This window comes from Nomascus leucogenys, chromosome 22a (assembly GCF_006542625.1).
Source record: "Nomascus leucogenys isolate Asia chromosome 22a, Asia_NLE_v1, whole genome shotgun sequence".
Taxonomy (NCBI): Eukaryota; Metazoa; Chordata; class Mammalia; order Primates; family Hylobatidae; genus Nomascus; species Nomascus leucogenys.
In genome coordinates this window covers 73,424,447-73,690,792 of record NC_044402.1, presented here as the reverse complement: position 1 = coordinate 73,690,792, position 266,346 = coordinate 73,424,447, and the positions used below count along the sequence as shown (strand labels likewise).

The following is a 266,346-nucleotide window of genomic DNA, read 5'->3' as shown; positions in this document are numbered from 1 at the left end:
TGAAGAGTGAACTCTTCAAAAAAAAAATATCTTACCTAGGATCACAAACTGGTGTTGTCTAGGAGACGGTTCAGGTTACAGATACAACAGAGATCTACCCAAGATAACTCAAGTAAAAGATACATGGGGAACAACAAAGAGACTCGTGCAAACCCAGAATCAAATATTAGGCTGTAACAGGTCTGGGCCATGTGGGTAATGGGGTTTGGATTTATAGCAGTTCCAGGAGTTCATGGATCTTCACCTGCTTCTCCACCCATAACATGACTGGCCTATACACCACTGTGTGTTTCTGTCTCCTGATGTCAAATATAATTTTCAGAAATTTAGAAATATAATTCTTATAGTTTGCTAAGTTGTGTACACAACTGGTTAATGTCCCACAGGAACATGAAACCATCTTCTTCAGAATTATCTTCTCTATTAACAGAAAAGAAAGTCATCACATCTTATCCATTTTACACAATTATAGAATGTCTAGTATCTAATCAATTCTGTAAACAAAGTCCATTTCCCTAGAGAGTTAGGTGAGGCTTAAGTCAAAGCTTTGACGTGACACTAAAAATTCACACAATCAAAAAAAATTTCATAGAATCATATCGTTGCTTTATTTCTTAGTTTTGCATAATTCTCCTAAACATCCCCCCTTTTGATCAAAAATAATCTTTAAGCATCCTTATTGGATAGTCAGCAAATCTAGAGCCATGTGGTGTTGATCAGCTGCTAAGACCAGAATATTAAATTCTGCCTAGAGATTAAAAAATCTATAGTTTCATCTTCAATAGCTTCCATGGATCCAGAGATGATTTCTACGGCTATTTACTCATCCATTTCAAAGCTAGGAAACCAAAACCAGAGAATTCAGCTCTACGACGTTTTACCTGCAGTACCTTGTAGATGTACAGATAGGATCACCTGGGACTTTTGTCTGAACTCTTCTTTATTCTAGGCCTTGTTGTCTGATGCCATTTTCATAAATGTTGATTATTTTTCTTTGCCACCATGTTTTTCCCTCCTTATAATCTGTCTTCTGACAGAGCCCCTCCAGTCTTTAAACTTATTTCTACCTTCCTGCCCCTGGCTTCTATCTTGTAATGAATTCCCCTTTTCTGTTTAAGCCAGCTTGAGTGGGTTTCTGTTGCTTATAAGTGAGTGTGAACCAATTCAGTCACCTAATCCTACAGCCTAGGGTAACCAAACGTCAACTCAGACTTTGGTGGGACCCCACATTACCCTTGGAACTGAAAGATCTAAACTAAAATTAATGTTTGTCTGACATTTTGATTAGGAAGAAACTATCAAAGGTAAAATTTGAGCTAAGTCTTGAAAAATCAGGCAGTTATTATTTTTTTGAAAAGTACTTGTACAAAAAAAGTATTTGTGGGGACTTTCACTTCTGAGAAGATAGAACAGACATTTTTTTTTCCTGTTTCTCCTACTAATTATGACTAAAAACCCTGGATACTATATATACCTGGATACAAACATAAGGAGACTCCAAAAGATAGAAGAAAGCAGACTAGCAAGGTACACTGGAACCTGAGAACCCACACACAGGGGACTTCCTTTGATTTCCTTTTTGCCTCATGATCCCCGACTTGAAGTGGAGGAAGCCAGCAACCCATATTGTCAGTGATTCCAGAACAAAAGAGCCCCAATGAAAGTCTATTCTCTCCAGCCAAAAGACCAAGAAAGATGTAGCCAAATAAGACAAGAATTTTAGACGATACCCACTCTACTCCATCCAAACACCATGGAAAACAATTGTGGCACCATCCCTACCTCCATTAGCAAAAGTCAAGAAGCCTAAACTTCCACTCAGCAGATACCATAACAAGGTATCCCAACACCCAATCCCAAAGGGTTGGTGTCAGAGAGGGACAAGCAGATAGCTGAGAGCTTCATCTCTGCTGGCCAGTAACAGGGACCTTCGGCTCTCCATGGTGTCAGTGGAGACCATATGGGGAGCCTGGACTTCCAGCCCCTTCGAACACTAATGAGGCACCCTTTGCCATTCCTGCCAGGGTGGTATCAGAGGGTCTAGTGAAGAGTCAGAACTTTGACCACTGTCTAGCAGTAATTAGGTCACTCCCACCAAGGTGTCAGTGGAGACTGCGTGGGAACTGAGGCAGAAGGAGCCTGCTCCCCTCAGATCTCAATGGTGGCCCAGTAGAGAACATGGACTTGTACCTCTACCTGTCGTAAAGAAGCAGCAGCATCACACATTTCTCCCCTACCAGAGTAGTGTCAGAAAAAGCCAACTAAAACAAAAAGTTTAGAAAAAATCCAGAGTCTCAGAACATAATACAAAATGTCTAGGTTCCAATGGAAAAGTACTCATCATGCCAAACACTGGAAAGATCTCTGCCTTAGCTTAGGCTGCCATAACAAAATACCATAGACTGGGTAGGTTAAATAACAGGAATTTATTTCTCACAATTCTGGAGACTGGAAGTCCAAGATCAGGGTGCCAGCAGGGTCAGTGTCTAGTGAAGGTCCTCTCCTTGGATTGCTGTGTCCTCACATGGCCTTTCTTTGGTGCCATCTGAGGGTGGAGAGAGGGAGAGAGGAAGCAAGCTATCTAATGTCTCTTCTTTTATGAGTGCCAGTCCCATAATAAGAATTCCACACTTATGACCCCCCAAAGTCCCCACCTCCCAAGCATTATCACACTGGGGCTTCAGACTTCAACATATAAATTTGTTGGGAACACAGTTTGGTCCATAGCAACCTCAAACCAGTGAAAAAAGACAATCAATATATGCCAACACCAAAATGAGAGAGATATTAGCATTATTTCACAAAATTTTAAAGCAGCCATGATGAAAAATGTTTCAGCCAGACATGGTGGCATGCACCTGAAGTCCCAGCTACTTGGGAGGCTGAGGTAGAACTGCTTGAGCCCAGGAGTTCAAGACCAGCCTGGGCAACATAGTAAGACCCCCTCTCAAAAAACAAAACAGTTGGCCAGGTGCAATGGCTCATGCCTGTAATCCCAGCACTGGAGGAGGCCAAGGTGGGAGGATTGCTTGAGCCCAGGAGTTCAAGACCAGTTTGGGCAACATAGAAAGACCTTGTCTCTATAAACAAAAAATTAGCTGGGTATAGTAGTGCATGCCTATGGTCCCAGCTACTGGGGAGGCTGAGGTGGAAGGATTGCTTCAGCCTGGGTAGTTGAGGCTGTGGTGAGCTATCATGCCACTGCACTCCAGCCTAGACAACAGAGAAAGACCTCATCTCGAAGAAGAGGAAGAAGAAGAAGGAGAAGGAGGAGGAGGACGATGACCCAGACTGAAATCTTAAAATTTAAAAATACAGTAACTGAAATTAACAGCAGAAAGGAGTGAACTGGAAGATAATGCAATAGAAATCTATCTGAATAGCAGAGAGAACATAGCCTAAAAAAAAGAAAGAAAGTCAAACAGGGACCTGTGGGTTATAATAAAGTACCTAATGTTAGTATCATTAGAATCCTATAAGCAGAAGCAAAAGATAATTGAGAAAGTACTCAACAAAATAATAGCTAAAAACTTTCCAAATTTGTCAAGGAACATAAATTAATAGACCTAAGAAGCTGGGCATGCCTGGGCATCTTGGCCCATGCCTATAATTCCAGTGCTTTGGGAGGCCAAGGCAGGAGGAGCACTTGAGGCCAGGAGTTCAAGACCAGCCTGGGCAACATAGTGAGGCCCAGTTACAAAAAGTCAAAAAACGGCATGATGGCACATGCTTGTAGTCCCAGTTACTTGGGAAACTGAGGCAGAAGGATCACTTAAGCCCAAGAGTTTGAGGCTACAGTGAACTACGATTGTACCATTGCATTCCAGCCTGGGCAAAATGTGAGACTCTGTCTCTAAAAAAATAAAATAAGGTACGACAAAATTAAACTTAAAAAATTAAATATGTTTTTAAAAAAGCTTAACAAACCCCAAAAAGGATAAACTCAAAAAAACATACCAAGGATCAGGCGTGGTGGCTCATGCTCATAATCCCAGCACTTTTGGAGGCTGAGGCAGGAAAATCACTTGATCCCAGGAGTTTGAGACCAGCCTAGGCAACATAAAGAGACTCTGTCTGTAAAAAACAAACAAACCAACCAACCAACTATACCAAGATATATAATAATTAAACTGAAGACAAAGAAAAATCTTGAAAGCAGCCAGAGTAAAATAATACCTTATCAATAAGGGAAACAATTAAAATGATAGTGTACTTCTTATCAGAAAGCATGGAGATCAGAAGGAAGTGGCACAATATTTTTTCAGTGCTAAAAAAGAAAACTGTTGATATGGTTTGGGTGGGGACACAGCCAAACCATATCATCTTGAATTCCCACATGTTGTGGGAGGGACCTGATTGGAAGTAATTGAATCATGGGGGCAAATATTTCCCTTGCTGTTCTCATGATAGTGAATAAGTCTCACAAGACTGGATGGTTTTAAAAAGAGGAATTCCCCTGCACAAGCTTTCTCTCTTTGCCTGCTGCCATCCATGTAAGACGTGACTTGCTCCTCCTTGCCTTCCGCCATGATTGTGAGGCTTCCCCAGCCACGTGGAACTGTAAGTCCAATTAAACCTCATTATTTTGTAAATTGCCCAGTGTCAGGTATATCTTTATCAGTAGCATGAAAATGGACTAATACAACTGTCAACTCAGAACTTTATACTCAGCAAAACTATATCTTTCAGAAATAAAGAAGAAACCAAAACATTCTCTGATTAAAAAAAAAAAAACTAGAAAAATTTGTGGTCAACAGACCTATTCTCAAAGAATGGCTAAAAAAAGTTCTGTAAACAGAAAGGAAATGATAAAAGAGGAAACTTTGAGACATCAGAAAGGAAGAAATAACATATTAAGGAAAACTATGGATAAATATGCCTTTTCTTTTCTTAAGTTTTGTAAATTATGTTTGATGATTGAAGTAAAACTTACAACAATGGCTGATGTAGTTCCAAATGTATGCAAAGGATATACTTAAGACAATTATATTACAAGCAGGGGAGGGCAAAGGGATGTAAAGATTTAAGGTTTTATACTGTACTTGAACTAATAAAGTGAAAACACTAGTAGACTGTGATAAGTTATGTATTCATAATGTAATATCTAAAGCAAACACTTAAAAAGCTACACAAAGAGATACACTCAAAAACACATTAGACAAATCAAAATGGAATTCTAAAAAATGTTCAAGCAACCCGCAGGAAGGCACATAAATAGAGAAATGAATAAAAAGAAAAGAGAAAAACAGAAAATGAAATAATAAAATGACAGACACATTGTTTCTCAGCCATTTGGCTAGATCAAGTGTAAAATGGCAGACTTAACCCTTAATTTTTAATTAATTAATTAAATTTTTGAGACAGCATCTCTCTCTCTCTGTTGCCCAGACTGGAGTGCAGTGGTGTGATCACAGCTCACTGCAGACTCAAATTCCTGGGCTCAAGCAATCCTTCCACCTCAGCATCCAAAGCAGCTGGACCACAGGTGTGCACCCCCATATCCAGCTAATTTTTATTTTTTGTAGAGATGGGGTCTCACTATGTTGCCCAGGCTGATCTGGAACTCCTAGGCCCAAGCAATCCTCCTGCCTCAGCTTCCCAAAGTGCTGGGATTACAGGTGTGAGCCACTGCACCTGGCCAGACTTAATCTTTAGCATATTAAGAATTACATTAATATAAATGGTCTAAATATACCAACTAAAGGACAGAGATTGCAGAGTGGATTTTCAAAAAATATGACCCAACTATATACCATCTATAAGAAATGTATTTCATATATAATAATGTTGGATGAAAAAGATATTATACAAGCATTAATTTTAAAAAGTAAGAGTGCTATATCAGTATCAGATAAACCAGAACTCAGAGTAAAGAAAATTAACAAAGACAGAGACGGACATTTTATAATGGCAAATCAGTCACTCTACCAATAAAACACAGAAATCTTTTTGGTTTAGACAAGGTCTCACTCTGTCGCCCAGGCTGGAGTTCAGTAGCATGATCTCAACTCACTACAACCTCCACCTTCCAGGCTCAAGTGATCTTCCCACCTCAGCCTCCCAAGTAGCTGGGACCACAAGTGTGTGCCACCATGCCCAACCAATTTTTGTATTTCGTGTAGAAATGGGGTTTTACCATATTGCCTACGCTGGTCTTGAACTCCTGAGCTCAAGTGATTCACCTGCCTTGGCCTCCCAAATTGCTGAGATTACCCACATGAGCCACCATGCCCGGCAAAATATGATAATCTTAGATATGTATATGGCTAAGAATAGAGCTGCAAAATGTGAAAACAAAAACTGATAGAACTTAAAGGAGAAAAAATACATCCATAATTATAGTTGGAGACTTCAACACTCCTCTCAACAAGTAATAAAACAAGTAGACAGAAAACAAAGATACGGAAGAACTCAACATCATCGACCAATAAGAGCTAAGTAACTTTTATAGAATACCTCACTGAGTAACAGCATTATACACTCTCTTTTCAAGTGCTCAGCAAACAAAAGCAGATACATCATATCATAGGTCAGAGCAACAATCCCTAAGAAATTTAAAAGAATGTACATCACACAGAATGTGTTCTCATACCATGATGAAATCAAACTAAAAATGAATAACATAAAACTAAGAGGAAAATCTTCCAACACTTGGAAACTAAACAACACACTTCTAAATAATCCTTAAAAAGGAAGTACCAAAGGAAATTAGAAAATACATAATACTTAATGAAAATAAAAATACAACATATTAAATGTGCCAGACACTCCCTGTTGATAGGGAAATTCATAACCTAAATGCATATATTAGGAAAGAGGATAAGTGTCAAATCAGTAATTAAAGCTGCCAACTCAAGAACTCTGAGAAATAAGGGCAAACAAAACCAAAAATATCCAGAAGAAAAGAATAATGATTCAAGTATAAATCAATGAAATTTAAAACAGGAAACCAATAAAGGAAATCAATGAAAGGAAGAGCTGGGTCTTCTAAAAGATCAATAAAATTGACAAATCTCTTTTTAGACTGACAAAGAAAAAAGAGAATACACAATTGCCAATATCATGAGTGAAGCAGGGGATATTACTACAGACTCTGCAGACAACACAAGGAAAATAAGGAAATACTATTAACAACCTGACAGACAAAAATTTGGCAATTTAGATAAAGTGGACCAATTTATCAAAAAACACAAATTGCCACAGCTCACCAAACATGAAATCAATAGTTTGAATAGTTCTATTACTATTAATAAAATTGAAGATGTAATTTTAAAATTTTCCCCAAAAGTCATAACCAGGCCTGGATAGTTTAGAGAAATTCTACCAAAAAATTAAAGGAGAATTAACACCAATTCTATACAATCACTTCCAGAAAATAGAAAACAAAGAGATACCTCCCAACTTATTTGATAAGTATTTCTATAATGCCAAAAGCAGAAAAAGACAATACAAAACCCAGCAAACTACAGACCAATATTCAAAGAAAGAAACTTTCTAACTTGATAAAGACCATCTACAGAAAACCCACAGCTAGCATTTCACCTAATGGTAAAAGACTGAATCCTACTCTGTACAATTGAGAAAAGGCAAGGTTTCCATTCTTCATTCTAATTACTTCTATTTAATATAGTACTAGAAGTCTAGCCAGTGCAATAAGGCAAGAAAAAGAAATAAAAGCCATACAGGTCAAAAAGGAAGAAATAAAATTGTTTCTATTTGCAGATGACATGATTATTTATGTATAAAGTCTCAAGAAATCTACAAAAAAAAACCCAAAACCTTTCTAGAATGAATATTTACAGCAAGATTGCAGGAAACAAGTTAATATAAAAAATCAATTGTATTTCTATATATTAACAATGAGTACATGGACCTTGAAATTAAAAATACATTACTGGCCAGGTGTGGTGGCTCATGCCTGTAATCCCAGCACATTGGGAGGCTGAGGTGGCAGGATCACCTGAGTTGAAGGCTGCAGTGAGCTATAATCACACCATCACTCTCCAGCTTGGGCAAAATAATGAGACCCTGACTCCTAAAAATAAATAAATTAAAAAAAATACATTATCATTTACAATAGTAAATTTTAAATTCTTTTTATTTAAAAAAGAAATAGGTGTAAATCTAACAAAACGTGTACAGGACTTACATGTTGAAAACTACACAATGTTGCTGAGAGAAATTTAAAAATATATAAACAAATGAAAAGAAATACTGTGTTATTGGGTTAGAGATCCAATACACTAAACATACCAGTTCTCAAATTGATATACAGTTTAATACAATTCCTAGCCAAACACCAGCAAAGTTTTTGTAGGTATAGAAAATAAAAAGCAGACCAGGTGCAGTTGCTTAAGCCGGTAATCCCAGCACTTTGGGAGGCTGAGTCAGGTAGATCACATGAGGTCAGGTGCCATGACCAGCCTGGGCAACGTAGTGAAACCCTGCCTCTACTAAAAATACAAAATTAGCCTGGTGTGGTGGCACATGCCTGTAGTCCCAGCTACTCAGGAGACTGAGGCAGGAGAATCGCTTCAACCTGGGAGGCAGAGGTTGCAGTGAGCCGAGATCACACCACTGCACTCCAGCCTGGGTGACAGATGGAGACTCTGTATCAAAAAAAAAAAAAAAAAGGAAGGAAGGAGGGAGGGAGGGAGGGAGGGAAGGAAGGAAGGAAGGAAGGAAGGAAGGAAGGAAAGTAGACTAGCTAAAACAATTTTTAAAAAGAATAAATGGGGCTGGGCCTGGTGGCTCAAGCCTATAAGCCCAGCACTTTGGGAAGCTGAGTTGAGTGGATCACTTGAGGACAGGAGTTCAAGACCAGCCTGGCCAAAATGGTAAAACCCTATCTCTACTAAAAATACAAAAAATTAGCCAGATGTGCTGGCACGTCTGTAATCCCAGCTTGTTTGGAAGCTGAGTCAGGTGAATCGCTGGAACCCGGGAGGTAGAGGTTGCAGTAAACCAAGATCACGGCCACTGCACTCCAGCCTGAGAGAAACAGCAAGACTCCGTCTCAAAAACAAACAAACAAAAAGAATAAATGGAGAGAAATTGGTCTATCCAATTTTAAAACTTACCATATAGCTATAGTAATCAGAATCAGAGTGTGGTATGGTGAAGGGATAGACATGTACATCCATGGAATTTCTGTTGAGAACCCAGAAATAGACCACTACAAATATACCTAATTGATATTTGACAAAGCTGTGAAAGCAATTCAATAAAGGAAAGATAGTCTTTTCAACAAGCAGTGCTGGAGAATTGTGCATCCCTAGGCAAAAAAAAAAATGAACCTCAACCTACTTTTCATACTTTATACAAAAATGACCTCCAAATGGATTATGAATTTGACTGTAAAATGTAAAACTATAAAACTTTTAGAAATAAACATAGGAGAAAATCTTCAGGACCTAAGCTAGGTAGAGAGTTCTTAGACTTGACATCAAATCATAATTCATACAAGAAAAATTGATAAATTGTACTTCATCAAAATTAAAACCATTACACACTGCTAAAGATCCTGTTATAAGTTTGAAAAGACAAGCTACAATTTGCAAGAAAGTATTTGCAAATTGCATATCAGAGAAAGGACTAGTATCTAGAAAATATAAAGAGCTCTCAAAACTCAACAGTGACAAAGTAAACAATCCATCTGGGCATGGTGGCTCATGCCTATAATCTCAGCACTTTCAGAGGCCTAGGAAGGTAGCTCACCTGAGCCCAGGAGTTCGAGACCAGCCTAGGCAATATGGTGAAACCCCATCTCTACAACAAATATAAAAATTATGGGAGTGCAGTGGACTGTGCCTGTAGTTGCAGCTACTCAGGAGGCTGAGGTTGTTGCAGGAACCAAGGAACCAGAGAAACCAATGGGTGGAACAGGAGGATTCTATTTAGGTGCACTGGCTCAGCAGATTCACATCCAAAAGGCTGAGCCCCAAACAAAGACATGGCTTGACTTTTATACATGGATCTGTGGTGCAAAATGCAGTGGTGCAAAAGCAGGTTTATAGAAGCAGAACAAAGGCAGTTTATTAAACAGCAATAGGCTCATAACTCAGGCTTTCATGTGACTCTTGCTATGCAGGCCAGGTGGCTGTTATCTAGGCTTGCTCAAGATGCCTGCACAATCTTATCTCGTGTCCTTCACTATGGCACCCAGATGGCTGCAGTCTAAGCTCGCTCAAGCAAGCTTAGACCTCTGCAGTGCTACTCAGGTGAAAAACAGAGACTTATAGACACTAGTTACAGAAAACAGGAACCTATAAACTCATAAAAGCTTGCAGAGCAGGGTACAATCACACAGAGTGGGGAAGAATTCAAGGGGGAAACTGCTCATACCAAAGGAAAGGAGGAAAGTTTGTTTTTTTTCTTCTTGCATCTCCTGCTTCAAGGTAAGAGGATCACTTGAGCCTAGGAGGCAGAGGTTGCAGTGAGCTGAGATCATGCCACTGTAGTCCAGGACAGGCGACAGAGTGAGACCTTGTCTCAAAACAAAAAAAAAGTAAACAATCCAATCAGAACAAGTGCAGCACATGAACAAAAACAAGATGTACAGATGGTAGGTAAGTACATGAAAAGATCTTTGGTATCATTAGCTATTAGGGAAATGTACATTAAAACCACAATGAGATATCACTACATACCTATCATAATGGTTAAAATGGTTAAAATTAAAAATAGCAACACTGCCAAATGCTGGTGAGGATGTAGAGAAACTGGATCATTTATACATTGCTGATAGGCATAGAAAATGAGACAGCTACTCTGGAAAACGTTTTAACAGCTTCCTAAGAAACAAAGCATGACACTACCATATGACTTAGTCACAGAGATTTCCCTGCAATAAGTCTCACCAGACGCATTAGAAGAGACTGGCTGCCCAATAAACAGCAAACAGCAAAAGTGTGCTTTCAAAGGGGAAGCCATTGCAAAAAATAGAAAAAAAAAAAATGGCCTTAAGAGAAAAACCAAGAGAAAAACAGGGAATTGCAAACTTGTGTTCACACAAAAACCTGTACATGAGTTTTCATAGCAGCTTTATTCCTAATATTCAAAATTGAAGGAAAAAATACCCTCAAATATCTCTCAATAGATGAATGGTTAAACAAACCATGATACATCCATACCTTGGAATAGTACTCAGAAATGAAAAGGAACAAACTACTGATACATACGATAATGCATTAGGAGAATTATATTGAGTGAAAAAAAAAAAACCAATTCCAAAAGGTTACATGCTGTATCATTTCATTTATGTAACATTCTTTTCGCTGTTGTTGTTTTAAGACAGGGTGTCATTCTATCGCCCAGGCTGGAGTGTGGCGGTGTGATCAAGGCTCACTTCAGCCTTGAACTCCTGGGCTCAAGCAGTCTTCCTGCCTCAGCCTCCCAAGTAACTGAAACTACAGATGTGCACCACCATGCCTGGCTAATTTCATTTTTTTTGTAGAGATAGGGTCTCACTCACTATGTTGCCTGGGCTGGTCTTGAACTTCTGGTGTCAACAATCCTCCCACCTCAGACTCCCAAAGTGCTCGGACTACAGGTGTAGGCCACCATGCCTGGCCCTATAATATTCTTGAAATGGAAATATTATAGAAATTGAGATGAGACTAGTGGTTGCCAGGAGTTAAGGAAGGCATAGAGGCAGGAGGAAAGTGGACGTGATTATAAAAATGCAACATGACAGATCCTTGTGGTGATGGAAATATTCTGTGTCTTCACTGTATCAATGTCAATATCCTGGTTGTGAATAGTTTTCCAAAATGTTACCACTGGGGAAAACTGGGTAAAGGGTACATGTTACCTCTATTACTTGTTACAATTACACATAAATCTATAATTTCCTCAATATAAAAAGTTTAATTTAAAAATGAGGCTTAGCATAAAAACACTGAACAGTTGTCTATTAAAGCCTAAAGTAAAGATTCTGTCCATAAAGCAGCCCAATTTTATTTTTGCAAAGACAAATCAATATCATAGGAAGAAAAAAAACTTGTGAGATTCTGCTTCAGAAATGGTGTAGTAACTCCTGTGGGGCCACACTTCTTGGCAAGATCTAAAAAACAATTACCTGAAGGCACTTGAAAGTGACTAAAAGTAGGTAGGAACTGCAGAGAAGGTTGTAGGTGGAAGAAGGGAATGGCTTTTCACTTGAAGGCAGTCCTTAGTCCATACCAGACAGATTGGCTAAAACTTCAATAGAAATTTGCAGTCTTGGCCGAGCGTAGTGGCTCACGCCCGTAATCCCAACACTTTGGGAGGCCGAGGCAGGCAGATCACCTGAGGTCAGGAGTTCGAGACCAGCCTGGCCATGGTGAAACCCCATCTCTACTAAAAATACAAAAAATTAGCCGGGCGTGGTGGTGCACGCCCATAATCCCAGCTACTTGGGAGGCTGAGGCAAGAGAATCGCTTGAACACCGGAGGTGGAGGTTGCAGTGAGCTGAGATTGTGCCATTGCTCTCCAGCCTGGGCAACAAGAGCCAACCTCCGTCTCAAAAAAAAAAAAAAAATTAGCCGGGGGTGGTGGGGCAGGCACCTGTAATCCCAGCTACTCAGGAGGCTGAGGCAGGAGAATTGCTTGAACCTGGGAGGCGGAGGTTGCAGTGAGCCAAGATTACACCATTGCACTGCAGCCTGGGGGATAAGAGCAAGACTTTGTCTCAAAAAAATAAGAAAGAAAAGAAATTTGCAGTCTTACTGGCTTGAAGAAACAGATTGACAGAGTTCAAAGTGGCCACTGCAACTGGAAACTGAGGGAAAAACCTCAGAAAGGAGACAGTGACAGAGGAGTGGCCTCTAATTCTGCAAAAAACCCTGCATGTAAGAATTCTGCACATAACAGTGGCTCTCTTGGGGAGAGTGAGAAGCCCCAGGGGCATAAGGTGCCACCTTTTACATTTCAGCTGGGCAGCAAGGTGAGTGGGCACAGTGGATGCTCACCCCTCTGCCACAGTCACAGCATTACAGGCCAAGCAGGGAGACATCATGGCTCATGATGTCAAAGAATCTTGATGTTTTTTACTCTAAATTTTAAAAAATGCAATATTTTTACTTAATACTTTAAGCATATGTGACACTTTGGTTTTATTCCTCCCTTCATAATGGTTTTTCTCTTAAGGCCTTTTTTTTTTTTTTTTTTTTTTTTTTTTTTGGCAATGCCTTCCCCTTTGAAAGCATACTTTTGCTGTTTGCTGTGTTTTGGGCAGTCAGTCTCTTCTGATGGGTCTGGTGTCTCTAGCTGCATGTATGGCCTCAGGAGAGTAAAGATCTGGGTCTGGGTTTAGGGTGTGTTGGAGCCAGAATCACAGATCACAGCTTTGTGAGGGTGGACAGAGCCCTGGCAGTTCTGGCTTACAGCCAAGGTGCTGGGCATACGGGCACCCATTAAAAAGTGGGTACATTTGGAAAAGAAAGAAAAGAAAGAAAAAATAAAAGAATTCTGCACATAAACTCTGCTCAAATCTCTGGCTGATCTCTAAACCACATATACAGAACATATCCAAAGAGTTCAGCCATGGATAAAAGAGCTAAACAAAGATTTCAGCTGCTGCCAACTGCAAGGAAGTTTGAGTTTGGAGTCTGAGGCAGGACTAATTAACTTCCTGTTAAAACAATCAAGACTATTTGATAGAATAGAACAGAATCTGAAATCTCTGCAATGTATCATTTACAATGTCATGAATAAAATCAAAAATTACTAGACTTAGGAAGAAAAAGAAATTGTAACTCATAGGCAATCATTGCAGGTTGACCAGAAGATTTCCCATATACTGAGTTAGCAAAGATTTTTAAAAAGTCTATTAAAACTATGTTCAAGAGCATAAAGGACAATATCCTATAATTAATAAACAAATAGGACATACCAACACAGAGATCACAAGTATTTTTAAAAATCAAACAGAAATTCTACGGCTGAGGCTGGGCATAGTGGCTCATGCCTGTAATCCCAGCACTTTGGGAGATGAAGGAGGAAAGATCACTTCTATAAAAAGAAGGAAGGAAGGAAGGAAGGAAGGGAGAGAGGGAGGGAGGGAGGGAGAAAAGAAATTCTAGAGCCAAAAAATAAACAACCAAAACAAAATATTTAATAGATGGTCTTAATAGAAGACTAGAGAGGATATAAGAATAAGTGAACATAAAGACAGATCATTAGAAATTATCAAATTTCAAGAACAGAGAGAAAAAAGATTGGGAAATGGGAAAAGAAAGACAATAGAAATGGGGCTTAGTGACCTAAGGGACAACATAAACATTTCTAACATATGACTAATTAGAGTCCTGGGAGGAAGGAATGGAATAGAAAAAACATTTGTGGGCCAGGCATGGTGGCTCACGCCTGTAATCCTAAAACTTTGGGAGGCCGAGGCGGGTGGATCACGAGGTCAGGAGATCAAGACCGTCCTGGCTAACATGGTGAAACTGTGTCTCTACTAAAAATACAAAAAATTAGCCGGACGTGGTGGCGGGCGCCTGTAGTCCCAGCTACTCTGAGAGGCTGAGGCAGGAGAATGGCGTGAACCCAGGAGGAGGAGCCTGCAGTGAGCCGAGATCGAGCCACTGCACTCCAGCCTGGGTGACAGAGCAAGACTCCGTCTCAAAAAAAAAAGAAAAGAAAAAAGAAAAAACATTAGTGGAAATAACAGCTGAAAAACTTTCAAGTTTGTAGATTCAAGAAGCTCAGTGAACCCCAAGCAGAACAAATACCAAGTAAACCACATCTACAGTGTCTTTGTACATTTTCTAAAAAGCAAGGATGAGAGAAAAATCTTAAAAACAATTTTTAAAAATCAATACATTATAAACAGCAAATTACAATACAAATGACCACTGACTTCTCATCAAAAGTATTTGTTATTTAAGTGTTTCAAAGTCAGTGTCTTAGGTGTAATTCAACTTTAGTATACCACCAGCCAAAAAAAAAAAAAGGCAGTTGGACATGTGTCCATGATGCCAAGCCCTTTACATAATTATTGGGAATTTATTATTTGGTCACATCCTTCAAAATAGATCAAAGAGCAAGTTACTCTACAGTAAACTGACAAAAACCTAGTTGCTTAAGAAAATAAAACTGTGCCTTCAATATATAAATAAGTATTAGCACCAGGTTGTCATATCAGCCCTTGAAAAGCCAGGGTAGAAAGGATTGGTAGCAGAGAGTTTAGAAAAAAGATAGCTGATTAAATTGGATTATCATCCTGATGTCCCCTTCTTCTAATCTTTAGCCAATGCTGTCTCCCTGGGGGTTTATTTTCTTTATATTCTTTGGATAACAGAAGTGTTAGTTTTCAGGTGATATTGAACTGATCCAGGACTAGAGTCAGATGACTTAAAAGAAAATTTTATAAGTCTCTTCAGGATCAAGATCAATGATTAAAAAAAAAAGAAAGAAAGGTAACAATAGAGATTTCTGAAACTGAGGAAGTTTTCATCAGAGACATTCAAACAAATGAACTTACAGAGCTATTTTAAAGCTATCTTCAGAATGGTTAGAAATAGAAAGCAAAAAATCAAATATAAAACATAAATCAGAAGTGGAATTGAGCATGTTATAGTGAATCTTACAAAATTTAACAACCTATAAGGATAAAAACATCTCAGGGGACCAAAGATAGAACCTCTTAGAATGGCTGTATTCTCAACAACCTTTCACATTAAAGTTGTAAAACCTGATTCTAACAATGGCACTGGACTGAAGGTGTTAAGCTTTTGAATTCTCAAATCTATATTTCTTATCCTGTCTTTTCTTCCTGACTCTAGACTGCCATTCATCACTGTCTCATGGTCAGAGAAGGTATGTTACTGAACACTATTTTCCTAACTTCAGTCATTCCAGCACTGTTGTCTCATGTTTTGCCATAAGTGTACAATCCTTGTACTATTATTTATTAGTTTTCTTTAAGTTGACTCACATTTTTTACTTGAATGTAATTGAAAATCATAGCTGCAATGAGAAAAGCAGTGCAATTAGCCATCAATAAAATTATAGAGAAATAAATGTAATATAAAACATAATTATGTTCTAATTAGATGTTGTTGTCTTCCAAAGTCTGACACCTGTTCTGTCTTAGATAAAACAAAAAGTATCCGATGTTAAATAACATTAATATCAGACTGAGCCTTTCTCTTTGACACAATTGGAAAGATTTTTACAGGATTAAATGGAAACTGACAACGTAAAAAAGACGAGAGGGAGAAGAGAAAAGTGGGCATGGTCCAAAGTTACACTCAAGTATCAACAGAAAAAAATTCTAATGTACTGTTAAAGAGAATGGAGGCATGACTAGAATTGGATAGTAAAAAAAAAAAAAAAAAAAAAAAAACTATTCCTTGAGTTATGCTCTGTCTTCACCTCCACGTTCCCTTTGATTATTCTTTGAATAGAGAATATCATATTTGCAATGATAGGAAGTAAATTAAAATAATCAAAATAGTGGCACTTATAAAATTCTGCAAAATGCAATAAAAGGTGCTTATATTTGGTAGAAATTCTTCTGGATAAGTTTGATTTTTTTGTTTGTCTGACAGTGTACAAAATCTAATTTTCTCTAAGTGGAATTAACTATACTTATTGTGCTTTCAGATAAGTTTAATATTTCCTTTTACATTTTGAATAAGGTATATAACTATTGCAGGCTAATAAGGTTAAACTAACAACTGGTGGCAAAATTGAAACAATCAATTGACTTTAGATTGATGTTTATTCTACATAAAAAATTTAAAAATCATTTTATAAAGGTTATTCAACATGAGAATTAAATGAAATATATCAAGATTTTATTTTATTTATTTATTTTTTTTGAGATGGAGTCTTGCTCTGTCGCCCAGGCTGCAGTGCAGTGGCGTGATCTCAGCTCACTGTGAGTTCCACCTCCTGGGTTCACGCCATTCTCCTGCTCAGCCTCCCGAGTAGCTGGGACCACAGGTGCCCGCCACCAGGCCCGGCTAACTTTTTGTATTTTAGGTAGAGACAGGATTTCACCGTGTTAGCCAGGATGGTCTCGATCTCCTGACCTCGTGATCCACCTGCCTTGGCCTCCCAAAGTGCTGGGATTACAGACTCAGGTCTGTAATCCGTACCCGGCCTAAGATTTTATTTCATTAAATACAATCTACCGAGAGGGAGGGAGAGATGGGGAGAGAGAGAGAGAGAGAGAGAACGAACATAAAACAAGTTCTTTCCAGAAGTTTACTGTAGCATATAGGGTGAAATGGAGAATTGTAATTGTTTTAAAATCTGAAATTATTATTGTATTGTTCTAGTATAATGCTATTTTAATATGAAATCACAATTAAAATATACTGTTATTGTCTCATTATAAAAAGAGAGAGAGAACTGAGGGTTCTGGTGTTGATGATGTCAGAGCAGCTAGTACTATGATAACTCTACCACAGAAAACAATGATAAATCCTGGACAAAATGCGACCAACTATTTTAAGACACTGGAGAGGGACCAAAAGCAGGCAGAAATTAGAAGGTATTTCAAAGTTAAATGAGGGGAAACATACTAATTTGATGGGGTTTACATTTATCCATATTTTCCTATATTTTTACAGCATGGGGCAGTTAGAACTCAAGTAGAAATATGCAGTCTTATTTGCTAGAGATGTCAAAGACTGGGATTTCAGAGCTGCAAGAGTGGCTAGAAATCTAAAGTGAAATCTGAGAAAAAAGCCATGAAAGAGGGAGTCCCCAAATCTGCATATAAACTCCTGTCAACTAATTGGCTGACCCCCAACCTGTGCATGTGCAGAGATCATTTCAAGGGGCCCACTGGAAAGCAATAGTTGAAAGGATGAGAGAACTGAGCAGATATGTCAGCTACTATCTACTGCAGGAGAGAAGGAGTTTGAGCGCTGCTTAGTTAAGAGACTCAGTAAACACCTTGGTCTTTGAATAGGCTCATGCTGAAAAATCATAAAATCAAGACTTCACAAGGTTAAGGTGATCTGCCAGGAACCTAATTGTCTGCAGAACAAATATCAACACTCTTCAGAGAAATCTAACAGAAATAAGAGTCTCTACAAAGTATCATCCAGGATGTCCATTATAAATATGAAATTACTAGACATGTGGAAAAACAGGAAAATTTGACCCAGACTCAAGAAAAAAAATTGTGACATAAAAATATACCCTAAGATGACTCAGATGTAATTGGTAGACAAAGATTTTAAAGCAGCTATTATATGTAGTTTCAAGAACTTAAAAGATAGTCATAGTGAGTAGACAGATGGGGAGTATCAACAGAGAAATGAAAACTATAAGAAAAAATAAACTGGAAATTCTAAAATAAAAGGTACAATTGCTGTAATAAACAATGTGGGTGAGCTGACAAAGAGATTGCATATAGTCAAATGAAGACTAAACTCTGATTTTTATTTTGCCCAAATTCCTATCTAAGGGGTCAGGAAAGTCATGCCCTACAAACCATAAATTCTCATCAGATGGGTTTTATTTAACCCTATATATCATGATTTATTTTCCAACCTGACTCCAGCATAACATTACGAGACAAGGTGGCCAGGTGCAGTGGCTCACACCTATAATCCCAGCACTTTGGGAGGCCGAAGTGGGTGGATCACCTGAGGTCAGGAGTTCGAGACCAGCCTGGCCAACATGGCAAAACCCCATCTCTACTAAAAATACAAAAATTGCTGGGCCTGGTGGCGCATGCCTGTAGTCCCAGCTACTTGGGAGGCTGAGGCAGGAGAATCGTTTGAAACCAGGAGGCAGAGGTTGCACAGGGAGCCAAGATCGCATGACTGCACTCCAGCCTGGGCAACAGAGTAAGACTCCATCTCAAAAAAAATATATATGAGACACGGAATAAAATCCAAATATTTTACCCCAAAACATGTTTCTTTGCCATATTTTGAAATGGCCCTGCAAAGCTGTTCTTCATGGGGGAAAATTTGCATCTGTAATGAATCTCTATTAACGTAGTTAGATCTTTTTCTTTCAGACCCTCCCAATCCTAAAGAGATTAACTAAGATCTGAATAGAAAACATTTGTCATCTATTGTCCCTGAAGGCAGCCACTATAAGACTTTAAAAGAACTTTCATCTTTACAATCTTTATCTTAACCTGAACATTCCCTTTCTATCAATCCCAGGTCTTTAGACAAACACAACCAATTGTCAACCAGAAAATGTTTAAATTCACCTGTAGCCTGGAAGCCCCCCTGCTTTGAGTTGTCTCGCCTTTCTGGACCAAACCAATGTATTTCTTAAATGTATTTGATTGATGTCTCATGCCTCTCTAAAATGTATAAAACCAAGCTGCACCCCGACCACTTTGGGCACATGTTCTCAGCACCACCTGAAGGTGCTGTCACAGGCCATAGGCACTTGTATTTGGCTCAGAATAAATCTCATCAAATATTTTACAGAGTTTGACTCTTTTTGTCAACACAAAGAAGGAGTCAGAACCTTAAGACAGATCAGTATAAATTATCCAATCTGAGGAAAAGAGAAAAAATCAATTTTAAAAATAAAACAAATACTCAGTGACATATGAGACAATATCAAACAGACTAAAATACATGTAATTGACATCCAAGGAGAAAAAACTCAGAGAACAAATGAGTCAGAAAAGAATCCGAATAAATAAAATAGTCCCCCTCCTTATCCTTGGAGGATACGTTCCAAGACCCCCAGTAGTACGTAAAACCATGAATAGTACCTGCTATGGTTTGAATATGTTCCCCAAAGTTCATACGTTAGAACCTTAATCCCTTGTGCAGCAGTCTTGAGAGGTGGGTCATTAAGGAAGTAATTAGGTTGTGAGAGCTCTGCTCTCAAAAATAAATAGTGCAGGAGTGGGAGTGGGATCCTGATAGAAAGAATAAGTTTGGCCTGATTTTCTGTCTCACTTGCGTGCTCACCATGTGATGCCTTCCATCTTGGAATGACTTTGTCAGATGCCAGTGCCATGCTCTTGGACTTTCCAGCCTCCAGAACCATGAGCCAAATAAAATTCTGTTCCTTATAAATTACCCAGTCTTTGGTATTCTGTGATAGCAGCAGAAAATGAACTAAGACAGTACTTAACACTATATATACACTCTTTTTCCTATACATAAATACCTATGATAAAGTTGAATTTATAAATTTAACACGTTACTGTTGTACTTTAGGCTCATTATTAAGTAAAATAAGGACTACTTGAATATAAGCACTGCAATACCATGATAATAGATCTGATAACCAAGACAGCTAGTAGTAGGTAGTATATATAGTGTGGATATGCTGGACAAAAGGATGATTCATTTCCCAGGCAGAATGGAGTGAGATGGTGCAAAATTTCATCATGCCTCTGAGAATGGCATGCAATTTAAAACTTATATGGTTTATTTCTGAAATTTCCCATTTAATATTTCCAATCTTAATTGACTGCAGGTAGCTGAAACTGTGGAAAGTGGAACTGCAGAGAAGATGGGACAATGGTAATGGCTGAAATTTTGCCAAATTTAGTGAGAAATATCACTTTACAGATATACAAAGCTCAGCAAACCCAAGCAGAATAAACACAAAGAAAATTATACTTAATCACAGTATAGTCAAAGTACTGAAATCAAAGAGAAAAAATTTCTTTCTTTTTTTTTTTTTTTTTTTGAGATGGAGTCTCACTCTGTTGCTCAAGCTGGAGTGCAGTGGCTTGATCTTAGCTCACTGCAACCTCTGCCTCCCAGAGTCAAGCAATTCTCCTGCCTCAGCCTCTCGAGTAGCTGGGATTACAGGTGCACGCCACCAGGCCCAGCTAATTTTTGTATTTTTAGTAGTGACGGGGCTTCACCATATTGGCCAGGCTAGTCTCAAACTCCTGATCTCAGGTGCTCTGCCCTCCTCCACCTCCCAAAATGCTGAGATTACAGGTGTGAGCCACTGCGCCCAGCTGAGAAAAAGAATTTCTTGAAAGCAGCCAGAGGAAAAAAAAACACATTACATACAGGGGAACAACGTTAAGAAGGACTGCCAGCTTCTCATCTGAAGCAATGGAGGCCAGAAGGTGATGAAACAACATCTTTAAAACACTAGGGGAAAAAATCTCTGCCAAAAACTCAATATGGAGTGAAGGAATCATCAAAAATGGGGCATGAGGTAAGATGTTTTGATATATCAGGGTGATAAAACTCATCAACAGTAGACATATAGTGCAAAAAAATAAAGAGTTTGTCTGGCTGAAAGAAATGACATTATATGAAATTTGGATCTACTGAGTGGAAGAAAGAGCATAAGAAATGATAAATGTGCAGATAAATACAAAAAGCTAACTTTTTTCTTTCATTCTTTCTTGCTTTAGAGACAAAGTCTCACTCTGTCACCCAGGCTGGAGTACAGTGCTGCCATTATAGCTCACTGTAGCCTTGAACTTCTTAGATCAAGTGATTCTCCTGCCTCTGCCTCCCAAATAGCTGGGACTACTGGCACACACCACCAGGCCTGGCTAATTTTTTTTTTTATTTTGTAGAGACAGGGTCTGGCGATGTTGCCCAGGCTGGTCTCAAACTGCTGGCCTCAAGTGATCCTCTTTTCTCAGCCTACCAAAGTGCTGGGATTATAGGCATGAGCCACCATACCCTGACTTTTTTTCTTTCTTAATTTCTTTTAGAAAGCAACTGATTGCTGAAAGCAAATAATATTGTATTATGGGATTTTAACATATATAAAAAGTATATATGACAACAATAACAAAAATAATGAAGAAAGTAAACAAAATTATACTATTACCAGGTTCTCAATTTTATGTGAAGTGGTACAACATTAACTCAGAATGTACTAATAAATTGAGAATCCATATTGTAATCCCTAAAGCAAGTATGAAAATAATACAAGACGTATAGTTAAAAAGCCAATCGAGCAACTAAGATTGAGTACTAAAAATATTTGATTTACCAAAAATAAGGATGGGAAGGAGAAACAAAGGAACAAAAAATACTTGAGACAATTGGAAAACAAAGAACAAAACAGTAGAACTTAATTCAACATACTGATAATTATGTCAGATGTAAATGTATTAAACACATCAATTAAAAGGCTGTGACTATAGACTGAATCAAAAAGGAAGACCCAGGCCAGGCACAGTGGCTCATGCCTGTAATCCCAGCACTTTCAGAGGCCAAGTGGGGGTGGATCACCTGAGGTCAGAAGTTTGAGACCAGCCTGGTCAACATGGTAAAACCCCGTCTTTACTAAAAATACAAAAATTATCCAGGTGTGGTGGTGTGTGCCTGTTGTCCCAGCTACTCAGGAGGCTGAGTCAGGAAAATTGCTTGAACCTGGGAGGTGGAGGTCACAGTGAGCCGAGATGGTACCACTGCACTCCAGCCTGGGTGACAGAGTGAGACTCTATCTCAGAAAAAAAGGAAGACCCACTATGTGCTGCCTAAAAGAGGCCCACTTTAAATGGAAAGGCATAGGTTGAAAATAAAAGGATAAGGAAAGATATACCAGGTAGACAGTAAGTATAAAAAAGTAAGAGAGGCTGTATTAATGCCAGACAAATTAAGCTTCAAAACCAGAAAGTATTATCAGAAACAAACAGACACATTTTATAATGATAAAAGGGTTAAGTCACCAGGAACATCTTTCAGTCCTGAATGGCAATATAGAGAAGCCCTGTCTCTACAAAAAATTTTAAAATTAGCCAAGTGTAGTGGTGCACACCTATAGTTGCAGCTGCTCGGGAGGCTGAGGTAGGAGGATTATATGAACCCAGAATTCAAGGCTGCACTGAGCCATGATAATGCCACTGCACTCCAGCCTGGGCAAGAGAATGAGACCCTGTCTCAAAAAAAAGTAAACAAACAAACAGAATTTGAAAATCACAATCAAGAAACTTTAATTACTCAATTGATATTTATAACACATTTCACCCAGTAACTATAGAATAGCAAAATATACATTATTTTTAAGTGCAAATGGAACATTCATCTAGATATACCATACCATGTGTTAGGTCAGAAATAAATCTTAATAAATTTCAAAAGAAATTCTAATTGTGCGTATTTCTTAATCACAGGGAATTAAGTTAGAAATCAATACCATTAAGATATCTAGAAAAGACTCAAATATTTGGAAATTAAACAGCACACAAATAATCCATGAGTCATAAATTATAAGGGGAAAAATATTTTCTACTGAATGATGATAAAAGTACATTAGAGGGCCTGGTGTGGTGGTTCACGCCTGTAATCCCAGCACTTTGGGAGGCTGAGGTGGGAGGATCACCTGAGGTCAGGAGTTTGAGACCAGCCTGGCTAACATGGTGAAACCCCATCTCTACTAAAAATACAAAAATTAGCCGGGTGTGGTGGTGGGTGCCTGTAAGTCAAGGAGAATCACTTGAACCGGGGAGGTGGAGGTTGCAGTGAGCCAAGATTGTGCCATTGCACTCCAGCCTGGGCGACAGAGTGAGACTCCATCTCAAAAAAAAAAAAAAAACAAACAAGGAACAACAGTACATTAGAAAAGGCAAAATGAAACTATGGTGATAAAAATCAGAATAGTGATTGCCTACAGAATATGGGGATTAAGTGAAAGATGGCACGAGGGATCACATTCTTGAATTAGCAAATATGTGACTTTAACTGTTTTTGAGGACAGACTGTCTGAACCAAAAGGCAATGATGCCACTGTGTGCTATTAGTGCCATTACTATTATTATTATTATTATTATTTTTTTTGAGACGAAGTCTCGCTCTTATCTCCCAGGCTGGAGTGCAATGGTGAATGGCACGATCTCAGCTCACTGCAACCTCCACCTCCCAGGTTCAAGCCATTCTCCTGCCTCAGCCTCCCAAGTAGTTGGGATTACAGGCACCTGCCACCACGCCCAGCTAATTTTTTGTATTTTTAGTAGAGACGGGGTTTCACCGTGGTCTCCATCTCCTGACCTCATGATCCGCCCGCCTCGGCCTCCCAAAGTGCTGGGATTACAAGCGTGAGCCACCGCACCCGGCAGCCTTAAGTCTTTCTAAGTTTAAATGTTACCTCCCTTAGGTCCTATATTATTTTCAGAGTGGTCTCCCCTAAATCCTATTATATTCTACTTCAGTGCTATGGTTTGAATGTGTTCTCCAAAGTTCATGTGTTGGAAACTTAATCCCCAATGCAGTAGTGTTGAGAGGTGGGACCTTTAAGAAGTGATTAGGTCATGAGAGCTCTGCCCTCACACATGGATTAATGGTGATATTGCAGGAGTGGGTTAGTTACTGTGGGAGTGGGCTCTGGATAAAAGGATGTGTTTGGTCTCCTTTTATCTCTTGCTCTCTCTCGCTCTCACTTACTCTGTGATGCCTTTTACCATGTTATGCAACAAGAAGGCTCCCACCGGATATGGCCCCTTGATCTTGGACTTCTCAGCTTCCAGGACTGTGAGCCAAATAAATTTATGTTCATTATAAATTACCGAGTCTCAGGTATTCTGTTATAACAAAACAAAGTGGGCCAGGAAGTGGTGGCTCATGCCTTTAATCCCAACACTTTCGGAGGCCAAGTTGAGAGGATCACTTGAGCCCAGGAGTTCAAGACTGGCCTGGGCAACGTAGTGAGACACTGTCTCTGAAAAAATCCAAACAAAACCAAAATGGACTGAGACACTCTGCATTCTATTTATTTTCACCACAGTTCCTCTCAGAATCTGAAATTTTTATAGTTATATGTTTATAACATCTCGCCTATGGTACCCAACACACACACACACACACACACACACACCCCTACCTAGAATGTAAACTCCAAGAAAGCAAAGACCCTGTCTGTCTAATTCATAGCTTTCATCTTGGTGTGGTGGCCTGCATATCCTAAATGTTGAATGAATTCAGTTAAGGAATACCAGGGGATGCCAAGACAGCCAACTGAGAGTTTCCTGGTTGTACTATTTGTAACAGTCTCCTTTTTGTTAAAATCTACTAACTGCTCTTTTGATTTAGTAAAAAATAAAAAATAAAAAATGCTGGGTTTGTTACTCTCATTTTTGACAGTTATAAAAAGGAGAAATTAATCCACACAATCTCACACATTCTGGGAGGAAAAATAAACTTCCGGACTAGGCCTCTCAAGGCTCTTAGAGACAGAGACAGAGTAACAAAGATGGACAAAGAACGAAGGAGATGGACAAAGAACGAAGGAGATGGACAAAGAACGAAAGAGACGGACTAAGAAGCTAAATCATCTCCCTGCCTCTTGTCTCACTCCCACCACCACAACCTACCCACCCAACCCAGCCTTTCCCTGGCCTTGATTACACACATGTGACTGTATAGTTCCCCTGTTTGCAATTCCTCAATGACTTTTCATCAAATATTGAATACAAACTCAAGAATTTCAGCCCAGGCCATTTATTAATCTTTCTTTGTTCTTACCAGTGACTCAGCCTGCTTTTCTTTTCTTCTTAAAATTCCACCATCCATAATCCTCTATTGCTTCAATTTCTTTTTTTCCTTTCCCAAGGCTGGCTATGGAATGGATCACATTTCCCTAGCAACCTCTGTAGGGTAGATGTAGGGGATCGAAAAATGCTACTCCAAAATGTGTCACTTTGACATAAAGATTGTTTTGAGCTGGAAACAAATGAGAATCAACAGATATGAAACTGCATTGCAAAATTGTAGCTGAGGCAATGAAAGAGATCTGACCTAACCAACTCATCTGGCTTCTAACCTCCAAGCTGTCCTTGTTCATTCCTGGATATAAGCTGAATCAACAATAAGAGAATAAATTAGTTTATGGTTTAAAACAAAGATGATAAAAGCCCTTTCCCAAAACAAACCTCTTTCTTCCCCGGGGACTAGACTTCACACTAGACTTGTGTGAAATTAGCTGCAAGAATAGAAATTATGGTTTAGGAGTCATGCAGCTGGAGGCTACAAGATTCCAATCCTCCCTAAACTGCTTCTAAGATCAGTCCTTGAGATATTTTGCAGACCCTGCACTTGATGGGTCAGCTAGGACCACCCAGATCAATTAACTGGCTCATCTGATCTTGTGGCCGGCCCCCCGCCCCGCCCACCCAGGAACTGACTCAGCACAAGAGGACAGCTTCAATTCCCTGTGATTTTATCTCCTACCTACCTAACCAATCAGTGCTCCTGGCTCACTGTCTGCTTCCCCCCAACCCCCTGCCTGCCCCGGCCACCACACACACCAAATTGTCCTTAAAAACTCTGATCCCCAGCCGGGCACAGTGGCTCATGACTGTAATCCCAACACTTTGGGAGGTTGAGGTGGGCAGATCACTTGAGGTCAGGAGTTCCGAGACCAGCCTGGCCAACATGGTGAAACCCCATCTCTACTACAAATACAAAAAAATCAGCTGGGTGTGGTGACGCATGCCTGTAATCCCAACTACTCAGGAGGCTGAGGCAGGAGAATTGCTTGAACCCAGGAGGTGAAGGTTGCAGTGAGCCAAGATTGTGCCACTGCACTCTAGCCTGGGTGACAGAGCAAGAGTCTGTCAAAAAAAAAAAAAAAAAGAAAAAAACTTCTGATCCCCAAATGCTGGGGAGTCTGATTTGAGTAATAATAAAACTCTGGTCTCCTGAACAGCCAGCTCTGCATGAATTACTCTTTCTCTGTTGCAATTCCCCTGTCTTGAGAAATCAGCTCTGTCTAGGCAGCAGGCAAGGTGAACCCACTGGGTGGTTACGAAATGGGAGAGTTCCCTTGTAGCAGGACGAGCCACAGACAAAACTCCTCAGACACTGAGTTAAAGAAGGAAGGGGTTTATTCAGCCCGGGGCATTGGCAAGACTCCTGTCTCAAGAACCGAGCTCCCTGAGTGAGCAATTCCTGCCCCTTTTAAGGGCTCAAAACTCTAAGGGGGTGTGGGTGAGAGGGTCGTGATCGATTGAGCAAGCAGGGGGTACATGACTGGGGGCTGCATGCACCGGTAAGTAGATCGGAACAAAACAGGATAGGGATTTTCACAGAGCTTTTCTATACAATGTCTGGAATCTACAGATAACATAACCGATTAGGTCAGGGGTCGATCTTTAACTACCAGGCCCACGGTGTGGCGCTGGGCTGTCTACTTGTGGATTTCATTTCTGTCTTTTAGTTTTTACTTTTTCTTTCTTTGGAGGCAGAAATTGGGTATAAGACAATATGAGGGGTGGGTCTCCTCCCTTACCCTGATCCCCTCACAGGACTTGTGACAGGGGTGTGGCTTATTTGCTTGGCTGCCACACACTTAAACGCCTTACAGGAAGGGGGGCATGCAGACAGGCAGGTGCAGGAGCCGGGACGAGCACTTTTGGGCTCCGGCCCCATGGTAGCATCTAGAGCTATATTATAATTAATGCTTTTTTAGCAGTTGCTATCCACAGATGACTGTTAAACCAGCTCAATGGAGAGTCAGAGTGACAGCCTTTTATATCCTGCCATCTTGGTATCTGGGGCCTTGTCCAGTGTCCAGGAAAAATCAGGTCACTCGGACTTGAAGGATGGTGAATGCAAGGATTTTATTGAGTGATGAGGTGGCTTTTGGTGGGATGGATGGGGATCTGGAAAGAGGATGGAGTGGGAAGATGATCTTCCCCTGGAGTTCAGCTGTCCCCCCACCAAAGACAGTTGTCTTCTCCAACTGTCCCCAGCCAAACTCCTCTTGACATTCAGATGCTCTTTCTCTTCTCCCCTTCTCTGCCACACTGCTCTGACACTCTTCTGGTCTTCTGTACCTGCTCATGGAGCTTGGGATTTATATAAACACAGGATAGGGGCGTGGTGAGCCATAGTGGTCTTGGAAAAGGCAACATTTGAACTGAAAACAGGAATGTCTGTTCCCATTTAGGGCTGTGGGTTTCCAGGCTTGAGGGTGGGGCCTTTGTTGGGGAACCGCCCTCTTCTACCCAGTATTTCCCTGCCTCCTGTCCATATCAGTTACAGAGGCTGAAAGAAGCCTTTTAGACCTTTACTTATCTGACCAAAAGCAGACACTTCTGAAAAATGAGGATTTCCATAAATCCCCTCTCCCAGGGAGGTTTTAAAACATTGTGTCACTCACAGACAATTGTTGTCTTGTTTAATATTATTCAGCTTTATGGCCATGAAGACTACAGAGAGTTGATGCTAAAATGGATCTGCAGAAACAAACCTTGCCCCATCAGTTTCCCCCATGTATTTGCCTTCTCGCAATTTGTCACCCCTGGAAACTCCAAGTCCTTTTCTTTTGTCTTGGTACTTCTGTAACCACCCAGTGGGTCCACCTTCCTGCTGCCTAGACAGAGCCAATTTCTCAAGACATGGAAATTGCAAAAAAGAAAGAGTCATTCATGCAGAGCTGGCTGTGTGGAAGATCATAGTGTTATTATTACCCAAATCAGTCTCCCCTCACAGGACTTGTGACGGGGTGTGGCTTATTTGCTTGGCTGCCACACACTCAGCCCCTGGCTAACTCCTCTTCACACAAAGTAGGCTAAAAGAAAAAGCAGCCAAAGAGAAACAATAGGTACTTTTGTCTTGAGTTGGTGATTTGCATTTTGACAACTTCCTTCCAAGGAAATGCCTATCTCAAACAGCTTTTGCTTCAAAAAAGAAACGTGTTCTGAGATGGCTTGTGTTTTTTTAATTGACAAATTGCAGCCTGGCCAACATAGCGAAGCTCAGTCTCTACTAAAAAAAAGTTAGCCGGGCGTGGTGGCGCATGCCTATAGTGCTAGCTCTCTGGAGGCTGAGGCATGAGAATTGCTTGAACCCGGGAGGTGGAGGTTGCAGTGGGCCAAGATCGTGCCACTGCACTCCAGCCTGGGCGACAGAGCCAGACTTTGTCTCAAAAAAAAAAAAATTGTAATTGTTCTTATTCATGGGGTAACATTTGATGTTTTGACACATACATCTGTTGTCTAATGATGAAATCAGGATATTTAGCTTATCTATCACCTCATGCATTCACATTTCTTTGTGGTGAGAGCACTCAAAAGCCTGAGCAGGCATTTTTTAATCACTCTTTTTAGACTTCGGGGATCCTTTCTCAAGCTCCCTTAAAGAGTGTTTGTCTCCTAGACTGTTCTGACTCCAGTCACTAAGACTCTTGAAAACAGGGACCAAGTATTTCGATGCCTAGCACAAGAATGATGGAGTGTTGATTCTGAGCACAAACTCTGACCTGAGGTGGCTGCATGGGGCACTGAGAATGGTTGTGATCCTGGAAGGTGGAAGATCACAGCGGCCACCTAGCAGCTTCTGCTTGATAGGAATTACTTATGGTCACAAATGTGCATTTGCCTTGTCCTGGTGAGCCTTCTTCCTCACTGAGAACCATTTAGGTTTCTTGTGTACCATAATAGTTCTGCAGAATTTAGGCTTTCCTGCAAGAACTCTTGTTATCCCCCAGGCCTCTAGCAAAATGGCCTTCACTGCAGCTTTCATCACCTGTATCTCTGTAAGGCCCAGCCCCTAATCGAGATGTCCTGGGGAACTCCAGGTTCTCTAGGTGACACCCATCAGCTCCCCACACCTCACCCACCATGAATGAGAAGACAGGGCATGAATTCTCCTAGTGCTTTATGGCTCAGTTCAGTTCATCAGTCTCTCACTTTCAGGCAAAAGCCTTCTGAAGCTCCCACTGCCTCTGCCTTCAATTCCACATCCCTTTGCATTGATCTCATTCATCAACCAGCAGATTACCAGGGATTTGTCATCCTCAAGAATTTTAGAGCCCGTGCAAATGACACATCCAACGCTTGCCTTCAGACTTCCTTAATGTGATTCTAAAGATGGCCAAATTCCTGTCACACCTGAGAACAGCTCCATTTGCATAATGGTCAACTCTAATGACACCACTCAACGTCAATCTCCTGGCCCTCTGCTTCACTTCCTCGAGGGCTGCTTTACAATTAAAGAAAACCTACCTCTCTCCAACTACTAGCCCTTTATTCTCTGTGCTGCTGTGCCATTCCCCCACAACCTCTACCCAGGCCTTCTCTGGCAGCTGAGAGCTGTTGGAAAAAAATTACATGACAATGAAGGCTAATATTACACTCAATTTATGATGTCTAATTTAGGCTGGATTCTCAATTCTTCTATTCAGTGCTTTATAGGATTTCAGGTCAGTTCTGTCCAAAGACAAAATTACAGCAAGTTTAGTTAAAGATCTAATTGGCTTTTATTTGTGATTCATGAATCAAGGCAGGTTCCATTCTATAAAACAGAATGAGAGCTCCCACTGGGCAATGGCAGAACAGCCAGTTTTGTAAGGTGGGAACAAGGAAGGAAACAGAACAATTAAAAAAAAAAAAAAGCTGATTGGTTAATTTCAGGTTACTTTTTTGTAAAGATTAAGGCAAAGAGGACCTCCTGAATATGTTGATTCAGGTAGGCTGGAATGTCCTGTTTCCAGGGGAAAAAACCATTTTCGAATCTACCTGCTACCTTGGTTTCAGTTTGATTATGTGACATTTAGCATGAGTGACTCCATTTTGGTATGGTCTGGTCTGTTGAGACCTAGGCAGAAGCCTAGTCCAAAACAATGGGTTCTCATAATTTTTGTGTACCAGTTCTTTCCTTAAATCCTGCTGAGGCTTATCCAAACCATTCACTCCTTTCATCATGTATTTGCCCCCTCCTGCTTCTCTTTTGGCCAGGGATCCCACCTCCCACTTTGATAGGAAATAAAGGTACAATTTCCCACCTAGGTTCCACCTACAAACACCTCTGCAGTTTCATGTGTTCTTAACTCCAACCTGTTCCCATGCCTGGTTCCGGGAACAATAGCTTCAGCAAAGGTCTTGGAATTTGTTAATAATGTAAATTATCATTGGACTCACCCCAGACTTGCTCTGGGGATAGACCTGCAGACTGTTCTAAGAGGCCCTCCAGGTGATGCTGGGGGAGCTGTTTGAGACTGGTGTAGACCTCCTCCTCCGAGGACTTCCTTGTTCTTTCATCTGTCTTCATTTTCTCTCCTGTTTCACATAATATTTCCCCTTCTGGCAAATTTATCCTAAAGAGATAACTGAAAGGAAAATAAATCTTGGGGCCCCAGAATCACTAAGGTAAAGGGAAAAAGTCAAGGTGGGAACTGCTTAGAGCAAACCTGCCTCCCATTCTATTCAAAGCCATCCCTCTGCTCATTGAGATAGATGCATATCTGATTGCCTTCTTTGGAAAGGCTAATCAGAAACTCAAAAGAATGCAACCATTTTTCTCTCACCTACCTGTGACCTGGAAGCCTCCCTCCCTGCTTCAAGTCGTCCTACCTTTCTGGACGGAACGAATGTACTTCTTACATATATTGATTGATGTCTCATGTCTCCCTAAAATGTATAAAATCAAGCTGTGGCCTGACCACAGTGGGCACATGTCATCAGTGTCAGGCCTCTGAGCCCAAGCTAAGCCTTCATATCCCCTGTGACCTGCACGTACACATCCAGATGGCCGGTTCCTGCCTTAACTGATGACATTCCACCACAAAAGAAGTAAAAATGGCCTGTTCCTGCCTTAACTGATGACATTGTCTTGTGAAATTCCTTCTCCTGGCTCATCCTGGCTCAAAAAGCTCCCCTACTGGCCGGGCGCGGTGGCTCACGCTTGTAATCCCAGCACTTTGGGAAGCCGAGGCAGGTGGATCACAAGGTCAGGAGATCGAGACCAAGGTGAAACCCCGTCTCTACTAAAAATACAAAAAATTAGCCGGGCGTGGTGGCGGGCGCCTGTAGTCCCAGCTACTGGGAGAGGCTGAGGCAGGAGAATGGCGTGAACCCGGGAGGCGGAGCTTGCAGTGAGCCGAGATTGCGCCACTGCACTCCAGCCTGGGTGACAGAGCGAGACTCCATCTCAAAAAAAAAAAAAAAAGCTCCCCTACTGAGCACTTTGTGACCCCTACTCCTGCCCGTCAGAGAACAACCCCCCTTTTTCCTTTACCTACCCAAATCCTATAAAATGGCCCCACCCCTATCTCCCTTTGCTGACTCTCTTTTTGGACTCAGCCCACCTGCACCCAGGTGTAATAAACAGCTTTATTGCTCACACAAGCCCTGTCTGGTGGTCTCTTCACAGGGACGCGCATGAAAATCACATCCTCCTGAGGCTGTGTCACAGGTACACTTCCTCAACCTTGGCAAAATAAACTTTCTAAATTAACTGAGACCTGTCTCAGATATTCAGGGTTCACATAACCTAAAATGAGGACACAGTTTTCTACTTACACAAAGATGTTTATTACAGTATTATTTATAACTGGGAAAAACTAGAAAGAAGCCCAATGTCCATGAAATTATTAAGAAAGGACAATGATGGCTGGGCATGCACCTGTAGTCCCAGCTACTTGGGAGGCCAGGGCGGGAGGATGGCTTGAGCTCAGGAGTTTAAGGATGCACTGAGCTATGATCGTACCTCTGTACTCCGCCTGGGCAACAAGACAGACCCTGTGCCCCTCAAAAGAAAAAAAGGACAATGGACTATAAGCAGCAACTGAAATGATGTTATTAGTGTAAACCAAAAATAAAATTCGAAGGCCCCCCAACCATCTGAATGGACTTCCTCCTCAACCAGGGCTCTTGAAATGTAACCTGAGAGACTGTTTCAGGCTATGATGTGAAGTAGGGGATCAAACATGCCTCATTATACTTCTCCAGCATTAAACTCAACACAGACTTTAAGTCTGAAAAGAAACACTTTGCAACCTATTCTCTCTGAAGCCTACTAGCTAAAAGCTTCATCTGCATGGTAAAACTTTGGTCTCCACAATTTTTTTTTTTTTTTTTGAGATGGAGTCTTGCTCTGTCGCCCAGGCTAGAGTGCAGTGGCCCGATCTCGGCTCACTGCCAGCTCCGCCTCCCAGTTCACGCCATTCTCCTGCCTCAGCCTCCCAAGTAGCTGGGAGAGCAGGCACCCGCCAACACACCCAGCTAATTTTTTGTATTTTTAGTAGAGATGGGGTTTCACCGTATTAGCCAGATTAGATGGTCTCGATCTCCTGACCTTGTGATCTGCCTGCCTCGGCCTCCCAAAGTGCTGGGATTACAGGCGTGAACCACCGTTCTTGGCCTTTTTTTTTTTTTTGAGACAGAGTCTCACTCTGTTGCCCAGGCTGGAGTGCAGTGGTGCAATCTCGGCTCACTGCAACCTCTGCCTCCCGGGTTCAAGTAATTCTCCTGCCTCAGCATCCTGAGTAGCTGGGATTACAGGCATGCACCACCACGCCTGGCTAATTTTTGTACTTTTAGTAGAGACAGAGTTTCACCATGTTGGCCAGCCTGGTCTCAAACTCCTGACCTTGGGTGATCTGCCCGCCTTGGCCTCCCAAAATGCTGGGATTACAGGCATGAGCCACCGTGCCCAGCCTACACATCTTATCACAACCCAGACATTCCTTTCTATTGATTCCAGGTCTTCAGACAAACTCAATCGTCAACCAGAAAATGTTTAAATTTACCTATAACCTGGAAGCCCTCCACCCTGCTTTGAATTGTCCCACCTTTCTGAACCAAACCAATGTATTTCTTAAATATATTTGATTGATGCCTCATGCCTCCCTAAAATGTATAAAACCAAGCTGTACCCTGACCTTGGGAACATGTTCTCAGGACCACCTGGGGGCTGTGTTATGGGCCATGGTCACTCATATTTGGCTTAGAATAAATCTCTTCAAATATTTTACAGAGTTTGACTCTTTTGGTCAACATTACGTTTTTAATCACACAGGGAAATGATTATACTACAATACTAAATAAAAATTTTTTAAAGGAAATATAAAATTGTACATAAAGGCTGGTTTAAGGCTGGGCACAGTGGCTCACACTTGTAATCCCAGAACTTTGGGAGGCTAAGGCAGGCGGATCATAACGTCAAGAGATCGAGGCTATCCCGGCCAACATGGTGAAACTTCATCTCTACTAAAAATACAAAAATTAGCTGGGTGTGGTGGCACATGCCTGTAGTCTCAGTTACTTGGAAGGCTGAGGCAGGAGAATCACTTGAACCTGGGAGGCGGAGGTTGAAGTGAGCTGAGATTGCACCACTGCACTTCAGCCTGGTGACAGAATGAGACTCCATCTCAAAAAAAGAGGCTGGTTTAAAATGTTGGTTTTAATACCAGCAGTTAGCTATGTTCCATCTCAAACCCCTCTAAAACCACAGTAACAGGAGTTTCCCTTGTTATTTTTTAATTTCTTAATTTTTGGTAGCCATGGGGCTGTTGCTATGTTTTACAGGCTGGTATCAAATTCCAGGCCTCAAGTGATCCTCCAGCCTCGGCCTCCCAAAGTACTGGGATTACAGGCAGGAACCACTGCATCAAGCTTATTTGTTTCTAAAGTAGAAAATCACAAGAGCAATGAGGGTAGGAGAGGAGACAATTATGAGAGGTGAAGCCAGCTGGACTTCCTGGGATGAGTGGGGACTTGGAGAACTTTTCTGTCTAGCTAAAGGATTGTAAATGCACCAATCAGCACTCTGTAAAAATGCACCAATCAGCACTCTGTGTCTAGTTAAAGGATTGTAAATGCACCACTCAGCACTGTGTCTAGCTAAAGGATTGTAAACTCACCAGTCAGCACCAATCACTCTGTAAAATGGGCCAATCAGCACTCTGTAAAATGGACCAATCAGTAGGATGTGGGCAGGGCCAAATAACAGAATAAAAGCTGGCCACCAGAGCCAGCAGTGGCAACCCACTCAGGTCCCCTTCCATGCTGTGGAAGCTTTGTTCTTTTGCTCTTCACAATAAATCTTGCTGCTGCTCACTCTTTGGGTCCACACTGCCTTTATGAGCTGTAACACTCACCGCAAGCGTCCGCAGCTTCATTCCTGAAGTCAGCGAGGTCACAAACCCACTGGGAGGAACAAACAACTCCAGACGTGCCATCTTTAAGAGCTGTAACACTCACTGCGAAGGTCTGCAGCCTCACTGCTGAAGTCAGCGAGACCACGAACCTACTGGAAGGAAGAAACTCCAGACACATCTGAACATCTGAAGGAACAAACTCCAGACAAACCATCTTTAAGAGCTATAACACTCACCATGAAGGTCCACAGCTTCATTCCTGAAGTCAGCAAGACCAAGAACCCACTGGAAGGAATAAATTCCGGACACAACAACACCAGCATTTTAGGAGCTGGAAGATGGTGGAATGGCGAGCAACTTCAGATGAATTCCCTAGCCAGCAGTGAGGAACCATTCACTTACAGAGCAGAATGCCCCCTGCAGGAATTCGCAACACTGTGTACCTTTCTGAGTAGTGGCACAGGTGAGTTACAAACAGAAGGAATGATTGAAATTAGGTTTGCTTTTTTTGAGACAGGGTCATGCTCTGTCGCCCAGGCTGGAGTGCAGTGGTGTGATCTTGGCTCATTGTAGCTTCTGCCTCCGGGGCTCAAGCAATCCTCCCATCTCAACTTCCTGAGATGCGTGCCACCATGCCTGGCCCATTTATTGTATATTTTATAGAAAGGGAACTTCACCACATTGTTGGCTAGTGAGAGAGTAGAAAGAAAGAAACTGGTCAGGCAGTTAGGGTGGGTCCTCGGTTGAATTCTTTAAACAAAAGAACAGCCTGCAGGTGCAGATAAGGGAACTTGTGTAGAGGGGATTGCTTAAGACATGCCCACAGCTGAACAGATAAGAAAGGCTATGCAGGTGACTTTCCCAGTCACGCCTGCGATGGAAAATTCCATCCCCTGACACATGCACAGTAAGGGGAACAAAGCAATATGGAATGGCTCAAGCTAAGAGCCCACATGCACACTAGGAGGATGGGGTGGAGCTAGCAGAAATGTGCATCTTATGCAAATGAGACACCTAGTCCTCTTCAGTTTCTTATAAAAGCCTTTGCATTTAACTGTAAAAATGGCAACCCTCTTCCAGGCCCCCTCTCCACAGCAGAGAGCTTTCTCCTTTCACTTATTAAACTTTTGCTCCAACTTCACCCTTTGTGTCCAGGCTCCTTAATTTTCTTGGTTGTGAAACAAAGAAATGCAGGTGATACCTGGCAATGAAAAACTGCTACATTGCGGTGCTATTGGCAAAAGAGTAACATTGTGGTGCATTGGCAGGGAAAGGAAACATTGAAAAGTTGAGTAGGAGGGACCTCCGATTCTTCATTTTTGCTTGGGGGCTTCTTGCCCTCAGTTTTTTTAATTAAAACAAAACACTGGGCCCTTCAGCCAGTTAAAAGCTTTTAGAGTGGCTGCCATCCTTACAAGACTCAGGGGACAGGCTTGCTGGAGAGGACTTTCTCAATCCCCTATCGCCCTCACATCGTGGGAATGTTGGTTCTGTTCCAATCCAGTTTCCTTTGGAAGGAGGTCCTGGGGCAACTGAAGGCATCTGGCCAAGGTTATAGGCCCCTGGACAACCTCTGGCCCCTGGACTACCTCTGGCCCCCGACAGCCCATCAGGGTGTCGGCATCAGGACTTCCAGACTTTTCTATTGAATTTCTTTCTTTTCTTTTCACAGCTATCATATCTCCTATCCCTTCTTTATATGCTACGTTGAGGGATTTTTTACAGCCTGGGAGATAATCTTGTTGGGTAAAGTTAGCAAGTGCTTTAGTAACCAGGAATGTAAATTTAAAAAAATTGCTGCTTCTGTGATTTCCTTGAGATGGGGGGATTTCAAGATTTCAGTCTAAACTTTCAGCTAGTAAGGGCCTTTTTGTCCCCCAGTGATAGGCGTTCCTGGCACCGTATGTGCAGATATTTCACCCTGAGTGAATACCCTCTGCTCCATTTTTTTTTTACCCATGTAAGAGCTCAGCACTCCCAGTGAATTTAAGCAGTTCCTCTATAGGACAAGTTAATTTTTTCCTGCTAGTAGGCATGTTGTGGGGACATCCTATTAAGCCCCAAACTTCTCTTTCTAACATCTGCTTGGAAAGAATTTGGAGTCAGAGTTTTTTTCTGACATTTTAAGCACTCCAGTGCTACCTAGTGGGGTGGGATTCTTCTCCATGGGGAGCCTTGTCAGCCCTTCCAGAACCTCTAGTTCCCTGATTCCTTTCCCTCTTACGTCCCTCTCTCAGTGATCAGGCCCCATGCCCTATTTGTAAGCAGAAAATCTCCCCTTTCAGCAGCTGGGAGGAAGCCATCTTGGCAAGACAGATTTTAGCCTCAGTGCTATCCCTATCACAGGGAGGACAGCCATTCAATTCTTACATTCTTTTGAGACATCTTTTCTGCATCCAGCTACATTGGCATCTAAGTGAGAAAAGGATCTTATGTTTAGAAGTCAATTGGTCCCATTCTCTAGGAATTCATAACTTTGCCCAGGCAGTAGTAAGAGGATGTATGGACAGAGTTAAGACACTCCCTCCATTAAAGGGTCTTGCCCAAATTCAACTACTGTGCAATCTCTCCTGGGCCCCTGGGGTACCCTAGGAGCCTTATGGGCCATGTGGGTCTGGGAAACCAGCAGGGTGGAGAGCTAGGGTCTCATACAGGTAATCATGACTACTCTTGCCAACTAGCTCCTCTAGATCCATGGGTGAAGGTCATGCTTGCATCCATTGGTGGCATCTATGATGGTTGCTGGGACCCTGAAGAGATGGATGAAAGAGGAGAAGTGAGGCACTCTTTCTTTCTCTCCACTCTGGGTCACTCTGAAAGGTGGAGGAAGACTAACGGACACTTTCTCCTCCCCTCTTTTTTCTTTCAGGCTCAATTCACTTTATTTTTCTTGTATAAAAACCCTATGTTGTGGCCATAGCCGGAGCCTGGGTCCTCTGCATGGAGACTCTGGTGTGGGTCTTGACGAAGTGGTCAGTGAATTCCTGATAGGGAGACTTGGCGAATACAGTCTCCTTCCAGGGGTTGGGGGTCAGGTAGCTGTAGGTCTTAGAGATGGCATCAAAGGTGGCCTTGGCAAAGTTGCCCAGGGTGGCAGTGCAGCCCCTGGCTGAGGTGTAGCAGTCATCGATACCAGTCATCATGAGTAGCTTCTTGGGCAAGGGGCCAAGACAATGCCAGTGTCCCTGGGCACAGAAATGAGGCACATCAGCACAGAGCCACAGCAGCCTGTCACCTTGCAAGGGATGGTGTGGGGCTTGCTGATTTTGTTCCCCCAGTAGCCTCTGTGCGCAGGGACAATGGAGAGCTTGGCCAGAATGATAGCCCCACGGATGGCAGTGGCCACCTCTTTGGAGCACTTAATACCCAGACTGATGTGGCCATTGTAGTCCCCAGTGGCAACAAACGCCTTGAACCTGGTACACTGGTTGGTATGGGTCTGCTTCTGCACCAGCATAATTTTCAAAACCTCGTCCTTGAGAGAGGATGAGGTTTTGAAAAAGTCAAATGATCTCAGATTCCTTGATGGGCAGGGAGAAGAGATAGATCTCCTCCAGGGACTTGATCTTCATGTCCCTGACCAGGCAGCCCAGCTTGGTGACGATCATCCACTCCTTATACTTGGCCTTGCCTCTGCAAGCTCCACGGCCTTGGCCCTGGCCCCACCCACAGCTGCAACCCTGGCACCGGATGCCACTACCAAAGCCTCTACGGAAGCCACCATGGTTCCCCATCCCAGGGCCCCTGGGGCCTCTGGCCCCCTACTCCTGCACCAGCATCATCTGCCATTTGGTGTTTTCTTGGAGAAGTTCCTCCTCTCTTTTCTAGATAGGCAACAACCCATCTTCAAGCCTGCACTCCCCTTGAGTGTAGCCTGGATGTAACCTGGTGTAACCTCAGATCCTGAAGTTCGCTTTGGGCAAGCCCCAACTCATATATAGAGATCTTCCAACTATTTAACCCAACTATTTAAACTCTCCTGGAAGGATGTTATGTTACTCTTAAATCAAACTCTAACTGCTGCTGAGAAACAGGCAGCCCTACAGGTAGCAGAGAAATTTGGAGATGAATAGCATATTTCCTCTAGCCATTCAAAAAAGAAAGCCAGTCAAAAGGGGAAAGAGAGTGAGAAAGAGGCAAAATCCACATTCTCAGTAGGAAGAGAGGCAGTGCCCCTTGAAACCTCTAATTGGAACACTAGTGATCCCATAGATGAGTGGAAAAGAAAACACTTTCAGATGTGTATATTAGAGGGGTTACAGAGGACCAGAGCCAAACCCCTTAACTACTCTAAGCTATCCATGATAGATCAAAAGCTAGATGAAAATCCCTTAGCCTTTTTAGAAAGGCTGAGAGAAGGCTTGGTAAAACACACCTGTCTCCTAATTCAATTGAGGGACAACAAATCTTGAAAGATGGATTTACTCAGGTGGCCCCTGATATCAGAAGGAAGCTGCAGAAACAGGCTGTTGGATCACACAGCACCATAGAAAACCTCTTAAGAGTACCCGCCTTGGTCTTTTATAATAGGGACCAAGAGGAGGCCCAGGAAAAGGAGAGGAAACACAAGAAAAAGGCAGAGACAGGGATACCTTGAAATGGAATGCAGGCCTGGGACTCCATAAGCCTGCTGTTCCAGCCAGCCTGGTAAGCTGGTCAGTAACAAATTTTGCTGCAGGCCTCCATCTTGTTTTACGTCCTTGGGACCGTGCCTTTAACCACGTGGCAGTACTTTGTTTTGGCCTCTGCTGTTTTACAATGGTGGCCTGAGTTCAATCCTGACTTGAGGAATGAGCACTTTTGGGTTAGTATCTGTGTGACTTTTGCCATTTCCTGATTCTCTTCTCCTCTATGAACAACATTTACCTTTTTTCTTAAATCTTCCTTTCCCTGAGTTATCTTTAAAGGTTCTATATTTTGTAAGAACTGCTTACCCCACTTTGAAAATACCTCATACACTTGTGGTTAAATCATAATCTTAATTGAGACTTGTTGTTTTCACCTGTGAGGTTACGTTTGGTAAAGCTCAAAAGCCAGAAATACTAACCACTTGGTGTGGCTAAAGTTGGATAACAAGGGATTTAAAAGGATTTTTCTTAAAGAGTGCTCAGTTTAATTAAAAGTGGATATCTAATTTATAGGTGAATTTAAAAGGCCTTTGTTTTTCTCTTCTTGGATCTTGTTTTTCTGGAAAAGGGTTTTTTTCAGTCACCTGAATCCTTTTTCTCCATTTTGTCTTGCCACTGTTTTTTTTTTGTTTTGTTTTGTTTTTGTTTTTGTTTTTTTTTGAGATACAGTCTCACTCTGTCATCTAGGCTGCAGTGCAGTAGCACAATCTCAAGTCACTGCAACCTCCACTTCCTTGGTTCAGGCAATTCTCCTGCCTCAGCCTCCTGAGTAGCTGGGATTACAGGCACTCACCACCACACTCAGCTGATTTTTGTATTTTTAGTAGAGATGAGGTTTTACCATTTTGGCCAGGCTGGTCTTGAACTCCTGACCTCAGGTGATCTGCCCACCTCGGCCTCCCAAAGTGCTGGTATTACAGGCATGAGCCACTGCAACCAGCTTCTTACCACTCTTAATGCACACATGAGAGGCCCCAAGATAACTTCTGGTGGCCTGGGACTCCTTGGGAAAAACAGAAAAGGTGCCATAGATTCCATTTTGGGAGAAACCTTTGTTTTCCTCCTGGAGCCCCAGGAATTAGAGGCAAATAGATCCCTCTCAAAATCCATTTCTGTCCTCCAGCTAGGCCTGTTTATTAGGCCCTAAAAACTGCATATTTTCCTAGCCCTGCTCTTAAAGGGGCCCAACCGGAGGCCAATAATCCAAATTTAAAAATTGGCAAATGAATATAACTACTAGATCTGCTCCTGTTCTTTGGTGTAGTTATATATGTGTTGCATGTGATGTCTACAAAAAGAGCTGTAATTAGTTGGCTTAAAGAAAAATAAGTGCTTAGTTCAAATTTTTTTTTAAATAAAAAGTAAAAACTGTAATGCTTCTTGGTTCACATAACTTTAATCTTTGAGAAACAAAAACAGTCTTAAGGATTATTGGCAAAATACAAATGTGCTCAAAATGTAAATAGATGGTCTAAGTTATGCAAGTCAGATACTAGGTTCAGATTCTATCTGTGCCTAGTACATCATTAAATTAACTTACCAGGTTTTACATTAAAATTTAAAATTGCCAAGAGTTACCATTATAACATGTAATTGAGACTACTGAAAATAGATTTACATGCAAGATGTGTAAAAATAGTAAAATGTGTTTTTAGTAAAGGATTATAAGAAGGCATGGAAATATATATTTGCCTAGGGTTAAGGGATTGTTTTGAATCAGATAAGATAAAGCTGAAGGTTTAAACAAGTTGTGGAGATACTGTAGAAATTCTATGTGGACATTAGCTAAAGTTAAAAGGGTACTATTAAATTTTTCTGTAAATTAAGCATTGAAATAAAAGCCCAACAAGGTTTTCTTTTTTCTTTTTTTTTTTTTTGAGACGGAGTCTCGCTTTGTCGCCCAGGCTGGAGTGCAGTGGCGCAATCTCGGCTCACTGTAAGATCCACCTCCCAGTTCACGCCATTCTTCTGCCTCAGCCTCCCAAGTAGCTGGGACTGCAGGCGGCCGCCACCATGCCTGGCTAATTTTTTGTATTTTTAGTGGAGACGGGGTTTCACCATGTTAGCCAGGATGGTCTCGATCTCCTGACCTCGTGATCCACCCACCTCGGGCTCCCAAAGTGCTGGGATTACAGGCGTGAGCCACCGCGCCCGGCCTTCTTTTTTCTTTTTGAGATGGAGTCTCGCTGTTTTGCCCAGGCTGGAGTGCAGTGGCACAATCTTGGCTCACTGGAACCTCTGCCTCCCAGGTTCAAGCAATTCTCTGCCTCAGCCTCCTGAGTAGCTAGGACTACAGGCGCCTGCCACCATGCTCAGCTATTTTTTTTTGTATTTTCAGTAGAGATGGGGTTTCACCATGTTGGCCAGGATGGTCTTAATCTCTTGACCTCATGATCCACCTGACTCGGCCTCCTAAAGTGCGGGGATTACAGGCCTGAGCCACCATGCCAGGCCAAGGTTTTTTTAAGAAGCTAATATGCTCTGTGCCGGGCACAGTGGCTCACGCCTGTAATCCCAGCATTTTGGGAGGCTGAGGCGGGTGGATCACGAGATCAGGAGATTGAGATCATCCTGGCTAACATGGTGAAACCCTATCTCTACTAAAAATACAAAAAATTAGCCAGGCAAGGTGGTGGGCGCCTGTAGTCCCAGCTACTTGGGAGGCTGAGGCACGAGAGTGGTGTGAACCCGGGAGGTGGAGCTTGCAGCGAGCTGAGATCTCGCCACTGCACTCCAGCCTGGGTGACAGAGTGAGACTCCATCTCAAAAAAAAAAAGAAGATAATCTGCTCTTTAGCAAAGTTTGTAAAGGGTTATAAAAAGTTTATAAGAGTCTCACCTCATGGTTAAACTGATTAAGATTAGATGAAATTGTCTGTAAGTTTTCATTTAAAAAATGGGGTTAACATTAATAAACTAATGCAAGGGTGAAATTTGGTTTTGAACAGGATTTTCATGTAATAGTAAAGGCTAATGAAAGGTTTTTGCCTTTTAAAATTTTTGAGTCATTATTTTGGCAAATAAATAACTTATAGTAATCTGGAATTCTATTTCATAACATCAAGTGTTTTAAATCTCTAACCTATTTAAGAGGCTCCTCAAAATCAGTTTTGGGAATTTTGTCAATTTTGAATTTCAGTTTCAGAATTGTCTTTCCTGACCCCTAGCTTTTGGATGCTACAGAGGGCCCCTGAAGCATCCAGAAGAGAGGTAAACAGGGTTATCTAACATGTTTAGGTACGTGGGGTTTCCAAAATGATGTTTAATCTTCTTCAGGTTATATTTTAGTGAATAATATTAATATACGTCCAAAAATTATACAGGATTTCAAAAATTCTAATGTCTGAATGTATACCATCGATCATAATTAAGGTGTTTATGTTAAGTTATTGTAAACCACAGAAATAACCGAACTTCTTTGTCAATTGTGTTCTTGACTGTAACTACCCTGGACATTTCATCATTCATAGATAATTGTTATTTTAATCCTCTTCAAAGATTGGTTCATAATCAGCTATAGACTTTGACAGGTGCTCTCAAATGCAAGTTTCTAATCAGTTTGTAGATTATGACATTGGAATAAAGGAAAAGTGCTCGGGACCCATGAGGAGCTGAAATGTTCATGAATATCAAGCAAAACAATAGTTAAAAAAAATGGGCTTTTTAAAGTTTTTGCTCAAAATGTTTCTGATCCTTGTTTTGTTTTTCAGAGTCAAGGAAACTTATCTTAAGCTATTTACAGCCTTTCATACTTACATAAGGCATACTCCTGTAAACAAAATTTGGAGCATGTTTGCTTCTTTCTGCCTGGCTTCTCCAGAATTTGGAAACTGTGAGTATTCTTAACTTATGGCAATATAGTTGTTTGCATCAGTGCAATAACAATCCATTTTCTTTTACAAGGGGACACAATTGCAGAAACTAGTTGTTTTACTAAGGCTTTGACTGGAAGGGTATGCTTCCCTTTAAGGAATCAAACTTGGCTTACAGAGCCAATAAAAGCCCCTTGGGGAAACTGGCTTCATACCTCGTCTATACAGTCCCTGTACAGGGTTCCTAACCTGTGGTGAGTAAAGAATGTCACTTTCTAACAGGCCCAGGAACCCCATATTCTTGGGACCTTAAGAAGAGAAGAACTCACCTAACTCATAGGTATTTAAGGGTACAAACCCATGGCTGGGCTTGGTGTTAAAAAGTCCTATCTGAAATTCCACAAGTCCCATCAAAGCCAATTTAAAAAGCCTATGTAAAAATAATTATTCTTATTGCACTTTATGTAAATAATCAGATCAAGTATAAAACTAAAGTTTCTATCATGATTTGTTTTTAACAAAAATGAGGACTGGAAAGAGAAAAATTATGTTTCAAAACTTCTTACATATTTGTCATTAAATTCTAATTTCATTAGTTGCTTTAAAGTTCTTGCCTACATTTTAGACTCACCCTGCTTATTCATGTAAACCAACCAGCATCTCAGAAGAAACAAAAAGGGATGGTTAATGTAAAAATCTGGATCAATATTTTAGTTCTGGTTAATTATCGTGCAAACCCTGCATGGTGATGGGAGTAAATAGGGTGTCCATTACTCAGAGATTTCTTTGTTTGGGAAAATAAAACTAAGGAAGTTAACCGAAGCCAAGCCCCATGCACCTAAATCTTAGAAGCATAGCTATAGCCGCTACTTATCTGGGCATGTTGGCAGCCTTGGGATTTTTAAGCTGTTCTTACCTCGCCCCCACGTTGTTTCATTTTAATACATGTCCTATAATAACCCAAATTGTTTCTTCTTACCTAAAGGCTATCAAGCTCCAAATGGTAATGCAAAGGAAATCACACATAGACACGCTTTTCTTCCAAGGACTCTCAGACCAGCCTTAGGAGGAATCATAGCTGCTGTTCCCCACACAAAGCTACTCTGTAGCGGGAAGTAGCCGGAAGGATCTTCTCCCCATCTCCCTAAAAGCACTTAGGATCTCCATTCCTGAGGGGGGAAATGAAAGAGTAGAAAGGAAGAAACTGATTAGGCAGGCAGTTAGGTGGGTCCTCTGTTGAATTATTTCAAACAGAAGAACAGCCTGCAAGCACAGATAAGGGAACCTGCATAGGAGGGCTTGCCTAAGGTATGCCCACAGCCACACAGATAAGAAAGCCTACACAGGTGACTTGCCCAGACATGCCTGCAGTGGAAAATTCTGTCCCTTGACACATGTACAGTAAGGGGAACAAAGCAGTATGGAGTGACTCAAGCTAAGGACCTACATGCGCACTAGGAGGATAGGGTGGAGCTAGCAGAAGTTTGTGCCTTATGCAAATGAGATGCTAAGCCCTCATCAGTTTCTTATAAAAGCCTTTACATTCAACTGTTAAAATGGCTACCCTCTTCTGGACCCCCTCTCCATGGCAGAGAGCTTTCTTTTTTTGCTTATTAAACGTTCACTCCAACCTCATCCTTTGTGACCACGCTTCTTAAATTTCTTGGTCATGAGAGAAAAAACTCCGAGTGATACCTCACAACGAGAGACTACTACATTGTGGTGCATTGGCAAAACTAAAACTTGTCTTGAACTCCTGCACTCAAGTGATCTGCCTGCCTTAGGCTTCTAATGTGCTAGGATTACAGGCGTGAACCACCATGTTTGGCCTGAAATTAGTGTTTTTGTTTTTTTTTCTAAGGTGGAGTCTCTCTCTGTTGCTAAGCCTGGAGTGCAGTGGCGCCATCTTGGCTCACTGCAAGCTCTGTCTCCCAGGTTCACACCATTCTCCTGCCTCAGCCTCCCAAGTAGCTGGGACTACAACTGCCAGCCACCACACCTGCCTAATTTTTTGTATTTTTAGTAGAGACGGGGTTTCACCATGTTAGTCAGGATGGTCTTGATCTCATGACCTCGTGATCCGCCCACCTCCACCTCCCAAAGTGCTGGGATTACAGATGAGAGCAACCGCGCCTGGACCTGAAATTAGTTTTAAGGAGGAGATGGAGCCCCAAGTCCCTCCTGCTCTGCAGCTGCTGAGTGGCTGCCCCTCAATCACAAGACTAGAGGTCTGTCATCTTTACAAGATAAGATAAGGGTCTCTGAAGTGAGGGACTCAACACCTGAAAAGAGGTGATTAATAACAGTTCACTTTTTAAGTATCAAAACTCCAGCTACTACCCAGTTTGGCATCCAGACTTCTAGCCACCAGGAAAGTATTTTCCAGGCAGGAAAAAAGGAAAAGTATCTTTTGGATACTTCTCTGATAATTCCAAGAGAGAGATCTGATCTGGGATTCCTCAGGAAAACAGGCCTTCTCTCTAGAGGTGACCACACATTACTGAGTCATGAAATAAATTCAGTATATTGTGTCCATACAATAGAAAAAAATGTATCAGGTTATATCACAATAATAAAGGGAAGTATTGGTGAAGTATTGTGAAAAACGTATGGTGAAGCTTTTCTAAGATGCACGCACACACATTCACATACGCGGGGTTATCATGTAAAATACATTTCTTACTGTTGACTTGATCAAAACATTTTGAAAGCCACTGCTCTGTGGTGAGATAAAAACTGATAAGCCACACTCATGTGTTATGAGCTTCCATCAGCTTCTCTTCTTCAGTCTAAAAGATGACATTGGAGGATTGCATGGAATATAAACAACAAAAACAGAAAAAAACCCACAAAAAAAATGAAGAAAAAGCTATTTGGAGAAAACAGACACTCCAGAGGGAAAAATATAAACATAAAAAAAAAAAGGCAGGGCTCAATGGCTCACGCCTGTAATCCCAGCACTTTGGGAGGCTGAGGGGGGTGGATACCTGATGTCAGGAGTTGGAGACCAGCCTGGCCAACATGGTGAAACCCAGTCTCTACTAAAAATACAAAAATTAGCGGGGCGTGGTGGTGGGCATCTGTAATCCCAGCTATTCAGGAGGCTGAGGCAGGAGAATTGCTTGAACCCAGGAGGCAGAGGTTGCAGTGAGCTGAGATGGCACCATTGCACTCCAGCCTGGGCAACAAGAGCGAAACTCAATCACAAAAAAAAATTCAAAAAAGAAAAGAGACTGCAGCTGGGCGTCGTGGCGTATGCCTGTAATTTCAGCACTTTAGGATACTGAGGCAGGAGGATTGCTTGAGCCCAGGAGTTCGAGACCAGCCTGGACCACATGGCGAGACCCCATCTCTACTTAAAAAAAAAAAAAGGGCCAGGTGCAGTGGCTCATGCCTGTAATCCCAGCACTTTGGGAGGCCGAGGTGGGCAGAGCACAAGGTCAATACATCGAGACCATCCTGGCAAACATGGTGAAACCCTATCTCTACTAAAAATACAAAAATTAGCTGGGTTTGGTGGCGCATGCCTGTAGTCCCAGCTACTTGAGAGGCTGAGGCAGGAGAATCGCTTGAACCCAGGAGGCAGAGGTTGCAGTGAGCCGAGATCCGCCACTGCACTCCAGCTTGGCAACAGAGCAAGAACCTGTCTCAAAAAAAAAAAAAAAAAAAGACTGCATCCGTATGCTCAGAGAGATAAGATTATATTAAACAAGCATATTAAAGAAGGAATATTCAGAAAACAACAAAAGAAAAGCTTTTCAAAATAAAAAATAAAATTGTGGAAATGAAAACTGCAATAGAAGAGTTGGAAGACAGATGTAGGGAAATCTTGATCACTTCTGTATCCATTTCTAGCACCACACTCTGTACAAATGAAACCATGATTAAAGATTTGTTAAATGACTAAATAGACTAATAACTGTAACACAGAGAGGGTAAGTCATTTACCCAAGGTCACATAGATAATTTGCAGAGCTAAGAACGGAAACCAGGTCACCTGGCTAAGAAATCTCTCTAACATCCTAGGATAATGCAATCAATGTATCAAAATGTTTAAATGTATTTTACATGATTGAGCACATGTTTTGTTTGAGTTTTGATATGTGGTAGTGAGAAAAGAGTGGGCTGAACTGAGTGTGGCATTCATGGTTTTATCCTGAATTATCATCACTTCAGTCATGTCGATGGTGTCAGGGGCTCTGTGCCTGTTTTAGTCAGTGGCCTATAAGCAACGGAAACTTCTTTCTCGGAATCTGGGAGGCTGGAAGTCCAAGGTCAGGAGCCTGCATGGTTGGGTTCTGGTGAGTACCATCTTCAGTATTATATCCTCTCATGGAAGAAACAGGGCAAGAGAGCCCTCTGGGGTTCCTTTTTTTTTTGGAGATGGAGTCTCGCTCTGTTGCCCAGGCTGGAATGCAGTGGTATGATCTTGGCTCACTGCAACCTCCGCCTCCTGGATTCAAGCAATTCTCCTGCCTCAGCCTCCCAAGTAGCTGGGATTACAGGCACGCGCCACCACACCCGGCTAATTTTTTGTATTTTAGAAGAGATGGGATTTCACCGTGTTGCCCGGGCTGGTCTCAAACTCCAGAGCTCAGGCAATCCACTTGCCTCGGCCTCCCTAAATGCTGGGATTACAGACCTGGCACCAATCCCATTCATGAGGTAGCCACTCTCATGACCTAATTAGTTCCCAAAGGCCCCACCTCCTAATACCATCACATTGGAGGTTAGGATTTCAACATATGAGTTTTGGGGGTGCCACAAACATTGAGTCTGTTAGTACCCATGATTTTTTTGAAGTTACTGGATATTCAAAGGATGTTATCAATGACTGCTGAAGAGAGAGCTACTGTGTAGTGAGAAAAGACCAATCTACAGAAGCCAACTATTTTAATGCTTGATTGCGTATTCTGTATTAAAATAAAATGTTAGGATATAAACATTGGACCGTGAGTTTAACAGAATTTTTGAGAAAAAAAAAATCAAACTCTCTGTGAGCCTGGATACTCAGAAAAGCCCAGAAAGTCATTCGGGTGGTGTTGCCTACACTGGTAAACTCCTAAAGAAGAGGCAGATGGACATTTGGCTGTCCCTGCAGTTTTCAGTTAGAACATTCTGGTCCTTTCAAGCTGGGTCTAACATCAGGCCTATTCTGTTTTTCCATACAAGATGTTTACACATGGTTAAATATAATCTCTGCAGACTGTTATTAACTTTAGACATATAAAACTCCTCCTACATGACCTCCAACCTGTCACAAGCAAGAGTGTGATTCTTGGAGCTCTGGAAGTTTATTATAATAAAAAATTAGAGCTCATGCCTGTAATCCCAGCACTTTGGGAGACTGAGGTGGGGAGATCGCTTAAGGCTGGGAGCCTGAGACCAGCTTGAGCAACATAAGGAGACACCATCTCTACAAAATTTAAAAATTAGCTGGGCATGGTGACGTATGCCTGTAGTCCCAGCTACTCGGGATGCTGAGTGGAGAGGATCACTTAAGCCCAGGAATTTGAGGTTGCAGTGAGCTGAGATTGCACCACTGCACTCCAGCCTGGGCAACAGAGCAAGACTCTGTCTCCAAAACAAACAAACAAAATGGATAAAAAATTAAAGAGAATTTTTCCACATGGTATGTTGCCCATTACAAAAGATTTCTGCTGATCTCTATCTTCTTTAGGGGAGCATGGCTATTTTCTTTCAGTTTATTGCTATGACATGTCAGGAGGTCTTTCTAGCTCAGATTTTTTTCCCTCTCTATTACCAAATAAAGCAATTTGTCTTATTTTGGCTCACAATAATAATGGTAATTAGGTCATAAGGCATATCGCTGTGGAAGTAAAAATTCGATGGAGTATCTTTGAAGCATGTTACCAGGATACTTTGGAGTTGGGTTTGTGGAAAACATGAGCTTAAGTTAAGGTAAAGGTTTGATCCTCAGCAGTACTGCTTGAACCCGGTAACGAAACTGTCACTGAATGCCGGTGCACACAGAGGTCCTTGTTTTGAGTGACTGCGCACAGGAGGAAGGGGAGGAACAATGATCTGAAAACTTTGTGGGGTTCAATCAGCTCAGCAAGTTTCTAGCTAATGGACAGGGAATCATTTTCATGTGTCCCCTGCAGAGTTGTCTTCTGTTGGTCTTCCTCAAGTACTTCCCTATACGTGGGGACATCTACTGGGGGAGGCTGGAATAAAGAAGAAGAAACCCAAGATTAAAAAATAATAAGGGACTCTGCATTCAAACACATCTGAGAGGACTGAAACTCGACTGGGTATGGAATCAGCTAGTTATTACTCTGGTTTATGGGAAACCCCCAAACCAAGTTTCTCTATGAGACAGAATAATGTTCTGCCACTCAACTTCCAGTAACAACAGTCATGCAGAAATCACCTTAGAGATTGTCTATGTATGGCCTGTTGTCTTGCCTATGACATTGGCACGCATACTTAGTGATTTTCTAACAATGGGTATCATGAAACAGAATCATTCAGGTAGGCAGTTTGCCATTCTGATGGACTGATGGAGTTGCAAATGTTAAGTGGAGTATATTTCACTTTTATAATAATAATAATAGCCACTTACTATATGATGAGCTTTCACTGGTCTAAGAAATTTACCTCATGAGATAGGATAGGTACTATTATTATCTTATACTGTTGAGGAAACCGAAACATAGTAGGGTTAAAGTGGTGAGTTGGAGCAGGCTGATTTGAGAGACCTTGGGCTCTAGCCCAAAGAGTTTTAGATATGGACTTAGAAGACAATTGTAAAAAAAAAGAGAAAGAAAAAGAAAAACAGGTGTCTTGAAGAGTCTCAAAATGAACACTGCCCAAGGAGTATTTTATTGACTTAATATTTAGAGAGGGAAAAGATCTTTAAGAATATGGGTGGTTTATAAATTAGAAGTGTGAGCAGGACAAAAGCTAAATTATTCAGGAATTAGCAGTAATATTTATGATTTGGTAGTTGTTTAATCAGCTGCTAAATGACTATAAGCAGCTGAACTAAATACAGGTTTTAGTTATTTAAAATTGAAAGGGTATTGTCTTAAGAGATACACACATCTTTTTTTTTTTTTTTTTTTTTGAAGCAGAGTTTTGTCTTGTTGCCCAGGCTGGAGTGCAATGGCGTGATCTTGGCTCACTGCAACCTCCGCCTCCCAGGTTCAAGTGATTCTCCTGCCTCAGCCTCCTGAACTGCCTTGGTCTCCAAAAGTGCTGGGATTACAGGCATGAGCCACCACACCTAGCCAATACAGACATCTTAATCATTTCAACAGCAAATGAGTGCAGGCTGTTCCTTTTCTCGGGCAAGGCTGGGTGAAAGGAAAGTCTGCGTGAAAGGAAAGTCTTCCTTCCTGAGTTTTTTTTCTTTTTTGTTGGGACAAGGTCTCACTATGTTGCCCAGGCTGGTCTCAAACTCCTGGGCTCAAGCAATCCTCTCACCTCAACCTCCCAAAGTGTTGGGATTACAGGCATGAGCCACTATACCCGGCCCTTTTTTTGAGATGTTAACACTTAACGTCTCAGGTGGGGGAATGGGCAAGAACATCTTGCTGTTTGACCCACAGAGAAGAATTATTAGAGTGGCTTCTGTGGGTTGAAAGCTCACACTTGTGAAACACTTTGTTCAGAGTTTTACACTCATTGTCCCTAACACTCATAACTCTCCTGTGAAGTAAATATCCTTGTCTCCATTTCATAGATTGGGAAAGTGTGTCCTACTCCATACAGCTCCTAAGTGATGTGTTAAAATGTAGGGTTGCCTTAATCCCAAAGATGAAATTGTCAGCTCACATCTGATAGGACAAAAACTCAGAGGGTTTTTTTACTAGCAGTGGTATAGATTTGTGCTAGGGCTTGTTGGATACCCCCTTGAAAATGCCTGGGTAGAATTAGGGGTGCTGACAACAAAGATTCTCATGGATAACTGTTGTGATTCCTTCAGAGGGTAGGGAGGTACCAAAAGAATCCACTGGGCCAAGAAGGTAGAAAGCTCTCTTTCGAAGGTTTATCTAAAGATATTAGATTATAATAATAACAGAAATATAGTTAATTTTTTAATTTTTTAATTTTTTTTTTGTACAGATAGGGTCTCATTATGTTGCCTAGGCTGGTCTGGAATTCTTGGCCTAAAGCGATCCTCCTGTCTCAGCCTCCGAAAGTGTTGGGATTACAGGTGTGAGCCACCACATCCAGCCAGAAATACATTTTTTAACTGAAAAAAGACAAGCAATTCAGGCTCATTTTTGACATATTAGACAAATAGGCGAAACAAGAAAAAATACACAGCCGCTGTCTCACCACCCAGAGATAAAAAAATTAATATTCTATTGTGTATCCTTCCAGACTTTTGTTTTCACACCCACACACACACACATTTTTGTTTTTTTTTTAACTTGACTAAAAAGTAATAATGTAATAATATCAGATTGGAATCTTGGGGATCCATTAAAAATTTACAGAATTTTATTCAATTTACTAAGTCACCATAGTGTTTAATGTTTAGGAACATGTAAACTTGTACAACTAAGTCCCTGATATACAATCCTTTTACAGTAGCCAAAGCCTGAAGACAATAGGTATATTTATTTTGGGAGTAAGCTTACTAGATTATAATATTTTAAGGAATTTTAATATTGATCTGCTACAAACACAGTTATTACCCATAAGGTAATTTTTTTTTTTTTTTGAGATGGAGTCCGGCTCTGTCACCCAGGCTGGAGTGCAGTGGCATGATCTCAGCTCACTACAAGCTCTGCATAAAGCAATTTAAAAACAAAACAAAGAAAAGGGTTGGGGAGAATGGTTTAAACAAAGATGATTAACAAAAAGAGTAAAGCAAAAATGCTTATTTTGCTAGTGAAAGCTGGTTTAGAGCCTTACTATTTCTGTCTCAGGCCTGACCATTTTATTTTGAATTTTAAGATATAATAATATACTAGTAACAACAACAGCAAATACCATAATAACAGCTACGTTATTATGACAGGAGCCAGGTGAATGGAGCACTTTACATAGATACACTTTATTCTTTTAAAGATACTTATCTTACTTTTATTTTGGAGCAAATCTAAAATAATTACTAAGTGAATTATTAGTGAAATAATTAGTAAGCATAGTGAAATAATTACTGAGCATTCTTCTTTCTCAGGTAAGGAGAAGATAAAATATCACCAGAACAAACTTAAAAAAACAAAAAAAGCTTGGCATGGCGGCTCATGCCTGTAATCCCAGCATTTTGGCAGGCCAAAGCCGGCAGATTGCTTGAGCTCAGGAATTTGCGACAAGCCTGGGCAACAAGGTGAAACTGTGTCTCTATAAAAAATACAAAAATTATCTGAGTGTAGTGGTGCCCGCCTGTAGCTCCAGCTACTTGGGAGGCTGAGGTGAGAGGATTGCTTGAGCCCAGGAGGTTGAGGCTTGAGCCCGGGAGGCTGAGGCCGCGGTGAGCCGTGAAGGCGAAAGGTGACAGTATGCTGGCAGCCTTCGCACCCCTCGCTCGCGGTGCCTCCTGGGCCTCGGCGCCCACTCTGGCTGCGCTTGAGGGGCCCATCAGCCTACCGCTGCGCTGTGGGAGCCCCTCTCTGGGCTGGCCAAGGCCGGAACCGGCTCTCTGAGCTTGCAGGGAGGTGTGGAGGGAGAGGCGCAGGTGGGAAATGGGGCTGCGGCCAGTGCTTGCAGGCCAGCGTGAGTTCTGGGTGGGCGTGGGCTCAGTGGGCCCTGCACTTGGAGCAGCCGGCCGGTGCTGGCGGCCCTGGGCAGTGAGGGGCTTAGCACCTGGGCCAGCAGCTGTGGAGGGTGTGCCAGGTCCCCCAGTAGCGCCAGCCCACTGGCGCTGGGCTCGAATTCTTGCCTGGCCTCAGCTGCCTCCCCACAGGGCAGGGCTCGGGACCTGCAGCCGCCATGCCTGAGCCTCCCCGCTGCCGTGGGCTCCTATGCGGCCGGAGCCTCCCTGACGAGCACCACCCCCTGCTCCACAGTGCCCGGTCCCATCGACTGCCCAAAGGGCTGAGGAGTAGGGGCGCACGGAGCAGGACTGGCGGGCAGCTCCACCTGTGGCCCTGGTGCAAGATCCACTAGGTGAAGCTAGCTGGGCTCCTGAGTCTAGTAGGGATTTGGAGAACCTTTATGTCTAGCTAAGGGATTGTGGATACACCAATCAGCACTCTGTATCTAGCTCAAGGTTTGTGGATGCACCAATCGGCACTCTATATCTAGCTAATCTGGTGGGGACTTGGAGAATCTTTATGTCTAGCTAAGGGATTGTAAATACACCAATCAGCACTCTGTGTCTAGCTCAAGGTTTGTAAACACACTAATCAGCACCCTGTGTCTAGCTCAAGGTTTGTAAATGCACCAATCAGTGCTCTGTGTCTAGCTAATCTAGCCTGGACTTGGAGAACTTTTGTGTCTAGCTCAGGGATTGTAAACGCACCAAGCAGCACCCTGTCAAAACAGACCAATCAGCTTTCTGTAAGACAGACCAATCAGCTCTCTGTAAAATGGACCAATCAGCAGGCTGTGGGTGGGGCCAGATAAGAGAATAAAAGCAGGCTGCCTCCCCCCCGCCCCCAGCCAGCACTGGCAGCTTGGTCGGGTCTGCTTCGTCGCTGTGGAGGCTTTGTTTTTTACTCTTTGCGGTAAATCTTGCTGCTGCTCACTCTTTGGGTCCGCACTGCTTTTGTGAGCTGTAACACTCACAGAGAAGGTCTGCAGCTTCATTCCTGAGCCAGCGAGACCACCAACCCGCCAGGAGGAAGAAACCCCGAACACACCTGAACATCAGAAGGAACAAACTCCGAACACGCCGCCTTTAAGAACTGTAACACTTTAAGAACGCGAGGGTCCGCGGCTTCATTCTTGAAGTCACTGAGACCAAGAACCCACCAATTCCGGACCCAAAGGCATCATTGCACTCCAGCCTGAGTGACAAGAGTGAAACCCTGTCTTAAAAATAAGTAAGTAAAAATAAAATAGTGCCCCCCACCCCTGCTAAGGACCCTAATTTTGTCAGAGAAGCTATTCGTTATGGTAAAGGAGCCAGTACTTTCAGTGGTGGGTCTGACAACCAGCTGAGCTAATGTTGGCTTCTCCTTACCTTCAACCCAGCTCTGACTCTGTTAAAGGTCAAACTCTGGAAGTGCAGAAAGGATTGGGATTATTTTTCTTTCCTTGTCTATTAATGGTAATGTTTTGGTTTCCACATGCTGCAGCAAACTCAGGAATGGCAATTTTAAGAAGAGAGTGTGTGCTGGTTATGATTGCTTTTCTTTGTTGTCTTTGTTCTTAATCATTTGTTTTTAAATTAGAATCAGGTTGGACACGGTGGTTCACACCTGTAATCCCACCACTTTGGAAGGCCAAGGTGGGTGGATCATTTGAGGTCAGGAGTTACAGACCAGCCTGGCCAACATGGCAAAACCCCGATTCCACTAAAAATACAAAAATTAGCCAGGCGTGGTGGCAGGCCCCTGTAGTCCCAGCTACTCGGAAGGCTGAGGGATGAAAATCGCTTGAACCAGGGAGGTGGAGGTTGCAGTGAGCTGAGATCACGCCACTGTACCCAGCCTGGGCGACAGAGCAAGACTCGGTCTCAAAACCAAACAAAAAACTAGAATCAATGTTTAGTCAGTCACTCTTTCCAACCTTGATAGGACACCATCTTTTCAGGGAGCTCAGAACGAGTATATCTTTTATCTAGGCTTTATTTAGTAAAATAACTTGTTAATAAAACTTGAGATGCCCATCCCGCTATAACAGAGTGATTGGTGGCAGGGCTGGGGGGAATAGCTATCTTTTGAGAAATTCTCTTTTAAGATACGTATTAGGGGAAATGTTCCTGTCTTTATAAAACACAAACTAATGGAGTTCGTGCTAATTTCCCATTCAGGGAAGCCAAGTGCTGTCTTTTTGTAGCAGCAGCACCTAGCACAGTCTGATTATGGCCCTGCAGGTTGAATAGAGTGCTCATTTTTATCTTTCTATAGCTGTAAATGGAATCAGTCTTGCAAGGATGGTGTACATGGGACCACAGTGATCTGGATAAAAGACTAAACTTTGGTTCCTCTGCATTAAAATTTGGACAGCACTCTAGATTTTTCTAATACCACCAGGGAAATCTTTTCACCTCTGTAGAACAGAGATAACGGTGTTTAACTAAGGTGGTAATGTTGCCTGTTGTCGGGGCCAGCCTCTGTGCTCGGCTGTGAAGCGCTGCATAAAGAAAAAGGTTTGTTACATTTGATGGTTTTCCTGTTTGCTTGAGAAACCTGTCACGGTAGAAATAATGGATTGAGGGGAGAACAGGAAGGGTGTTTTCTTTCAGGGAACTTGGCTGAGGAAAACATAACTCATAGGAGAACGCTACAAAACACAAAGGTTTCCACTCGGCATGTAAACTGTCTTTTACTGAGAACCAAATTGTCACAGTCACAATAGCAAGCAAAATGAACTGTCTTTAAGGACAACAAAAAGCTCTCAAGATAATGACTGACAAGTATCATTAATTCGTGATCCCAATAATAGGCACAATGGCCTAATTCAGGTTGAAAGTGCCCACCCTTCAGGAACACCGGCAGCCATTCAGCTTGAAAAGCTGCCTAGCTCAAGAAACTTCAAGACGAAGACATGGGGAAAAACAAAATGGCAAAGAAAACAAAAATAAAGACAATCCAGGATTTGCGGAGTCTAATTAAACATCGCACAAGATCATGTTTTTAAAGCACTTGGCACAGTTAACTATAAAGTATAGTTAAATTTATTACTGCTACTGAGAACTGAGGAAAGAAAAAAGGCAGGGAAAAGAAGTCAGAAAGTGATGACAGTTAGGTAATCCGGGCAGGCAGGTGTTAAAGGCTGTGGGAGTGGAGTTGAGGAGAGAATACGGGTCTAAAACTCCAGTCCTGGCTCTGTCTCCGTCTTGCGTGGTCTTGGGCACTTGAGTTTACTACCACTTAACAGAGGATCTAACATTCTGGGCACTTAGGATGAAGAAGTTACAGTCCCTGTCTTAAGTATTAGTTCACAGGGTTGTTTACCATGCCTGTCTTGATCATCTTACTGGTCACTTTCTGATGTCTTTTTCCTGTTTTTTTCTTCTCTCCCATTTTCAATAGTAGTAGTAGTAATTGTAACTATGATTTAATTGTAGCTTATTTTAGGCCCTGTGGCTACCATCTAAAACTCAGTAGGGTTGACTTAAATCAGCATTTCTCAAACTTGAGTAATGTATGGCATCCTTTTAAAGGAAAAGAATTATGAGATTCTCCTAGGATTACTCAATTACTTTGGTTATGATGCTACTTAAAAGAAAACCACCACTGCAAAAAGCAGAAACCTTTCGTGAGAGTTGTCATTCAACTATACATTTCTCACAGACTTATAAACTGAATATAAACAAAATCAAACTTAATAGCATTAATTGGATATGAAGTGGGAATTTTTTTAGAGCAAAATTGTTGTTCCCATCATGAATACAGTGTCTTCACCTACTCAATTCTGTCATCGTTTTTCTCTGTTCTAATTACTGGGAAACCAAACTACTACATGCAGTGAGCTTTGGCATAAATGCATTTCATGTGTATTTAAAATTTCCCCTTGTATTTTTAGCCCACCAAGAGTAATATTAATACTATTTGGCATTAAGAAAAACCCAGACTCAAACACTTAATTTGCATGGCAGCGTATAGTTTTGAGGTGGCCACCTGGATGCTCCAGAATACATTCATACTAATTTTTTAGATTGTTCTGGAAATACGAACACAAAACTTTAAAACATTTCTTAAAAAATGTGTGACCTTTAGAACATGTCTGACCTCAGTTTAAGGAACACTGAACTAAGTGATCCTTAAAATTCTACAAACTCTATTTCTTACTCTTTTTTTTTTTTTTTTCCTTTCAGACAGAGTCTTGCTTTGTTATCCAGGCTGCAGTGCAGAGCATGATCTTGACTCACTGCAATCTCTGCCTCCTGGGTTCAAGCAATTCTCATATCTCAGCTTCCCAAGAAGCTGGTATTTCAGGCATGTGCCACCATGCATGGCTAATTTTGTATTTTTAGTAGAGATGCAGTTTTGCCACGTTGGCCAGGCTGGTCTCGAACTCCTGGCTTCAAGCAACCCGCCTTGGCCTGCCAAAGTGCTGAGATTACAGGCATGAGCTACTGTCCCTGGCCTAATTCTTACTCTTAAAAAAAGTCTTAGCCGGGCATGGTGGCGCACGCCTGTAATCCCAGCTACTTGGGAGACTGAAGCAGGAGAATTGCTGAAACCCGGGAGGTGGAGGCTGCAGTGAGTCAAGATTGTGCCGCAGCACTCCAGGCTGGATGACAGAGCAAGACTCCATCTCAAAAACAAACAAACAAACAAAAATTCTGTTGGCCAGGCACAGTGGCTCATGCCTGTAATCCCAGCACTTTGGGAGGCCAAGGCAGGTGGATTACTTGAGCCCAGGAGTTCAAGACCAGCCTGGGCAACATGGCGAAACCCCGTCTCTACAAAAAACACAAAAATTAGCCAGGTTTGGTGGTGAGTGCTTATAGTCCTAGCTACTGGGGAGACTGAGGCGGGAGGATAGCTTGAGTCTGGGAGGTTGAGGCTGCAGTGAGCCATTATGGTGCCACTGCACTCCAGCCTGGGTGACAGTGAGATCCTGTGTGGAAAAAAAAAAGTCCTTGATGGTAACTTACACATAGCAGGTACTCAGTTTAATACTGGTTTAAATTGATTACACTTTGGTATATAAAATTATCCGATCCAATCTTTCTTAAAAAGCAGAGATTTTTTTCTGCGTAATTTTCCTGGTACAGTTCTTCTAAGTGCCACCTAAAAATAGACTTATTAAATTCAGCAAATTTGTTGAAATATGCCCTTGTAGCAAACAGTGTAGATTAATCACTAGAGAATAACAATGTGCCGGAAAGGTTATGCCTTTACTCTTGTCTAAGAGAAATGATTGCACCTGCAGGCCCTTGTAGCCTAAATAGCCATGCTTTATATCATTTGCTATTCTCATACTCTTCTCTTTATGGGCCACAGCTGACAAGACCAGGAATGGACACCTACCCAACACAGGGTCTGCTGAGCAACCCGCAACCTCTGCAGTCTGTTTAAAAAATATGAGCTGGACCAAATAGACTCTCTTGGCACTTTGAAACAAGAAATATGGAAGGCTTGAAGGTTTTACTGGTTAAAGGCGGGAGCTGCAGCTAAAAAAGTTCAGCAACTAGCAGCAAGGATGGGAAGCCGTGGCTGCAAGCTGCAGGAGGGAGAGCAGTGAAGATCAGACGGTGGTGGCATGGAAAGCAGCAGCTCTGTGGGGGTAGCGGAATCACATTAGTGGCAGAGCACAAGGGCAAGGATCTGCCCCTAGAGCCACCTCACATTCTGAGCCATCTCCAGCTCCAGTCTTTATGGGGTTCTACCCTATTACAGTTCCATTTCTTGGACTGCCTTGGGCAAATAGCTAACTTCTCTATGTCTCAGTTTCCTCAACTGTAAAATGGAGATGATGATAATAGACTACCTCATAGGGTTGGTGTGAAGATTAAATGAGGAAAGGGTTTAGAACCAGGCTTGGCACATACATAATGAATACTCAACAAATGTTAACTCTAATCATAATCATTTCTTCCATGATATGTTTTATACTATGCTACAGAAAATTCAATTGTGTTTGAACTAGATAGAATGAGACTGTTTCTTATAGAGAAACCTCATTAAAACAAGCAGGTGAAGCTGGGCATGGCAGCTCACGCCTGTAATTCCAGCACTTTGGGAGGCCAAGGTGGAAGGATCACTTGCATCCAGGAGTTTGAGACCCCAGCCTGGGCAACATCTCATCTCTACAAAAAATAAAAAAAATTAGCCAGATGTAGTGGTGTGTACCTGTAGTCTCAGCTCCACAGGAGGCTAAGGAGGGGGGATCGCTGGAATCTGGGAGGTCAAGGCTGTAGTGCATTCTGATTGCACCACTGCGCTCAGCCTGGGTGACAGACTGAAACCCTGTCTCAAAAAACCAACATAACCAAGCAGATATTGTTGATTTCCTTTTGAGTTTCCTTGGAACTTCATCTGTATTGGTAAAGAAGAATGGGACTTCTGAAAATTGCCTAATGTCTTAGTCAGTTTGAGCTGTTTTAACAAATTACCATAGACTGGGTGGCTTGTCTTAAACAACGCAAATTTATCTCTCGCAGTTCTGGAGGCTGGGAAGTCAGATCAGGCATGGTTGGGTTCTGGTTGGGGCCTTCTTCTGGGTGGCAGGCTGCCATCTTCTTGCTGTATCCTCATGTAGGAGAGGGGAAGGGAGGGTAGAGGAAAGTAGGGGAGAGGAACAAAGCTCTCTCATCTCTCATGACTCTCCTTATGGGATGCTAATTCCATCCTGAGGGTTCCACCCTCATAAGCTAATTACTCCAAAAGCCCCTGATATGGTTTGGCTCTGTGTCCCCACCCAAATCTCATCTTGAATTGTTATCTCCACATGTCAGGGGAGGGACTGGGTGAGAGGTGATTGGATCGTAGGGATGGTTTCTCCCATGCTGTTCTCATGATAGTGAGTTCTCAAGACAGCTGATGGTTTTAAAGTGTGGCACTTCCTCATTCTTGCTTACGTTCCCTCCTGCTGCTTTGTGAAGAAGGTGCCTGCTTCCCCATTGCCTTCTGCCGTGATTGTAGGTTTCCTGAGACCTCCTAGCCATGCTTCATGTTAAGCCTGCAGAACTCTGAGCCAATTAAACCTCTTTAGTTTATATTACCCAGTCCCAGGTAGTGCTTTATAGAAGTGTGAGAATGGACCAATACAGGCCCCATCTTCAAATACCGTCACATTGGAGATTAGGGTTTTAACATATGAATTTGTGGGAGGACAAACATCCAGTTCATAACAACCATCTATCGTTGGATTAATAGAGCTCTTATTCTTGGTAAACTTATTTTGAGCCTTTGATAAAATAAGATAGTGATTTGCTATAATGGCTCAAATTTAAGGAAAGGTCATCATTGAGTATGTTATATTAAATGCAGGAGCTAGTGTTTGTTAGACATTTTTAAGACAAAGACAATAATAGAGTAGGCTAAGTCCCGGGAGCCTCAGGTCCCTCAGACAAGGATGAAGTGCAGACAGGGGAAGGGGGAGTGGAGAGTGGAGAGGAATGCAGAAGGAACCAAATAATGGCAAAGGAGTGAGGAATGAATTATTCCTGTTCCACAAAATAAATGATTTTTCTTTTGCCATTTTGTGTTTCAATCTCTTTCTTTCCAAGTTTCCAATTAGGTCAATAGGGAAATAATTCTCCTTACCTCTGAGACTTGTTCCTGAATTAACAATGGAAACCAGAGAGAATGCCAGGCTGATACCTAACACCCAGTGGGTGTCAGCTAATGTTTGCTTGACTGAATTGACATTAAAACTTATTTTAAAGACGACTTTGTTAGCAATATTTATTACATAAAACACATAATCTCTCTATAGCACCATGAAATCCAGAGGAAACCAACACAGGCCTGGTGAAGGAAAGAAGAAATGTAATTGCCTTAATGTCTTGCTTTTAGAAGCATTTACTCATCTACTAATTCATGAAGACTCTTCCACTGTTTATGGAGACCCAAGAAGGTTCAACTGTACCATAACAAAAGCGTTAACTTACAGCTGATGGACCTCATGAACGCTATTTTTACTGGAGATTAAACATTTCACAAGTCATAAGCTTCAATGAGAACAGAGAAGAGCCAGAGCTGGGTGGCCTTGAGCTCTGCCTTTGCCCATAGCTGGCTGAGTGATGGGGCAGGTGCTTCAGAACTCCACAGGCTTTGGTTTCTTTATCTGCAAAGTGAGCACATTGAACTTCTGTAAATGGTCTTCAAGATGCCTTCCGGCTCTAACACTCAGTTGAACTATGCTCAGGTCCAGATTTTAGATTGGGAAAATGTGAAACAAGCAGAAACAGCAAAGCTTAGAAAAGAAGACACCAAATTACAATGGGGAGGTCAGAGATTTAACTGGTGCCTGTGGTTGTAAGCCTATGAGATGACAGCCCCTGCCCTCAATAATTCTCACTTCCTGGTGTTGGCACCCTTGCACAGTCCTCCCACATTGAGTAGGCTGACCTGTGTATACCTGTCTATACACTAGGATCTTACAGAAATGGTTCTGGGTGTGACTTCTGAGGCTAGGTCATGAGAGAGATTGTGGCTTTCACCTTATCTTCCTGATCACTCTTTCTGCGAGAATCCAGCCATCATGTCATGAGGATCCTTAAAGATGTGGAAAGATCCACATGGGGAGGAGCTGATGCCTCCTAAGAACACCAGCACACTCTTGAGAGGACCATCTTGGAAGCAGATTCTCCAGCCCCAGTCAAGCCTTCAGATGAATGTGGCTCCAGTCAATGTCTTGATTGACACTTCATTAGAAACCCAACCCAGAACCAGCCAGCTAAGCCACTCCTGAATTCCTGACCTACAAGAACTCTGAGATAGTAAATGCTTGTTCTTATTTTAAATCACTAAGTTCTGGGGTGATTTGTTACATAGTATTACATAGCTATTATGCTGTCTGTAAGAAAAATATAGTTGTTCTTATTGAGTGTTTATATAACATGCATTGGTTATTTCACCTTCCTTCTATTTATTTATTTTTTGAGATGGAGTTTTGCTCTTGTTGCCCAGGCTGAAGTGCAATGGTGCGATCTCGGCTCACTGCTACCTCTGCCTCCCCAGTTCAAGTGATTTTCCTGCCTCAGCCTCCTGAGTAGCTGGGATTACAGGCACCCACCACCATGACTGACTAATTTTTGTATTTTTAGTAGAGACGGGGTTTTACCATGTTGGCCAGGCTGGTCTCGAACTTCTGATCTCAGGTGATCCACCTGCCTCAGCGCCCAAAGTGCTGGGATTACAAGCGTGAGCCACCACCCTGGCCTCACCTTCCTTCTTTAATTTAGTTATTCATCCGAAAATTTATTGAGAACTTACTCTGAGCCAGGTGATAGAAATTCAGTAATAAAGTTTCCTACCTTCAAGAAGCTTATAATCTGGGAAGCTGTGGGTTGGGTGGGTGGTAGTCAACTATAAATGCCTATAACAGATGCCCCTTGTATTCTTGCTTAAACATTGCATTTTCTGTTTCTGCCAGTGTTTTGAGTACATAAACTTTGGCTGTGACTTCAGTGGTTGAAGAGAATGCTCATCAGTTACTGCCACATGATTGTTTTTAGTTTTAATAAGGGTGATCAATACCATCAGCTCCCCCTTTAAATGCTAATGAATGCTTTAACACAGCAGATGCAGACATACAGTACACTGCAGATTAAAATTAGGCACAAAATTAAATTGCTTACACATAGCAAAGGAGCCAGTTTGGACATCTTGATAATCAGCCACTACCAGCTGACAAATCTTGAATTGTCCCCGCACCAACACAAAGCGTCCTCCAGTCTCAGCCAGAAGAGGCATCATCTGACAACTAATGAGGGTGCTGGTGTCTTTGGGTAAGAGAAAGGAAAGGAAAACTGCCAGGTCAGACTTTTAGTAAAGCTTTGTGTACTTTTAGAAGCAGTCACAGCAGGACTGTAGAGGGCACTAGGATCAGGAACAATTCATATTCATTAAAAAGACAGAACTTCGGGCCTCTGAAAAGGAAAGCCAAATAGTGAGATTCTATGAATGTCCAAAAGGACAAAAGAATTTCACACATATCTATATGCGAATTTCACACTAATCGGGAAATTGACATAATGACATTCATTCCATGAAATGCTTTCTTGACGAAAACATCTCTCAATATTTATATAATTCGGATCAAAATATTTTATCTATAAGTAGAGTCACACACGACTATTTGTGAACATACATAGTATTTCTATTCTTTTTTATTCCTATGACAGGTGTTTATTGAGAACTTGCATTTATAGTGCTATGCTAGGTGTCAAAATTCAAAATGGAAAATGAGCACAGTTCACTATGATACAAGGGGCTTCTTAGGAAAAATAGACTGGCCTTTCCCTTGGGGTCCTTGGCATACCCAGAATCTGCTCTCAGTAATACACCCCAAAAACTTAATCAGTGTCTGAGTTGTACTTAGGGGCCAACTCACATTAGCAAAGCTCATAGGAGACTGATGTATAAAATTAGAATGGTAATTATTTCAACATTAGACCTAACTCCTAGCTGGATTGGAGACTTCTGTTAAGGTCACTTAATGAAATGAAATTAGAACAAGAATTTAGATGATTTGATGTGTGTTAGTCTGATTAATAAGTTAATCAATTAATCTATTCAGCAAATGGATTATCAACTATGTATTGGAGAAAGATTATCAACTATGTATTGGAGATACACAGGGGATCAAGATAGGCACAAAAAAAATCCTGCTTTCATGAAGCCGATAGTCCAGTGAGGCATACAGAGGAGCAAATCTTGGGAGATTTATTACAATAGAGGGGAATAAATATGATTGAGTAACCAAAAGTTTCTATGTGAGCCACAAAGGCCGGCCTGACTCGGACATGGGGATCTGGAAAGGTTTCCTGGAGGTGGTAATGTCTCAGCAGAGAGCTGAAAGGTGACTTAAGCAGACAATACAGGGGCAGCTGGATCGGGGGTCGGGGGAGAGAAGGAGTACAAAGTTTGGCAGCTAATTCAGTGTGGCTGCAGTGTGATGTGTGGTTGCTTCACTGTGGGGGTGATGCAAAAGAGGTTCACAGGAGCGGGGTTATAGGACCATCTCGACACTAGGTATATATTTCTCAGGCTGAATGGATTCTCACATCACTTTGGGAGGGATTATGCTGGACAATATTATCTAGTTTACAGGGCCACCACCTGAGATTGGGCAGGTCGTGCCCTGCATGAAAGTCTTGCTGGCCCAGTATGGCTAACCTTTTCCTTTCTGGATCTCATTCTTCTAGGCTTCCATTGATGACCAGCTTTGGCTGTTCCAACTCACCACAGCCTCTAAAAGACTCATGCTCTCTTTGGATTCCTTCGTACCTGCAGCATGTTTCCATGCCTGGGAGGTATTGTAGCCATTTCATCAATTAATTCTCAGAGCTTAGTCTTATTTCCCTTATTGTCAAGTTCTTGGGCAGCACTGCACTGTACTCACAAAGCATCTGCAAGGGAGTGGGTTTGTCAGGGTGAAGCAACGGTGCAAGGGAGTGTGTGATAAAGGGCTTTGGAGAGGAGTAGAATGGAGAAGTGGCTGGAGCTGTTGGGGGAGGTCTCCAGGGAGGCAGGACTTCAGCAGGACCCTGAAAGCTGAGTAAGTTTCGTCAGGGTGGTGGTAGGCAAGGAGTTTCTCTGGTAGACTTGCGTAATGGGACACTGGTTTTAGAAACTGAATCTTGATTTTAGTGTTGAATGCACTATGAGGTTATCAATCTTTCTCATTCTGTAACTCTGTTGGTTCGGTCATGCATTATTTGGTCAGCTGGTACACTAAAGCCTTGACAGTTTTGACCCTACATTTGGCACTTTTTCCACTTTAGAATCTCATAAGCCAGTTCCAATAACAGCAAATAGTAAGAAGCTGAGTCCAGGTCTTTCGCTCTAATTTCCCCAGGGCACCCCAGCTTCACTGTAGTTTCTCAGATCCAATGATGGCAAGAGAGTTCATACACCTCCTAAGTGCAGTCTCTATAATTTAAAATTCCAGGGAGGTTACATCCTGAACAAGGTGGCACAGCTACATCATGACATCTTAAAACTGAGTAGTTTCTGAGAACCAGAGTTGTAGAAGCATACCACATCTGTACCAACTTGTTGAAGTGAAAGGATAAATTATAGAGAAGGTGCTTAAAAAGCTTATGAAATATAAAATATTTTGGTACAACTGAATTGGAAAAGTTGCAGTTAAGTTAGAATGCCTTGAGGTGTATCCAGGATGTTTCGACCTTGCCATTTGGAACTGTTGGAGATTCTGACCCTACTGTTTTGATCCTGGAGGCATTTTGACTCTACTTATACATCAAACATTTTGATCCGAATTATATAAATATTGAGAAATGTTTTTGTCAAGAAAGCATTTCATGGAATGAATGTCATTATGTCAGTTTAATTTCCTGATTGGTTTCCTATCCAACATAATGCTGTTTCCCATTTGTATATTACTATTTTTTTGAGATAAGTTCCCACTCTGTCACCCAGGCTGGAGTGCAGTGGCATGATCTTGGCTCACTGCAGCCTTAGCCTCCTGGGCTTAAGCGATCCTCCCATCTCAGCCTCCCCAGTAGCTGGGACTACAGACACGTGCCAGCACACCTCGCTAATTTTTGTTTATTTTGTAGACACCGGGTCTCTTTATGTTGCCTATGTTTCAAACTCCTGGGCTTACGGGATCCTCCTGCCTCAGCCTCCCAACGTGCTGGGATAACAGGTGTGAGCCACTGCACCTGGCCAATTTTTTATTGTACTGATTTTTTCCGATGGAATCAATTATTTTCAATTTTAACTTTACAATGAAGATGTTGCATATCAATTTTTTGTTGTTATTCATACTGCATGTTACCAAGTATAGCTTCTGCCACTGTGAGTTTTCCTTTATAGTTACTGTTTCTTACCTAATTTTTCCAGGTAAGATTTTACTGTTCTGAATTTTACTGTAAATAGTTTTAAATATTATACTTTTATTTTTATTATTTTTATGAGCTATATTCGTTATAAATTGGCTGAAAACAATTGATAATTATATTTCTCTCAGAAGTAGTCCTTGATTTAAAAAAAAATCCCCAGTTCTCCTATACAGATTTGGGATTATCCAGTTATTCAGCCTAGGTCCATTGTATTGCTAATGTGGTGACTGTGCAAAGAGCTAAACATCCTGCTTTGTCTGGGCGTTGCGTGGAATAAAGACTGCCTCTATGATAGCAACCAATGTAGACTTGGCACTTCCAAACTAGCTCTGAAGCCTATTTAGGGAAAATCTCCACATTTAGAGGTGCCCTGTCCAAGATATACTCTATTTGTTTCTACTGTAATTTTTTTCTCCTAATCCTAAAATAATATCCCTTTCTTTCCTTTTTATTTTCTTCTTCTTTTTTTTTGGTCTTAGCCTCACCCCTTGCAACTAATACAGTTTCTCGTTGTTGGCTACTAATTTATTTGTATGGGGGGAAAAAAAAAGTCCTGTTAATCCCTGCTTTACTCTTGACTTACATTCATCTTTCAACCTGGCAAGTGACTTTTGGTGAATAAGCATCATTAGGAAAAAAAAAAAGAGAGAGAACATCCAACTTATTATTTCTTTACAGTCAAGAAGCAGACTGCAGGTGTTCTTACTTTGATTTTGACTGGGAGCATTGATGCTGACAAGTATTTTTCCATGAGATATTACAAAGTGGTCAGTTTTGTGAGCTGGTGGAATAACCTCTTTGCAGTCACTGACTGCACTAAATAGGGCCGAGATCATTGAGTTATTTTATTACCAGCTTGGATTCCCTACCCCATAACCGAAGAAAGCAAGATGGAAGAAAGTAGCATGAAACTAGCAATGATCTGCGTAGCGCCTTTTAAACTAGACTCTTCAGCAATTCCCCAGAATGCAAATTTTGTTTCACAATTAAGGCCATACTTTGTGTTCCTTTCAGAGTGACTCAGTCAAGACTGTTCATCTATTTATCCAAAAATTCTAATCACAGAAAATACTTTGCTTATTTAGAAACAGCATGATATTAAGATAGCATATCTTGCATTAGTCTACTTTTCTTTAAATTTAAATGAAGGACAAGAAGGAAAAATAATTGAAAACAGGCTGTGCTTGATAGCTTCATGAGAAAGAATCATGGTGGAGCTGAAAACCTTAGAAGCTGGTTACACATGATGGAAAAGAGGCCCTCACTAACTGATTACACCATTCCCATTGCTTTTGCTTGGAAATACATTTGGCATACAGTAAAACTTTTATAAAATTAAGTTGTTGAATCAATGTTTAGGTGATGACAACTTCCCTTGTAAATAAAGGTCATTTCCTATAACTTTGACTTTAGTATTGATTGATTGATTGAGACAGGGTCTTGGTCTGTTGCCCAGGCTGCAGTGCAGTCACGTCTCACTACAGCCTTGACCTGCCAGGCTCAAGTGATCTTCCTGCCTCAGTCTCCTGAGTGGCTGGGACTACAAGCATATGCCACCGTGCTCAACTAATTTTTGTATTTTTTTGTAGAGATGGTGTCTCCCTATCTGACCCAGATAGGCTGGTGACCCAGGCTGGCCTTGAATTCCTGGGCTCAAGCAATTCTCCTGCCTCAGTCTCCCAAAGTATTGGGATTACAGGCGTGAGCCACCATGCCCCGCCCACCTTGGCTTTAATGCTACCGAAATATAGTTTTCCCCACCAGGCCTCAAGTAATGTATCACACACAGCAGGGGAGCTACCCTGAGAACAAATGCATGTACTCTGATGACCAGCTTCTTTTAAAAAAATTCAAACCCACAGAATTAGAAGAGTGTCCTTTGGATTTCTACAGAGCACTGAGAATCCTATGTAGGGCTTAGTGAATGCTAAATAGGGTTAGTGAATGCTGAACAGAATCACAGAATATTGAAAGTAACATTTATTGATTTGACATATAATTTTGTTGCTACCTGACTTTTTGGTTTGTAAAACATGAAGCATTTCACAAGTGGGATCCCACCATTTCTGCCCTAAGCTGCAGACAGTCTCCTTGCACTCCCACCGGTTTACCTCTTTGCCCACAGCTGCTCAAGCTGTCTTGCTGCAAGGCTGATATTTACTGTCTTACTCCAACAAGGATGTTGGTAATTTTAAATTTCTCTGGCTTTTAGCTTGTGACGTTATTGTCTTGCTCTGTGTCTGTTTTCTTTTAGATTTTAGATTTCTGACAACCCAAGAGGCCTTTATGGAGTGTTGTTTTATCCTCTTTGCTCCTTCTTTGGTGAAATTTAGAAAATAATATTTGAAAGCATTCCCTGGGAACTTAGGGAGAGAAAGAACCACAAATCTAGGCAATTTAAATCTTTGGTTTCTGATAAATCATCATGAATGAGATATGCATCATAATCAACATTAAATTCAGTAACTTTTTTTATTACTGAAAAATGACAAGCCAGATCAGTTCAACTCTGACCATCATAAAAACACAAATATCTTACTAAAATAAATACTAAATACTAACCAGCAGGGCTGAGCCAAGGATGAGATGAGTGAGGTACCTGCCTTGGGCACAAAATTTAAGGGGACCTCCAAAAAAAAGAGGGGGAAAGAAAGAAAAGAAAAAAGAAGCAACAAAAAAACTCAAAGCAAAAAACTCGATAATCAAGCTAAATGATATTTTAATGCAATATTTTAAAAAATAAAACAAATGCAAAAAAAAATTATGATGAACAAAATATCAAAATTGTTAAAGACAAGATCAGTAACAGTGCCTTGCCAGGCCATATTGCAGCCTCAGCCAAAAGGAAAAATCAGTAACATTCATCTTATCTTTTCCTAAAAATTTGATTTTTTTGTTGACCTCATTTTCCTTACCCTTGTCCTGGCCCTGCTAACCAGAATATCAGTGGTTAGGGTAAAAAGATGGCATAACCTTTCCTCTAAAAATGTTCACTCAAGGCAGAAAATATGTGTAGTGATTTTCAAACCTAGTTATGATCACTGGGTGACCAATATCCATACTTTTGGCCCTGGTTTGGCTATAGTCTCAATTAGAAGGTATTTCCCAATCCAAAAACTGGAAGCGTTGTCTTTTCGTTAATTCAATCTGAAGGGATCATATTATCAAAAACCATTACATTTTTTTTTTTAACCTGCTTAGAAAAACTATGTAGTTCAATTCGTCAAAAGTTTCTCCATCCACGGTGGTCCCCTCTGGCTCTCTCTTTATTGGTTTTGGCGGGAGACGGCCTGTGGGGCTTTTTCCGGTATTCCACTTTTGTCCAGCCCCCTTCGCTGACTTTGCTTTCCTCTTCACTGGCCCTTGAGTCAGTCTCAGGGTGCAAAGGCATCCCTGGTATGGTGTTGGGTTGGTGGAGGTCCCTGGGGCTTCTCTTGAAGTCAGGCGACTGGTGAGGATTGAGTGCTGACTGAGAAAACCTGTAGAACTTTCCAGGGTATCTTCCTCTTGAAGGAGTGGAATGCTGACTTTTTCCACTGTATCTTCCTCTAGGAGAAGAATTGAGTGATGTACTACCACGTCCATATTTGTTCCTGCTTCTGTCTGAGTATCGACCCCTCTCTGAAGAGGTGTCAGTATTGCCACTGGAAAAGCCACTGTCCCTAGAGTTGAGATGTAGGGAAGAGAAGTTTTTGGTCAGTCCGTACTGAGTAGGAGAAGAGCTTCTGGACTGGTTCACAGGTGTAATCTGTTGATACTTAATGGGCACTTGGGTCCGTCTCACAGCAGCAGCATAGGAATCCTGGCCATCAAAGTATGAGAAGAATGGTGACCCCAGAATAGGATTGCTCTGGGAACGCTGTAAAGAAGTGTTGGATGCAATCTGCCGCATCCTCAGAGTATCTAACCACTGGCAATCAGCACCTGTGGGAGAAATGGAAATGAGCATCTTTTAAGCCACACTAAAGCTGCGTGTCTAATTCATATGCCTGTCTTAGGATAATTCAGGGCTGTTTGGGATGCTCTAAGCTTTACCATTCATAGAAATTCTAGGCTACGTATGAGGACATTTCCTTTATTACAAATACTTTAAAAAATAAGGACATTTACACTTATTCAATATCTGCTGTGTGCTTGGCATTGTTCTATGGGCTTTACTTACACTATCTCATTTAATCCTCTCAATAATCTTCTTAGGTAAACACTAATAGTCTTATTCTATAAATGAGGAAGCTTGAGAGGTCAAATAACTTGCCCAAGATCACTCAGTCAATAATACCAAGTCCTTCTGCATCTAAATCCCATCTTCTTCCTACCTAGTTGCGTTGTCATTTCTAGAAAGTATGTTCAGGTGGCAGGGGCATGTTTAGTAAACAAAAGGTTTGTTTTGCAACCTGCATTTTTAAAACCTCAAGGACCCTAAATGCAGATAAGAGCAATGAGGTTCCGAATGTTGAGACAGCTAGAGATTGTTTGGAAGAAAGACCGTTCATGTGTCCACAGGAGAGATCCTGAGGCTCAGGAATTAGAAGTATTTTCAGCATAAAAAAATGAAGCTGCATTGGCAAATAGGAAGAAGTTAAGGTAAAAGAAAATGGTGAATTAACAAGGACCATTTAGTAAGCTATATTTCAGTGAATAAGCAAGTTCCTCACACCTGAGATGTTTTCTGTTTTTCCCCGAGCCTGAACGATATTACCCATGTTCTAGAGTTTCTGGGTGGTCCTCCCAGCCTCAGCTTCCTCAGCTCCTCCACCCCCTGCTCATGCAGATGGCGGGTGTGGAGGGTATCAGAGCATGCACATGTCTCTGTCGCCTCACTGCCTGGGCACAGGTGACCCATACCTCTGAAGTGAGTGACTTGTCCAGACAATTTCAGAGGCTCCTTCCAAGCTTCAGTCCATCACAATGCCTTCCTTTGTTGTTGTTATTGTGTGTATGTGTATTTTATTGTGGTAAAAACCACATTTTCCATCTTAGCCATTTTTAAGCCTATAGTTCGGTAGTGTTAGTATATTCACATTGTTGCGCAGATCTCTATAATTGTTTCATCTTGCAACACTGAAACTCTATACCCACTAATCTCTACCTTCCTCTTTCCCCTTTTCCCTTCCCTTCTCCCCTGCCCCCGACCCCCACTTGTTAACTATCTTCTACTTCCTGTTTCTATGACTTTGACTACTTTAGATACTTCACATGAGCAGTAGCATACAGAATCACAATGCCTTCTTTCCTCACCTTGACTTCTCTGGAATTTTGGCTTCCAATAGAACCCTGATTTTGCTCAGTCTCCATCCCCCTCCATGCAGCCACATGATCGGGAGAGTTGACTACATTCTGGCTCCAGGGATCGACTTTAATTACTTTAAGTCAGATGTGCTCATGCTATGCTTAGGAACCGACAAGTTGCTCCATTCTGGCCAAAGCAGAATTGCTGAGGGGTAGTCTGTTGGGGGTTTCTAGAAAAGTTTTCCTTACTCCTATATATAAGAACAGGTAGGGACCTAACCCGTTATTTCCTGTGGGCGTTGCGATACCTTTGTGTGATGACTGTAAACAGGAGAGGAGCCGAGGGCAAAGGCAGCCTATTGAGCATGGCAGGGCAGAAGGAAGGGAAGGTTCATTCCACTCTCTGAATATGGTTGAGCCGGCTTATCTTACTGCACCTGGAGCCTGCCCTACCTCTGGACTTCTTGTTATGGAAGATAATAAATTTTATTACAGTTTAAATCAGTGGCTTAAGGACTTTAGAGTTGTTCTTAATCACTGGGAAGCCTCCTTAAAATGCAGACTGCAGGTCCTATCCCCAGAGTTCTGATTCAGTAAGTCTGGGTTTGAGCCTGAGAATCTGGATTTCTAGCAAGTTCACAGGTGATCCCGATGCTGCTGGTCCTGGGGCCACACTTGGGGAATTATTGGAGTAAGCCAGTTGAAACTGGGTTTTCTGCTACTCAAAGCTCAAAGATAGATCTTAACTGATTGAGGTGGTATCCTCTGAGTCTTCAGATCATCTGGAAATGTCATAATTAAGTTTCTGGAATCTAGCACACATCTAATATGGGAACACTAACTTACTTGAGTCAGACCTGCTTCCAGGGTTGCCATCTGAATTGGTGAATAATGTCTGAATGGCAAGTTGGACTGCTTTCACTTCATCCTGAGGTTTTGTTCTACTCCACTGAATCGAATGGACATGTTTAGTGCTTTTTGGAGTTCTAACATCACTCTGGTAAAACAAACAAACAAAAAAAGACAAAAAAAAAGACAAATAGAAACATATGACCAAATAGACACACATATATAAAATGGGAAAGAAAGTCATCCAGGTTATTATATCACTTCAATTTCATCTCTTAGAACACTATCATAATGCACTAGGAAAATATTCTGAACAGTTGGCCCAAATATGCTAATTCAATGAAAAGAAAATTTTTAACCACTTTATTTCTTAGTGGGTTATAGCACTTATTCCTTAATGGATTATAACATATATTTCTTAGTAAACTATAGTAGCTAAAAAATATGGTTGTCTTTTCCCAGAATTTATTATATTTGACAAATCTCAACTTACCTCTTTAATAAGAAATGAAAAATTACATCTTCTATTTATAGTACTTGAAGACAGCCGTTTTGTTGAATAAATGAAAATCTGACCACCATGTTTGCCTAAGACTGAATTTAGATCATCAAGGGAACTGAGTGAAGGTGGTGGGGTGAATTACCTGCACGGAGGGGGAACGGTCTCAGATGCAAAAGTGAGACAGGATCAAGAAGTAAGAAATGGGGATCAGGAGAAGGAGAGGACGCTAGGTCAAGACACATTACTTTCTTGTCATGAAATCTCCCTCCTCACTAGCTGTCACCAATCAGTGTCAAGGATTCAATATGGTTAGGGAAATCTGTTTTAAAAAACTCTGAAGTGAAAAACCCAGACAAAAGTGGCATATCATCATGGGGTCTAAAAAAGGAGGAGGAGGGAGAGAGAAGAAGAAAGAGAACTGGGTGTGCTGTCTCCAAAACTGTCTAAGGCAGGCAGAGGTAGAATCTGGTTGTTCTAATTGTCCAATTACTAACAAGAGGGCTTTTCCTGGGTAGTGAGGACCAGTTAACAGGCTGTAGAATAGTCTAGTTTCCAAGTTCCTGAAGACCAACCAGCCTCTTTTGTTTGGGTTTTGCACCTTGCAAGCAATGCTTTGACAAATAATGTAACTTCTCAGATGCCTCATCCCTGACAACCTGTGCACCCCAGCAGATGAGGATAAATAACTGCTGTAAAACTTTTTGGCTTCCAGCCTGGATAAGTGGACTGACCGAAGTTTGTATTTCTTTTCTTTTTTTTTTGAGACAGAGTTTTGCTCTTGTCTTCTGGGCTGGAGTGCGATGGCACAATCTCAGCTCACCGCAACCTCTGCCTCCAGGGTTCAAGTGATTCTCCTGCCTCAGCCTCCTGAGTAGCTGGGATTACAGGCATGCATCACCATGCCCAGCTAATTTTTGTATTATTAGTAGGGATGAGGTTTTACCATGTTGGCCAGGCTAGTCTCGAACTCCTGACCTCAGGTGATCCACCCGCCTTGGCTTCCCAAAGTGCTGGGATTACAGGCATGAGCCACCGTGCCTGGCCCAGAGTTTGTATTTCTAATATTGAAAAGCCAAATCCTGGCAGCCCAGGAAACCATCAAAATGCCACACTCACAAAGTCCTCTTTGAGATGGACTTCATCTTACTGCAGCCACTGGGAGCTAACAGGGTAGCCAGGGAAGAGCAGAAAGTGTTTTTTATAGTCAGAAAACATGGAAGTGACTTCAACAATTCTGTCAGTGAGTACTTCACACCTCAAGACTTCCTTTCATCTCTCTGAGCCTATTTTTCCTATCTGCAAAATGAGGATAATAATATCTTTCAGTATTTTTTTTTTTCTGGAGACAGGGGTCTCACTGTGTCACCCAGGCTGGAGTGCAGTGGTGTGATCTTGGCTCACTGCAGCCTCAACCTCCTGGGCTCAAGCAATCCCCGCACCTCAACCTCTCGAGTAGCTGGGACCACAGACATGTGCCACCACACCCGGCTACTTTTTGTATTTTTTGTAGAGATAGGGTTTCATAATGTTGCCCAGGCTGGTCTCAAACTCTTGGGCTCAAGTGATCTGCCCACCTCAGCCTCCTAAAGTGCTGGGATTATAGGTGTAAGCCACTGCGCCTGGCTGATATTTTTCAGTATTGATTTACATGAAGTTAGCGTGATCAAACTGGTATAAGCACCTCTAATAATGTCTGGTTCATGGTAGATCCTTAATAAATGTTTCTTGGATGAATGAATGAAATGCATGTCCCTTTGGTGGTAGGTGCACACTAATATGTCCAGGTGTGCCAAGACTGTACTATAACTGTTGCCTTCCACCCATTCCCACTGGGTCTACGTACCTTGTAAGGTGTATGTCCTACCAGCCTCAAAGATATTGTTGATTTAAAAAAAATTAGTATTAAGTATTAGTATCCCCAGCACCAAACATCTTACATGGTATACAGAAGGTGTTCAATCCATAACTAATGAATGACTGAAGTACTACCTCAGTCTCTATCTGGGTAAGTTTATCCTGTTCTCTTTTCTTCCCAACACGTTGTGAGAGAAATTATATTGATCTTCCCATGTTCATGTTGGTTGGTTGATCTCCCAATAAATTCCAATAAATTATGTGCTCTGAGGTAACAGATAAATTTATATTCATTAACTGATGGTGAGGCCACCAGCCTCTTGCCCCCAGAGCTTACCTCATATGTGACAGTGCACTCCACAGTCTGATTTTTTGCTATTCCTACAATCCACTTCTCCATTACAAATGGTGGCTGAAAAACAAAAGTGAGGATGGTGTAGTACCATAACACAGTGTGCTCTACTACAGTATGTTTCTTTGAGGCCAGTTGTGCCATACACAATTAGCAAATAGGGGCATAATATCAGATTATCATGAAAGCCTTGTTCTCATGTGATCACTCACAACATGCTAATGTTTGGGGTTTTGCTTTTCATAAGACATCCTTTCGTATATTTGTAAACAGCTAGTCATGGCCTCCCACAATCTTTTTTTCTGATACAATATTTGCTATCACTCAATCCTATCATTAGGTCATTAATTCATGCTACAGTTTGAAGCATCAGTTGGAAAGCTTTCCCACAGTTAAGAGAAATTCATAGCAATATGAGAAGACCCAGAAGTGCTTTCCTTGAGTAAAGCCATGGCTGGTTTAGTGGCTTCAACAATCGCTCTGCTTTCCATGACATCACACTATCCAGCAAAGCTGCACATACACGTGAAGAAACCGTGGTTACGTTTTCCCACTATATTAAAACAAAGGATTCGTGAGGAAGCCTGTAGCTTTGATCCTATTTTAATTATGATGAAAACAGCCTCAAAAATAAGCTGTACTCTCCTCCCATCCCCCTTTCACTTCAGGTTTAAGGCTGCAAAGGAATGACTGGCTGTAAGCTGGGTTCAAAGAAAATGTGATAGAGATTTAGCTGGGCTAGGTTTTCTTTGAGACTGAGTCTCACTCTGTCGCCCAGGCTGGAGTGCAGTGGTGCAATCTTGGCTCACTGCAACCTCTTCCTCCCAGGTTCAAGTGATTCGCAAGGCTCAGCCTCTCAAGTACCTGGGATTACAGGAGCACGCCACCACACCTGGCTCATTTTTTGTATTTTTAGTAGAGATGGGGTTTCACCATGTTGTCTAGGCTGGTCTCCAACTCCTGGCCTCAAGTGATCTGCTCACCTCAGCCTCCAAAAGGGCAGGGATTACGGGTGTGAGCCACTCCACCCAGCCTGGGCTAGTTTTTTGTTGTTGCTGTTGTTTGTTTGTTTTAAATTAGGATTGTTATTATTTCTGTTGATGTTTAAAAATTCTATAACTTTTGATTGGTCTGTCCCAGTTCTAGTTTTCCTATAAGCCTCTTAATGTTGCTGTGTGATTTTGTATGTATGGCATGATAGCAGAAACACTTATATTCAGTTTTACAACTCCGTGTCATGGGTGGGGAAGAAAGAAAATATCTTTCCAGTCTTCAAGACAACATACTATGTCCCGACAAAATAAGAAAAAGGTAAAACCAAGTCACAACCCTTACAGATAAATAATGCCATGGAAATAACTCCTAGATGCACAGTGGAATCCAACAATGAATATCAAATCAATCTGCTTGATGTCTACTTGTAAATTAAAAGGACTTGGTTGTTTAGCACTCTGATGCATACGAAGAGAACACATTTACAATGTGTTCTCTCTAATGTATGTCTTTGCAGAACCATTTTAGTTCCCTACTTGTGTTTGCATCCGGATTCTTTGCTACAAGCCCCACTTTCTTCACTGAAACCAAAGACCTGGTTAATAGTGTATTACAGTTAATGGATTATGTGAGGTTATGGTGACTATCCTGTTGACTTCATGGTTATTCGCCTGAAGTTGTTGACCTTCTACAATTGAAGTCTCATATGAATTTCTCCAGTATGATTGGGACAGAATTGAATTTTTTTCCATTTTGAGGAGCAAGCTAAGCATTTCCGCAAGTCTTTCTTGTTTTCCTCAGCATGCTTCCATCAGCATGCTTCCACCATTGACCCTGGAGTAGTAACATGCTCCCTGGCCACTCCAGGAATTCATAGGTGTGAACTTAAGGAAGCCATGAAGACTTCACTGTGTGCCTCATAATTAACCTCATCTCAGTCCTTCAGGAAATTGACCTCAACCAAGAAAGTTATTCTCCATGTAAGTTTTCCAAAGTTTAAAAGTACTCAAAATTTGAAGTAAATATTTTCATCGTTCACATTTTCCTTCCTTTAATAAATGGCAGAGTAAGCATAAAGAAATAATAGACGAAAAAAATTAAAAAAAAATTAAACGATACCTTTTTGCAGTGCTTTTTAGTTCACACAGCATAAGTAGAATTTTAACAAAAACCTATTATGATCTCAATCTGCTAAATAAAATGTACCTTTCAACAGCCAGCTCGAGGCTGAGCTGATGTGAGCATGGACAAGCACAAAAGCACACTGCTGGGGTATTTTAATGTCTTTGTTTGATATCTGTGAATTCAAAAGAGCTTTTAAGCCGTAAATAGAACCCTACCTTTGTCATCTTTAAAATCTCCGCATCAGGTAGGTTAGTGTTGAATGTCACATCTTTTATGTAGGTTATTGCAATTTCATCCCCATCCATCTCCATATACATTTTCCACTTACAATCCTGGAATTAAAAACAAAATTATAGAATTTGAGAAAGTGAAGCAATTTTTTTTTAGTCTCAATGTTTCATAACACATAAAATATTCTAAATGAAGTATTATTGGAGTGGCTTTTTTTTTCCTTTTTCAATAAAAGGACATGAAATTAGATTCCTATGTATATCTAAATAAGCCCCAGTTAGTGCAGCCTTGAGACATAATGTATCAGTGTTAAGTGTTCTATTATAGGAGTTACAAACTCAAAATCCTGAAGGGACCAGGCAGATAATAAAAAGGAGTAAAACCAGGCAGGTTCCTTATAAAACTTTAAGTGGCAACCTTTTAAAATAGACCCATTTAATTTACATATTAAACATCGTAGGAACATTTTCTCATTGCCACAAAGAAATGTGCGTTTTCTACCTTTCTTGAAATATAAGGCCCTCTTGATCCACCTTTAATTTTCCCATATTGATAATGATGTGGGTTCAAGAAACTCTCACTTTCCTCATAACACGAAGGAAAACGACAGTGCAAATGTGATGATATATGATAACGGACAACTAGGGAGTTATGGGGTGGGTGAGGGATTCTGGGAAACCAAAGAACAGTTCCCCTAAAGGCACATTACTTCGTGGCTTCTGTTGATTGTTCCCATGTGGAAATATGAGCCCAGTTTTGCTAGGTCCTTTAATATTTCATGAACAGCTGAGAATTAGGATCCTTATGTAAAACTCTAGATTTTTAAATGATGGTATGTTAATTACATTTTTAATAAAATCACCATATAATGAAAAAGTGCTTTACATCATTCGTTACCAGGAAAATGCAAATTAAAACCACAATGAGGTACCACTATGCACCCATCAGAATGGCTAAGACTGATAACATCAAACGTTGGCTAAGATTGAGTTACTGGAACTCTTATATTAATATTAATACATTCTTGGTGGGAATGTAAATGGTACAATTGCTTCAGAAAAATTTTGGTAATTTATTATAAAACCAAATATATGCCTATTCTATGACCCAGAAATTCTACTCCTAGGTATTTACCCAAGAGAAAAGAAAAAAGACTTGTCTAGATGTGTTCTTAGCAGCTTTATCATGTTAACTGGGAAACTTGAAACAAGCCAAGTGTCCATCAAAATGAGAATGGATAAACTGTGATATATGCATAGAATGGAATACTACTTAGCAATACAAAGGAAGACATTATTGATGCATGCAACAATTTGGATAAATCTCAAAAACATTATAGTGAGTGAAAGAACTACATAGAAAAAAAGAACAACCTAATGATTCCATTTATATGATATTCTAGAACAGACAAAACTAATTAATGGTAGAAAAATTCAGAAGGGTGCTTGCTTCAGCAGATGGGGACTTACAAGGGGTATGAGGAAACTTTCTGGGGGTAGCAGTGCTCTATTGATAGAGGTTTGGGTTACACAGGTGCATGCATTGGTCAAAACTCAGTGAATGTATATTTAAAATCTGTGTATTTCTCTTCTTAATTAATTTTATAGTGATTATTAAAACAATTTTTTTGAGACAGGGTCTTGCTCTGTCACCCAGGCTGGAGTATGGTAGCATGATCTCTGCTCAGTGCAGTCTTGACCTCCCAAGCTCAAGCGATTCTCCCACCTCAGTCTCCTAAGTAGCTGGGACCACAAGCACGTGCCATCATGCTCAGCTAGTATTTTCTTATTTTTAATTTTTTGTAGAGCTGGGGTTTCACTATGTTGTTGCTCAAGCTGGTCTCAAATTCCTGGGCTCAAGTGATCCTCCCACTTCAGCCTCCAAAAGTGCTGGGATTACAGGTGTAAGCCACTGCACCTGAACTGCATTTCTTATTCTAGCACACTGAAATATTTAGGAGGAAGTATACTGATGTCTGCAAATTAATTTGAAATGTATCAAAAAATAAAGATTGATGGATGGCTAGAGGGAGGGGTAGATGGATAAGCCAAGTATAGTAAAATGTTAATCGTTGAATGGGGGCTAGGAGGGTTCCCTGTAAAATTCTTTCAACTTTGCTGTATAAATAATTTAATAATAAAAATGTTTGGGGATAAACAAAGGAAAATAAACTCACGTCTTTGTACCAAATTTGACCCCTGGACCATAAATGCACATTCTCTGTCTGTCTGTCTGTCCGTCTATCTATCTATCTATCTATTTTTTTAAATTTCTTTTTTAGCGATAGTATCTTGCTATGTTGCCCAAGATGGTCTTGAACGCTTGGCCTCAAGCAATCCTCCCACCTCAGCCTCCCAAGTAGCTGGGATAGAGGCATGAGCCACTGCTCCTGGCTCTGTGTTTTTTGAAGAATGAAGAATCCTGAGGATTAAGGCTAATGTACCAAGCACCTCACATGCTGAAACTAGAAAATGCCCTCATAAATAAGAGTGGACCTGGAATGTTTCCTAGAGCAAGCTCAGACATAATTCATACAGAAAGGCGTCAACAAAGAGGCTGTTGAAAGCCTGTTGGCTTCAACAGGAAGCTGGGGGTGCCTGATGTTTTAGGAAAGCCTCTAGATGAATCGCAAACCAAGCAGGGCCCATGTCTGACCCCCTTTGCCCAGCCACATTCACAAGATGGAAAGCCAATGAGTGAAGGAAAAGGTCTATTCAATAAAATGAAAATCTGGTTCTTGGCTAACATAAGTCAAATTAGTTTCTCAGAATTGACAAATCTCTCCATATTTCTTTGTTTTGGAGCCACTGCTACCCAGACAACGTGGGTCCTGAGATAAGTAGGCAGGATAATGACTGTTTGGTGTCATGATTGCTCTTCTCTGAAACAGCAAGAACCTCCACAAGGCAGCAGCTGGGATAAAAAGCCTTAGAAGGAGATGAGTTTACTTAGTTCAGTTTCTTTTGCCTGTCAAGTTTGGGAATTAAGTTAGTCAAAAGCACAGTCAAAAGACCTTGAACTGTGAAAACGCCTGAACTTCCCCTGCTTCACTCTCATCTCCTAACCAGAGAGCTCTCGCATGACTTCAAGCTATAAATCAGACCCTCCTCTGCACACTGTCAGAACAGCTCTGTGTGAAGAAGCGGCTGACAGGAGGAGAACTCACATTTGTGTAGCGCTTACTATGCTCTAGGCATGTTGCTGGGCACTTACACCATGCTATTTTATTGGATATCCATCAGAACCCTGAAGGTCAGGACTATTTTCCCTTTAGATGAATGAGAAAAATGAGGCTCAGAAAGATTAAAGAACTTTCCTAGGGTTTCATGACCAGTACGTGGTTGACATCAGTACAAGACTGCGTGACTCCAAAACTGGAGGAGATACTAATGGGGACAGACAAGCGGGAGAGGTGGCAGGTGAACCTGCTGGATGGTTTTGTTGAGCTCCATAAATGGGTCCACCCATGGACAACAGGCAGGCGGAAGAAGGACCAGAGAAGATTTTGCTGATACAACCAAGAAAGCTAGTGGCCACTCTGTCACCCAGGCTGGAGGGCAGTGGTGCAATCTCAGCTCACTGCAGCAACTGCTTCCCTGCTCCCCAAAGTCCAACTTGGAGAAACACTGATACAAATAATAGGGTTAGAGACCTTTTATTTTTAAATTTTTTTCCCTTCTACTAAAGAAAGGCTTTTACCTGAACCATAAAAGAAGGTAGCTACAGAAAGAATAAAACTATAATCAAGGAAGTCATAAGACAAGGAGGGCATCATTCATTTCACTAAAAAGTAGGTTCTGCTTGTTAGAAAGCTGGGTAAGAGAGAAAGAGAATATGCTCCAACATGCAGTGCCCATGTAAATCATTAAGTTAATTTGACAATGGCCTGACCTAACTCCAGGTATCTTCAGGGCATCTGTGATGTCATCATTGCCTAGTTAACAAAAGTAATCCACAAATAAAGTAATGGAATTCCTTATATTCTGCTCAGTTTCAAGTTAGCCTAAGGTATCCTTAACGTTTTTGCCATCTTGTGAGTCATAAATTGTCAATGAGGATTGTCCACAACTCTGGGATTCAAATGGTTATTGAATTGGACTGGACACACTGCAGACATTGAGATGCCATGTAACCAGTTCTTAACTGATCAACCCCTGAAAAGGGGATAAAATGAATTAAGTCATCAATAACATCACTAAAAATAACAATTCCACAAGTTTATGAGCCTAATATAGGATTTTACTTACATATTTGCAACCTTTTCTGTACCTTGGCTGTGACAGGGACCAAGTAATGGGCACAGTGGACTCTGATTTTTTTTTTTTTTTTTTTTTGAGACGGAGTCTCACTCTGTTGCCCAGGCTGGAGTGCAGTGGCACAATCTTGGCTCACTGCAAGCTCCACCCCCTGGGCTCACACCATTCTCCTGCCTCAGCCTCCAGAGTAGCTGGGACTACAGGTGCCCGCCACCACGCCCGGCTAATTTTTTGTATTTTTTTGTATTTTTAGTAGAGACAGGGTTTCACCGTGTTAGCCAGGATAGTCTCGATCTCCTAACTTCATGATCCTCCTGCCTTGGCCTCCCAAAGTGCTGGGATTACAGGTGTGAGCCACTGCGCCCGGCCTAGTGGACTCTGATTTTAAAACCATTCACTTTGACCAGGGTAAGATTTTTTTTTTTTTTTTTTTTTTGACACAGGTTCTTACTCTGTCACCTAGGCTGGAGGGCAGTGGTGCAATCTCAGCTCACTGCAGCATCAATCTCTAGGGCTCAAGCGATCTTCCCACATCAGCGTCCCAAGTAGCTGGGACTACAGGCGTGTGTCACCATGCCTGGCTAATTTTGCCTTTATTCTTTGTAGAGATGAAGTCTCACTATGTTGTCCAGGCTGGTCTGGAACTCCTGGGCTCAAGTGGTCCTCCTGCCTCAGCCTCACAAATTGCTGGGATTATAGGCATGAGCAACTGCACCTGGCCCAGGTAAACTACTGATTTTGGCTTGATGTGAGTGATAGAAATGTGGGCACTGACTTTTGAATTAGAAATATTCAAGGGTCACTTTGAATGTCTGTGAACAACTCTCAAAAGCAAACATCTCTCTATTCTGAGGTCCTATGGGAACTGCAAAGTACTCCTTTTTCAAAACCATCTCACCCTGGTAGTCTGAAATGCTCCTGTTATTCACTCCTCTTATTAAGGTGTTGATGATTCCTATTGAAATGGAAACAGTATGGAAAAAAACCATACATTAAGTCATTACTAGTGGAACATTGTGGGGCAAGGTGGGGCAAGATCACAAGTTGAAAGTTTGACTACCTGGGCCTGAATTCCAGTTTTGTCCCTTTTCCTCCCAACCATAGCCAACTTATGTAACCTTTCTGAACCTCAGCATTCTTTACTCAGAAGTGGATTGTTGTGTCGTGTGAAGATTAAATAGGATAATATAAATGCAGTTCCCAGCATTGTGCCAGAACCGAATTAGGAGCTCAAAAAGGAATAATTATCATTATTACCAATATGGTCACCAACACAGCTCCAATTAGTTTACTAGATTAGCTGGTTTGTCATCTAGCAGCCATAAAAGGGAATGGGACTGAGAACAAGGTAGCTTTGATGGGCAGGAAGATGTAAAGAGTGGGCTAGAAGAGGGACCCTGCTGGAGTGGGCAGGCTGGGTCAGCGCGTCTCACTTGGGCAGGAGACTGGGCATGCAGGGGGCTGTGAATCACTTGGGTACCAGGGAGTGATCAGAGATGAAAAAGAGAAGATGCAGGCCGGGCGTGGTGGCTCACGCTTGTAATCCCAGCACTTCGGGAGGCCGAGGCGGGCGGATCACGAGGTCAGGAGATCGAGACCATGGTGAAACCCTGTCTCTACTAAAAATACAAAAAAAAAAAAAAAAATTAGCCAGGCGTGGTGGCGGGCACCTGTAGTCCCAGCTACTCTGAGAGGCTGAGGCAGGAGAATGGCGTGAACCCGGGAGGCGGAGCTTGCAGTGAGCCGAGATCGCGCCACTGCACTCCAGCCTGGGCGACAGAGCAAGACTCCGTCTCAAAAAAAATAAAAAAAAAAAAAAGAAGATGCAGCCAAGGGGCAACATAACAATGGCCAGTTTCATGAAATGAATCAAAGAAGGAATAAATTCGTATCTTCTTACATAGATGGATCATATAACACCAATTCTGACCTTCCCTGCTTCCACATATCCTGATTCAGCACTACTAAGAAGCAGCACCAGATGTCTGGAGGTATTATGTATGATTGACAGCCAGAGAGCCTTATCTTGGATGAGGAAACCAAAGCACAGAGAGATGAGGTAATTTGACTGAGGTCAGGCAGGTAGCAAGTGGTGGGGCACAAGTGCTTGATGCGCATTTGCAGGGAGTGCTAATTACTCTTCAGCAGGAAAAGGGAACTAGCCCAGGAGCAGAGCTGGGCACTGGGAAGTGCTTTTGCTAGGGTTTTGAGTAGCAAAAAGTAGTTACCCGGAACTTTCCACTAGCTAGAAAATCTGCCTCTCAATGCAAATCTACAAGAGACAAATGGAATTTTGTAGGGGAGAGGGAAATGTGTGTGTTTGACATGAATGAAAAATACGACAATTGTGGTGGGTGCCCAGAATATGCATGTTTATCTGCTGAAATACCTGGGTAATTTTAGGAGCAAGTGTGTGGCTAATGGAAGATGAGAAAGCATTCTATCTGAACTGCTTCAGGATCACCAATTGAAAAAATTTTCTGAATTAAGACTACTGGCCAACTAAAACAGAAACTCTTACACTGTGAAGATAAAATCCTAAACAACACTCAGTTGATGCTAAATTAAGTATCTCTTTGTGAGAAATCACTATTACACTCTCTGCAAGCTGTTTAAATTTTTTTAGAGTTCCAAGCTAGTACAAGTGATGCCAAACATCACAGACAAGTGATCTCCCACAAGGAAGAAAAAAGGAAATGAAGGAATGAAGAAAACGGGGGAAGAGGTGAGGGAATAAAAAGAAATAAGATAGAGGTAAATTTTCCAAATAGGAAAAGAGATTAAAAGATAGCACAAAAAATATAGTTTAAAGTTCTGGGAAATTCAGAGACAATAATCTCAATCTCTCTCTGTCTATTTTTCCCTATCAAAATTTAATTGCATTTATCAACATTATAGATAAAACCATTAAACAATCAAGACCAAGATCATTCAGGATATTTCAGAAAGAAACAGACTCCCAAAATTAGCCTTTCAGGCTTTTATAGATCACCTTTACCTGATGTTACAGACATTTAAAAAATTTTTAATGTATTTTCTTATTGAGGTATAATTTGCATGTAATGCACAGATTTTTAAGTGTACAGTTCAATACATTTTGACAATAGTATATATCTGTGTAACCACCAGAATAAGCCAGGTATTTCTGGTACCCCAGAACCTTCCCTCATGCCTATTCCCAGACAAGCTGCCTGCATAACCAGGACACTGTTCCAGCTTCTATCACCATAGATTAAATTTGACTGTTCTGGAGTATCACAAAATTAGAATTTTACAGCAGGTACTTGTATATTGTTTTTGAGATTTATCTATGTTAATTAATCCTCATAGCCTTACCCTGTTACAGAGAGTGCTGCCCCCATTTTACAGATGAGGAGACTGAGGCTCAGAAAATGGGGAGATTTGTAGCCAGGTCATTTGGCTTTGTAGGATGGGAATTCAAGTGCAGGCATGCCAAGTCTAAGCTGAGAGGTTAATTTTCAAAATCCACCACCACCCCCGAAAACCATGAATGGAGAAAAAGTAAAATCAACCAGGAATGCTCAAGGTTTCAGCAAAAAAGGCCTGTCTTGAGGAAGCAATTTAAAATATAAAATACAGAGGTCAGAATAAACTTCTTAAGATTCAAGGGAAGACTGGAAGAGCCACAAGAGTCACAACTGACTGTTGTGAAATCTATGAAGTAATGCAAGATGAAATAAGAATACGATAAAAATTTTGTTCATGCTGGTATTAAAAGTAGTAAGATGTTGACAATTTAGGCCTCTGAAGGCTCCTTTATATGCGTTGCTATTATCTAGCTCAGCTGCTGAAACCTACAGTTTTAAAGGCAGGAGAGTGGAACATCCCGTGATAGCACCTGGGTTATTTATCATTAAGTATAACCCTGCTACACTATATTTTATTATGCCGCCTTTAAAAAAAGATAATACAAGTATGGTTAATTTGCTTCTCTTCTTTATCTATACAGTGTCATGACCCACCATGGCTTTGTCCCATGAGATTTGTTTTTTTAACCAAAAAGAAATCCACAAGAAACTCTCCCTAAAAATTCCATTAATAACCTCTTTCAGTGCGTATAGGTTGCAGGGTCTGGAACTAAGAATGTTTTAATCTCTTCAGCAAAACAATGTCTCATAATGATGTACAGGACTATTGCTGTACTGATGAAGAATCATACATAATTCAGCACCTTTCACTTGGCACCACTGTGATATCCTCATTAGCCGTGGCTCACAGTGTCTGTCAGATGGTGTCCATGCGAACGCAGGCATTATATTGTCTTTGAGATGTGCAGCTGCTTCCATGACACTGCCAGTATATAAAAACATGACGCCAGTTTGTTTTATTTAGTGCTAAACCTTCCAGTTTGTAAAAACAAGGCTGACACAGAGCCTGACATGAGGCAGTGAAAATAATTAGCTCTCATTTTCTCAGCCTCCTATTTCCTTCTCCCTGCTGTGTTCTCTTTCCACTAAACCACCACATGTCAGTCGAAATGGGAGGCAATTAGTGGGCTCATTTCAGTCCCCACAACTGTGCTGAAAAGAAAGTATTTATGATGGCACAATGAACAGCTGAAAGATTAAATAACATTTGCCTTTTGAAAAGAAAATGACTTCTAGCTAAATGGGCAATTTTTGATTATTCTCAAACAAGCTTAGAGTAGTTGGTTTTTAAAATACAAGAAAGGAAAATGAGTCATTTTTAGGTGAAAGAATCAAATAAAACTTGACACAGTAATGCAAATAACTGATGTTTTATTGCAAAATATGTAAATGCGTTATACCCTTAACAATGGCTTGTGTCTAAGGTCAGGGCAGATTGGTGCCAAGAAGACACCAGTGGAGATAAGGTTGTTACATTGCCTTTTTGGGGGTTGTTATTTGAGTTATGTATGAAAAAGGGGCTTTAAGGATGATGTTAAAATAAAGTGAAACAAATCAAGTGAGACATATTTTCATATGATGCATTACACACTTGACTATCTAAAATGGTTCAGATGTTAGTTGACATGTTTGGAAAGGGCTTTTTTTCCCTTAACTGTATTTGAAATTGGAAAGTACTAGGTCTTCATGATGGAAAAAAAGAATAGTAAGTCTTGCTATTGATTTTTGAATAATTAAGAATCTATTCTATGTCAGACTGGGTTTCTTAACGAATATAGAAGTTGATCTTGCTTACCTAAGCACTGCGTTAACATTTTTAAATACTGGGAAATCTACTGCAAATAAACTTTTATCCAGGATCCTCAAAATATAAAAACAGCTGTTCTACCTGCTAAGTTCTTCTCCTCCCACCCCATGACTTTAGGGGTGACTCGAAGAAATATGATTTTCAAAGAAACACTAACCTAGTTAGTAGGAATTGTTTACCAGTTGAGCTATTATCAATTCAAATCCTAATGTCCAGGATTGATATGGATGTCCTACATCCTTGATTTTCCAACATAGTGCTTTTTAATTTTACTTCAAATAGTCTGTCTCTTTTATAGCTGATTATTCTCAACACCTAATTTTTGGTTTAGAAAACAGAAGCCACTGTGAGTACTGAGGTCTCTCGCTGCAGAACTTACAGTGATCCTCAGAAGCTTTTGAAAACTTGCTTCTAAAAGCAAAGATCTCTCTCCTATAGACAACTGTGCCTGTCATCAAGGAGTCACAACTATGACTGTTTCCGTGTTTTTTAAAGATAGTCACAAATTTACATTTTGTTTTTGTTTCCAAACTATATTCTTTTTACAAAATTGAATCCCAATTTTTGATCTATGCATTATGGTCAGTATGAGACAATATGACAAAATGAGACAATGGTGACCTAGAGACCTAAGCCAACTGACAACGGATTCATTAGGAGACTGGAGCTCTCTTTGAGTTAAAGACACTTATTATTATAGTTGGTAACCAGCAATAATGTGCTTGTAATTTTTTCGAGCCTATGTTTTATCATGTACATCGCTATTTTAAAAGGAATTCGTAATCTTGATTAAGAAGACTGAGAGAGACCCAATAGTGTGCTGGAGCCAGCTCTCATGAGCTGATTGCTTACAGCCATTCCCAACTTCAAATCCAGTGATGCCAGATTGGTAACTTGAAATCGGCCATAGTGGGAATTTTTCACACCATGGAGATCTACACATGCTACAAACCAGGGCTTTCTCGCATTGTTAGACACTTCCTGGCACGCTAGCCTGTATGCAGGACTGTCAATCCATTCAGCAGGTATGCACTGAGCACCTCGCCTAGTTCTGCTTTAGCTCTCTAGCTCTATAGGTGGCTGTCCAACCCGTTTGACAGAGTACATTGCCACACTCTGTAATTAGAAATCAGCAGTGACTTATGCAGTTGTAAAATTCTGAACTGCATTTGCTTCTTTGCTCAATTAAAACTTGTGTTTCCTTCTCATTTTTAAAAAACCACTTTATTGAGATATGACTGATACATGAAAAGCTCTACCTATTTAATGTATATAACCTGATGAGTTTGGAGATACATATATAAGACAGTAGGGACGGGGCTCAACCCCACCCTCCCAACTAGTGTATTTTTTTCCATACATCCTCACTGACCGTGAGAACTTGTAAACTGTGTGACGAAACTGAGAAGCAGCATTCCACCGTCAATCTCACTCAAAGGAGTTAGCCCTATCACCCGCATGCACACAAAACCAAGAAAATGACCCGTCCTAACCTCTTGCCTCATTATACTACTCAAATCCCCGCCCCAGGAGCTTATCTGCCATTTTTTGATCATGCGATGCATGTATTAACATGATATCTCACTTCGCCTGCACACTCCATGCTCTGTCCTGCACATGTAATGACTTTCGCTTACCTCATGCTTATTCATGTCACCCTTCTTAAAACACTGCAAGACCTGCCCTCAGAGAGCCAGTCAGAGAACTCTTGCTCCCATGCTGTCTCCCTTGGGCTTGAGCATAGGCCCCAGTAAAGCCTTGTCTGGGAAACTTTCTCACCCTCATGTTAATTTCTGTTGCATGAGAACTCACGAACAGGTAGGTAATGTATGCACCTATGAGACCATCACCACAACCTATGCCATAAACATTTATCTATCACCTCCAAAAGTTTCCTCCTGCCCTCTTATTAGTTATTATTTTTATAAGATTGCTTAACATGAGATCAAATTTGCAAATTTTAAGTATATAACAACTTGCTGTTAATTATAGATACTATGCTGTACAGTAGATCTCTAGAACTTATTCATCTTAGATTCTTAGGCACACAAATTCATGTGTGCATACATGTATGTTTTTCTCTCAAAAAATAGTTGGTCATGGAAATAAACTTCCCTACACTTAATTTTTAATAAACGCAAGATATATCAAAGTAAAGCGCTGCTTTCTGCTGTTCTGAAATTTCCAAAAAGTGTTGGCTTTATACTTACAAAATCCTTTTCTCTTGTGCCCTGTTATTTTATTCATGTTTATCTATCCATTTATAAAGATTGCACAATAGGGGGAAAAAAAGCCCTATTTAACAGTTTTTGATATTTATAGTGCTCTGAGAAAGGGCCTGGAGATTCAATTAAGTTTATTAAAAGCAACATTTTATAAGCAATGTAATAAAGACTTAAAAGCACAATACAAGTGGGAAGCATTTGTAAAAAGCTGAGTTTTTAACCTATAAATGACATGGCTGGAAAAGCAGAACTATTGATTGAATTTCTTCCACTGGGGAGCGGGAGAAGAGGCCAGGTGTTAACAGTGGCAAGGGTGGAAGGCAGGAGAGGGAGTCGGCTGGGCAGGAAAGTCCTCTACTGATAACCTTCCACTTTGTGGGCATCAGTAATTCTGCTTCTACCTCTTCCAAAGGTTCCTCTCATTTACTCTTCCTACTTTTCTTGCCTCTTTGAGATAGGAAATCGGAAGTGATGGTCATCTGGGAAGGAGTGGCTCCAGTCTGGAAGCCTGGTCTTTATTTAAGGACCCACTCATAGGTAGCCGGCGTGTTCCGAGAGTTGGGAGGGGCAGCGTGCTGTTTCCGTTACTTTTCCCCTAACGTCAGTCTCTTATCTATGTCAGGTAATCAGTTTAGACCCATGGGAACCCAGCTTCAATCAGGTTTCCTTTGCCTCACTGGGGAGAGGAGGAAATAAGGACGCAAGGAACAAAGTCTGTGACGGTTGAGCATTCCTAAGGAATGGACAACTCCCCAAAGAGTTCCTTCCTAATTCTGCTTTTGAATTTTTATGGCACACGAAGTCTCAAAAAGATCTTGGTGAGAAAACTGCTGGGTGATTTGATAGTTTATCTCTTGGCAATTTGAGAATCAATATTCCTGCATGGTGAGCTGATAGGAGATACAATAATAAAATCTAGGCAGCTGAGTATTTTAATAAAAAGGGGTGGTTGCCACCCTGGGGAGCGCATGAAGTCACCTGAGATTCTGGAAGCCGCTTTCCTTTTGTGCCAAGTCAAAGGCCTTAGATTGTAAAATACAGGGCACTTTGATTGCAAAAACAAAAACAGTGGTAATGTAGAATTAACTGACCCCCAAATGCCTTTTCATTACCAATATCCTTATTTTGGGGGACAATGGTATCTTCCAAAATGAGGCAGTGCGACACAGTAGTTAGACCCTTAGACTGAATCTGCCCCTTACTAGGTTGGAGCCTCTGGAGAGGAGTTTCACCTCTGTGCCTCAGTTTCCTCATGAAGAGGATGATACAGAGATAATGTTCCCTGTCATGTTGAGTTGTAACAATTACACAAATATGCCCTTTGCAAAGTGCTCACCAGAAGTATGAAGTAATAATAATTATCCCTAGGCCGGGCGCGATGGCTCATGCTTCTAATCCCAGCACTTTGGGAGGCCGAGGCGGGCGGATCACGAGGTCAGGAGATCGAGACCACGGTGAAACCCCGTCTCTACTAAAAATACAAAAAAAATTAGCCGGGTATGGTGGCAGGTGCCTGTAGTCCCAGCTACTTGGAGAGGCTGAGGCAGGAGAATGGCGTGAACCCAGGAGGCGGAGCTTGCAGTGAGTCGAGATCGCGCCACTGCACTCCAGCCTGGGTGACAGAGCAAGACTCCATCTCAAAAAAAAAAAAAAAAAAAAAAAAAAAAAAAAAAAAAAAAAAAATTATCCCTAGCATGGGAAACATTCAAGCAGAGAAAGACACAATTTCTGCCAGTTTGATTGTCGTAACTTCCAGGTTGTCTCCACATATGACATCATCTAAATTATTATTATTATTTGAGATGAGTCTTGCTCTGTTGCCCAGGCTGGAGTGCAGTGGTGTGATCCTGGCTCACTGCAACCTTGCCTCCTGGGTTTAAGCGATTCTTCTGCCCCAGCCTCCCAAGTAGCTGGGACTACAGGCACAGGCCACCACACCCAGCTAATTTTTATACTTTTAGTAGAGATGGGGTTTCACCATGTTGGCCAGGCTGGTCTCGAACTCCTAACCTCAAGTGATCTGCCCTCCTTGGCCTCCCAAAGTGCTGGGATTACAGGCATGAGCCACTGTGCCTGGTCTATGTCATTTAAATTAATAATCAACTTTACTATTTAGGAGCAGGTCAAGTAAATGGAGGTAAAACCTGTTTCGCTTATTAATTTAAATTGCCAGTGAAGCCTTTGGTCTAATCATGGTGTTTTTTCCCTGCTAGGTTGTTTCAGAAAAAGCACATTTCACTTGTGGGAGAATTCTTGTAAGCATCAATGGGGCTGGAGCCTGGTCAGGTCCTGGCTCTTTGGAGGGGTGTGGCTGTGAAGACTAAGCGCATGGGCAAGATGGCCCTGCAGCCACTCGTGATTACCATAGCAGGGCAGGCACTCAAACGCAGAGCACCTTCCAGGGTTCTGCAAATCAACCTCGCTTTGTGCCATCATCCATCTGCTTATAAAATGAAGCTAAGAAAAATAACTTAATCTGAATTCTTAGGACAGAAGTGGACAGGGTTTTTCCTTTACCTATTTGTGTATAAAGTAATGTTTTCCTGGCTTGCTCTTAGTAGGCTTAAAGTTGTGGAAATGACCTAATTTTAAGGGGTAGTTAGTGGGTGGTCCTTCTCAAATGCAAAGGGAAAATGTAGCTACTATTTTCATGATAAAGTCACCGTCATACTTTATTCTCAATGGCTGCCATTACAACACATTTTTCATTTTACTTGTAAAAGAAAAGGTGAAATCCAGCAAATGCCTCTGCTATGCAAACCCTTAGGTTGGAGAGAACTTGCAAAGCTCCAGTTTTCTCTTGGAAAGCTTATTCCGGTCATGGAGGTGGGGGTGGACTTAAAGGCTTCACCTTTCCCATGAAGATGGGTTTATGAGAACCTGGTTAATTGGGATGTGGAGGAAGCCTTTTTTTCTTGGGTTCTATCTTTAAGGCCCAAGGCAACAAGGTTTTCGTGTGGGGAACTGAAATTTCAATTCAAAGCACATTAATCAGAAAATATTTCATAATGCTAAGATATAGGCTCGCATAGCTGGTATAGTTTAGAACAGGACAGTAATTTATTCTAGGATTGTTTTATATAGGTTTACAGATGGCTTAAATGTTGTGGGTCAGGTGTGAGATCTAGCACATATTTACTACAAAGACAATAATAAAGATGTAATTTCTGGTCTTAGCTCTGTCCTTGCCTCACCCCAGGCAAGTCATATACTTTCTCTTGTTATTTCTTTCTGAATCAGCAATGATGATACTATGAGTTATGCATCTCACCCAAATGCCAACAGGATAAAGGAGATGACATTTATAGAATACCTGAGCTCTTTAGAATGTATTCTCCAAGCAAAAGCTTTAAGAATTATATTCTAGAAAGTATTCTGTAACTGTCCACCAACCTCTTCAAGCCCCAATAAAGTATTCATGGTTCCAAAAAAGCTTTTCCTGATGAACCTCACCCATTCCAGTCACTTCTTTATACTTTTAGCACCTTAGCATCATATTCACATTGTATATTTCACTTTGATCCACCACTTTATAACATCATCTCTCTAGTTGCCCACACGAGAAACCTCAGCACCCTCCTGGCCCCTCCCTCCCACTTGCTGCGTCTCCAGCTAGTGACACAATCTAATTCCATTTCAGTGTGTCCTGGGACCCATGGCACTGTCACAGGCTCAGTGCTTTGACATTTTTCACCTGGTTGTCTGCACTGCCCACTCACAGATCTTTCTCACTCTAGCCTGGCCCCTTTCCAATTCATCCTTCTCTGTGCTTCTGAAAGATCTGTTAAAAACATAAATCTGATCCTATCTGCTCTCCTCTTAAAATCCTTAAAACTCCTTGGCTTAGCACATAAGACAGTGCTTTTTCTAGTCGCTAGCCCCCTTCCTGGGCACTCCTTTTGGCATCCCCCTGTTCCATGGTAAGTCTTTCTAGAGGGAGGATGCTTGAGTTGAGTCGTTAAGTCCCCTCAAAATTATTCCAAGAAAGAGCTCCCTGTGTTTTCCTGGCTTCATGCTTTTGAGCTTTTGCACACATGGTTTCTTCTGCCTTCAACGTCCTCTCCTTACCTAGTCATTCTTAGTGGCTTTAACATTTTAGCTTAAGCAACAGTTCTACCAAGAAGACTTCAAGGACCCTCCCTCACTGAGCCCTTTCCCATCTGTTGTAGATCCTCATCCAGTGAACTCCCACGGAACCATGTAAATGGCTTTGTAAAAACTCATCATTCTGTACCATAGCCTTTCATGGATTTTGTCTATTGCTCATGATAAGCTGTAGGTTCCATAAAGGCTGGGATTGTACTTTTTGATTTTGTATCAAAATCTAGCATCTACCTTAGAGCAAGGCACATAGTAGGTCCTCAGTAAATGCCTGCCAAATGAATAGATAAAATTATTACTCTGGGCTGGGTGCGGTGGCTCACGCCTGTAATCCCAGCACTTTCGGAGGTCTGGCTGGGTGGATCATGAGGTCAGGAGCTCGAGACCAGCCTGACCAACATGGTGAAACCCTGTCTCTACTGAAAATACAAAAATTAGCCGGGTGTAGTGGCACGCCCCTATAATCCCAGCTACTCAGGAGGCTGAGGCAGGAGAATTGCTTGAACCTGGGAGGCAGAGGTTGCAGTGAGCCAAGATTGCATCACTGCACTCCAGCCTAGGCAACAGAGTGAGACTCTTGTCTACAAAAAAAAAAAAAAAAAAAAAAAAAAAAAAAGATTACTCTGGATGGGTGACCAAGGAACAGCAGAGGATCAAAAGCTGCAGCAGCTTTAGGGCTTGTAGATAATCTATGACTCAAGAAGTCTACATCATTATTGCCAAAAACAGACCATTGTATTCAGTCTCAAATATTATCCATAGCTCCTTATTTTTACTAAAAAATAGATTTTTCCGTTTTCTATATTAATAAATTATTTCTTTTTTAATTGAAAATATTTTCTTGGCCAGGCGCAGCTGCTCACGCCTGTAATCCCAGCGCTTTGGGAGGCTGAGGTGGGCGGATCACCTGAGGTCAGGAGTTCGAGACCAGCCTGGCCAACATGGAGAAATCCTGTCTCTACTAAAAATACAAAATTAGCTGGGCGTGGTGGCACGCGACTGTAATCCCAGCTACTTCCAAGGCAGGAGAATCACTTGAACCAGGGAGTCGGACGTTGCAGTGAGCCAAGATCATGCCATTGTACTCCATCCTGGGCAACAAGAGCAAAACTCCATCTCAAAAAAAAAAAAATTTTTTTTCTTGGTTGAGATCTCTCTTCACAAGTCTTTTCCAAGGAAATTTTTTCTCTCTTCTTTTACCACCTACAAACCATAATAAAGCTTAAAGATAACTCATAAATTCAATGTCATGGAATCAAGAAAACCAGAAAAGGCAAATTGAAATGTGCGATTTGTTTACCATCAGATGAACTTAGGGGTGGCCACAGCTGCAGAATCTCAGGGTTAGAAGTGCTTCTGATATTGTTGGAGACAGAAGAACTTACTTTCCTGCCCCTTTCTGTAGCTCCTTCTAACAACAGGAATGAATAGACAGTGATCCATTCACAGAGAGAAAACTATTCATATGTAAGAAACCTGGATCCAGAGCAGCTCTCACTCAACCAAAGTCTGTGGCCGAAACAAGGGAGGTAAAGATTTTCATTCAGCAGGTAAAGAAATAACTGCAGTGGTGCAGGCAAGACACATTCTTGCATATATGTCTAGAAAGGGCATCTTTAAAAAAAAGATTAATGTTTTTGGGTATATACTAGGTGTATATATTTTGGGGGTACATGGGATTTTTTTTTTTGAGGTGATGTCTCACTCTGTTGCCCAGGCTAGAGTGCAGTGGCACAATTTTGGCTCACTGCAGGCTTGACCTCCTGAGCTCAAGTGATCCTTCCCACTTTAGCCTTTCCAAGTAGCTAGGACTACAGGCGTACACCACTACACCCAGCTACTTTTTGTATTTTTTGTAGCGATGGGATTCCACCATGTTGCCCAGGCTGGTCTCGAACTCCTAGGCTCAAGCGATCCACCAGCCTCAGCCTCCCAAAGTGCTGAGACTACAGGTGTGATCCACTGCGCCCAGTCTTTGTGATTCTTTGATAGAAGCATATAATACGTAATAATCACATTAGGATAACTGAGGGCATCCATTACCTCATTTCTTTGTGTTACAGACATCCCAATTCCACTCTTTTATTTAAAAATATATAATAAATTATTGTTGACTGTAGTCACCCTGTTGTGCTATCAAATAATAGATCTTATTCATTCTATGTTTTCACCCATTAACCATCCCAGCATCCTCCTGCCCTCCCCTGCTATGCTTCCAAGCCTCTGGTAATCATCGTTCTACTATCTCCATGAGTTCAAGTGTTTTAATTTTTAGCTTCCGTCTTTCTGTGACTGGCTTATTTCACTTAACATAATATCCTCCGGTTCCATCCATATTGTTGCAAATGACAAGATTTCATTCTATTTGGGAATAGTATGCCATTGTGTATATGTACCACGTTTTCTTTATCTATTCATCTGTTGATGGGCACTTAGGTTTGCTTCCAAATGTTGGATTTTGTGCACAGTGCTGCAATAAACATAGGAGTACAGATATCTCTTCAATATATTGATTTCCGTTCTTTTGGTTATATACCTAGCAGTGGGATTGCTGGATCATTTACATTCCCACCAACAGTGTACGAAGGTTCTCCTTTCTCCACATCCTCACTAGCATTCATTATTGCTTGTCTTTTGGATATAAGCCATTATAAGTGGGGCGAGGTGATATCTCATTGTGGTTTTGATTTGCATTTCCCTGATAATTAGTGACGCTGAGCCATTTTCCATACACCTGTTGGCCATTTGTATGTTGTCTTTTGAGAAATCCCTCTGCAGATCTTTTGCCCATTTTTAACTGGATTATTAGAAAGAGCATCTTTGGAAGGCCCAGGAAAAACTCAACCCCTCACAACAATTTCCAGTCATTCTCAGGCACTGGTTCCCAGGAATGGCCTGGAGCAAGCATGGTTTCACTGAGGAAAGGCCAAGGCCAGCTGAACCTACCAGAGCAATCGGTAGGCTCACACAGCTTGTGAGGTGTATTTATAAGGTCCCTTGGCTTCCCTCAAGGGAAGGCTTCCACGTTATGAGTAGTTAAGAACTTGGATTCTGAGACCAGAGCAACCTGCATTCAAATCTTTATTCTGCTATTTGCTAGCCATGTAACCCTTGGGCAAGTTATTTAACCTGTCCCAGCCTCAGTTTCCTCATTTGCAAAATGGGGGAAAGTAGTTTTTACACTTCAGTACTGTATGCCTGGTACACAATAAGTGGTCAGTTAACAGAAGTTATTATTATCATTAGCTATTTATAGTGATCAAAAGTAACACAAACCTACTGTAATTCTAATTCACAGGCTACCTAGGCCAAATAATTTTTCCAGACTTTCAAATGACATAAACTGAAAGGCTTATTGAAGAAGTGTTGCTCAAATGCCCTGCCACCCTATTTAGAGCTGATAATTTGGGTCTCCACATGGTCTACAGTTCCATTCTTAGTTTTTATTCTCGGTATTATAAAGTTGCTTTCTCTTATGAATCAGGAATCAGGAAGCTGCGACATGAGTGGTATACACAGTCTGGTATCCACGGCCCCCCTTCCCTGTCCATGCTTTACTGTGAGTTATCCTGATGTTTGGGTGGCCTCACATGGGCGTCTTCAGCTGACTGAGAAAGTAAGATTCCTAGACTGGATTACAGAGGCAGCTGGCAGCCTTTCAGCTAAATTCTATTTTATAAAGTCTATAAATTTACTCAGAATCCAGTTACCAGCTGGTAGGGGGTGTATAAAACCATGGAGTTACAGAAGAGAAAAAAGAGTAATTCGATTGAGATTTATCCAAAGGATTTAAAATGTGATTTACCTGTGGGCCAGTTCCTGGTTTCAAGTGAAAACCAAAAACCAGTTCCAGGTTCACTATCTTTTCCTCATTTTCTTCAGGTTCACCTCCTGAGTCCTAAAACAGGAAACCAAGCACCAATTATTCTAGATGTTGTTTTTACTTCTCATGTAAAGAAGATGATATCTTAGCACTAGTTTTTTTTTTTTCTATTCTAATTTATTAACTTTTGGTTATTTTGGATTAAGCTACAAATTCTAATTACATCAAGCAAGAGAAATGACATATTATGCCTTTCAGGACTTTGCCAAATGATTTATTTCATGCAGTTCAAATTGAATGTCACTGTCTTACATTTATCACAATGCATCTTGCATTGTGCAATTTTACCCTGGAAATGCACTTAGCACCTCGAGATCATTGTGAGATTTCAACTTGAGAGGTTCACAATACCCAGGGCATTTACAAGCTATTCCCAAAGAGGGATTACGCAGTGGATGGAGGATGCAAATGTGTATGGAGGATGAAGCAGAGGAACAAAATGAGTCTTTGAGGGCTTAGAGATGAAAAACTATAGCTGTTAGTGAATAAGTAAAGTTCTGTGTCTGAATTGCAAGTATTTGCTGATTTTAAACAAAGTATGCCATATTCTTTAAACTAGATTCAAAATGTTAAGTATACTAATATGTTATTCAAACAGTAAACCTCCCATCCCCTATGAAAGTGATGATCGAGCACTCCAGGGTATGAATTCTCTCAGTGACTTACATGTTGAAAAGTATCCAGGGCCAGGTGGGAGGCCACAGGACCTCACCTACAATGTTGGCACTTACAACTCCTAGCCACTAAAGTGAGGTGTGTTGTTCTTATCATGAACGAATTGTTAATATTTCAACTTGTGGGGAACAAGGGTGTTCAATTTATACACATCCCTTGCTTCAAAGGACCTTTTGTTAGATATGATGAAATTTCACTTCAAACGACCATTACCGACATTGGCAAATTTAGGTGTGGATGCAGCAGGTGCATGTGTCAATAAAGGTAGCATTAGTGTCCGTAAGAAAAACCTTACTTACCTTAATTAGTGGTGGGAAGTGAAACAAATTTATGTAATCATGGGTTAATTTCTCAATGGCTGACTGTAAAAAAAAATCATATGACTTTATTAATGATCCAATAATACCAAGAGAAGATTAAAATCACTGGGTACAAACAAAAACATTCCTTATTTACCTAGTTCATAATATATCTTGGGGGCATTAATATCCAACATCTATTTAGAATAAATCTCATTGTCCAAAGCACTGTAGGTGGTTTGTAATTATTTAAAGGACCAGAAATTTTTAAAAATTATTTTTTATTTTGGAGACCAGGTCTCATTCTATCGTGCAGGCTGGAGTGCAGTAACGCTATCATAACTCACCACAGCCTTGAACTCCTGAGCTCAAGAGATTCTTCTATCTCAGCCTCCCAAGTGGCTGGGACTCAGGCACACACCACCACACCCAGCTAATTTATTTTATTTTTTGTAGAGATGGGGTCTTGCTCTATTGCCCAGGCTGGTCTTGAAATCCTGGCCTCCTGCCTTGGCCTCTCAAAATGCTGGGATTACAGGGATGAGGCCAAGAAAAGGAAGACATTTTAAAGATGCTGAACCTCAGACTAAGCAATAAATAAAACAATTTTTCAAACACCGGCAGAGTGTAGTACTGAGAAGTGGATGTTCTATTGTACAGAATGCAGGTGCCACTCTGAATAACAGTGAGAAAAGCAACATAGCACATGAGTATAACACCAGACTTTCAGGAAGGCTAGAATCTCACTAAAAGGTTGATTGCATTATAAGAACATTTCTATGGATATGTGTCCAACATCCCCTCTGCCAATGAAACACAAAGAAATCTGAAACGAAAGGAAGACAATTTAAATGATGATTTTTTGGATACTCAGCAGGCACAGTTCAGATTTTCTAAGAACTGATTGCAGAGAGAGTAAAAAAGTACCAACCTGAGAAAATTAGATGCATTTTATTTTAAAGCAAAATAAAAACTGTTGACAGCTGACAATGTAATGAACACTTACTGGGTGTTCAATCCTACTTCTTACACTCTGCTTCTCCACACGAGGGCTAGCAGGCTCAAAGAAGAAGGGAGCCATGGTCAGGCTTAAAGGGAGGGACAAACACACAGCAAAAGAATGGGTGGGGGCCGGGTGCGGTGGCTCACATCTGTAATCCCAGCACTTTGGGATGCTAAGGTGGGCGGATCATGAGGTCAGAAGTTCGAGACCAGCCTGACCAATATGGTGAAGCCTTGTCTCTACTAAAAATACAAAAATTAGCCAGGTGTGGTAGCCCACGCCTGTAATTCCAGCTACTCAGGAGGCTGAGGCAGGAGAATCGCTTGAATCCGGGAGGCAGAGGTTGCAGTGAGCCAAGATCGCACCATTGCACTTCAGCCTGGGTGGCAGAGCGAGACTCCAGCTCAAAAAAAAAAAAAAAAAAAAAAAAAGAATGGGTGGATACACTGCTCCAACTGTCCAGTTTGATCACCTACCATTTAAGGACTGAGAGACTCTTGGAGAAAGTACACAACATTTGTGCCTTCCTCAGTGAAAGCGCAAAGAATAAAGGGTGCATTCTTACCATCAGGCTGTGTGTGAGAAACACTTCTGACAAGGACCAGGAGGACTCCTCCAGTGTGGATCTACCCATCCCCAAAAGCCCAGCTTGGAGCATTACTTATCTTAATTGAGAGTCTATGCAGGGCCCTCCTAGAGTAAGTGCACATGACCCTTTCCCTTTATCTTTCCCTCTCATATAAACTTGTTGGGAATCCCCATGCTCTGGCTGAGTTTAGTGGTCACCTGTTGGCTGAGCGCCCCCTGGGTAGCCATTCTTACATACAGCCCCAGCCTTGGCAGTAAGGGGGAGGGTCCGCATTCCACACTTTGGAGACTGCCCCTCTGTGAATGACTGTCTTTAGAAGCTCATGCAGACTCACTCAGGAGTTTGAGGGCAATGTTAGGTCCCCCAACAGATGCAGGCTACTCCTTCATTTGGAGCTCTGGGCAGACCCTCTGCAGAGGTCATAAAAAGAGGACATTACACTGACTCCACTCTAGTGGGTCAAATAATTTTTTTTTTTTTTTTTTACTTTTAAGTGGCCGCTTCCAACAGGGCTTTTTCTCTCTGCATGTTCCTTGGCTTCTCTGCAAGCTTAGACCCCTGTCCCCTGTCCCTGCCTTTTTTTTTTTTTTTTTTTAAGACAGGGTCTTACTCTATTGCCCAGGCTGTAGTGCAGTGGTGCAATCATAGTTCATGGCAGCCTCAACCTCTTGGGCTCAAGCGATCCTCCCACCTCAACCTCCCAGGTAGCTGGGACCACCACAGGTGTGCACCACATGCCTGGCTAATTTTTGCATTTTTTGCAGAGGCAAGGTTTCGCCATGTTGCCCGGTCTGGTCTTGAACTCCTGGTTTCAAGTGAGTTGCCCACCGTGACCTCCCAAAGTGCTGGGATTACAGGCATGAGCCACGGTGCCTGGCCCTTAGACCCTTTTGACCACCGATTCTATCTTAAAGCTTTTCCAACCTTTGGCTTTTGTAACAGCATTCTCTCCTCATTTCCTACTTTGTGGACAGATATTCTTGTCTTCCTCTTCACTTTCCTGGCCACACACATCCTTTCTGCCAAAGACAGAAAGCTTCCTAGCTGGAAGAAGACTACTCTTGGGCAGGGTGTAGAGATGCCTGTGCTTTCCTTTGTTTTATTATTATTTTTTAATGAGGTGAAACTCACATACCATAAAATTAACCATTTTAAAGTGGGCAATTGAGTGGCATTTAGTACATTCACAATGTTGTGCAACCAGTACCTCTATCTAGTTCTAAAACATTTTCTTCACCCCCAAAGGGGACTCTATTCCCATTAGGCAGTCAATGACCATTGCCGCCTCCCCCCAGCAGCTGGCAATCACTGATTGCTTTCTGTCTCTATGGATTCGCCTATTCAGGATGTCTCATACAATATGTGACCTTTGTGTCTGGCTTCTTTCATTTAGCATCATGTTCAAGGCTCATCTGTGCTGCCGCACGTATCAGAGTGGAGTCCTAATAAGTAAGCAACAACGAGGAGGGGGTCCTAGGTGGGGGATAACAATTGTTGAGAGACAGCTAATCACAGACAATCACAACAACCTGTTCCCAAATACCTCATTCTGCAAGTAACTCCAGCGGCATGACCTTGTCTGCACACCCTATCTGCACGTAGCCCTTCCAGTATGATCCCATAAAACTTCCCTCAAGCCCTTGCCTCTTGGCAGACAGCCCCTTCTCTGCTGTGCTGCCCACTGCACCCTTGCAACGCATCTTCATACTTTCTCTAATAAATCTGCCTTTCTTTACCTACGACTGTCTTGGTAAATTCTTTTACCGCCTGCGACAGCGGCCCCAGCCAGTCTGCCCACAACAGTCAATACTTCATTGTGCTTTCCTTCCTGAGCCTGAGAACAGCCCTCTTACTTGTGGCATCTTCCCCTTCTCTCCATTCGCATTTTTGCTACACTGCAGTGCTTATTATTCTCTACATTTATACCCTCCTGTTTTTTCAAAACCCAGCCTTGCCTCTTTAATCCATTTTAAAACTTCCAGAAGCAAAGTGTAAATATGTCAATTCTCAATACTCCTGACAGCTGGTCAAATTCCAGCTCTTCCCCCAAGCCTGAAGTTGTAAGCTGTCCAGGATCCGGCCCCACCTTCCTTCCACTTCAGGTGCCATGCATTCTACTCATCACCCGTGTTCTGCAGACAGAGCTGCTTATGCTACTCAGGTCGGGACTCGTCTTTTCTGTTCCTCCACATTATCTTCCATGTCTCTTAACTCTTTGTTCTCTCTGTCCAGATTAATGTTCTTTCCTTTCCTGGTCTACATTCCAAAATCTGTCATTCCTCCAAGATCCAGCTCAAGGGCCACCCACTCTGGGAAGTTTCCCTTCTCCATCTCTCACCATGGCCTCTCCTAAGTCTGGATAATGAATCGGTCCTTTCCTCCCAATTGCCAAGGAGATGCTGTATGCACATTTAATCTTTTCTCTGAGATGTAAATTCCTTAACCACAGGTTTCTTTGAATCTTCACAGGCCCAGTCTCACAATTAGTAGACATTCACTGAATTTGTTGAACAATAAACAGTAAGTCTGGACTTTGCTTGCCTAAATGATAACACTGAGCATGAAAGGGGTACTTAGGTTATCCAGGGCCACCCTTGGAAAGATGTAAATCACCGAGGGCTTCTGGTGAGATATCCCAGCTCACCACCCTTCCTCCGAAATGATCCTTAAGGAATACTGGGCCTTTTCAAAGATGGCAGGTGGGAAGGGGAGGTGGGAGCATCTTATTTGGCATCTGCCAAATAGGACAAGATTTACAAAATTTCTGTTTTGGAGCTCTGAAACATCTCTGTACTGCAGAAAATACTTTTTCCTACTGTGGCCCACTTAAGCCAGCATAGCTTTTAGGATGGACTTGCCCATACCCAGAGGCTGGGATTACATTCTTTGCCAGCCTTTGAGAAATATGCTATGCATGAGTTTTCCTGCCCTTCTTCTAGGAGGGAGAAGACAGCAAGGTCCTCTTTCTGTTGTGGAGATGGTCTGTGGTGGGTGAGTGCCAAGCTGTTGCGCAAAGGGTGCTGAGAGTCTGTAAGGATGTTTCTTCCTGGACCTAGGGTTCACAGAATGAAATGAATGGGCTCTCTTTGGGCCTTAATGGGGATTTCTCTAGAAAGGTCAGTGTGAGTAGCTCTGAGGTAGGGACTAGTTGGCATGCTGGTAGAGCCTTTGTGAAGGTGTGGATTTGGACAGGAGGCTGCCTTTTCTAAATTTTCTCTTTTACTCTGTTTCTCTTCTTTCTAACCTATACACACTCGTCCATCTACCCACACTGGAATGGGGGTGAGGGTTTGGGGAGCAAACCTGATTTTATTCTAAGATCTCTCTTGAAACAAGATTAGTCATAATGACCACACAGATGCCAGCAATTCTTACTCAGTTTAAGTTGCTAAATTGAAAAAACAAAAACAAACAAAAAACAACCATGACCACCACCACCACAACAAACACAGCGGTTTAGCTTTGAAACTACTCAACACTTAAGTTTTGGGGGAGATGTTAGAATTTCCTGAGTGAGTGGGGATTAAAACACATACATGGTGGTGTCTGTTCCAGGTCATAATGACAAAAATTACAAATGCCTTTAGGTTATTGCATTGGCTTAGGTTTCCCTCTGGCCATGCAGAAATTCTGGGGTCCTTAGGGATTCCCGATGGATTTTTGTCCTCTCTAGAATTAAACTGAGTCACCTCCTGCTATTCTGGGTGGATGGCTGTTTTCCAGGCACCACACTGCCTTTGTGGTATTTCTTACAGCTGTCATTTACCATCATCGCATAAGCAGTATCTGTTTTCTCCACCAGATTAGAGACTTCCTGAGGGCAGGGGGGTGATATTCAGGTATCTCCCTGTGACTCCTACTATACCACGTATGCACCTTTTTGCTGTTGGATTATGAGGAAGGAATTAGGGGTGCCCGGGGGCAGCTGCTGATTATCAACTGGTGTAAGCATTTCAGCACAGTAATGACCAGCATAGCACCGTTTCCATTTGCAGCCCCTAACACGTGATGTGCTGCATAGTAGGTGCTCAGTAAAGATTTGTTGATGGAGGCCAGGCCTGGTGGCTCACGCCTGTAATCCCAGCACTTTGGGAGGCCGAGGCAGGTGGATCATTTGAGGTCAGGAGTTGGAGACCAGCCTGGAAAACATGGTGAAACCCCATCTCTACTAAAAATACAAAAATTAGCTGGGTGTGGTGGCACACTTCTGTAATCCTAGCTACTTGGGAGGCTGAGGCAGGAGAATCACTTGAACCCAGGAGGCGCAGGGTGCAATGAGCCAAGATCGCGCCTTTGCACTCCAGCCTGGGCAACAGAGCAAGACTCCACCTCAAAAAAAAAAAAAAAAGGTTTGCTGATGGAATGTTGTCCCTTTCTGAGGTACCTTGAAGTGAATGATATGCCCCTTGGAGACAATGCCCATGTCTTTCAGGTCTTCTTCCTCCAGCAGCAGCAGTCGCTTCCCTGTAATGTTGTTTTCTTTAAACAAGCTTGCATATACACTCATCTCTGCTGAAGAGTCACCTGAAGGGAGTGATTAGAAAGCAGAATCAAATTAGATGAAATCACATCCCAAACAAAGTTAACTCCATGAATTAAGAAGGTAACTTATTCCACTTGCCTTTTCTGACGAGCTGCTGAACCCAACAATACTGTGAAAGAGAGGACACATATGGTTTTGAAGATTCACACATGGTCAGTGGCCAGTCTTCACAGTAAACATAGAGTTTTCAATAGATCAAAATAGCTTTAATTCCTGGCTCAACCGCAAAGGTAAAATAGAAGACTTCTCTTTGTAGTTTTAAAACCTCAAGCTTTCAAATGGGAGATACCCTTCTCTTCGGGGGTCTTGGACAGTTAAAAGACCATTGGTTTTCCTCCTTCTTTGGGAGATATTTTTAAATCCTTTCAAGAGGGTTCTTACTTATAGTGATTTTTCCATTTATGTGCTGGTGGCCCCCTGGATTGCTGAGGGGCACCGGTTTACTCAGGAATTGTATGAGTTCCAGGGACCACACAGCAGTGGACAGAGCAACGGTCAGAAGGAATCTTCTGTTCTAGGCCAGGTCATGAATTAGCCACGTGGCCCTGGCCAAGTCAAAATATGGAGCTTCCTATGTAGAATGAGGAGATTGGACCCAGTGACCCTTAGTCCCTGTATACACAGGGTCTGGGTTTACTGGTGGCCTCTCACAGTATCTTGGTGAGGGGAGAAGGATGGGAGGCCAGACTCAGTCCCTCTGATTCTCTGGGGGAACCCTCAACTCTGGAATTTTATATAAGTGGCCTGGAAACCACTCAACCTCAGAGCAAAGACTAAAAATAGCTGTTAGAACTCAGTGATTTTTCAAAAATTTCTTTTCAAATGACAGGGGAAACTTTGCAGCTAGGGATAAAGAGATTATATCCAGGCTTGTGAATAAAGGAGACCCTGAGTCCTCTTTCCTTGTTAAGCAAGGCTGGCAGGAAAGTGAGACTCACTGGGACTCAGTGAATGGGAAGAAATAGTGGCAACTGGTGCCAAGTTTCCTTACCCTATGGAAGCCAAAGAGGTTAGCTAATGTTGAAAGCAGGTGCACTTCAAAAGAATACAAAGGGCAGAGAGGGAAATGCCTGGGCCCAAAACCAGGTTGAACTAGGTAAACAGATCTTTTGAGGAGTTTCCAGTAGCTAGTCTGCACTTTGTGGCACCTGGTCTGTTCCCTGGGCTGGAGCCCAAACCCACTAAGGCTGGCATTGCATCTTTTGTTTTTTTCATTTTCATTTAGCGATACCCTGAGCTTGTTAAATAGACCTGGATAGGCATAAGTCCCTGAGTTTTATAGAACTTTAAAAAAAAATTTTTTTTTGAGATGAAGCCTTGCTCTGTTGCCCAGGCTGGAGTACAGTGGTGTGATCTCGGCTCACTGCAACCCCCGCCTTCCATGTTTAAGCGATTCTCTTGCCTCAGCCTCCCAAGTAGCTGGGATTATAGGCATGTGCCACCACACCTGGCTCATTTTTGTATTTTTAGTAGAGATGGGGTTTCACCATGTTGGCCAGGCTGGTCTCGAACTCCTGACCTCAAGTGATCCTCCTGCCTCAGCCTCCCAAAGTGCTGGGATTACAGGCCACCGCACCCAACCTAGTCCCTGAGTTTTCACATCAGGAATTTTCATACCTGTTTTGTCACTAAGAAAATAGATATGGCGACGTAACAGACTAAGTTGGATTGTTTCTCAGGGTTTCTATCAAGAATGCAGAGTGCAGGACTTCCTTTGGACTTCAACAGTCCGAGTGCAGCCTCTCAAAACATAGAGCTTCTCTGGCTAAAGCTACAGAGAATGTCTGGGTGTGCTTGTGTCTATTCCCGCTTGGGAGGCCAGAATAAGGCTGGCAAATATGATGCCTCACTTTCAAACAGGCCTGAGGTGGAAGGAAAGCCAGTTCAGTGGTGTCCCAGCCCAGCACTGCCTTGACCAGATCCTCCTCTACCATGGCTCAAGACCATCCCTGTTCTTGTAAAAAGATTTAAGATCACTTTTTTTTCAAGTGTGTTCATTTGTTTTCCCGAGCTGCCACTTTAATTTCCTCATTGGTATTTGTTATTGTATTCTGGAATACTTTCAGAGCAAATTAGGAAGGTAGAACCCACTTAGAAGATTTGCAGAGATACTTGCTTCACTCTTGAGGCTTTATTTTCAATCATTATTGCATTAAAAACAGAAAAAAGGCCAGGCGCAGTGGCTCAGACCTATAATCCCAGCACTTTGGGAGGCCGAGGTGGGCAGATCACTTGAGGTCAGGAGTTCGAGACCAGCCTGGCCAACATGGTGAAACCCCATCTCTACTAAAAATACAAAAATTAGCCAGGCATGCTGGTGGGCACCTATAATCTTAGCTACTCAGGAGGCTGAGGCAGGAGAATCACTTGAACCTCAGGAGGTGGAGGTTGCAGTGAGCCGAGATCGCACCACTGCACTCCAGCCTGGGAGACAGTGCAAGAAAAGAATTTGTCAACTTCTCCTAGTTAGACTTTCCCAAGGCCCAATCTCTTCCCCTAAAAACTTAGGGAAAAATTTATGAAATACCTGCCCAAGTCAAATAAGGCATGAATACAAAGAGCTTACCACATCGTCTTCTGTCCATGCACCAATCTCAAAGGAAGGCAGCAGCTGCATGGGAAATATGCATGAAATGAAAAAAAAAAGTAATATTATCATTGTCTTTTTGGTTCATCCTCGTCTCATTCTTTCAGCTCTCAGCTGCTGCTCTGGCTTGGTTCCTCCTGCAGGCTGGGTTGAATGGAAAACAGCTTTCCTGACCTTAAGAGGCAGTTCTCAGTGCTCCAGTAATGTTCACCAATCTCTCAGTAACAATTCATGTACTTTGGGAGCTGTTTCATATTCCTCTGTTGGTACGTGGTTTTTACATCCCACAATCAGGCCTCAGCAGTCAAGGAATTTCTGACATTTTCTCAGAGACCTAGAGTCTTCCTCAGAGTCTCAGCCAACATGAGGACTGTTGGATTATTAACAAAAATTCCAAAGCAACCACCTAGTAACCAGATGATGTATTATGCCTATTCTCAAGGGGAATTTCTAAGTGTTTAAAGATCTCATTTGCACAATATTTTAAAAACCAAATGTTAGCACCCACGGATGAAGAAGGACATGGGAAATTGGTACGGTCCTAAGAAACCCAGGCTGCAGAGTTGCTCTAACTAAAACAGATTAAAATACCTCCCTGTGAGGTTCACAAGTACAAATGAAGATGTCTCCAGAGGACTTCAGCCTGCACCATTTTCAGAGCCAAAGAGCTACTTACTGTCTTCAATATATGCCCCATGGCCATCTAAATAATAAATGCTTACATAATTTTTAGAAGTCTGTGTGTCCTATAAGTCAAATTAGAGTTTGGTACAGCTATTAGCTTTAACTAGCCTAACTTGCCCCCCAAAAATGAATTGCTTATGAGATAATATGGCAAAACATCATTCATCTTCTGTTACAAATAATATTTTCTTGTGAGTGAGTTTCAAAAAAAAGAAGTTGAGTTTGGTTGCTTTTACTATTAGTATAAAAATCAGAGGGTAGGTGAGTTAACCTTTCTAACTTATAGGTATTTTGTACCCACATGCTCAAAATTCTGCTAGGAAAGGCACAGCCCCTGCCTTCAAGGAGCTTCTAATTTAACCGGCGCTAATACAGGTGTAAATTATACCTGGAGGACTCCAAGGCCACCTGAATCTTGGTTTACTTAATGCCTAACATAGTGCCTGGCATACGGTATCTGGTAAATTTTTGTTGAGTCATTTTAAAGAATGAATAAAATTAAAGGGTGCATTTACTGGAATGCTAAGTTCTCTGGTATAGAGTTCAGTGTCTATGGGTATACCATAGACAGATGTATTCACAAAGAGATTTGTAAAATAAGATGGGAGAATGGAGGGCAGCATGGCTTGAGCTGGGTCCTGCAGGGCAAGAAGAGAGGTGATTCCGGGTAAAGAGAAGCAACGAGGCAAAACCTGGCATGGCGGGAGAGGGAGGGACAGGAGGGAAGGATGGGAATGGAAGGCAATGAGTTCATGTTGGAGGAAAAAGGGGAAATGAGGCAGACAGGGTGGGGAGGCAAGTGGAAAAACCCACTAGCTGAAATGGATATGAATGTGTAAGTTTGAGTATTTATAGACAAGTTGTCAGGACATAAAGTACACACTGAAATTGATCCTGTTCTGCGTATACTCTGCTACCTGCATGTGCTTCCCTTCCCTCCAGGGTTGCCCTTGCCTCCTCGAAACACTTGAGGTGGGTAGGAATCATCATACACACTCACTTGGTTTAATAATGGGGAAAGGAGAAAGACTTGAGGAACAGAATCTAAAGCTGATTGGATCAAAGAAAATAGGTGACAATTTTGTCTCTTCACAGGGCAGCTGGACACAGCTGCAGAATCATGCCATTCCCTTCTCCCATCACAGAAGCAAATGTGAAATAGGGAACTTTTTTGGTTTGTTCAAGAAACAACAGTCTGAGTTACAGAAATATTTTCCTGCATCAAGGCTCACTTTTATAGAAGCTGGGATGGGGGGAGGGGATGTGTAGTGTTATTTTTATAAAATTCCCAAATGTTGTACTAAACAAAATTGAGAAATAAGTATTTTTTGAATAGAATAGAAGTTGTAAATGAAATAACTAATCACAACCAGAATCTTTGGTTTTAATGTTGAAAGGAGAGGGGGTTGGTTGCACACTGAGGATGGTTCTCCAATACGATGCCTAGGGAGAGGCACTGGCTTCAGCTGGATGCTTACTCCAGCAGGATTCTTTGCACAATGCTTGCAAAGATCAGTGAGAGGAAGGCTGGAGCCAGGCACTGCTTCATGACGGTTTGAATTTGGCAAGATGGGGAATAAGAGTTAATGATCTCCAGCCACAGAGTGGCTTACCATTTCCTTTATGTTTTCTGTACCTTGTTAACATATCAGTGTATCTGCTGTAGGATGAGTTCTAAGCCTTTCTTTCTTTGGGGAATAAAACAAATCCACCCCATGACTGTCCCATCACTTTACAAATTTATTATTTACACTCCCACTGACTTTAGGGAGAGAAAAGCTAACACTTGTGTGCATGCGTGTGACAACGATTCCTTCAAAGGATGTTGGGAATCCAATCTAACAGGGATCTTATATACACAGCAACACATAACAAAGGGATTTACTGTCAAAACGTTTATTGCAAAATGGAGTCTTAGAACAAAGGAAAGCAAAGAAAAGTTCACATCAAAATGAAATGTATGACACCAACTTGGATTTCTGAATACACTGTGGACTTTGTGCTGGAATATCAAATTCCAACTATAAAATCAGTAACTGAATAGTCTTACCACACAAGAGTAAAATTTAATCTTCCATACAAACATTATACAAGATATTTGGCATAGGACTTGCTCAGAATAACATTGCAATAGAATAATTGAGAAAAAGTTTTTGTTAAAAAAACAATGAAGTGATAATGCCATCTATTCAAAGCTCACACTCAAAGAATATAAATATTTTCTATTATTTAGTACAAAAATTTTAAGAGTGCAAAAGCAATATGTGCAGTGTATCATATCTGACATTAAAAGATATACTATTCTGCACACAATATAAAATAATTAATGTAGGTGCTTGGAACTCTAGTTTTGAAGTAAATAATCATATGCCAGAAAGCTCCTCACAGGCAACAGAGTGCAAACAAAGGTGGAGTCTGAGAAAACACGGCTAGTCTTCTAGATTTCCAGATAGACACTCATTTTTCATCATAGAAATGCTGTATCTAGAGCTGTCAGGCTATGCTACAATCGAGAGAAGAGAATAGATTTTTATGTCTGGCAATGCTTAACACTAAACAGGAAAACAGTCTTATCAAAAGCAGCAAAAGGTGCCTGATTATAGAAAATGTATGCTCTGTTATATATGTGGTGTGATGAAACTCTGCTACTTTCAAAAGGCTGCAATAAGTCTAGTACAGTAATTTTTTTAAGTATTAATATTTAACTCAGAATAAGTTTTAAAACTGTCTTTCATAAAACTCTTACCATTCCAATGAAAACTCTGAAAAATAAAGTTATACGCACAGTAATTCTGGGAGAAGTCATTCTGGATCACTCCTAAACCCTCCCCCGACCCCTAATTCCTTGATTTTTAATGGGGATCAAGTTTGACTACCTTAGCTAGTGTTTAAAAGTCTAACAAATTCACTGCATGTTAAAAATCACTGGTTAAAAACCCACCCTCAACATTTCCAGAGCACTAGAAACAGTGAGCTATATGCTTTCAAATTCTTTTCACTGGTTATGTAAAATAGTAAAATGTAATTTTGCTTTCAAAAATGGGTAGAAAAAGCAGGCTTTAAATTAACCTATAGAATTGTAGCTATCTCAATGAGTTTTTTTTTTTTTTTTTTTTTTTTTTTTTTTTTTTTTTTTTTTTTTTAATTGTGGAATCAGTGTAGTGGGAGAGTGACCTGACCTGGTGGATTTGGCTGTTTCATTAAGTTGCCACCAGCATTCTTAAGGAGAAAGAAACCATTTCCCCTTAGGGAAATGGTGATTTAAGATAAACCCACGAAACTCACAAAATTCAGGTTGTATGTTGCTGTAATTCTAAAAATACATTTTGTTTTGACTTGGGTAATTTTGTTCAGGAGAAAAATAATTAGACACGAAACTCTAAAGCTTCTGGATTTGATAAGTTTGTCAGTGGGGAAGGGACAATGCTACCGGGTTTTTTTTGTTTGTTTGTTTGTTTTTTTTTGAGATGAAGTCTCACTCTGTCATCCAAGCTGGAGCGTAGTGGTGCGATCTCAGCTCACTGCAACCTCTGCCTCCCCAGTTCAAGTGATTCTCCTGCCTCATCCTCCCTAGTAGCTGGGGTTACAGGCATGTGACACCACACCCAGCTAATTTTTCTATTTTTAGTAGCAACAAGGTTTCACCATGTTGGCCAGGCTGGTCTCAAACCCCTGACATCAGGTCATCTGCCCACCTTGGCCTCCCAAAGTGCTGGAATTACAGGCGTGAGCCACCGTACCCAGCCCCTTTTGGATAGAAGACTTTACTGAGCACACTGTCCCTGGCATTCATAATGTTACTATTCCTGGCACTGGGCAGCAAATGCCACCCCAGTTGCTGTGACAACCAAAAATGTGCCCTAGCCCCAACACTCTCAAACACCATTCGGTGACAGCACCACCCCAGTTGAGAATGACTAGGAGGGTCTCATCAAATTCTACAAGATAACTTTATGAATTAAGAAAAAAAGATGAAAGGTGAGACATTTTCAGTTGCATGTCTCTGATAATCCCACAATTGAGAGATTCAGTTCTCATTTTGAATGTTTCCATTTCTCACTCTTTTAACCCTTCTCTTTCTAAATGTACATTTTTGTAAATCAAGTAATCGGAACTAAATCCAACACGATAATTGCCATTTCAAACATTGATCTGGAAAGTGAATTAGAAGCTGTACAATATCCTTAGAAATTCTGCATATGGCTAATAAATATTACTTTTAAAATTAATAGAGTCTAAAGTCTTCCAAATGATCTTTACAGATAGAGTGAGACACTATACAATTCTGATTATATGATTTAGATTTCAGGGATGTTTTAACATTTTCAAACCACTAGAAGGACATTGATTGGGAACAGAAAGTAATAGAGCCAACGTCACGTGGTAATGATCAATAGTCCAGTTCTACGAGGAGAACAATTTTAAGCTCTTCACTGAGGCCAATTCTGCTGTATTCTAATTTCTTGTAGGTTCTTGGTGGTAGAGTACTGAGCTATGACCATCTCTGGAATACTGGTGAGGAAAATGACAGCAGTAAAGAAATGAGGAAAATATTACCTAATTAATGATAAAGTTAGGTCCAGTACAGAGTCCTGTTATTTTTCTCTTTGGCCCTATTTGGCTGCTTTTATTAATGCATCAGAACTTTATGTATAATCATGTGGATTTATATGTAAATTAAGAAAAAATGTCCATTTCATTCAGTTCATATGTTCTAAATGTATTGCTGATCATTCTTAAATGAGACTCAAGGTTTACATTCTTACATGAAGTGCAGAGATCCCGGAGTTAGCCCCAAAGATCCCCGTGCCTTTTTCAGCTTTGCTCAAATGTTACCTTATCAGTGGGGCCTTTCCTGACCACACTTTAAAAACCTCAACACTCACCCACGGGCCTTATCCTCCTTCCCAGCTTCATTTTTTGGCATAGACTTATCAAATGTGAACATATGATACATTTGCTTTATTTATCATCAATCTTCACTCACTGGCATGTAAGCTTTGTGACTGCAAAGATTTTCATCTAGCTGTCTTCCAGAACAGTGTCTGGCACAGAGAAGGAGCTCTATGAATATGTGTTGAATGAATGACTGTATCTTTGCCTTGTAAACCCCATGCTATTGGCTCTCTCCTCAGATGGCTGACCACTGCACCCCAGGGCATGCTGGAAAGACAGGAGACCCGAGCCCTCCCTTCTACTCTACTCCAAGCTTTTCTGCTTGGGTGCATTGACTCAAGTCAGGTAGTACTTCTCTATGTCTGAGCACAGACAAGCTGTGTTCATGTATTTGTACATATATGTGAATAGACAGAGAAACTAGTAGCATGGGTATGTGGGGGAATCCATCTTTTAGGGAGAGGTTTATCTACTGTTTTTGTGTTTAGTCTCACCTCAGACCAGGTTAAGCTGGCCAGGGCTCATAGTTTTCAAAGAGCAACAGAAGAAATCTGTTTAGCTTACATTCCAAGAATGTTCTCTTTATCTTTCCTGAAAGCTATCCACTTTTAATTTCATTTCATACTACAGAGAAAATATTATTTGAAACTGATAGTTTTCCAGAAGGTTACTGAAATCACTTATTTTTCAGTGTCTTCACTGGCACCATTCATAGTAGCTAACATTAACCAGCCACTTTCCATGGGCCTGGTGCTGTGTCAAAGTGCTTTACATATATTATTTCTTTTACTCCGCACAATGATCTTTTCAAGTAAGTACTATTTTATTCCCACGTTGAAGATCAGCAAACAGACACACAAAGATTAAATAATTTTCCCAAGGTTGTCGAGCAACTGGGCCCAGGATTCTGAGTGACAGTCGGACTCTGATCCCTTTCTTCATCACTATGCCACCTAGACTGCTGTACACCTCACACCCAGAACATTCTATTCCCCCCAAATGAAGTTATTTCTCCCCAAATGAAGCTGGCACAGCATACTGATCATTATGTGGTATTTTTCAGCTCTCAAGGGGCATTAGAAACATGTCACGCTTCAAATTCCAAGAGGCTTTTAATGATCAAATATAGTTAGAAATACTATTAGATCATATCTATGATGATGTCCTTTCTTTAAACTTCATAAAAAGACCCACCAAAAATATTTTGGTTTAACAGTCAAATAATGACACTCCTTTCTAATTTAGATTGAAAAAAGTCTTAGTTCTTTTGCCTCATATATATATAATTAAAAGTGTTTTATAATTTAAACAAGCTTTGACAAATAGGTGATAACATTCTGAGAATATCCCTGGCTAGCCAGGTTTTCAGAGCAGTGCCTGTATCTACTTCTAAAACACCAACATTATTAAGTAGGGTTAAAACAAAAAACAACCCTGGTAGGCTAAACTTGGTATGGAAAGGACCTCTGCTTTTGCCTAAGTGAGGATAACTTATCTTTACTATTTCTTTTGTAATATTTAATTTCCTCTTTAAAATAGCTAAGCATATGCTTAGAATCCTGGATTATTATGCCCCTCTAAAAAACAAACCACCATGCATACCCCACTTGCTGGAAAATCCAGGAGAGGCATGAACTCACCCCCCTGGAAGCATCCCCTTAAGACCACATCTTTCTCTTTGTATAAAGCACAAGCATAGCCTTAAATGACAGTGTGTTGTTAAGAAGCTTCCATGGCCAGCAGTGGTATGAAAGTTTGCAACATCTGCTGTTGGTTTCAAATCAGGGTATTTTTCCTTCAAATACACTACTGAGAACACTGCTCAGGCTTTACTTTGAGCAGCTGTGCTATTTAGTACCAAAAATTTTCAACACTTAGGTATTTCTGAAGAGCATTTTGTTATAATCTTCTTTCATCTCAGTATTGTTGGATTTTGTACTATCAATTCTTTCTTTCTCTCTTTTTTTTTTGTTTTTTTGAGACAAGGTCTTGTTCTCTTGCCCAGGCTAGAGTGCAGTGGTGCCATCAAGGCTCACTGCAGCCCTGACTGATTGCTAGGTCTCAAGCAATCCTCCTGCCTTGGCCTCCCAAGTATCTGGGACTACAGGTGTGTGCTACCATGCCAGCTAATTTTTAAATTATTAGTAGAGACGAGGTCTTACTATGTTGCTCAGGCCAACCATTTCTGATATTACAGTGTATTGCTATAAGAAAAAACAAGTATGTCACAGAATTACTACGTGTCAAAGAACAATTAGGAGTTAAGAGTGTTCAAAATGTAAGTTTTTAAAAATGATTTGAATAAAGGAAATAAAGTCAAATACAAACTAAAAAGTATTCATTAAAAAAGAAAATGCCAGAATGTCATTACTTTAAAAGTCCTGTATTGTATATAGAATCACAAATTTCTATAATCAGGCATCACATTTGCTGATTCATAAATATACTTCTTTGGCTTAATTCTCCCCCGATTTTTCTGTAAGCAAAAATAAATCAGAAGTAGAATTGATAAGAAATTACGGTCATGTAAATGTGATTGGCCTAAAAATGCAGTGCTTGGTTTTCTGCCTCCTTACTGGTTTTTGTACAGACTGAGATAAACAAGTTACTTTTGTGTTTTCCAAACATTTGTGATTTTATTACTTTGCTTTCTGCTTTCATTCACTATTATCCATGTCATTATCCTCCTCCTCACCGTCATCATCATCGTCACCTTCTGACAAGTCAAAATCACTGAACCCCAGAGCCATGTTGACTTTCTTCCCCCTTCTCTTAGATGTGGTTTTGGAAGAATTCTGCTTGGCTTGCATGTTTATCTGCATCCCAGAATGCATCACAGCTCCTGCTTTGTTCATTGAGAAGATATCCCCAAAGCCCATCAGCATCATGGCCTGCAGACTTGGGTTCATGCCATGGCCCTCCCCGTTACTTGTTGCTGTGATCTGACATGACATCTCTGCACTGTTTGACTCCTCTGTTTTAGATTCAAAGTAAGACTCCTCAGACATTCTTGCAGCAAGAGGCAAGAGAAGCTATCAAAAGGGAAGAAAGGACGGAAGTAAAAAGAGAAATTAGGACCAATTTAAATCAGGAAAATAGATACCACAAAATTAGTTGGCACTACACAGGAGGTAAATGATTAGTGAAATAAATGAATGTGGGGAATTATGTGAGAATTTAATGGCAGATTTGGCTCCAGCATATTTGCCATAATTTATGAATGACAGGATAAATCAGAACCAAAAGTTTGCAAAGCACCACAGCAAGCCAAATTTCAAATGGAAAAGAAGTTGCAAGTTTTAAGCCCTCATTTTGCTTAAAACAAAATAGTTTTTAGGATTTATCTTGACTTTTCCCAATTTCACTTTCATAAGGAAACATTTAATTAACCCTTATATTTTTTTAAAAAGAAATTAAGCAGAGATTAGATCTCAAATGAAAAATTAAGAAACTTTGTACCCAAAAGAAAAGCTTAGAGGAAGCACAAAAAACAGTTCAGCAGTCTATACAGTTCTAGGGAAATGTGGGTTATTAACTACCTTTTTATCTGGATTAGTACTCTCAATATACACTAAAAATTAGTCTAGAATTCACTTGCTTCCACTTATTTATTTATTGTAGCCAGAACTGATGTAATACTATTTATTCAAATTATTAAATAATTCACTTGTGAACAAATTCTACATTCTGTCTCACATTTAAGTTAGACGTAAGTATGTAAACACATGAAAACTGGGAAGAAAGGAAAATAGTGTTAATTTAGATTGTTCTAATATGCTCTAATATTCAAGTTTTCTTCTTTCAACAACAGAACTTTTTTCTAAGATGTCACCACTCACAGTGGTCACAGACATTATCTTCTACTTTACGTAATTTGAACAGCCAACTTATTCCCATAAATGTTTGGGCATATCCATTTCAGGGGTAAAACTGTTAGCATATGAAAAATGTTACTGCCTCTTCTTTTCTTTTGAGAAACAAGCAAATCAAGGCTTATGTTTCTGGCGTAGTTGCAATATGGATACATTTATGATAACTAATGTACAAATAATATACTGGGATAACCTCTATATTCTGGTACCTAATATTCAGGATCAATTTCCTAATTTTTTTTTTTTTTTTTTTTTTTTTTTTTTTTTTTTTTGAGACAGAGTCTAGCACGGTTGCCCGGGCTGGAGTGCAGTGGCACTATCTCGGCTCACTGCAACCTCAGCCTTCCAGGTTCAAGTGATTCTCCTGCCTCAGCCTCCCGAGTAGCTGGGATTACAGGCGCCCACCACCACACCCAGCTAATTTTTTGTATTTTTAGTAGAGATGGGGTTTCACTATGCTGTCCAGGCTGGTCTTGAACGCCTGACCTCGTGAACCACCCCTCTCATCCTCCTAAAGTGCTGGGTTTACAGGCGTGAGCCACCGCGCCCGGCCTCAGTTTCCAAATTTTTAAAGTGAAGTTGGAGCTGAGTTTTTAAAAAGTAGCTTGCACTTTTGGGAAAAACCCTCCTGGAGTTGTTAGTTCAATAACTTTAATTTCATATAATTCAACTGAAAAGTATCCATTATATGGAAGAAAACAATTGCTTTAGATCTTTAAACATTGGAAACAGGATGTTATTTCCCTTGCAGTCAAACTTCTCAGCTTCTGAAATTCGTTTTCAATTGTTAGATGTTCTCGGGAACTCTTTGTGGCTCATTCTATTATTTTGAGGGTCCTTCCTCACATTAGGTTTGACTCTAAAGATCTCCATAAATGTTTCTCAGATAAGCCTGTATTCTTAAAATAAATAAAAAGTTTACATCAAGCTTCAACTATAATTAGAAAATAAACATTATCCATATTTACGCATAAAGGATTAATCTCCCCAAATATCCTTAACTAATGTTTTAGTTTTAGGAAAGAAAATAGTGCCCTTGAAATTAATTCAATGATACAATTTTTTATGAAGTTACATAAATGTTAAACTTACATAATTAAGATGAGGCCACCTACAGGAAAGCTAAACCTCCAGCCACTTCCTTTTTAAAACGTTTATTTCATCTTTCTCTAAGAAATCTCAGTTAAAGCTAAACAGAAACTGATGTGAGGACAAAAGAAAATACCTACTTACAAAATATCTGAACATAAACTTTCTTTCCTTCAGAAATACCAGCTCTAAGCAGAAGACACATTAAAAGCAAGTACTGTAAAGAAAGGAAACTTATCTCCCATAAGGAAAAAAGAAGAAAATCTCATTGAGATTGTGCTGCAGGCTGTCCATTGTTAGATGGTAGCCCTCAGAGCAGTTCCTTCACAGAAAGTTTTGTGGGGTTAAAAACTCAAGCAGGCAACCTACCGAGCACACAGAGCTTTATTGTAGAGCACTTTATTATTTATTACGCAACTATGTTACTAGGAGCAATAATGTGTGCAAGGCAGCCCATTTCTTAGCAAAACTGATGCCAAAAAACTAAAGAAAGGTTCTGAAGCATATGTGAATGGGTAAAGTTTTTTCTTAAAATACTACATTTAGAAAGAGTCAAGCCACGCAATGCTTTACAGCTTTAGATTTCAATGCATTTTAAATCAAAACAAAACCTCACAGACTTCAGAAGCTGTGCTCTAGGGACGAGGTCACATTTTTGCTCCTGTCCCTCATGAGCTGTGGGAGAAGCACTGCTCCTGTGCAGAACCCTAGAGGGAGGCTTTCAGAGGCTGCCTGCTGACACCCAGTCAGCCAGAACAGGAGACTTCCCTCATTGTCTTTCTCTCACGAGCCAAGTTAAATTCACAGATAAAATGTGGCACTTTTAAAATGTTCCATGATAGCGTTCTGGATAGCAATTCAATTCATTTTGGAATTCCCTGGAGAACCAAAGTCCTTTTTTTCCAAGTTGAATCTGATAATAAACATTTAGCTTCATTGTATTTTCCTTTTTTGGATATCAGGTTGCTTCTCCACACAAGTTGGGAAGGAGACAAACTTTTATTCTTTAGACACTGGAAAATACTTTGCAACTGGGCACTGGCTGCTTAATGAAGATTAAGACTTTTAAAGATAGGAAAGCTTTTTGAAGATCACAAAATGAACAGCATTTCAGTATTTTTTGGCATAATCACCATAGCAACTATAAAAAATGAATTTAAATATATGTTTACTTTTAATCTACCATTACTTGGGTAATTTTAAGTGAACAAATATTGCCCATTAAAAACCCTGGAAAAAAAAACAATTATAAATTTATACTTAATTCCTGAAAATGTTATGCCATTTAAAATAGGAAAGAATGCTGAAATTTGATTAGACTTGAATAATATCATATCAGCATGTAAGCTCAAGGTTAGTGTATAACCAGTGAAATGCTTAAAAATAATTTTTATATTCCTCTAAATACAAGACTTGGGAGAAAAAAGGTGTAATAAATACTGAAAGCTTGTCCAGAGAGAATCTTTTTCCAATATTTTGCTGCCCATGATCATAACACTAAATTGAGTACGAAATACTAATGCTTCTCATTTGCATGTCATCATGGTTAGCTCCATTTTAGAAGGAAAACATGGTTAAGTTCTGACACATCAAAGACTCTGTTTAGTCAGTGAGCTGCTGGAGTTACAGTTATTAATGACTGAGCGACTAGAAGGAGTTAATCAGCACCGAGGTGCATGTTCTGAGATTGAGCAGATGGTGTGAAAATACATCGGATTTTATTATTGTAATTCTAATATACAAACACACTGACAGAATAACAGTTCTTAAGGAAGGAACCAGAAATAGGATAAGCTTTTCTTTTAAATCTCTGGCATTTTATTAATTGAAATTAGGTATGAATGCTGCTTGAGTCCACACGCGGGCCCTTTAATACACAGGCGCGAGGCAGGAAATGAGGAGGGGGCAGCGGGAGGCAGGGGAAGAGGTGCCATGCTGCCATGCTTAGCCGCGCAGCCTACGAGCTGCAAGTGGAAAGACGGCGAAGGGGGAGGGTACTCACCGGGGTGTTGGACTGCTCTGTCAGCTTTTGCTCCCACATCTTTAAACGTCTTTCTCGTTCTTTAAGCTCCTGCTCCTTAAAGCTGAGATCACGCTCCAGTTTCTTTAGCCTCTCAAGAGTTGCCTCAATTTCGCACCTGCACAGGGATAGCTGGTGTAAGTCTCAACTTTACTTAAGAGATATCAAGCACTTAGTGGGTCCATCAGAATGCTAATCAAAGTAAAAGACACATGCTGGTGCTTTAAAATCAACCAGGAAACTGCCACAGGAGAAGGAATCTTTCATGTCCTTAAATATCAAGAGGTAGTTTCTAGCTTGGAAAAATAAGCTCAAAATATTTCAACAAAGTGTTGAAGGGCCACTGGGGTGCAGCATAACCTATGGAGCTGGTGTCCTGGTACAGCCATTTAGTAAATGCTTACATTTATCTAGCTTTTTACAGTTTGCAAGTGATGTTATATATGATCTCATCTTATTCCCATAACAGTCCCAAGAAACAGGTATTAATCTCATAGTATAGGTGGGAAAATGATACTCAGGTTAGGTGGTCAACAACACACCATCAGTAAGTGGTTGAGATGACACTTTAGGCTACTCATTGGCTGAGTAACCCAAGCAATCAATTGACTAACCTGTCTTAGTTTCCTTGGTTGTAAGGGGTGGTGGTTATAGTACATTAGGGTTCTCCTACCTGCCTGATCCTTAGACTTACATAGGCAACTTGTTTTTTAAAAAAACCACACACCAGAAACCCAGCAAAACATGGATTTCTAGGACCCTTCCCTAGAGCTCATGAGTCAGTAGGCCTGGGTGAGACCCTGGAATTTTCATTATTTTATAAGAGACCCGAGTAATTTTTACAATCAGGCAAGTGTAGAAAACCCCGGGCCAGATGAATTCTAAGGTTCCTTTTAATTCTAATAATTTTAAAGGAAGTTATCCCCTTTGTGTCTATAGGCCAACAAACCTCACCACTTGGAACCATGTGCCATGTTACAGAAATCTGTTCTTCACAGAAAGTGGAACTGGTACCATGGCTCAGCACAAACGTTTTTCTCCTTTAGGGCTGTTGCAATGTTTAAGTCTAAATTTATGTTTTGAGAACTGGAAGCTCTTTCCCTTGAGTTTCTGAAAAGCCTGTAAGTAAGCAACAATACTGAGAGAATGAGGGAGAGGGAGAGGGAAGTCAAGAGCTAGAGAAGGCACTGGAGAGAAGGATGCAGAAGAAGATGGGAACTGGGTGACTATTGCAGAATAGCTGCTGGGTGCTGCCAGCTACTGCTTCCAGGTGCCGCTGAGGCAATCCTGTGTTGCGATGGCATAATCATGATCGAGACGTCGACTATGGAAGGTAGAAGCCCCCACATCTAAGTTAATGAATATGTGTAACCAAAGTCTGTCTTTTTCTTTCTAGGGAGAATGAGTAAGTGAACAGCTTACTCTTACTGGAACATTCCAATGCTCTTACAGATAACAACCAAGTGAATGAAAACAAAAAGTTCAGGCATTCACTGGCAAAATCCAACTCTGAACAGGTATGGAGGTGGGTCTGGATTTGGCTCAACACTTCACTTCCCTACTTGTCTGAAATGCACCTCAGAGCAAGGGAGGCAGCAATCAGGTGTAAGAAGCTTCTGCTGCACCACCCACAAATATCAACACCCTGTCCCTTTTACTGGTGCCATTTGAAAAATCATAAAAGGCTATAAGTCACATTACAGTCCCTAAAGAAGGCAGTGAATCAAAAATCTTTCAGAATTATGACCGTACCATAAAATCTAAATTTTATCCCTGATATTTCTGACAAAAATATTATGCCTATGCACGTAAACAAAGTTTTTATTTTTCAATGGAGGACTGAGGGGGAAAAAATGTGAAAAACCTTAGGGTAAATTTTTGTCACAAAAAAAGAAAAGAGTGAGCCATCTTCAGTCAGTGAGGCGGTCAGAAGGCGGCAAGGAGGTGGTGGAGCTGGGTGCACTCAGTGTGCAATGGCAGACACCTGGGCCAGCATCTACACAGCACTTCTGCCGACCCAGTCCCCACACCCCTGCCAGTGAGACTAATCTCACCGATGTTCTTTTAGACCAGGGTAAATGGCCACTACATTCTATTTCACTTGTAATTTAAGCCAAAGATGCATCTCAAGTTCCAGCTCTGAGAGCCTACTGCGATTTTGAGCACTTCTGGAAAACAGATCAAGAGTTAAATGGACGGAAAGCTGTAACACAGAAACAAACACCAAGTAAATCTCCTTCTTCAATCTGTCTCTCAGGCTCAGCTTTCCAACAGCACTCCCAACACTGCAGAGTCTGAAATCGATTGTGTGTGAGGTTATATGCCATTAGAGACGTGACCCCAACCTGGAGATGACATAAAACCAGCTGCTCCCTTGGTTTTTTTGGTGCATTGTTTTGCATCAAATACATTTGTTGATATATTTTTATAAACTTCTTGTTCTAAAAATATAGTTTAAATGTCTTAGTTGATGAAAATTATGGTCTTTTCGTAAGCCAAATCCAATCAAGGTCAATGTCAACTAGTATCAATTTTCCATATGCCAAAAACAGGCAATGAACTGTAATTATCTTCTTTCATCAGACAGAAACTTACTTTGAAATAAAAGGTCAATTTGTAAAAAGAGTGATACAGAATATGTATTACATGATAAACGTATAATCTGTTTATTAAATGTAGTGTTATATATTACATGATTTGTGCTAACATTGCACAAATTTTAAAGGTTACATTTTTGATCTCTGGTTGTTTTTAAGAAGGCACGTCATGGTGAGAGTACTTTGGTCACCACAGGAAACACAACCAACCAAGTGTTTTGCCAAGAGACACAGATATGAATGCTCATCACAACACTGTGTGGCTCATTCAGTGCAGGTTGCCACAGATCTACAGACAATCACATGGTTAATGAAAATCCAAAACAGGACCAACAGGATGACACATTTTCTGTTCTTAATGCTCACTGCCATTATTGCTAGTAAGTCAATGGGAGGAGAAATAAGCTGAAGATCTGATGACTGAGGAAAAGTCTGACACTAGATTTTGTTCCTATCATTTATTAGGTCAAAGGAAAGAACACAGTTTATGTGGTTTTTAATAATGTAGTTTCAAAAAGTTTTCAGAATAACCATTCAGTTTTCTAAAAATACAAGTTGCATCTGGTCTATGTGTAGAGGAAGCTCTGCCAGAAAATAATCATTTGCCAGAAACACCACAGTAGGATTGGAATCAGGCTGCACTGATCACGGTGACTCTAATTTACTAAAACACTCTTTGGACACTAGTCATGTGGTTTCAGACACTAGATAAAAGTTGGGGGGAAAGGGGAGTAGTCTGAATGTGTTGTCTTTTGAAATGTTGAGATTATCTGATAAAAACATAATTCTTTTCAGCAGTTTACATATTGAGTTAGACACCTTAATAACCTAAAATGGTCATGCCCTGTAATATTTCTCTTAGCTAAAAAGGAATTCAGTCAAGTGAATATTGCATGCTAATGAGAAGACAGCATGACAACGGCCACAAGTCTAGTAACTGCACTGTACAGCATGGGTGCAAGGGCAGGCCTGTGCTACCAGACCACCTGGGTTCTGTTCTCAGTCTGTATGATTTTGAGCAAGTTACTCAATTTACCTTTGCATCTGTGATATAATTTAGGGTTGCTATGGGGATTAAAAAAGAAAATCTAAATGAAGTACAAGCATCTGGTAAGAACCTAATAAGTGACAACTGTGTTTATTATTATTAAAATTACTATTATAGTCCTGTTTTTAACCAGTTGCCTGCTTCAGTGAAAACAGCTCTGCTGCTGCTCAAACTGGTTTACTGGTTCAGGTCAAGATATATATTCTCTCTCCAGCTCTCAGAACAGGATTAACAGTTCCTGAAAGATGAGGAGGCCCCTTAGGCAACTGTATGCCTTTTACTAAGATACTTCACTGTCTTGTACCTCCTTTTTCCCCCGTTCTCAATCATCAATTTTATTTCCCTCACTTTCATCTTCAAGCATTTTAAAAATTGAATTTATCATGCAACTAGTCCATGTTTAATGTGGAAGAAGTAGGGAATAAAGATATACAAATAAAAAACACTCTCTATAATCCCATTACCCAGTGATAACACTGACTTTTTGATACTTTTCTCTGTGTACATATACACAACAATATATATTTATTTTATAAAAAATAGAATCATTCTAAACAAACTAGACTAGGTTCTACTTTGAAATCATTTATCAGATCTGTGATTTTAGGAATGACCATATTATTCTGTGTATGGAGATATCATTTTAAATTTATTTTAATTCTCTGTTTATTGCACTTTATACCATTTCTGGTTTACCCTTTTCAATGATGCTTTGCTGAATAAGTGTCTCTACATTTTTGCACAGCCTTCTCATTTCTTTTCTTTTTTTCTTTTTTTTTTTTTTGAATAGGATCTCACCCTGTAGCCCAGGCTGGAGTGTCGTGGCCTGATCTCGGCTCAATGCAGCTTTGACCTCCCCAGCTCAAGTGATCCTCCCACCTCAGCCTCCCGAGTAGCTGGGACCACAGGTTAGAGTCACAATGCCCAGCTAATTTTTAAATTGTGAGTATAGATGAGGTCTGTGTTGCCCAGGCTAGTCTCGAACTTCTGGGCTCAAGCAATCTTTCACCTTGGCCTCCCAAAGTGTTGGGATTACAGGTGTGAGCCACCACGCCTGGCCTTGTTGACATACTTTAAAAGACTCCCTATCTTGGTATTAAAATCTTACTAATCCCTTCGGTAATAGATCAAATAGCATTTTCTCCAAAATCCTTTTACTATGTCCTTGGACTAGATGAGATCTCATGGCTATATGCTCTCAGACATCTAGTATATTTCTCTGTCATAATACTTGTCAAAATAGAAATGTGATAGTTTTGAATATATTTAATAGTTTAACATTGGACACTTGGGCTGGAGAGCTCCACATGCCCTGGGACTCTTGTGCTCATCGCTACAGCCCAGTACCAGAATGGCAACAGTCGTTCTCACACCAGCAGAAGTTCAATGAATGGATAATGAATGAATGAATATAAGAAGTACTTTTGTCATGGCAAACATACATATTTATATTCTCTTGTATAATATCACAATCTCTTTTTATATTATTACCACCATGGTAATTTTCTCTCTTGCTTTCCCAAATATTTACAGAGCAAATGCTGTGTTCAAGGCACATTTTGATGCCGTGAGTGATGAACAAACGTGATTGTCTGCCTCTCTTACATTTCAGCCTGTGAGACACACATTAAACAACTAACTGCCGAATTACTTCTTTTTTTTGAGATGGAGTCTTGCTGTGTTGCCCAGGCTGGAGTGCAGTGGCGCGATCTCGGCTCACTGCAACCTCCGGCTCCCAGGTTCACTCCATTCTCCTGCCTCAGCCTCCCGAGTAGCTGGGACTACAGGCACCCGCCACCATGCCTGGCTAATTTTTTGTATTTTTAGTAGAGATGGGGTTTCACAGTGTTAGCCAGTATGGTCTCGATCTCCTGACCTCGTGATCCACCCGCCTCGGCCTCCCAAAGTGCTGGGATTACAGGCATGAGCCACTGTGCCTGGCCTGAATTACTTCTTAATTCCAATAGCAGTAAAGCCTATGAAGGAGGTGCTCTCAGAGCACATAAAGTGGAACCTGATCTGGCCTGGGGTCAGGAAGCGTTTCCCTGCAGACGTGTTATTCAACTGCTATTTAAATGATGAACAGGAGTTAAGGTGGGGTGTGACCGCAGGCGTGGCACACAGCTGAAAGGGGATAAGCTTCAAAGAGAGGAAACTAGCCAGGTGCCGTGGCTCACGCTTGTAATCCCAGCACTTTGGGAGGCGGAGGCGGGCAGATCACGAGGTCAGGAGATAGAGACCACGGTGAAACCCTGTCTCTACTAAAAAATACAAAAAATTAGCCGGGCGTGGTGGTGGGCGCCTGTAGTCCCAGCTACTCGGAGAGGCTGAGGCAGGAGAATGGCGTGAACCCGAGGGGAGGAGCTTGCAGTGAGCTGAGATTGCGCCACTGCACTCCAGCCTGGATGACAGAGCAAGACTCCGTCTCAAAAAAAAAAAAGAGAGGAAACTGCCTGTAAAGATCCTGAATGGGGGAGAAATAAGCATCTGATGAGGGACTGAAAGCCAGAAATTAAGGGGAGAATGATCTTCTTAAGCTGACACTGGTGAGGCCACAGTAATGAGGGTCTGGTGAATCTTCTTAAGTATACGATTCTTGCTGTGTCACCCAGGCTGGGCTTGAACTCCTGGGCTCAAGTAATCCACCCGCCTTGGCCTCCCGAAGTGCTGGGATTACAGGCGTGAGCCACCGTGCCAAGTATTCTGGTCTTTGTCTTAAGAGTAATGGGAACTTATATATGGATTTTAAAGAAGAATGATCTGATGACATATATACTGATCTCTTACTGCAAAAAACAAATATTACTTACATGTTTTGTTAATTATCTCAGCCCAGAAAAAAGTCCCTTATACCTAGACTTGAGCTCACTGTATAATTTTTATATCCCTAAATAAAAATTGATTTACCTCACTGGCCCTAGATAGATATTTCAAAGGAATAAAAATAAATAAGGTTATTGTAAAACAACAAACAGAAAGCCCAAAGAAGTATGTAGTAACAGGAGTAAACAACGCAGTAATTTTCAAAGTGCATGCAGTATTCATTTGGCATCAGCAGATGGCGTAAGGCGTCACATTACTGCCCACGGCTATCAGGAGCAGAGATGAAGTTACCTAAATCTCTGCTGAGTCAGGGTGGGAATAATGTCAGCTTCCAAACATGCTATTTATATTCATGCATCATGTGACCTGGCTCAAATGTTTCATCCTGGGTTTACTCTTCCAATCATGCAATACAATTTTCTCATTACTAAATTTATTTAACAAGCTTTAATAGGATTTATGACATCAAGTTTTCTTTTAAGAGTATTTTTGATGTCTCCCTATACCCCTTCACTAGCAGACACAGTGCTCTGCGAATTTCAAGGTAAACAGTATTCTTGTTTCTTACAGAACAGAGGACAAAGCTTCCTAACAAAGAGTAAACACAGAGAAATGTCTGGTAACCATCTTTTGTCTCAGAAGATATGATTTCAATTTTTTTTTGAGACGGAGTTTCACTCTTCTTGCTCAGGCTGGAGTGCAACGGCATGATCTCGGCTCACTGCAACCTCTGCCTCCAGGTTCAAGTGATTCTCCTGCCACAGCCCCCTGAGTAGCTGGGATTACGGGCATGTGCCACCACACCTGGCTAATTTTTTGTATTTTTAGTAGAGACAGGGTTTCTCCATGTTGGTCAGGTTGGTCTCAAACTCCTGACCTCAGGTGATCTGCCCGCCTTGGCCCCTCAAAGAGCTGGGATTACAGGCATGAGCCACCGCGACCGGCCTCAATATTCTTTTCAAATACTTACACAAGGCAACAAGCTTGGAGAAACACTATTTCTTGCTTACTTATGAAATGCAGGACTTATAAGATTTCCAAAATCATAAAAAAACTTTTTCTTTTTCCCTAAGCTATGCTCAGAAATCAGGACTGTCATTCAGATCTCTGGTTCACTTCTTCATTGAGATGAGTGATGGTCTTTGAAAGCCAGACACTGTGGCCTGCTGTCGGGGCTACCCACCTCCACTCTGCCTTGTTGTGTAGGAATGAGTTACACTTGTCAGGAAGGCTCGTGTCATTTGACATGGACTCCAGGATTGAAATGATTTGCTTGAATGATGGCCGTTTCTGAAGAAGAGAAAATAAGTAATCATTTGTTGGGACTTAAGAAAGGAGATATTCAAGAGAAAACGTAAATAAGTTTATTACAAGCATAGTAATAAACTCAACCCACCATAACAAAATAAAACATGATACAATGTCCTGATGTAGTTATTTTACAGTCATCAGATCACTCAGGTTTAGGGAACTGTATTCTTTATTTTCAGTGAACTCTTCACAAGGAGAAATTCAGATGCTGTTTTTCTATCATGTGACCTAAGGTTGGGATAATTCATGTTTTTCTCCAGGAAGAGAGAACACTAATTCTCTCTTTTAGTTATGATTAAGAACTCCTAAAAGGAAACAGTGAAGTCCTTTAAAAATCTCCGTGATAAAGCTGGTAAAAAGTTAATGGCAGACTGTATTTGGTGGGATGTTAGTGTTCACTGTAAAATTCTTTCCACTTTTATGTTTGAACATTTTTATGATAAACGTTGGGGGGAAATCTACCTATCAATCTATTGGAACTAATAAAATTTCCCAAATTGGTTTGTCAAAAAAAATTGAGGTACTATGCTGATTACCTGGGTGAGGAAATAATCTGTACTCCAAACCTCCATGACACACAATTTACCTATATAACAAACCTGGCCATGTGCCCCTGAACCTAAAAGTAAAGTAAAAAAAAGAAAGCCCCAATTTTAAAGCCATCATAACTTCACTGTTCTCAATATTTATTTTCTGTTATAATTGGCTTTAGTGCTAAGACACTATAAGGTACTGTTCACTAGAAATGAGCAGTGGTTAAGTGTGTTTCTTGAGCTAGCAGTAACTATTCTAGTCTATCTCTTTAGACTGTAGCCAAGGTTGAGACAAAAGGTTAAAACAAAAAGAGAAAGATAATAAAAAGGATGATGCACATTCTCTCTTCATCATGCCTCGTAATTACACCATTACTGAACAAATTATAGTTGCAGCAATTAAAACATGCATTTTAATTTAAGAGCACAAAAACAAGAAGAAACAATGTTGAGGGGGCTTGCTCTCAGGATTTAAGTGCTTCCTACATTACTAAGAAAAGCAATTTTTCCATGTCTCAGAAATATAAAAACCTAGGATATATATTGAGTTCTGCCATTATTATTCTCCTTCAAGGGCACTTGTGTGCATGTGTGTGCCTGTGTCTTTCCTTGAAGAGGGCATACATAGATAAATGTTACTGATATATATTAAGCCTTCTAATAAGCAAAGAGAAAAATGCCCTAAGTAGGAAGCTTGAAAAATGTTCTATTTATCTTCTTTAACTTTGTCCTCCTCTTAATTTCTCCCAGCATGTATTGGGTTTTAAAATGATTTTTTTTTAAGACAGAGTCTTGCTCTATTGCCCAGGCTGGAATGCAGTGGCGTGATCATAGCTCACTGCAGCCTTGACCACCTGGGCTCAACCAATCTTCCTGCCTCAGCCTCCCAAGTAGTGGGGACTAAAGGTGTTTGCCACCATGGCCAGCTAATTTTTTAGTTTTTTATACAGGGGGGTCTCGCCATCTTGCCCAAGCTGGTCTCAAACTCCTTGGCCCAAGTGATCTTCCTGCCTCAGCCTCCTAAAGTGATGGGATTACAGGCATGAGCCACTGTGCCTGGCCTGAAAAATGTTTTAATCATTTGCAAAATAACTAATTATATAATAAAGGATTTTCATTTTGCAAGGAAAAGCAGCAGGAGGAGCTAATGAATTTTTAAAGAATAATTTCCCTACATTTAATCATTCTTAAAATAAGGTGAAACTCTTCTGTAATTGGATGACCAGCATCCCTAGAAAAAATTTAATTTTATAGTCAGAACCTACTCTTGGATAGAAGTTATCAAAGTGAACATTTAAGAGGTGATAACAATATAGATTTTTGTGGTAATAATATTCTGTGAGTATTCTGGTTACAGAATACAACACTTGGTCTAGGATCTTATATAAATTCCTCTGAAGCGGATTAGGTTCCTTTTAGGCATTACGTAGGCTCTGCTTATTAAAAAAAAAATTAAAATAAAAACTGGGACCATTTGTGAAGCATCTACATACATTATTTCTCTATTTGTTATCTTCATTTTATAGATATGGACCACAAGTCTCAGAAGAGTAGGAAGTGCCCAGCATCACACAGGAAGCAAGTTACAGAACACAAGGACTCTGTTCGTAAACTCTCCAACATCTTTTATCACATAAGGGTAAGATGCTACTTCCTATTGAACTTATGACTTCAACTTACTATTATTATTATTTTTGGAGACAGAGTCTCGCTCTGTCGCCCAGGCAGGAGTGCAGTGGTGCAATCTCGGCTCAGTGCAACCTCCGCCTCCCGGGTTCAAGCGATTATCCTGCCTCAGCCTCCCAAGTAGCTGGGACTACAGGAATGTGCCACCATGCCCAGCTAATTTTTTGTATTTTAGTAGACATGGGGTTTCACTGAGTTGCCTGGCTGGTGTCCAACTCCTGAGCTCAGGCAGTCTGCCTGCCTTGGCCTCCCAAAGTGCTAGGGATTACAGACGTGAGCCACTGCACCAGGCCAGCTTATTTTTTTTCCCTGTTTAGAAATGTCATTTTAGGACCTGAATCCAATACCCACCTTTTCTTTTTTTCTCCTTCTCTTCAATAAAATATTTTGAGCACCTATTGTAAGCCACTAGAAGGACTTGACATTTACCTAATATCAGCTTTCTCTTGCATACATCACCACCCCGCCCCCGACCCTCATTGCAAAAGAACAGCAGTTCTATAGGTGCGCTGAATATTTTAATCTAGATGTTAATACTCTAAACATTTAAGGACTTAAAAAAAAAGTACTTTAACTATTGCTCTACATATGTGCATAGGACTGGCACTAACTTCTGGTTGAACTGCTACGTATTTCTAGCCAGAAAATGGATGTACCTCTCAGGAAATTTACTGTGGTCTGGCTACTTCAGGCAACAACAAATTGGGCATCCACTTTCCAAACTGATGTAATGTGCAATATGCAAATACATGTAACAATTACCTCTACACCCTTAGAAACCTTGCAGTCCATCTAGGAACAAAATATTTCTTTAAAAATACAGCTGCACCAGGTAAGGCCCAGACTGTGGTTTAGGAAAAGTGCTAAGCCTGGGGTGGGATAAATAGAATAACCAAGGAAGACTTGATGATGAAGTATTCAGAGGAGAAAGAAGGAAGAGAACTTGTTTGGGAATGAAAGTATGTAAGGTGTGTCTAGAGGAGATCAGCAGTGAGAGAGTTGGAAATGTGGGTCGTGGCCAGGTATATAACCAAATCATATACAGGGGACATGTCACTGTTTAATCAGAATAAAATGTCATGAATTTAGAAAATAAAAATCAATCTTAAACTTCCTTTATACTTCATGTGGCTGGAATGCAAGATTTCTTTGGTCCTAAAGAAGGGTTAGCTTACTACATGTTAAAGACATGCCAGCTGCACAGCTTCAACACTGGGCCTAATGTTCTTGTTGTGTAAGGTGGATATACCATAAATGTACGTTCTTAGAATTTTAATTAATGTGGTACTGAGTGCTCAATTAAGAAACTCAAAATTTGCTTTGCATACTGAAATATGATCACAATTATAGAGATCTAGTTGCAATAATCAAATTCAATGCAAATAATTTCAGACAAAATTTCTATTTATGTATCAGAGAGAAACATATGTCCAAAATGACTTCTACGTCACAATGGACATATAACTAGTAAGAAGGGTAGGGAAGGGGTAGTATGATACCATTTTAACAGTATAAAATAAATGTTTTAAAGCAAGCTTGAAAATACCTGCTTATAGTTTCTACTGAATTAGTTGCAAAGTGTAGGCATTTCTCTTAATGCTTAAAAATCCCCATTCTACAAAATCATGTACTAAAAATTATAGGGCCTAAACAGGAGTAAGGCAGACCATTCAAAAACCATGCAACTGTGTTATCAAATACTAATAAAAAGAACAACAATTCTAAATAAAATACTAACAGTTTAAAAAGATGATTCTTTAGTAAAAATAATACTAGGAATATCTAGGACTCTACTTAAAAAAAAGAGTAAGGGAAGTCTGAAGAACAGGAGTGAAAGCAAAGATTTTGCAACATGTACACAGCACAGTTTGTTGCTGGGAGAACCAGCAACAAATTCTTCCAAGTTAAGCTAAGCCAAGCCAAGAAGGAGCACGTGGAGTGAATAGGCTTCATAGCACTGGTCCCTTGCTGCCTTGTTGGCTGCATTATTACACTCTGTGCTCAGTGCGGAACAATGTGTTGGGAAACATCATGAACCATCAACATGAATTCTGTGTTATACTAACATAGTCCCCAGTCTCCATTCTCACCAACTGCTTCTGAGTTATTCCCACTAAAGAAACATATTGTAGAAGAACAGAGTATATTTTATGGCCATTCTTCTTGGGGGTCAGATTGGAACAGGGTTTACATTCAGTAAGAAATTTGATTCTTTAGTCTTTCTTTTTAGTGTCTGTTTAAAAGATCAGTTTTAATACCTCTATTTCCACAAAAAACTGGACAAATTTAAACTATAAAATTTTTGTTCCTTTCTTGAGTGTAACTGCTCTCTTATTCTAATCTTTAATCTGTAAGAATATTTATTTTTTAACTCATTATGGAAAATTCCAAAATATACAAAAGTAGAGATAACAATATAATGAACCTCTATATATTATCACTCAGCTTCAAAAATTATCATGGCCAATCCTGTTTAATCTATACCATCATCTATTTCCCTTCACTTTGTTTTGAAGCAAATCCAAGACTAGCCTATCATTTCATCTGTAAATATTTCCATATATATATGAGAGTCTTTTAAAATAATCTTTGCAGGGAAAGGATATGGGCCATTCGTGCTCAAATGTGATAACCACATGAAAGCCTAAGCTTTGGAATTTCTCTAACTCTACTGTGGAGCTCAAAAACATCACTGAAGCTGGACAGGGAGTACATATCAAGCTGCTCTAGAAGTGCTACTTTTGTCTGCTCTTTGGCTAGAAAAGCAAAATAGTGCAGTGGTTAAGAGCAGGGACTGTGCCAGACCTAGTTCATGTCCAGCCCTACTACCTACTAGCTGTGTGGCCTTGAGCTCATGATGTAACCTCTGTATGTCTTGGTTCTTCATCTGTTCAATGAGGATAATTGAGGCATCTATTTCATAGAGATATTCTGAGGAATAAATGAGTTAACATACATAAAGTGTTTGGAACAGTGCCTGGCATATTATAAGTACTGTGTCTTAGCCATCTCAATAGCATATAGGTGCAATAGTTATTACTAAAAATTTAAAAAAAAATAATTTGTACTGAATCCAGAATGTCAAAGCGTGCTATGAGAATGAGTTAATAATGAGTCTCTAGAGATCAAGATTAAGCAGATGTCAACAGAAAACCTTAACAAACAGTCAATCTGGGGCTCATGGGAACATCAATCCAGCTTTGCTTTGTAATGAATTTTGTTACCCTAAGTTTTAAAAACTGAAAGCCAAATGAGAAATTTCAGAATTCTAAACAATAACAAAAATACATATGTATACCTTGGCATCAGCTTCCCAACACTGATGTAACAGTTCAGCAAAACTTCTGGGGCAACTGCTTGGAATGGTTAATCTCTACAATAGAGAGAGGGAAACAAAACAAAGTAAATCACAAGGATTTATTCATTAATGTCAGCAAACACCATATCTGAAGGGTCATAATAGAGTTAATTTAAGAACATAATCAAGGCATGAAATTTAAAGCTTCCATTGATTAATATGTGACAAGTGACAATTTATGTTTAGATTTGTAATCTCTAAAGACTCATACTTTTTCTTGAAAGGGAACTGTAGTGAACGGAGAAGTCAGATTCAGTACAACTAATGCAACAAAACAAAATATCTAAACAGAACTACAGTAGAAGGGGGCAAGTCGGAACTTAAATATAAAACCATATGTCACTGTACTTTTATAGGCAACTTACGATATATGTAAATAGGCCAGGTAACTAGAAACCAGTTTAGCTTTGGCAGTAGGTATACAACTCTGAAAACATCTGAGCACAGATCACAGAGATAATTTAAACTGTGCATTTCTCAGTGGTAAAGAAGACATTCTGAACATATGACTGATTATGGCTTTGTTTTGGTCAAACCCATATACTTTAAGGACCCGATACAACAAAAATTATAATGTGAGGATGGTCCTATTCTAACATCCTACAGTGGTGCTTCTCATAGAACTCGTGGTGCCTCTATTCCACAGAAGCCTTTGTGTTTGTTTTAGAGACTGGTGGGTTGCAATCGACTTTTAAGTATAACAGGTCAGGAATGCTAGACAATTCAATATACCATACAGTCCTGCATAACCAAGAACTCCCCTGTATCCCACAAAATTTCAAATGCCCCATTTACATTCATGTAAGTAAAACAAGCAAACAATGAAGTTTATAATTTTTCTGGGCCTAGAATCTAACTAACTTAGAAATAAACACAAAGTATTCTTTTGAACAGTTTTAAGATACACTGAACTTTGCAGAATGCATCTACCAAATAAATCAAAGGCTTATTGATTCTTGCATGATTCATAACTTTATCATGATTTCTGACATAACAAGTGCTACTCCCAGTACTGGAGTCGTTAATACAACCCAACTCCATCTGGGTGCATTTGTAGCTGTTGAGTTCTATTTATCCCCTAAAACTGTTCCATCATCTCTGGTGTGGTCATGTTTGAGCATTTGTACACTGAAAAACATCTTTCATTTATTTCTCTTCTATATTACAGTTAGAGCATTATGTTAACTTACAATATAATGTGTATAGGTAGTTGTGTTACCTTTGAATTTCACCTCAAGGGAGTGTAAGGGGTTGTTAACATAGTTTGTTATAAACTGAGCATTGGGTGTGATAGAGTTGAGAACTGCTGTACTAAGAAGTATTAAGACTTATTCCACAGTTTTGTTTGCCAAAGAAGTTTTGCAAATAAAAAACTTAAAACTGAACTTAGCTGGATTTGGGGGAGGCTATGAGAAACTAGAAACATAGTTGCCTTGACAAGAAAACTGACAACTTGTATTTTGAATTACAGATAATCCTAAAATCAAAAGAAAGCAAAGTTGAAAAACAAAACAACTCTCTCCAAACTAAAGGCCGTGTGAAGCACTTTTAAACCTCTAGTCTTGTGATTTCACAGAATAGGACAAGATGTATTAAACTGTACTATTATTTTACTGTAAACTGCAGACCTTTTGATGAAGGTTAAAAAAAAATTCAGGTGTTTACTTTTTTAAATATAAAATGGTTGGGGGCTGGGAATTAATAAAAGTAGACTATAATTCCAATTATGCACTTGAATGTACTCTGTAACTAAAAATAATGAGTTTTCGTCAAGGGTAACATTTTTCAATACAACTTTGTCTCAACATTTTCCTGAGAACTGAATGTGAGCTGGCTGAATATGGAGGATGATCATTTCTGTGATCTTTTCTTACTGAAAAAGTGTTTAGATACCACATCAAAGTCATTACACAAGGAGACACAATTATTTTAAATAATCTGACATGGCCAAATATCAGTTAAATCTGGACTCAGACACTTTATGCAATGGATTATTTTGGTGCGTTAAAAAGTACTTTAAAATAGAATTCAAAGTATTTAAGTCCTGATTACATAACTGTGGGCATTCCTAATACATGAAAACATTCTGAAATAACCAGATCTTAGCACCAGGTTTGCAACACTACTTAAAACTTAAATATTTTTAAATAAAAGTTTCAAATTAAAATATTTCCCAATCACTAAATTAGGCATGACATTTTTTAAAGACCATATTCATTTTTGCACCATTTTCTACATAAGATGTAAAATTTTTTTTAAGTCAAATTTTTATCTTTTTCTAAAGTATAGTCAAGAACAGTGGATTAAGTCTTATGAAGATTTCTGTTAGTCAAATAGTTTTGTTATTTAGAACAAACATTGTAAGTAAGAATTTAAGTATTTATAAAAATAGAAATTATGCTACCAGAACATTCTGAATGATCACTGATTGAGTTCCATGGAAATGACAAAAGCAAATATATCTATCTGTTCCATTTAAAAAATTTATGAGTAATGCCCTCTTAATTTCATGCCTTCTATAAAGGTTCATTGTTTACTTTGTAAACTTTAGCAGTGCTTTATGAATCTAGTTTTAATAGGATTTAATATTAGAAATATGATTGCTTAAACATCTTATTTTATTATTAAGGGATTAGAAGCAAAGATCTTCAGATATAATTTTTAGAAAGTATTGATTTTCCTATAGATGCAAAAAGTAATCTTAAATGGTGAAAATGAATAAGGTCTATTGTCTGGGTAAGAGTAATGGCGCCAATCTCAATTCCCTGGTCTTGACAGTATACTACAGCCATGTAAGATTTCACCAGTGAGGGAAGCTGGGTGAAGAGTACACAAATTTCTTTAGTTTTTGTTAATTTAAAAAACTTTTTTGGCTGGGCACAGTGGCTCATGCCTGTAATCCCAGCACTTTGGGAGGCCGAGGCAGGTGGATCACTTGAGGTCAGGAGTTCAAGACCAGCCTGGCCAATATGGTGAAACCCCATTTCAACTAAAAATAAAAAAGCTTTTTTGAGTCAGGGTGTCACTCTGTCACCCAGGCTGGAGTGCAGTGGTGTGATAATGGTGGCAGCCTTGACCTCCCGGACTCAAGGGATCCTCCTACCTCAGTCTCCCCAGTAGATGGGACTACAGGTATGTACAACCACACCCAGCTAATTTTTTGATTCTTTGTAATATTTTTGCAAACTCCTGTGAATCTATAATTATTTCAAAATAAAAAGTTAAAAGACAACTCTAATATTTGGATATAGATATTATAGATGACTAGATAACATTTAAAATGTCTTCCCGAACACTTGAACATGTCATTCTTTATTTAAATGAGGCCTGTTAAAAATACGACTTACTTTTTTCGACCCATAACCCAAAATATTCAATAGTAAAAATATAGTAAAAGAATTAGAAGTTGAAGGGATTTTGTAAATTATATTTCAGTCAAAGCCTCAATTTTGTTATGAAATGAAATAAACCTGTGTGAATTATCTTAATGCTATGTCAACAGAATTTATTTTGGAAATGGATACCTCCATTTGTGAGGTGAAATGAAGATACCTTCTTAAATGATGATATTGAAAATTACATTGAAACTTAATTTCCATATTTTTGACAAATATTGTACAGAATGAGAATAGCAGATAAATATCCTTGTAATACCCAATTTTACTGAAGTTCATTAGAAAGTTGAGAAAGTGTATTTCACCATGTAGGCTTTTTTCAACTTATTATTATATTTAATGAATACGGTATGGGAAGTATTTGAGTAGTCTTCATCAGTTATTAGCTGATCATCAGAACATATCATGAATAAAATAGTAAACTCTACTTTCTGGGATCTCTGGGGAGAAAAAAGATTGCTTCTGCGTGTATAATGTTGAAGAGGTTCTGAAGGTTATTCATGGGTGATTCCAATCCTCAAGTCAACTATCCAGGCAGCTTCTAAACTCATTTTTTGCTTCAGCTTTAAAAATCCTTCACAGATACCCCAATGTTTTAAAAAGTACTTTAAATTTATATCTATTCTGCCACCCTTTAGATAAATTATTATTTAAAAATATTAATTATTCTGTCTTATACTTGGAGGGTCCAGTTAGCTAAAAAAACAAAAACAAAACAAAAAAATAACCTTTCTCCTAGTTTATCTTGGAATAGTGCAGAGGGAGAAGATTACACTGAATGTTTTGGTTCCAGAGTCTACACAAGGTCAGTAATTTTCTTTGCTTTCATTTGTAAACCCAGAATCAGATCTCTAATCATCTTACTGGCAAAAGAAATAGAACAGAAACAAGTGTGTCCTCATATCACGACAGTATCAGTTATCCTGTGTGTAAGATCTTATTTAATAGCACATGAGGAATTACTAGCACTTTTAATTAAAACAGAACACCTCCTGTGAAACAATGAGTAAGGCACATTCTTGCATATAACTCCTTTTCATTTCTTAAACTGGCAGCTCTTTCCCATCAGTTTCAGCTATCATCAACATTTCATCCACTCCCAATGAATCAGGAGGAAAAATTATATGGTAACTCTGGATTATGTGATCTAAAAGATGGAAACTTGGTTTCTCCTAGTCAATAGCAGCTTTTTGATTAATGTAGTTTGTTCCTGCATTCACCTGGGAAGCAGATCAATGTAATTCTTTTAGAGCATTAAAAAGGGAATATTTTTATATATTCACCTTTTTGCAAATTATTTTATTCTAAGGTTGCAGTCTTACCCTTTGTGGAGAGCACACATAAGATTTGGAAATGAAGAAGTTCTGTGAAATAAAGTAGTTTTGCATTGCAAAGACAACTGCTTGCTTCCATTACATGATCTAAGTTCTCATAATACCTTGATATTGGATGCTTCATCCTTATGCTGAGAATTTCCATGGCTGTGCGTTTCAGTCACAATTTTAAACCTTTCAAAATGTAGTTGCTCTCTTTGATATGAATGTACCATGTTCTCTGATGTAGGCTCATAGGTCCAACTAACTGAAAGCCTCAATTTGTGGGAAGAAGAGAAGCGAGGCTGGGGACACAGCACAAACGGTGTTTACGCCACTGAAGTTCTTTTGAAATGGAAAGGCTCTGCATGAAGAAGCGAACAGTTATGCCACTGCCTCGCCAATTCCAGTGAGGAGCTCATCTTCAATGTAGTGTTCAACGTAGGTGGCAAAACTGTAATTTTTCCCTTTTTTGAAACTATTTTTTCTTCTTTTATTTTTGAAATTCTCATCTAAGCGACAGTTTCTTGTACTATAGTGACTCCTGCTGGGAGAGGTAAGTTGAAGTAGCTGAAGGTCTCTTACAGATATATCAACTCCCGGCCAGTAAAAAAGATGTCCTAAACGCAGGAGATGGAGTTAAACTGTTCCCCTACCTTGGACGCAATGGCTTCTTTCATCACTAAGAACAAACCCCTAGGTTTTACAATTGAGACTGAGAAACTAGTACAGTACTTGTACAATTTTTGATCTACAGCATCACGACGTGAAGCTGCAACAATTAGATGTAAAGGGTCCATTCATGAGGAATAACATCACTTTGACCCTTTGTGTTAGCTCCTACTGCTAATCTTTCCATAAGCGTGAACTTACTTTCAATTTGAAGAAGATGAAAAAGTCTTTTGCAAAACCCCAATACTGTTTTCTGATCTATGTACCTGAATGGAGAAACGTAGTCTTACCTCGTTTTTTTCCACTACAAGCCAAGCTACTTGTAATCCTTCCAAACCTTTAAAGGGGACCTCCCTTGTTAGCATCTCCCAGAGAACCTGGAACAAAAAGAAAATGGAATTTTTATTCCCGTACTTTATATTTTTTGGTACATATTACTGAAACTTTATCTAACATGTAATTGTATCTAATTACCAGACACAACCAACCCCATCTGTAGAAACTTGGGCAAAACAATTATGCTCATGCACACAACTTCCATATATTAAATACTTTTTAGGTTCTTTTTTATAAAGAAAAAACCTGGTTTAGAAATTAGGACATCTAGAGCCAGACTTAAAATTTTATGAAACCAATGGGCCTGACTGATTTAATGTCATCTCATAAATTATCAGAATTTTTATGTTCTCACAAATTAGATTTTGTATTTTGTTAGTTAAAACTCTTTCTGCTTTCAATTTCTGACACATTTGTGTAGGAAATAATAACTGGGAATTCAACAATATTTTTAAAGGTTCAATAATGGTCTCATCAGAAATAACTCGAGCCCCAAATCCAAATCACTGGCTAACGTACCTACCCCACAATGGTAGATACTTGCAAAATTGTAATATTTAGATTTTACATGTTACATTTTAGATTTTGGAGAAATCTCCCTCAAAATGAGTCGGTCTAAGGGATCTATTTTCATCTACCTACAATATAATCTATTATACCATACTCTAAGATGTAATAAACACTTCCTATACATATAAGCTGACTATGTGAATGTGAGCTTATATGTGTGTTCATCTTTGTGCAGTTCTTGATATCAGTATGATTATTAAATCTGAGTGGAATGCCCAAAGAAAGCAAATTGATGCTAGGAATACTGCTGATTTTGGGTTCTCTTGAAACACTGAGTAATGGAGATTTGTACACTATGTTACTTTTCGCCATTTATACAAATGGAGTTCAAAAATGTGAGTCTACCAATACTCTGTAAAGTGCAAAAACAATTCTAGTTTTATCGGTAATAGTCCTAATAATAAAAACCACTACCACTTATTGAGTACTTATTATATTCCAGATGCCCTTTTCATATATTACCATGATTAATAGCAATCCTACTGGATACATATTACCCTTATTTTATAGGTGAGGTAACTATTTAAAAAGTTAAAAAAAAACTTGCCCAAAGACACTCAGTTATCCAGTGACAGAGCCAGACTGTGAACCTGCTGGCTCACCCCGAAGGTCAGGCTCTTGACTCCTTTTAATGTGAGTGAAGGGAAAGTGACAGTACTAGAGAGAATGTGACAGGCCCTGTCTTAGGTATGGCGCCCTGGGAGAAGCAGGAAGAGAACCAGTGGCTTCGACTCAGATTTCCCTTGTTTTAAAAACAAAAGCTCTTTTCTAATAGGAACGTAGATGGAGCACACATACTCTAGTCAAGCAAATCATAGAAACCTTTCACTCCATATCCACTATTTCCTCAGCCAGTGCTCAGTCTCATTTCAACCATAACATAGTAAATGAATTCTGGCTAATACAAAGATAATTAGCAGGAAAATCAGGGAAATTGGCAGATGCGGCTCAAGCAGGAGAAAAGAAATTCACTGAAGGCCTCTTTGGGCTTTTAATCAAGTGTGTAAGGTACTCCTTTAGAGGAGCTACTGAATAATTCTATTTGAGTCACACAAGTGATTAGGAAAAGGTAAGGGGCATCCCACAAGGGGACAATTCTAGTGAACACCACACGTAAAGGAAGGTTGACAGAACAGGTATGCAATCACCCTGACCTACACAGGGAGGGAGGCTGGGCAGCAAGAGGGCTGAGCAGGAAATGGAGCCCCTCAGTTGGCTGCAATTATCACTCCACAGGGGGCTAGGGCTGGGGAGGGGAAAGGATATGAAGGGCAAGTAAATTAATGGATGTGGCATTCCTAAGGAGAATGGGAACAGGGAGTTAGCCTCCAATAAATCAAACGCTCCAGACCCCCAAACGCACAGATGAGCAGTGCCTCTTCTGAGTTTGGCCTGCAGGTATGATACATGCATGTACACGTGTGCACACATGCACAGACTAAATTTTGTGAAGTAAATTGCACATCCAAGAGTTTGGGGGGACAACACCAGAAAAACATTTACGTCATTCTTGATTCCAAAATATTCTGCTGGAAAATGTCCAAAATCTAATAAAATTTAAGTTATATTTCGCTGAGAGCTCTAACTGTGAAAAATAAAAAAATAAGCCAGTTTCATTTGACTCCCTCTGTGTCTCTGAAGAGCTTAACTACAGCTGAGGGAGTTACTTGATGGATGTAAAAGTGTCTGAGGTGGCGTCATTTGCTGCTATGTCCTGAAGCCCAAGTGAGGTCTTTAGTTTAATTCCAGTATCAGCACATCTCATGATTTCCTTTTATTAATTCCCTGGATTCGGGAATGTAACAAAAAGCAGGTGGTACAAGATACGACATCAGCTTTTTTTTTTTACACTAAACAAAAATGACATTTGGCATACAAAAGTAACTTTATTGAGGAAGTCACTTGGAGGTCTAAAAATATATTAAATGATGCCTAAAAATACCAGTTATGAGGATTCAGGCCAAATATTATTATGATCTTTCACCTTAAAAATATTTTCCGACTCATTTTATTTTATATTGAGACGTCCTCACATTTAAACTGTGCTCACAAGGAAAATTTCTATTTTCAGTTTACAGAATAGAAACTTGGAAAAGACTACGTACTTTTTCTGCCCTTTCTTTTCCAAACAATAGAAAGCCATTACCTGAGCCCAGCTTGTTCTGGAACAGTGCTCACAGACAAGCCAGGCAGCCATGCTGTCTCTTAAGCCACTCTGTTTTCAAGGCTGGTTTTGGCTGAGAAGCTTCTAAGAAGGTAATCCTTTCTGCATTGTCATTAGAATAGCTTTTTTTTTTTTTTTTTTAAGAGAGGCTAGGCCTCATGTTCTCAGAAGTCTTATTCTTCAGTGATTTTTGCTTTTCTTTTTTTGTGGATAACAAACACTCTTCCAGGTTCAGTCCTCCAAGAGAAATTCTCGTAAGAGGGCAGAAAAATCTCATTTCTTATAAAATGGAGGGAAACAATTGCCTGCCTAGCAAAGTTTACCAGCTTAAGAGCAAGGATCATAAAATCCACTTATGGCATTCACAGCACATTTATTTTAAGGCAGTACAAGATTAGTGAGTCTTGCCATTTGTTAAGAAGCAACAAAGGTTTATCAACCTGGGGAGGGCTGGTAGTTTTGGGAGTAGTAGGGGCTAAATTGTTACAGCAGTCTAAAAAATTAGAAAAACAAAAAGCAAAAATATATTGCAGTTTTTTGGGTGGATTTCAAAAACAACTTTTTTTTAATGGTCTTATTCATCTGTATGTGACTGCTGTGTGTAGAGGGGGTTTCAGTGAACAGAACAGACTCCCAATGAACAATAGGATATTTAATGCAAATAAATGCTCCTACTGACAAAGGAGTCTTGGCTACTCACCTATTTTTGAAAAGACATAAAAAATTCAAAATAACCACATTTTGAATTAAAATAGGTATCATTTTCCAAGTTTATGGACCACAAACTTCTAAAACTAACATGGTCCCAACCTTAACAACTATCCTCACCTCCTCTTTTCTATAACATCTACTTTGAATACATAATGCTTTCTTCATTTAAAAAAAAATCTATGATTGTTTAAATAAAAAGTCGCTGGAAAGCATACTTTGTATTCTTTCACTAATGGTGTTTATTTAGAACAAACAGAATGAGAAGACGTCAGAATTAAATATTAGGTTGGTGCAAAAGTAATTGCAGTTTTTGCCATTATTTTAAATGGCAAAACTTCAATTACTTTTGCACCAACATATACAGTCCTGAGTTCTTGTGTATAATTAGCATCTGTACACTTTTCTGAATGGAATTCTGACACAACATTCTGAGAGGCAAACCAGCATTCCAAGCAAACCTCTGTCTTCAAGATAGTCACACAGCAGAAGCTGTTTTAAAACAGACTCACTGAAATGGCATTTCTATTTCCACCAGGTAAGGGAAGGCTCTAGCATGAATGCAGAATTGATATTCCACATCACATGATGGGGCGGACAGGTTCTGCAGAGCAACATCCAGTGTGTAAATACAGAGCAACACTGGAAATGCTCAGTGGCTGGTGGTCGAGTTTGTTTCAGTAAGTGAAGTTACTCGATAGGATGGTTTGTTAAGCGTTTGTTAAATCCCTCCAAAACCAAACCAAACCAAGCAAAGGTAGGGTCAGCACACAAGTATAAAGAAAAGCTAATCCACAAAGAGACGTGTTCAAGCCCTTCTGCTGAAATGTGGTGCATAGTTTCTTAAGTGAAAAGATTTTTAATAAAAAACACTGAAAATGTGCAGCTCCAGAAAGGTTGACTCAAACTATGTTTAAGAAATGGGGTCAATGTGGAATGTATGAAGAGATTTTAAAATGATACAGGAAAAAAATCCTAAGCTCTGCAAACAGAAGTCACCTCTTAACATCTTTTATAGTTTATGTGTGAAAAGGAATTTGTGCTTGGCTACTGGTACTAAGATTGTACTTCATCTCAGGAAAAGCAGAGGGGGGCATTTCACACCAAAGCCCTGGCAACTGTAAGGTTTTGAAAGAAGGCAGCATAAAGTTTGTTTTCATATATGAAATAATATGGAGACTAAAAGTTCACTCTATGTATAGTTGTGTCTTAAGGTCAAAATTTTTTGAGATAAGGAAATTCAAAGACTTGGGGAGAATTTTAAAAGTAAAAGCACTGTATGTGTGTGGACTCATAAGTGCAAAAATGAACCTCAAAAGTCTTCTAGTTCATATAAATGTGCCAAACAATTTAAAAGCTATAACCATCTACAATAACTATAACCAACATACATATATACCTAACACCAACAAACATGTTTATATACATTTATATACACATGCACATGAAAGGAGTGGGAGCGGTGGGCTCCTGGTGAGCCACTCTGAACAGTCAGCTGAAACACTGACTTAAACAAGCCACGTTCCTAAACCACACTGCTCATCTTCCCAAGCCCTCTTGTTCCACGGAGGTGCCTGCAACGATGGCCTGCTGCAGAATTCAGAGTGGCTTTTTCATGTTTGATGGGTTGTAAGAAACAAAAAGCCAACTATGGCATCTATGAAGACTATGCAACAGAGACTGTAAGTGGCCCTCAAAGCCAAAAATATATATTATCTGGTCCTTTCTAGAAAAAGTTTGCTTGTTCCTATTTCTACAGGACAAAACGAGATGCCATTCCCAACAAGCAGGCTAAGAAAAATTTAAATTACTCTCAGGTGGTGTGTGACTCAGTAAATAAACATTTGGTTATAAATGAAGGAATGCACTTTCACAAGAGAAAACAATCTTACAGAGTCTTAAATTGCTACAAATACACCATTTTCAGAATATCCCACAGATGAATGTATGATGGTTAGAATGTAGTAACATTTGACATAGGAGACCAGTTTTATAAGCTAGTCTCCTCTGAAACTTATGTTTTGTTTTTTCTTTTTTTCAATGAGAAATATTTGATCACTGTCTGTAATAGCTTATAGTCTTCATTCTTAGAAACCAGAATCAAGGGGTATCAGGTATTGATTTTTTTTCTTTTTTTGGATATCAGGTATTAAGCCTGATGTTACTGTTGCCTTCTGACCTTTAAAATTCTAGCCTTCTGCCAAAAACATATATTTCATTCTTGAAATGATTTTTTCAATAGCTAACAAAATTAATCTTTATTAATTTAGTATACATAGGATGTGTTATGATTTACAAAGAGCTAGTCACTGAAACAAGTCCAAAACCTGTGAGGCCAGCATTAAATACCTAGAGACCGAATCAAGAAAAAAAAAAAAAAAAGATCTGACAACGTGAATCTCCTCTTGTGTCATTGGCTACCACCTGCAGTAAGAAAACACAGAGGTTCAGGACGAAGAGACATGCTGATTTGGACCTAAAACAAGCTGCTTCTTTACCCATTACTATAAAAATGCCCTTTTAGGAAGTAATAGTATAAACAGCAGGGCAGTATAATAGTATAAATAGCAGGGCAGTATGAGATGTAAAGATAGGGAATTCTAAAACTATTTTGGACTCTTTAAAGAATACGTAACATTTTAGGGAAAAGCTTATCCTCATCAAAAGGCAACAAATGAATTCCTTCCTCCAGCAAAGAACTCTCTCATTCCACTTCCTTCTCTCTGATAATACAGGTATAACCTATTCCTCAGGAAATGGCCCATCTCCAAATTCCTCCTCCAGGAGCTTCTACTCCTTAACTGATTCATTCCTGTGGTCTCTTCCTTGAGCACTCCACCCCCTCATTAGTCTATTCTCTATGTGGCTCTGCTGTGATTCTTATGTAATGCCTTAGGGTCGCACTTCAGATAGTCACTGCTACTCTAAGACTGGCAGCAGACATGGACAAGGTCATCTGGTAAGTGCTAAGTACATTTTCTTTTGGACTTTTAGAAACCGATGAATCAGTTTAATAGTTGAGACTCAAAAGTTTCCTGGTAATTAACTCGCTCGCCAGATCTATTGGTGATTTTATACTGTTTAAGCAATCCATTACAATGAAGTCCTGTTCCAAATGATCCACATTTCCATTGAAATTACAGAGATAGTCCACAGTCACATTACCACCCTGCAAAAAATCATTCTCACAGGCAAAGTGGAGCCCAACACTATCTCGGATTCCATTTAATTTGTTTCTTGGAAGTGGTGTTGGTTTCTTCTCAACACAGGACAAAATAACTCCAATGATTAAAAATGATTAAACATTTTGGCAACTAGGAAGCGTTGTCCAATGGTGCTGCTTCAGGCATTCCACCAGCAGTACAGTCTCAAATAAAAATAAAACCATGTTAAACTGTATCTCTCTTCTTTAGAGTGTTTGCTTTTTGTATTTCTTTTAGTAAACAAGAAATGAGAAATGAACTCACCACACCATAGGAATATGTGTCACAAGTTTCTGACACAGGGAGACTTTGGATAACTTCTGGAGCCATCCATGGGAAAGTTCCAACCAAGGACATGTGTGTTGTATGGTTATGGAACCGAGAGGCACCAAAGTCACAGATCTAAGAAAACAGGAATCAGCATCAACTTTCTACTTATTGGCTAATTAAGGAATTATCAGTTACAAAAATCTACATCTGAAATTAACAATTTTTTTAAGTAAAAGAAATAATCCTACCTTCAATACTCCATCAGCAGCTATAACAACTAAAAAAGAAAAAAGGATAAATTATGACAATCATCTAATTTGTTTGAGCTGTCTTCTACTGAAAAAACCATAAACTTCTATTTCTGGCTTCAATATGGGATTATGAAAGGTGAAATCAATGTATTTACAGCATTGAGGATTTTGCAAAAGGGGGCTGACATTAAAACAAAAACTTAATTCCATTAGGTACTGATTAAAAAGTCTTCTGAGACACTTGTTTTATCCAAATGCAGTACTATCCAGTAAGAAAGGCACATATTAGTAGTAGTTAGGAGAACCGAATTTTTACCTGGGTTCTGCCTGTGTACTGCCAATGTGATACTGAGGTAGTCATTAGCTTTACTACTTCATATTATATATAGGGTTTCCAACCAACTGAGTGATTTTTGTTAAAGGTGGAGAGAATATTCATTCACTTGTTCATAAATTCATTCATTTAATAAATATTTGCTGAGGCTACTGTGGGTAAGGCCATGTACAATGCTGTGGAACAGGACTGTAAGCAAGTCTGCCACTGTCTTTGCTCTCAGGGGGTTTATATTCTTATCGGAGAAACAATTAAATAAACATCTACAACAAAGTGGGATAGATTCCATGATGAGAGAAACAAACAATACTATAGAGCCAAAGAACAATGATATCTATGTCGAGGGAGGTCAGATGAAGTTTCCTGTAAGAAATGATGCTTATGCTAAAACCTGAAAAACACAAGAGTTAACCAGAAAGAGGAGAGCTGAGGGAGGAAAGTAGTTTCCTAGGCAGAAGAGAGAGCCTATGCAAAAACTCAGGAGCAGACAAAAAACGCATGGCAATTTTGGAAGGTAGGGGCCAGGTCAAGAACAGAAAGAGCCAATGAACAATTTTATGTGGAGGAATGAAATGAGCAAAGGTGCAGAGGGGAGACTATGGCAGAGAAGAATAGACCTGGAGGCAAGGGGATCACTTTGCACTCAAGGTTTTGTGGTCCAGGAGACAGATGAGGACACCTGTACTAAGGCAGTGGCAAAGGACAGGAGAAAAGTTGACTGAGTCAAAAAATATTTAGGATGTAGGATCACCTAGGCTTGATGAATGGCTGGATATTGGGGGAGAAGGAAGCGAACTCAAGGATAAAATCAGATAAAGAAGCAATACAGATTAATGGTTAGAATAGGAGCTCTGGCTTTAAACTGTAACTACTATTTATCTCATTTCTGGCTTGGGCAAACAGTATTGCCACTCAGTAAAGGAAATGCAGGGATGATTTTTCGGGGTTAGGGAGAAAATGAAAAGATTAATTTGGACATAATATATTTTAGGGTCTTAAAAAATATCTATGCGGATGTGTCTAATCAGCAGATAGATACATAATTTTAAAGTTGAGATCTGTTTTTGAGTGTTAATATGTAATAGGGCTTTTATGGGAATGCAAGAATCAGAGCATAAGAGGAGATAAGTCCGAGGAGATGAGTCCAAGGATAAAGTTCTGAAGAACTGTTTCAGATGTTTCTTTTGTAAACCGTGCAGTGCCTTGAACATGACAGATGATCAATACTTACTAGTTACTGATGATTTTATCAAGGAGGGAAAATGATCTTTGTATGATCTAATATTTGAAAATAGCCTCAGGGTAAACCTGATACTATAAGTAGTAAGCTATAAACTTTTACAAATAGAAATGTAAATATTATTAATTTTATATTCAGCTTTCTCATTATAAGATTAACAAGTGCTCATTAGAAAAACTGCCATTATAAAAATACATAACATAGAAAGTGAAACTCTGGTTACCTTTCCAAGGGAAAAAGAATTGCTATAAGTTAGGTCTATATTCTTTCAATATGAGTGTATGTGTGTTCCTATTTAGTAACTATAATACATACAACTGTAACTTTTTAAAATGGGGACATTCTCTATTGTTATATAGTCTTCATAATGATAGCAAGGATAAATCCATAATTTAATCATTCCTCTTTTGTAGAAGATTTAAGATATACTGAAGTCAAATGACATAGCTTTTTTTTTTTTGAGACAGAGTCTCGCTGTTGCCCAGGCTGGAGTGCAGTGGCACGATCTCGGCTCACTGCAGGCTCCGCCCCCCGGGGTTCACGCCATTCTCCTGCCTCAGCCTCCCGAGTAGCTGGGACTACAGGCACCCGCCACCTCGCCTGGCTAATTTTTTGTATTTTTTTAGTAGAGACAGGTTTTCACTCTGTAAGCCAAGATGGTCTCGATCTCCTGACCTCATGATCCGCCCACCTCGGCCTCCCAAAGTGCTGGGATTACAGGCGTGAGCCACCACGCCTGGCCAAATGACATAGTTAAATTGAAATTCTGAGCATGAACTGAAAATTTACAAATTCATAAAACTCTGATCTTTTCTACTACAGTCTAGATTATTTCCTAATGACTTCCTGTTAGCTGACCATATATCAAAAGTGCTTAGTTCCAGGAAGCTTATGTTTAAGAAGAACCAAAGAATACATGATAACCTAGAAGAGGAAAGGACAAGCAGACAGGGTCCAACCTGGACTACTGATGAGTGGCAGGTGCCGATAACTTCCCTCCCCGCCCCCATCCCTTCACCCCCTGCTAAACACACACACACAAACCTCACAGTCCTGAGGCACGTGCAAGGGTACCTGATCGGTTCATTCCCTAGTCCTCTTCCACTACTTGTCATCACCACCCATTCTAAGGATCACACTATTAGCATATACTCATTTTAATTAAAGATCTCCCAAAAATAGATAGTTATCTTCCTCCTTACTGAGAAGGAGCATTTAGAAAGCATGTAAATAATTAATTGATTGGAGGGTATTCAAAAAAGTGGCAAACTCTGATGTTTACTTTAGCTAGTGCTATAACCCTACTGCCTTTCTCAGGTAACTCTGAAGTGATGTAACAGAAGAAGCATTCTGTTACCACTCCTACTTGAAGGTAATGTCTAATCCTGAAAGTTATTTTAAAATGCTCACCCTCCAAATTATAAAATACAGCGCCATAAATAAGCTTCAGAAAGTACAGAAGAAGAGAAAGAAGAAAAAGAGAGCCTTTACTTTCCAAACTTCCAAACATGTGGCTCATTTCTGGGCACTACTCCAGGTAATACAGGCATGACTGGCATCAACAATTCACACCATGCAATTCAGATGCAACAAGAACAAAATTCAAAATTGATAGTGCACAAAGCCACCTAAAAATAGAAGACTAAAAATATATGACTGCATACTTTGACACAGCAGTATCTCTTTTAGAAAATGATTCTAGGGAAATAATTAGGGATGTCTTGAAAAATTTGGCTGAAATATTAAGCCCAACATTTCTTATCAGAGAAAAAATGTAAACAATTCAAATGTCCACATTCTGGGCTATATTTATACAGTGAAATACTATGCAGCTTCTTCAAATAATATCGAGATTTTTGTTATTTATTGACAGTAGAAAGGCTTCCATGGTATCAGCAGTGAGTCCAATAGTAGGTTACAAAAGATATGTAAAAGAATGATGCTCATTTCTACACGCAAGTGTATGTAATTTGTAATAAAATAGGTAAAATAAAAACATAACTACATTACCATTTCTTGACTTGAGGTCTCTGTGAATCACCTTGACAGGAGCCTCCATATGTAAATAGTGCATTCCTTTTCACACAAGAAGAAATAAAGGCCTATTAATATTTTTCAACATTACATCAGTATTACCCTCCATAGTTTTGCAAAGAACTCAAGAGCAGAAACTAATTCACATGTCTTATTCTTCCATGACTGATAAAATGAAAACAGAATATGTCTACATTAGTAACGTGTATATGTGAAGTCAAATTTATAAGCTTTAATCTCTTGGAGTTTGGAATTTGACTGTGGATGTAAATCTAGCTTTTTACAATACCTAATAACGACACCTTAATTTTCTGCAGTCTGCATGAAAATAGCACAGTAACCACTGAAAGGAGGGCTCCACGACTAAGGTATTCCGCTACCAACTACCTTCTAAATCTGCTGAAGTTCTGAGTAAAATTTGCGGTTTTCATCTGGTTGTCTGCAGGTACCCAACTGCAGATTCTGATGTCCAGTTACCAAAGTTCTGGATGTCTATGGTTACCCAGCTGCAGCTTGGCTTTTTCTCAGTACCCATTCCAACAAGACCTGGGAGTGGATGTGGGGTAGTGGTGGGGAGAACTGGGAGGACTGATTAGTTACGGTGGCTAAATAATTTTATGATCTTCAGATAAAAAAGTATACAGTAGTTACAAAGTATTTCATTCCTTTTACAAGGATAAATCTTTGAGATAATCTGTATTTCAACATACTCCAAAATTCTTTCCATCATATTTAGGATGTAAATCAAATTACGTCAGTATATTGGGTGTATATAAACTTTATAGAGCTTTATTATTTTGAATCAAAAATTATACGTTAAAGACACATTTTATGGTTACCCTCTTAGTAGTTTTTGACTCTTTCTGTATTTACATATTGTCTACTCCTTTAGAATAAAAAAAGGATGATTTTCTACTAAAATATATCCTCTTTATTTCTCAAGTTGTCTTTTCTAACTAATGGCAGAAATAGCCTCCCCCTCACCTCCAAATCAAACAGGCTTCTTTTTAAAATGAACAATGCACTGAAAATAATTTAATAAGAGGCTTTGGCTTTTTAAAGCATATAGAGAGGTTAATTTTTAAATCTTTATTCTTCTACTATTTTAATTATTATATATTGAAGAATCGTGAAAGGACAAAGAAAATTTAAACTCTTGCCATTTAATGATATCACTGAATGATATCACTGAAGAGTCAAGTTAACACAAGTATTAGTAATTATGTGATCTTAAATAAGATGTAACTGGGATAAAGGAAATTTCTCTTCTGATATGAAGTTCTACATCCCTCAAACTGCAAAAATTCAGTAGTTACAACTTGGGTAGCATTTAATAGTCTATATGACTGGATTTCATAGTTACCTCTCTCTTGCTTTAGAATCAAGTTCCTTAATAATTTTTCAGGTAGAATCTGTATAATTACTATTACTGGTAGAGATAGTTTCTACACTTGCTGACAAGATTTCAAAAAACAAGACTCAAATACAAAAGCTTTAAATATAGGCACTTTCCTTCCTCATGGAAGATTATAAGAAAAAAGTACCATAAAGTATTAGTGTACGATGCATAGTATACATTTAACTAATATTTCATATAAACAATAGTCATCACACTCACATAAAATTCTATTTAATGTTTTTGTAGATCCATCTATAATTCTGCCTTATATTTATTGCAAACAATTAAGAAGGCTGAAAAATACTTTCATCAGGTGTACATTCAGGGTTTCCTAAAAAAAAGAATTGGCAGGTGTAACTGAGGAGACTTTTGGGGAGAACTGGAATGAGTGGTGACCATTTTGAAAGTGGATTGGAGTTTATCTGCTTTAATTGTTCCTTTTAAGCATTGCTGATAAACTTGCAGCAATTTCATATATACTTGCTGGTCCACCCTCCATTATCCTCACATCTAGAAAGAAGAGAATCTTTTTTGCTTTGAGGAGATATTTTCTCAACAGCAATGATGCTGAGCAATGCCTATTTTAAAATGCATGAATCAACCTTTACTTAAAATATTCATTTTTTGATTTCTCAACATATCATTGCTCCAGTGGATTCGATCATAGGTTAAACTGAAAGGTACATAGCTGAATTTGAAACAGAATCAACAAAAATCTAGCCTTCCTACTTAATCTCTTAAATTCTTAAGTTCTACACCCAGCTTATCAGAGAAAGCTGAAGTCATTCCTAAAGCCTTGATTTGTTTTTTTTATGGGCCATCTTAAAGGATTTTTAAATGTTAAGTATTACTTGCGTCCATAAACATATAAGCCTCTTCTCTGCCTTACTCTTCTCACCTGAGGTCAAACACATTAGCCAGACAGGCAAAAGGGATTTTATTAATCTGCAGTTTTGGACACCATCAGGGGGTCCAATTCCATTCTCTCCTTCCCTTTTTTTATTTTTATATTTTTGAGACAGAGTCTCACTCGGTTGCCCAGGCTGGAGTGCAATGGCCCAATCTTGGCTCACCGCAATCTCCGCCTCCCGGGTTCAAGTGATTCTCCTGCCTTAGCCTCCTGAGTAGCTGGGATTACAGACATGCGCCACTATGCCCGGCTAAATTTGTATTTTTAGTAGAAACAGGGTTTCTCCATGTTGGTCAGGCTGGTCTCGAACTCCTGACCTCAGGTGATCTGCCTTCCTCGGCTTCCCAAAGTGCTAGGATTATAGGCATGAGCCACCGTGCCTGGCCTCTCCTTCCTTATTTTTAATTCTAGTACCAGTTTTCTACCTAATTATTACATTTTTTTTTCTAGACTGAGTCTCACTCTGGCTGGAGTGCAGTGGCTTGATGTTGGCTCACTGCAAACCTCTGGGGTTTGAGCGATTCTCTTGCCTCAGCCTCCTGAGGAGCCGGGACTATAGGCGAGTAGTGCACCACCATGCCCAGCTAATTTTTTGTATTTTTAGTAGAGACAGGGTTTCGCCTTGTTGGCCAGGCTGATCTCAAACTCCTGGCCTCAAGTGATCCACCCGCCTCGGCCTCCCAAAGTGCTGGGATTATAGGCGTAAGCCACTGCACCAGGCCCAGTTTGCTACCTAATTCGATTCTTTCTCTTCCTTGCCCTTCTGATGCAGAGCACTAGCACTCTTGAGAAAACACCAAGAATGACTCAGCTGATGTGGAGCCAAGAGACTTACCCCTCTGTCGGGATGATGTGGCATGTGGTTAAGGGGGTGCAGGGAGAAGAGGTTCCCGGGCTGGGAACCAGGGATGCTTAAGTAGAGCACAGCAGGAAGCAGAGTGACTGATGTTAGCTGTTTTGTTTGCTGTCTATCTATTCTAAGAGCCAATAAGTAATAACATGGGTGTAACTGGCTGAGCACCCTAAATGCAAATGTGTGTAAGGTGATGTGCTGTAAGTTAAGTACCACCTATATATGCATTTACATTATTTAAGTGTATTTCCACAATGCTGCAGGCAGCTCCTAATAAAGGCACATCACCTTGCTTACAGAGAGCTGGTCCTTGTGTTCTACTGACGTGCAGAGAAGTCACTATGATATTACATGAAAATATCTTTAAGAATATGAAAGTTTAAGCATGATTTGAGATGCCCGATGCGTTAATACACAATTAAGCAAATTAACATAAAGTCAGGTACACCACCCTAAACACAGAGCTTATTATTTTTATAATGTAATGAGGCATCATTCAGCAGCAGCATCTAGCATGAAACTCAAAAAAATTTTTTTTCACTTTCCCTATTTGAAGAATTTGGTAGGTGTTGATGAAACTTGAAATAGACAATTCCCCAAAGGAAAGACTACTACTTTTGGAAGTCACACAGTGAAATCAACGTATGAGTTGCTCCCCTTACTGAGTGCTAAATCACATTATATTTGCTTTGTAAAGAGATGCTTGTAGAGAATGGAGTAGTAAAATGTAAAGGAGTTAATTGCCCCAGGAAAATTCAGACACACTTTGTAGGGGTTGCTAGAATACAAATATAACTGTCAGTGTTCATTATTTAGATGAAGTTGTTTCCAAAGCAACTCTGACAGTTATAAATAAAGCCCAGAAATGTTCAGTTAGGAAAATGGAAAAAAAAAAGATAAAAATAAATGAAGTTTGAATTGCTTTAGAAAGCATTCATCTATGCAAGAATGTATGAGAAAAAAGACTGGGCACCTTGTTTAGGGGTTTGGTGTATTAAAAATATTTAATTCCAACAGCGATGCCTAAGTAAGTTTACATTAAATGTAAAATAAAATCTGAATTGCTTTTACATGGCAGGACAAATAAAAAATTTTTTTGCAAGTGGTTTCTATTTTTAGCATGTTATATATACAAAATGAATAGAACTAATCCTACAATAAATCATGTTTTCTGGATACTGAGTCTAAGTAGAGACTTTCAGAACAACAGAATTATGATTTTTCCATTTAATGTGTCAAGCAAGCTAGTCAATTATAATATCACAAAACATGACAAACATGTCTGCCCTGAAGCTACAACTAGATTTCATGGATAGAAATAAAGTAGAGAAAAGAGGAAGAGAAAAGGAATTCAGGAGTGGAAAGGTAATGACCTAAAATATTATCTGTACCATCAGCTGTGGAATTCTTACTACTTTTGGTCTGAAAAAAGAACATCTAAAGATAGAATAAAACATTTTCTGACGTTAAGTCCCCATTTCAGGAGGGGAAAATGCACCCCACTAATTCTATAAGAATATACCAAATATTATTACCTTTGGCTACATCAGTGGCCCAGGTCATAATGTGATCCATATCCATCTCCTCACTTCTATTACTGTTAATGTAATCATAGAGTGATCCCAGAGAAGCATATTCTATTTTAAAAGGAAAGATAAGCATATAATTAAAATCAAGGTACATTTCAGAAGACTTCATATTTTCATTGAGAAAATACGTTAAAGAATTTAACAAAAGACATCAAAAATATATAAAAAATTGTTCCATGGTGTGGTTTCTAAAAGTTAATGTCATCCTGAAAAATATCTGTCAAACACAAGACAGTAACATACAATGAACAGTAAACTTCAGTTGAGAATCAAAAGCCATTTAGCCAGAACTGAGAAACACGAAGAGGTTGGAAGAATAAATTTGAAACAAAGGTATGTATATAAATAGGTATTTCTTTTAAAAGTTGTTATTCTTATGAGATAGATATTAAATGCATAAATCAGACAGCTTATATGACAGTGTAAACAAATCAATCGTTGTCACATAAGGACTTAGAAGAGCTCTCAAAATTTAAGCACAAAAGGTCAAAAAAGTGAGAAAAATCCTTTAAAAATGAAGTATAAATTACATACCATAAACTCACCTGCAATAAGTATATTATTGGATGATTTTTAGTAAGTTCATAAAGTTGGGCAACCACCACCACAATCCAGTCTTAGAACCTTTCCATCACTACAAATAGTTCTCTTGTGCCAGTTTGCAGTTAATCATCACTCTCACCCCAGCCCTACAATCTGCTTTTTCTCTCTACCAGTGTGCCTTTTCTGGATAGTTCATATAAACAGAATCATACAAATTGTTCCTTGTGTCTGACATCATTCCCTTAGCATAATGTCTTCTTTTCTTTCTTTCTTTCTTCCTTTCTTTCCCTCTCTCTCTCTCTCTTTCTTTCTTTTTCTTTCTTTCTTTCTTTCTTTCTTTCTGGAGTCAGGGTCTCGTTCTGTTGCCCAGGTTGGAGTGCAGTGGTGTGATCACAGCTTACTGCAGCCTTGATCTCGGCTCACTGTGGCCTCCACCTCCCAGGCTCAAGCAATCCTCCCCACCTCAGCCTCCCAAGTAGCTGGGACTACAGGCACACACCACCATGCTGAGGCCGACGTTTTTTTTTTTTTTTTTTTTTTTTTTTCGGTAGAGATGAGGTCTTGCTATGTTGCTTAGCGTAATCTCAAACTCCTGAGCTCAAGCAATCCCACCTGTCTCAGCCTCCCAAAGTGCTGGGATTACAGGCTTGAGCCACTGCACCTGGCCGGATAATGTTTTCAAAGTTCACTCAAGTGGTAAGCGTACAAGAAGACTTCATTCTGTTTTATTGCTGAATACTATTCTGTTGTATGGATATACTACATTTGGTTTATTCAGTCCCCAGTTGATAGATATTTGGATTGTTCCTAGTTTTTGACTATTATGAATAATGCTCCTATGAACATTTGTGTACATGTTTATGTATGTAAATGTGTTAATTTTTCTTGTGTAGATTTCAGGGACTGATATTGCAGGGCCATATGGTAAGTTTATGTCTAACTTTTAAAGAAACTATCAATCTGTTTTCCAAAGAGGCTGTACCATTTTATATTCCTGCCAGCAATGTATGAGGGTTTCAGTTTCTCCACATCCTCACCAACATTTGATAGTCTTTTTTTTTTTTTTTTTTGAGAAAAGGGTCTTGCTATGGTGCCCCGGCTAGTCTCAAACTTCAAACTCCTGTTGTCAAACAGTCCTTCCCTGCCATCCTCTGCCTCACAAGTAGCTGGGATTACAGGTGCATGTGAATGTGCCCCGCAGTATTGTCTTTTTTTTTTTTTATTATGGCCGTAGTGGGTATAACACTAGTGGTATCTCACAGTGCTTTTAATTTGCATTTCCCTAGTGACTAACGAAGTTGGGCATCTTTTTATGTGTCTATTAGCCCCTTTTATATATTCTTAAGCAAAATATCTATTCAAATCTTTTTTTTTTTTTTTTTGAGATGGAGTCTCGCTCTTTCACCCAGGCTGGAGTGCAGTGGCACAATCTTGGCTCACTGCAGGCTCCGCCCCCCAGGGTTCATGCCATTCTCCTGCCTCAGCCTCCCGCGTAGCTGGGACTACAGGCGCCCGCCACCTCGCCTGGCTAATTTTTTGTAATTTTAGTAGAGACAGGGTTTCACCGTGTTAGCCAGGATGGTCTCGATCTCCTGACCTCGTGATCCGCCCGCCTTGGCCTCCCAAAGTGCTGGGATTACAGGTGTGAGCCACCGCACCCGGCCTATTCAATCGTTTGTCCATTTTTACACTGGGTTATTTTATTGAGTTCTAATAATTTTTTTTAGTTCTAGATACAAGTCCTTTGTCATATATATGATTTGCAAATATTTTTTCCCAGTCTGTCATTTGTCTTTTCATTCTCTTAAGATCATCTTTTAAAGAGCAGAAATTTTTACTTTTTATAAATTCCAATTTACCAATTTTTCTTTTATGGCTGTGCTTTTGGTATCATTTCTAAGAACTCTTTGCCTAACCCCAGAGCATGAACATTTTCTCCTATTTTTCTTTTGAGAGTTTAATAGTTTAACCCTTATACTTAGGCTTATGATCCATTTTTTTTTTTTAACAACTGGTAATCAATTTATTAAAATAGTTGACTTAAGCATCTGCAATGGTGACTTCCACCTCAACTCCTGGCTCAATACTGACGGAAGTAATCTGCTTAACAATCTCAGAAGGACTGTGCAAGTCAATGAGTCGATTCTCATCTGGAAACGATCCCACGTCTTAGAACCTTCACCACAAGGAGTTTTTCTTGTAGTGATTCTCAAAGTCTTGGTAGGCATTCGAACTGGTCCTTTTCACTTTGAGATTCTTTTCTTTTGCGCCTCTGATCAAGTCAGCACACCTTTTCCAGGGATTTTACATTGCGGCTTGTTAGGGTGATTCGAATTTGGTGAATTGCCACCTCCGGCTCCACGCGTGTTTTTCCGGTGTCCTTAAAAGCCATGGCTGCTGCGCGGCTTCCTGACTGACTTGTTACTCGGTGAGAGCAAACAGCGGTGAGTCAGGAGCAGGAGCGTGCGGACCAGATATCCTCAGGACCTACGACCGCGTCTTCCTCAAAAAGCGCTTATGATCCATTTTGAGTTCATTTCATTTTTATGTATGGTCTGAGGTGTGGCTCTAATTTTTTTTTTTTTTTGGCATATGGATTTATTTTTGAGACAAGGTCTCACTCTGTTGCCCAGGCTTGAGTGCAGTGGCACACTCTTGGCTCCCTGCAGCCTCAACCTCCTGGGCTCAAGCAATCCTCCCACCTCAGCCTCTCTAGTAGCTGGGATTACAGGTGCACATCACCATGCTGGCTAATTTTTGTTTATATTTTTTGTACAGATGGAATTTTGTCATGTTGCTCAGGCTGGTCTTGAACTCCTGGGCTCAAGCGATCCTCTCACCTCAGCCTTCCACAGTGCTGGAATTACAGGCGTGAGCCACCACATCTGGTGCAGGCATATCAATTTCTAATTGTCTCAGCAATCAAAGACTGTCTTGGCATCTTTGTTGAAAATCCATTGCCAATCAATGTGAGGCTTTTTCCCTAGAATTTTAATTGTGTTCCTTTGGTCTATATCCCTGTAGATATTGTGCCAATATTGTATTATGTTGATTACTACAGATTCATAAGTTTTGAAATGAGGCAGTCTAAGTCCTCAAAGTTAGTTCGTTCTCAAAATTGGTTTGGCTATTTCTAGGTCTTTTGCATTACCACATACATTTTAGGATTGGCTTGTTAGTTTCTAAAAAAAAGTCTGCTGGGATTTGGATAGGAATTGTGTGGAATTTATAGATCATTTTGGGGAGAACTGCCCTCTTGACAACACTGAATCTTCTAAACCATAAATATGTAAATGTCTATTTGTTTAGATCTTTAATTTTCTCAGCAATTTTTGTACTTTTCATTGTACAAGTCTTATACTTATTTTGTTAAATTTATACCCAACTATTTTATTCTTTTTGATGCTACTGCAAGTGGAATTGTTTCTTAATTTCATTTTTAGGTTGTTCACTCTCAGTATATAGAAATACAATAGATTTTTAAATGGTGATCTTGCATCCTGTAACCCTTCCAAACATGTTTGTTAGTTTTAGTAGCTTTTGCGTGTGTGTGTGTGCATTCCTTAGGATTTTCTACCTATAGGTTGTCAGATAAGACAGTTTTATTTCTTCCTTTCCAATCTGGATGCCTATTACTTCTTTTTCTTGCCTGATCACACTGGCTAAAACCTTCAGTACAATGTTGAATAGATGTCAGAGTAGAACTTCTTTGCCTTGTTCCCAGTCTTGGGGAGAAAACATTCAGCTTTTCACCATGGAATAAGATACTAGCTGTGGGTTTTTGTAGATGCTCTTTATCAGGTTGGAAAAATTCCCTTTCATTCCTAGTGTGTTAAGATTTCTTTTTTTAAACTTTTTTTTTTGAGACGGAGTCTCACTCTGTCATGCAGGCTGGAGTGCAGTGGTGCAAACGGGACTCACTGCAAGCTCCGCCTCCAGGTTTACGCCATTCTCCTGCCTCAGCCTCCTGAGTAGCTGGGACTACAGGCACCCGCCACCATGCCCAGCTAATTTTTTGTATTTTTAGTAGAGATGGGGTTTCACTGTGTCAGCCAGGATGGTCTCGATCTCCTGACCTTGTGATCCACCCGCCTCGGCCTCCCAAAGTGCTGGGATTACAGGTGTGAGCCATCGTGCCTGGCCCATATTTCCTATTATCAGTGAGTGTTGTCTGTCAAATGCTTTTTCTGAATCTTTTTTTTTTTTTGAGACGGAGTCTTGCTCTGTTGCCCAGGCTGGAGTGCAGTGGCGCAATCTCGGCTCACCGCAAGCTCTGCCTCCCGGGTTCACGCCATTCTCCTGCCTCAGCCTCTCCCAGTAGCTGGGACTACAGGCACCCGCCACCATGCCCGGCTAATTTTTTGTATTTTTAGTAGAGACGGGGTTTCACCGTGGTCTCGATCTCCCGACCTCGTGATCCGCCCGCCTCAGCCACCCAAAGTGCTGGGATTACAAGCGTGAGCCACCGCGCCCGGCGCTTTTTCTGAATCTTGAAATGATCATATAGGGTTTTTATCTTCTATTCTATGATTTTATTGTTTATTATGGTACCTTACATTGACTGATTTCAGATGTTAAGCCAACCTTCCATTTCTGGGATAGATTCTAATTGGAATTTATAATCTTTTTTATGGGTGGCTGGATTCAGTATGTTAATATGATTAAGAATTTTTACATCTATATTCATGAAGAATATTGGTCTGTCGCTCTCTTATGTCTCTGTATGACTTTGGTATCAGGATAATACTGCTTGTTCATATAGAATATTGGCATCTATTTTCTGAAAGAGTATGGGAAGAATTGATGTTATCTCTTCTGTAAACATTTTATAGAATTTACCAGTGAAATCATCTTGGCCTGGGCTTTTCTTTATGGAAATATTTAAAATTACTAATTCAATTATTGTTTTTTGAAACAGTCTTGCTCTGTTGCCCAGGCTGGAGTGCAGTTGCATGATCTCAGCTCATAGCAACCTCCGCCTCCAGGGTTCAAGCAATTCTCATGCCTCAGCCTCCCAAGTAGCTGGGACTATAGGGGTGTGCCACCACGCCTGGCTAATTTTTGTATTTTTAGTAGAGATGGGGTTTTGCTATGATGGCCAGGCTGGTCTCGAACCCCTGGCCTCAAGTGATCTGCCCACCTTGGCCTCCCCAAGTGCTAAGATTACAGGCTTGAGCCACTGCACCCAGCCTAATTCAATTTTTAAATTACAGGTCTATTCAGATCTTCTGTTCTGATAATTTGTATCTTTTAAGAAAATTGTTCACTGCATCTAAATTGTCTAATTTATTGGCATAAAGATGGTCATAACATTTCTTTATAATCCTTATAAACTTCTGCAGGAGCCATAGCACTGCTCTTTCTTTCATTCCTGATTTTGCTAATCTTTATCTTTTCTTTTTTCTTGATCAATCTAGTTAAAGGCTTGTCAAATTTATTAATCTTTTCAAAGACTAAACTTTTAGTCTAGTCTTTAGATTAATAAATCCTTTAGTCTTTGGAAAGATTAACAAATCTAATAAGCTGATTTTTGCTATTGCTTTTCTGTTTTCTATTTTATTGAGCTCTGTTCTAATCTTTATTATTTCCTTTCATTGACTCACTTTGGTTTTAATTGGTCCTTCTTTCTGTAGTTTCTTCAGGTTGAGGCTCAGGTTATCCACTTCAGACTTTTCTTCTTTTTGATATAGGTGTTGAAAGCTATACATTTCCTTCTAAATACTGCCTTATCTGCATTCTATAATTTTAATATTCTATAATTTTGATATGTTACATTTTCATTTTCTTTCACTGCAAAATATTTTAAAATCTACTTTGATTTCTGGACGGGTGTGGTGGCTCACACCTGTAATCCCAACACTTTGGGAGGCTGAGGCGGGTGGATCACCTGAGGTCAGGAGTTCCAAACTAGCCTGGCCAACACAGTGAAACCCCATCTCTACTAAAAATACAAAAAATTAGCCGGGCATGGTGGCTACTCAGGAGGCTGTGGCAGGAGAATCGCCTGAACCTGGGAGGCGGAGGTTGTAGTGAGCTGAGATGGCGCCACTACAATCCAGCCTGGGTGACAGAACGAGACTTCATCTCAAAAAAAAAAAAAAATCTATTGTGATTTCTTCTTTGACCCAGTGGGTATCTGGCTGTGTGTTGCCTAATTTCCAAAATTTGGGAATTTTCCAGAATTTCTTTTGTTGTTAATTTCAATTTTAATTGCATTGTGATTAGAAAACACACATTGTATGGTATCAGTCCTCTTAGATGAACTGAGATTTATTTTATGGCCTCCCTTATGATGTATTCTAGAGAATGTTCCATGTGTACTTGAAAAAATATGTATTCTTTACATGTGAGTTAGGTAGAGTTGGCTGAGTGTTCTTCAAATCTTCTATATCCCATTTTATTTTCTGTCTAGCTGTTCTATCAATTATTGAGAGTGTTAAACTGTAATCAGTTACTGGTGAATTGCCTACTTCTCCTTTTAATTCAGTTAGTTTTGCTTCACAGACTTTGAGACCTGTTGTAGGTGTGTATACATTTCCAATTGCTATGTCTTTCTGATGTCTTGATCCTTTTATCATTTTGAAATGGTTCTATTTATCTCAAGTAATATTTCTTATCTTTGCTGTATTTTGTCTGAAATTTAATATAGTTACTCCAGCTCTCTGGTGCTTACTGTCTGCATGGCATATCTTTTTCTATCTTCTTATTTTCAACCTATTTGTATCTTTGAATCTACGATATGTCTCTTGTACAGAGTACATAATTGGATCTTGTTATTTTTTAATCTAATCTGACAATCTCTGCCTTTGGAAATGTTTAGAACATCTACATATAATGTGATTATTGATACGGTTGGGTTTACATTTGCCATGTTTTCTTCATGTCTCCTGTCCTTCTCAGTCTCCTGTTCCTCCTTTATTGTCCTCTTTTGCAATAAAAAATTTTAATCTATTATTTAAATCCTTGATTGATTTTTTATTATATTTATTGAATGACTTTCTTAGCAGTAGTTCAAGGGATCATAAAATGTATCTTAATGTAGCACAATCTACCTCAGTTTAATACTAATCTAATTACAATAAAATATAGAAGATTTTCTCCAATATAACTCCATTCCCTCCCTTATCCTTTATGCTATTGTTGTGATATATTAATATTATCTACATACATCTTAAAGTTAACAAAAGTGAACAAAAATGTATTGCTTTATACAATGTTATGTTTTTATTTTTATTCATCATTATCTTTATTTTAAAGGTAGAAAAACTGTAAGTTGAATGGTAATAAAAACAAAAATAAAAGTAGGAAAACAGGCATTTCATGAAAAGTGAAATCCATTGTACAATGCATAATATAGTCAAGGATCTTGAAATTAAATTGGTGTCTTAACTATCATTTCTTACCTTTAACCAATAAACATTATTTTTCTTTAAAGGAGATAAAAAGATTATTCATTAAATATAGTGAGAATAAACATCATTAATTAAACACTGTATCTCACTAACCTCTTTACATCCATTAACACTCTATAGTAAAAATAATACTGGTTTTTGCTATGGCTTCGTATTTCTTTAAAATATTAACTAAAATAGATTTCTAATTTGGGAAACATGATAACCAGTGCCATTTGGTTTTAAAAAGAGTTGTATCTTAATCACCAAGACAAGACAGCAAGAAAACAATGACATGGTCAATTGAAGATTCTTTCAGTCTACTGTTCACCATCTAGTCAGACACCCATAAATTAATTCCAGCAAAACGCTTAAGAAATTCATTGATCAACCTCCAAAGCACATCAGAGAAAGTGCTAATATAGTGAACAGTAAAAACAACAATGGCAGCAGAACATCTTATTTAAACTTTTGAGATGATAAAACAGTACAGAACTGGGAACCCTTTGGAATTTTTTTCTTGTTTTGGTTAAGAAGATCATTAATACTTTATAAACTTCATACATATGGCCCACTGTAAGGTTTAAAGAATAAAAGGTTTAATAGAATAAGCAAGAGAATGCCATAAAACCCTTGAAATAAGAAACACTGCTAACTTTTACAAACACAAAGTTCCTCACGTTTCAATCAAGTTTAGTCAGCCCTCATTATTCATAAGGACAAGTAGGCCAGTTTACAGACAAGTGGCACCCTATGAATGGCTCTTAGGCATGACACAGTTCTTAAGATAAATATCTTTACACTTGGAACAGTCATGTGGATATTATAAAGATGGCAACTGCAGTCCCGTAAAATTATACCTAAGAAAAGAATGAGTCAACTTATATTCAGATACTTCTAAAATCCCTCATATTTTAAGATGCTCTCTCCATTACTTTATTTGAACAACAAAATACTGTTTGGGGAAAAATATGTAAGTCTGAGATGACCTCCATCAAAGCTAGTTTTTCAAAGCTTATAAAGGTCACCTATATGAATAAGACAAAAGAGAGGGAGGGAAGTAGGGAGGGGCAACAAAATTTAATACAGAGCATTTATTCCTGGAACTATGAGCTCTCAATTCCAACTGTGGGATGTCACTGAAAACAAGTCTTCTAAAGATCAGTTTGAAAAGCTGTCAGTTATGACTACAAACATAGCATATGGGACTAAAATATTCAACAATCCTAATGTTATGCCACTGGGTACTTGTAGCTTGAGATAAATATCCAGAGATAGTATAATACAGAGATTTCCCCAAAGCATGATATTTCAAACATCTTACACTACAGTGAAGACATTGTACTCCGAAAACCATGTTAACTTTAAAAAGTCATTCTAATGATGATGAAGACATGGAATACCATTTGACCCGGCAATCCCATTACTGGGTACATACCCAAAGGATTATAAATCATTCTACTATAAAGACACATGCACACGTATGTTTATTGCTGCACTATTCACAATAACAATGACTTGGAACCAACCTAAATGCCCATCAATGATAGACTGGATAAAGAAAATGTGGCACATATACACCATGGAATACTATGCAGCCATAAAAAAGGATGAGTTCATGTCCTTTGCAGGGACATGGATGAAACTGGAAACCATCATTCTCAGCAAACTAACACAGGAACAGAAAACCAAACACCACATGTTCTCACTCGTAAGTGACAGTTGAACAATGAGAACACATGGACACAGGGAGGGGAACATCACACACTGGGGCCTGTCGGGGGCGTTTATTTAATGCTAGGGGAGAGATAGCATTAGGAAAAATACCTAATGTAGATGACAGGTTGATGGGTGCAACAAACCACCATGGCACATGTATACTTATGTAACAAACCTGCACATTCTGCACATGTATCCCAGAATTTAAAGTATAATAAAAAAAGATACATGATTAAATAAAATAGTTTCATGACTTTGAAGTTGCAAGAAAGGCAGTATTATTACCTTTATTTCATATAAAATGTCGTCTTTAGGTACGTGGATAGCTAAACTAACATATTAACTATTTTAAATAAGCATTTAATTCTTTCATCCTTTTAGTTTTCCCATTGGAAATTGTGGACTCACTGTATACACATATAGTTACATGCTTTTCAAACCACTTCTCCGTAGAAAGTAGTTTACTGGATTTTAGTATAAAGTATTTGTTTCATTTTTTTTGAAGTCATTAAGAACCACATTAAGCAAAAATTTCCTTTTCATTTATAAGATGATTCTTTGAGTTTTATGGTGACAATAGCTGGCTTTGAAAAATGTAAACATAATATCAGTATTGTTGAATTGTTGAAACAAATACCATTACCACGAAATATCTTTGTAATAAAATGTCACCAAGACCAAGCTTCATTTAAATTATAACTAATAGAATAAATTTACACAAATGTCTGAAATGTGTTATAACAAAATGTGACACTTGTCTCTAATTGACTAATAAAGACTAGCACAATATCAAGACATGCAAATTAGATGTATCTGTGCTTACAATAAATCAAGATCAAGTTAAGGGAAATGAGATTGGGCACTTAAAAATTAGTATGTTTTCCTTGGCTGGGTTTAATGAGAATTTGGGCCTGCTGAGAAATCATGCAGAACTAGTCTCCTCTCTTAGAGGAGTAATAGAGGCTAACACAGAACAGGTAACTTAAGAGATCAGCCCCTGAGAACAAAGAGCAATTTCCAGGCATCTGGGATCCTAAATCACTTCTCACTGGAACCCTGGGACCCACTCTGCCACCCTTTCTTTACTCTTAGATTACCAGGTACTTTGGGTGTGGGTTCCTCTCCAATCTGGCTTGCTACAAAAGAGCTACATGGTCTGGTATCCAGCAACTCCTTCCTTCATCTCCCAGGAGCTCCCCCTGCCCTCACGTATCTATGTTTTACACACACACACACACACACACACACACACACACACACACACACACACACACACACAAAGAAATAAAAGAATGGGAGTAGTACAGAATGAAGAGGTTTCCAAAGATCAAAGAAAAGATGATCCAGGCTGGGCGCGGTGGCACATGCCTGTAATCCCAGCACTTTGGGAGGCTGAGGTAGGCAGATCATGAGGTCAAGAGACTATCCTGGCCAACATGGTGAAACCCCGTCTCTACTAAAAATACAAAAATTAGCTGGGCATGGTGGCGCACGCCTGTAGTCCCAGCTACTCAGGAGGCTGAGGCAGGAGAATTGCTTGAACCCAGGAGGTGGAGGTTGCAGTGAGCCCAGGTCGCACCACTGCACTTAGCCTGGTGACACAGCAAGACTCCGTCTCAAAAAAAAAAAAAAAAAAAAAAAAAAAAAAAGAAAAGATGATCCATTATTGTATCTTTTCTTTTGGCTTTGGACTCTGAGTTTCTTGTCACCCCATTTCTTTGTAGAACTGGGAGAAAGATGTTCATTTCCCTTCCAAGGGAAATAAATTGGTAGCTGCCTCTTAGTCTCTTCCCTGGGTCCCCTGATAAGCAGGTTTTATATGTCTATGATAAAAAAGTTTCAGCAAACACACATGCACAAGTATACACACACATATACACTCACCCAGAGATCATGTATTCTAGTCCCTTCATTCGCATGAGAAAACTGAGACAGAGAGAGATCATAGTGACCCATCTATGAAGCTCTGGCAGAATCAAGACAAGATCTCACATCTCACAATTCCCATTCCATTGCTCATTCCATTCCACCACTCTGATAAATCATTCTTTCAAGTTCTCAGCATGAATGACAACAGCTGCCTGCTGCAACAACATTTTCTATTAAAAAAAAAAACTGGCCGGGCACGGTGGCTCACGCCTGTAATCCCAGCACTTTGGGAGGCCGAGGCGGGTGGATCATCTGAGGTACAGAGTTCCAGACCAGCCTGGCCAACATGGGGAAACCCTGTCTCTACTGAAAATACAAATATTAGCCACGCGTGGTCACGGGCGCCTGTAATCCCAGCTACTTGGGAGGCTGAGTAACGAGAATCGCTGGAACCCGGGAGGCGGACGTTGTAGTGAGCAGAGATCTCGCCACTGCACTCCTGCCTGGGAAACGAGTGAGACTCCATCTCAAAAAAAAAAAAAAAAAAAAAAGAAAAAACCTACCTCAAATTTAATGGATTCAAGCCATCCAAGCTTCCTCCTTCAGAGCCTCCACTATTTGATAAATATGATAAGGTTCACAGAGGGGTATCTGGCTGGGGCTGGGTGATCAAGGTCAGTTTTCCCGCCTATCTTTGTTTCTCTCTTAACCGCCTCATACTAAGACTTATTTCTGTTCATTTCCAGTGGCTGAGTAAGTATCATCATCACTAATCCATGTGATTTCTTCACTCCCAAACTGGGCTCAGTTTTCATATTTTCTACTACCCATGCACAGAGCATAACTGTAGAAGGTAGGTTGAAAGGCTCACATAAACAGGAACTTAGTTAATTAAAACTAACATCTCTAGGAACAAAGATAATCATATCAAATCAATACATTCAAAACACTAAAACTCACCTAACAGGTCTCTTTAATAATCAATCTCATAGGTCAATAAGAGAGCTATAAATATACAATCTACTACTACCTCATAATCTGAAACTTGTGTTGTTTTAATTCTTTATGTTTAATGTTAACAGTTGCTTACTTAACTGGCTCTACAGGGAAAGAGATATAGATCCATAAAAAACTAATCAATTTTTTTTTTTTTTTTTTTTTTTTGAGACGGAGTCTCGCTCTCTCACCCAGGCTGGAGTGCAGTGGCGCGATCTCGGCTCACTGCAAGCTCCGCCTCCCGGGTTCACGCCATTCTCCTGCCTCAGCCTCTCCGAGTAGCTGGGACTACAGGCGCCCACCACCACGCCCGGCTAATTTTTTGTATTTTTTTTTTTTAGTAGAGACGGGGTTTCACCGTGGTCTCGATCTCCTGACCTCGTGATCCACCTGCCTCGGCCTCCCAAAGTGCTGGGATTACAAGCATGAGCCACCGCGCCCGGCCAAAAACTAATCAATTTAACTGAAGAATTGGGGTAGGTGCAAGCATGAGTAGAGAATGCTAAAGGGATGAATGAAATAAAGGACTGACTAGTCTGATACCAATACTGAATGAAAGCAAACTTCTTGGATTCTTTCTCCCTCTTTCAGATGAGGTGACCTAGGGGAAATATGCTGCTTAAGAATGTTTCATATCTTCCTACTGAGAGTAAACTCTTGGAAAAAGAATTTCATATCACCACTCAAGTCCCCTTTTCTACCCTTCACCCTCACCTCAAGAAACTAGAAAACTTCATGAATAGCTCATTAGTTGGCCAAAAATATTTTCAAAACGCATTAAACATCAAGAGTATATAATAAGAAACAGAGTTTCTAATCTCTTGGGAGTATCACACTTTCTTTGGGAGGAATAACATCAGCCACAAACGAGCATCAGAACACTGGATTCAGATTTAAAAAGTAAATATAACTAGTAAAAAGAAGTAGATACAATGGACATGGAAAAAAGGAGCCACGTGGTATATGGGTCAGAGAAAGGTTTAATTTTAAATCAGAAATCTGACTTAAAATGTGAGGTATGGTTACCTCCCCCTCAACCAACAATATAACCCATTCTTGGGTATTCACGTTTATAAGAAATATAGACTCAAGATAAAAATTGCTACGTGCCCCATTTCAGTCACAGATCTAAAGACAGTGAATTGGGGATAAAAGTCCCTCCACTTAAGAACTTAGGTTAAAATGCTACTAATAGTAAAAGCATGTTAAACTACCTGCCGCCAGAAGATGGAATAACAGCAACCATGTCTCTCTGAGTTTAAGAACCAGTCAGCTCACAGCCTTCCAGAACCTAGCTTGCATAGAAGAGGAGCTTCTGTGGAGAATCAGCTTGAGAAATTTCTACCGCTTTGGTTCTACCACTAGCTAGGTGACCATGGGAAAGTTGCTTAAGTTAGAGATGTAGTTTCTTACTAGTAAAATAGGAATTATTTTATTTATCTCATAGGATTACTGTAAGTATTAGATGAGATAATTTATAGAAAGTACTTAATACAATCCTTTTTATTGAGGGTGTTTTGTTATTTTCTATAAAGACAATCCAGGTTCTCACCTCTACCGTAGGAGATGATGTGGCTAATACTTAAAGGTTTTCTTGTTTGACTTTGTTTTAATCAAAGAATTGCCAAGATAAAGATCAAAGTAATTTGTTGTAAAACTGAGTTATTATAGACCTACAAGCTATTCAGTGGATTATACAAATATGAGCATAAAGTATTAAAGATATGTGTCTTTCTGTATTTTCATGTGGCAAAACTTTCTATGTGCTCCTTTTTAGAAAGGGCATTTCTGTCAGTTATAACCTGCTGCTCCAAATTTTGTGATAATTTAGATCAAGGTCATTACCAACTTAGTTGACCAAACCTGAAAAATATTGTTCTTATGTCAGAGACCTTGAAGAAAGAATGCTCTAATGGGATTAAAATGCCTTGCAAAGAATTACAACATGAATAGCTCAAGAAATCTTAATTTATAAAAGGTCACAGAGTTACAAAAAACATCTTTCATTTCAGCTAATTAAATGAAATTTTAGTTAAATGGCACCTTGAAATATTGGTATTGCAGCTGCGAGTGCATTTAAATAGCATTTACGCAGATATAATTAGCACAATTAAACATGGGTAGAAGTGGAAACACTATTCTTAATTATATTGATATAATCAGTTTTATTAATGCTTTATAGCAACAAAAGTGACATCTGACAGTAACATACAATTCATGACTGAACCTAATATTAAGCATTTTAGCGTATTAAGGAATCTAAAGCTAGGTAATTGGAAAAAGAAAGAAGTCAAACACTGAGTTCTTACCTGTGACAATGCCATAGTTGGGAGGTTCAAGAATTACTCCATAAAACTGGATGATGTTTCTGTGACTGAGGACACTGAGTATTTCTGCCTGTACAAAAAATAAAATGCAAAGTTGCATAACATTTCACATTTATAATAGTCAAATAAAACAGGCTTCCTACTCATTTTTTCTTTTTCAGCTAGAGTCTTGCTCTGTTGCTCAGGCTAGAGTGCAGTGGTGTGATCTCGGCTCACTGCAGCCTTGGCCTCCTGGGCTCAAGTAATTCTCCTGCCTCAGCCTCCCAAGTAGCTGGGACTACAGGCACGCACCACTACACTCAGCTAATTAATTTTTTCTTTTTTTTTTTAAGAGATGAGGTCTGTGTTGTCCAGGCTGATCTCGAACTCTTGGGCTCAAGCAATCCTCCCACCTTGGCCTCCGAAAGTGCTGGGATTACAGGTATGAGCTACCACGCCTGGCCTTAGTTTTCTTTTATGTACGTTTACAAAGATATATATGTGCCCAACAAGTATGTGATTCTGCTAAAGTTGTCTTTCTTGAAAGTTTAAACATTTCTACTGAAGCTTTCTGAAAATTTAAAAAGAAAATGGGGTTGAAGAAGCGATAAAAGAGGTGCTTACTAGCAAGCCCACCTGACTGATAATGGAGGAGAATGACTGAAGAGATACCCCATTTATTTACAGTGAAGGTCCTCTTCCCAATAGTCGGATATATATATTTTGCAAAATGTCTGTTCTGAGAGGCTACAGCCAGATTGAACTTCTGTTGGTTAGATGAGTCAAAATTAAGGTAGAGATTTTAAAATGTTAATGGAATCGATTCAGGTAATACCCACTTATTTATCTAATCATTTATGCAAAATATATTATTGTTCTCCTTCTGTATGCAAGGTACTATAAACATATAAAGGTAGATTCTTGACCTTCAGTGGTGATTTGATAGGAAGCCATATTTATACATTTTGAAATGTGTTAAATACTAGAAAGCGGTACTGAAGAGTGACATGGTAAAAATAAGTTGTATTTACTAAACTTAATTTTTAAAACAAACCAGATACTATAGTATATATCTGCTAATGTCCATAGAAAGATGATCTCTACATAAATCATATATTCATTAACATTTTATGACTTTTATGGAGACAAAATATGGCTAATCAAGAATTATAAATATAATGAGGTATAAAATCACGTAAGTTAAATATAGAAAATATTTAGTATTTTTCAATGAAAGGCATATTACTGGCATTAAGTAGACAGGAGATTTATAAGTCCCCATCCCAGAAAGAGGATCATCAAGAAGAATGTCAGCAGTTAATGAAAATGGAGACACTTTGGTCAGAAAGGGACTACCCTTTGGGAATGTGTACACTATGAATTAGTGTTATTTGCCATCAATTTTTTTCATAGGATAAGAGTTGGGGTTTCATTAAGAACAGCTGTGAAACTGGTTTTGAAGGTGGTGTAACTAGGTGGAAAACAAGTTTGACGGTTGGCATAGAGTCAATATGAAATTGAGATAAAGAATATCATTGATTGCATGAGACATTTATCAAGCTTGATTTGACAGTGTTTTCTTATAGTAATACGTGTGTCAAAGGGGGCTATCACTGCTTAATCAAACAATTCCTTAACACTTATTGAGTGCCTCGTGTGTTCAGAGGTGTCTGTGTTCATCAAGCAACCTTCTTCTCATAGTTTAGTTTCTCAAGTAGGAAGAAGATGTATTATTTGTGCAACACAACTACTCATCCACATGGCAACTCTACTTTTTACTAAGAAATAATAAAGTTTTTTGTAAAAATAGAATGCATGTGCAGTTTGGAAATCACAAAGCCCCCATTTTAAGTGGTAGGACCAACTGTGAATAACGCATTAAAGTTCAATGTAAGTAAAGCAATAGAGTTAATGTTTGAACCAGTATTTGTCAAACCAAGGCAGTGTTATCCTTCGGAATATTCTTTGGGGCACCTGAATTTTGTGACCATTAAAGATTTTTGTATCAATAAAGAATAAATACAAGAATATTCTGAATCCTTGGATGACCACTTTACAATGCAGCATGATGGGATTTTCAGTGTTCCAGCTAGTTTCCATGTTTATATTTAAGATATTGCCAAATGATATCTTGAGGAGATAGGATTGATCATTTCAGGTGCCAGTAAGCATGTGTAACAGCTGTTAGGCTGGCAAATGCTAATGTCAAAATAACAATCATTATCCTATATCCCTTTGTTGTGCTCATATTTTTTGCAAAAAATTTAGCAGCATAATTTCCAAGTAAATGATATTTTCATGAAATAAGATTTTAGGTTCTTATATAATAAACTAAGAATCTGATTTAACATCATAAAAACAACATGTTATTTTAGAGTGCTGTACTGATTTCATGGAAATGGGCCAACAGTAAACAGAGGCAGATTGAATAAGTGATATGTTTGTAATAAATGAAGGTCAAATGACATCATGATGTTAGCAATTCAAATAAGCTCCAATAAAAACAAGTGTGAGGTTAACCAAATTATTAAAACCTGTGTTGTTGCAATCACCCTCTGACAGCAAGCAGATATACTCTCTGGATTTTGCCTTTATAGGCACCTGCTTGCAAGAGCTCATGAAAAAAAAAAAAAAACTGTTCCAATAAATGTGTAGTAAATAATTTATCACTGAATTGCTGTTTTTCCTTTGTTTTCCAGATTTATATTCTGGGATAAGCTAGCAAATGAGCTGCGCATCAAAATAATGGATTAGTGGTTTAAAAACGCATTCACTGTTAAAAAGAAAACATGATAATGATGAAAGCTAAAATAATGGTCCATCATACAAAAGTATATCTTTTTACACTATTAAAACCAACATAAGCCATTTATTTTCAGTAAATATAATTGGATGACAATTGTTAATTTAAACTGTATTGATTTTATTTTTGTTTAATTGAAAAATTGGTTTTGAATTTACCTGTATATGAGAGTTATAAGTTATAATTCTTAGTTTTATGTTTATGTATATTTAAGTTACACAGAAATAATTTCAGTCAACATGTGAAATCTGGAAGACTAAAAGTTTCTATATAAAAGATCTACACATTTCTCAGTGTGCAAAATGCTGTTGTAGGGAGTCAAACAGATACTCAGACCCAATGTCCAAAGCAGCATTATTCACAATAAACAAAAGGTAAAAACAACCAAAGTGTTTATCAACTGACAGATAAAATGTGAGGCTGTATATAAACACAATGAAACATTATTTCAGCTGTAAATAGGAATTAAGTTTGGATATGCGCTGCATCATGAATGGGCCTTGAAAATATTATGCTAAGTAAAACATGCCAGGCACAAAAGGGCAGATACTGTATGATTCTACTTATATGAACTATCTTGAACGGACACATTCAGCAATAAAGAAAGCAGATTAGAGGTTGTAACCAGGGGCTGCTGGGAGGAGAGAATGAGGAGTTATTATTGCTCAATGGGTACAGCATTTCTGTTTGGGGTGATGAAAATTTTTGTAAACAGACAGTGGTGATGGTGCACAACACTGTGACTACAATAAATGCCCCTGGCCAGGCACAGGGGCTCATGCCTGTTATCTCAGCATTTTGGGAGGCTGAGGCAGGAGAAGAGAAGCACTTGAACTCAGGAGTTTGAGATCAGCTTGGGCAACATAGTGAGACCTTGTCTCTACCAAAAATAAAAAATTAGCCGGGTGTGGTGGCACATGCCTGTGGTCCCAGCTACTCAGGAGGCTGAGGCAGTAGGATGGCTTGAGCCCAGGAGGTCAAAGCTGCAGTGAGCTGTAACTGTGCCACTGCACTGTAGCCTGGGCAACAGAGTGAGACCCTGTCTAAATAAACAAATAAATGATACTGAATTACACACTTAAATATGTTGAAATAGCAAATTTTATGCTATGCATATTTTACCACAATAAAAAAGTTTAAAAAATGGTACTCTAAACTTTTGCAGAGATGAATGATCAGAGTCTATATATTCAATAGTCATCTTAAAGTTACACAAACTACAGTCTAAGTATCATTAAGATAAATATGTAATTTTCCAAACTAGGACTTGGAGGATCTAAGAAAAGACTGGGACAGACTGCAACAGTACATATACATTTTTAGACAGAGTCTCACTCTGTTGCCCAGGCTGGAGTATAGTGGCGCAATCTCCGCTCACTGCAACATCTGCATCCCAGGTTCAAGCGATTCTCCTGCCCCAGCCTCCTGAGTACCTGGAATTACAGGTGCACACCACCACACCCAGCTAATTTTTGTATTTTTTTTTTTTTCAGTAGAGATGGGGTTTCACCATGTTGGCCAGGCTGGTCTCGAACTCCTGACCTCAGATGATCCACCTGCCTTGGCCTCCCAAAGTGCCAATTTTAACTCAGGCTCTAAGGTTCTCCATAAAGTAAAGGACCCCAATCTGAGATATAAACGGAGGAATCAAGTTCTATTCATAAAAATGTCTAATAGTCATGTCCTATTAGGGTACCAAAATGTCTCTACAGATTATTGTTTGCCTGCTCTTATTGTTTCCAGCTGGGGTCAATTCCTTTCTCCCCTCCTCTTTCCTTTATCGGAAAAATTACAGAAGTTTTAGTTTGTTAATTAACCTGGGAGGTTGTGAGTATTTTGTTATTTTTATTGGCATTTCTACAAGTTTACAGGGGAAAGTGAGCCATTAGCTCAGTTTGCCATGTTTCCAGACATCGACTAACACACAGGTTCCAAACGACTGATTCAGAGATATTAAAAGAAGTTAAATATCATAGTTTTAATTATCTTCCTTTAAAGTATTTCCAACAGTTAAAAAATATCTCCATCTTCAGAAGGACTCTTATCCTTCAATTCAAAACTTTTTTTCAACCTAATCCCAAATTTTATTTTGTTTATTTAATTTTGGAGAGCTGCCATAGACTCCTTAAAGATTCTGTGTCTTTAAAGCTTGTTTTGCAAACATTGACAAATGGGACTAATTAAACTGAAGAGCTTGTGCACAGCAAAAGAAACTGTCAACAGAGTAAACAGACAGTCTACAGAATGGGAGAAAGTATTCGCAAACTATGCATCTCACACAGGTCTTATGTCCAGAATCTACAAGGAACTTAAAAAAGTTTACAAGCAAAAAACAACCCCATTAAAAAGTAGGCAAAGGACATGCAGAGACACTTTTCAAAAAAAGACATACATGTGGCCGACAAGCATATGGAAAAATGCCCAACATCTCTAATCATTAGAGAAATGCAAATCAAAACCACAATAAGATACCATCTCACACCAGTTAGAATGGCTATTATTTAAAAAATCCCAGCACTTTGGGAGGCTGAGGCAGGCAGATCACGAGGGCAAGAGTTCGAGACCAGCCTGGCCAACATGGTGAAAACCTGTCTCTACTAAAAATACAAAAATTAGCTGGGTATGGTGGCACACACCTGTAATCCCAGCTACTCCAGAGGCTGAGGCAGGAGAATTGTTTAAACCTGGGAGGCAGAGGTTGCAGTAAGCCGAGATTGCACCACTGCACTCCAGCCTTGCGACAGAGCTAGACTCCGTCTCAGAAAAACAAAACAAACAAACAAACAAAAAACAAAACAAAAAACAGTCAAGAAATAACAGATGCTGGTAAAGTTTTACAGAAAAGCGAATGCTCATACACTGCTGGTGGGAATGTAAATTAGTTTAGTCATTATGAATGGCAGTTTGGAGATTTCTCAAAGAACTTAAAACAGAACTACCATTCAATCCAGCAATTCTATTACTTATATTCCATCACTGGGTAATGGAATATAATGGGGGAAACCCAAGGGAATATAAATCATTCTACCATAAAGACACGTTCATCACAGCACTATTCACAATAGCAAAGAGATGGAATCAACCTAAATGCCCATCAAAGGTAGACTGGATAAAGAAAATGTAGTACATATATACCATGGAATACTATGCAGCCATAAAAAAGAACAAGATCATGTCCTTTGCAGAAACATGGATGGAGCTGGAGGCCATTATCCTAAGTGAGCAAAGGAGGAACAGAAAACCAGATACAACATATTCTCACTTAAAAGTTGTGAGAATATGTTGTACACATAGGACACAAAGTAGGAAACAATAGACACAGGGGTCTACTTGAAGGTGGAGGGTGGGAGGAGGGTGAGGACTGAAATACTACCTATAGGGCACTATGGTTATTAACTGGGTGATAAAATAATCTGTACACTAACCGCGCATGACACACAATTTACCCATGTAACAAACCTGCACATGTACCCCTAAACCTAAAAGTTAAAAAGCTTGTTTTACACCTTTTGTATTCCATTAATATACTCTATATGTATTTGTGATAAATATTGTAAAAATTAAATTGAGTTCACTGCTTTTTGTGAAAGAAAGCAAAGATACCAACAACAACCTGTTGATGGGTATAGAATGAAAGGAATCGTTTATGAAGCCCCACGTCATAAGGCTGGCAGGTTCCATTTACATCTTATACTCAGGACAGGCTTTTCTCTCTGATTGTCAACAGCTACTTTCCTCCACCTAGCAGCAAGATTGTGTCTCAGCGGGGTCTGTGCTTCTGCGTGTGATGTGGCACTGACACAAGGTACACTTCTTTTGCCCATGAATGTCAATTACTCCTTCAAGTCCTTTAGTGTGTGTGGTATTTAAGCACATAACTCCCTGGACCCTGATCTCTGAGGTCCTCACCAATTTTTTTTTGGAGACGGAGTTTTATTCTTGTTGCCCAGGCTGGAGTGCAATGGTGCGATCTCGGCTCACTGCAACCTCCGCCTCCTGGGTTCAAGCGATTCTCCTGCCTCAGCCTCCCGAGTAGCTGGGATTACAGGCGCCTACCACCACGACTGGCTAATTTTTGTATTTTTAGTACAGATGGGGTTTCACCATGTTGGCCAGGCTGGTCTCAAACTCCTGACCTCAGGTGAGCCACCTGCCTCAGCTTCCCAAAGTGCCCAGCTTCCCACTGTGCCCAGCCGGTCCTCATCAATTGTAAGAGTGTATCATTTCATCAGAGTGTGGTAGTTAGAGAAAGGAAAGTGGTTCATCCAATCACTCAGCTGAAGCCATCTCCTCACGGCACTCTACGTCCAAGGCTCTCTCCAAAAACTGCATCTCCAAAATGCCAATATGATCCAGGGTCACTATGTTCCCCCAAAGTTCAAGAATATAGGAGATGATCCTACATTTTTTAAAAATAAAAATTATGTGTATAGAAAAAAGGCAAGGAAGAAAGAAAACATTATTGTGGTCATCTATTTCTAAGTGGCAGAAAGAATAGAGATCGTAATTTTTTTTGTTTCCCAAATTCTTTACAATAAGTCTATGTAATTTTTATAATCAGAAAAAGCAGTACAGGCATGTTATATGTAATATATATAAGAACATATGAATATGAAATTTAAAATATTTATTTGCATGGAAAGATTCTCCCTAGGATTGGGTCAGGAAAAAGTGAAGCTCTTTCTTTACCTTCCCAGGACTACGGTAGGCATATAAAAACTCGTTTAGTTAACCACTGACCTGTGATTTTCTCCCGATATGGCTCTGGAACAAACTAGGGTTCACTCGGGTTACTCTTATAGAAGGCCATAGGTTCTGAGAGGCCATGAGACCAAAGACATGGATACTGGAAATCACGTGGGCTCTAGATGGACTTCAACCTACTCACTATGCATGTGGTTCAGCATTTTATTACATAATGCTCCTCTCCCTTCTCGTGTCTGCTCCTATGGTCTGCTACCCTTTAGAAGAGCCTTTCCTACTTTGCTCCTCTTATAAAATATCTAGTATAATACCACATGAGTGAGAAAAGTCAGATACCCTACATACAGGAAGCACTCAGTAACATTTAAGGGATGAATGAACAGTATTTGATGACAATGATATTCAGTGTGTTTAAATAATTATGGAGAGCCCATGTTAGCAAACGTTAACCCTGAACCGTACAGTGAGAAGTGTAAAATGCCGGAAGGTATGAATTTGCTTCAGTATTCATTCTGCTCTTTTACACGCTTAAGGGTTACTTAGGGTACATTTCATAAGAATAACAGTCAATCAGTTATATAATTGCAGTAGGAAGCACAGTTGAGAGTTATGTTCACTAGTTCATTGTGGATTTAAACTTCAAGAATGAGGATTTGGACAGCTGCACTTTGCCTCTTTGTAGGTACTGTTGCCCAAGGCAATTACATGAGCACAATTTCTTGAGAATCCTTTGCTGCTCTGCATTCTTCAAGCATGCCGTTGCCTTTGCATTGTACTTTTTCTTTGCCTTGTACTTAAATGTAGGGTTTTAAGATTAAGCAAGGATGAAAGGCTTACTTAACCTTAAACCCTCTATTTCCAATTTTCTACCCAATACATTTTGCCATGTATTTCCAAAGTCATCTCTACAGATGAGCCAGCCTTTTGCCAAGTCCACATTCAATACCCATTATTCGACCTGAAAGCTGCAGTAGGTGCTCCTTTGCTGTGTGCTGACAGACGGACCCCTGGTACTCAGTAGTGGGGCCACATTGCACAAAAGCTCCATTCCTAGGCCAGGGCCAGTATCATAAATATCCACAACAAATGAACCAGGGTCTCCTCAGTGCAGCATACCTCTTATCTTTATCACTACAGAGTCCAGAACTATTTTACTTAGCAGCAGAATGTGAATGCAAGGAGAAATTATTGATTTAGAAACTCCTAAAACAGTATTTACAAATCTATAAGGTCAAAACAGCTTGATCTTTCAGGAAAGATGTAGGGAGAGCTTCCCTTGTCTGCTAATTGTTTCAGGCTCTGATTATGAAGAAAACGAAGGAGAGTTTTCAATCTCAGTTATCAAAAGTATAAAAGTTTCATGATCCCAGGATCTTGACTGAGTCAAAAACAAAACAAAATGGTGCTTAAAATTCAGTGCATTTTTACCCCAAGAGTATCATAACCAGGGGCATTTTTTTTAATAAAAAGAAAAAACTTCATTCTTACATGTATGACAAGATGGCAAACCAGCCTTCCTATGTCTAAAACTGCTGTGCTACAACTTTAAAAGCAGGCTTGGAGGATTTTCAACCCTGTATATAATCACCAGAGAGTCATACACAGGTCATGCCCTTCGAGTCACTTTGGGCTTAACAAGACCACTCAGTCACAGTCACATAAAAAGCAGCAAACTTCACAATTCCATAGGTTCTTTTTCAAATGATGCTCTTTAGGTATTCAGGGCAATAAAGAAGGATAAATGAACTGAATTCAGACCCATAATAGAATATATCCTATATTCTGAATGATGTTTGACATCATGAAGACTTTTCTTTGGAAGAAAAACAGGTATGAATGCTATGAAAAAAAAAAATTCACCAGTCATTTCCCCACTCTTCTTAAACAACTGAGATGGAGTCACCAGTGCTGGGAAGTCTCCTATTGCTCAATGATATTCCTGGTGTGATGCAGCCGACTCACTGCATGCAGTCACTTGGGAGGAGCCTGGGCTTCCCTCCAGGGATCTAGAGCTGCTCTCTAGTTAAGTACATACCCAACTAAGGGCAGACTCACCTGGCAGGATAGGAGGGTGGCAAAAACTGGATGAAACAGAGTGAAGATTTAAGACCAGAGATTCAAGAGCTATTTCCAAATCACAAAAAGGCAAAGAGATTTTACATTCTTTGTGCTCACACCAGAATGTCACTGATAACATGAAAAAGTAAGGCCAGGTGTGGTGGCTCACCTCTGTAGTCCCAGCACTTTGGGAGGCCAAGGCAGGCAGATAACTTGAGCTCAGGGGTTCGAGACCAGTCTGGGCAACATAGTGAGACCCTATCTCTACAGAAAAATGCAGAAATTAGCCAGGCATAGTGGTATGCGCCTGTAGTCCCAGCTACTCAGGAGACTGAGGTGGGAGGATCACTTGCACCTAGGAGGTCCAGGCTGCAGTGAGCTGAGACTGTGCCACTGCACTCCAGCCTGGGCAACAAAGATCCAGAAAAAAAAAAAAGAAAAGAAAAGGGAGGCAGGAAGGGAGGGAGGGAGGGAGGGAGGAAGGAAGGAAGAGTAAAATATATTGAAACAACCTGTACTCAGTTTGGGTGACAAAAGCACAAACAAGAATTCAGTCGGCTTTCCATCAAACAACGTATGTAACCTGGTCAAAGCAATCACACGGAAATTATCCCCAAAGCAAATCCCCAAATGAGGCTTCAAACTGGAACTAATGAATGATTAGGCATCTAAGAAATTGAATAGCAATATAACTTAATCAAATATTGGACTAGGTGAGTAAAAATTTAATTCTGTTCCAAAATGGATGGCCCTAAAGCCACCTGGTCACTCTGGGCCTTTCTTCCTTCCTACAAAATGACTTGCTGGCACAAAATTATCATTCAGATCCCTTCATGCTTTACATTTCTATCCATTTTTGTGAAAAAATTAATGTATTAACACCACACAGAGTAGGTGCTCAATAAATATGTGACAAATGGATTGGAAGTAATTAACCATGTTGTATTAGGACATCCTCTGGAGTCACACAGGCTTTGTTATAATGTTGGCTCTGCCACTTATCAGTGAGGTGACTTTGAGGAAGTAATTTAACCTGAGACTCAGTTTTCTCATCTGTAAAAGGCAGATAATAATCCTATTCCAGTGCCCAGCAAATGCCAGGTTGCTCCACCAATGCTAAGTCCTTTCTCTGACATCTTTCCCCTTCCTTTGTAATCAATGATCATTCAGAGGCAAGTCAAGCTTATGAGTAAATTCCTATGTCTTCCATCAATGGATTCCATTTACATATTCTGCTTGTTTTAATTAGCCTCATGTAGTTATTATATTCGACTGTCCTTGTTTACTTATGTTTTTACCTAAATATAGCACTTTGACATTTCCAAAGCATTTATCTTACCTGACTCTCACAAATGATATTGTATTGTATTTAAGTGTTGAGAAAATTGGGTCTTTGATTTGATTTTCTCAAGCTTACTTGCCTAGTAAATGTCAGTAATAAAGTCTGATGGCCACGTCGCCTACCTCTGCCTCTTTTCATATATTTTCCTCCCCCTTTCTCCCTTTAAAAAAAGTCCAGTAAAATCACAGGTCCTTCTAAACATTTTTTATTAAAACTTTCCCCTGCTCAAAGAGATTTCAACTTGCAGACTCCTCTAGAATACTAGCTAACGTGTATTGAGTACCTACTATGAGCTAGGCCAAAAACTTCATGTAGATTGAACCCTTAAATTCCCACAGCAAACCATGAGTTAGGGCTTACTATTAATCTATTAATTAATCTATTAATCACCCTTTCACAGGGGAAGAAACCTAGGCAAGGAGAAACTTTAAAACTTGCCCAAGGGTACAAGAAATGGCAAAGCCAGGTTTTTAATACAGGTAGTATGAACTCAAAGCCCTGCTTATAATCAGTAAACCATACCACTCCACTTCACAAACCTAATTTGAATACAGAATAAAATGAAAGCAAATATTAACAGGTCTAGAAAATTTCAAAGCTCTCTTTAGTTACAGAAGCGTGAGAAACAACTCATCAGCTTCCTCTTAGGGCCTGAGCTGCTGTCCCCACTATAAGATTTCCAAGTCTTCCTGACACTCAGCTGTGCAGAATCAGGTCCAGAACCAAGATCTAACTCCCTACAGGCACTAGGCCATCAGGCCAACCAGCGTCAACCAAATTTATAGCTAATAAAACCAGTTAATTGCACAGCAGGAGGCACTCTCTCTCTCTATGCAAAAATTACACGGTTAGAAATTTTGAGCGACTCTCACAATCTGATTAGCTAAGTGCTTTATAATATTACTCTCCAGTGAAACAGAGTTTGATTATTTACATCCCATAAGAGAAATGTTTGCCACATTTATTATGGAAATCTACAAAATCATTTAAAAGAATTTAGCAAATTTAATTTTAAAATAGTCTGAAAGTCCTTTAACATCTTTTAGACTCCAATTAGTGTCTTGAACACTTGGATTCTTCAGCTACATTAATGATTTTACTATTTTGGGGTTCTGTCAGCATAAACAATAACTAAAGGCATATATGTGTGATAGCTGGCAGACGTTTTTAGTTTTATTAATTGCAAAAAAAAGAAAGGTTCCAAACCCTAACTAATACATAGTAAAGATAATCTGGAATCATAGAATATTAAGAATGGAAGGGATTTGAAGTCTTCCAGTCTTTTCCTTTCTAGTCCTCAACTACAATCCCACTTTAAGGCAACTCCACTCTTAAAGGCAAAAGATCACTTTTCCCCTAACGGCTTGATGAACAGATTGCCTCCATTTGAATGAACTGGCTCATACTTAATAACCATCACTCCAGCCACCATCTTTCCTTTTGCTAACAAAGGAGTCAAAAGGGACACCCATATTTTCAACTGCACAGGGGTTGGTGGCCCTAACCCCTGCATTGTTCAAGGGTTGACTGTATTTTATAGTGTATCTCAAATTGCAGTCTTTAAAATAAGATTTCAGGGGTCCACAGATTCACAGATCCTTGATGGCCCATGAAATCAAAATTCAAAGAAACACTGGCCTAATCGAAGGGTTACCTCTTGGTTTCCCATCTGTACATACAAATACTATTTCCTTGACTTTGTCTACTCCAGGAACTTTCACCAGCATTCTACTTTAGCTCCTTATGACCATCTCTTAGGTACTGGTACCAACAGTGGCCTGTTAGGAACCAGTTCGCACAGCAGGGGGTGAGCAGCTGGCGAGCGAGCATTCCCGCCTTAGCTCCACCTCCTGTCAGATCAGAGACAGCATTAGATTCTCAGAGGAGCACAAACCCTACTGTAAACTGCACATGCAAGGGATCTAGGTTGCACGGTCTTTATGAGAATCTAATGCCTGATGATCTGAGGTGAAACAGTTTTATCCTGAAACCATCCCCCACCACCTGCACCATCTGTGGAAAAACTGTCTTCCACAGAACAAGTCCCTGATGCCAAAAAGGTTGGGGACCGCTGTCTTAGACCCTTTCATTACCCAGCCCACTTAGAAACCCTTCTCTGACCTCAATCTCTTATGCTTACTCCTGTGAAACCAGCTCTTCGGTTGACCAGGTTGAGGCTTCTAGTCCCTCAATTCCTTTCTAATAAATGGGGTTCTACTAAAAGAAACAGAGATCCAAAATAACGGTACTTTAAACAAGATAGAGTTTTATAACAAATTAGTCTTGAAATAACAAAATGTCTCAAAACACGAAGGCTGCAAGAATCCCAATATGGCGGCTCAACAATTTATTATTCCACCGTCCTTAGCACTGGCTTACATCCTCGAGGCTGTGTGGTGGTCCCAGGGTAACCCTTGAAGTTCCAAACCGTTAAATTTACATTCCAGGCAGTCAGGAGGAAAGTACACCAGGGTATCCTCTTAGGTCAGCTTCTTTTAGAAAGCTTTCTCAGCAATCTCATCTAGAAAGTTCTACCTATATCTCATAAATGAGTTCTATTTTCAGGAAGGGCTGGGAAATACAGTTTTAAGCTGGGTATAGTGGCACATCTAACAATACAGGAATGCTAAGGAAGAGCAGGAGAATATTACTGGGTAAGGAGCTAATAATTAATGCCATATCTATCAAGCTATCAGAGATCAAGGTTCCGTTTAATGGAAGAGTCTTTAGGGTACCACAACAACATTTTGCACTCCCTAGTCAAATAATCCCAAAACATTCTTGCCAAAACCCTAAAGTTCCAGTCCCCATCCTACCAATCTCTAAGTATGGAAAAAAATCCAATAATTACCTTTCTATGCCCCTCAGTACTTTCAGATAAGCTTTCCTGACAGATCTGTACTGAGACAGTTAACATGGTGTAGTTATGATCTGTACATTTATTGAAAGCTAAAGGATGGAAGCAATAATTTTGAGTCTCTCCAGTTAGTTTCCTCTTTCATTTTCCATTCAACATTCACCCAACAAATATTTATGAAGTATATATGATGTGCCGGGCATTATTTTTTGGCGCTAAGGACAGTACAAGACAGCAAAACCTTTTTCCTCATGGAGCCTACTATCTAGCTGGAGAAGACAGACAATAATGATATCAAGAAATACACAAGATAATTTTCATAAGTAAGCTACAACACACCTCAGCTCTTCTCATGTCTTCTAGTACTCTTGCTTTTTCATCCTCAGTAGATTACTATGAATACTCTCACATTAGGGAAACAGGTAGAACTTCCCTCAGCACTCCTAACCTTACACCTATGCCTTTCTTTCTGTCTCAGAGAAAAATGTACCCCTCTCCTTCCCCAGATATTACCTCTCTCTCTTCTCAGAGGATATTGCTCTCCCATCAATATTCTTTCTGAAATATTCCATCTGTTTCTAGTTCCATCCTCTAGGCCTAAGAAAATGTTTTTCATCTCTCCAAAAAACAACTTTTCTTGACCCTTCCCTCCTTCTCAAACTACTTTCCTGAACACCAAAACTTCTTGAAATAATACTTTACACCAATTTCCATTTCCTCACTTTCTATTGTCACCCTAATCCCATTATATTTGGTTGGATTTTTATACTAATGCTAAAGTTTCCCTAAGTAACTTGGAATTCTGATCTTTTCTTTCAAATATTCTATATAGGTTATAGTCTGAGTTTTAAAATTAAATGTAACCATGCCTTTCCTTAACATTCTGATATTGTCCTTAGTATCTACATTACTTTATATACTGATATGAATTAAAACAAGGATGGCAGAGTGCATCCAGAGTGTTGGAAGTCAAATAAAAAGAAATAAGTTCCTGGGCTTACCCACTATCATGGGAAAAATAACAAGATGCCACATAACAACCATCAGAAGTACAAAACACATGAAGGATCTGTATAAAAATTATGGAAGTTGGGAGATAATGGACAGTGTCAACTAGACCATGAAGAATGGATTAGGCTGGGCACGGTGGCTCACGCCTGTAATCCCAGCACTTTGGGAGGCTGAGGAAGGTGGATCACCTGAGGTTAGGAGTTCAAGACCAGCATGGCCAACACGGTGAAACCCCATCACTACTAAAAATACAAAAAATAGTCAGGCATGGTGGCGCACGCCTATAATCCAAACTACTCGGGAGGCTGAGGCAAGAGAATTGCTTGAACCTGGGAGGCAGAGGTTGCAGTGAGCCAAGATCATGCCACTGCACTTCAGCCTGGGCAACAGAAAAAGACTCCATCTCAAAAAAAAAAAAAAAAGAATGGATTCCATTTGGGTTCATAGCTGGGATGGGCTGCAGGCCTGAGAAATGGCAGCACTTTTGTTTGGCTGGAATGTGGTGTAGTGATAGGGTAACAGGCAGGTAATGGAACTGCTAACACACAGCAGTATGACTGCTAACATATGCCAAGCTGATTTTTATCTCAAATTTCAGTAGGAGTGACTCCTAAAAAGCAAGAAAACAAACAGTCGACTCTCTGTATCTGCGGGCTCCATATCTGTGGATTCAACTGACTACAGACCTAAAATATTAGAAAAATTTAAAAATAACAATACAACAATAAAAAAATACAAGTAAAAATATGTGATGAGAATTACAGAGCATTTACATTGTAATAGGTATTAGGAGTAATCTAGAGACGATTTATACAGGAGGATACATGCAGGTTATGTGCAAATACTACATCATTTTATACAAAGGACTTAGGCATCCACAGATTTTGGTATCTGTAGGAAGTCCTAGGACAAATCTTCTGCAGATACCGTGAAATGACTAATTCTTAGGTTTACTTCAAAGAAATCTTCCAAGATCAGCAAGGCCTACAGAGGTAAAAGAATCACTACTTTCCCATAAGTTAGAACTTAAAGGTCATCTGCTCCAATTGTCTAATGAAGTAACCCTCTTAGTAATATTCTAAGAAACAGGCATCCTACTGACTGAACACTTCCAGTGACAGATGAACACCAGGGAAACAGTAATGCATTGTTAGAAATTTGGAAATGATCAACCTAAACGGGTGTCAGCAGAGATATGTCAAGTCATCCTAAAGTGAAAGACCCTTCCAGGCCAGGAGGATGGAGAATAACTTGATAGAAAGTTTTAACATATTTAATAAAATTGTGTGAGTACTCAGAGGTAGTCACGGATGGTCAGTTACAAAGACTTAGAGAAAAGTTAAAGAGATGATAAGCCCTAACAGGGGAGGGGTGAAAATGGGAGGCATAACAACTTCTCCAGTAAGGTGGGCCTCCTGTTGAAGGGTAGGTAAATCGATTATCGGCTGAATGTGGTATCAGAACATATTCAAATCCTATTACTAACTGCTCTTGCTCTGAATTCACATTCATAAAGCAATCTTTTATAAGTTTGTTTCCCATACGCCTTATATAAAAATAGAAAATTTAGAGATTAGCAATACGGTTTATTTAGTCTCAATCAAATTATGTGTGATTTAGCATCCTTGAGAGTCCATTCAACTCTGAACTCTTAAGATTAAATTTCCAAATGCATAAATCAGAAGCCACTTCAACAGGGACCTATTTGGGCAGCTACCAGCATTCCCTAGAGTGTGCCTTCACTATATTCTTGGGAGCCTCAAATCTCCTAAAGTAGGAAACTATTTTTCAAGATAGCCTATTCTACTTCTACTATGTCAAATTACTAGAGTTGACCTGTGTAACTTGTGGTGCAAGTCTTGATCTTGCTTGCTGTTTCTATTTCAGCTCAGATTTTTATCTCCTTATTTCTAAATACCATCTCACCCCAAATTCTAATTTTTCTCTTTGCTTGAAGATTCAGCAGGGTGTCCTTAATCTGACTGTCACTCTACTTAACACCTTACTATCTTTGAGCAGAAAGGTTTTTTTTAAAAAGGCTCCTTTAAGAGCATTCGATAAGTGGTACTTAATAACACTGTAACTGGTCCCTTCTTCCATGCCTGTTGACTGAAGTAGTGTTTGTGTAACAAATACCATTTATTTCATGCAACAAAGCTTAGAACCTAGGGGAGATCAGAGACAACAGGCTTCAATCTGTATTTTGAGTTCTCTAGGTAGAACTCTTCCCATGTAACAACCTATAATCATCACTAAAAGTCCCAGACAAAATAATCCAAGATTTTCTGATTACTGCTTATCAACTACGTATGACCTTCAAGAGACAAGAATCGTTCTGCATGTAAACAAATATAAACCTGGTGATGACTGATGCAATATACCAATCTACATCAGAGCAACATTCTGGCAGCCTGAGACATTTATTAACAAAATACACAGATGGTCATTGCTGAATTGAGCTGAGATGTAGTGGTCCAACAGTGAGCCCAGAGATGAAGAAAATAAATTTGAACATCAACATGTTTTCCATGAGATAAAAAATCATGGGCTATGAAGCATGAGAGTATAGATCCTGTTAAGAGCCTATAGAAAGGTATATAAAATTTGAGACAGATGAGGCAGACCACGTAGTTTATTATAATTCTTTTGCAATGAATGAATGTAATAACTGTGGAGTTTCAGAAGTTGTAAGCTGAGTACAATCTGACTCATACATTACAATAGCTGACACCTATGGAACATTTCCTGTGTATCAACACTGGCTCATCACTTTACATACATTAACTCATTTAGCCCATAGGAGAAATACTACTATTATTCCAGTGTGTCACTAAGAAAGTAAGGAACAGAGAGGTTAAGTAACTTGGTCATATAGCTGAGAAGCAGTGAAGCCAAAATTCAAACTAGGCAATCTGGCTGCAAAGCCTATGAATTCAATCATGACATATGAACATAAATTCTCAAAATCACATAGATGTACCTGCCTGCACATTTCTATAATATTACATATAAATAAACTCACCTATTACTAGACATATGCCTAGGCCTTTGTACACAGTAAATGTTCTAACATATTTAGTAATAGTTGATCTGAGTATGGAAGCAACTCTAAGATCATAATCAAGTCACCTACATTCTAGGCTTGCTTCTGATACTGAATGGCTGTGTGACTTGGGGCGTCAGCTTATCTACTAATAAAATGTCAAAATGTGGAAGTAAAAGGGACAGATGGAATGATCTAGTCTCTTCAAGTCTAACATTCTGACTTAAATCTAATTTAACTGGTATAGGGTGGGGCTCAGGCATGGGTGCTTCTTAGAAGCTTCCCAGCTTCCAAGGTGAGTCTAATATGTAGCCAGGATTCTTTGAGTAAGTGTCAGAGGGTTTTCCACAGCAGCTGTTTCATTTTACATTCCCCCCAGAAGGGTTTGTGGGTTCTAACTTCTCTACACCCTTGCCAACACTTGTTATTGTCCAATAACAAGTGAGTGGTTCTGTGGCAAGCTAAACTGTAGCCTAGTTGCCTTGGAGTCTGAAAACCCTGGAGCTAAATTTCAGCTCTATCATGTACGAGCTGTGTGGTCTTCCAAGTCTCTCAATTAAGTGTGTTTTTTATATGTAAAATAAAACCAGTATCCACTTAACACAGTTACAAGGACCAAACTCCCATGTAAAGTACATGCTAGACACATGGTTTTCTTCAATAAATGTTAGCTGCTAGAAATTGTACCTACATTAAAACATTTTTTTTTGGCCGGATGTGGTGGCTCACGCCTGTAATCTCAGCACTTTGGGAGGTAAAGGCGGGCGGAACACAAGGTCGAGTTCAAGACCAGCCTGACCAACACAGTGAAACCCTGTCTCTGCTAAAAATATGAAAATTAGCCGGGTGTGGTGGTGTGTGCCTGTAATCCCAGCTACCCAGGAGGCTGAAGCAGGAGAATTGCTTGAACGCGGGAGGCGGAGGTTGCAGTGAGCCAAGATCCCCCATTGCACTCCAGCCTGAGTGACAGAACAAGACTTTGTCTCAAAGAAAAAAAAAAACGTTTAAGGATATGCAGAACTGAACTCGGATACACAGAACATCAGCCAGAACAATCAATTGCTGGAAAACAGATCCACAGACTGACAGCAATAGCACTCTCTCTTTTATGAGAGAAGAGGCGAAAACGACTCTGTGTAGGACGCTGACCACAAACCAAAAAGAATCTAGAGAATAGAGCATTGGAAAAGTGTTAGAACACATGTCATCCTGCATAGTCAGGTCAGGCCACAACTGGCGAAAGAATCTGAATTCAAAGACCAAGATATACTGAGATGACCACAAGTTGTTAGTAAGCCTCGTTCTGCAAGCTTCCAAATAAATCTCTTAAGTCACCCTGCTATTTTAAAAAATAAATTGCCATGTTGACAGAAATTGAACATCACTTCTCTTTTCCACTTACAAGATATGGAATCTGGTGTACCATCTTTAGACTCACAATCACCATATTTGCAGAACAAATCTGAATTTGATGGGGGCAATTCTTGTGTTTCTATTTTCTGTCCATTCACAGATTTCTGTGTCAGAGATCACAGAAGATACCACTACACTACTATTCTTTTTCAAAACTACTGCCTTTGGGCATGAGCCATCATTTGTCATATCTTCTCTATATACTCCCTAAATGAGATTTCTGTTGTATTGGTTTAATCAAATGGGCCCCAAAATATGTACTGTATTCTCCATTCAAATATGGAAGTCAATAGTCACTTGAAGTCAATAGGAAACATATTTTTGAGTTATTTTTCCAGTAGTGAACATGGATGGCAGTGATCTCTTAACTGTAAAATGAAAGTATCATCTCTCAACCCTCGAAAGGCTGTGAGGAAGATGTGCGGAGATGATGTAGGCAGAAAGCAGTGCATTCTTCCTAAGGCAGTACTCCTCAGTACTCAGCACTCAGGTAGGAATACAAGGACTCCAGTTTAGGTCCTGGTCTTTTACCACCTCCCCCGTGTGCTACTGAGCAAGGTTCTTAGCCTTTCCAAACGGTACAAATCTGGGGAATGAGGATAATGAGACTTGCATTGACTAGATCATAAGGGTTTTTTTTAAAAAATAAACTTTTTTATTTTGGAGTAATTTTAGATTCAGAGAAAAATATAGGAGTGTTCCCATATACCCCTCACCCATTGTTAACATCTTATGTTACTATATATAGTACGTTACTATTAACTAAGCTCCAGACTTTGGATTTCAACAGTTTCTCCACTAATGTCCTCTCTGCATTTCAGGATCCAATCCAAGGTGCCACACTGCATTTAGTTGTCATGTCTCTTCAGTCTACTCTGGTCTCATATTCACAGGGTTTTTATAAGAATCAAATAAATATAAGAACACTTTCTACAGTGAAAAGTACCATGAGAATACACATTACTATTGTTATGCATTAAATGAGTACATCCATGTAAAGCACCGGGAAAACTGCCTGTCACATATTAAGCTCCAAATATTGATTTCAGCACTATCATTATAAATATTTCCACCTATCCTACATTGTGATCAATTCTATATGTCTACAACAGATGTCTGGGGTTCAAAATTCCTTCTATGACCACAGATTTTATTTTCAGTGTAGGAAGTCAGCTTTACAGAATTAGCCCTTGACCAGATTTTCGTAAACACCTGGCTCAATCTGGGAGAGCAGGAAACAGAACAAGAGGCAGAGTGAAGGCAGAGGTATTAATGGAAACTCAGGACCCACTTAGGTTTCCCTTCATCATCGAACATCAATCTCACACCTCAGAGCTATACAGTCAAATGAGTGAAGAACTCTGCCAAATTTGGCAGACCACGAAATTCAATAAGGCACATTCCACAGAGATCAGCAAAGTAACAAATACCCACACATTTCCTGTTAAACAATCTGCACACCGCTTCCAGGCACCGTCGGGAACTTGGAGCGACCTGGGGTGGAAGGAGACAGGGAAGGGATGCTTTTCTTTATCCCTCAGTGGACCAGCTGGTTAACTCTGCCCTTTCTTGTCTTTCCTGCTGTCCTAGATTGAGCAAGGTGTTTATGAAGGTCTGCTCAAGGGCCAATTCTATAAAGCATGACCAGGACCCATTCTACTCACACCACTCATCCTAAGGATATCAGGAGATAGTGGAATAAATTCAAAGTCCCTTTAGAATAGTAAAATAAAGAACATGTTCTGGCACTTAACGTAGACTGAAAGCCATGAAACAGCCTACCTCTCATAGCATAAAATTTTACCAGAAAGTGGTAACAAGAAGGTTTTCTAACCCAAGAGCAAGGGAGAATACTAAGAAATTTCAGTAGAGAGGCCAAAAACATGTCCACTTAAGGGTATGTTTGTTAAACCCGTTAAAATTATGTAATGTTAGCCAACAAAGACAGACAAGAACTGGTATGAGGGGGGATAGGGGAGGATAAAGGGGCAGAGAGTTGGGTAGAGGCATAAGAAACAGTGTATTCCTTCCAGCTTGTAGGATTAACTTCAGAGAAACCATACTAACAAAAATCCAGAAAATTTATTTTTGAGTCTTTCTGTGAGGCCACTTATGGATAATGCTTCTTGGTCAAAGTCAGATTTTCAGAGAGGTCAGGATATAAGCATATTAACAAACAAAATCAGACAACTTTTTTTAAAATCCTTTTTGGGGCCAGTTATAGACAATGCTTCTTGGCCAAATTCATATTTTAAAAAGGCTGGAGTGGCCAGGCACAGTGGCTTATGCCTGTAATCCCAGCACTTTGGGAGGCTGAGGTGGGTGGATCATGAGGTCAAGAAATCAAGACCATCCTGGCCAACATGGTGAAACCCTGTCTCTACTAAAAATACAAAAATTAGCTGGGCGTGGTGGCACGTGCCTATAGTCCCAGCTACTTGGGAGGCTGAGGCAGGAGAATCACTTGAAGCCGGGAGGTGGAGGTTGCAGTGAGCCGAGACTGTGCCACTGCACTCCAGCCTGGCAACAGAGTGAGACTCCGTCTCAAAAAAAGAAAAAAAAGGCTGGAGTTTGTTGGTATACTATTTTGAGTCAAAATTAAAAACAGTATACACTGTGGCAGATGCTGCTGGTTGCATTCTATTTTGTTTAGAATAGCAATATGCGCCCCCAAAATTTCATTTCCCAACCCCACTTGAAGCTAAATGTGGCCATACGACATATCCTGGCTAATAAGATGTAAGAAGTTATTATCTACATACAAAAAAATAAAGTTAGATCCCTTCCTCAAAACAGACAAAATTAAAATGAATCACATACATGAATGTATGAGCTAAAACTATAAAACTCTTCAAAGAAATTTAGAAGTAAATCTTCATGACCTTAGGCAAAGCCTTCTTAGATATGACAACAAAAGCACAAGCAATGAAAGTTAAACTGAACGTCACTAAAATGAAGAACGTTAGTACTTCAATAGATATCATCAAGAAAGTGAAAAGACAACCCACAGAATAGGGCAATAAATATTCATAAATCATACACCTGATAAGGGACTTGTATGTGGAATATATACAAATTCTTACAACTCAATAATAAAAAGATAAATAACTGAATTAAAAATAGGCCAAGGATCCAAATAAGTATCCAAAGAAGATATCTACAAATGGCCACTAAGTATAAGAAAAGATGCTGACCGTCATTATTCATTAGGGAAATGCAAATCAAAACCAGAACTAGAAACCACTTCACACCCACTAGGATGGTTATAATTAAAAAGATAGAGAATATGAAGTGTTGACAAGGGTGTAGAGAAGTTAGAACCCACATACCCTTCTGGGGGGAATGTAAAATGTAACAGCTGCTGTGGAAAACCCTCTGACAGTTACTCAAAGAATTAAAGAGTTACCATGTGACTCATCACTTCTACTCTTAGGTATATATACTACTCTTAGGTATATCTACTCTTAGGTATATCTCAATTCTCAAGAGAATTGAGAATACACATCCATAAAAAACTTGTATACAAAGACCACATGGTTTTAAATTCTATTTATATGAAATGTCCAGAATAGGCAAATCTCTGGAGACGGAAAGTAGACTAGTGGGTGTCTGGGTTGGGGACTTGAGGGGAACTGGGAAATGATGCTTAATGAATATGGATTTCTTTTGGAGGTGATAAAAATATTCTAAAAGTGATTGTGGTGATGATTTCATAACCGCGAATATACTATAAAACACTTAACTGTACATGTTACATGGATGAATTACATCGTATGTGAATTATACTTCAATTCACATTCAGTATTACGTATATGAATAAAATAGTTTGCATGTACACTGTATATGTGCATGTATGCATGTATACAAACACACACATTTGGTTATTGATTGGTGCTTCCGGAGAATCCCTCTAAAAGGCAACAGACTTGACTGGCTTGTTCCTTTGCCTTAAAAAAAAAACAACAAAAAAAACCTGTAAGTTTTTTGTTTCTTCTGAGGTAAAATTTATGTATAATAAAATACACAGACCTTAAGTGAATAAGGTAGAGTCTTGAAAATATATGCACCTATGTATGACCTTGATCAAGATACAGAATGCTTCCATCTTTCCATGTGTCTACCCTTCAGTACCCAACCCTCATGGGCTCTGTTCTGCTTTCACCATCATAGATAATTTTGCCTTTTATTGAACTTCACGTGAGTGGAATCATGATGTAGTCCTTTTTGCCTTTTTTGCTCAACATTTTGTTTTTGAGATTCATCTCTGGGGTTATATATATCAGTAGTTCATTGTTTTAATTGCTAATTAGTATTCCATTTTATCAACAGTCTTTGTTTATGTATTTCCTGTTAATATTTGAGTTGTTCTCAATTGTTGGCTATTATAAACAGCTGCTACAAATATTCTTATACTAGTCTTTTTTGGATGTATGTTTTCATTCCACTTGGGTAAACACCTATAAGTTGAATTGCTGACTCACAGGGTAGGTATTTAATTTTTGAAGAAACAGCAAAGAGCATCCCAAAGAGGTGACACCATTTCACTCTCCCCACAAAAACATATGAGAATGTGCTGACTCACATTCTCACCAACACTGGGTGTTCTGGGTTTTTAAAATTTTAGCCATTCTAGTCTGGGTGAAATGGGTCTCACTGTGGTTTTCATTTGATATCCTTAACCACTGTCATTGAACACTTTCACACATGCTTATTGATTATTCATATAACTTTTTGTGAGATGACTATTCTAATCCTCCACCTATTTTTGAAAATCATTATCTTTTTAATATTGACTTGCAGGAGTTCTTTAAATATTCTGGAAGCAAGTGCTTTGACAGATGTATCTCATTATAAATATGTTCTCCCAGTCAGTGGATTGCATCTTTGTTTTTCAGACAATTTCTTTGCATAGCACAGAGTTTGGATTTGATGAAGCTCTAGTTACCAATTTTTTTTTTCTTTTTTTTTGAGACGGAGTCTTGCTCTGTCACCCAGGCTGGAGTTTTATTTTTAGCACCTGTTACGGTTTGTCTAAAGAATATCTGGCTATCAAAGGTCATAAGAGATTACCTTTGCTTTCTTAGAGAAGTACTATAGTTTTCGCTTTTACATTTAGGTTTACCCTGGATCTTGAATTAATTTTTGCATTTGGTATAAAGAAGTCAAGGTTCCCTTTTTTTATATGCATATCCTACTCCTCCAGAACTATTTATTAAAAAGATTTTTCTTTTCTGCATTTAATTACATTGGCATGTTTGTTAAAACTCAATAGATTATAATATGTCTGGGTCTAAATCTGAAATTCTGTTGCATCTATATTTTTGTCTTTATACCAAATACTATACTGTTTTGATTACTAGAGCATTGGATTAAGTCTTGAAATCAGGTAATGTGAATCCTCCAATTTGATTTTTCTACAAATCAATTTTTGGAGGAAAGTAACATTTTAATACTGAGTCTTACAATCGGACTTATGGAAAACGCATGTCTCTCCATTTATTTAGGTCTTTTTTGTTTGAGATAGGGTCTTGCTCTGTCACCCAGGCCAGAGTGCAGTGGCGAGATCATGGCTCAGTGTAGCTTTGAATTCCCAGGCTCAATGAATCCTCTCACCTCAGCCTCCCCAGTAGCTGTGATTACAGGTGCATGCCCCCCACTCCTAGCTACTTTTTGTATTTCTTTTCTTTTCTCTTTTTTTCTTTTCTTTTCTCTTCTCTTTTCGAGACGGAGTCTCCCTCTGTTGCCCAGGCTGGAGTGCAGTGGTGTGACCTCGGCTCACTGCAAGCTCCACCTCCTGGGTTCACACCATTCTCCTGCCTCAGCCTCCCAAGTAGCTGGAACTACAGGTGCCCGCCACCACGCCCGGCTAATTTTTTGTATTTTTAGTAGAGACAGGGTTTCACTGTGTTAGCCAAGATGGTCTTGATCTCGTGACCTTGTGATCCGCCCACCTCAGCCTCCCAAAGTGCTGGGATTACAGGCGTGAGCCACAGTGCCCAGCCTTCTTTCTTTCTTTTCTTTATTTTTATTTTTATTATTTTTATAGAGACAGGGTTTCACCATGTTGCACAGGCTGGTCTTGAATACCCGGGCTCGTGTGATCTGCCTGCCTTGGCCTCCCAGAGTGGTGGGATTATAGGCATGATTATACATGACTATAATTTAGGTCTTTTAAAGTTTCTCTCAGAAATGTCTTGTAGTTTTCAGCATAGAGGTTTTGTATGTCTTTTGATGAATTTATTTCAATGTATTTTTTGTTTAACACTAATGTAAATAAAATATTTTTACATTGTCTTTAAAATTTTTGCTGCTAGTATATAGAAATATAATAAACTTGTTTCCTGTAACTTTGTTAAATAAATTGATCAGTCCTAGTATTTGTTTTGTAGATTTTTAAAAGATTTTTTATGTAAACAATTATTTAATCTGCAAATAAAGACAGTTTTATTTCTTCCTCTCCAATTTTAATGCCTTTTGTTTCTTTCTCTTGTCTTACTGTACTGACCAGGATCTCTACAAAACAGTGAACAGAAATCATGAGGGCAGATATCCTTGTCTTACTCCTAATCTTAAGGAGAAAAACATTCAATATTTCACTGTTGAGTTAAAATGTTAGGTGTAGGTTTTTTGGCAGGTCCCTTTAAAAGACTGACAATTATAAAAACTTATTTTATGATCTATCTTGGAGAACACTCCATGTGCACCTGAAGATAATGTATATTTTGTAGTTATTAAGTATAATGTCTCAGTTGCTTGGGGGGATATTTAAAATTTATAAATGTAATTGTGAATTTGTCTATTTCTTTTTCTAGTTCTATCAGTTTTGCTTCATGTATTTTGAAGCTCTGTTATTAGGATATTCATTTATGATTGTTATATCTTCTAAGAAATTGACTTTTTAAATCATCATTATGAAATCATTTTATCTTTGGTAATACTTTTGGTTCCCGAAGCCCATACTGTGTCTGATATTAATAGACACAGTTATGCTTTCTATTTGCGTACCTCTTTCTCCATTTCATGTTTTTACTTTCAACAGATCTGTGTCTTATATTTAAAATACACCTCTTGTAGATAGCGTATAGTTGGGTCTTGTTTTATTTTTTTGTTTTTTGTTTGGTTTTGAGACAGGTTCTGGCTCTGTTGTTCAGGCTAGAGTGCGATGGTGTGATCACAGCTCACTGCAGCCTCGAATTCCTGGGCTCAAGTGATCCTCCTGCCCTGGCCTCCCAAATTGCTGGGATTACAGGTGTGAGCCACTGTGCCTGGCTGGATCTTGCTTTTTCATCCAGCCTAGCAATCTCTGCCATTTAATTGGGGTGCTTAATTCATTTATACTTAATGTAATTATGTATATTATTGGGCTTACGTTTACTATCTTGGTTTTTAAAAATTCGTTCTATTTGTTTTTTGTTCCTCTGTTTTTCCTTTCCTGTCTTTAACAATTTTTTTCTTAGTATATCATTTTCATTCATTCATTGGCTTTTTAGCTATACCTCTTTTGTTTTGTTTTTTTTGTGGGGGTAGGTAGTGGTTGCTCTAAGAATTCAACATATATCTTTGTCACAGTCTACTTAGATTTAATTTTGTGCTACACGTAAAATGTAAGATGCTTGCTCACTTCCCCATCCTTTGTGTCATTGTGATATATATATATAAACTTTTTTTTTTTTTTTTTTTTTTGAGATAGAGTCTCACTCTGTCGCCCAGACTGGAGTGCAGTGGCACGATCTTGGCTCACTGCAACCTCCATCCCCCAGGTCCATGCCATTCTCTTGCCTCAGCCTCTCGAGTAGGTGGGACTACAGGCGCCCACCACTACGCCGGGCTCATTTTTGATATTTTTAGTAGTCAGGGTTTCACCATGTTAGCCAGGATGGTCTCAATCTCCTGACCTCATGATCCACCCACCTTGGCCTCCCAAAGTGCTGAGATTACAGGCGTAAGCCACCACGCTCGGCCATGTGTTATATATTTTAACGTACATACATTATACAACCTATAACATTGCAACTTTCCTTTTAGCTGTTGGTTGTCTTTTGAATAAATTAACAGAATTTTTTAAATGATCATTTGTATTTACCCTCATATTAACCATAACTAAATCTGCTGGCAATAAATTATCTCAGCTTTCATTTACCTAAAAATGTCTCTATTTCATCTTCAGTTTTGAAGACTATTTTAAGTGGATATTGATCTCTAAATTGGCAGTTATCTTTTTTCTTCTGGCATATTACAAGTATCATTCCACTGTCATTTGGCCTCCACTGTTTCTGGTGAGAAGTAACTGGTATTGCTTCCTTTATGTAATGTGTCTTTTTTTTCTGGCTCTTTTTGACATTTCTCTCTTCATCAATGATTTTCAACAGTTTCACTATGATGTGACTGAGTGTGGTGTTTTTGGTTTTCATTTTTAATTCATCCTGCTTGGGGTTTTCTGAGCTTGTTGGAACTATAAGTGTATGGTTTTCATCAAAGTTGGGGAACTTGAAGTCATCATTTCTTCACATATTTTTCTATCCATCCCCCCCTTTCTTTCTGTGATTCAATTAATGTATATTAGATTGACATTGTCTCATGTGTAACTGTTCAATTTAAAAAATTTTTTTTGTGTGGTCTTCAGATTTGATAAATTATATTAATCTGTCTTCACATATACTGACCTTTTCTTTTGCCTTCCTCAATCTGCTGTTAAGCCGCATCCAGTACAATTTACATTTAAAGAGACTGTAGTTTTACAGTTCTAGAATTTTTAGTTTCTATCTTCCTGCTGAATTACTGATTCTGCGCTCTCATTCAAACCATGGTCTCCTTTAAGTTCTTGAACATGTTTATAAAAGCTGCTTTGTAGTCTTTTGTCTGCTAATTACAACTTCACATGTCTAATAAGTTTTTACTTCACATGTCTAGTTTTTCTAATAATACTACACAAGAATATAATTGAGTATTAAAAGTAAACATGAAGTAAACAAATATTATTTAAATACAAAATACAAAAGTTATTAAAAGGAACGTGGTAGCTCTACATGTAGTCACATAAAAAAGTGCCTCAGTATACTAAGTTAAAAAACTAAGTTGCAAGGTGATTTACAACTTATACACTGAGACATCTTTTTATGATATATATACATATAAAATATCATATCTAGTTTTTTAGGTGTTTACTTTGAGATAATTATAGATACACATGTAATTATAAGAAATAATACAGAGAGAACCTATATATTTTTCAACCAGTTTCCCCCAAAAGAAATCAACATTTACACAATCCACCAACTTTATTCAGATTTCACCAGTTTTATATGCACTCGTGTGCATGTGTGTGTGTGTGCATGTCTGTGTGTTTAGTTCTACATAATTTTGTCATACACATACATTCAAAGTGATTCCTACCACAGTCAAGATACAGGACAATTCCATCACAAGTTTCCCTCATGCCACCCTCTTCATATGATCCATTTTTATGGGGGGAATAGTATTAGCAATAGTTATAAATACAGAGAAAAACTACATCTGGGCTGGACGCAGTGGCTCACACCTGTAATCCCAGCACTTTGGGAGGCCGAGGCGGGTGGATGACCTGAGGTCGGGAGTTCGAGAACGGCCTGACCAAAATGGAGAAACCCCGTCTCTACTAAAAATACAAAATTAGCCGGGTGTGGTGGCGCATCCCTGTAATCCCAGCTACTTGGGAGGCTGAGGCAGGAGAATCACTTGAACCCAGGAGGCAGAAAGGTTGCAGTGAGCCGAGACTGTGCCCCTGCATACTAGTCTGGGCAACAAGAGTGAAACTCCGTTTCAAAACAAGAAAAAAAAATCTGGAAAGTTACTCACAAACTAATGATTTTAAAGTATAGGATTGTGGCTGGATGTGGTGGCTCATGCCTGTAATCCCAGCACTTTGGGAGGCTGAGGTGGGTGGATCACGAGGTCAGGAGTTCGAGACCAGCCTGGCCAACATGGCAAAATCCTGTCTCTACTAAAAATACAAAAATTAGCCAGGCATGGTGGCACGCGCCTGTAATCCCAGCTACTCAGGAGGCTGAGGCAGGGGAATTGCTTGAACCCGGGAGGTGGAGGTTGCAGTGAGCTGAGATTGCGCCATTGCACTCCAGCCTGGGCAACAAGAGTGAAACTCCATCTAATCAATCAATCAATCAATCAACAAAATAAAGTATAGGATTGCAGGGAAGGAAAACTGCTTTTTTACTTTGTATACAAGCTGAAATTTCTTGTTTTACACTGAACATGTATTACCTTTTTAACATAAAAATTTAAAATTTGGGAAGTAAGTATAACATGGAAATATGTGGGTGTAAATATAGCAGGGTCACAGTAAACAAATGGCTAAGAATAGAAACTTTAAAAAGAAACATGATACTGAGTGTGTAAAATAAAATATTTAGGAATCCACTTTTTGGTTACTAACCATATCCACATTGGTTCCTTTACTTAAGTAAGCACTGGTCATTTTTTATTTTTGGAAGAGATTCCACCAAGCAAGAAAAAGAACTTAAAAATTCACGGAAAACTAAAAAGCTAAAATAAATGAAGTTATTTTACTTATAAGTAAGATAAGAATCAGGGAGAAAGTAGGCACTTAATTAATAAATGTCATTTTGTAAGAGTTTTCTGAAGAGTATAATTTTAATGTTGTTTTTAAAATCATATTACAGCATTACACTGATCTTTTTATCCTTGGTCCAAACAAGCACTGTTAGACAGCATATGATATAGACTCAGAATAACTCAGAGAAGAACTTTCTAATAGTCAGTTTCCCAAAGATAAAAGGGACTGGCCCAGGAGGCTACTGAGTTCTCCTTCATAAGCAATCAGAATTCAAACAGGAGGTAAATGCCCATTTGTGGCAGTAATGTTTCAGAGGACATTAAGGCATCGGAAATATGGTCAATTAAGGTCCTTTCCAAAGCTGAGATTCTATTGTGAGTAGAGCACACACTGGGTCCAAAGCCAGAAAAACCTAAGATTAAGCACTGTACTTCTCCAGTGTGCTTCTGGGAATCACATGCACTTGCTTCATCATTTGCAAGGAAATAATGTAAGTAACAGTGCTTTATAAATGGCAAAGCACTGAGTAACATTATTTACTATCATTTGAGGATACTGAGTTCAAACATTAACAAAAGTTACTTAAGCCAGCCATTAAGCAGAACTTCTGAATGGTGAGGATGATTGAACCCACTTCCAGACAGCCTGTGGACTTTTAACAACAGATACAGAATTCGCTGTGTCTGAAATGACTTAGCTACAATCTTGATCTAGAACAGCAATTCATGTGGTACTATGGCCTTAGTTGATAGAAGTACTAGACGAAGAAGAAAAACAAAATGACCTTTTGGTGCTAATGTTAAAGTGTTATCAAACAAATGGCTATCATTCAGGAATATCAAACCTCTCTTGTCACAAGCATCCAGTAGGCAGTTGAGTATCACTTAAAAAGCAACAGACACAGAGGGAACCTAACAGGGTGTAAGAGCTCCAAACCAGCAAACCAAAGACCTGGGCCCTTGAACTGAAACTATTGCTACCGAACATCACCTTTCTGAACTTCAAATTACTGATTGTTAAAATGAGGGCTTGGGGCTGTTGGACTAAAGTAGCTATTAAAATTTCAGTTTGTGTATTGTATTCGATTTCTAAGAGAACAGACCTTTTCACAATTATGTGAAAACCTACCTGTTAAGCAAAAAACCTACACCACAGTGTCAATCCTTCATCATCTTTCAAATCTTCCCCATATTATAATGCTATGACTGTGTATAAAATATCCAAACCTTGACACATCCATAATTAGGAGTTCAAAACACACAAAATAGAAAAAGTGCATATTTCATAATCATGGACACTTTCAGATTTTAAATATCCCTTTAAAATCACAAATATTTGCCAGGTACGGTAGCTCACACCTGTAATCCCAGCACTTTGGGAGGCCAAGGCGGGCAAAACACGAGGTCAGGAATTCAAGATCACTTTGGCTAACATAATGAAACCGCGTCTCTACTAAAAATACAAAAATAATTAGCTGGGTGTGGTGGCGGGTGCCTGTAGTCCCAGCTACTTGGGAAGGTGAGGCAGGAGAATTGCTTGAACCCGGGAGGCGGAGGTTGCAGTGAGCCGAGATCGCACCACTGCACACTCCAGACTGGGTGACACAGCGAGATTCTGTCTCAAAAAAGAAAAAAACATCACAAATATTTATTAATCTATGTGTCTTTTCAAATAAGCTACTTACCTGGAATAAATGAGGATGGTTAAAGTAGAAAGAAATTGCTAGGTAATTGTTCAAGTAGATTTTTGTAGCTTGGATGGTTGAGGATCACTTTTACTTTCTGTTACTTAAATCTGGCTGCCCACGTGTCAACAGCGCTAGTATTAGGAAATTTTATGTGGGTTACAATTAAAGCCAGTACTTTAAAAACTGTAAAAATAAAATTTCCTTCCATTTCTGCTCATAGATTCCCTTTTCTTTTTCAGGACACACAGATTCTCAAAAGAATATTTTATAAAATACAACAAGAGCAACATACCTATTCACAGAAAAAAGGAAAAAAAGAGAGACAGGGAGAGAAAAGACAAAATAAAACATGCTCACTTTTTACTCATATATGATTACATACTAGACAATTTCTCTTACTTATAAAATTACTCAACCAGAAAAAAAAAATCTTCTCAAGCTGACATTTAAATTAAAATGGATGCTTCTGTCTTCTGCGTTCATACTTATGCTTGCCTTCCCAAACAGAGAACATAAGGTATTTATAATTCTTTTCTGTACACATCTACACTACACCGTATCTCTCAATAACAAGGTGACTACCAAGGTACAAAAGATCTAATAAGCCATAAGCACTATTATTCTTTAGTCCAGATGTTTTGGCAGATTCCTAGGCTAGATCCTGACAGTAAATGGGGAATTTTGCTTATATAAATTTTAAGGTAAGTCATTGTGACATTTAACAATTTTTAAACAGATTAAAGAGCTTAATTGAATCTAATGCTTTAACACTCGCCAGCTACAAACACACAGGAAAGCATGTTTTCCCACGTAAAGTTCACAAACACAGCCATCAATCCTTCTTAGGTCGGGAGAGAAATTGAGAAGACCAATCTTCCAAAAATTTTCATCGCTACTCTCCCTAAAAAGTGGTGCTTCTTGCAAGAAAAGGAAAGAACAAAGATCTTAATGTTGCAGGTTTGAAAGACAACCACATCAAAACCAGGTACAGTGGTCCTAACCTAAGCAGCTGGCAAACTGCAGGATGGATGTGGGCACTCTTCTGCCTAATAAAATCTGAATCAAACACTTTGCATCTGATTCTCTATGTGAGCTTTTATGCAAACTTCTAAAGTGCAAGGAATCCTGGGGTGGAAGAGCTATTCTGAGAGATTTCACATAGTTCATGTAATTAGGGAAACCACTTCCTTTGATTGTAAGTGTTCAAAACAGCTGAATTTCTCCTATCAAAGGCACTCTGTGATTTGGGTCACCTCTTTTACTTTCTCTTTCATGTTCCTCAGGATGAGAGGTGAAGCCGGAGAGCACATTATTTAGGGGAAAAAAGATCTTGCTTTTTGTTTTAGGGATTGAACTTGCACTATTCAAAAGACTGTCATTTAGAATCTTCCTTTCTTTCTCACCCTCTGCTTCTTTCCTTCTCTATCGAGGCTCTTCAGGCACTGCAGAGAACACAATCCAAAATGCCAATTTAAAGCTGATGGAAAACTGTCAGATTGTGTGTAAAAGAATTCTAATTTTCATGTTTGGGTTTAAAACATAATTAGAGCTGTAATCTGCAGGCTCTTGATCTCCATATTATGCATTTTCTGTTGTTATGACAGTGACTAAGTCAAAAAGAGAGAGAAACATGAACGAACAGGAAAAAGGAGCCCCACACCCCAAAAATCACATTCCTCCGTGCCATCAGCAAATGCTGTAAAAAGAAACTGCCACTCTGTTCTTTCCCTATATTCCTGGGGTATCCTTTTTCCCTAAAAGTGGAACACAGGCTATTCAACAAGGTGGCCCATGCTGCTTTTGATACAGCTAATTTTAGCATTGATGTTGTTAAGGTATTCAGTGCAACTTATTCTACAACACCTTGGTCAGTGTAGCACACAGGTTTGTCAATGAATATCTAAACTAAAAAGCAGTGAAAAATAATTCACTATTTACCAACCACTTTGATGCTCACATTTCTACTGAGTGTTTAAAGCAAGTCTAATAATAATCTATATGTTACAATCTCTAATATTTTAGTTAATTTAAATTCGGTTAATTATAGATGGTTAATAAAAACTGGTGATACTAAGTTGTCACTCATATCAAGGAAAAGGGTTTTGAAGCCTATGAAAAAATGTGATAAAATTGTCTAGAGTGATAATGATATCTCCTGCATTCATTATATTTGACATTTACAATTCAGAGAAATATAACTGGGCAGAAATTATCCCCATTTTATAAGTGCAGAAACCCAGTCCCAGAGAGGCTGGCTGATTTCCCAAACAGCAAAGGAGGAAAAGATCTAAAACTTTAAACAGAGAAGAATAGGGTATGATCTCCTTCATTCAGGATTCCAAAATCTTCTCATCACAGTCTGAAAATCACATTAACTTTTCTGGCAAATATATCACATTTTAACTCATAATAAGCCCCAAATATAAAATGTCCTTCTGTTAAGCCACATCTTCCTCATCCTCTATCAGTCCTTAGCTTTCCGGAGTCTCCATGCAGGACTTTCATTTCCATCTGTTAACCCACTGCTCTAATCTGTTGAAATCTTTTCAGGTTCTTATTCTTATTGCACCTTTTAACATGTCAATTACTCTTCCGACTGGTATAGGAACTCAGAGTCTATCAGATGCTACCTAAATTATTAATGGAAGTATTGAATAGGACACTGAATAAAATTATTTAACTCTACAAGAATTAAATGCTCTTTATGTACTTGTAAAAGTGTTTACAAATCGCCTAATTTGTATACGGAAACTTTGTTTCAATATTTTTATTTCAGGACCAGATAAACTTTGCCATCCAATTAGTAATACATCCTCTTTGCTTCTATCAGAATTATAGCCCCTAGTATATTTTTTAGCCAAAATGTATTGAACACTTACTATATGCCAAGCATTGTCCTGAGGCAGGTCCCGTTATCCTCACTTTAGAAATGAGGAGACTAAGGCACAAATATGTTAAAGAACTTGCCTGAGGACTAAGCTAGTCACGTGGCTGAGCTAGGGATTTCAACATGGGTCTGACACCAGAACTCACACTTTAAACCACTTCCTCTGTTCTGAAGATATTTACAAGTTTCTTTCTCCCAGTTTGACTGTAAGATCCCTGTGGGTCTCCAACTTCCAGCACAGTTCTGGCATATATTAAGCACAATAAGGATGGAAAGGGCTCTGTAGCCTAAATAAAATAAAAGTAAAAAGAGCATCATAGCTGCCTGGAAATATCTGAAGGCTGCCACATGGAGGAAGTATCAATTCCAATGTATGCAGCTCCAGAGGACAGTACTAAAACCAATGGGCAGCGTTAAAGCAAAGCAACTTCTAACTAAGACCAACTAAGTCAGCAGTAATGGGCTGGGGGCAGTGGCTCATGCCTGTAATCCCAGCACTTTGGGAGGAGCATGAGACAGGCGGATCACTTGAGGTCAGGAGTTTAAGACCAGCCTGGCCAACATGGCGAAACCCCGTCTCTGCAAAAAAAAAAAAAAATATATATATATATATGTGTGTGTGTGTGTGTGTGTGTGTGGGTGTGTGTGTGTGGGTGTGTGTATAGACACACACCCACACACACAATTTAGCCAGAAGTGGTGGCATGCGCCTGTGGTTCTAGATGCTAGAGAGGCTGAGCTGGAGAACTGCTTGAACCTGGGAGGTGGAGGTTGCAGTAAACCAAGATCACACCACTGCACTCCAGTCTGGAGGACAGAGCGAGATTCTGTCTGAAAAAAAAAAAAAAGACAGCTATTGAAAACAAGAAGGGTGTCTTAATATAAGATTCCTACCACCAGAGGTATTTAAAATATGCAGATTACCAGATGATATAGGAAATAATCCCATACTGAGAATCTCTCTGGTTAGGGTAAATCAGTGGTTCTCCAACCCCAGTCCACTGACCTGCTACATTAGGCATGAGTGTTTTTTTGTTTGTTTGTTTGTTTTTTTTTTTTGAGATGGAATCTTGCTCTGTCGCCCAGGCTGGAGGGCAGTGGTGCGATCTCGGCTCACTGCAAGCTCCGCCTCCCGTGTTCCCGCCATTCTTCTGCCTCAGCCTCCCGAGTAGCTGGGACTACAGGTGCCCGCCCCCATGCCCGTCTAATTTTTTGTATTTTTTTTTAGTAGAGATGGGGTTTCACCATGTTAGCCAGGATGGTCTCAATCTCCTGACCTCGTGATCCGCCCGCATGAATGTTTAAAAGAAAAAAATTTAAAATGCACACACACACACAGGAGCCTAGGATCTACCCTGGAATTACTGAATCAGAGTCCTTGTTGTGGGCTACGTGTGTTTTAACAAGCCCACCACGCCATTTTGAAGCACAGCCAAAATTAGAAAGGTTGGTCTTGTGAGTTCCTGTTCAACTTAAACATACTATAATGTTATACAGCATACCTTCATACTTCTCTGAAGGTATGCTCTGTAACTCTCTGAAGGTATGCTCTCAACTATCTCTTACGATTGTATTTAAAATTCTAATTATGACAGATGCCACAGTCCCTGAATGACTCCCACTCTCTAAATCAAACTCTGGCATCTACTCTCATTTCACTGGGTCCTTTCAGCTACAGTTATTGTGAGAAAGCGTCTTCCAAGAACTTAGTGTTAATTTAGAAACTGTAGTTTCCAAACTGTGCATCATCTCTACATGTTACCCAATCTGCTTTCGGATCTTATACACTTTTTATCACCATGGATAAAAACACTGATACAAGCTTCTTTAGGTAAAGGACTCAGATGTTTACATTACTTTGCTACTAAACTATCTTCTAACGTTTTGGAATTAAATAAAAATACACATTCTTCACCATACTTCCCATTTTAAAATATGTAAAATTTAGGAAACTATTTAGAAAGATGACTCCCTAAATTTTATATATCTCTATCACCAACTTAAGTAGAGAAACACTGAAGGACTGTGTAGGAGTGAGCCACATTTTTAAATCAATAAATATTTTTGTATTTTTACTGTATGTAAAGTACTGTTGAGGTCATGGAAGTGGAAGAGAGAAAAAGAAACGCTCAGTATACATTTCTAACATTTATTTAATACGACGTGCTAGGCACTGTGCTAAACACTTCTTGTGTGTTCTCTTTTAATTCCCTTAACAAGCTACCAAGGTTAACTTCATTTTGCAGATGAAGAAAGAGATTTAGTGGTTGTGTAATGGGCCCTGGGTCACTAAGCTAACAAGTGGTATAGCTGAGATGGATTCAAATTCAACAACCACTTCTGAGCCTGCACTCCTAGTCACTACACTATACTGAACCCGTCCCTTTAACACCACACTACAAATCTGACAGGGGACCTCGGAAAAGCTTACAGAAAGCAACCAAAGACAAATGCTTGGCAGAGGTGGAAAACAGAGAAAAACTTTAACTCTCCTCGGTGGAGGCAAGGAGGAGCTAGGGCTTTGAAGGAAGGGTGTTTTAATGACAAGAAGCGTCTGAGGGGCTGGGAAGGGGTAGAAATGCATTTCAGCTAGAGTCCAAAAAGTACACTGCTCATTCGGAGAGGATTCTGCCCTCTCTTGAAGCTGATACACAGCCTGCATGGGGTGCAAGGGGTGGGGAGGCAGCCGGAGGAGAAGACGAAAGCTTTGTTGAGGGTGATTTTTGTAAAAGGCCTAAATGCCATATTAAGGATTACAATTTTTCTATAGGTAATGGAGAACCAACAAAAGTTTCCAGTGCAGAAATTACATGATCTGATCTGTTTTTTCTTCTTTTTTAATTTGGGTCCATATGACAGATGAATCAGAAAGGGGGAATAACCAGAGGCTGAAAGGAGTGATAAGTACGACTTGAATTAAGGGAAGGAGAGATGGGGACAAGAAAGTATCAATTAAAAAATATCTATGATCAACAAAACCTACATGACTGAGAATACAGCTAAACATTCATTTCCTCAGGGAGTTCCCTGACCTTCCATTCCAGGGACCTTGTTTTTGATAAGAGATGAGAATTTATCTGGGGAGAGTTAGGGATGAAATCAGGAATGTCTCTAGAAAATCAAAGAATAGACACTTAGTCCTGGTTGCAAACCACAAAATCACATCAAACCAGTTAGCTGCCAACCTTGCCTCTGCTTCTATCACATCACATTCATTCTTAAAACTTGCTCCTTTCTGAAATCTTTGCTTTGTCATCAACCCCAAGGCAACCTGAGGTTCACAATACTGAGTGCACCTGAGCAGACCCTTAGAGAACTTGCCTCCTACCATTCCACTGCCATCTTTCTATATTTCTACACATGATTTTCTGAATTTTATTCAGCCTTGATTAAAATACTTTCTTCTGCAAATATCTAATATACCACATAATTTCCTAGCTGAAATAAAGAACCCTGCCCAGCCCTTTGGCTTACAGACAATATAAAATAACTATTATTAATTGGTACTCATTTTCAAACATGTTTTGCTTTTATTTGACAATTTCAAAAACAACTACTTGTATATATGACTGGTTTCATGGTTCCTATCTCTGGACAGTTTATTTTTCACTCCACTTCAAAATGAAATCGTTGAATTCCTAAGCAACTCTTTCCCCATCTCCATCACACTGGGTATCCATGGCAACATGTCCTGAAGAACTGGTACACTGTAGCATTTCATTGTTTAATGGAGCACCTAATGTCAATTACTGTACATATAACTTTATATGTGTGTATATTACTTAAGCTCCTTTGTATTCTATAAGGCATATATGACAGTCTCTAATTCCCTGGAGACAATGCACTATCCCCTCTAGTGGGTAAAAGCAACAGCAGAAAAACAAAATGAGAGTATGCACAGGATGATTTAAGATCCTTGGGCTGCCTCTGTTGCTGCGATTTTTCACCAAGTTAGAAGACACAGCCAAGGGTTTTTATCCAGGCAGACAAAAACTGCAAATGCCATTACTCCATGAGGTAATTACAATCCCTAATAAATAGCATGCACATTGTTTTCAAAGGGGCTGATAGACAAGTCACAATCTGTTCTTAGAAGCATCTTATTTGTTTTAGTCATAGCCACGTGTTTCAGTAGAATTTTGGTAGATCCTAAAACCTTGTCACATTCTGAATCCTAGTGCAGTTAAAGTTGTTGTTTCGCACTTACATGGCATAAAACAATCATCAGCAAGAATTCCCACTGTCTCACTGCTGGTCTCATTTTATCTACTAGACAGTGTCCTGAGAACAGAATCGCAAAGTCTGTTCCATATAGAACACTTTCACAGCTCAGTGTTCAGCACCATCCCAGACTGATCACACCCTAGCATGTTGGTTCTCTGTTAACCAGCACACTTTGGACGGGATCCAACACATTCTCATATCATATTTAATTCTGCACTTTAGTGAACGTGCATTTAAAATCTAAAACTGGAAAGATTTCAATCTTTCTATTTTTTAACTCTCTCATTTTACAGATGAAGACATCAGAGAGGGAAGCAACTAATTCCAGAGTCTAGGATAAAAATATGAGTATCCCTGTCTCCTTGATAGCATAAAAATACTGACATATTCTCATTACCCTTTTTGTTTCTGATTTTTGAGAATAACAAACATTAATGGATATTATCTCAGGGCAGTTCTTCATTAAGCAAATCTACATTGTCTATAAGGTGCTTTATTTTAAAAATGGACATTTTTCCATGTCAGTAAATATGGGTCTAGACAATTGTTTTCCATATTAGCTTAATTTTCATTGAATGAGAATACCAACATTTATTTGCCCAGTTTTTTTTACTGTTGAAAATTTAGGCTGTTTCAAATGTTTCATGATAATAAAAACACTTAAGTGAACATCTCTGCACATTCATCAGATGCACTTGTTTGACCATAACCTTAGGATATATTCTGAGTTGTGAAATGCCGAGGTCAAAAGTAAGCCAATTTTGACGCATAATGCAATTCTGCACTTTGGAAATATATCAACTTATGTTGCCTCAATTTTAGAGGTTCCTTAAACAAATTTAGAGAGTGTCGGTTTCCCAAGCCCTTACTAATAGTGAGTATCTGCATTCATTTTTATCTTTATCAACAGTAAATACTCTACCCTTTTGTGAAATGTCTCTTCATGTCCTTTTTCTATTTTTGTAATAGTATGTTTGGCCCCAAGTTCTTGACTCCACTTTAGTTAAGTGAGCTTCAATTATAATTTCTGATTATGCGTAATTTTAGAAAAGGCAATTCCAACTTGATTTTAATAGGTCAAGTATAGATAAAACATCTGGTAAAGTTTCATTTCTAAATACCTCCATATCCCTTAATGAAAGCACTTATGAAAGCACAAATGCAACAGTTACAAACACAAGACGTATCTAGTCAGACCAGGACTCAGATCCCAGCTCTGCTCCTATTTGCTGCATGATCTTTGGCAAGTTATTGAATTCTCTATGCCTCAGTTTCTTCAGATGTAAAACAGTGATAATGCTGTTGTATTCATGGATTGTAAGATGCATGTTTCTTTTGGTATCATTGACACTGGGTATCACTGACACAATTGTATTACAATTGGTGGCATCTTACAGTTTCCATTGGCAGCATTTTTTTCTTAGTGGTGCATAATATTTTAAATCAAAGCCATCTTAGATTTGATGAGCTATGACAGTGCTTACCTCACAGGATTGTGGTAAGAATGAAATGAAATAATGCATGCAAGAGCTTAGCATAGTAAATACTCCAAAAAAACTCTTAGTAAGTATTCATATAGTGTTACATATTTCTACAACTTTGATTTAAATGTTTAAGATTTCTAAAATTGGCTGGGCGCGGTAGCTCACCAGCACTTTGGGAAGCTGAGGAGGGCAGATCACGAGGTCAGGAGATTGAGACCATCCTGGCCAACATGGTGAAACCTTATCTCTACTAAAAATAAAAAAATTAGCTAGGCATGGTGGCGGACACCTGTAATCTCAGCTACTCGGGAGGCTGAGGCAGGACAATCGCTTGAACCCAGGAGGCAGAGGCTGCAGTGAGCCGAGATTATGCCGTTGCACTCCAGCCTGGGCAACAAGAGTAAAACTCCGCCTCAAAAAAAAAAGAAAAGAAAAGATTTCTAAAATTGATCTGAAGAATGTTTTTAGTTCTTTGAAGGAGCATATTTCATATAAATAGTTGAAATTTTTTAATTTTAAAATTACCACAGCAAAAACAGGTTCTTATTTAATGTAATTAAAGGGAATCTAGTTTGAACAGGAAGTGATTGTTTTGCACTTTCAGGAAAGAATCAGCTCAACAATGTACTAAAATCATGAGATTAAGCAAAGTCTCCAAACAGCTAAAGGAGAATTAATGCAAAGAACAGCATGGAAATTTTTCATTAAAGTCAATTTAGGCTGGACTCAGTGGCTCAAACCTGTAATCCCAGCACTTTGGGAGGCTGAGGCAAGTGGATCACTTGAGGTCAGGAGTTTGAGACCAGCCTGGCCAACATGGCGAAACCTCCTCTCTACTAAAAATACAAAAATTAGCTTGGCGGGGTGGTGCGCACCTGTAGTCCCAGCTACTCAGGAGGCTGAGGCACAAGAATCACTTGAACCCAGGAGGCAGAGGTTGCAGTGAGCCGACATCATGCCACTGAACTCCAGCCTGAGCAACAGAGTGAGACTCTATCTCAAATAAATAAATAAATAAGTCAACTTAACTATAATGTTTTCTATATGCTGCTGTGATTGGATCTTTTACAGATGCATAAACTCAAATCAATGTCATTTCTTGGAAACTGCAATTAGAAAACTATCATTGGAAATACTGAAGAAGGCATGAAGGAGGAGGAGTGTGAGATGAACCTGTGTCAGAGGAAAATACATTATTGAAATCATTTCAAGAATTTTCATAATCTTTTGCATCAACATGAAATTGTACTCGGTGTGGGAAGGCTTCAACTGGCATGAGATATGAGAAAAAAATAGGTATGGTTCATTTGACAGAGGGACAGTTGAAATAATGTGTGTGTGCATGGAAGTTACGAAGGTCTAGATTCTACCACTTACTAACTATATGACTTTGGGCATGTATGTTCACTTCTCTCCATCTCTTCACCTGCGTCCTGGCAATAATTCCTAACCCACTGGGGTGTTACCTATGCACACAGGGCACTCAGCCCAGTGCCTGACAAATGGGAAGAGTTCAGTAAGGGATTGCAGGTATTCTTATTACTGGTTGATATGCATGAATTATGGGGCAGCCTTTATGTCTTACTTTTTTTTTTTTGTCCTAACGTAGGATAAATTTTACTGATGTATTCCCAACCAACATATGCATTTTTGGAGTTAGTATCTTATTTCCAATTCCCACACCCATCTCACTTGAGAATTAGGCAATTTTTTAAAAGAAAGAAGAAAGGTTGGGTTTATTTACTGTAAATGTAATATATTTTAACTTTTTCTCCTATCTTATACCAGTTGTTTCCCATATCTTTTTTCTCTGCCAAAAACTCTTCAAAATGAAAACGTGCTTGTTGTAAGCTGGGATCTTAAATTTGAAAGATGCTGCTAGAATTAAAGATTGACTTTTTAACAGAATCCTCCAAAAGCACAATTTCTGTTTCTGAATAAATTATTTATAAAGTTATTTTTCTTCTCTCTTTCCTTCATTATGAATAGCAGAGCAAGTCTTAAGTGAAGGACAGAGCAGTAAATCCTTAATTACATTATTTAAATATTCACAGAATTCTTAAATGAAGAGGAAATGGAGTGGGCCAATGGGAACCAACTTTCCCAGACTTTGCAGTCAGTATCTACACATCCGTCTTTTCATTCTTTCTTAGATTCACTGTAATTAGAAATGGTCACTGGGTGGTCTCCTTCAATGGAAATTTGCTTTCTTGTTCCTTGTTGTATTTATTTTGTGATCAGAATCCTAATGTTATTGAATGGTCATAATGCTAGCCCCTACTTCCTGTTGTATGTTTGAAGAAAACCACAATACCAACTCAGATAGGATTGTGGTTTGGTGGGGAACTTAAATGTCCATTCTAAAACCACATGGCCAGCGCAGAAGTTAAGAACATTCACAGGCTCTATTTCAATTTCTAAAATCCAGGGAACACACACCTTCTTGATGTTGCAGAAACCAATGTCAGAGTTAAACGTGTGGATGCTGCCTAAAGAATGTCTGGCTTGCTTTTTGAAGCAAGCTTTATTGCCTAGAATAGTCTTAAGAGCATTCTGCAATCCAAGCAGTTCTCACTCCCCTTGCCTCTAGACTGCTAATAAAAATAAGAAATGCATATTCTCTTTGTAAAGAAACATTCACCGGTGGCTCATGCCTGTAATCCCAGCACTTTGGGAGGCCAAGGCGAGTGGATCACGAGGTCAGGAGACTGAGACCATCCTGGCCAACATGGTGAAACCACATCTCTACTAAAAATACAAAAATTAGCCAGGTGTGATGGTGCATGCCTGTAGTCCCAGCTACTTGGGAGGCTGAGGCATGAGAATCGCTTGAACCTGGGAGGTGGAGGTTGCAGTTAGCAGAGATTACACCACTGCATTCCAGCCTGGGTGACAGAGTGAGACTCTGTCTCAAAAACAAAAACAAAAAAAAAAAAGAAGGAAAAAGAAAAAAGAAAAATTCATCGTTACTTTGTTACATTGACACCACCCTTACCCCAATATCACCACTAGAATACCATAGAATCATCTCTTTCTTGCCCAGTGTCAGTCATTCTTTTCTCTGCCGCAACTATATAATATGAAACTCTAAAATACTCTATATAAATCCTATGTAAGTGCCACGGGCAAAAACATTACACAAAGTATTTTAAAAATATATATATTTAGAGACAATGCCTCATCCTTTGGATTAAACATGTTCTAGTCCCATAAAGAAATTTAATTATATTGCTTGAAAGCGTTTGTTTTTAATCATTCTAGTGGTATAATTTTTCTGCTCACTTATAATGTACAGATTACTGCGAAACAGAATGGAAGAGTATATATCACTCAAAAAATTAAAAGGGGCCAGGCGCGGTGGCTCACATCTGTAATCCCAGCACTTTGGGAGGCCGAGGCGGGCGGATCACGAGGTAGGAGATCGAGACCATCCTGGCTAACATGGTGAAACCCCGTCTCTACTAAAAATACAAAAAATTAGCTGGGCGTGGTGGCAGGCACCTGTAGTCCCAGCTACTCAGGAGACTGAGGCAGGAGAATGGCGTGCACTCAGGAGGTGGAGCTTGCAGTGAGCTGAGATTGCGCCACTGCACTCCAGCCTGGGCGACAGAGTGAGACTCTATCTCAAAAATAAATAAATAAACAAAAGGAAATAAAGAAGAGAAAGCCTACTAAGAAAACTCTTCTCAGGAATAAAATTTATCTTCCCTTCCAATCCCCAGGGTACTGACATTTTTAGTGTTTGACAAGAAATGCTAGTACATTCAATAAAGTAAAGTTTTATTAAAAAAAAAAAAACACATCTAACATTTAACTTCACTTCCTATTTTCAAACTGTGAGGTGGAGACTGCTAAGCAGAAAAACACAAGTAAGTGAGGTTGCTCTAAGGGTAACCTGAGATCCTTATTTTGCTGTGATGAGCCTGCTCACCAAGCTAAAAAGCTGTAAAACAATACACATTCTTTAGGTGTAGTCCAGGATTCACTGATATACAGTAATGCTCTGAAGACTGAAATACGTACACAAGAACATATTATATGGTTAAAGTGCTTTCTTTTAGAAGACGAGAGATTCTATAAGGGATATATTTAATGGTAGATTCAACATACCTATCTTCCTTAAAATAGGGAAGACAAAATGGTATACCCATTCCTTCTCAGAATGACTAGTACTTTATAAAATGTGCAAGTTGTGGGTTAACTGCCTCTCAGTTCCACATCCACACATTACCCTCCTATGTGGTACTTGAGCTGGACCCTATAAAATCATCTCTCTTTTGTCAGTTGGTAAAATTTTTCTTTTCCTTTTCTTTATTTTCTTTAGAGACAGGGTCTCACTGTCCCCCAGGCTGGAGTGCAATGGTGCAATTATAGCTCACTATAGCCTGGAACTCCTGGCCTCAAGTGATCCTCCTGCCTCAGACTCCCAAAGTGCTGGAATTACAAGCATGAGCCACCATGCCCAACCAGTTGTTGCAACTTTAAGCTTTCTTAACAGAGGCATGGGAGGGTCGTAGCAGAGGAAGGAGCATCTTTCTTGTCTGTTGCTGCTTTTTCTTCCTCTTGACAGTCTGGCTGCCAGCAGAGTGCAGGAAATCCAGTTGAGCTCACCCTTCAGCAAGTTTCCTGGACACCCCAGCAGCTGGATTCCTGTGAACAAGTTCTGGCATGTCACACCCTAATGGGCAGTTTCCTGCTCAACAGCTCTGGCCACAGGCAACCCAGAACTTCTCATGGAACAATTCCAACCTGCAGCACTACATCAAGCCTCACCAGCACCCCAGTAGGTGGCTTCTTGTGAACCAGCTCCCACCCATGGAACCCCAACCGACCCCCACCGCCCCATCATCCATTCGCAGCTGCAGCCTTTCCAACGAGGTCTCAGTCACAGCCCGGGGAGCGGGCCCTCTTCCAATCTGCTCCTTCCTTGGATGCACTTCATCAGGCCTGGAGCTAGCAGCTGTTCTCTGCCTTTGCTATCCCCATATTCTTTAGAGTCTCTTTTACCCTGTTCAGTAGTCAACCACCTTTTACTAGGCAACCGTTCTCTATACTAATTTTCCTAACTGAACTCTAATACAGAGTTGGTACCAAGTATGGTTCCTGGTTACAGACCCTCAAAAATATTAATAGAACTTTGGGATTAGTATGGTCATGAGCTTTGACTGGAGGACAGCACCAATCCTTGTCAATGGGATATGGGATGCTGGTAATCCATGGCATAAAGTTACATCAAAATTAACTAAGCTATCACCTGTGATTAACTGCAATGAAGTGCCAACAGAAACAACGTCTTGGGAGTCAAAGAGGCTGCTGTCCTTGACCCCTATGGCAGTAATGACGAATATAAAGATTATAGGGTACAATGAATTCTTTTGAGTGCAATGAAGCATCTACCAAAAGAAAATAAGTTTAGGTGTTTTTAACCCCCAGCCCAAGTCTAAGAACCAGAGAGCTTCCACATTAGCTCTAAAAAAATATTTTATTTCCTGTGGCCACAGAGCTACTATTTCCAGAAATAATACTAAAAAAAGGTACTGGGTGTGTTGCTCAATTACAACATCAGTTGAATTTACAACCACAATCTCTCATGTGAAAGTTAGGGTACTGGCTAAGAAAGAATGGGACCTGAAACCTCGAAAGGGGAACATCTGGTTGAATTCAAGATGAAACAAACAATTTCAAACCCCAAAGAAACTCTGAGGTTCCCTTGACCATGGAAGTTGCTTGCCCTCCTATGTCTCAAGAGACTAGCTTTCTTTTTCTGGAAAACTTTTGCTGAGTAGCCTCACCTGGAGTAGATGTCTTTATAAGGGGATGCTCATTCTCCTCAAGATCTCTCATAACCGGCCGGGCGTGGTGGCTCATGCTTGTAATCCCAGCACTTTGGGAGGCCGAGGCGGGCGGATCATGAGGTCAGGAGATCGAGACCACGGTGAAACCCCGTCTCCACTAAAAATACAAAAAATTAGCCGGGCATGGTGGCGGGCGCCTGTAGTCCCAGCTACTCGGAGAGGCTGAGGCAGGAGAATGGCGTGAACCCGGGAGACGGAGCTTGCAGTGAGCCGAGATCGTGCCACTGCACTCCAGCCTGGGTGACAGAGCGAGACTCCGTCTCAAAAAAAAAAAAAAAAAAAAGATCTCTCATAACCACTCAGTTCCTAAATCTCAACATTCTTCACAGTACACAGCATCACCCAGAAGGAAATGGCTTATGGACTCAAAAACCTGCAAGACCCTTGTTAATATATGGTGGCAGAACCCTGGGAACATGTGTGGGGGTAGATACCCATGGTGTTAGATAAAGAATGCTGGGAAATATACAGCACATCAGGCTGCTTTCATGGATATAGATGCACCTACTAGAGTTTCTGGACTGAATGTGAATGTGTTAGCTCATGAAGCCAGAAGTCTCTGAGAGCTTACTTGGTTGGTTGACTGAAACTTGTAATGAGGTTGAAATGCCAGAACTTCCCTGGCATGATATAGAGGATGGAATCCAAAGGCTTAAGGAGATAGGAATGTAGTGGATTTATCATGTGTGAACTACATACCCGACCACCTCAACTACATCTCCTGAAAAGGACCAGAGACACTCCTTGCACTAAGACATTGAAAAATACATAAGTGAGGGGAGCGCTGCATCTCTGAAAAACTCTGTAGTTATTTTCCTTTGTAGACCAGTAAGACCACAGAAGATGTCACGACTGAGATGAGCTTCCTGGTTTCTTTGGAGATGGTGGGATACAGGAGGAGCAGAAAAAGTAGCAGCACTGAGTGCCAAAGACAAGATCGGTGCATTTACTATCAAAGGGATCAGGGACATAATAATCAAAATGCTTTGGCCCACAGGAATCTCTGGTGGTAGCTAATTTATCCTGCAGTCCCTAGGAATGAAATCAGTATGCAGTTTATTACAATACTGTATAATCTATATAACAACAACAACAAAACTGTAGGTCCGGTGGCCATTACATCACCACAATGGAGAGTCACAGAATCACACCCAGTTCTAGGCCTAGAACAGTTTATTGACCCGTAACTCTTTGATTGAAGGGAAGGCCAGGTTTCCTTCAAAAATAAACCTGCAGTGCTGCCACAGGCATATACCATAAATCCTCCTCCAAGCCTTCACCAAAGAGGCCTGCTGCCATTACTAGATGGAGAGTGCACAGGGAGAAAGGACATACTCAGATATTTCAGGGATTACTAAACACTAGCTCTGAATCAACACCAAGTTTCCCCACAAGTAGACTAAGAAAGAAAAAACACAAGCTCAATTTATAAATGGTTCTGCATGAACACTGGTATCAGCTGAACGAAAGTCTATGTCCACAGCTTACATCCCCGGTTAGGGGTGACCCCCAAAGAACATCTTTTAAGGAAAATCTTCCCAGAGGGAAGAACTTTGACAATACATTTGGTGATTCACTTTGTCTATAATCAGAAATGGCCAGAAATAAGAGTTTACATTAATTCATGGGTGATTGCTTATAGTTTATCTGAATGATCAGGGACTTGAATAGAAGAAGATTTAAGATTGGTGACAAAGAATTTGAAGGAAGAGGATGTGACAGACCTCTCACATTGGGCACAGACCTCAATAATCAAATGAATACAATTATATGCTCTGTGGATGTCATTCAGCCTCCTTCCCAGCCACCCCAAGGCTTGCTCAATGGGGCCATGAACAAAGTGGCCATGATGGCAAGGATGGAGACTAAATGTGGGCTTAGTAACATGGACTTCCCCTTATCAAGGCTGAACTGTCTGTTGCTACTGCCGAGTATCTAATCTGCCAACATGGAGATAGACACTGAGCCCCTGACAGTCTCCCATTCCCAGGAGGTGACAGTGGGAGGGGTGCATCCATGCTGAATGGAATAGACATGTATCCTAGATAAGAATTTGCTCTCTGGCCAGGCGCGGTGGCTCACGACTGTAATCCCAGCACTTTGGGAGGCCAAGGTGGGCGGATCACGAGGTCAGGAGATTAAGACCATCCTGGCTAACACGGTGAAACCCCGTCTCTACTAAAAATACAAAAAAATTAGCCAGGCTTGGTGGTGGACACCTGTAGTCCCAGCTACTTGGGAGGCTGAGGCAGGAGAATGGCGTGAACCTGGGAGGCGGAGTTTACAGTGAGCCGAGATTGCCTGCTGCACTCCAGCCTGGGCAACAGAGCAAGAATCTGTCTCAAAAAAAAAAAAAAAAGAATTTGCTTTCCCTGCCTATAATGTTTCTGACAATATCTTCATCATTTGCTCACGGAATGCCTTATTCACCATTATAGCTTTCCATACTGCATTGCTTCCGACAAAGGAAACCACTTCACAGCAAGGGAATGAAGCAATGGGCTCATGCTCATGGAATTAAGTAGTCTCACCCCATATTCCTCCAATCAGAATCAGCTCACCTAATAGAAATGTGTGATGACTCACTGGAAAATTCAGGTATGGCATCAAATGAGAGACAACACCCTGAAAGCATTTCTGATTTACAGGATGAAGTAAGAATACGCCTTGAATCATGGACCACTGGCAACCCTGTAACAGAATACACAAATTTGGTAATCAAGGAATAGAAGTGAGAGTGACTCCTGGCTGGGTGCAGTGGCTCATGCCTGTAATCCCAGCACTTTGGGAGGCCAAGGCGGGTGGATCACGAGGTCAGGAGATCGAGACCATCCTGGCCAACACGGTGAAACCTGTCTGTACTAAAATACAAAAAAAATTAGCCGGCCATGGTGGCACACACCTGTAGTCCCATCTACTCAGGAGGCTGAGGCAGGAGAATTGCTTGGACCCGGGAAGCGGAGGTTGCAGTGAGCCGAGATCATGCCACTGCACTCCAGCCTAGGCAACAGAGAGAGAGTCCATCTCAAAAAAAAAAAAAAAAAAAGAAAAAAGAAGTAAGAGTGACTCCTATCACTGTTATACCTAATAATTCACAGAATTAATGATCCCCACCCCAGTACCCCGAGCTCTGTTTGGAGATCTTAGTCCCCAAGGATGGAATGCTTTCACCTTATTGCATGTGGGGACATAATAATTATTCCATTTAATTGGGATACGAGACTGCCACTGGCTATTTTAGGTTCAGAACCAACAAGCAGAAAAGAGGATACTCTACTGACTGGAGTGATTAATCCCAATTACCAAGGAAATATTGGGTTGTTGCTAAACAATGGGGGCAAGGAAGTCTATGTCTGAAACCCAGGGGGTTCATGGGGTGACTCCTAGTGCTTCTATGCCCAAGAATAGAGGTTCATGAAACAATATGACAATCAATAAAAGGCAGGACTGCTGAGGACTCAGAACCTTCAGGAATGAAAGTTCAGGTCACCCCATCAGGTAAAGCCGCCCAACCAGCTAAGGTTTTGGCAAAGTGAAAAAAAAATATATAGAATGACACGTAGAGAAGGAAGTCAGAGATCATGACTAGTTACAGAAATGCGGACTATAGCAGCTTTGGGGATTTTCCCTTTGTTCTTTTTTTAAAAGGTAATTGTATTACATTGAAACTATTTTCTTTTAAAAAAGAAAGAAAGAAGAGAAAAGGCAGGAAGGCAGGGAGGGAGGGGGCTTTGCTTGTTCTTTGTGTATATGTGTAGATACTTGTGTATATTAATTATTTCTCTCTGATCTCTCCTTCTTCCCCTTGTTATTTTATATACAAATTGTTAGAGGCTAACTTTATGATTTAGTCTTCAGGTAACAGAATATTCAGTGTACTGTAATGAAATCTGAGAAGAAATTAATAAAGCAGGCAATGGACACGGTGACTGTTGGGACTGCATCTCATTTTGGGGAAAGGGTGAGAACTTCTTCACTTGTACAAAGGGCAGCTGACCTTCATCATAGGTGAAAAAATAGAACTGTTTCATTATTACATGGAAGTTCAAGTGTGTGTAGATGGTGTATATAGAAGCTGAGTAGCCAAAGAGATGAACTGTGCCAGTTAACAATTTATTGCCTCTCAGCACCAAATCTATCGTGTTTTGCACTGCCTCGTGATACTGGAGCTAGGCCCTGTAAATACTTTTCCTCTGCCAGCTGGCATGGTGTTAACCTGTGTCAATACAGTGCACTGGAGGGACCACTGCAAAGGCCCAGTGGAGGAAGAGACCTGTTTCCTATATGCTTTTCCTTCCTCCAGTGGCCATGATGGCCAGCAGCATGTACAAAGCCCAGTGACAGTGGTACTGACCCTCAAGTTGGTTCCACTGGCCACCAGCCAGAAGACTCTTGTGGGCCAGCTTTAGCCTCCCAGCACCCCAGCAGGTGGCTTCCTGCACACCAGCTCTGCCCCATGGCACACTCGAGATCGTCACTGGACCCCCAGCAGATGGCTTCCTGTAAACCAGTTCCAGCCTGTGACACCACCCAGTCAGCTGCAAACACACCTTCTCCAATAAGGGCTAATTTCCAGCCTGAGTGGGGCCCTCCTCCAAGTCTGTTCCTCCCTTAAGTACTCTCTCTCAGTGCTAGAGGTAGCAGCTGTTCCCTACGTTTGCTAGTCCTATATTCTTTAGAGTCTTTTAAAAGTTAACTATCTTTTACTAGTTAATAATTTTAATATTGAAGTTTCCCTATTCAAATTACTGGTGTGGTTTCTGACTCTGATTGATACAATCTACTGTTTTCATACTGAAGCATCTACTGTATCATGGTATTATCCATTTGACAGAATATACAATTGACAAACTGTACACTTCTAAAACTTAATTATAGCTACTTCTAGAACCATTAATTTGATAACATTTTAAGAAAATGACAGGATAAAGTTGTAATTCCTTGAGTGAAAGAAGAGTTATAAATCAAGTTCAACATACAAGATGATGTAAATACAAAAAATGATGGTTAACTATCATGATTATTACTAACTTCCAAGTTAAACCTGGCCATTAAGGAATCTCTCACCTTCAAAGAATTCAGGAAATCTCCTTGCCAAATACATTCTCTAATCCATGCTTTACTTTATGCCGTAAGATCATGGTACTCAGAACAAGGCCTTGTGAACACCAAAGGTGGAGAATGTATGGGTGTGCTTGTGTATCTACACACAGGCTTGTGGCTCCAAGTGCTTATGTTCTCAGGCATCAAAATTAGATGCACAGTCACCCCCCCGCCCAAAAAAACCAAAACATAAAATATTTATATGTTACAGTTTTTACCTGCTGCCTTTCTAAATTGTTCCCCTACCACAAACTTATAACACAAAGACAAAAATCTGGAAACAATTTCAAAAAATTAACAGGTCTATAAACGCCATGGGTTAGGTCTTGCTCCCTGAACTAGATCCATTAATGTTAGTGACTAAATTCACATCTCATTCTTTATGACACATCTATTTACAGTAGAATTTTTATCTTCTTAAATATAAACAATACAACAAACTAAGAAAATAACCTAACTTGATTGGAGGAAAATGGAATTACAAAGAGAAAGGAGATGAAACGTAATTAATCTTAAGGTCTACCAAATGGCTGAATTTCTCTTTTTGTAAAATGATGGAAGCAATAACAGCTGGTGCAGGTAGTATGCTTTCAGGTCCAGAATTTTCTAATTACAACTGTATAAAGAACAGAAAACCCCTTGGGGGTAAGTCTCCTGCCATACCACAGATTTAGACACTGTACTCACATCTTTCCATTTGCCATCCCCCTCAAGCATCTATCACCCCCTTCCCATCATCCTAACTTTGATGAATGATAGGCAGGAAAGAATGACATCATGAATTCATCATGAGTGAATGACATCATCTGACACAGGGAAGGCCTATATATAACTTAGGAGGAAAAAGGAGAGTGTCTCTGTGCTAAGTGCCAGAAGTGATTAACAAAAATTTCTGTAGCCAAAAATTATTTTTATGCTTGCCTTATTCAGATGCATTTTCTAGATGAGTACTCCAGGGTATCCTCAAATTTATTCTATTCTATACTGTGTAATCTTGAAAATTACTAATCGATTCTTTTTGTGCAATTAAAAATAAAATTCAATATAATTTTATTAGAAAAAATAGGCCAGGTGTGGTGGCTTGTGCCTGTAATCCCAACAATTTGGGAGGTCAAGGCAGGAAGATCAATTGAGCCCAGGAGTTCGAGACCAGCCTGGGCAACATAAGGAGACTCCCTACAAATAAAAAATAAGTAAAATTAGCCAGGCGTGATGGTGCACATTTGTGGTCCCAGCTATTCAGGAGGCTGAGGTAGCATGATCTCATGAACCCAGGAGGTTGAGGCTGCATTGAGCCGTGATTGTGCCACTGCACTCCAGCCTGGGCAACAGAGTGAGACAGTGTCTCAAAAGTAATAATAAATAAATGAGGAAGTTTAAAACTACATATCCCTGCTTCAAAAAAGAAACTCTTCAGGCATTCTTAAGAGACTCACCTTAAACACTCCTCATTCTTTCAGATTTGCTTTATGGATAAAATTTAAAAATACCAACTCTTTATTTTATTGATTGCATTGTTAAATGCTAATTAAAATTATATATTACATGATATAAAATGATAAAATAGAACTGATCTTTCCTAACTCTTTTAGAACTGATACCTCCAAATTAGCCTTGCCTTCACCAATGAAGTCCCCATTAATGAAATCCCCATTGCTGCCACCATTCAAGAACAATGATCCAGTTTGCTTCTTTTTCAAAGGAGCTAGGAATCTGGATTTATGTAAAATCATACGATTTTTAAATGTTCACAATGAATTCACAATATTTACTGTTCAGAGACTGGGTGAGATAGATTATAGGCAAAGAAGGGAAGCGCAGGCATGCCCTTTTGAAGGTTCTAAGCTTCTACCAATAAGTAGCTGAGGGAAGTGTAGCTGAAGGTCATCAAGGAGGTCATGGTATAAAGAAGTCTGCAGTCGGCTCAGAGGTTATTAGGGTGGATAGCAAATTCACTTGATGATGGTCAGAAGTAGGATGCAGATGGTAACCAAGGCAGGTGATAAAGATAGGCAAGGTGGGATTGTTTGCCAGATGAAGAAATGAGCCTGCAGCCAAAGCAATTTAAGTAGTCTTGGGGAAAAACAAAGTCAGTGATGAGGGGTGGCAGCAAATGAAAAAATGAAACTAATGTTTCTGTGGCTAATGAACTGATTCAGTCAAAGATGACATACTCATTTTGATTTAGAAGTTGTATAAAATCTGCTTTAGGGAACACAGGGAGATGCTGGCCAAAGGACACGAGATTTTGGTTAGGAGGAATAAGTTCAAGAGATCTATTGTACATCGTGGTGATACAGTTTGTAACAATATATTGTATACTTGAAAATTGCTAAGAGAGTATATTTTAAGTGTTCTCACCAACAGATCTATCATAAGTATGTGGGATAATCCATATGTTAAATAGCTTGATTCAGCCATTCCAAACATCATGTTGTACAGTATGAATATATACCATTTTACTTGTCAATTCAAAATATATAATAGGCCAGGCACAATGTCTCACACCTGTAATCCCAGCTCTTTGGGAAGCTGAGATGGGAGGATTGCTTGAGCTCAGGAGTTAGTGAGACTGGCCTGAGAAACATGGCGAAACCCTTTCTCTACAAATTTTTTTTTTTTAAATTAGACTCTCTCTCCTGCTCTGCCCTGGTAAGACATGCTTGCTTCCCCTTCGCCTTCTGCCATGATTGCAAGTTTCCTGACGCCTCCCAGCCATGCTTCCGGTTAAGCCTGCGGAACTGGGCCAAAATTAATACTAATAAAAAGCAAAGCACAGACCAAAGCTAAGAATCCTCACAGAGTCCACTGCATCCCCCGCCACCTCCACCAGAACAGGCGCTGGGATCCACAGCTGAGAGACCCATAGGCGGTTCACATCACAGGACTCTGTGCAGACAACCCTCAGTACCAGCCTGGAGGCTGGTAGACTTGCTGAGTGGCTAGACCCAGAAGACAGACAACAGTCACTGCAGTTCGGCTCACAGGAAGCCACATCCATAGGAAAAAGGGGAGAGTACTACATCAAGAGAACACCTCATGGGACAAAATAATCTAAACAACAGCGTTCAGCCCTAGACCTTCCCTCTAACAGAGCCTACCCAAATGAGAAGGAACCAGAAACCCAACTCTGGTAATATGACAAAACAAGGCTCTTCAACACCCCCCCAAAAAATCACACTGGTTCACCAGCAATACACCCAAACCAAAAAGAAATCCCTTATTTACCTGAAAAAGAATTAAGGACTTCAGTTATTAAGCTAATCAGGGAAGGACCAGAGAAAGGCGATACCCAATGCAAGGAAATCCAAAATATGATACAAGAAGTGAAGGGAGAAATATTCAAGGAAATAGATAACTTAAAGAAAAAACAATTAAAAATTCAGGAAATTTTGGATACACTTTTAGAAATTTGAAATGCTCTGGAAAGTCCCAGCAATAGAATCAAACAAGTAGAAGATAGAAATTCAGAGCTTGAAGACAAGGTCTTCCAATTAACCCAATCCAACAAAGACAAAGAAAAAAGAATAAGAAAATATGAACAAACCCTCCAAGAAGTCTGGGATTATGTTGAATGACCAAACCTTAGAATAACTGGTGTTCTGAGGAAGAAGAGAATTCTAAAAGCTTGGAAAACATATTTGGGGGAATAATCGAGGAAAACTTCCTTCACCTTGCTAGAGACCTAGACATTCAAATACAAGAAGCACAAAGAACATCTGGGAAATTCACTGCAAAAAGATCTTTGCCTAGGCGCACTGTCATCAGGTTATCCAAAGTTAAGACGAAGGAAAGAATCTTAAGAACTGTCAGAAAGAAGCACTAGGTAACCTATAAAGGAATACCTATCAGATTAACAGCAGATTTCTCAGCAGAAACCTTACAAGCTAGAAGAAGAGATTGGGGCCCTGTCTTCAGCCTCCTCAAACAAAACAATTATCAGCCAAGAATTTTGTATCGAGTAAAGCTAAGCATCATATATGAAGGAAAGATACATCTTTTTCAGACAAATAAATTCTGACAGAATTTGCCATAACCAAGCCACCACTACAAGAACTGCTAAAAGGAGCTCTAAATCTCGAAACAAATCCTAGAAATGCATCAAGACAGAACCTCTTTAAAGCATAAATCACACAGGACCTATAAAACAAAAATACAAATTAAAAAGCAAAAACAAAAAACCAAAGTACACAGGCAACAAAGGGCATGATGAATGCAATAGTACCTCACACTTCGATACTAACATTGAATGAATGTAAATGGCCTAAATGCTCCACTTAAAAGACACAGAACTGCAGAATGGATAAGAACTCACCAACCAACCATCTGCTGTCTTCAGGAAACTCACCTAGCCCATAAGTACTCACGTAAAGTAAAGGCATGGAAAAAGACATTTCATGTAAATGGACACCAAAAGCAAGCAGGGGTAGCTATTCTAATATCGACAAAACAAACTTTAAAGCAACAGCAGTTAAAAGAGACAAAGAGGGAAATAGATAATGGTAAAAGGCCTTGTCCAATAGGAAAATATGACAATTCTAAACATATATGCACCTAACACTGGAGCACCCAAATTTATAAAACAAATACTAATAGACCTAAGAAATGAGACAGACAGCAATACAATAATAGTGGGGGACTTCAATACTTCACCGACAGCACTAGATAGGTCATCAAGACAGAAAGTCAACAAAGAGACAATGGATTTACACTATATCTCAGAACAAATGGAATTAACAGATATATATGGAATATTTCATCCAACAGCCCCAAAATATACATTCTATTCAACAGTGCATGGAACTTTTTCCAAGATAGACCATATGATAGGCCATAAAACCAACCTCAATAAATTTAAGAAAACTGAAATTATATCAAGCACTCTCTCAGACCACACTAGAAACCAACTCCAAAACGGACCTTCAAAACCATGCAAATACATGGAAATTAAATAAGCTGCTCCTGAATAAGCACTGGGTCAAAAATGAAATCAAGATGGTCATTAAAAAATTTTTCAAACTGAATGACAATAATGACACAACCTACCAAAACCTTTGGGATACAGCAAAGGCAGTGCTAAAAGGAAAGTTCATAGCCCTAAATGCCTACATCAAAAAGACTGAAAGAGCGCAAACTGACATTCTAAGGTCACACCTCAAGGAACTAGAGAAGCAAGAAAAAACCAAACCCAAACCTAGCAGAAGAAAGGAAATAACCAAGATCAGAGCAGAACTAAATGAAATTGAAACAAAAAAATACAAAAGATAAATGAAAACAAAAAGCTGGTCCTTTGAAAAGATAAATAAAATTGATAGACCATTGGCAAGATTAACCAAGCAAAGAAGAGAAAAAAATCCAAATAACCCCACTAAGAAACAACCAGGAGATATTACAACTGACATCGCTGAAATACAAAAGATCATTCAAGGCTACTATGAACACCTTTATGCATGTAAACTAGAAAGAGATAGATAAATACCTGGAAAAATACAACCTTCCTAGCTTAGATACCCTGAACAGACCAATAACTAGCAGAGAGATTGAAATGGTAATTTAAAAATTACCAACCAAAAAAAAGTCCAGGACCAGACGGATTCACAGCAGAATTCTACCAGACATTCAAAGAATTGGTACCAATCCTTTTGACCACTATTCCACAAGAGAGAGAAAGAAGGAACCCTCCCTAATTCATTCTATGAAGCCAGCATCACCCTAATACCAAAACCAGGAAAGAATATAACCAAAAAAGAAAACCACAGACTGATATCCTTGATGAACATAGATGCTAAAATCCTTAACGAAATACTTGCTAACCAAATCCAACAACATATCAAAAAGATAATCTACCATGATCAAGTCGGTTTCATAACAAGGATACAGGAATGGTTTAACATACACAAGTCAATAAATGTGATACACCACATAAACAGAATTTAAAGAAAAAAGTGACATGATCATTTAAATAGATGCAGAAAAAGCATTCAACGAAATCCAGCATCCCTTTATGATTAAAACTCTCAGCAAAATCAGCATAAAAGGGACATACTTGTATGTAATGTAATAAAAAGCCATCTATGGCAAAACCACAGCCAACATAATTTTGAATGGGGAAAAGTTGAAAGCATTCTCTCTGAGAACTGGAAAAAGACATGAATGCCCACTCTTGCCACTCCTCTTCAAAATAGTACTGGAAGTCCTAGCCAGACCAACCAGACAAGAGAAATAAATAAAGGGCATCCAAATCAGTGAAGAGGAAGTCAAACTGTCACTGTTTGCTGATGATATGATTGTTTACCTTGAAAACCCTAAGGACTCCTCCAGAAAGCTCCTAGAACTGACAAAAGATTCAGCAAAGTTTCCGGATACAAGATTAATATACGCAAATCAGTAGCTCTTCTATACACCAACAGCGACCAAACAGAGAATCAAATCAAGAACTCAACCCCTTTTACAATAGCTGCAAATAAAATAAAATACTTAGGAATATACCTAACGAAGGAGTCAAAAGCCTTCTATAAGGAAAACTACAAAACACTGCCGAAATAAATCATAGATGACGTGAACAAATGGAAACACATCCCATGCTCATGGATGGGTAGAATCAATATTGTGAAAATGACCATAATGCCAAAAGCAATCTACAAATTCAATGCAATCCCCATCAAAATACAACCATCATTCTTCACAGAATTAGAAAAAACAATTCTAAAATTCACATGAAACCAAAAATGAGCATGCATAGCTAAGCAAAAAGAATAAATCTGGAGGCATCACACTATCTGATTTCAAACTATACGATAAAGCCATAGTCACCAAAACAGCGTGATACTGGCCCAAAAATAGGCACATAGACCAATGGAACAGAATAGAGGACCCAGAAATAAATCCAAATACTTACAGCCAACTGATCTTCGACAAAGCAAACAAAAACATAAAGTGGGGAAAGGACACCCTTTTCAACAAATGGTGCTGGGATAATTGGCTAGCCACATGTAGGAGAATGAAACTGGATCCTCATCTCTCACCTTATATAAAAATCAACTCAACATGGATTAAGGACTTAAACCTAAGACCTGAAACTATAAAAATTCTAGAAGGTAACATTGGAAAAACCCTTCTAGACATTGGCTTAGGCAAGGATTTCATGATCAAGAACCCAAAAGCAAATGCAATAAAAACAAAGATGAATAGTTGGGACTTAATTAAACTAAAGAGCTTTTCTACGGCAAAAGAACAGTCAGCAGAGTAAACAGACAACCCCCAGAGTGGGAGAAAATCTTCACAATCTATACATCTCACAAAGTACTAATATCCAGAATCTACAACAAACTCACATCAATAAGAAAAAAACAATCCCATCAAAAAGTGGGCTAAGGACATGAATAGACAATTCTCAAAAGAAGATATACAAATGGCCAACAACCATATGAAAACATGCTCAACATCACTAATGATCAGGGAAATACAAATCAAAACCACAGTGTGATATCGCCTCACTCCTGCAAGAATGGCCATAATCAAAAAACAATAGATGCTGGCATGGATGTGGTGAACAGGGAACATTTCCACACTGCTGGTAGGAATGTAAACTAGTACAGCCGCTATGGAAAACAGTGTGGAGATTCCTTAAAGAACTAAAAGTATTTAACTTCTTTGCTATTGTTTTGAATTTCCTCCCGTAGCTCAGCAAATCAACATGGCACGTGGATACATATGTAACAAACCTGCACATTGTGCACATGTACTCTAAAACCTGAAGTATAATAATAAAAAATAAAAATAAAAAAAAAGAACTAAAAGTAGAACTACCATTGGATCCAGCAATCCCACTACTGGGTATCTACCCAAAGGTAAAGAAGTCATTATTTGAAAAAGATACTTACACACACATGTTTATAGCAGCATTGCATCAAAAACAATTGCAAAATCATGGAACCAACCCAAATGCCCATCAATCAACGAGTGGATAAAGAAACTGTGGTGTATATATATGATGGAATACTACACAGCCATAAAAAGCAATGAATTAACAGCATTTGCAGTGATCTGGATGAGACTGGAGGAGACTATTACTCTAAGTGAAGAAACTCAGGAATGGAAAACCAAACATCATATATTCTCACTGATATGTGGGAGCTAAGCTATGAGGACGCAAATGCATAAGAATGATGCAATGGACTTTGGGGACTTGGGGGAAAGAGTGGGGGCAGGGCGAGGGATAGAAGACTACAAATATGGTGCAGTGTATACTGCTCTGGTGATGAGGCACCCAAATCTCACAAATCACCACTAAGGAACTTGCTCATGTAACCAAATACCACCAGTACCCCAATAACTTATGGAAAAAAAAAATTTTAAATTAGCCAGGCATGGTGGCACGTGCTTATAGTCCCAGCTACTCAGGAAGCTAAGGTGAAAGGAACATCTGAGCCCAGGAGGTCGGGGCTGCAGTGAGCCATGATCACACCACTGCACTCCAGCCTGGGTGACAAAGCAAGACCCTGTCTCAAAAATACATATATATATATACACACATATATGTATAACATATATATTTATTATTTATATATATAAAGTTGTATTAAAATAACTTTCTGTTTAAAGTTAAAAAGATAATTTTACTTATTTCCTACTTATTACTAACTTGACTTAATAATATCTTAAAAGGAAGAGGATCATTAAACATTCCTTTGGGGGAGACAAATACATCACGTCCCATCCCCCAACTAGGTTGCCTAATCTACTAGGAAGGATGAGAAAGACATTTCTCATCTGCAACTGCATCAAATGGGAACCCAAACTGAAAGACGGTTTTCATTTTTCAAAAAATTACAAGCCTTAAAGTATGTTTCTGGAAACATATCATATTAGCATTTTATGATTGTAGACAATTCAGCTATGTGAATTGAAAGAATTCTACAAACGGGCTCAACAAGAAAAGTGAGAAATTTAGGAAAACTTTTTGTTTGTAGACACAAATAGCCGGCCCTTCTACCTGGCTCCAGTGCCCTTCCACAGAGCAGAGAAGGTCACCATACACTCTCTTTTCTAAACTCTCCTCTGAATGAAAGAGTTAATGGGGAATCTATCTCCCTCTCTCTGCAGACCCTGCTAAGATAAACAGGTGTGAAATACTTCTTTCTTTATACACAGTTCTTAAAAAGGAAAATTTCTTCTTACTCAACTTGACAAATGTCTGTGGGTAGACATTCCAGAGTCTTTATGGGTTTACTAAAACAAACAGAAAAAAAAAACCACCATAATAAACGGAAAGACATATTTCAAATACCACCCAAGTATTGGTTTCATGTATTGGTGACAAGTACTGGTTTTCACCTACAGAGCATATACAGATTTCTCCCCTTTATAATCACCAGATGTGGAGAGAGCTATAAACAAAGGCAAAATCCTAAAGCATTATTGCTTAGTAACCAAAAGTTTTATTTGTATTCTTACAGAATACTAAAGGAAGGTGCCTAGTGCCCAGATAAATTCAAGTTACATTTAACTTAAAATGTCTACAGTATTTCTTCAGCTACCAATTACGAACTGGAGAAACTCTGAAGTAGAATTAATGTTTACTTTATACCACATATCTGCTGAGCTTCATGATAGCAAATAAATTTGGAGAAAGAAAAAAGAGAAGTAAGGAGATTAAAATTCTGGGCCATCAATGATATTCTAGGAGAGCTGAGGCAGAAAATATCAAAAGCATATGAGTGTACTTTCAAGGCACTTTGCATGATTGAAAACTCAACAGAGGGGTGAGCTGCCAATCTGTACAAAACAGACCAATTATAAAGATTTTTTACTGTCTCTGTCCCACAAGTAAGATTCCATGCCTTTGGTTAGTTTTGTTGTTTTGTTCTGATTATAAAAATAGAATGTGCTCACTGTTGCTGATTTGCATTGCCATACAAAACTCCTAATACATATGCACATGCACTTTTCCAATTTTTGCTTACAACAAATTCCTAAAAGTGAGGATGATAGGTCAAAGGCATTTCATTTTAAAACTTCTGTCAATCTTTCAAACTGTCTTCTGGAAGGCTTACCATTTTAGACTTCCACCAAGAAAGCGTTATGCCCATCATTCCATTCCCTCACCAGCTATAAGCGTTTCAGTCCTTCTCATTTCTACCAATCTTATATATGGAACAATACCTCCAAATTATTCTATGATGCAATCATAATGATCTGATATAACAATGATTCCTAAGTGAGAGATCTCGATTTCCAGAGGACAAGGAAGGGGACAGGACATGTGTAATTAAAAAGAGATTTTTAAAAATCCCAGTTTATGCTGGGCGCGGTGGCTCACGCCTGTAATCCCAGCACTTTGGGAGGCCGAGGCGGGCGGATCACCTGAGGTCAGGAGTTCGAGACCAGCTTGACCAACATGGAGAAACCCCATCTCTACTAAAAATACAAAATTAGCCAGGCATGGTGACACATGCCTGTAATCCCAGCTGCTCAGGAGGCTGAGGCAGGAGAATCGCTTGAACCTGGGAGGCAGAGGTTGCGGTGAGCTGAGGTCACGCCATTGCACTCCAGCCTGGGCAACAACAGCAAAACTCCATCTCAAAAAACATAAAAAAATAAAAATAAAAATCCCAGTTTATAACACAAAATATAGTAAGTAAATGACAAAATATTGTTGTCTGGTGAGAAAATTTTTTAAAAAAGGATGAGAAACCACCATAGAGAACAAAGATTTTTAAAGTTTAGGAAACGTTATACTCTAGGATGATGTAAATAGCTAGTTATCTGTAAGTCTTAAAAAAGCAAGTTATGCTGAAATAGTGCTAACAAGCCACAGGGGAGAGGAGAAATCTCGAATATGTTCCGACTGTCTGCTGCTGAAATCATAGCACTAACCGCCACAGGTACACGCACTGAGAGCTGAGTAGGAGCCAGGCACTGTGCTGAGTATACTTACCCAGATTACCTCACGTGGTCCTCACAATAGCCTTATGAAGTGAACTCTGTTATTATCTGCATTTTATAAAAGAGGAAACTGAGGCTTGGTGCAGTCACTTTCCCATAAATCTAATAAGTAGTGGAGAAAGCATCTGAATCTACACCTGTCTGAAGCTAAAGCCCAGGCTCTTAAACACGAAGCCATATTGCTTCCTAGGAATTAAATGCCTCCATTTGCAGCCCAAGGCAGAAGATGTTATTTAAAACATGTATTTTATTTTAAAACATGTAAATAGGCCAGGCACAGTGGCTCATACCTGTAATACCAGCACATTGGGAGCCCGAGGCAGCTGGATCACCTGAGGTCAGTTCGAGACCAGCCTGGTCAACATAGGGAAACTCTGTCACTACAAAAATACAAAAATTAGCCGGGCTTGATGGTCCTCGCCTGCAGTCCCAGCTACTCAGGAAGCTGAGGTAGGAGGAAGGCTTGAGCTGGGAGGCGGAGGCTGCGGTGCACCAAGATCACTCCACCGTACTCCAGCCTGGGTGACAGACCCAGACCCTGTCTCAAAAAAAACCAAAGAAACAAATAAAAAAAATACATGAAAACCCATTCTACAGTTTTCATGAATGTTTTGACTGCCATCTTTGTCAACAGATTGATTCCCCATTAAGGACATGCTGGCAAGAAGTTTTTAGTGGTTTTAGGTTTCCTAGTTTCTCAATAATTATCTTCTTCTCAGACACTTATCTGCACAGAGTCACTGACTAATTCCAGATTACACAAATCACACTACCAGAAATTAAGATGAGTCTGTGGAAAATCCCTTCTGTCATTAAACAGATTTTCATAGGAAATATGCTCCTCTCCAGGTCCAGGTCCAACTCCTGAGGCCAGATGAGGCCTAAGGCTACCCTTCCTCCCCTGGCAGCCAGGTCATGACCACCTGCCCTGAATACTCCAGGACTAGGCTCTGGGTGTGCTTATCCCTGTGCAGGTCAGCACAAGACAACCGGCTCCGGCTGTCCCCTCACCTCTCATGCCAATTCCTACAGGACCACATGTATTCTAGCTGGATCCTCCTCCCATCTGTTCTCAACTCCTGAAACCCTTGCACAAAGCCCCTCTATCCTGAACCTCTTCTCTAAACCTTCCCTTGCCTCCTCTGTCCGGAGCCTGGCCCTCCCCGGCAGCCCTCGCAATAGCTTCTGTTCTGTCTCTTGGCCCTTGCTCTGCAGAGCCTGGTGGGGAGCCCCTCATTACCACCTCCAGACAGTACTCTTTCCTACCACCTCCCAAAAGCTGAATCTTCTGTCATGAGATTGCATCATTCATGAGCCTTCATTGTTGCTGTCATGTACCAATCCCTAGTTCACTCCCCTGTATCTTAATGATTTTAGCCCCAGCTCACTGTCACTTTGTCCAATTACTATTCCTGTCTGGGTGTGAGAATTTCCATGCACTTACAAGACCCTCAGACACCTGTTCTTTCAAGTCTTTGAACTCTTCCCCTGCAACAGTCTAGTCCTTCACTCTGCCGCAGTCACAAATTCCTTTGGTCATGACTCAGGAATTACCCATAACTACACCTCTCTACAATCCAAAATCCAGGCCCCCCACTTGCTGACCACCACTTCCTGTATTTCCAGCTTCCTGCCTCTAGCACCTGAACTCCAGTAATCCCTTGACCTATCATTACCTGTTCCTATACCTTATGAGTGTCACACCCTTCCCTGAAGTCTTCCCTCCTCAACTAGCCTAAATTCCAGGCCAAATCACAGAATCCTTCCCCTGCAACCATCCTCAGCATCATGGTTCTACTTTTCCTTCACTGTACTCAGGAAAACCACAACCCTGAAGAAATCCAATTCTCTGTTTACTCCACCCTTGCCATTGTTGAGCTGAATATGGCTGAAGAAAACACACAACCTGATTGCTTCTCAGCAACCATACTACATTTCCCTAGTTCAGTGGTTCTCAATTTTTTTGGTATAGACATTAATCATTCCAGCACCAGTTCTAGAAAAGGTTACCCTTTTCCTCACCGAATTGCCTTGGCACCTTTGTCAAAAATCTATTGATCAAATATGTGTGAGCCTAATTCTGGACTCTCTGTTCGGTTCCACTAGTCTAGCTACACACAAATACCACACTATCTTGACTACTGTAGCTTTATGGCAAACAATCAAATAAGTTTGTAGTACAAGTTCCCCATCATTACTCTTCGTTTTCATTTTTCATTACTCCAGGTCCTCTTCACTGCCATATGCTTTATAATCTGCTTATCAATTTCTACAAAAAATTAAAAAAACTGGCTGTGTTATGATTTGGGATTATATTGAATCTTCACATCAATTTTGGGGGTACTGACATCTGAATAAAAATATTCTGACCCATAAATGTAGGATATATTTCCTTTTTAAATGTATTCACTAATTTCTCACAGCAATGTCTTACAGTTTTCAGTGTAAAGATCTTACACAGACTTTTGTTAAATTTATCCTTCAGCATTTCGTTTTTCTATAAATAGAACTTTGTTTTAAAAATTATAGTACATAACATAAAACTTACCAATTAAACCATTTTAAGTGCATAATTCAGGGGCGTTAATTACACTCACACTGTTGTGCAACTCTCATCATTATTCATTACCAGAATTTTTCCACCATCCCAAACAAAAATTCTATACCTATCAAACAATAATTCCCCACTCCCTCTCTCCCGGCCCCTGGTAATCTCTATTCTACTTTTTGTCTCTGAATATTGCCTATTCTAGGTACCTCATATAAGTGGAATTGTACAATATTGGTCCTTTTGTGTTAGGCCTATTTTTACTTAGCATACGTTTTCAAGATTCATCAATATTGTAGCATAGATCAGAATTGTATTCCTTCTTAAGGCTGAATAATAAATATTGTTTATCTGTTCATCTGTTGATGGACATTTAGGTTGCTTCCAAGTATTTCATATTTTTATTGCACTGTAAATGGTATTTAGATGGCAGATTCTAATTGTTCATTGTTTGTATCAAAAAAGTACTCGACCTGCTCACAAACCTGCTCCTCTCTTGATTTCCCTTGCCCCCACGCACATCCTTCCATCTCCTCAGTGCAAAACCTCTGAGACGTCCTTGATTATTTTCACAGCCCATGGCCAATCAGTGAGCAAATCTGGTTAACTCTACCCCAAATTCAACCACTTCTCACTGCCTCCACTGCAACCTTCCTGGCCCCAGACACAAGCATCTCTCACTGAGATTACTGCAGTAGAGCCATAACTGGTCTCCTGTCTCTGTCCCATGTAATCTCTTCTCAACAGAGTCTCCAGAGTGGTCATGTGAAAATGTAAGTCAAACCATTTCATGTCACTACTCAAAAGCATTCAACTGCTCCTTCCAATTTAGGTCAGAGGCTCTTATAATTGCCTACAAGGTCCAAGAGCATTTGGCCTCATTGCCTCTCTGGCCCAACCTCTTGTTTCTCCTCCATCACGCACTCCACTCCAGCTACGATGGATGGCCCCCTTGCTATTTCTCCAACACAACAGGCATGCTCCCACCTGCCATGGGCTTGTCTCTGGAATGTTTTATCCCCATGCATAAAAAATTCCTTCAAGTTTTTACTCAACGTCACCTTCTTAGTGAGGCCTACCCTGACCAACTCATTGACGTTTGAACCCTAGTCCCTCTGGCACTCCTGATCTCCCTTACTCTGCCCTGTTTTCCCCTTATATTAATTAAAATAAACTTTTTATTCTAGAATAATTCTAGGTTCACAGAAAGGTTGCAGAGATGGTACAGACAGTTCCTCTCACCGTTTTCCCCTCATGTTAACATGCTGCATCACCAGGGTGTATTTGTCAAAGCTAAGAAGCCAACATTGATACATGACTATGAACTAAACTCCAGGCTTTATTGACATTTCACTATTTTTTCCACCAACATCTTTTTTTTCTGTTCTAGAATCCAATTCAGGATACCATATTGTGTACATTCATCACATCTCCTTATCTCTCATGGTCTGTGACAGTTTCTTAGTCTTTCCTTGTTTCCCAAAACCTCAAAGTCTTGAGGAGCACTGGGGCCAGGTATTTTGTAGACTGTCCATCAGCTTTGGTTTGCTTGATATTTTCCTTATGACTAGACTGGGGTTATGGGTTTAGGGGAAGAAAACCTCAGGGGTAAAATGCTTTTCTCACCAAATCGTATGTGGGATACACATTATCAACCTGACTAATCACTAGTGTTGCTAGCCCTCATCACTTGGTTAAGGAGGCATCTGTCGGGTTAGCCCACTGTAAAGTTACTAACTATTCCTTTTCTATACTTGAATCTTTGGAAATGAATGACTAAATTTAGCCCCTAGCCCTGGCAGGTATAGGTCTTATATTTTCTAATGTGTTGACATACCATTTATTTTCTTATTCCCCACATTTGAAGGTAAACTCTAAAAAATATGAATCCTTGTATCTTTTATTTACCAATGTAGTTCCAGTATCTAGAATAGTACCTAGCATGTAATAAATACTCAATATTTGTTGGATGGCTGAATTACAGAAAAGAAAGTTACCTCAGAATCTGTTCCGGTCACAGTTTCCTAGTGTCAAGTATGCACCTCCCCACCTAGAAAAATATGTGCTCAGGAAATAAATCAGGTATGTAGAGTTACCTCTTTCAGTGGTATCTGCAGTTCTATTATGGGAAACAGCCTTAAAGAATAAAGTTACAAGATAAAATTTGAGGTGTTAGCAGTAGGCTTGAATAGAGAATCTATGTAAAGTGCTTAGAATAGTAGCTGTAAATAACAGAAACTAAAGAAATGTTAATTTTCTTCTATTTCCTCACTTTACATTTAGGTGAGAGAGATTTCGGAGACACAGAGGGCCTTCCTGGAACTTCAAAACATGCTTATTTTATCTGCTAATAATCTTAAATCCTTTTTGAAACAAGGCCAGAGTATAACTTTTTAACACTCCATACTCCCAAGTCCATTTAATATTAATTAATTTGATCTCTTCCTAAAATCTGCTCTTGGTCTGGCCAACATTTGAAGTCAGTATATCCAGAATCAGGATTTCCCCCAGAGCCTCACTGGTCTGAGAGAGGTGTCCTGGCCTTACTGCAATCCCCAGGCTTCTTTGCACATAAGGTTTTTCCCATGGAAGAATGCAAGCCACACTTAGAGGCCTAGGCTTTACTGTTTAGTTACGAAGACATCCTGAGGTTTTAGGGAGAAAAAATCCCTCACTTTCACAACTTTAAAGATTTGTTCAGCAGCGGATGCTCACTAAGCTTTGTATTATATTTTAAAATACCCACCAAGTGATTAAAATAAAAATGAGTATATATTTCTTTTTATATTCTTTTTTTTCTTTTTGAGATGGAGTTTTGCTCTTGCTGCCCAGGCTAGATTGCAATGGTGCGATCTCGGCTCACTGCAACCTCTAATTCCTGGGTTCAAGCGATTCTCCTCCCTCAGCCTCCCGAGTATCTGGGATTACAGGCACCAGCTAATTTTTGTATTTCAGTAGAGACGGGGTTTCAACATGTTGGCCAGGCTGGTCTCGAACTCCTGACCTCGGGTGATCTGCCCGCCTATGAGTATATGTTTCTTAAGGTAGATTCTATGTTCCAATAATGGAAGCAATTCAGTTTCCAACTAAAGGAAGCAATGCTTGGCATGTTTTTAAAATGTCGTGAGATCAGCTGATTTTGTACATTACTTGCTGAATACAATCTCTGGAAAGCAGAGCTGCCATACAGTGTCCTCCCTCTTTAACAAACATTTTCATACTTACCAGTGCTGCTTCTCTAATGCACCTAATTCTGCCAAGCATTATTTTCTTGAAGAACAGTATCAGGGATAAGAGTCATATTTTCAAGTCATTAAAATTCTGGCAGTCTCATTTCATTTAGGACACCTTAATTTTTCTCAGGTCATGAATCAGTGAACATCTGATATCAGCAGGGCTAAGAAAAAGCATCTTGGATTCCTTTTTGGGAAATATGTTCAAAAACAAACCAGATAAGAACCACGGCCAGCAGTTTCTAGCTGCTATAGAACAGAACCTTTCATTCAAAGACAAAGTAATTTATTAAGAACTCAAAAAATCAGCCAAACATGGAGAAGAAAAGGCTATAAAGTAGGGTAGGAATGGCAAGCTGTATTCTTTTCTGAAGATTCAACAACAGTGAAACCTTTCTGTAAATCTTACAAAGAAGTGAAAGTTGAGATGTGATCATTATGTTTATTATTCTTTTCATTTATATCCTATCCATTATTGACTGCTTATTGTGGACCAGGTACTGTGTAGAGTCCAGAAAGTACAAAGATCAATAAGGTACAGATGCCATCCTCTAGAAGCTGATACATGGAAGAAGGTAAGATTTGTTGTATATGGCCCCGGAGGCAGGGATGAGGAACAATGGCTGGAAGTTACATTATAAAGGACTTTCTAAGAAGCTGTTCCAAACTAGAGCAGACTGCATCTCATATGTCATCAATGGCAGTGTTCAAACAGAAACTGGATGTCCTAACCAGGAATATGAGTCAAGCATCAGTGAAAAAAAATTGATAACATGGCCTCTATTCTTGGGTAGTTTCATGTCAGTGACTTCCCATCTTCACTACAGAACACAGAAGAAAATTCTAGGTACTTTTTAAATATTCAAGTGAGATAATTCTATTTTTGAAGACTAAGAGCCAGTCATCAATTTTGAAACTATCTGAAAGAAATACTTAAGGGCTGCTTTTTCTCTCCTCCAATTTTTCAATTTCTCAATTCTCTATATTAGGCTTTGAGTTTCTCAGGAATTGAATTCATGCTATATACTATTTTTCTTCTAATAGCAAGAGCCTAGCTTTGTATAACATCAGCTACTCAGGCTGTAACATTTTTACTGAAATACGTTAATTGGTTTTACTTCAGCATAATATTTTCGGCATGGCTATAGAACAAATATTAACTAACTGAAATGTTTATTGCTCAATATGCTGAGATCAATAATACTTTAATGAAAAGGTGAAATAACAGTTGCAATGTTTCTCATAAGGCAAACTGAAAATAATCTCCATATACAGGTAAATAAATTATCTAACAAAGCTTTGAAAGGATTTTTAAAATTTTAAAAGACTAAGTAGCAAAAATAAGAAGGATTGGGGCTTTGGCTTGCATGGTCACACTAACCATCTAAAAAAAATCAGTGGTGTTTGTCTTAATGTAACTACATTTCACATAACATGGTAGGAACATTATTTATAATTCAGGTAATTTTCCAAACTCCTCTCGGTCCTAGGAGAAGCCTTTCTGGTGGCTCTTCCTCATTGACCTCTCTCCTAAGGTTTGAGTTATCTTCAGACATATCAGTAATACATGTTACTCATTTTATACATTTATTTGCTCAACATGTGTCCAATTTCCTTTATCACCTTTATAGCAGTTCACCTTGGAGTGTCTTAGATTACAAGCTCCCAGTAACAGAAATGTCTGGTAGAAAAGAGCAGAGTGATAGATGGCTGTTCAACATATACTTCTGGATGATGACTATGTTAATTCTCAAATAAAATGATCCATTATTTTAAATTGCTTACTCTCTAATTCAAAATGATGATTTATATATGTAGCCCAATGTTAAAGCACTGCACAGTGACATGTTTAAAATTCCTTAAGCAGAAATGGCATGCCAGTCTAAAAGGCACAGAAGCAAGGGCATTTATAAAAACCAGACATCAGGAACCCTAGAGCAAGGGCAATACCTAAGAGTTTGTTACTATGTAGGTGAATGCAAGTGTGTTACTGTACTTACAGTGACACGGTAAAGACACATGAGTTCTACCTTCTTCACAGCTCAAAGCAGAGTAAATGAAGAAAATGTAGGTATGTCAATATGAGATACATTTCCTAGATGAACAAAAATGAGAGGGATGTCCACTGCGACACAATACCAGGTATCAAGGAACAAATACTTCAGTGTTCACTGGGAGCAAAGCACAATGGCAGGTGTTGTGAGGCTGGCAAGGAAGACCCATGTGAACGATGCTGTTTATGTATTAGGCAGGCTGCTTAACTTCCCTGAGCCTTAGTTTCCATCAAATGCAGATAATAGTCTTATAAAGTGACTGTGAAGAAGAGGGCAATGGTGTAAAGCCCTTCACCAAATTCAGGCTCACAGTGGTAGCAGTACTAGGTAGAGTGATGATGACTAGTCTAGTGACAGCATAAGCTACAAAGACAGTCCTGCCCTCAGAAAGCTCACGACAGGACATCAAATGTACCACACATGCGCTTGCCCATTGTATTCACACTGAGTCTTGCCAGGCTGTCTTTGCTGCTAACTGTATTGGTGGCATCTGATCCCTTCTCAGCATGAGGCCTAGATATCAACTAATTAACATTTTCACAAAAGATGACATCTAGCTGCTGTTCTGACTGTGGGGTACAATTGTGAAGATGTGAGTGATCGTTAACAGTTATCCAAGTCTTCATGCGAGTCAAGCATTCTTCTACATACATTTCACATGTATGATCTCATTCAATCCTCTCAACAACTCTATGATGTGGGTACTATCATTAGCCCTGCTTTTCAGATGAGAAGACATAGCATGTTCACATGAAAACTTAGGTGGCAATTTCTCACTGGAATGCAGAGTCACAGGCAGTTTTAACCATCGGTCAAATTAGTACTATGGGTATTACGTGGTATAAATTCAGAAGAGAAAGAGAAAATATGTTTGTATGACTGAGAATGCTTCATAGAGAAGGAAATAATTATAGCTGAAGAATGGGTAGGATCTGCCCAGACAGGGAAGACAAAGGTATTACGAGTGAAGGAAAGAATGTAAACAAGGCTACAAAAATTTAAAAAGTAATGCAGAAGAACGGTTGGACAGGAGTGGAGAGATCGTGTCAGAAAATAAAAAAAGACAAAATAAAACAGCTGAGTGAGAGGGCTTGCACCTGTAATCTCAGCCACTTGGGAGACTAAGCTGGGAGGATGGCTTGAGCCCAGGAGTTCGAGGCTAGAGTGAGCTCACTGTACTCCGGCCTGGGGGACAGAGGGAGACCCTGTCTCAAAAAAAAACAACAACAAAAAACCACACACAAAAAACACAAAACACAAAACAAACAAACAAAAACAACGGAAGGAAGGAAGGAAGGAAGGAAAAAAAAAAAAAAAAAAAAGGCTGGAAAGTCAGATTAGCACCAGTATGAAAAGGGGCTGGAATTTGAAAGTATTGGCCTGAGGTTTCATGTACATTTGCCATTCCTAAGTCAGCCTTTAGTTTATTATGTACATAGGTGGTTATCTACAATGGGTGAAGTTAAGAGCCTAAAGGCCTCTAAGAGCAAAAACCTCTCCGCCACCTTTTGACAAGGTACCCAAAATTCCAAACTGAAGTTATACTGTCTATATTTAGCATATGATTGGCTAGGTACAATATAAGTAGTGGTTCTCAAACTCTAGGGGACATCAGAAACAACTAGAAAGCTGGTTAAAACACAGATTGCTGGGCGCTACCTCCCAGTTTCTGACTCATTTGGTGTGGGGTGAGGCCCGAGAATTTCTATTTCTAACAAATTCCCAGGTGATGCTTAATGCTGCTGGTCCAGGGACCACACTTTGAGAACCACTGACCTAAGGATAAAATCCAGAATGAGTAAATTCTTACTGGGGAGAGAAAAATTTTATATGAGATTTATTTATTTTAATAACTCACAAAGGGACTCCTGAGTGAAGGGGAAGAGACCAGGCATGTGGAGATGCTATAACCAATATTCTTCAGCCATAAAAGGGTACATTTGAAAGTACAGGCTGAGTATCTCTTTTCCAAAATGGCTGGGACCAGAAGCATTTGGATTTTATCAGATTTTGGAATATTTGCATATATACAATGAGCTATCTTGGGGATGGGACCCAAGGCTGAACATGAAATCAGTTTATGTTTCATCTATATCTTATACCTGGAGGTAATTTTATACAATACTTTAAATAATGCTGGGCATGAAACAAAGTTTTGACTGCAACCTGTCACATGAGGTCAGGTGTGAAATTTTCCATTTGTGGTGTTACATCAGCACTCAAAATGTTTGAGATTTTGGAGCTTTTTGAATTTCAGATTTTCAGATTAGGGATGCTCAACTTGTACCAACTTAAAATGTTAGCTCTGGTATAGTTAAGAAATCTCTCTCCATGCTTAAAAATACCAGTGGCCACTCTTGAGCACCGCTTTGGACAAGTTATTACAGAAACTATGCCAGAACTCAATAGTAGTTGTCAAATGTCTAAGATACTTAATTTTTATTTGTATTGGTCCCATCAATATACTTAAATATTGAGAGGATTTACAAAGAAAGTAAATGTGGCATTATTCTTCTTTATTGTGTTTGGGGCAGGGGGAAATATTTAAAATAGCACTTATAATTAAAACAAATTTAAAGAATTTATTAATAAAAAGCAACAGAACTGCATAGAAAAGAAGAAGGGTCTCCCTCCTATGAGCTAATAAAGTGATAACATTTGACTAGCCTTCCATAAATCACCAAACAATATCATATTGATTAACTGAGTATAATAAAAGCTTTTTATTTTTTGCTCTTGGTTCTCTGTCAATTTCAAGATTATACTTCCTATTTCACACAGACATTTTCCCCTTTATATAAAAATTATTGATAGTTCCTATTATTATAACCAGTTTGACATGTTGATCTTCTCTCCTTATCTATAAATATTTATAATGTGGAATAAATTTGAAACTTGAATTTATCTGGCTTCCAACATTTCTAAAGCAGTGAAATTTGGTAGGATGCTTTTTTTTTTTTTTAAATAAGGGTAGTGGTGTCTTACAAAAGCCAAGACAGATGAAGAAAAGGCCCTGTATATTACCTCTTAAGGATTCTGCTTCCTTTTGATTCAATTGAATATCAACAGATTTCAAGTTAACATAAAAGCTGTCAAGTTCCCATCTCTTCCAGACAGAAAAAAAAAAATACTATGTACAGACATATCTTGTTCAATTTATTATCAAATATACACAAGAGTACAATTAAGTTGCTGTGATTGTGTTTTGTTTTTGTTTTGTTTTTGAGATGGAGTCTCACTCTGTAGCCCAGGCTGGAGTGTACTGGCACCATCTTGGCTCACGACAACCTCTGCTTCCCGAGTTCAAGAAATTCTCCTGCCTCAGCCTCCCGAGTAGCTGGAACTACAGGCGCCCGCCACCACGCCTGGCTAATTTTTGTATTTTTAGTAGAGACGGGGTTTCGATCTCTTGACCTCGTGATCTGCCCGCCTCGGCCTCCCGAATTGTTGGGATTACAGGCGTGAGCCACTGCGCCAGGCCAATTAATTGTTTTCAAAAGTTAACATTCAAGCTGATGAACTCTTTGTCGTGTTGGGAGTGTTCTCCTCTGGGCAGTAGCTGTAAATAGGACATTGCAGTCACAATGTCTTTCTGCACCACTTCTACTCGTCCCTTAAATTTCTGTCTAAGCAGTTCAATTTGATCCCAGCTCATCTGGAATTCATCAAAAAGATACAATAGTGGCTTCCTTTCTTACCTTTGGTGTATATGCTTAAGATCATATGATTTTCTCCTATTGCAAACACTTTTTAAAACAGAAATAAATAGTACACTGTAAGTAAATCTGCAAATAATGTAAACAAGCTAAACTGAGGTCTTGCACTACTATGGAAAAGCGATATGAAAGTAAACATTAAACACTCTACAGCCACATATTGAGAGTGGAAAATTAGTGTTGTGTGATATGCTAAGGAGGTTTACAAAACTCAATTCACTAGATTGGCCAGGTACGGTGGCTCACGCCTGTAATCCCAGCACTTTGGGAGGCCGAGGTGGGTGGATCACGAGGTCAGGAGATTGAGACCATCCTGGCTAACACGGTGAAACCCCGTTTCTACTAAACTACAAAAAATTACCCAGGCGTGGTGGCACATGCGTGTAGTCCCAGCTACTCAGGAGGCTGAGGCAGGAGAATCGCTTGAACCCAGGAGGCAAAGGGTGCAGTGAGCTGAGATCACACCACTGCACTCCAACCTGGGCAAAAGAGTGAGTATCAAAAAAAAAAAAAAAAAAAAAAGGAAAAGAAAAAAAAAAGAAAGTGACATAGATTGTCACAGCTATACTTTTTTAAATTGAATTTTTCTGATTGTAAAAGTAAATATGTGGGTCATGTGGTATTTACATTTCTCAAAACTTGAGGTAAATTTTACTCCAGAAGAAAACAAAACTGCAAACACATACTGAACTCTAGTAAAAATATACACGATGAAGTGTTTAAGGAGCACACTGATGCCTGTAACTTACTTGAAATGTATCAAAATGAATTAATAAATGGAAGGGTAGATAGCTGCATACACATCTTATAACGCAAGTATTTATATTAATGATAGGCACTAGATGGTAGGTATGCAAATATTTACTACAAAACCTTTTCACCTTTTCTTTATGTTTGAAATTTTTCACAATAACATGTTGTGGGGAAAAGAAATGTAAAATCATCATAGGAAAATACCAAAAACAAGGTACTGTATAAAAAAAATAAAAGCACCATACAGACACAAAACCTATACCTGGGATCATATTGTATATAATGTTTTGTAACTTCTTTTCACCACTTAGCACTATACAATGAGCATTTTCCTTGCTTTCTAAATGTTCTTCCAAATGGAAGATAAATCAATTATATAGCTGCAACATAATTTGTAACTTCCAATTCTTCCTTGTTACATATCTGAGAAGAATCCTATAATTATATCCATCTTTCTGCACATCTCTGATTGTTAAGTCCCAGAGTAAGATTCCTGGCCCAAAGAAGTAAACATTTTAAGATTCTTGATACATTTTGCTAAACTCTTCTCCAAAAAGGCTTACCAATTTACATTCCTAATAGCAGTGTATCACAGATGCTAGCTAACCAGACCCATGAGTTTACATTTCAAATTAAATGCTTTCATGAATAAAATTTCTCTATAACCATAATTTCTGTCAAAAAGACAATGTTCTTTTTAAAAAAGTCTAAAGTAAACAAGCCCAGTACCCAAATCTTGGTTCCTAAATAATATACTCCAAAATCAGGTATATTGACTCAGGGCTTCTCCAAAACATGGCTGACTCCAGGAATGAGACAGGAACTAGACGAGCCTAGTACATCTTTTTGTGCCTGAAGTAAGAAAATCATCAAAAAATGATGGCGACATACCAAAAGGACACAAGAGCCAGCTGGAAAGAGCTCTTACTTGCTAAATTTGGGATAATTTAAGCATGAAAATGAATAACACTAATGGATTATAACATTCTGAATTCCAAAAAGTCTTTAAATATACAATCAAACAATAAATACATGAATGAATGGTTGAATAAAGGAAGAAAGGAAAAAATAAGAAGGGCAAACTCACTTATGCTAGAACTTTTTACTTTCTGCACAGTAAACTGTCATAGTACTATTTGATCCAAACAAGAATCATCAATAGATGCTAAAAACATTAGTAAATGTTTGCTGATGAAAGATATTTACTTAGCTTCAAAGTATCTACCAATAGCTTAATTATTAATTACAAAGGAAAAATAGGTATTTTCTTGTACTGTGGAGAAATTGGGTAAACCCCCCTTAACTAAGCGTTCAAAACTAACATCATCAATAATGAGACTAATCAACATCACAAGACACCCATTAAGACACACCAAGGACACACGACCTATGTAGTTTTCCTGCCAAAACTACATAAACTCTGACTAGGCTGGGGGCTGGGGAGGAAATCACATAAACCCCAAATGAGGGACATCATACAAAACACTTATCCTATACTTTTCCAAAATGTCTACATCTTAAAAGACAGAGAAAGGCAGAGAAACTGCTCCAGATTAAGCCGGGCTAAACAGACATGTCGATTACATGCAATATATGATCCTGGATTGGATCCTGGGTTGGAAAAATTGCCATCGAAAGCTCGCATTGCAAAAGTTGGCAAAATGTGAATATAGACTGTATAACAAGTAACATTATTGTTATCATTGTTACATTTTTTGAATTTGTTAATTGTACTGTGGTTGTTTTGGGAGACGCTGAAGTATTTAGGGATAAAGGTGCATGGCATCTGTAATGTACTCTCATGGTTCAGCAAAAATCATATAATATATATGAATACATATAAATCAATAATATAGAGAGAAAAAGAAATGTAAAACATTACTAAATGGTGAGTCTAGGGGAAGAATATAATGTACTAGAGTTCATGGTAGTATTCTTTTAATTGTTCTCTAGGTTTAAAAATTTTTTTAAATAAAGTTTTAAAGAGCTACAGAGATTTTAAGTAAATACAGTCTTTCTTTTTTGTTTTTAAATAAAGTAGTATTATACCCACTAAAACAGAGAAAAGTAGTACATACTCACTACACTAGAGGTCTGCAAATAAAGTGAAAATAAATAGTCTTCCTTTCTCCTCTCACATAAACAAAGTTAGAGTTTGGTATATATTTTCTTCACATTTTGCTAAGTTTATAGAACATATATTTAGCCTAATATTAAGTCATTCTTAAAGAGTCACATGAAATGAGCTGCGAACATTTTATTAAGTGTTCCATTGCTTCTAAAACTCATTGGCAAAAAACAACCAAGTGACATGGAACTGGATCTATAAATTTGGAAATAATCCAGGGCTTATTACCTTTATCTCATCACTTAGAAAACACCTAGCCAGAAGCCAACACACATTTCACAAAGCATAACAATTATTTACATAAGAAATGCATATTTCCTTGCTAGTAACTGTCAACTCCTCGCCATAACTTTTTACGTCTTAAACTCATGTTGTTCCAGTACAAATAGGGGTTCTTTGCCATAATTTACTATGTGTCTTTATCACTCATAATCACTGACTAAGCCCCAAAGCAAAAGTGGAGGTTTTGTTTTTCCTACTTATAGATTTATGAGTTATGCTCTTACAGTTTACTGGAATCAACTCAATTTCTGAATTATCTACATTCATGTTAAATACCTGCACGAAAGCAGGATTTGGCAGTTTCCAATTCCTGCTTTCACTCCTGCACTTTCCTATGTCATTTTCCTGGCTCTCCCAAGAATAGAAGAAAAGGTATTATGTAGGTATCCTTGGGGAGGGGGGAGTGGAGTGAATGGGTTACAACTAATATTTTCCTATCAAAATCTGTTTCATGTCATAAAATCTTTCTCACATTGAACAATCATATAAGAACATGTTCCTTTTACTAAAGTTGTACAATCTAAAGCTAAAATATTAGCATATATATAAATAACTGACTATAAATGGATGCAGCAGGTTTAGTTTTCTCTTCGTACCTGGTCAATTAGAGGTTTCAGAGCTAAAAACTAAAGAACAGGGGGTTCTAGCCTCCTGGATTTCATTTGCCCCTCCTGGGGCAGCTTAATACATTTCGCAAAGCTCTATTTCCCAATCTATAAAATGGGGACAATAATGCTTCCTATAAAGGACTTAATGAATTGATCGGCTAAAAGGGCTAGGTTCGGTCCAAGGTAAGACATGGATTTATTACTTGGCTACTATTAAAAATTTTTGTTGATCGAGAAATGGGGGAAAGGGAAAGTGACTTATACCCAGTACCTTTCTGTTTTGTGTACGGATGGGCTTTAAAAGCTCTCCTTTCTTAATGTCTTCCAAAAACCTATAGATGCCCCAAGGCAGAGATCTCTCAGTCCTTCTAACCTGGCTTCAACAATTGGAAACACAGCTGGTAATCACACAATTACACAGCACCGCTGGGAGGAAACTCACAAAGTGCTACCATTTGGGTTTCCTTCTCTAATCAATTGCTATGGTTCACTGGCAGCAGTTAATGAAAAAAATGAAATCATTTACGGAGATTAAAGGATATTTATGGGCAAGTTCACTTTAAAAAGATATTGAACAATAATTAGCCAAAACAGGACATAAACAGAAATGACCAAAACCAGCTCCAGAGGGTCGCTACTGAAGTTATCAATGCTGCTGAGTCCCTGCCGTTCAGCTCTGCAATTACTTTTATTCTCATGATACCAAACTGAATGTGACAACCATGTTATATCTCATTCCTGAGAAGGATGACAGTTCAAAGAGCTCTGAGCTCATCTAGGACCAGCACAAATCCCAGGCTCTGAAAGCCAAGACCCTTTTCTGATTTTACTAGGAGGACAGGTCTCTGTCTGGCACCTATTAATTCTATATAATACAAAGCCCATCACTGTTAGCCTTAAGTAGAGTGAAATCCAAGAAACAGGTACTGCATATTTCAGTTAAAAAAAATAGTGTCTTTTATCTTTTAAAAGACAACTGCTTATGACCAGAAGTTCAAGCAGAGAAAATGGAAAGGGTATTAAAAACTTTACACATTACTCTTTACTGACCCCTCTTGGCTGCCCAGGGAAGAGAAAAGCTTGAACCCTGGGAAGGTCTGAAATCTCACCTCTGCCTCCAGGAGAGCTCAGAGAACATTTGGTCTTTCATGCCCTGGAAAGAAATCCTCTTACTTCAGCTGACCCCTAGTAGAACACAACCCTAAAGCACACGCTGCAATAATTTCTATTTATGGGGCTCCCAGAATGGAAATTGGGAAACAGCCTCGTGGATCAGACCCAAAGGCCTTGCTAGGTCCCTTGCAGCCCTGTGACCCTCTAACTCGAGGTTGAAAAAGCTTACATAAATGGTATCGTGACTGTTTCTGTCAGCTGGAAAAGACCTTACCTCTTTCTCTATTTTGAGGAGCTTCTTTACAGCCACCTCCTTGTCCTGTGATATCCATTTGGCTCGATAAACACTCCCAAAACTTCCTCCACCGCAGTTTTCAAAAAACTGCAAGTCATCAAATTTAATTTGCACAAAGGAGGCACCGAGAGACGACATCTCATAATGACAAAGTATTATACTTCCACAAAATCTGCAGAAAGAAAGAAAAAGAAAAGCTGAATTACAAATATATTAGGCTAAATCCTCTGAATCCTACTTTAGATAATATATCATGAACGAGTTCTGTGAAACTTCCAGAAAGTCATGGTGACTTAGGAAGAAAAAAAGCAAGATTATAAACAAATCGAAATGAAAACACTCACCCTGGCAGCCCACGCAAAATTCAACAACAACCTGCCCAGACTTTGAAACACAGCTGTCCACAGAGAAATGGCTCAGATATCCCCCAGACAAAACCTGCAGCAGCACTTCCTACCCATCCCAAGGAGCTCTGCCGAAAGGCTACTGTGTCACCAGGTCTCCTATCAGGAAGCCCTGACAGACGGGAAGCATGCTTTCCACAGCAAGCTTGCATAGCTCCCCTGGCATCTGAGGCATGCCACTTCTCCACGCTGGACTCACTTCACACAAAATATACACAACCTAAGCCACTGAGCATCCTGGTACACGGACAGCCAAACGGCTGCAAACTGAACACGCAATCAGTGTTTAGACTCCAAAAACAAACTTTCAGCTTAGGGATGACAGAAAAGCTGGACTGTTTGCCAGAAGTGGCTCTCTGGACTGTATACTGTAACAAAACTTAAAGAGTAGAAAAAATTTGCCCTGGATTACAATATATTAAGTCATCCAAAGAATACTGCCAAGGACGTTAAAAAATATTATGCTTGTTTCCAGAGAAATGTATTACCCCTCCCAGAGATTATTCTAGTCATCTTTCCTATGGTCTAAGGAGTTTTACTATTCTCCAGGTAAGTGGCCATTGTTAACACCCTATGCCAAACCATAGATTAGTGAGACTTAAAAACACAAAAACTGGACTAAAATTGGGCTAAAATTTTGAACCTACATAAAATGCTTAAAAATGGTGGATAAAAAAATTTGTGTACTATTTTATCCCGTGTGCACCATTTTATGTGGCTTATACTATTCTTGCAAAAAGTATAAACCAAAACCTTATGAGGGACAAATCTATATTTCTAGGACATTCTACAAAACATCTGGCCTACGCTCCTCATAATTATGAAGGTCATGAAAGTTTTTTTTTTTTTTTTTGAAGAAAAACTTCTAGCATAAGGAAAACTTAAACACAATGACTAGGCTGAGTGTGGTGGCTCACGCCTGTAATCCCAGTACTTTGGGAGGCTGAGGCAGGTGGATCACTTGAGGTCAGGAGTTCAAGACCAGCATGGCCAACATGGCAAAACCCTGTCTCTACTAAGCATACAAAAATTAGCCGGGTGTGATGGCAGACACCTGTAATTCCAGCTACTTGGGAGGCTGAGACACGAGAATTCCCTGAACCCAGGAGGTGGAGGTTGCAGTGAGCTGAGATAGTGCCACTGCACTCCAGCCTGGGCAACAGAGCGAGACTCCATCTCAAAAAAAAAAAAGAGAAACATGATGACTACATATAATTTATGATCACTGGATTCTGGATAAAAAAATCTATAGAAAATATTATTGGGATATTAGAGAAATCTAAGTATTAACTATAAATTAGATTATATTATTTTATCCATGGCAAATAATGGTATTTTTGTTTTATAGATGGATGTCCTTGGATGTATTGTTTGGGAAATGCATGTAGCCATTTTAAAGTATGATGTCTATAATTTACTTTAAAATGGTTCATTCCTCATCCCTGTCCCCCAACACACACACCCAAAAAAGTACATAGGAATAGAGAGAGGGAGAGAGAAAGGAAGTGTGCCAAAACGTTAAGAACTGGCACATCTAGGTGACAGGTATCTGGACATTTTACTACTCTTTCCATTCTTCTGAGTTTTTTTTTTTTTTTTTTTTTTTAAATAAAAAGGTAGAAGGGGTTGGTTTGTATCCATATAAACTGGCAACATTTCTCCATAAAAAGCCTGGGGCTCTGCTGAGTGAAGTGCAAAGGCAGCTCAAAGATCTTAGCATGCAGCTGGCTAGCCATCCCATTTCAGGAAAACCAGGTCACTGAAGAATGCTTATTTCTCACATGAAGTCAAACGCTGCTCTACTTTGGGGAGAAGGCGAGAAAGAGGAAGGGTTATTTGTTCATCCTCTAAAGTTTAGAAGATACACTCCACACAAAAATATGAGTGAGGGAAAGATCATAGTATCCAAATATAGTCTATAAACATATGTGAATCAACAGTTTACGTTACCAACTTTTTTGTAATTCCTATTTAGTTAAACATGGAAAAGAACAAAATTTGGATAAAATTCAGGAACGTTGCCAAGGGTAGGTATATAAAGTATGCAAGCTAAAAAGTTTGTTCAACCAAATGTCAAACACCATTTGAAAGGTTCCCTCAGCATTACAGACACTAGGTTTATATTTTTGTTAATTATTTTTATAAAAGCATTAAAATGAAATTGAACTACAAAGCTTATCACAAAAAATATAAGTTTCCTGTCTCCCCATTCCCCATACCCAATTCCCACTCTCTAGATGCAACTAATTTCAACTCCTTTAGCATTTTCTTCTGGCACTGAACTCTGTATTTCTAAAGAATGTGCTTATATTAATATTTCTTGATTTTCCATTTTAGGTATTATCTATTAACTTCTGTGGAAGACAAGAATTTAGTTCTCATATATCACCCTCTACCTCCATGCATACAAACATGGCATACTTGCCCAAACCTCCCAGCTTCCAACCGTACTGTAACATTTGGTTAAGTCAATAGTCAGTGTTTACAGTAATCCAACAAAGTAAACATTATTCCCAGCAGTGCCATGTAGGATTCAATAATTACGTTTCCTTTCTTGGATAACTTTTTGATTCTCTTAGTTATTAGTTGCCCTGTTTTTGCTTTTTTGTTGTTGTTTGCTTAGCTTTTTACACTCCTAACACATTCCCCTCATTAATCTCTCCCACGAGCTGCAAAACTCCTCTCAATAAATTAAAACAAGTAATTTCTCTCTCTTTGTTTTTACTCTTTGGTTCTATTTTTTTTTAGAGACACTCCTTCTAGGCCCTTCATCCTGATTCAGTCTGGCTGGAATGGTTGCTCTCTAGGCCTGACTTGGACTGGGCCTCCTGTTGGCTACCATCCTAAGAATTTCCTTCACCTTTTTCCTCTGTAAGAACCTGGTCTTTGGATTTCTTGTCTTCCCTTTCTTGGTTTATTCCCTTGTTTTGACAACACATATCTCCCATTAGCTACCTGAATAGAACATACAGAATAGAATTTTTTGGGAATCTGTATATCTTAAAATGTCTTGATTGGTAGCCTGGTTGGGCATACAATTCTAGGTAGGAAATGATTTTCCATATAATTTTGAAAGTATTACTTCATTTTCTCCTAGTTTCTAATGTGGCTACTAAGCAGTCTGATGTTACTGATTATTAACCATTTTTACATTATTTTTTCCTCTCTGAAAGCTTTTAGGATCCTCTATTGATCCCAGGAATCCTGAATTTTAATAAGATATGTTTAGGAATGAGTCTTTTTCATTCATTGGTAGGACACTCAGTGAACTCTATCTGTAACTCATGTATTCTAATTCCAGGAAAGTTTCTTGTGTTATTCATTTACCACTTATAGCCACTTTGACTTCATGTCATCTCATTTCCCATACGCACATGAGGAACTGTCTGCACTTCCCAATATACACTGACCTCTCACATCTCCACACTTCTACACAGGCTAGTGTCTCTGCTTCAAATACTTTTCTCTGCACAGCAAACTCCTATCCTTGACCACCTCTTTGAGTCTCCTGAGCACAGTTGAATTCTCCCTCTTATGTGCCACAGCACCTTTCTTTATCCATTTATCTTTCCCACTTAATTCTCACCAGACTATAAATTCCCTAAAGTCAAAACTCAGTTCTGTTTACATCTGGATCCTCAGCACCTACTACACAGCCAAGTACACAGTTACGCTTTTCCATTAAAAAAGCATTTGTTGAATAAGTGAGTAAATAGTTTCTGGTTATTCTTCCATTATACCTTTTGTAGCTGGAAAGGTTTCAACCAAGTCATGTAGAATGTAAGGTGTGTAATTTTTACAAGTGCCCCAGAGGGTTCTGAAGCAAATCCTGATTTGGAAACTGCTGCCTAGGCTTCTTGGGAGACTGAAGAGAGTGTATTTGGGACCTCCAGTACTGGGTCCCTCTGAATCCCAGGGTCAGGGAAGAAGGAGGAGTAGAGAAATCCTTTCCAAAACAAAGGTAGAGGTCTGAAGCAGGATGAGATCAGTATGAATTCATCTAAGCCTTATGCTGCAGAACAAGCCCAGGGAATGTGGATGAACTGAGGTAGGATCAGTGACAGCTGACACTGATCTAAGGGTGCCAGAAAAAGGCTGACCTTTGAGAAGCACACTTCTCCAGGATTTCACCACTTGACAGGAGGCAACTAGCCAGGTTCTTCACAGAATCACTGCTACTTTGTGATACATCATGCCATTTTGGGAACTGGCTATTTGTGAATGGAACTATCCAATTACTTGAATGTTTTATTGAAACCATAAAAAATTAAGTTCCATCTGAATACCGAATAAACTAGTAATCTAGGGTATATGAGTACAGGTTTAACTCCAGTGAGCTTGGCAAAGCATCATGGATGTAGCTGAAAAACTTGGTTGAGATTTCCACTCCCATATACATGAAAGTTAGATCATATATATTTTTTTCCCCTTGAGTTTTCTCCCTTTTAAGAATCAGTTTTCTAAGGGGATCAACTTATGAAGAGAAGAATGAAAAATCTGAGTTGCTAGTTATTCATATTTAAAGCATGTTGGGGAAGACTGCTACTTGATAAAATTATGTTCTAATTTTTCAAATGTATTCTCCACTGAATGAATATACCAGAATTTAATAAAAAGTCATCTATATAAATTTATTACACGGTATATCAAATCAAATCCAACGTTTTCATCTCACTGTATTAAAAGAATTGTTTTGGCCAGGCGCGGTGGCTCACGCCTGTAGTCCCAGCACTTTGGGAGGCCAAGATGGGTGGCTCACTTGAGGTCAGGAGTTCGAGACCAGCCTGGTCAACATGGCAAAACCCCATCTCTACTAAAAATGCAAAAATTAGCCGGGCATGGTGGCATGCACCTGTAATCCCAGCTACTTGGGAGTTTGAGGCAGGAGAATTGCTCGAACCGGGGAGGCAGAGGTGACTATGAGCCAAGATCGCACCACTGCACTCTAGCCTGGACAACAGAGCAAGGCTCTGTCTCAAAAAAAAAAAAAAAAAGAATTGCTTTTACACAAAAAAGGCAATTTTGCTCCACACAACAATGCTCAGTTTTAGTTTTGTAGCATTCTAACTGTTGTTTTATAAACTCTCAAAGCTGTTTTAAATGTTATCTACCATACAATACTGAAGGGTAAGTTAGAGCAGAAATGTCACAAAAATCAAAGTAAAATAAGGCATCACAACTCTGTAAATGTTGAAAATCAATAATTTGGTGGTTGAATCCAATCATTTCACTACTTGAGTAGAATGTCAAAAAATTTTTAATTTAAAATTTTCCTTAAATTAAAATTCAAAAACATTTAACTATTAACCAAATTGCTGAAAGTATAGATAGCAGCATCCGCTAATTATGAAAAGTGGAAACATAAGAAGGTAGGAAAATCTTAAAGAATCATTTTACTTTTTAAAGTTTTCAATCTTCTAGTCCAAAAAAATAGACTTAAGTTTCTCTATTCACAGATCTTCTATTTTGCTTCTTGATTTTTCAGATCCATGTTGACCTCAAATAAGTCATTTACCTTTTCACTGTTACTTTTGCCCCCAAATCAAAAACAAAAATGACCCCACTACAGTTCTAACATTAAAAACCAAGGTTTTAAAATTAGATTGATATGAGTTCGAACTCTCCCTCCACCTCTCGGTAACTTTAACAAATCACTTTTTCTCAGACTGTGGCATTTCCAGATGCATAAATAAAAAATTTCAAATCTTTTCCATTCAATGTCACAAAACTGATAGCCCCAAAGTTATCAAGTTTGCACAGTATTTGACTTCATTGATACATCTCACTTCCAAATAAGAGATATTTCAACAGGGAAGTAGCATGATTCAAGGGAAAGACCCCTACTAGAGAGATCTACGAGCAGATCTGTTATTAACTACTTGGGCAAGGCACTGTGTCTCTCTGACCTCACTGTTCTCACTGGCAATAATACCAGTGCTGTGAAAGTGCATACGTGAGCACAGTGCCTAGTATATGGTATACATGCAATTAATGGAAATTATGGTTTTCTCATTATTTTAATAACCCTTGATATCATATTTAGCCATCTATTCCTTCAGCTTTTATGGTCAGGTATGCTCTCCTCAATAGCTTTCCTCTCCCCATTTTCAGAATTGTTTTATATTATATCTCTTAGTTTTGTAGAGCAATTATTAACAAATAAAGGTGCTACTGATCCCTAAATCCTTTTCCTCTCTTTGCCTATGTTCTAATTCTTTCTCATTCCTGTTTAACTGCCGTTTTTGGTTTTGGTCATTTCTGAAAGATCTTATTAGTAAGTAATTATAATTTCTTTTAAACTTTTTTCATAATGTGAGTATTTACATTGCTAAAACACAATACTTTTCTTTTTTTGCACTTTTTGGATATCAGCATTGCTGAGATCTATTTATTCAATGACAGCACTCACTTTGATAGGGTGCTGGAGCATCCCCTCCTTCCCCGGTGACCACGGTCTTCTCTGAGACATTATCTGCTGCACAGTCAATGGACGTCTAACCCAAGAAAACTATAACCTGCTTATCCAATACCTGCAAGTGATGATTTTTTTAAAAAAAATTAAATCTACTTTGGCCGGGCACAGTGGCTCACACCTGCAATCCCAGCATTTTGGGAGGCGGAGGTTGGAGGATCACTTGAGCCCAGCTGGGGCAACATAGGGAGATCTCATTTCTAAAAGTAAAAATAAAAATCTACTTTATGAAAGGATTAACTTTACTAGAAAAAAGGTCTTTGAACTTTCTCTGGATGTTTCTATCTTGTGGTTTTATATGCGCCTATATTTCTGAATTTAGATCCTTCCTCTTTTCCTGCCCCTAATTCATACTTTCCTTTCCCCCTTCTTCAAAAAGTAAGGTTGCCAGTTTACTTTTTATACAATATAGGAAGAAAAACTTACTTGTTTTATCATGACCTGGATGTGACAAAAAAGATACTCTTTGAAAAGAGCTTTCAATATTCAGCAAATTATTCTGCCAAACTTGCTGCCTTGATATTTATGTTAGTATTATTTCAGCCTCTTTAACATAGATCAGTGAATAAATTAATAAAGCGTGCTTTATCATCAGTGTATTAAAAGAACACCACTGGGAATCACTGTTCTGCAATTTCTTTTTCCCCTGAGTCTTATCTTCAAAAAAATTAGGAAAGCTCTGGTTCAGGGTATTTGTCCGTAACACCAAGGTCAAAGATTCAAAGATTCTGTTCCTCAACAGGACTGCTGTTCTACTATTTTTTTTTTTTTAATCACTAAAAAAGATAAAAGCTGGCTGGGTACAGTGGCTCACACCTGTAATCCCAGCACTCTGCAAGGCTGAGGCTGGAGGATCGCTTGTGCCCAAGAGGTCGAGGCTGCAGTGAGCTATGATTATGCCACTGCACTCCAGCCTGGGCGACAGCGAGACTCTGTCTCAAAAACAAAAATAAAAATAAAAAAAATAAAAGTTGCAAGAGTAGGTATATGAATAGAACCAACTCGTACTGTGTCTACCATAGATATTTCCCTTCTTCCTCCATGGCTGCTCCTAGAAAAACAGTGTCTCTTATACAGAGTAGGTTGGGTTCAGTAAATAGGACTTCAGGTATAGATATCTGAGAGAACCCAACTTTAAATAAGAATCTAAAAAACAGAATAGCCATTGTTTCATGTTTTCCCCCCTCCTCTATCTTTACCATATAAGTAACTCTCTAGTTAGAGCAATGGTAAGAATAAAAATAAGCTAAACATTCTTATTGAAATATTAAAGTAATTTAATATTTCAATTAATAAAAATCAACTTCCACAACACACTTCCTTACCAAAAGTATTGTTACCAGAAGTAAAAGATGGGAGGCACAGGAATGTAGTTGGTGGGAGCACTTACGCCACAGAAATGCTGCGTGGAAACATGTCTGTGCTCAAACAGAAGCCCAACTAGGAAACATGAAGTGGATAAAACCTACAGCCACGGCATGGGCTGCTGCGTGGGCTTGTTGTGTTGAGTAACTGGGAGCTTCTTGCGGCATGAGGAAGAGAATGGGGCCAGAGTTGAATAAAGTGAGGGTGTACGGAGAGGGGAGATTTCTAGGGCTTGGCCAGAAGAGGAATTCACAGGTGTCAGGACTGGGGATGAGGAGAAAGCCGTAGCCTGAGTACACAAGGCTCACTTTAGTTCGCCACCTCCCACCTATCCTGCCCCCACCCTAGGTCTTGCTGCTACTCAGCCCTTGTTTGTACCCCAAATCGTTTTCTGTCAAATAGAAAGTATCAGACCATCCTGGCTGCTGACAGACAGGTACAACTTTAGACTGAGTGCCTGGAATGAATACTCCCTGAGAAGGGTGAATGCAAGAGTTAAAACATGGTAACCTCAATGTAAGACGAAGGGTGAAAAGAATGGGGATGGTAAAACTAGGGAAGACTAAGACCTTATATTATGTTTTGATGATCAAGAGGCAAGGCTATCTATGGATGAAAGTAACAGAAAGAATTCCTGGTTCTTTGGGAGGCCAAAGTGGGAGTATCGCTTGAGGTCAGGCATTTAAGACCAACTTGGGCAGCATAGTGAGATTCCCATCTCTACAAAAAATAAATAAATAAAAATTAGCCAGGTGTGGTGGTTCATGCCTGTAGTCCCTGCTACTCAAGAGACTGAAGCGGGAAGATAGTTTGGGCCCAGGAGTTCAAGGTTGCCATAAGCTATGATTGTGCCACTGCACAAAGTGAGACCCTGTCTCCAAAAAAAAAGAAAAAAAAAAAGGATTCCTGGTTTAGAGTTGGCCAACAAGAAGATCTGCCACCCTCTTTAGTAGTGAGTGACCCATCACCAAGAGCGTTCAATGGGACGTGGGGTGTGGAGTGGGAGACTCTTGCATCAGCTAGGAGGGCAGAATGAAACCACTTTAAGACCCACTCCAACCCTGTGAGTTGATGACTAATCTACTATAAAGTATAGACGGTCTCCCTCCTTTTCTGAGGGAAGCAGTCATGAACCCGACACCAAACACCATAGAGAAGCACAGTGAACCACATCAGTGATGGAAATAAGGGAAATGATTTGGTCATCTTCTTCAATTTCTCTTCCCAAACTGGGTGGAAAGCTAAGAGCCACATTCCAGGTTTCTATCCTAAAACTTTCCTCTTCCTTCCCTCCAATTCCCAAAGCAAAGAGATCTCTTTGTCTTGAAAGCCAGAGTATAACCACCTAACATCAAAACTCTTTGAATGATGATCTACCCCTATTCTTTTATCAGCAAAATGAAATTGCACTACCCCATGCAGTATTGGGCTGCAGAGCTTAATGGTGCAGGACTCTTTATTAGGACCAATCCCATGTTCCTCATGTGCTTATTCCCATACGTGGTATCACACAGTACTGTGCAGAAGGTGATATGAATAAACAGCTGTCCTACAGCATCAATTTCACTTTAACACTATGGGGAATAAGCCAGGCAAGGTGGCACATACCCTCAGCCCCAGCTACTGGGAAAGTTCAGGTGGGAGGATTGCTAGAGCACAGGAGTTCAAGGCCAGCCTGGACAACATAGCAAGACTCTGTTTCTAAAAAAAAAAAAAAAAGATTTGTGTTTTTTTAAATATGTGTCTGTTTGTATCGATTTGTTCAATTTACGTAAAACAGAGTAGGACAGAAGAGAATGCAAAATCCACATAAATTTTTAAGATTAAATGTAAAATTTTAAAGCAAGTACTTGCTTGCATTGGGGTATTTGTGGCTATATGGACAAATTCTTGAAGGAAAATTTTCATTTTTCCCCACAATAGAGTACTTTGGTAGAAAAGTTTAATAAGTAAAGATTTACTACATGATGTGCAGACAGCAATTCTTTCCTTTTCTTTTTGGTTTTCTTAAACGGAAGCCTGGAGATGAGTCCAGAAAGAAGGGTATTGGGCCTTGCTCAAAATTAGCTATAAGAATGGTTCCAAGTGGTTCTAAAGCACACTTTAGAAACCCTTATACTCAAAGCAAGAGAGTAGTTATGAAAACCTACCTAACCACTAATAACTTGGGAACAGGACAGGGTACCAAAGGCAAGCCTTAGCTGGAAGAGCTGAGTGCTATGGTAGGAATGCTCCCACCAAATTTCATGTTGAAACTTAATTACTTAATTGCTAATGTAACAGTACTGGGAAGCAGAACCTTTAAGAGGTGATTAGGTCATAAATGGATTCTCGCTGTTACCCTGGGAGTAGGTTAATTATTTCAGGAGTTCACTTTTTCTCTTTGTCTTTCATGGCTTGCTTTTGCCTTCCACCCTTCCACAATGGGTGATTCTCGCCAGATGCCAGAGCCATGCACCCGGACTTCCCAGGCTCCAGAACCATGAGCCAAATAAATTACCCTTGTTCCTTGTAAATTACCCAGGCTGTGATAGGCTGCTCTAGCAGCAGAAAACAGACTAGGATAGTGGGCAAGCAGCTCTGTGTATAGCTTGAGAGATGTAGTAAAACATCCTTCTTTACCACACTGATACAGTGGCTGAAATTTCAGGCACTGTTACAAGCATTTCTATGTGCTTTCTCATAAAGTCATGCACCACATAACTATGTTTTAGTCAACAATGGACTGCATATATAACAGCGATCCCATAAGATTATAATAAAGCTGAAAAATTCCTATTGCTGAGTGATGGCACAGTTTCCTAACATCATAGCACAATGCATGACTCATGTGTCTGTGGTGACGCTGGTGTCAACAAACTTATTATGCTGCCAGCTGTATAAAGGTATGGCACATACAATTATATACAGTGCACAATGCTTGATAAGGATAATAAATGACTATGTTACTCATTTATGTATTTACTATACTTTTTATCCTCATTTTAGAGTGTACTTTTTCCACTTAAAAAAAAAAAAAAGAAAGTTAACTGAGGCAGGTCCTTCAGGAGGTGTCCAGAAGAAGGCATTGTTATCATAGGAGATGGGGAGATGGCAGCTCCATACACATTACTGCCCCTGAAGACCTTCCAGTGAGATAAGATGTGGAGGTAGAAAACAGTGATATTGACGATCCTAACCCTGTGTGGGGCTAGGCTGATGTGTGTGTTTCTGTCTTAGTTTTTAACAAAGTTTAAGGAGCAAAACAAATTTTTTTTAAATTTAAAAATAGAAAAAAAACTTACAGAATAAGGATATAAAGAATTTTTGTATAGCTGTACAATGTGTTTGTGTTTTAAGCTAAGTGTTATTTCAAAAGACTCAAAAAGTTAAAAAAAAGTTTAAAGTTTATAAAACAAAAAAGTTACAGCAAGCTAAGGTTAATTTATTATTGAAGAAAAATGTTTAAATAAATCTAGTACAGCCTAAGTGTACAGTGTTTATAAAGTCTACAGTAGTGTACAGTGATGTCCTGGGCCTTCACATTCCCTCACCACTCACTCACTGATTTGCCCCAAACAACTTCCAGTCCTGCAAGCTCCATTCATGGTAAGTGCCTGATACAGGTGTACCATTTTTTATCTTTGATACTGTATATTTTATACTGTATTTTTACTGTGCCTTTTCTGTTTTTTGATAGAAATACTTATTACTGTGTTACAACTGCCTATTCAGTACAGTAGCACGCTACATAGGTCTGTAGCCTAGGAGCAACAGGCTATCTCACACAGCCTAGGTGTGTAGTAGGCTGTAGCATCTAGGTTTGTGTAAGTGCACGCTGCGGTGTTTACACAACTACAACATCACCTAACAACGCAGTTCTCTCAGAACGTATCCCCATCATTAATGGATAAATGACTGTACTTATCCTTAGGAAGCAGGTACTACTGTCCCTAACTTACATGAGTGAGAAAACTGAGGATCAAGGGTGTGAAAGTAGCTCAAGCCAACTACCTTACAGGTGACACAACTTGTGTCAAATTCAGGCCTGACTCCAAAGTCGTATCATTGTTTTCTACCATATCGTGTCTTTTTGTTAATAACATTCTGCCTCCTCCTTCTAATTTGCCTTTTGTTTTCCCTATTTAAACTAACTCTTTTCTTATTACAGTAATTACTGGATTGCTTACCATCCACCTAAATCAATTTGGGACTTTAATTTCCTATTACAATTGAAGACACTGGGGTTAGGGTGTCAAATGTGGGGTTGCTTTGTTCTCACAGATTCTTCTACTGTGCTGGGATTACTTAACAGCTATTAGGACATAATCGATGCTTCAGCTTTCCGTAGGAGGGTCTGACATAAAAGCACCCATGTATCAGTCAAATCAATCTAAGCTCTAGCATTCGTAGTCCTCTTCCCTTACCAGGTACAATTTTCTGGTCACAGCTAGAACTCTGCTTATTTGTGTCTAGTGGGGCAATGTTAATAGCTACCAAAAAACTAGCCTAAATTTTCCTTGCAGTAAGACCAAAAGGTGCCTTAACTGTTCCTATTACATTTAGATAGACAAGACACTGTCACTCTGTCCTGGGTAGAATAAAATGGAAAACAAGTGATCTAAATTCATTTTTATTTCCAACATCTCAGGATACAGACATAGGGCTATCTTATTCCAAGAAGTACTATATCCCCACAAACACCTTTTTCCAGTTTAAAAAAAAACAAAAACAAAAAAAACCATTGATTCTCTCCTCTCTTCTGAATCTACCAATTTCTAAAATAAACTGCCCATTTTGCTCTTTCACTCCACACTAATAGCTTCACCTTACATCTGACTTCTTTTCATGAAACATCATTGTAATTTCTTCAGTGTTTTCTCTGATGATTCGATTATTCACTCCACACCCCCTCATACCTCCTATTTATAATTTTGCAGCCCTATCGAAGTCAGTTTCGCTGCTCATTCCAGATAGGCTCTGAGCCAATATATTGCCAATAACACTCACTCTTGTGCTAAGTTAAAATACACAGTGCAACTTGCCAAGTTTCCTTATTTGGCAAGAAGGCCCCTTAGTTCCCAAGATCTTTGACCATCCATTTTTAGATCCAAGTCCGCGTGTTTAATATTTGGATATTTTTTTTCTCTCTCTCTCTTTACTGTGTCCTTATATATTCCCTAAAAGATTAAGAAAAACAGATCAATCATCTATTTGCTTTTTTAGACAACAGAGAAAGTCCTTGCAATTGCATCATGGTCATTTACTCTGGAATTATTATCACTAAATTTTTTTATTTAAACAATATTTTGTAGTTAAAAAACTCCCCAAATAATCTCAAAAAGTTATAGTAGGAATTAAATTGTGAAAGATTAAAATAAACAGTGCAGTGGTCCAAAAGACCATTTTTCTTTATCTTAATTCTCTCTTCCCAAACTAAATTCGTATTCATTTACCATCTCCTAAATCTCTCACTATAGTAGCAGGAATTTAAAACAAAGACTCTACAAATGACCATAACCATAATTAAAATGCAGCCATCACTTTTTTTTTTTTTGAAAATTGAAAAACAAGTGAAATTTCACTGTGGAGATAGGCCTACTACAAAGAGGACATTAACTAGCCTTGAATCACTTGTTTATTTTTGTCTTTAAACCTCTTTGGAGGTTTGGATCCACTAAATCCTAGCTGTTCATTTCAGCGAAGGTCGAGGAAGCAAGAAGGCTCTTCTAAAACAGCTTCGGGGTTAAAGGAGGAATACAGTTTTCAACAATCTTAAGTCAAATATCCTCAAATTCACTCTGTAAGACGATTCTCACACACCATTATTAATGAGAGCTGCTTACTGTACCACACTTGGAATGGGCCCCTAAATTGTGTTGCTTTCATTATTACAGAAACTAACAAAAATAGTAATTAAGTTCCCCATAAACAGTACTTATGCGCGATCTCAAAGCGCATCAGAAACATAACATTTTCGGCGATCTAACAGAGATAACTTTTTAAAAAGTTTTTTAGGCAATCGGATGTCATCTAGCCAGTCCTGAATTAAAGTTTTCTGAAAGCTGTCATGGGCAAGCGAGGCCAGACGAGGCGACGGCCTGGGTAAGCACTTCTGGGCCTGGTGCAGGTCTGGGAGCCCACAAAAAGCCGCTGCCTGAGGGTCGCCAAAGGGGACAACTCCGGCTCCGGTGGGAGGAAAGGGGGAAGCCCGAGAGGGCGGGCGCTTCATGCTGCCCAAACCCGGGGCAGGAAGGGCGGGGAGCGGCGGCTCTGGATACATTTACGCATGTTTTTAAAACTAATCTTTAGTGTTCATTGTTCCTGCTGGTTATTCGCATGGCCTAATTATGTGAGGAAAACAAAATGAAGGAAAATGGATGGGAAGCAACACCGCTCGCGGCCGAGTTCTTAGAAAAGCAGAAGTTCGTCGTCCCTCCTCGCACGCACAGCGAGTGCTGGGAAGTGGCCTGCACCCTACCCTGATTTGGGGGCCTCGCGGTTCGCCTTCCGATAGTACCCCAGTCACCCGCTGCCCGGCCGGCTCTGCTGCTCGCGGAGCCCCTGCCCGTGCCGCACGCCCGGGGCCGCGAAACCCAGAGCCGCTGCGGCCTGCGCCCCGCGCCTCCAGGCGCCAACTTCTCCATAAGACTGGCCCGAACTCTCCCGAACCGCACTTGGCGGCGCCGCGGCCGAGGTCCCGCGAGGACTCCCCGGGCGCCGCGAACGTTCGCTCGCTCTGGCCGCGGCCGCCGCCAGGCGGGCCCTGGGTCGGGGAAGGGAGCCCCGAGGAGCCTCCCGAGGCCGCTTAGACTCCCGGGCTCCGGCGGAGCCTCGGCCCCGAGACGCGGGGACGACTCGCGAGCGCGGCGGGCCTCGCCCCCTCCCTCCCCGCCCTCCGCGAGCTCCAGCCTGGCCCCTACCTGGCTCCCGGGCCGGGCGCTAGCAGCAGCCGGGGGCGCGGAGGCCCCGCGCGCGACGAGGGCGGCGGGGGTTGGGACTACAGCGGCCCGCGCGGCTCCCACGCTTCCGCCGCAGTTAGGAGTTGAACATTCCGCCTCTACGCACGGCGCCAATGAGGAAGACAGTCACGGCAACAGCACCACCTACCTCCCGGCGCGGAACGGCTGGGCCGCCCTCCCCTCACACGCGCGGGCGAGCGGGGCGTGGGGAAGGCGCTCGGGCCTCCCTGGCCTTCGCCCGGGGGGGCACCATCCGCCCCGCGCCCCGGCACCCGCCGAGGCCCCCAGACACACCTGCCCTACTGTGGGGGGAGGGCCGTGGGGGTGTTCCCCCAGACCCCAGCACTTTAACTCATCTTTTTGACAAGTTAACACCACCTGCTACTCCTTCAACTCAGTCTTCAACAAACAGGCGCTGGGGACGCAAAGAAACAGCCTGTTTTGTGCCCTACAAGAGTTAATTCTCTAGTTGGGAAAGGCACAAACGTAGAGATTTCTGGGAACATAGGTCTGAAGGCTGCCTCTCTAGAAAGATCAGTAGGTACCTCTGGAATTTTGAGGAGGGGCCGTGGTCTGCTGCTCTGGTTGCTAACTTTAACAGAGCAGAATTCAGAAAAGGAGCCAGAGTCCGTTGCAGGCCTAAGCCAAAGGTGGAGGTGGGCGTTGGGAAGAAAAGAAATTTCTGATTGGGGAGGATGGTTCTGTGAAGGAAAAGTGAGAGGAGGTTGTAAGGGCATGGGCAACATTATTCAGGATTTTGAATTTGAATTTTATTATCCATGGACACTGGGGAGCTGTGAAAAATTAGAATCAAAGGGGTGAAATGGGTGTTTGTGTTTTTGTTTAAATGGTAATTTTGAGAGAGTAGTCCACAGTAGTTGTAGGTTGGGTTGCTAGGATGGAACCAGGATGAGTGGTAGATGTTGTCACCACCCGGTTGTGGAATCATGAGGACCCGAGTTAGGATGTAGGAAATAGAATTAAAAAGAAGAAATGGGCTGGGCATGGTACCTGTAATCCCAGCACTTTGGGAGGCCAAGCTGAGAGGATTGCTTGAGACCTGGCTGGGTAACACAGTGAGACCTCATCTCTAAAAAAATCAGAAAATTAGCCTGGTGTGGTGGCATGCATCTGTAATCCCAGCTACTCGGGAGGCTGAGGTGGGAGAATCGCTTGAGCTGGGGAAGTCGCGGCTAAAGTGAACCACAATCGCGCCACTGCACTCCAGCCTGGATGAGAGTGAGACTGTCTCAAAAAAAAAAAAGAAGAAGAAGAAGAAATGGAATTGGGGGAAATATTAAACGTTTCAGCAAGAGGCCACAGAAGTTGGTAACCCAAAAGATTTAGAAGAGAAGAAGAAGAGAGATGATGCCAAGATCTCAGACCTGGATGACTGGAAGAATGATGGTGTCATTGACAGAAATAGGAATACGTGAAAGGGAAGCTGGCTTCATGTTGAGTTTGAGGTCATAGGAGTAAAAACAGGTAGAGATGCAGCAACTGAAATATGAAACAAATTCAGAAAAGAGGTGAAGAGTGAAATAGAAAATTTGTAAGTCATTCAATAGATTAAAGATATGAAAGTTGAGGGATGCATGAGTAGAGGTTAAAAAACAATTTATTAGTCTGATTAATTTGCCCCTTGATAAGGACTGGAGATTTTAGCATTAATAAATTTTATTTTGGTAACTGAGAAATTAGAATTGATGAAAATTGCCATGCTAAAAAAATTTGTAATGCAGGTCTAATAAAATAATTCAAATAATTCCATCCTATCCATTCAAGGAAAAACTAAGGCTCTTTAGCATAGACCCCAGGTATAGGAAGACTCCAGTCATTTTACTTTACCTTCAGAGGCACTTGTTTGTGATGGAAAGGACACTAGACTGAGAGTCAGAGAACCTGACTTCTGGTCTTAGAGCTACCAGTTATCAACTAGAGTGCTTTGCAGGATAGGCCACAGTTTCCTCCTCTGCAAAATAAGAGGGACTAATTAGAAGTTAGTTACAGGTTCCAGCTTTAAAACCATGAATGTATTGCTTTAAATTTGGAACACATGGCTTAACAGCATCAATATTTTTAGCCACATTGCCCTTGCTTCCCATCCCTTTTCCTTCATTCTGTTTTCCTCACATAATTAGGCCAAGAGAATGACCAGCAGGAACAATGAACACTAAACATTAGTTTCAGAAACATGCTTAAATGATAATCTAGTAGACATTTTCTTGTCTTCCCAAATAGGTTGCAAGCCCTTTGAGGTCACATCTTATATTCTGTGGTATCTGCATATGTATTGTCCATAGCTGAAATAAATATATAATGATTGTATGATAAACTGATTGCCTCAAGTTTGGTTTTTCTTTTGTCAAGCTGCCTGTTTCCTATTGATTATACTGATCTTTTTAGGCCCCAGACCTAATAAATATGGTCTAGTATGTATTCTCAACACTGACTGCTTTTTTGAACTTTCAAATCTTTTTTGAATTGGTTAATGCTCACCAGGCAGAGTTTAGGTTTACCTGTGTGAAAAGCAATAACAAAAGAGACCTAGTCAAACCTCTCTTATCAAACCTGCCTATTCCTTTACTTCAAATGTTTCCACACTAAAAATAGATGTACTCTTAGCAGTGGGGTGGCTTGGAAGTCCTTAGCACCCTCTTATATCCAAGAACATTCTCCAAAATAAACATGCAATCTAAGTTGAAAAATATAAATATAGCTTAAGGAAAAACTTTCCTATCCCCCTATTCAATGGGACTGTTTCCTCTAAGCCCCTCTTCAAATAGATATTCTGAAACTGCCACTAGCTAACAGTGGATGAGAAAAGTGCAGACATAAATTCCACGAATGGCAGAAGGAATGGCAACTTAAAAGGAAGAAAGCAGTCTTTATCCTCCCCTCCTCTCATAGTGGTAAGAGTTATGGCGCAAGCTGGCACCCAGGGGCATTTTTTCGAGCCATCTTAGTTCTCCATCTTAAATTGTGAATAGTCTATGCCTGGATCATAGCTAAGAATTACCCAACTTTTATGCAAAGACCAAGGCTTTACCTCCTGACAACTCCGAATCCCTGGGACATTAAGGTATATAATCAAACATCCTTTAAGTCATTTAACCATTGCCTTAAAATCATAAATGAAGCCCAGATCATTGTTTGAGTTTAGTTTTTACATCTAACTTGAGGATCAAAGCGATTTACAAGAATATTCAGGATATCGAGTTTATTTAGGCACCCTGGGACATGAAAGGAGCAGTGTGGCAGGAAGACATATTGAAGACTTTTACAAAATGTATTCAACAGGCATTTACTGACTGCCAGGCACTGTGCAGAGCTTTATGATTATAGCAGTGAACAAGCATGGTCCCTTCCCTCACAGAGTTTTCAGAGTGCAATGGAAGAGCCAGCAAAGACACAAGCAATTACACTGTGGTATGCTCTTAAAGGGGCAAAGATTAGGGCTTACACCAGGGTACCTAGCATAGTTTTGAGAGGTCAATGAAGGCTTTCAAGTCAAAGAAGCTCAAAGTTAATACAAGAAGAAATGAAGAGGATTTGCTGGACAAAAAGGAGGGAAAGATATTCCAGGCAAAGGGAACAAGTGCAATGGCCTGAGAGCATTTAGCAAGTTCAGAGAATAAGTTCTTTATGTATCTGAGTAAAGACATCACCAGCAGGGAGTAATAGCCCTCATAGTAGTAGTAACAGTAATAGCAGAAGCAGTAATAATAATAATAGATGGTTAATATTTACTGAATAGTCATACGCCATGCACTGAATTAAGAGTTTCACACAGACGTCTTCCCATTTAGTCTTCACAATAACCCTAGCAGGTAGTTGAAGTCATCATCCCATGCTATGGGACCAGAAAAAGTCTTGGAAAAGTTGGGCAACTTGCCTTCCCTCAGGGAGCAAAAGGTAGACTTTAGGCTTGTTTTTTCAAATCAAGCAGTTCTCAAACTTTTTGGTCTCAGGACTCCGTTACACTCTAAAAAAGTCATTGAGGATGCCAAATAGCTTTTAAGTGAGTCATAGCTATCAAATTTATTATATTAGAAATTAAAGCCGGGCACGGTGGCTCACGGCTGTAATCCCAGCACTTTGGGAGGCTGAGGCAAGTTGATCACAAGGTCAGGAGTTCGAGACCAGCCTGGCCAACATGGTAAAACCCCATCTCTACTAAAAATACAAAAATTAGCTGGGCCTGGTGGCGGGTGCCTGTGATCCC

At 39.7% G+C, this 266,346-nt stretch overlaps 1 protein-coding gene and 2 pseudogenes across 3 annotated transcripts; all 3 read right to left on the bottom strand.

Annotated features, from left to right (window-relative positions):
- Positions 1-37,635: 37,635 nt before the first annotated feature.
- On the bottom strand, positions 37,636-38,521 carry LOC100604360 (annotated as a pseudogene).
- A 29,190-nt stretch (positions 38,522-67,711) lies between these two features.
- On the bottom strand, positions 67,712-262,257 carry MAP3K20 (mitogen-activated protein kinase kinase kinase 20). 2 transcript variants are annotated; one of them, XM_003253722.3, is made up of 20 exons: positions 262,083-262,257; positions 246,919-247,111; positions 168,225-168,312; positions 153,344-153,445; positions 148,623-148,688; positions 145,036-145,064; positions 144,782-144,919; positions 137,827-137,913; positions 132,097-132,171; positions 126,452-126,558; positions 118,783-118,918; positions 106,219-106,263; positions 103,731-103,761; positions 103,494-103,633; positions 97,518-97,580; positions 96,466-96,558; positions 76,867-76,983; positions 74,519-74,593; positions 71,823-71,973; positions 67,712-69,671 (listed from the first exon to the last, which is right to left on the bottom strand). In XM_003253722.3, the coding sequence occupies exons 2-20, from the start codon at positions 247,075-247,077 to the stop codon at positions 68,971-68,973; spliced, it is 2,403 nt and encodes an 800-aa protein (XP_003253770.2). In that variant the 5' UTR covers positions 247,078-247,111; positions 262,083-262,257; the 3' UTR covers positions 67,712-68,970. The 2 variants fall into 2 exon arrangements, with proteins under 2 accessions (XP_003253770.2, XP_003253769.1); XM_003253721.4 differs by lacking the exons at positions 67,712-69,671; positions 71,823-71,973; positions 74,519-74,593; ... (4 more) ...; positions 103,731-103,761; positions 106,219-106,263 and adding an exon at positions 108,804-114,851 and having other exon boundaries at positions 262,083-262,249.
- On the bottom strand, positions 155,935-156,332 carry LOC101178995 (annotated as a pseudogene). The gene has a single exon (XR_180125.3). The product of XR_180125.3 is annotated as a 40S ribosomal protein S20-like (transcript).
- Positions 262,258-266,346: the final 4,089 nt, after the last annotated feature.

Coding starts and splice junctions, on each gene's coding strand:
- MAP3K20 (XM_003253722.3), bottom strand. CDS start 247,077: ATGTCGTCTCTCGGTGCCTCCTTTGTGCAAATTAAATTTGATGACTTG. Junction 145,065..148,622: donor AGACCTCAAGTCAAGAAATG/GTAATGTAGTTA, acceptor TTTCTTTTTTAG/TTGTTATAGCTGCTGATGGA. Junction 71,974..74,518: donor AGTGCACTGTCACATATGAG/GTAAGCTCTGGG, acceptor TTGTTTTACCAG/AGTGATGTTAGAACTCCAAA.